Source organism: Pristis pectinata, chromosome 1 (assembly GCF_009764475.1).
Source record: "Pristis pectinata isolate sPriPec2 chromosome 1, sPriPec2.1.pri, whole genome shotgun sequence".
In the NCBI taxonomy this organism is placed as follows: Eukaryota; Metazoa; Chordata; class Chondrichthyes; order Rhinopristiformes; family Pristidae; genus Pristis; species Pristis pectinata.
In genome coordinates this window covers 135,915,495-136,203,852 of record NC_067405.1, presented here as the reverse complement: position 1 = coordinate 136,203,852, position 288,358 = coordinate 135,915,495, and the positions used below count along the sequence as shown (strand labels likewise).

The 288,358-nt window shown below is 40.1% G+C and overlaps 3 protein-coding genes across 8 annotated transcripts; 2 read left to right on the top strand and 1 right to left on the bottom strand.

Moving 5' to 3' along the window:
* Window positions 1-51,278: 51,278 nt before the first annotated feature.
* Window positions 51,279-123,120, bottom strand: arel1 (apoptosis resistant E3 ubiquitin protein ligase 1). 5 transcript variants are annotated; one of them, XM_052012738.1, is made up of 23 exons: window positions 122,973-123,120; window positions 121,240-121,319; window positions 112,381-112,446; window positions 107,832-107,995; window positions 100,887-101,098; window positions 100,704-100,775; window positions 98,936-99,162; window positions 94,512-94,749; window positions 92,391-92,560; window positions 90,875-91,055; window positions 90,054-90,307; window positions 75,460-75,537; window positions 74,615-74,756; window positions 73,501-73,622; window positions 73,122-73,197; window positions 70,723-70,832; window positions 69,503-69,682; window positions 68,609-68,734; window positions 66,451-66,580; window positions 64,618-64,676; window positions 60,030-60,119; window positions 57,952-58,127; window positions 51,279-57,265 (listed from the first exon to the last, which is right to left on the bottom strand). In XM_052012738.1, the coding sequence occupies exons 5-23, from the start codon at window positions 100,888-100,890 to the stop codon at window positions 57,163-57,165; spliced, it is 2,538 nt and encodes an 845-aa protein (XP_051868698.1). In that variant the 5' UTR covers window positions 100,891-101,098; window positions 107,832-107,995; window positions 112,381-112,446; window positions 121,240-121,319; window positions 122,973-123,120; the 3' UTR covers window positions 51,279-57,162. The 5 variants fall into 5 exon arrangements, with proteins under 5 accessions (XP_051868698.1, XP_051868710.1, XP_051868725.1 ...); XM_052012750.1 differs by having other exon boundaries at window positions 107,894-107,995; XM_052012765.1 differs by lacking the exon at window positions 100,704-100,775.
* Window positions 123,121-123,227: 107 nt separating this feature from the next.
* Window positions 123,228-141,752, top strand: fcf1 (FCF1 rRNA-processing protein). The gene is made up of 8 exons (XM_052012776.1): window positions 123,228-123,281; window positions 126,574-126,641; window positions 127,021-127,092; window positions 131,053-131,201; window positions 134,086-134,158; window positions 137,874-137,961; window positions 139,095-139,189; window positions 139,754-141,752. The coding sequence occupies exons 1-8, from the start codon at window positions 123,279-123,281 to the stop codon at window positions 139,800-139,802; spliced, it is 597 nt and encodes a 198-aa protein (XP_051868736.1). The 5' UTR covers window positions 123,228-123,278; the 3' UTR covers window positions 139,803-141,752.
* A 10,949-nt stretch (window positions 141,753-152,701) lies between these two features.
* Window positions 152,702-240,849, top strand: LOC127570152 (YLP motif-containing protein 1-like). 2 transcript variants are annotated; one of them, XM_052015405.1, is made up of 22 exons: window positions 152,702-153,300; window positions 170,584-170,664; window positions 177,123-177,392; window positions 179,539-179,724; window positions 193,917-194,983; window positions 198,529-202,746; window positions 205,673-205,787; window positions 208,276-208,501; window positions 209,608-209,697; window positions 209,879-210,053; window positions 210,829-210,977; window positions 212,306-212,451; window positions 213,545-213,607; window positions 214,819-214,938; window positions 219,794-219,970; window positions 220,367-220,450; window positions 220,903-220,986; window positions 221,777-221,887; window positions 224,272-224,323; window positions 235,713-235,846; window positions 238,257-238,435; window positions 240,486-240,849. In XM_052015405.1, the coding sequence occupies exons 1-21, from the start codon at window positions 152,878-152,880 to the stop codon at window positions 238,401-238,403; spliced, it is 8,118 nt and encodes a 2,705-aa protein (XP_051871365.1). In that variant the 5' UTR covers window positions 152,702-152,877; the 3' UTR covers window positions 238,404-238,435; window positions 240,486-240,849. The 2 variants fall into 2 exon arrangements, with proteins under 2 accessions (XP_051871365.1, XP_051871359.1); XM_052015399.1 differs by having other exon boundaries at window positions 177,120-177,392.
* The last annotated feature ends 47,509 nt before the right edge of the window (window positions 240,850-288,358 follow it).

The window sequence follows — 288,358 nt, the reverse complement described above, 5'->3', positions numbered from 1 at the left end:
CTGATTTATTAGCTTTTATTGGCTTTTATTTATTTACTTGGTCTGAAGCTGTTTAATGTTTGGATGCAGCTGATACTTACTGAAAGCAACAAATTAGTTCTCGCGGATTCACAAGAGACTGCAGATGCTGGAATCTGGAGCAACAGACAATCTGCTGGAGGAACTCAGCCGGTTCAGCAGCATCTGTGAGGGGATAATTCCTTTCCTTCCACAGATGCTGCTCAACCCGCTGAGTCCCTCCAACAGATTGTTTATTGCTAGCACTTGTGGATGTCATCCTTCTAGAGTGTCTGTTGTACTTTCCCTCACAGCCACTATAAGTGCAGACCAATGTTACAATGGGGCAGCCTGTCTCACTCATTGTTTATGCTTTATAAGAAAACCTAATACTTGTACTGAAAATATAATTCATTGTCTTGTATTTATACAGCCCCACTAAGGTGCAAGGAACCTTGCAGAACAACATAAACAAGAATTGAACACCAAGACTGAGAAATGAGGTTACAAGAGATGAGTGGAACTTGGGGGAAAGGATTGATTTTGGGAAGTTTGAAAAGGTTAGGGAGAATGGGAGAGTTATCAAGAATAAACATGGGGCTGAATAGCCTTCTGTGGTGTGTTAATTGTATGATTCTCAGGAGGGGGTCATAGGGAATATGACTATATCACAATGCCCTAATGGTGCAGTGCAGAAAAGATGCATGGATAGATGGACAGAGGAGGGACAAAGTCAGATGCACTAGTGTAGATGGGCGGCATGGTAGTGTAGCAGTTAGCGTAACGCTATTACAATGCCAGTGACCCGAGTTCAATTCCGCCGCTGTCTGTAAGGAGTTTGTAAATTGATTAAAGAACATAGGATTCCCAACAGACAATCACTGTGGAGTCAGGCCAATGGCCTTGGTTTGGAATTGGAATCGGAATTGGAATCGTTTTATTATTGTCACATGTACTGAGGTACAGTGAAAAACCTGTCTTGCATACCGTTCATACAGATCAATTCATTACACAGTACATTGAGGTATTACAAGGTAAAACGATACAGAATGAAGAATAAAGTGTAACAGCTGCAGAGAAAGTGCAGTGAAGGTAGACAATAAGGTGCAAGGTCATAACAAGGTAGCTCGTGCAATCAAGAGTCCATCTTATCGTACTAAAGAACTGTTCAATAGTGGGATAGAAGCTGTCCTTGAGCCTGGTGGTATGTGCTTTCAAGCTTTTGTATCTTCTGCCTGATGGGAGGAGGAGAAGAGAGAATTTCCGGGGTGGGTGCGTTCTTTGATTATGCTTTACCCTGATACAAGGGAAAATCATTGTGGGAGAAACAAACTGCTTTCAATTCCTGATTCTCATCAGCATTCCCAAAGCAGAACGTTAAAAATTGGCCCTGCGAGGGGTCCATTCCATTCCCCTAGTTTTTCCATCTTCATCATGTCAGTTCTGACCATTCCACACCAGTCCATCCGATAGGTCTTGCTTTTTCCTTAATTGGTGTTTCCCATCCACCAAAGTTGACAGTACTTCTGTTCCATTTTCAACACTTCTGTCCTCTCCTCCCACCCGGAACAAGGATAGGGTTCATCTTGTTCTCACCCTCCACCCTACCAGCCTCCACATTCAGCAGATCATCCTCCATGATTTTTAACCCTTTGAATGTTATACTACCACCAGACATATCTTCTCTTCCCCTCCTTTCAGCGTTCCAAGGGACAATTCCCTGGTTCACCCTTCACCAGCACCCACTCCAGCTCTTAATGCACCTTCTCATACAACCACAAGAGGTGCAAAACCTACCCTTTTGCCTCTTCCTTTCCCACCATCTAGGCACTCACATACTCCTTCCAGATGAGGCAGCAATTCAGTCTACTGCATTCAATACTTACACAATGTGGTCTCCTGTGCAGTGGGGAAGCCAAATGCATATTGCACGACACCCCTGTTCCACCTAAGTGCAAGCCTGAGCTTTCAGTCACCTCTCATTTTATTTCTCCATCCCACTCTCTGCCTTTGGCCTCCTACATTTTTCCAACAAAGCTCAATGTAGTCTCAAGGAACAGCACCTCAACTTCTGACTTGACAATGTATTGTAGATCAATTCAGACAAAGTGTAATCAATCTGAAATACTAATTCTGTTTTCTTGCACCACAGATTCTGCCTGATCTGCCTGACCCGCAGAGGGTAGTGGACACAGCCTGGTCCACCACAGCCACAGCCCTCCCCTCCATTGACAGCATCTACAGGATATTCTGCCTCAGGAAGGTGGCATCTATCATCAAGGATCCTCACCATCTGGGTCCTGCACTCTTTTGGCTGCTACCATTGGGCAGGAGGTGTAGAAGTCTGAAGTCCCACACCACCAGGTTCAGGAACAGCTACAACCATCAGATTCTTGAACTGACCTGCACAACCCTAATCCTACCTCAGCAACAGAACACTACAGACTACCTCGTGCACTACCATGGACTTGTCTGATTGTATTTTTTATTCGCACTGATGTCTTGTTTTGCAGTCTTTTTTTCTTCACTACTTTGTACAATTTGTGTATAACTTATGTTCTGTGTGTTGTCAAAATTTATGTGCCTGTGATGCTGCTGCAAGCAAGTTTTTCATTGTACCTGGACCTCACTGTACTTGTGCTCATGACAGTAAACTTGACTTGACCTGACTTAGCATTGTAGTAGATCAATGCAAGAAGCTAGAAATAGGATTATTTAAAAACAGCGTAAAAAAAAGTGTGTCTCTGTTGTGTGTCTTTGGCTGTTAATGGAAAGTTATTAATTCCACTCTAGAATCTAATAAGAGTGGGAACTGGCTGAATAAGCATCAGTGCTCCATTTGGCTCATTGTTGTGGAATAGAGCAACAATGTCCTGCATAATATGATCAGTAGAGTTCATTGGTGTTCAAGTGCCGGAGGCTGTCCCTCTTCCTCCTTATATACGGGAAGCCTGCAGTGTAGGTCTGGATTTTGTTTCCAGGGAGTGATTGGTTTAGCAGTGAAGGGCCATTGTAAACAGAGACTGATTGGAGCAGTAATTGAGGATGATGCCAAGACCTGTGGAGATTATTCGGAAATTGTGGTGTTGAATGAATGGCTAATATTTACATTGAAGAGGTGCTGAAGGCCCAAAAACAAGCACTATAGAAGTACCTGTCAATATTGGAGGGGGAAATTGCAAATGACGGTGGTGAGAGACTAGTTAAAAAGAGAATAATCATGAAAAACAGATGAGTTCTGGTTCAGAAAGTCACTAAACTTGGACTCTTTTTCTGTATCGTTGATATTCCACATGCCTTTTATAGAAGGCAACTTGGTGCGTTGTGCTATCATTTGCTTGAAGGGGATTCTCTATTAGTCATAATGGAGATTCATACCAGAATGATGATTGAGTCAATGACTCCAACACATGGCCATGTTTCAAACCTGTCATGCCAAGCTCTTTGGAAGAGCTGTGCATGATCCTTCCTCAATCATATATGTAGGGGGTAAATCTTTCAGTTTTAGCTGAAAATAAAGCAAAAATCTCCACTGAAGGCCTACCTAGACAGATGTTTTTTTTTGCACAATTAAATTGTGCTGACAATGAATGGCATCTTGCTTTGACAATCTTGCACATAGCTTTCAGGATGTTCACACAGATCACTGACCAATTCCACTGGTTTGTGGGATCCTGACAGTGGTGCTAAAACAGAAGAGGAAAGCCCAAGTGAAAACAGGGTGAAAAAACAGAGGTGTGCACAATTCCATGAAAGGAAATGAGGGCTTTGCCCAAGTTGTTCATTCTGAGGTATTTCACTCCAGAGGCTGTGTGACCAGGTGGAAATTTTGCAAACCATCTCTGATATCCAATAAAACAGCCAGCAGCCTCAGACATTATACTTATGGGATTACTTTCAGAGTCAAACTCATTTCCTGCCAGATTAGAAAGTAGGCTCACTTTAATTCCAATGCAAATTTGAGTGACAAAATCCACTCCTCCTTAACAGATGCAGGGTTAAAATCAGACTCTATCCCTGTGTCCAACAAGTGGCAGGGGTCATATCCCCGTATTCTCCTGAGGTCAGGGTAACTAGATTTTCAACCATGGAATACTTCACCAAGTAGTTTGTAGATTCAGAGCACAGACACATCACATGAGTTTGTTATCTTAACTTGGTTAGATTTATTGAGATCGAAAGTTGATGCATCTTATTGGCTGAAGATTTTTGAAGAATGAAAATTAAGCAAGTTTTCTGAACACTGACAAAAAAGTTAAATAAGGCACTTCTGAGTTGAAGCAAAAATAAAAACCAAGAAATTTAACAAGTCCTGCAAATACCCCATTTCCTTTTGAAAGTAAGTATTAGATCTGCTTCCTTCAGGCTTTGAGACCGTAACAATATACTGTATATAACAAAAATCTCCTCCTACCCATTGGCTTCTTCTGCCATTTAGTTTAAATCTCTTCTCTCTGCTGGTTACTGACATTTGTGCTATTTCTATACTTTCTACTTACCATCCTTAATTAACTCAATGTTTATTCCCTACTAAGCAATATTGCATAAAATAAAATGAAATGAACATCAAAAGCCCTGCAGTAACACCACAATCTCAAGGGTGGGATTAAATAACAGCAATGGACTTGGCACATACCACTTTGTCAAATCAAGGTTAGGCTGGAAGACTGACAGATTTGAAACTTGACCTTGAGCTGGAGTTATTCACTCAATCATCATTTTGGCACGCCACGCCAGACACTCATCCATTATGGTTAATAGAGAATCCCCTTCAGCCAAATGACAACAAATAAACAGGACACAATTAGAACCTTTTGGAGGATTGAAGGAATGCTTAATCAAGGACTATTTTGGTGCCAATTTCACATTTTCTGCTTCCACTGGGACCTCAGCTGAGACTGCCCATGGTTAGGGCCTTTACCAAACCATATTAGAGGGGAAAATCGTGCTGTCTGTGTTGGCATCAGAACTGAATTTTTGAGTTGAAAGGATAAAGTTTCAATCTTTGTTTTGTTTTACATTCTAAGTGACAGAGCTGTGTAACACATAATTTCTTCCTCTGGAATCTGCAGAAACCAAAGTGATGAATACACAATACAAAGATCATGGACATTCTTGTGGACGTCCTTTATGTTTTGCTGCAGTCTGCTTTATTTCTCTACACCACTCTTTAATTTCTTGGTGAATTTTGTTTCCTTTGCAGCTCCACCCTCGGTACTTATTGGATCAGGAGGTGGAAAAAACAGGATTCCAAGTAGCAGCAAGTAAATAACCCAAAATCACATCTCTGGTTGAGGAGGATACACTCCAATGACTTTGTGGGTGGATGCATTGCCTGGTATAATATGACTCTAAACCTACAGATGAGAAGGTAGCAGATTCTGCTCTATGAAGGAAGGACCACCGAGGGCGTATAGGCCTACTGAAGCTGTTCCTTAGTAAAATTCGACATCAATTGGAAAAGCAGAGGAAATTAGAGGGGGCAAAGTAATATATAAGTTGGGAGCACACTTGTGATTTTTATCTGGACCAGGAGTAGATATTGCAACATATCCTCTCAAATGGATTAAAAACAAATGGAGCCGCTATTTTATGTTTAACAATGAAGGCTCATTTACTGAACCCTGTAACACACATGTCTTTATTTAACTTGTTAGCATTTGCTGGCAAGTGCTTTGCGTTGTTAATAGCATCATAATGTAACAATATAAGAATTCGGACAAATGTCTCGTTTTAAAATTATAATTTTGAACTTCTGGGGAATTTTCTCTTTAAACTTGTACTAACTGTCTCGGAATGCTTCAGGGACAAATAAGTTAATTAGTCTATTAGGTTTGTTAGGGACTTGTTTCCAAGGTGGTGAACCCTATCTAACCCTTGTCCCACAGGAAATATTGCATTTAAAACATTGACCTGTGTCTCATGTGGATGTATATAATATAAGCAAGTGTGTTTTCAGATTGTAAATTATAAAGTTGTGTGGGCCTTGTAAGTGACACTGTGGGGTAAGCACAAATAGATCATTCAGCTCAAGTAAAGGACCCATTCAAACTATTTGGATTTCCCTTCTACCCTGTCTCCAAATGTGCGTCCTACTGGTAATGGAATAAACTGTTATTCTGGGCAGTCTGTTTGGTTATGTAATTGCTAAGTGTGAAGTCGTTGAAATTCCACTTGGCCTGAAGCTTGCAGTCATGTCTCCAATTCAAAATTTCTCCATGTTCCATTGTGATCTTAAAAACTTGGACTGCTTTTCTGCCTCTTTCTTTTCCCAGATGAGGCGGGTTGGTCTCATTTTATGAGACAGATCAGTCTCGCTTTTCTTCACAGCTGAATGATTTAAGACCCATTTCTCAGCCATTGTGAACCTTCCCAATGTCTCAGTATCTTTTATGGAATTAGAAGAATGTCAACACACAAGAAGACCATTTGCCACATTGTGCCTGAGTTAATGCGAGTTCCAACAACAGCATTATCAATTTGGATTCCAGGCACATGCTAGCAAACGGAACACAATTCTCCAAGTACAGTGACTTTCAATGAAAAAACTTGATTCCATGAAGAGAATGTCAAAAAAGCAAGAAGATTGATAAAGAATTGTATTGGTATTGGTTTATTATTGTCACTTGTACTGAGGTACAGTGAAAAACTTGTCTTGCATACGGAATGAAAGCTATGGAAAGCTATTCACTTGAACATCCAAAACCTGGGAGGGATACAGACCGACGTGTGGGAAATGGGATTATCCCAGAGTTTGTTTTAGCTAGCCTAGACATATGACCCTATTCTCAACTGCAAATTTCTTTGGTTCTATAAACATTTAAAATTTCCTTCATTGGAAGACTGCTATAAGAATATAATTTAGAATGAAATGTTGAGGATTTTCAAAAATATAAAAGCAGAATTGAAGGAAACAAAGAGCAGCTAATACAGGATGACTGGAAGTCTCAGTATAATGGATCTATGGACCACATTATAAGAAAGTCAGAGGATGAAAGCAATTAATTCCTTCAACAATAATTATATGAATTAGTTTGAAGGTTATGGAGATTACGAATGGAGAAAGATGACGCGATACATGAGGACATGAAAATATACCCTGGGACAATGGAAGTGACATCTGGGGAAACAAGATGCCCAGGTTTCAGTTTTGCTCTGAAGAATGGATGTGATCAAGCATTCAGATTAGTGCCTCACTGGGGAATGGTACACTTTCCATCTTTGTCACAACATTAGTATCAAAAATGTCTGGAAAAGGTTGAATTCAATCTATCGTCCCTAACAATTCAAGACCTATTCTCACCTCTATCCTCTCATTAAACCCCAAATACTGAACCAGGTCTTTCAGATGACTGTGGAGTCTGATCACAGAGACAAAAAATAGACTGCCTAATGCATTACATTAGCCTAGGTTGGCTGGATTTCTAGTCATTTATTCTGAGGATGCTCCAATAATACTCTTTGAGTTAGAGAAGGCAAGACTGTTAAGGGGGATGTGGGTTGAAATTAGTTTTGACATTCCAAATTAGTTTCATAATTATGAGATTCATTCTTATATGAAATGAGGTAATTACTTTCAATCCATACTCAGCTTCAAATTTTGGCATAGTTTAACAAAAACTGGGGAACAGTTTGAGTTTTAATTAAATTTTCAATGTCAACTAAATTTTTATTAGAGGAGAAAAGTCACAGGGTGGGAATAGTAATTTGCTTCATTATTAGCACTAACCTTACTTAAATGTCATTATATGTCAGGGCAGAAGAAAGAGCCATCAGTACAGGTTGGGAACAACTGATGTGGCCCTTATTAAGCTTATCCAAATCTATGGAACATGAGAATGTAGTTCCTCAGTCTCCACAAAAGATTATTATACCACAGGAATCCAGTAACTATGAGATCCTCAGTCATTCATAGGATACTACCAGCATAATGTCACTTCAAACCTCATTGACTACCGATGTTGGTGCCTCTTATCTATTCATTTACCCAAGTCCTTAAGCATATACCTGCAATCTGCCTGCACACCTCAGTCTCAATATCTGAGCCTCCTTTTACCCACAATTGTAACAACAGGGGGTTAAAATCAAAACAAAAAGACCTTCTAGCATGAATATACTATGATTTCCTGAACATTTACCTTGTAAGACTATGGTGATGCAGCAATTAAATTGGAGAACTAAATTCAAATCCCACAACGACAGCTGTGGAAATAAAGTTAATACACTTAATAATCAGGAATTTGGAAAAATGCTTACTAGCCTTGGTAACAATACCACAAAAACTACCACTAAGGACCCATCTGGTTCACCGTCTTTCAGGAGAAGAAATCTGCCATCCTCACATGATCTGATGCACACCAAGCCTCATCATGGTCTTAGTCCAAACACTGACCAAAGAGTGGGATTGCGGAGGTAAGGTGAGAGTGACTAACTTTGACCTAATTCAACATTTGACCAAGTGTGGCTTCAATGTGCATCCAAGGGGAAGTGCTTCCATAGTTGGAATAATGTCTCACAGAAAGGAAGATGGTTGTGGTTATTGGAGATCAATCATCCCACCTCAGGACATCACTGCAGGACTTCCTCAGGGCACTGTGCTGGGCCCGACCATGTTCAACTGCTTCATCAATGACATTCCTTCCATAAGAAGGGCAGAAGTAGGGTTGTTCACTGATGTTTACAGAGTGTCCAATTCCTTTCATATCTCCGTAGCAAATGAAGCTGTGCATGCTCGGAATGCAGCAGGGTCTGGGAAACATTCAGGTACAGGCTGATAAAAAACGGGTAACATTTGTGCCACAAATATGCCAGGCAATGACTATCTCCAACAGAACAGTTCAATAACATCTCCTTGACATTCAACAGCACACCCATTGCAAAGTACCTCACTAAGAATACTGGGGGCACCAATGACCAAAAACTCGACCTGACCGGCCACGATGAATACTGTGGGTACAAGAGAAGGCCATTCTGACAGCATCCCTCAAGCTCACAACCTCTACTACCAAGAAAGACAAGAGGAGCAGGTTCCACTCCAAGTCACGCGCCACCTTGATGAGGAAATCTGTCACTGGTTCTCCATTGCCACTGGGTCTAAATCCTGGAACTCTCTAGTCAACAGCTCCATGGGATTCTGTGGGAGTACCTGCCGTGGTTCAAGAAGATGTCCCCTTTGATCCTCACTAATGTTTGTTGATGCACCATAGAAAGCATCCTATCCAGATGCAGCACGGCTTGGTATGGCAACTGCTCTGCCCGAGAATGCAAGAAAATGCAGAAGGTTGTCGACACAGCTTAGCACATCACAAAAACAACCTCCCCTCCCTGGACTTTGTCTACACCTCTCTCTGCCTTTGTAAAGCAGCCAGTGTAATCAAAGACCCCTCCTACCCCGGACTCTCTCTTCTTCCCCCTCCCATCAGGCAGAAGATACAAAAGACTGAAAGCATGTACCACCATACTCAAGGACAGCTTCTACCCCACTGTTATAAGAATATTGAATGGTTCCCTTGTACGATAAGATAGACTCTTGTCCTCACAATCTTCCTCGTTATGACCTTGCACCTTATTGTCTACCTGCATTGCACTTTCTCTATAAATGTAATATTTATTCTGCATTCTGTTATTGTTTTACCTTGTACTTCCTCAATGCACTGTGTAATGAATTGATCTGTATAAACAGTATGCAAGACAAGTTTTTCATTTGCCACGGTACATGTGACAATAATAACCCAATATACAAATTTACCAATTTTACCACTACTATCTCAAGGGCAATTAGGGACAAGTAATAAATGCTGGCCTTTCCAGCAGTGTCCTGATCCCCAAAAATGAATAAAATTTCAAAAAAACATTAAAGGAAGAGGGAATTGGAATCAATTGAAGGACTAAAGGAACTATGTCTCTGAACAGTTAAAAGTAAAAACTTCATCAGTGTCAGTTACTGGATTAGAAACAGAATAATGTTTGCCATCTAAACCACAAAATTCTTATGCTGCTGGGCACAGTCGATAAGGATTTGCAATGTCTAGAATCAAGGGTCACAACTTCAAAATAAGTAGATGCTCATTCAGGACTGAGATGAGAAGACATTTCTTCACCCAAAGAGCGGTGGATCAGAGGCTCAGTCACTGAGTATATTCAAGACAGAAATTGATAGATTTTTACACATTAAAGGAATCAAGGTATGAGGGGTTAACATAGGGAAGTGGCAATGGGGTAAAAGATCCGCCATGATCTTATTGAACGATGGACCTGGCATAAGAGGCTGAAGAGCCGATTCCTGCTCCTATTTTATATGACTTTTTGATTTGTTAAAGAAGAGCAGTTCAGGCAAAGATCAAAATTGCTGATAGAATGGACTTCCAGACAGAAGTAGAATCCCTCATTATTTATGAAATAATTAGATGGGGAGGGGAGGGGAAGAATGTAGATTTGTACATTACTGATGTATTGAAGGTATTGGAGTCCATCTGATCCTGTTTTGGAAATAAATCTATCTTTTTATTTTTATAATTGACTACATTATTTTCAAATCCTGAGCTTGGCACTTACTTTGATTGAAAAGGAATCATATAGAGTTAGGAAAGGTGACCATTTTACATTTGAAAGTAAACAGAGTTGTGAATTGAATATTTTAACCCTGTCTACAGGTGCTGAGCAGTGCATTGCAGAGAGGAGGATACCAATGACATCAGTATTTTAGTAAGTGGCTTTCAGGTGACCAGGTTACTGTAATGTGCTCAATACTGCTAAGTCATGTGGCATTTCCATTAGGAAGTGCACCACATTAATGTTTTAGAATATCCCTTTCCAGTTCTTTGTTTTAAATAAAAGCCAATCTCAACTAATGAAAAAGCCATGATTCTGGTTCTATACCAAAAGCAAAATAGATTGCGGTGTTTCCTTGGGCTACCAAACATGAACTGTAAGACAACAAAAAGAAAGGTTTACTAGGATTTCCCAAATGACCATTTTATTTCTCAGTGCAGATGCACTACCTATCAGTTTGCTGCGGTGAAACAAAAAATTGTGAATGGTTAATAATGGAACGTTTTAACAATTCCCCCTTTGTCATCACTAAACCTGCAGCCTGCAAACAATCATCTGGATTTTCTAACAGGTCATAAGAATTTTATTATTAATGATGCACTGAGACAGTATTCAGACCCATGAAACCCATGGCTGTCAGGAGCCCCCGGTGTACTGGCAGATCACTACAATGGGATGAAATCTAAACACAGAAGACTATTTTATTCAGGTGATATTTTTCTTAAATCGCTAATGACTCCAAAGGAAAACTCTCAAATAAAGCCAAGACATTGGAAATAAGTTTATTTGAACATATGAATTAAGACCAGGAGTTGGTCACTTCGGCCTTCTCCTCCATTTGATAAGATTATGCCCGATCTGATTGTAACCTCAACCCTGAATTCCTGCCTACCCATGGTGACTTATCACCATCAGAGCATGGCACTTACTTTGATTGAAAAGGAACCATGGGAAAAGTGACCATTTGACACTTAAAGTAATTGTGAATTCAATATTTTAAACCATTTACAGGGGCGTTGCAGTGGTAACCCACCTGCCCACCCCACCTCCCTTATTTGGTCCCATGCTCCACCTTCCTCTCCTATCAGATTGCATCATCTGCAGCCCTTTGTCACCGCCAGCTATCACCTCCCATCCTCTGTCACTATTTCCATCTGCCTATCAACCCCCCCCCCCCCTCACTTGGATCCACCTATCACTCATCAGCTCTTGCTCTACCCCTTCCTCCTCATCTCTTTGTACTGGTTATCTCCTCTCTATCTTTTAGTCCTCATGACGGGTCTCAACCCAAAAGATCGACTCTCAATGTCCCTCCACAGATGCTGCCTGACCCACTGAGCTCCTCCAGCATTTTGTTTGTAACCTTTCACCCCTTTCATTATCAAGAATATATCTATCTCTGCCTTAAAAATGTTCAAAGACTGCTTCTATCACCCTTTCAGTAAAGGGTCCCAAATACTCACAACTCTAAGAGAAAATAAAATGTCTTAAATGGGCAGCACCTTATTCTTAAACAGCAACTTCTATGTTTACATTTTCCCACAGGAGGAAATATCATCTCCACATCAACCCCTCAGGATCTTGTATGTTTCAATCAAGTTGTCCAAAGTCCAGCAGATACAAGGCTAGACTGTGCAACCACTCCTCAGAACACAACCCACCCATTCCAGGCGCTGGTCTAATAAACCTTCTCTGAACTGCTTCCAATAAATTAAAATCTTTCCTAAAATAAGGAGACCAACAATGTACACAATACTCTTGATGTGGTTTCACCAATTCCTTGTAAAACTGCGGCATGACCTCACTACTTTTGCATTCAATTTCTATCACAATAAATGCTAGCTTTCCAAATTACTTGCATGCTAGCCTTTGGTTTATCATGCACTAGGATACCCTTATCCATCTACGTCCCAAAGCTCTGCAATCTCTCATTTAGATGATGAGCTTCTTTTTATTTTACTTGCCAAAATGGGTAATTTCACATTTAGCAACTATATCTTTGCTGCCTTCATCCAATTGATGAGACCACCAGCACCACTGTAGCCTATCATTCATTGCATGTTGCCATCCAGAAAAGGCCCATTTATGGCTGGTCACTCTTTCATGTTAAGCAGCCAATCTTCTAGCCAAAACTGAGGCTTTATAAGGTGGTGGTCAGACCGCATTTGGAATATTAGGAGCAATTTTGGGCCTCACATCTAAGGAAAGATCTGCTGGTCCTGGAGGGTTTCCAGAGGAGGTTCACAACAATGATCCTGGGAATGAATGGCTTAACGTATGAGGAGCATTTGATGGCTCTGTGCCTGTACTCAGTGGAGTTCAGAAGGGTGATGGGGGATCTCACTGAGACCTATCGCATACTGAAAGGTCTAGATAGAGTAGATGTGGTGAGGATGTTTCCATTAACAGCAGAGTCTAGGACCCAAGGGCACAGCCTCAAAATAAAGGGATGTCCCCTTAAAACTGCAATGAGGAGGAATTTCTTCTGCCAGAGGGTGATGAATCTGTGGAATTCATTGCCACAGAACGCTGTGGAGGCCAAGGCACTGGCTGTATTTAAAGCAGAGATTGATAGGTTCTTGATTGGTAAAGGGGTTAAGGGTTGCAAGGAGAAGGCAGGAAAATGGGGTTGAAAAAAAATCAGCCATGATTGAATGGTGGAGTAGACAATGGGCCAAATGGCCTAAATCTGCTGCTATATCTTATGGTATAAAACATTACTTCCTATTATTTTATTTTACGCAATAACCATTGATGTGGTACCATACTTTTTGTTATTTTCCACAATAACCTTCATCAAATGCCTTCTGGAAATCTAAATCTGGTATATCCACTGGTTCCCCTTTATGCACAACACATATTAAATACATTACAGAGAATTGAACGTAAAATTCTTGAACGTAACCAGAATAGTAAATAACTAGATAAAAGGAGAAGGTAAAACTTCCACACAGTTCTCCACTTAAAGGCTCAGTAAAACTCTGTACAACAGCAGCAAGAATTTTGTATTTGTATTCCAACTTCCTTGGAATAAAAGCCAACATACCAGCTGCCTTCCAAATTGCTTGATGTACCTGCATGTTTACTTTGTGCATCTGTGAATCAGCTCACCGAGATCCATCTGAATACCCACACTTTACCATTTTCTTTTATTCTAATAATTATTCTGTTTTTCTGTTCTTTAGAGCACTTTGATCTTATCATCAAACCTTAGAGGTTTATGATTTCTTTGTTCTTCTGCTCCCACTCACTACTTACAAAGTGAAGACTGGTATATTTTCTAACATTATCAATTGGTCTGCCTTCTTCAAAGCCTATTAAACGCAGAGGTTCATAGCTTTCACAATCTGGAATTTCTGCCCATGAAGTTATTCTGGTTAGCTTTACCCTTTGGCTCTCTATATTTTGGAAAACAACATTCAGAAACAGAGTTAAAGAACAATTGTTAAACCAGGATTTCTGCAGCATAAATTGGAATAGAGGAAATTATTGTTTTTTCCCTTAAGAGCACAATCTAACTTCTCCCATTGTGTCTATATGGCCATGAGGGTCAAATTCATGTTCTTGTTGCAGTTGTATCCCGCTGCATCTGGTTGTTATGTCATTAAAAAAAGACGTTATCCCACATAATAAAAACACGCAGAATTGGAAGAAACCATTTGGAGGCAGAGGGCCAATCTGGCAAACATCTCTTTAGTTTCCAATGGGAGGTAAGATGTCTTGTAACTGGTGTCAGAATTAGAATTGTGGCAGTCTTTAGACACAATGTCAGCACTTGGAAATAGATTAAAAGAGTATTACTGCTTCACAGGCTGAGTTGTTGGACATAATTGAAGGATGAGGGCGAAAAAAGAAATGAACAACACATGCTTATTTTCATGGTATAAAAGGTCAATATCTGTCTAGTTAGTGATTTATGCAGTGTGAAGTATAAATAGCTTTTTTTTCAGCCATGGTGAAACACATATAGAATCAATCAAAAATCTTGAATAATTACAATAGTTTTGGCTTATCAGTTGAGAAGATAGGGTGTGATTCTTATTTTTCACCGTCATCTACCAGCAGTCTTTCTTCCCTGAGGCAATCTTTGCTGATCTTGAATTGATCTCCATGATAAGAAGGATAAAGTTAGTATGCGATTATGAATAGATCCTGAAATATCAAATATTACTGACACTGGAATGCCAGTGTACATAGGACGGTCTTAGCTTTCAAAGCCAATTAGCACATGAAGTAAAAAGGAGTTGTATTCACATAAAACACTGGGAAAGCGCTAGATGAAGCACCAACTGTTCAACATGCATAGTGCAGGGAAGTACAATTTCAAAATTTGCAGGTGACACTAAATTGAGACGTATAGAGTTAACACAAAGAATGTAGCAAAAGCACAAGAAGAGAATATATAAATATCCTTGGAGCGTAAGAGACAAGAGAGGTGATCTTATAGAGGTGTATAAAATCATAAGGGGCATAGATAGGGTGAATGCACACAGTCTTTTTCCCAGGATTAGGGAATCGAGAACTAGAGGGCATAGGTTTAAGGTGAGAGGGGAAAGATTTAATAGGAACTTGAGGAGAAACATTTTTTTACACAGAGGGTGGTATGTGCAATGAGCTGCCAGAGGAAGTAGTTGAGACAGGTACAATAACAATTAAAAGACAGTTAGGCAGGAACTTGGTGGGAAAGATTCAGAAGGTTATGAGCCAAACACTGGCAAATAGGACTAGCTTGGATGGGCATCTTGGTCAGCATGGACCAGTTGGGTCAAAGGGCCTGTTTCCGTGCTGTGTGAGTCTATGACTCTAATATATAAAAATACAAAAGTACAATGGGGTGTGATTGGCAAATTAATTTCTATACCGGTAAGTGCAAGGTGGTGAATGAAGAGACCAAATATTGTTTTGAAAATAAGAGTCTAAGTGAGTTCAAGAGACATACGGGTCTCAATGACATGCATTCATGTCTTTAATAATAGTAATGTATTATAATAAAGCCATTAATTTTTTAAAAACTGATTTACTTCTGGAGGGAAAAGCAATGTAATTATGCTAAACTTGTGTTGAACCTTGATCAAATTTAGGAGTACAAAGCACAGAGTGATTAGCACCCTATCACACAGTGTCTGTTGTGTGTATAATCTATAACATTCACTGCAGAACACACCAAAGTTTCTTTGTCAAGGCTTCCCAATCCAGGACCCCTGCTACCTAGAAATCAATGGAACAGGCAAGTGGCACACCACCACCAGCACATTCACCTCCAAGTCACTTCCTTCATCATTGTTGGTCTATGTAATGGAGCTCCTTATCGGACAACATTGTATACCTTCATGACAAAGAGTACAACTCTTATCAGCAATGCCCACATCCTGTAAGATAAATTCTGGTCACCTCATTGTAAAAAGTGTAAAGAGGCATTGGAAAGGGTCCAATAAAGATTACCAAAGATGATACTAGAACTGAGAGGTTATACATACAAAGAACACATCCTTAGTCAAGAAAAGAGAACTTAGAGGAGTAACCTCTTTAATACTTGATGGGAAAGAAAATGCAATAGCACAAGTATTTTCATGCCTTTTATTAATATCCTGAGTGGAGGTGTTAGCCAATTCTAACTGGGATTTAAGACACAAGAGACCGCAGATGCTGGAATCTGGAGCAACAAACAATCTGCTGGAGGAACTCAGTGGGTCGAGCAGCATCTGTGGAGGGATAGGAATTGCTGACGTTTTGGGTCAAAACACTGCATCTAACTGGGGGTGTCAGAGTTAGTTGTGATTCGGCATTTCCTATAGATGATATATTTTTCCTTGTACTACTTAAGGTTTTCACAGACAAGACTTAAAGAAGACATTTCCTATTGCAGGGACTCCAAAACTACAGACCACAATTATAAAAGATTAATTAATAACATCACAGGGAATTCAGCAAAAATTGATTTAATAAGGGGGTTGTTAGTACATGGAATGTGCAGGCACAGGAGTAGTTTAAGCCAAAGGCATAAGGGTACAGTATGTAAGTGTGATGGCACCACACAATGTACTTGATCATTGCGGGCAGTTCTAATCTCAAATAAACCAAGTAGGCCTTCAGGAGAAGTCTCTCTGCTTCCTGCATATTCTTCTCACTCTGCATGTTACGTCACTATAAGCCATAGGGGCACATACATTACAAATGGGAAGCTGGACAGGCACCTGAGGGAAAAAGGAACAGCAGAGTATAATGATAGGATTGGATGAAAAGGATAGGAGGAGACCTCCATGCACCATAAGTGCCAGGCGAAACTAGTGGCTTATTTCTGTGCTGCAGACATGATATCACCTCACTTTTTGAATAGCTAGATTCTACCTCCTCGTAAGTGAGAAGGAATGAAGATTTCCCCTTTCTAATGTCATAAGACATTAGCTGTTCTTTTAGGTTGCCAATGTTCCTCACCATACAAAATCCTACAGTACTGTTTTGTTAGGTCACTAAATGCTTTTTGCAAAGGGAGCAGGAAAATTAGAATGGAAGAAAGCAAGGACTATTCTTGCATTTTCCCTAATAGCTGGGTTTGGAGTAGAGTTGAATATATATGAATAAACTCAATGGTGAAAGAAATACAATATATCGCAATAAGGACACAGTCTCTCCCTTTCAGCTCATTGGATTTACCGTAAAATGTCGACCCAGGAATGGAGTGAAAGTTTTCTCTCTCTGAGAGAGTGTAGCTTGATGTCTCCATCCATCTTGGGTAAAGTTACAAGTGAACAGTACAAGAAATTTCATGTTCATTTCTAACATCCTGTCAATTCTAACTGGATTTGTTTGCTTACCGGGGTCATGACCCGACATTTCCTTGCAGATTACATACTTTTCCTAATATTTCCTTAATGGTTTTCCTGTAGGTTATTCTGCTAATCCACAAAATTGAAAACTGAGTTTACACATGCTAAAAGGTGCTGATGTACTCTCATCTGTTGTTAAATAGAAAAATAGTACAATTATCACAGCCAATTAAGATTGATTGGAATTGGAATTGATATATTATTGTGACTTATACCAAGGTACGGTGAAAAACTTGTCTTGCAGACTGTTCATACAGATCAATTCATTACTCAGTGCATTGAGGTCGTACAAGGTAAAACAATGCAGAACGCAGAATAAAGTGTCACACTACAAAGAAAGAGCAGTGCAGGCAGACAATAAGGTGCAAGGTCATAATGAGGTAGAGTGTGAGGTCAAGAGTCAATCTTATAGTAATAGAGAACCGTTCAATAGTCTTATAGAAGCAGGATAGAAGCTGTCCTTGAGCCTGGTTTACGTGCTTTCAGTCTTTTGTATCTTCTGCCTGATGGGAGAGGGGAGAAGAGAGAATGTCTGGGGTGAGTGGGTCTTTGATTATGCTGGCTGCTTTACCAAGGCAACGGCAGGTATAGACAGAGTCCATGGAGGGGAGGCAGGTTTCCATGATGTGTTGAGATGTGCCCACAACTCTCTGCAGTTTCTTGCGGTCCCGGGCAGAGCAGTTGCCATACCAAGCCGTGATGCATCCAGATAGGATACTTTCTATGGTGCATCGATAAAAGTTGGAGAGTGTCAAAGGGGACATGCCAAATTTCTTTAGCCTCCTCAGAAAGTAGAGGCACTGGTGAGCTTACTTGGCCGTGGCATCTACATGGTTGGACCAGGACAGGCTATTGGTAAAGTTCACTCCTAGGAACCTGAAGCTCTCAACCCTTTCGACCTCAGCACCATTGGTATAGACAGGTGTATGTGCACTGCCCCCCTTTCTGAAGTCAATGACCAACTCTTTTGTTTTGCTGACATTGAGGAAAAGGTTGTTGTCATGACATCATGTCACTAAGTTCTCTATCTCCTTCCTGTACTCCGACTCAAAGTTATTTGAGATATGGCCCACTACGGTGGTATCATCTGCAAACTTGTAGATTGTATTAGAGCAGAATCTGGCCACACGGTCATGAGTGTATAGGGAGTAGAGTAGAGGGCTGAGGACACAGCCTTGTAGGGCACCAGTGTTGAGAATAATCGTGCTGGAGGGTTTGCTGCCTATCCTCACTGATTGAGGTCTGTTGGTCAGGAAGTCAAGGATCCAGTTGCAGAGGGAGGTGTTGATATAACTCAATAACCCTCTAATGCTGCTTACTTAGTAGGATGCTTACTAATCCGGTGATGTTCTCTAATGAAAGATGTTTGTACTCGGGAAAATGTTCAAAGCTATTATTAAAGATGTTATAGCAGGACATTTAGACAAAGTCAAGGTAATCAAACAAAGTCAACGTAGTTTTGTGGAGGGAAGTCATGTTTGACCAATTGGAGTTCTTTGAAGGAGTGACCTGCGTTATGGTTAAAGGCTGGTCCAAAGAATGTACTATGCTTAAATTTCCAGAAAGTATTTGCTAAGGTGCCTCATCAAAGGTTATTGCAGGAAATATCATGGTGTTAGAGGTAATATTTTGATGCGGAAAGCACATCTAAATTATGGTTCATGTCAAGGAAGCCCCATGAAAGAGATTTCAAAAATGCACCTTGTTATCAGCAAGAAACAACTGAGTTTGCAATGAAACAACATCATCTTGAACAAAGACCTCACCACTAATCCTATGGAAACAGTTCCTGGGACTGGACCTTCCAACCCTGAACCAGACAAGGAAGATGTGACTGACTTCCACACGAAAGGAAAATCCCATCAAGTCCCAGACACAATTCCAGCAACAATGGAATACATCGTGAAAAATTGCCCGCGCCAACCTTTTTCAAGGCACACAACCAATGTTCATGTGACCTTTCCAAGTGCTGGGTCCGAAAGCTGGACATCAATGTACAGGATGCTACCAATGCTATAGGATGAGAGGGGGCTGGACAGCATTGTTATATGTTTGAAGTAAATTTATCTTTTATTTTGAATCTTTTTAATATATTGTCATAATTATTATTACGTTAAACTTCTGCAGTGTCTCTGCAGTGAAACATTTAAAGCAGTAAAAGGAGCCTCTGATAGCCTTCCTTTCTCTTCCTCATCCTCCTCTTTCTCACCTTGTTCTTTCTCACCTTCTTCCTCCCCTCTCTCTTCTCCTCCCATTCCTCCTCTTCTCCTTCTGCCTCTCAGGATTGAGGATGACTTGCTTCCACTCTGGTCTTGAAGGTGCTGAGGTGGCGGATGAGGCGCGTGCAGGATCCGCGCACTCTTCCACAGCTGGGGCAGGAGCTGCCTGATGGAGACGCAAGAGGTTCTGCAAGCGCTGGAATCTGGAGCAACGCACACAAAATGCTGGAGGAACTCAGCAGGTCAGGCAGCATCTATGGAGGGAAATAAACAGTCGAGGCCCTTCATCAGGACCGGCGGTTGAAGATGTGGATTCAGTGGAGGAAGAAGTGTCGGAGAGGTCGGTGGCAGGTCGTGGAGAGCGAGGCCTAACGCCGTGGCACAGACAGAGACAAGGGCCGCAGGTATCTCCGCATGGCAGCGAGGGGAGCATGTAGAATTCGACTGGAGAGGCAGAGGGAGTAGCAGTCAATGGACACAGCTGCCTGATGGAGCCAGCTCTTTTGTGAGGTGGTGTGCTCCTTGTGCTGCTATGCAGTGCTGCTATCTGCTCCTGAGGTTTTCAATAGCATCCAAAACACTCCTTCTCCACTTTGAGTGGTCAGGGCAAGAGATTCCCAGGATTCACCGGGGATGCTGCATTTCTGAAAGGAGGCTTTGGGCACATCCTTGAATCTTTTCCTCTGCTCAGAATAGTCTGTTTTGGGAATTTGGTGTTGAACATGTGGACAACATGGTCTGATCAACATACCCAACTGAGTGTAACCAGTACAAAGACAAGAGACTGCAGATGCCAGAATCCGGAACAAAAAAACAGAACGCTGGAAAACTCAGCAAAAAGGTATATGTCAACTCAGGAGCAGAGTGCAACAAGGCCTTATTGCTGGGAGAAGACACCGATTTTGGTCTGGTTAGATTTATTATTATTGTCACATGTACCAAGATAAGAAAAGATAAAATAAGATATCTTTATTGGTCACATGTACATCGAAACACACAGGGAAATGCATCTTTTGCATAGTGTTCAGGATGGCAGCCCGCAAGTGTCACCACGCTTCCAGTGCCAACATAGCATTCCCACAACTTCCTAACCCGTACGTCTTTGGAATGTGAGAGGAAACTGGAGCACCCGGAGGAAATCCACGCAGACATGGGGAGAACGTACAAACTCCTTACAGACAGTGGCCAGAATTGAACCCGGGTCGCTGGCGCTGTAAAGCGTTACACTAACCACTACACTATGCGAATATACCAGCCAAGCAGATCATGCTTAAGTAGCTTGAGGTAGTAAAAAGAAAACAGAATGCAGAATATTGTGTAACAGGCACAGAGAAAGTGCAGTGCAGGTAAACAAAAAAAGTGCAAGGGCCATGACGAAGTAAAAAGGGAGATTAAGAATTCATCTTTAGCATACAAGAGGTCTGTTCAAGAGTCTGATCACAGCAAGATAGGTTTACTTATCCTTCCAGTAAATTTGGAGGATTCTGCAGAGAGGATATTGGTGCTATCTTTCCAATGCCTCATGGTGCCTCCTGAACCAATAGTGAATGGTCAGAAGTGGGGGAAGATTAGCACAGGGACAGAAGGTGAGGTCCTAAATGAATACCTTTCGTCGGTATGTACAGACTTTGTTGTTGGAGAATTCGTTGGAGGGGTAGGTGAAAGTCTGGTTCAGGTCTCCATAAATAAAAAGGAGGTACTTTTGCCTTAGTGGGCTTACACATGGATAAATCCCATGACTGGATGTGATTTGTCCCAGACTGCAATGGGAGACAAGGGGAGAGATTGCTGGGACTCTGGCTGAAATTTTTAAATCTCAGGGCACACAAGTAAGGTACCAGATAACTGGAGGAGAGCAAACAAGGTCCCACTTTTTCAAAAAAGGCAGCAGGGAAAAGCCTTGTAACTAGATGGAGTGTATTCTACCTGGAGGTCAGTGACTGGTGGTGTTCTGCCAGGATCTGTTCTGGGACCCCTGCTGTTTGTGATTTTTATAAATGACTTGGATGAGGAGGTGTAAGGGTGGGTTAGTAAGTGTACTGATGACACAAAGGTTGGTGGTGTTGTGGATAGTGTAGAAGATTGCTGTAGGTTACAACAGGACATTGATAGGATGCAGAGCTGGGCTGAGAAGTGGCAGGTGGAGTTCAACCCAGAAAAGTGTGAAGTGATACACTTTGGAAGATCAAATTTGCAGGCATACTACAAGGTTAATGGTAGTACTCTTGGCAGTGTGGAGGAACAGAGGGATCTTGGGGTCCACATTGATGGATCCCTCAAGGTTGCCACTCAGGTCGATAGGGTTGTTAAGAAGGCATATGGTGTGTTGGCCTTCATTAGTTGGGGGATTGATTTCAAGAGCCGCGAGGTAATGTTGCAGCTCTATAGAACTCTGATTAGACAACACTTGGAGTTCAGTTCGGGTCACCTCATTATAGGAAGGATGTAGAAGCTTTAGAGAAGGTGCAGAGGAGATTTACCAGGATGCTGCCTGGATTGGAGAGCATGTCTTATGAGGATAGGTTGAGTGAGCTAGGGCTTTTTTCTTTGGAGCGAAAGAGGAGGAGAGGTGACCTGATAGAGGTGTACAAGATGATAAGAGGCATAGATTGAGTGGACAGTCAAAGACTTTTTCCCAGGGTGAAAATGGCTAGAACGGGGGGCATAATTTTAAGGTGATTGGAGGAAGGTATGGGGGGATGTCGGAGGTAATTTTTTTTTACACAGAGAGTGGAACAGAATGCCAGCAGAGGTGGTGCAGGCAGATACTTTAGATACATTTAAGAGACTCTTAGATAGGAACATGAATGATAGAAAAATGTAGGGCTGTGGGGGAGGGAAGGGTTAGATAGATCTTAAAGCAGGATAAAATGTCGGCACAACATTGTGGGCCGAAGGGCCTGTACTGTGCTGTAATGTTCTATGTTCTATGTTCTAGGGAAGATACTGGAAAAAAATCTAAGGAAGAAGATTAATGATCACTTAGAAAGGTGGGGACTATTCAGGAAATAAACGTCGACTGTTTATTTCCCTCCGTAGACGCTGCCTGACCTGCTGAGTTCCTCCAGCATTTTCTGTGCAAATGGGACTAGATCAGTTAGGTAACTTGGTCAGCGTGGATGAGTTGGACTGAAGGGCCTGTTTCTGTGCTGCATGGCTCAATGACTTGATGACTATATGACACGTGGAAATGATTGGACAGGAGCTTGTGCCGATGCAAGGACAATCCAGCACAAAAAGATGACAATAACTCCACAAGACAGTTTCTCTGCTACTTTCTTCACTAAGAGCAACAGGTAACAGAATTATCCACATTACATTCTTTGCAGAATATCCCTCCTTCAATACCAATGCCAAAATACAATAAAGGTGACTACAGGGAACAAGTCCAATGTCAATTTCAAACTAATGAAATAAGGTGAGAGAAGGGCCACTCTAAAGTCTGACTCCTGCTGCTGCCTAAAAAATAATCTTTGTTTGATTTGTTTTTTTATGAAGAAACCATTGTGAGTTCCAATAAGACATGCCCACAAGACATGAAGTATTGGCAACCGATAAACTTCACCACAGATTATGGAAAATTTATACTGGATGGTAGGAATTCATATCGTCCGCTTATTTTGGAATTTTAAGGCTTCTGGGTTGGGACATTCAGAAATGTTACACTCTATTCTGATTATACATTGATATACACACTGGTATTGCTAGAAAATATATTCTCTCCATGTTGACAGTTCAGTTTCCTCTGACTTTTTTCTGGCATACGTACCACCATGATATCTTTAGTCACAGACTTTCAGCTGTCAAGAAAAGTCAATCATTTGAAGGCAGACAGGTTGAGTTAATCAATTGAAGACATACAGACTGAGTTAATCAATTGAAGACAAGTGGTTCCATCTGGTCCAGGGTCCAAATAAACAGATTTTTTGCAACTTAAGACATTCATTTAAGTTGGATATCACAGTGGGTTAGAACATTATCCTTCAACATCCTGAGTAGTGTTACAACACAGCCCAGACAAATAGTTGGAAAATCTCCTTTGTCTTTTGCAAGGGTCCACTGTGAAATTTCCGAATGGGCATGGATCCATAACACAAAACTAGTAACAGTCCAACACACTAATTTTGTTTGGTTACAAGAATGGTTGTATGGAAAAAACAAAATATCATACCGAGCTGCTACAGTTCCTAAAACTGCAATAAGGTACGTCAGTTAGGTAGTGGAGAAAACACTTTATTTTCCAACAAATCTCTCGGTTCAGATTGTGTTCTTTTATGCCACAGATTGGTGGATTTGATAGGAAATTAGCGGAAGCTCCTGATCCACAGGGGCTGCTTCCATGATGTATGACTGTATGACTCCAATTTCTGAACTAGTCATCTTTACTAGTGAAATTTAAGGACTCAGAAAGAACCAGCAGAAATATCAGAGAAGAAACTAAAGGTGATTTAAATCAAATTAGAAACTGAGGGAAGAATGATTTATAGGGAAAATATTAAAACATTTGAAATTTAATAAGTCTCTAGGCACAAATTAATCACTACAGGAGTGATATTGTTCCCTTTCTGAGCCTCCGATTTTGAAATGACAAGTCTGAATCCTAAATCATATCTTTGCCAGGATCCTTAAAACACATAACACTGGTGCAAATAGCTGCAATGAGATTCACTTATGTCAACATTGCAAATTGTTGGGTTTTGTTGAGTGAAGGTATCCTATCTGGATGTATCACGGCTTGGTATGGCAACTGCTCTGCCCATGACCGCAAGAAACAGTAGAGAGTTATAGACACAGCACAGCACATCACAGAAATCAGCCTCCCCGAAGCCAACATAATCAAAGACCCCACCCAGCCCAGATGTTCTCCCTTCTCCTCCCTCCCATTGGGCAGAAGATACAAAAGCCTGAAAGCACGTACCACCAGGCTCAAGGACAGTTTCTATCCTGCTGTTATAAGACTATTGAATGGTTCCCTAGTACGATAAGGTCGACTCTTGACTTCAGATCTCCAACAGGATCCTACCACCAGGCATATCCTCCCTCCCCCACCCCTCTCCACTTTCTGCAGTTATCGTACTCTCCATGACTTGTCCACTCGTCCCTCCCCACAGAAAATTAGGTGCTTTTCCTCCAGTTTGACTCTTTTTTTTCTCTCTCCTCTTACCTTTGACCCATCGCCCGGTGGATCTGCCCTCCCTTCCTCCCCCGCAGCTGCCTATCACTATCTCTTACCTGCATCTACCTATCACCACCCTGTGCCCACCCCACCTCCCCTCTTTTGTCCACCTATCACTGCTCTGCTTTTCCCTCCTATATATTAGGCTTCCTCTTTTCCTATCTTCAGTCCTGAAGAAAGGTCCTGACCCGAAACGTTGACCGCCTGCTTTTCTCCACAGATGCTGCCTGGCCTGCTGAGTTCCTCCAGCATCATCGTGTTTTTCATCTAGATTTTAGCATCTGCAGTTCTTTATTTCTCTACCTTCCCCCTCTACCTGGACTCACCTATCACCTGCCAGCTTGTGCTCCTCCCCCTCCCCCTCCCCCTACCTTTTTATTCTGGCTTCTGCCCTCTTCCTTTCCAGTCCTAATGAAGGGTCTTGACCCGAAACATTACCTGTTTATTTCCCTCCATAGATGCTGCCTGACCGCTGAGTTCCTCCAGCACTTTTTGTGTATTGCTCCAAATTCCAGCATCTGCAGAATTTCTTGTGCAACCTCACAATCTACTTCATTATGGCCTTGCACCTTATTGCCTGCCTGCACTGCACTTTCTCTGCAGCTGTAACACTTTATTCTGCATTCTGCTATTGTCTTCCCTTGTACTACCTCAATGCACTGTTGTAACGAAATAATCTGTATGGACGGTATGCAAGACAAGTTTTTCACTATGCTTTGGTACATGTGACAATAATAAACCAAGTTACCAATTTACCAATTAACTACCCAACAAATATGGCAAACTAAACTGCCTTGCTACCATTATTTTCCTATAAACATGCACTAATGCATTAGCCATGAATTCATCATTATTTTTCCACAGTTTCTAGACGATTACTAACAAGTACAACAAAGACAATTGATATGTGCATACTGAAATGCCCTCTTTGTGTTATGTTACCAAAGTGCTACAGCCTGATGTGGTGATATAAAGGTATAAAACATCATTGTGGAGACTGCAATAAACATTTTATTTTGATTTGTGGATAAGAAGAGAATGAAGTGCATATTAGGAACATAGAAACATAGAAAAACTACAGCACAATTCAGGCCTTTCAGCCCACAAAGCTGTGCCGAACATGTCCCTACCCTAGAAATTACTAGGCTTACCCATAGCCCTCTATTTTATTCAGCTCCATGTACCTATCTAACAGTCTCTTGAAAGACCCTATCGTATCCGCCTCCACCACCGTTTCCGGCAGCCCATTCCATGCACTCACCACTCTCTGAGTAAAAAACTTACCCCTGACATCTCCTCTGTACCTACTCCCCAGCACCTTAAACCTATGTCCTCTTGTGGCCACCATTTCGGCCCTGGGGAAAAGCCTCTGACTATCTACCTGATCAATACCTCTCAATATCTTATACACCTCTATCAGGTCCCCCCTCATCCTCCGTCTCTCCAAGGAGAAAAGGCCGAGTACCCTCAGCCTGCTTTCATGCTCCGCATTCCAGGCAGCATCCTTGTAAATCTCCTCTGCACCCTTTCTATGGCTTCCACATCTTTCCTGTAGTGAGGTGACCAGAACTGAGCACAATACTCCAAGTGGGGTCTGACCAGAGACCTATATAGCTGCAACAGTACCTCTCGACTCCTAAGTTCAATTCCCCGATTAATGAAGGACAATACACCATATGCCTTCTTAACCACAGAGTCAACCTGCGCAGCCGCTTTGAGTGTCCTATGGACTCAGACCCCAAGATCCCTCTGATCCTCCACACTGCCAAGAGTCCTACCATTAATAATATATTCCGCCAACATATTTGACCTACCAAAATGAACCATTTCACACTTATCTGGGTTGAACTGCATCTGCCACTTCTCAGCCCAACTTTGCATCCTATCTATATCCCTCTGTAACCTCTGACAGCCCTCCAAACTATCCGCAACACCCCCAACCTTCATGTCATCTGCAAACTTACGAACCCACCCCTCCACTTCCTCATCCAGATCGTTTATAAAGATCATAAAGAGTAAGGGTCCGAGTACAGACCCCTGAGGTACACCACTGGTCACCAACCTCAGAATACAACCCTTCAACAACCACTCATTGCCTTCTGTGGGCCAGCCAGTTCTGGATCCACACTGCAATGTCCCCTTGGATCCCATGTCTCCTCACCTTCTCCATAAGATTTGCATGGGGTACCTTATCAAACACCTTGCTGAAATCCATATACACTACATCTACTGATCTCCTTTTATCTATGTGTTTAGTCACATCCTCAAAAAATTCAGTTAGGCTCATAAGGCAGGACCTGCCCTCAACAAAGCCATGCTGACTATTCCTAATCATATTATAACTCTCCAAATGTTCATAAATCCTGCCTCTCAGGATCTTCTCCATCAGCTTACCAACCAATGAGTTAAGACTCACTGGTCTATAATTCCCTGCGCTATCCCTACTCTCCTTCTTGAATAAGGGAACAACACCCGCAACCCTCCAATCTTCCAGAATCTCTCCCGTCTCCATTGATGATGCGAAGATCATCGTCAGAGGCTCTGCAATCTCCTCCCTCACCTCCCACAGCAACCTGAGGTACATCCCATCCGGTCCCGGCGACTTATCTAACTTGATGCTTTCCAAAAGTTTCAGCACCACCTCTTTTCTAATGTCTACATGCTCAAGTTTTTCAGGCTGCTGCATGTCCCTACTACAATCCCCCAGATCTTTTTCCATAGTGAATACTGACGTAAAGTATTCATTAAGTACCTCCGCTATTTCTTCCGGGTCCATACACACTTTCCCACTGCTGCACTTGATAGGCCCTATCCTTTCGCATCTCATCCTCTTACTCTTCACATACTTGTAGAACGCCTTGGGGTTTTCCTTAATCCTGCCCACCAAGGCTTTCTCATGTCCCCTTCTGGCTCTCCTAATCTCTTTCTTAAGTTCCTTCCTTTTAGCCTTGTACTCCTCCAGATCTCTAACATTACCTAGCTCTCTGTACCTTTTGTTTTCTTTTCCTTTTGACTAGATTTATTATAGCCTTCATACACCACGGTTCCTGTATCCTCTAATGACTCCCCTGTTTCATCAGAACATGTTTATGCAGAACTCCACACAAATACCCCCTGAATATTTGCCACATATCTTCCGTACTTTTCCCAGAGAACATCTGTTCCCAATTTAATCTTCCAATTTCCTGCCTGAGAGCCTCATAATTCCCTTTACTCCAAGTAAATGCCTTTCTAGTCTGTCTGTTCCTATCTCTCTTCAGTGCTAATGTAAAGGAGATAGAATTATGATCACTATCACCAAAATGTTCATCCACTGAGAGATCTGACACCTGACCAGGTTCATTTCCCAATATCAAATCAAGCACAGCCTCTCCTCTTGTAGGTCTATCTACATACTGTGTCAAGAACCCTCCCTGAGCACACCTAACAAACTCCTCCCCATCTAAACCCCTCACTGTCTGGAGATGCCAATCGATGTTTGGGAAATTAAAATCCCCCATCACAACAACTCTGTTAGTCTCACACCTTTCTAGGATCTGCTTCCCTGTCTGCTCCTCAATAATCCTGTCACTATTGGGCGGCCTATAAAAAACACCCAGCACCATTATCGACCCCTTCCTGTTCCTAACCTCCATCCACAGACACTCCGTAGACAATCCCTCCACAACGTCCACCTTTTCCGCAGCGGTGACACTATCTCTGATCAACAGTGCCATTCCCCCACCTCTTTTGCCATCCTCCCTGTCCTTCCTGAAACATCTAAAACCCGGCACTTGAAGCAACCATTCCAGCCCTGGAGCCATCCAAGTCTCCGTAATGGCCACCACATCATAGGTCCAAGTATCGATCCAAGCTCCAAGCTCATCCGCCTTGTTCACAATACTCCTTGCGTTAAAATAGACACATCTCAAGCCTGTCTGAACACTTCCCTTCTCTATCACCTGCCTATGGTACTTACTCCTAGCTTCCTCTATTTGAGATCCAAACACCTCTTCCCCAGTCTCTCCAGTACGGATCCCACCCCCCAACAATTCTAGTTTAAACTCTCCCCAGTAGCCTTAGCAAACCTCCCCACCAGTATGTTGGTCCCCCTGGGATTCAAGTGCAACCCATCCTCTTTGAACAGGTCATACCTGCCCCAAAAGAGGCCCCAATGATCCAGAAAACTGAATCCCTGCTCGTTACTCCAATCCCTCAACCACACATTTAACCTCCTCCTCATTCTGTTCCTATACCCACTGTCGCTTAGCACAGGCAGTAATCTGGAAATTACTACCTTTGAGGTCTTGCTTCTCAACTTCCTTCCTAATTCTCTATAGTCTCTTTTCAGGACCTCATTCCTTTCCCAACCGATGTCGTTGGTACCAATATGTACCACAACCTCTGGCTGTTCTCCCTGCCCCTTCAGGATATCTTGGACGCGATCCAAAACATCCCGGACCCTGGCACCTGGGAGGCAAACTACCTTCCGAGTTTCTTTCCTGCGTCCACAGAATCGCTTGTCTGCCCACCTAACTGTAGAGTTCCCTATCACTAGTGCCCTCCTCTCTCCTTCCCTACCCATCTGAGCCACAGGGCCAGACTCTGTGCCAGAGACACTGCCACTGTTGCTTCCCCCAGGTAGGCTGTCTCCCCCAACAGCACTCAAACAGGACTACTTATTGTCAAGGGGTACAGCCACAGGGGTACTCTCTAGTACCTGACTCTTCCACTTCCCCTTCCCCTTCCCCTTCCCCCTCCTGACTGTGACCCAACTGCCTGATTCCGATGGTCCCGGTGTGACCACCTGCCTATAACTCCTGTCTATCACCTCCTCACTGTCCCTGACCAGACGAAGGTCATCGAGCAGCATCTCCCGTTCCCTAACACGGTCCCTCAGGAGCTGCAGCTCGACACACCGGGTGCAGACGTAGCCTTCCCGGAGGCAGGGAGACTCTGGGAACTCCCGCATCTGACACTGAGTACAGGAAACCACACTCATACTCCTTCAAGTCACCTACCTTTCCTCACCCCTTTACGCCGAAGCCCTCTGAGCCAAACCCCAAAACACTCTACTCCCTCTCACTCAGCTGCCCGCTCTGACGCTGTCCGCTGTATAGTCTGTTTGCTTTTTAAACTGCCCGCACCACGCCTGCGCAGTCCAGCCCCCACTCTACATCTTAAAACTTTTAAAACACTTATAAAGTACATAAAAAATCTAACCCTAGTAATTACAACCCTATTAAAAACAAACCCTTATAATTAATACCCTAATAAAAATGATAAGAAAGAAAAACTTATCTGCTCCGAAGTCCTCCGAAGCGAAACCCACGAAGCCTCCGAAGTTTTTTTTTACACCTTTCTATTGACTTCAGTTGGTTTGATGTTTAATGAGCAATTATTAGTGTCCTATGCCAATATCCTGCACCTCACCAAAAGTAATTTCCATGAATACAATTATCCCAATTTTAAAGTGATGTTTTGCCTTCTTTTATAAAATGCAGTGCTTTGATATAAAAGATAAAAGCAGCATTTTAGCCAATTGAAAAAACAGAGAAGGAGACACAAGAGATTGCAGATGCAGGAATCTGGAGCAACCAACAAAATGGTGGAGGAAGTCATCGGGTCAGGCAGCATCTATGGAGGGAAATGGACAGTCAACACTTTTGATCGAAACCCTTCATCTGGACTGAAAGATAGAGGGGAGATAGCCAGTATGTAGAGGTGAGAGGAAGGGGTGGAGCAAGAGCTGGCAAGCAATAGGTGGATCCAGGTAAGGAGGGGTGACAAGGCAGATAGAGGAGGGATGTATGGAAATAGTGACGGAGGCTGGGAGTTGATGGGTGGAGTCAGCAAAGGGCTGTAGATGATGGAATCTGAACAGGAGGTGGAGCATGGAATCAAGAGAGGGAGGTGGGGTGGGCAGTTGAAGGATGAACAAAAAAAGGAGAGCGGCTTGGGACCTAAGAGTGTCTCTGCACTGTAGATTGAAGAGTTAGGGGAATTAAATTTGTAAAACCTCAGTTCCATGACTGCTGGGAGAGCATAATTAAAGTTTGACAAGGTTACATGGACAGTTTCCATCATAAATATAGATGTAGGAAACTGTGATGGAGGTAAGGTGTTTAATATGGTGTAGAAGCTATATGCTGAGAAAATGGTGTCCACAAACAGAAGTGTGCACTATGTAATTAATGCTTTAAGACTTCTTTACTGAAATATTAATGACTGCCAGTTTTGGCAATGAACATATCCTTGATTTTAATTCCATTGGTACCAATACATTTGCTAGTCCAAGACTTAAGTTCTGGGATACTCAATCTGAATCTCTTTCCTACTTTACATTACTCAATCTGATGTAACTCTGGTATCTGATGACTTGACCAATAGATGTTCCATATGGCTGAAAAATCCCAAATCTCCAGCCATCCACATCTGAGATCAGAGGATTTAAATTTCAAAATGATTTGCTGGATCACAATTAATAAAAGGAGGATTTTCCCTCCAAATATAATTTTTCATCGCTTGCTTCCTACATCTGTTTTGCTCTGGTCCTGTTGCGGTTCTTGTAACATGCTTTACCCAGGCAATAATTCTCTCCTGCTTCTCTGTAGAATGTAACTCTGGTAGTTTATCATTCCAGGACTTGGCATTAGTCTGACCTAGATGGGTGCTTGCGCTTATGGTTACAACACTGATCATGGTCATGTACATGCATAAATATATACAAAGCCCCTGACAGCTCAGTCCATCAATCTAAGTCAGCCGGTCTATTATAGGCAATTATTACCATATGCTCTATCTGTGTGATTATTAAGACAGTTTAATTGGGACAGATGAGATGCTTTAGAAACATTAACATGAGCTTTCACTGCCCTGATTACTTTCTGCACCAAATAATGAAACTGAGCCATCAGAAAAATAACTTCAAGCACTTAACTCTTTTCCAACAAATGTAACTCAGATATCTAATTCTGAGAATAAATTTAAAATTATAGAAATATAGTTGGCCGTTTTACAATTTTACACATGATTTTCTGCATGGATTTGGGGATCAAGGGATAGGTTTCCCTCAAAATATGTTGACTTTTAAGCATCGGGGAAAGAGTTTCAATGTCATTGCAATTGAGAGAAGTAGAATTAATTCCTTTGGGAACAGGGATTCGGGAGAGCCAGAGGGAATTGAGGAGGTGGTGGTGAATATCATTGTTGGCTAAGATGGGAAAACTCAAACCTTTAGATGGGAAATGGCAATGTTTTGATATGGCTTTGGAGCACCTAGGCAACTGCAAAACATACATCAGGCTGCTGTCTATCGATTACAGCTTGGCGTTCAACACCATCATCCCCTCAGTACTAATCAACAAGCTTCAAAACCTGGGCCCCTGTACCTCCCTCTGCAACCAGATCCTTGACTTCCTTATCAGGAGACCACAGTCAGTGCTGATCAGTAGTAACATCTCCTCCTCGCTGACAATCAGCACCTGAAGGATGCATGCGTAGCCCACTGCTCTACTCTCCCTGCACTCATGACTGTGTGGCTAGGCACAGTTCAAACACCTTCTATAAATTCGCCTATGACACCACTGTTGTTGGCAGAATCTCAGATGGCGATGAGGAGGCATAAAGGAGTGAGATAGGTCAGCTGGTTGAGTGGTATCGCAACAATAACCTCTTGCTCAACGTCAGCAAGACCAAGGAATTGATGGTGGACTTCAAGAAGGGGAAAATTGGGAGAACACACACTAGTCTTCATTGGGGGATCAGCGGTGGAAAGGATGAACAGCTTCAAGTTCCTGAGCATCAACATCTCGGAGTATCTATCTTGGGTCCAACACCTTGATACAATCACAAAGAAGGCAAGCCAGCGGCTGTACTTCATTAGGAGTGTGAGGAGATTTGGTCTGTCACCAAAGACTCTTGCAAATTTCCACACTTGTATGGTGGAGAGCATCCTGACTGGTTCCATCACTGCCTGGTGATCCAATGTGCAGGATCAAGAAAGGCTGCAGAGGGTTGTAGACTCAGCCAGCTCCATCACGGGCACAACCCTCCCCACCATTGAGGACATCATCAGGAGGTAATTCCTCAAGAAGGCGGCGTCCATCATTAAGGACCCTCATCACCCGGGACATGCCCTCTTCAGGTTACTACCATCAGGGAGGAGGTACAGGAGCCTGAAGACCCACACTCAACGTTTCAGGAACAGCTTCTTCTCTTCTGCCATCAGATTTCTCAATAGTCTATGAACCCATGAACACTACTTCAGTATTCCTCTTTTGCACTACTTATTTTTGTAACATAGTAATTTTTATGTCTTTGTCTTGCGCTGCACTGCTACCACAAAACAACAAATTTCATGATAAATGTCAGTGATAATAAACCTGATTCTGATTCTGATTCTGACCTTATCTTCAATCAACCAGGTGATTTTGCAACTGTACGTTGTGGGAGCTCCTGTTCAAAGCTCAGAACATCTCACTATATATAAATATATACAGATATATATATACTTATTACTGCTTTATTATGGTAACCTAGTGTTTACTCGCCCAGTGCCAAAACCAAGATGATGCAAAACCAGGTCTAATGGCCCACACTTTGCTGAACTGCCTGCAGCTGTCAATGTAAGTGCAGTTATGATTCAGTGGGGGAGCTGGATCTTGCTGAGGTTCCACAGCACTTCTGCTGGAGGGCCTGCTCTTGGCTCTGGTATAGGATCCATAAGCCAATTGATTTCAAGGGGATTCGGGATTTGAGGGTGGGATTGGAGCACTGCATGGAATAAATATAAGGAGGAAGAAACAGAAAAAGAGAAGCAGGAGTAGGCCCAGTCAGGCATCCGAGCATCCTCCATCATTCAATGTGACCATGGCTGATCATCTATCTCATACCATATTCCCACTCTCTCCATACACCCACTGACGCCTTTTGTATCTCAAAATCTGTAAATATATTCAGACATTTGGCCTGCATGTTGAAGAGTTCCACAGGTTCAGAGAGAAGAGAGCCTCACAATGCAAAATGTCTGAGAATGTGACCCCTGGTTCTAGAACACCCCTCCCCCATTGAGGAGGAACACCCTGCGTATTGAACCCTGTCAGAATTTTATATGAATTAATGGAACTTCTAAATCCTAGTGTAAACAAGCCTAGCTGATGCAATCTTGCCTCAGTACCACCATCCTAGGAATCAGTCTGCTGAGCCTTTTGTAGTCTTGCTCAATTTACATCATAATTTGCTTTGCCATTTTCCCTTCAAAAATAGATAACCTCACATTTTCCCACTGTATACTCCAGCTGTCAACTTCTTGCCCAAAAGAAAATTCTCTGCCTTAATTATTAGTGGCTTGTTCAATGTTTTAAATTATTTACATGCTTTCTAGTTCATTTAATGTTTTAAATAAACTACCAAAATTATTTCATTTTTGTTTGATGTTTCTCAATGACCGGCCAGGGTCAAGGCTTTGCTGGCTTTCAAAGGCTGTCTGGTGAAGGACTTCACAGGGTCCTCCTACTGCTGCTGGACCCTGGATAGTTTCAGACCAGCGGGGTTGGTCCTGCACATCAGCATAGGCAGATTCAGGAGAGCATGAAGTGTGAGTGCTGGCTCCATGCCAGAAAAAACAAAATACCAAGAAAACCACTGAAAAGCCCAATTGGTTCAGCACAGTCCTTCAAGAAAGAGAACATACCAATTCATCTGGTTTCGTCTACATTTGACATCAATTGAAAGAAAAATAGAAAAGCAGAATCTATTATTAAGGAAGTCGTAATAGGGGAACTTAAAATAATAATAGGAGTGGGCAGGGTCAACATGGATTTATGAAAATGGAATTATGTTTGACATCTGTTATACTAGCAGGATAGATAAGTGAAGAACCAGTGGACAAGTTGTATTTGGACTTTCAGAAGTCCTTTGATAACGTGCTCCATAAGAGGTTATTAAACTTAGAGCACATGGGATTGGGACTAATATATTGGAGTGCACTGAGGATTGATTAATGAACAATATACTGAGAGCAAGTAAATTGGGTTGTAAATGGTGGGATGCCACAAAGATCGGTGCAAAGGCCCCAGCTATTCCCAATCTACATCAATGATTTGGATGAAGTGTCGTACATTCGTTAATGATATAAGACGTGGGTGTCAGTAGGGGTTGTGAGAGGGTTGTAAAGAGGCTTCCAGAGGATGGAGAAAGGTCAGGTGAATGGACATGACAGATGAAATTTAAAGTGGAAAAGTGACGTCACCCACTTTGGTGAAAACAATGGAAGATGATGAGAAGATGTGAAGTGTTCATGTTCAGAGGGAGCTGAGTGTTCTTATCTACAATTATTGAAAGTTAATATCCAGATACAACTATCAATTAGGAAAGCAAATAGTGTTCTGGCCTTTATTGCAAGAGGATTTGAATATAAGAGTAAAGATATTTTACTCCAGCTGTAAAGGACTGAGGTGAGACCACAGCTGAAACATTGTGCGCAAGTCTGGTCTCCCTACCCGAGATGGATAAGGGGAATGAAGTGCGGTGAATTCTAGTATGGGGGAGGTGGAGAGAAGTTCCCATAAAGAGAGATTAAGTGTATTGTGCCTTTGCATGCTTGAGGTTAGATGATCTTACCAAATTGAGAGTAGGGACAATGGGCTGCAATAGAATGGGCATGGTGTACTCCTACTTCCATTCCTTATGCCTTACCTATGTAATTCAACTGGTAATGGCACTATGGCTTGAAGGCAGTCCTCTTACCTCTGTGTCAGAAGGTTGTGTGTTCTAGCTTTACTTAGGAGAATAAAACATGAACCACACTGATACTCCAGTGCAGTGATTAGGAAATGCTGCATCAGAAATACTATCCTTCAGATGAGGCATGAAACCAAGACCACATCTACTCATTCAAATAGATATAAATGTCCCATTGCATAGAAGAATTCTCTCCGGTGTCCAGACCAATGCTGTTCCAAGAACAATCATCACATTAGACAATCAATATCATATTGCATCTTGTGGGACAATGCTGTGCTCAGTTTAGTTATCATACAAAAGTGTCTGCACTTCATAAGTACATCATTGCCTGTAAACCATTTTGGGACAACCTGAGGTCATCAATGGGATTATATAAATGAAACTATTTTTTTCCCGTTGTGGAGCTCCTTCTCAGTTACTTTTTCCCTTAGCCTGTCCCAGAAAATTAAACCTATTGTTTGAGAAGTCACACCATCCTGTTGTGGTGCACTGGATTAGGCCCCAACACATAACTTAATTTGGGATGAATTAACTTGTAAGAATGTCAGTAAAGCTTCTATAATTGAATGTTGTTGGTTTAAAAATCAAATATTGTGAAACAAAATTCCCTATTTAGTATGTGACTGCTTTCTTTCATCCATCCAGAGTTGACTCAGCTTTTTCCGTATGGAAAAGGAAGGGAATAGTATGTTTTCGTGATTTATTCATTGATAACTGTTTTTCATCTTTTGAACAATTGTCTAACAAATACAATTTGCCTAGATCACACTTTTTTCGATATTTGCAGATTAGAAACTTTTTAAAAACTACTATACGCTCTTTCCCAACACCTTATAAAACTGAAATTATGGAAAAAATTTTAGGTCTTAACCCTTATCAGAAGGGCTTGATAGCAATAATCTATGATTTAATTATGAAAATACGTCCAGAATCATTGGACAAAATTAAGAATGAATGGGAAAATGAACTCCAGACATCTTTACCTACAGCGACTTGGAAGAAAATTCTTCATTTAGTTAATACATCTTCAATGTGTGCCAGATGCTCTTTGATACAGTTTAAGGTGGTTCACAGGACCCATATGTCAAAAGATAAGCTAGCTCATTTTTATCACCATATAAATCCTATATGTGACAGATGTAAATCAAATGTGGCTTCTTTGTCGCATATGTTTTGGTCCTGTCCTCTTTTGGAAAAATATTGGAAAGAGACTTTTAACATTATTTCAAATGTATTGAAGATTGATTTACAACCTCACCCTATCACTGCAATTTTTGGTTTACCAAGGATAGAGTCTGGCCATTTATCTGCTTTCGCTAACTGTATTATTGCCTTTGTTACATTAATGGCCAAATGATCCATTTCGCTTAAATGGAAGGATCCAATACCCCCTACTGCTTTTCAATGGTTCTCTCAAACCATATCATGTTTAAACTTGGAAAAAATTGGGAGTGGCACTGTTGATCCTTCGCTTAAATTTGAAGATATTTGGAGTCCATTTATTCAATATTTTCACATGATATAGATCCCCTTTCAATAACTTTCCAACTTAGAGGAACGGAGTTGACGACATATATTGCTCTGTTTCTACTGAGAAAATTTAGTCCAGTCTTTTTTTTTTGTTTGTTTTTTTTTTGAAATTTTTCTGTTTAGCTTAGTTTGGTTTGATATATTGTTTATAATTTTTCTTATTGATTTGGATTTCTTTTCTCTTTCTTTTTTTTATTTATATAATAAATCTTTTTCTTCCCTTTCTTTTATATTATATTCATTTACTGAGATCGTTGGATCTACAGACTTTTTATATTTTGTTGTTCTTTATGATTATCTATGCCATGATTGTTCTCCTGATCTCTTTGTATTACATGTATAAACATTGATGTTATATACTAATCTGTATTAATTTGAAAACCAATAAAAAGATTGAAAAAGGAAGAAGGTATGTGACTACTGCTTTCCAACTGAAGTGCACCTCTCCAAAGTTCTTTGATCTTCTAATTTTCTTCCTGTTTTTTACTCAGCTAGTCCCTTTCTCCTCTAGAATTGATAAGAACAGAAAATGCTGGAAACGCTCAGCACTCAGGCAGCATCTGAAAATAGCAACAGAGTTAATACTTCAGGTTGAAGACCCTTCATCAGAATGGGAACTGGGAAAGAGAGGAAAGAAAAATGTTCAACTTTCTCATCAGTCTGTCACCTTCCTTCAGTTCAAGCTTAAATAAATGAAATAAATCTAAAATAAAACATTTTCTGTAATGGTGATCACAAAACTACTGGATATCTGTAAAAACCCTATTTGATCTTGTAATGTCCTTCATGGAAGGAAACCTGCTACCCTTTCCTTGTTTTGCCAATGTTAAACTCAAGGACCACAACAACATGGGCATTAAGAGACATACAGTATATGGTGATTGCTATACCTCGTAAATGAATAAAAAATTGGAATTGGTTTATTATTGTCACATGTACCGAGGTACAGTGAAAAACTTGTCTTGCATACTGTTCATACAGATCAATTCATTACACAGTGCATCAAGGCTGTACAAGGCTAAACAATAACAGAATGCAGAATAAAGTGTAACAGCTACAGAGAAAGTGCAGTGCAGGTAGACAATAAGGTGCAAGGTCATAACAAGGTAGATTGTGAGGTCAAGAGTCCATTTTATTGTACTGGGGAACCGTTCAATAGTCTTATAAAATGGACTCTTGACCTCACAATCTACCTTGTTATGACCTTGCACTTCATGCATACAGCTGATACTAAAACAAATAGAAAACCAGATATCCTAACTATACCCTAAAATCAACAGAAATATCAATGCAAGGACTGAGACAAAGCATTGGAGACCCAACATGCCATAAAAGTTTCTAATCTTGGCCATCTCACCATACTAGTAGTGAGATCAGAGGTGAAGAATTTTTGTACAGGGAGTCAAAGGCAGAAAATAACACAAACATATTCCAATGATACAGATTATTGGAAGAGATCTTTAATCGGACACAGATCTCATCTTTGCTGAAAGGTTGATATGTTGTATGTGGAGATCATTCAAAAATAGATTTTTAATTACATAAACATGCTGTAATGCTGACAAAGCAGTCACACTGGAAGCACTAAGAAGGACTTGCACTTATATGGAGGCTTTCATTAGCATTATGAAAGATGAACCAGAATTGGAAGAAGTAGCTTGTTTTGCTTCATCTTGATTGGGATCACATTATTTATAATTATCGCAGTAAAATCCCCAAGTTGAGTTGAATGTGAAAATATATTTTTCATCCTTTGCATGATTGCTACCCATTTTTCCTGCAAAAAGTTGCAGCAAAACTATGAAAGGGAAGGAAACATTTGTAGTTAAGATGAAACCTTCTGTCACCTGTGGCTACTGCCTCTCTAGTATGATTGATGCAGCTATTGTATCAGAATATGACTTAATTATATCAGCAAGATCCTACATCAAAAATACTGACAGAAAACTCCACCAGGACCATTAATCCCATTGTTTTTCAGGAATATGAAATATCCTGACAGTCTAATCAGGATTTCCTGCAATGCATAACCAACTGAGAGCAAACTTTGCTGACCTGGTTTGCAAATTTAAGACTTAAACAGATTAACACATTCACTACCAATAGTGATATACCCATATAATAAATACAAGCAAGTATAAATGTAGATAAGATGAATTATATCCAATGCAAGTTGCATGTTAAACTAATCATATGTTTACTATGATTTATCAAGGAGTTAAATGAATCCTCAAAATACATTTATTCTTGGGATGGTATTAAGAAAAGTCATATTTAACACCAATCTCTACTTGCCCTCAAAAGATGACAATAGCTTTTCTCCTCGAATCTCTTCCATCCTCATCCTGCTGGCTCTCTCCAGAACAATGTTAGGTGGAGAATTCCAAGGTATTTATCCAGCGAAGTGAAGAATTAAGTCAGGAGAGTGAGTAGGCTGGAAGGAAACTTCGAGTTGTTAGCTTTCTCTCTTTTGGTTGCAGAAATTATGAAGGAAGGAAATTCTGTCAGAAATACCAAGGGAGATTGCTCCATTGTAACTCAATAATGCAGCCACAGTGCATCAGTATCTTGTGGAGGTATACATTGGATATAATGGCAGGGACTCTGATCAAATATACTGTCCTGAATGATTTTGAGTTTCTTGAGTGTTTTTATGGCTTCTTTCTTTCAAGTGAATGTAGGTATTCCATAATACTTTTAGATTTACAAAGGCTTTGATCATTCAGGATCCTTCTGTCACAAAGCAACCAGACTTTATAGCCAATGTTAGTACAGCTGCTCCATGTCAGTTTCTGGTGAATGATCCCCCCCACAACAATAATGGTGAAAATGGGTGAGGCTGATTCTCTTGAAGGACAGGGGCTTTAGCTGGGTTAAAACAGTCAGTATCTGAAGTGACCCATCACTTGTCAGGCTGGGATCTTAATATATGAACTGGGGATGATATAGTGTGAGATGAAAACTTAAGAATGCTTGAAATTTTGTATAAGCAAATATAGCAACTTAGAAAGCCACTACACCCAACATCACAGCCATGGCCAGAGATTTTAATGTAGAAATTGCCACATTTTGTACAATACCATGCTCAAATAAAAATAAGTTTAAGAATACTTATTACAATCACATTAAAGCTGAGGTACATAGGAATTTCTTTTTGCAGAGACTGGTGAATCTCTGGAATTCTCTGCCCTGGTGGGCGGTGGACTGTTAGAAGTTTTTAAAGTGGAGATGGATAACTATTTGAAAGATCAAGGAATAGAGCAGTGTGGAGAAATGGCACAGAAGAGGAGTTGAGGCCAGCATAGATTAGCCGTGATCATATTAAATGGTGGGTCAGGCATGTAGGCCTGATGGCCTATTCCTGTTTCTATTTTCTTGTGTCCATGTGTACTTGACAGACTTATTTGTTACTTGATGATTCTTTCTATTTCTAAAGGTTCTTGCTGTGTTGGGTGCAATGGGAAATAAAATCTTCTGCAACAACAATGTACAATAAAGAGTCAAAGCAGTTCATATTAAATTTACTGGAACTGGATGTAAATAAAAAGTGTGATCCTTCTAATTTCCAATTAGAATTTGTGGATGGCTATTAGACATGCTGCTTCACAGCTCCAGCAACCCTTTTTCAATTGTGATCCCTCATGCTGGCTGTGTGGAGTTTGCATGTTCTCCTTGTGACTGTGTGGGTTTCCCCTGGGTGCTCCGGTTTCGTTCTACATCCCAAAGGCATGCAAGTTGGTAGGTAAATTGACCACTGTAAATTGCTCCTAGTGTAGGCTGAGTGGCAGAATCTAGGGGGAGTTATAGGGAATGCGGGAAGAATAAAATGAGATTAGTGTAGGATTAGTATAAATGGGTGCCTGATGATCAGTGTGGACTCAGTGTATTGAAGGCCAGATTCCATGTTGCATGCCTCTGTCACCTCTCTATGATTCTGGAATTCCTTTCAAGGAAAGCAGCCATTGAACATGGGAAGAAAGAAGTTAGCAAATGGACCCAACAATATTATACAATAATGACCCCAATTTTTTTCACAATGCAATAACCCATCACTGTATCCAAGTGTTGAAAGAATTTTGTCAAATAAATAACAAAGCAAAAAGTGGAAACATTCTCAGAAACAACCTGGAGAAGACAAAATTGAAATATATTGAGGAAAAAAGATAAAGTTACAATAAAACAAGGAAAAATACTACAAGCTATTTCAAAAACAGGGAAAGAAAGATGATTGAAAGTTAAAAGAATAAAAGCGGAAAAATAAATCAGAAAATTTGTTGTGGAATTCCCAGCGATTGATTTCGTATATGGGTAGAAATAATGAGGCCTCTTTAAAGATGGGAGGGACAATAAAAATGTGGCTCAATTTTACGATGTGTTTTTACTCATCCATCTTGATCTCAAATTGCTCAGAATTCTGTCCAAGGTCGAGATGAAAACAAGATCATAACTGTCAAGAAGTTAATGACCAATAAAATATTGGAAAACTTCAAGGCACAGAAATTCCATGAAGCCTCAAGGGAATTTCTTCATATTCGAAACATATGCAATGCATGATGTGGGGAGGGAATGCTAAAGTAGAATAGTCTTCTTTTCAACGCAATATATGATCTGAGGAAGGAATGCTGTAGTGGAATAATTTTCCTTCAGATGCAATGCATGGTATGAGGAATGTGCTAGAGAAAAAATTTTCTCCAGAAACAGGAATTATCAAGAATGGGCCATTGCCATGTTTTGCATATATATTGTTAAAGGAAAAGTTACAGGTCAAAAGTAGGTGCTGTAAAATGAATAATATGATTGACGATTAAATGAGACAGAATGTAATCACTAACAGAGGTCGCTCTGATGCAGACTAATGGTATCAAAAATTGCCTCCAATGTTTGACATTGATCAATAGATTCAATAAGAGAAAGGGAATATCTATAATTGTTGTTGACATCAAACCACAAGGGCTAAGATGCAGAAGCCAAAGATCAAAGTTGATCACAGAACTACAAGAGCTACTTCCATCCCTTTGAAGTGCTTTGTGCTCTCCCCACTTCTCCTTTTATTTCATAAACTATACAAGTTAATAGTACTTCAGACATAAATATCATAATCATAATTCAAAACATATTTTATTTTACATTGAAATTATGGTATATTTAACAAAGTTAATACCTTCAATCTACCCCTGCAGTGGGTTTCAATTATCATTCTCAGGGTCACTTAAGAAAACAAGAATATATGGAAATAGAAATAGAAATTTTACCTCAACACCCCTTCCCTGTCTTACCTTTATAATTCCTTGATTCCAATAAATGCCCACAAAATTACTCATCTCAGCAACAAGTATCTTTAGGATATAGATTTCCAAAGATTAACAACTCACTGAGTTAGGAAATTCCTCCTCATTCCAGTCCTAAATGATCGAACCCATGTCCCACCCCTGCACACGCTTTTTTAAAATTTTCTTAACATGATCGGGGAGAAGGAGACTGAGTGGTCCAATGCAATGATGCTCTTTTGCGTAGTTCTAATACACACATTCCAGAACAGACTAACTGCTCCATAATGATTACCACCACATCTCAAATTTATCCCATTCTTAGTGATGTTAAATACCACTTTTAAACTAATTTAATCCAGTCCTTTTAAACTAATTAGTATTTCCCTATCACTAAGTTTTCTTTGGATGACCTGTCTTTATAGAAACCATGTCAGCCATCAACTGTAATGAATTAATCTTCCAAATGCCTCTAATAACACCACAAATGACTCACTAAAAGGTCCATAGTCTACAAAAAATCTTGCAGTAGATGTACAAATGTTCAAAATACAAGATGCACCTGCAGAGAAGCTTCAATCATCTGAAGTCAAGGTGCCACCAAATGACATTATTAGAACTGCAATTGCTTAATCAGCCAAAATGAATGTGTGCAATTAATTCTGGAATGTCCACAGGAGATAGAATTCATGTATCACATAGGCAGAATGAAGTTGGTCCAACATTTAATCTGGTCCACCCATGGCACTTGAATGAATGTTTAAACCAGACCAATGCCAGTATGATGTCAGACAGGTTTTCTAATGAATTAGAAACTGGGCATATATCTGATTAGAAATCCAAGGGTTGAATGAAAATGTATTAAATCAGTTACAGAAGTTTGTCAGGGTAACAGAAATAATGCTCAAATAAATAAACCTTATCACCTTGTGTAGGTTAACTAATTAAAGTTCGGGAGATTGCAACCCTAAACCAGTAGTTTGGAACTTTTGCTTGATTGTTAGTCTTGGTCCTGCAAAAGAGTGAAGGCTTACCTTTATAAAATATCTCCCTACGTTTGGAAACTAACAAAAGGTGGGTGTCTAGCAGTACAAGTTGTAAACATTCTGCTTTCTAGGGAGGCAATATGGTTTTGGAAGAAACTTTTTCAAACATAAGATATTTATATATTAGTCACATGTACATCAAAACACACAGTGAAATGTGTCCTTTTGCGTTACTGAGAATGTGCTGGGGGCAGCCCGCAAGTGTCACCACTCTTCCGGCGCCAACATAGCATGCCCACAGCCCCTAACCCATACGTCTTTGGAATGTGGGAGGAAACCTGAGCACCCGGAGGAAACCCACGCAGACACGGGGAGAATGTACAAAGGATAGTAAGGTGAAGGACCTAAGACTAGAGAGGTGGAACATTTAGTTAAGAGGAAGAAGAAAGCATACTTAAGGTTTAGGAAGCAAAAATTAGAGGGTTCTTGAGAATTATAAGGTAGCCAGGAAGGAACTTAAGAAGGGACTTAGGAGAGCGAGAAGGGGACATGAGAAGGCCTTGGTGTGTAGGATTAAGGAAAACCCCAAGGCATTCTACACATACGTGAAGAACAGGAGGATGACTAGAGTGAGGGTAGAACAGCTCAAGGATAAAGGGGGATGAAGAGGTAGGGGAGGTTCTTATTGAATACTTTGCTTCAGTGTTCACCAAGGAGAGGGACTTAGATGGATCTGAGGTCAGCGGAGAACAGGCTCGTGTGCTGGAGCATGTCGAGGTTAAGAAAGAGGCAGTGTTGGAGCTTCTGAAAAACATTAAGATAGATAAGTCCCCGGGACCGGACGGGATATACTCCAGGTTACTATGGGAAGCGAGGGAAGAGATTGCTGGGGTGTTGACGATGACCTTTGCATCCTCCCTGGCCACAGGAGTGGTACCAGAGGATTGGAGGATGGCAAATGTTTTCTGTTGTTCAAGAAAGGTAATAGGGATAATCCTGGGAATTATAGACCAGTGAGTCTTATGTCAGTGGAGGGTAAACTAATGGAGAGGATTCTTAGGGACAGGATTTACAAGCATTTGGAGAAGCATAATCTTATTAGGGATAGTCAACATGGCTTTGTGAGGGGCAGGTCGTGCCTCATAAGCCTAATTGAATTTTTTGAGGAGATGACAAAACAAATCGATGAAGGTAGAACCGTGGATGCAGTGTATATGGATGTTAGTAAGACATTTGGCAAGGTTCCCCAGGATAGGCTCATTCAGAAGGTCGGGAGGCATGGGATCCATGGAAACTGGTTGTGTGGATTCGAAATTGGCTTGGCCACAGAAGGTAGAGGGTGGTAGTAGATGGAAAGTCTTCTGCCTGAAGGTCAGTGATTAGTGGTGTCCCACAAGGATCTGTTCTGGGACACTTGCTCTTTGTAATTTTTATAAATGACTTGTATGAAGAAGTGAAGGGGTGGGTTAGTAAGTTTGCAGATGACACAAAGGTTGGTGGTGTTGTGGATAGTGTAGAAAGTTGTTGTTGGCTATAACACGATATAGACAGGATGCAGAGTTGGGCAGAGAAGTGGCAGATGGAGTTCAATCCAGAAAAGTGTGAAGTGATACACTTTGGAAGATCGAACTTGAAGGCCGAGTACAAAGTCAGTGGTAGGATTCTTAGAAATGTGGAGGAACAGAGGGATCTTGGGGTCCCAAGTCCATAGATCAATTTGATAGGGTGGTTAAGAAGGCATATGGTGTGCTGGCCTTCATTAGTCAGGAGATTGAGTTTAAGAGCCACGAAGTAATGTTGCAGCTCTATAGAACTCTGGTTAGACCACACTTGGAGTATTGTGTTGAGTTCTGGTCGCCTCATTATAGGAAGGATGTGGAAGCCTTAGAGAATGTGCAGAGGAGATTTACCAGGATGCTGCCTGGATTAGAGAACATGTCTTATGAGGAAAGGTTGAGTGAGCTGGGGCTTTTCTCTCTGGAGCGATGCAGGATGAGAGGCAACTTGATAGAGGTGTATAACAGATAGAGTGGACAGCCAGTACCTTTTCCCCAGGGCAGCAATGCACAATACCAGAGGACATCCGTTTAAGGTCAGAGGAGGAAAGCTCAGGGGAGATGTTATGGATAGGTATTTTATACAGAGAGTGGTGGGTGCCTGGAGCGCACTGCCAGGGGTGGTGGTAGAGACTGATACAATAGGGACATTTAAAAGACTCTTAGATAGCCCCATGGATGTATACGGGGGAAGAGTTAGATTGATCATGGAGTAGGTTTATATAGGTTGGCACATCATCATGGGCTGAAGGACCTGTACTGTGCTGTACTGTTCTATGTTCTATGTTCATTACAGCTGGTTAACAACAATGCTGGTGAATTTGACAGCATGTAACTTAAATGCTCTCTGGAGTACTGAACTGACATGTACGATGGAAAAAAATAAAGGGAGAGTTAGAGGATGTACAGCAGTATCAGTTAGAATACATAAATGCTAACTAAATGATTGCCAAGGAAGATTCCATTTTGAATTTAATGAGACTGTTTGTCAGATTTCATTCTACTGGTTGAATATTCCTGGAGGTTTCATTACATGATCTCTCCTATGGCCTTCAACATCCCCTCCAAAAAAATCCTGTTTATTTTTAACCTCCAATATTCTCGTAATTAATAATGAAAAATATTTAAAGGGAAAAAAATAATCTTTTGGCTTGTTCACAGAATCCTGAAAATTAATCTGTAATTCCCAATAAGGCCATGTTTATTGACCATTCATAATTTCCCTAAGGGGATTAAAGGTCTTGTTAGTCATATGAGAGTATTTGCAAATAATGTTTTGATGTTTATGTTTTAGAGCAAGGAAACAATAACTAGTGTTGTGAATGTTAGCCATGAGCCCTTGACAAAAATCTGTGGGATCAGTCTTTGACTTTTATTGTTACGATTGCAACTCGGACTTGATTTCATTTTCCATCATTGTGAAAGATGCCCACATCTTCCTTATCCAGTTCAAAGCTGGTTCAGGATTGTCCATGTATTGTGTGAAAGGTCTAGTCCAGGAACTTGTTCAGATATCCTTGATCAAGACATTGTTGTTGTTCCATTGTGGGTCTCCACTGTACCGAGCTAGTAACCAAGGTAGATTGTTGGAGTCTCCTCCCAGGATGGCTTCCTTGACTTGAGCCATGATTTAGCATGTCTTCCCTCCTGCAGTGAACTGAAAAAGACAGGTTTACGATGATCCAATAACTGAAACAGACGACAGACGCTTCCCTATTAATATCAGGGGAGTGATGTTTGCTAGTGTTAGGAATCGGTCCACAGTCATTCAATATTCCGTAACAATGCACATAGCTGTGTTTAGTTGCAAATTCAGCATCTTATTTATCAGTACAGGAACACACTACTCCAGAGTATAGAAAACCAAGGCCAAAGCACCAAGGAAGTCTCTCAAGATAGACTCCTGCAGGCCATGCGGTTCCCATGTGTTTCAGCAGAAATTTTGTTTGGGTCATCACCTGATCTTTAATCAATATCATTTGAAGTTGGGGGAGTGATCCAGTCATACTCCTAGTTACTTAGTGGAATCCACACATCCCACCGTCTCCGTGCAGATCTCGATGTCCAGCTTCTGAATGCTAGATTTACAGTGCAGGTGGAATGCTAATGCTCAAGTTTGAATGCAATTTCCACTGATGCAAGTTTCATTCAATTCCTTGATGTATTAGCACTAGCTGATGTAATTGTGTGTGTCCATTCAACTAACCACACCTCAGCTGTATGTGCAAATTTAACTGATTGTGTGATGGGTCGCTAATATGGATGCTGAAAAGTGATATTACCAGGACCAATCATTGTGGGAGCCTATGTTAAGCACATGGATTAGATTTACCTGTTCTGCAGGGTGGATACAAAATTGGCAGGCAGAAATCATTGCTAAGATGTAGCACTCATTGACATCAGACGACCTATGGAATTTTAAATCATCAACTCCTGTTACAGATAGAACAAACATGGCTTGTTTCCATTCTTTTGGCGTTTTTCCACTTAAGTGGGTGGTTGTGAAAAGATCGACAAGCCAGGTGAATCTTCTTGCCCCCAAGATTCTTCAAGAACTTTGGGTGAATCTCATCTAATCTTCTGGCTTTTTTGTTTGTGATAGCAGCAAAGACAGCATCCACATAATCTACTGAGTGCAGGGAGGAGAGGTCTGATTCCAGAAGTCTTTCCGTTGATTTCAGTATTCTCCAGTTATTTCTGCTTCTATTCTTTCATCATTTTTAATACCAAGTGAAAATGGGAAACAACTGAATTTGCAATGACTCTGGAAGGATCCTTTCTCATTGGTTGAGTCTTACTAAGACACAGGACACAGACCTCCCAGGCCTTATAGCTGGAATGGAGAGTCTGTGCTAGTTACTGCCATATTCAGTGCTTAAGGCAGTCCTGTGGAATTCTCTTTGGGTTTTTTTTGGACTAGATAAGAGTTGCAACTGTTAAGGGGTATCGCCCTTATCACCATTGAATAAATGTTAAGTTTGATATCATGAATTCAAGTTGTGGAATTTGGTGTTTAATTGTTGTTGAGAGTTGACCAATCTGTGAGTTGATAGGTCCAGAGAGGAATTGTTGTGGGGAAAAATGATCAGTAAAACAATACCAAGAAATAAAATTGAAGGAAATAATGTTGTGATCCAGGTTCAGAACGCCATGTTTGGACGACCAAAGTCAGGAAAGACATGGAAGATTTCTCTGTCGCACTCAAATGACATGTCTCAAGAAGTGAGCGACCATTATTTACTTATTATGATAGAGAAGGAGGCTTCCTAGGGAGGCAAACACATCAGTCCCATTCCCCCCTCTTCATTTCCCCATACCCTGCAAGTTATTTTCTCTTGCACAAGCCTTTGAGATCTCCTCGGACTAATCCATCTTAGCTTATGAATATAAAGAGAACTATAGCAGCCAAGGGGGAATTTACAGCAGCCAATTAATCTACCAGGACATCTTTGGGATGTGAGGAGAAACTAGAGCACCCGGAGGAAATCAGTGCAGGCAAGGGGAGTATGTGCAAGCTCCACACATTCAGTAGGCTTGCTCAGGAACAAATGAACCCTTGGAGATGGAGCACTAAATGTCGTACTACTATGCCGACAATATTACTTAGCACTCCAAACCTCAAAAAGAGGAAAGATGAGAAAGCAAAATAAAGTAAAATCACTAACCATCCATATAATCAATCAATATGAGATTAGCTTCAACATTAATAGAAAAAGAGAATCATAGATGGCAGCAATTTTGAATAGTTGTACTCTCAAAGGAGCTACATGAGGAAAAGGATAAATATCGAGGACAGGATGCAAATCCAGCAGTTGAATAATCTTTACTTGATAATGGCAGTGGAATGGCAGTCTAGATTGCAGACACCCATTTAGCCTGTTTGAAGCACTGAGGATGCTTTGTGATACTGTTGGCTCTAATTAGAGTCTGACTGGGTGTGTTAGGAACATGTTGAGGTATAATTGATCACAAAGAATTAGGATAAAGATGACAAATTACTTTGTTAAAATTTATTCATCATTCTTGCTTTAGGATGAAGGCCAAAAGTTTGTGTAAACGAAAAATAATTGGGCCAAAACAGATTTTTTTCTTAAAAGATCAGTCCACTTAATATTGTTCAGCATACACTCTCTACTTACCAGCTTCCAAAAGGAGTCTATTTTAACTGTTTTTCATGATGGCAATTAGGTTGCTGTGACTGAAGTGCAAGTAGTTTTTCATCACTTTTGTTACCAGCTTTTTCAATGTTCAAGTTTATTGAATTAAAGATAAATTCTGCAGCTCACTTAAATTTGCATTGTGTTGCTTAGGGCTTCAACATCAGTGTAATGGGAAGAATTTGGAGAGCTAAAGGGAAAGATGCAACAGAGAAATGGATAGTTCTTCCAATGAGCTGGCACAGCCGATGGATTAAATAGTCTCCTTCCATGCTGCATCATTCATTGATTGGTGTCTGCCAGCATAGAATTCATCAGGAAAAGAACTCCAAAGAATATTATGAAGTTAAATTAACTTTCTACTTTTGAGGAACCAGGTGGCAGAAAGTATATTAATTCTATTATCTCCTCAGGCAATCTTTGGTATGATTTACTAGTAGTCTAAAACACTAATTTGACATGCTGAAAATAGAAATTCACTTCAAGTTTTTATTAAAGTTTTCATTCTTCAGTAGGAGCTTACATCAAATGATGTTGCATTATAATGTTATGGATCAACCAAAAGGCTTAATGTTATATTTCTCCATAAACTGCAATGCAGGTGTACAGAAATATTGTGGTTTAATACAGGCAGGCATGGTAGTGTAGCGTTTAACGTAATGCTATTACAGCGCCAGCGACCTGGGTTCAATTCCCGCTGCTGTCTGTAAGAAGTTTGTACGGTCTCCCCGTGACTGTGTGGGTTTCCTCCCACATTCCAAAAATTAGGAAGTTGTGGGCTTGCTTTGTTGGCACCGGAAGTGTGGCAAAACTTGCAGGCCACCCCCAGAACACTCTACGCAAATATGCATTTTACTGTGGGTGTCGACGTACATGTGACTAATAAAGATATCTTAAAATTACTGGGTCAGTATTCAGAGTCCTGGATGATTGTCCTGGAAGTAAGAGCTTGAATTACACATCAACAGGTGGCCAACTTAAATTTAATTAATTAAACAAATTTGGAACAAGAAGCTATTATCAATAATAATGACTGACAAACTGCCAAACCACAATAAAAACCCATTGGGTTCACCCAACTTAAATTTAATTAATTAAACAAATTTGGAACAAGAAGCTATTATCAATAATAATGACTGACAAACTGCCAAACCACAATAAAAACCCATTGGGTTCATTTATGTTCTTTAGTGAAGGAAATTTGCAACCTTACCCAATCTGGCCCATGATCCCTCTGGTTGAATCTTGATTGCTTTCTGAAATGGTCTGGAGAGACAATCATTTCAGAAACAATTGAGATTGGGGAATAATTGCTAGCTGACACTACCCAGATTCTGTGAACAAATAATTAAAACAAAATCTGACAGACAGAAAACAGTGGAAAGTATAAAGCACTCCAGACCCTGGTTGCAAATTTACTCATGTTCCTGACCCTTTGTGTTCTGGATGGCAACACCCAGCCCACCATCCAGATCCCAGTTCCAACTGCACTCCGCACTTGTGCTGTGGACCCTGGCTCATATTCTGGACAAATGAATGAGCCAGATGGTAAAAAATTAGGATTTCTGAACAAACAGATGTCAGATTATGGGAGTTTTACTGTAGTTATCCAAATCCCCAAGTATATCTTCCACAATACTCATTCAGACTTTGCACTTGACCATAGACTGTATGATCACTAATTAATAGCTCTCAGCCTTCAGGTGCCATTACAGACAACGAGATATCAATCAACTTGATTCAACTACCCTTGAAATACTTCTTTTTATTTGCTCCTTTTATAACCCTTGATAGTTTGCTGATACTCATTAGAAATTCATACCTCTCAGCCTTATTCAAAACAAAAGCAGCCATATCCATAACTCCTCCATTCCTTCAGCTGATGAAGTGAAATTTCACCCAAAAAGTAGCAGGTGTCTGGAACTTGTTGCCCGAAAGGGTGGTGGAGGTAGAAATCCTCATCACGTTAAAAACGGATCTAGATGCTCACTTGAGGAGCCGAAACCGACAAGGCTACTTACTGAGATCTGGGAAATGGGAGTAACCCAACTAGCTCCATTTTTAGCCAATGTGGACACAATGGGCCAAGTGGCTTTAGTTTGTGCATTAAAAGGCATAAAGCTTGTATATATTTGAATATTATGTCATGACTGCCTCTGAAGTCTCAAACTGTTTTATATAAATAGATAAAATGTTCAATATTTTCTTCTGTCACTCGGTTGAATTTCTAGAAATTCCAAAACTGAGATGAAATGATAACACCACATTCATTCACCCATTTTAATCATAAACAGTATAAATATTCAGAAAAAATTCAAGGGTATCCATACCATCAAGCATTCTTCTCAGAATATAAAAGTATCTGTATTCATCTTTTATAAATAATTAACATTCAGTTCACAACCAAACACTATGTAATGTTACGATATTAAAACCATCCTGGTATGTCAGTACTAGTGCTATGTGAAAACATTTACCAATATACTAAAGGGGGCAATACATGATCCAGTGCATTCTGTAAGCAAAGTTCAGGTTCTTCCAGTTATTTCACATATTCTCCAATATCAGCTCCTTACTAACCAATGAGCAGTAAGTACTGGAGCTTTGCAGGTGGTATCATGGTCGTTCTGGCAGCAGTCCCCCCATCATTAAATCTTTAGCTTACCGCTAATGATATCCACAATATCATATTGTATAACTTGATTGTATTAATGCTCTGGAATGAGCAAAGATGACTCATAAATCTCCAGTATTAGGAAAGGGAACTAGGAAGGGATTATACACATTTTCATAAACATCAATGCCTTCAGTTATTATATTGCTCCCAAGATACAGGGTGGGAAACCCCTGCAGGGCGTGACCACTTGCCACTGCTCAGTACTGCAACAATCAAGATTTATTAAAGCAAGTCCCATTTACAGCAGAACTCAGGCTGTGTTGCAAATTAAAACAAATTTATTTCAATCCATTTCTGAACAGACAAATAAGATATGGATCAGTACTGGCTAGCTGACACACCTTATGTCCCTGTCATCCAACTATGTCTGCAATGAATGTGATGGATTAAAACAGAAGACTCCCACACCCCTTGGAATAGTCCAACAATGGGCAAAGCCCATAAAATTTTAATTAAAAAACAGTGAATAAAGGAAGTACACAATTTGTCCATAGTCATAATAAAGGGTAAATTAACAATTTATACCCAGGTCCTTTATCAGAATTAGAAAATGGAACTGATTAAACTTTCAATTTGCAAAATACCCATTCTGTCATTTTATACTATTGTTCAACATGTTGACAGAACTGCAGTGCATTCCCAATACTTTCATTTTCTATTTTTACACCTGCATTTCTCTTCCTATCATATAACAAGGGGATCCACATAGAGGCAAGTATTTTCCACTTGAATGGTGGTGTTGAAACTAATAAACCCTGATTAATAAAAAAAAATCCCATGCAGTCTCATATCACAAATCAACCTGTTTCTGTGCACTTTCAAAATTAAATTTATAGCTGTCAGCACAGAAAGACACATCCTCTTTGACTTCAACACTAAAGGCTAAAAGAAAACAAAAATTACAATTTTTATTAAGTCTGCCAATTTAAAAGCCCTAGTCTGTGTAGTTTTCTAATGTGTATGAATTTCCTCTGGCAACAATGCATCAACTGAGTCTGCAAAGTATTCTATAACAGCAGTAAATGTATCTGCTCAGTAACTGGAAAATTGTGCTATGTAACTGATATTTTTGAATTGCCAGATAGAAAATGCGAAGAGTTAAGTTTACTCTTCAATGTGATTGCGCCTCCTCATTTTAGGGATAAACATCTATGGTTACTTCTTCCATCACTGTTGACAAATTCATCGTATATCAATGTTATGACAGTCCTGGAAAGGAAATTATCATCTTCTACAGCAATATTCATTGCTAATTCCTGCATTTCTCTCACCACTCCACACCATCCCTCTCAATAAAGTCACTCAGAGTATTGCATAGGTCTCCCCTACAATCTTATATAAACCTTTCCTTGACAAAAATACTTAGCTCCTTTTATTGAAAACTCACCTCCACAAAACTTGTCATGGTGCCAGAATATTAGTTTATCTCCCGCCTCATCTCTCCTCTATCCCACTTTCTCCGAGATTCTTGACCTTAATTCTCTCCCCAACAGTCTCCTTCATAATCACCTCATGGATATACAAGAAAATTAAGACTGCAACACATCTCAACTAGTAAAATAGCATCTATAAACCAGTGATCATACCCATAGACCCTTAGTCTAATAAAGTATGTCAAATTACTGTGCAAATCCACAACTGTTTATGCAACTTCTTATAAATTTTAAGAAAATGCAGTTTAATTTTACCAAAAGGTAAATCAGTGTAAATCATTTTCTTTAAAGAATATATTTATATCCTGGTTATTTTTAAATATTTGGTTGCTTTCCTGTTTGGATCTGTAATGCATCATTTCATTAAAGTTAAGTAAACAGAAAAATGCCTAATTCACATGAGAACATAATTAGATTTGAATTGCTTTTTCACATAATAACTTTGGAGTTTATGACTGTTATAAGTGGCTTATCTACTAAAATGGAGTTTTGTATTGAAAACAAGACACACAACATTTTCAAGAGAGAAAGATAGCAGACAAACTCCATTGACTGGAATGAACAGAAGAGATCCATAGGTGTGTAGTCCAGTCAGTGGTTGCACTGAATACATTGCTTCCCTTCTTGACATAACAGTTTCTACCTTAATTAAAGAATCCCCTAACCAGTGCATAATTGACATAAAAATGTGCTACTTTGCTTGACTATTTCTGGGCCTCAGTTCCAGGGAGATAAAGATTTCATAGCTTTGCATGGTCACTTGTGAGATTTGTGTTCAAAAATTATATCCGAGCATTACGTGCAATCTAATTTCAGGAGTCAATCTGATGCCAAAACAGTTCTCAGAATCAGAGCTCCTCACTTTCTCTTTGGAATCAGTTTTGGTGTCGATTTCTAATCCAAAATTTCTTCGTACTAATGCTGCACCTCTGGTGGGATATACTGTGATAAAGAACACCCCTCTCATTCCATTGACACCTTGGTGCAGATCAGAATAATTTTCAAACTCTCAAAACTAGTTTTTTTTTAAGGCACCAATTCTGGGTTTGGGATAATGTATTAGAGAACTGAATTTGAAATTCTGGCCAGTGATTATTATAATTTCACAATTACACATGTAGGCTAGAATCCTTCATCAGAATATATGTCATACGAAGTTATAAATTGCTGGTGTTTTCACCTGGGATGAAGGAGCCCTCATAAATGGAAGAGCCACTCCCAGCTCAGCAAAGGAGAACATCTCTGAACTTTAAGAGCTGTTGTTGTAAGGTCACTGGTCAGTCTATTGAAAACAATCTGAAATGTTTATTATAAGGCAAGCTGTACTGAGGGGGAAAGAACCTTGGAAGCAAAATTGTTTCCTCACATTGTAAAGTGCATTTTTTTTTAAAAAAGAACAATTTATATTTGTAAAGTCATTCACCAGTATGGGCAGGTAAATACCAGACAGATTCAGATTATGAACTGATAGGCAGCACTGTCCAAATGCAGGTGAGCAACATTCCAACAACAAATAATGAATTGTTGTAGCAGCAGCGATAAGCTTCAGAAATCGATTACCCACGTAATGTGTCATGGGGGAGACAGAAGGAGCAGGTGCGTGAGGCCAGAAGCAGTGGGGCAAGGGTGAGGTGAAGCACAACTGCACGTGAGGCCAGAGAGCGGGCATCTAACAGTGCAAGTGGCAGGGTGGTAAAGCTAGCACTAGGGTCAGGGGCAGGAGGAGCACAAGGAGGCAAAGGCTGAGGCTAAGAGTGAAACTGTTGGAGCACATGACATGGGGAGCACAAGAGAGGGAGCAAGACAGTATGAGAGTGTGCAGCAGAGGGAGCAAGAGAATGCGAGGGCGCGTTTCATTCATGAGAGTGGGTGTCAGGCAGGGATTGAGATTGCATGTGCGCAGGTAAGTGTTTAGGAACAAGAAAGACTGCAAGAGAGCAAGAAAAGAGTGTGGGAGTGAAGGAATAGGATTGAGAGGTGGATAGAGAGAAGGATCATGATATGGACAGAGAGAGAGAGAGAGAGAGAGAAGAAAGAGGCATAGAATAAAAACATAGCAGTGAAAAGAAAAAAGGAAAACATTGATTAAAAGAAAAGTTAAAAAGTGGGAGAGGGCAGAAATTAAAAGAGATAAAGAGCAGAAAGAGTGAGAGGTACAGTCTCAAGAATATGTCACTGAGAATGAGAGTACTTTGTGCCATATATTTTTGGATGAGTTTTGGAAAATGTAAATTTCCTCTTTGTTACAATGGACTATGTACTGCAAGTGAAATTATGATTTTCAAAACCTTAGAACTCCAAGATCATTAGTTAATGTCTAAGGCAATTGTGAAAGAGTTTAAAAAGAACTGTCTTTATTTGTAATAAATTAATTGTATTCAAACTCATTCTTGCATTTTTTCTTAATTGTGTATTTTGCAGTCATGTTACAGCCATAAATATACCTTGACTAATTATAGCCACATCCCTTCATGGCCAGGTCTCAGTGTAATTAGACAAGTGTGGTGGAGGAATGTCAAGGATAGCAAGTCCGGATTTCATTTTGTGCAAGTGTGAGAAAGAGAAAATTAATGAAACACAACTGCTGTGCTTCCTTTTTCCTGGCACATTGTATGACACCAGAGTAGAAGACAGAAAAAGGTTGAGATAGATAAGGGACAAGGAACACTATTTTGAACACACCTTTTGTTCTATCTGTTGCTGATTATGTACCCAGTAGCTGTTCTCTAACTGAAATATTAAAGTCAAAGATACTCTGCCCTCTTTTCACTTTGCAATATCCCTGTAATTAAAAAAAGCTGGATCAATGCAGCCTAGTTGGTCTTCAGCTATACAGAAAACCTGTCTTTAAACAACACACTTGCTTACACTTGACAATAATTTACTAACTTCCCATTCAAATTATCTGTAATATACCACAACCTGACACAACATGCATCTCAACCACATAATACAATTACTTCTTCCTAAAGAGGTCCTCATAACAATGTTCCTAATGCAATCTTTTAGGGAATATGATATACAATAGTGAAATGTGATGGTGCAGGGAAGGGAGGCTTGCTTATGTTGTCTTGAGATCTCTGGAACTTTCTGTGGGTAATGTGCAGTATTCTATTTACAAAAATCTGTTGGAGACATGTAGTACTTCCACATCTCAAACTCTTCATTATTAATCAATTCATTGTTCTTCCACTTCCTTACCAGAATTATTTAACAATATACTTCCCAAAATTCCATCTGGACACTTGAACAAAATCTTGCATCAGAACTGTTATTTCTCACTCATGACCCTGTGTTTGGCTGAAATGAACTGTGGTGGGTCAATAACAACAGAACAACTCAGGAAATGTGCAGCATTTTGAAGTTTTTGAGGTTGGCTGTAAAGCTCAGTCATAATGAGAAGAAGTCAACAGCTTGATTAAAGTCTAGTTAATGGAAGAATTTGGGAGATAGGGCACAGAATCCAGAATTACTTGTGGTTTCCTTTCCAATTGAGTGCTTCATCCCATAGGGTAACCCTCCAAGGCCATCAGAATTCTTAGTAGCTTGAGACTGGAAGTCCAGGTGCAAGCCCTTTTTCAGCTGTAGAGAGAAAACGATGGTGGACACAGAATGCTGTTTGCTACATACAGCGTTTAACAAAGAGCTTGGTGACTGAGTGCATTCAGAGTGCTCTTCTTATTTCCATCAAACTTCCAGTCAGATGATAAACTCTTCAAAGGCTCTCCCAGGTTAAGCCATTGGTAAATCAGATAAACACAGAAGGATCACTTTGACTGTGGATTCTGTGAAACCTCTGCTTCATTTTGGAACTGAGCATTTGTCTGCCCAGTTGCTTGCCAAGCTGTTTGGAAAACATTAACTGTAGCACATCGACTTCTCAACATCTTTCAAACCTGCTTGTCCGGTGACTGAAGGCTCAAGTTAGAATCATTGCTCAATCCATGTCCATTTGGCAGATGGGGAAAATCCATGGCGATCTCTGATCTCTAACTGGCCAGATCCTGGATCCTGTACTATCTGCAACTGGATTGGTCATTGCATCCTAAAAAGCCTCAGAATTACAGCATTCCAAACCCTTCACTGCCTTCATTAATAGCCAGTTTTAGCATTTTATGCAGCTCTTCGTAGGAGTCATAAGTTGGAAGGCACAACTGGTTAAAGCTAGAGATGCACACAAAAAAAGAATTGGTCAGTCCAAAAGTCATTTGCAGTGGATCAATTTCTTTTCATTGTCATTAAACATTCTACTTTTGCTTCTAAATATCAAAACAATTTATTTACTGGTGGTAATATAATACTTTGTCCCTACACAAATTTGCATGTCAGGATAGCAGAAGGGGGCAGGTATTTCAACCTGATATTTTTTTTTAATTTAAAAAAGATAATTAACTCTCTATTAGATGGTTTGTACAGAATTTATATTATTCTATTAACACCCCTTTTCCTATCTATTCTTATATCACCTCCTGCTTCTGCTCACTTCATTTTCCCTTTCATTGCCATCCACAACACTCATTCCTCCCCCCTCCACCCCTCTTTCCTCAAAGCCTCCTCCATTTCAATGCTTCAGTTCATGGAGAGGAACAAATTTACCTCTTCCTCTAATTCCAACATCCTTCTAATCCAGTGCATTGCCAATGGAACCTAACCCAATACCGCCACCCTCCACACTCCCTCCTGTTGCAGAAACAAGTGTTCCTTAACTACTTGGAGATGTTGTTATGGGTGAAAGTCCTGATGGGAGGGGAAAAAGAATGATGTTGCCGTTTTTAGCAGCTGACACTCCAGTCGGTGCCATTCACCCACATCTGCACCCATTGTCGTACACCCTTTGCTGAAACACTCACCAAGTATGAGCTGTGGGCAAGGAACTCTGCGTGGGTGCTGCAATGATCTGAAAAGATGGGCACATTGCCACAAATCCTCCCGGAGGCAGCTGGGAAGAGCCCGTTGTGAACTGCAACAACCGAGCAAGTTCCTCTTGAGTGAAACTGGACACCACTGTCCAGAACCACTTCATTACCTGTGATAGAGGTGGGGGAGGGAGAGGGAGAAGAGGCAGGTGGAGGGCAGAGAGAAACACAGATAAATGATTTAAGACTTGTCAGTCTTTTTCCACTATGATTTTTCAATGCCACAAATCTGGCAGCAATTCTGATGGGTGAAATATCAAACTATGACCATCTTTCCACCTCACTTCTAGTGATTCAACACCAAATCATTGACTCCTGTAACCTACCTCCTAGTCCCTCACTTACCTGGAATGGATCTGCTAACAGCAATCAGCTCCTTGAAGTAACTCTGACCTGATTGGTGGCATCTGACCTCAAGCAGAAAAATCACCCTCAAAAATGCTTTGGCGGACACCCCGAAGCTTCCAGCTAACACAATTAGAATCAGAATCATACAGCACAGAAATGGGTATTTTTGTCCCATCTCGTCCATGCTGACTATAACGTCCACCCATGTGAATCCCATTTGCCTGCATTAAGCCAGTAACCCTCATTGCCTTTCCTATCCAAGTACCTGTCCAAATACCTTTTAAATTAATTGTCAAAGAATTTGAATGCTTGTGAATTTCTCAAATATTCAGAGCAGCTTCCCTTCACTGTTAGACCCTCCATCTTCACAAAATCACCTCCCACTCTTCTGAATTCCAATCTTCTTCACTCTTTCCTCAAAGGACTGTCTCATCATCCTAAAAAAACAGTCTAGTCAACCCATTCTGCACTGATCCAAGAAATACGTATCCATTTTTTCCAATACAGAGGCAAAAATTACATATATAATACTCCAAATGAGATCTCACCAAAGGGCTGTACAATCTTCTCATGACTGCATTACTTTACCATAAAGGCCCCTGCAATACCATTTGCCTTCCTAATTGTTTGCCACACGTACATGTTTTGTTGCTCATGAAACACCACACTAAATCTTTCTGCACACTGTTTACTAGTTTTTCATCATTTAAAACATATTAGCCTAGAGCTTTCTGGGAGCCCAGCGCAGTCCAGGGTAGGCCTGAACCAGCATTGGGCAGATTTTTAAGAGACAACCAGGTTCCTGAAGGTGGCTCTGACCTGATCCTTGAGATTCTCAGCAGGGTCTCCCAGCTATAACTAGCATTATATGGCACAGCTTGAATAAGCCTCATCCATAGAAGTGCTTTGACAGCTGGTTAAACCATGCCTTTAGACTGAATTGGCTGTCAAAGAATTTCAACTTTTGTGAACATCCCCTGCCAAATGCCTGCAGTCTCCCAGCAATTATGCTGGTAGCTGGAGTCTTTAGAACTGGGGACAAACTCTCAGGACAAGACAGCAGTCATCAGGTTGGAGATGAGAAGTTTATTTACCAGAGGTTGGAAGTTTGTAACATTATCTACCTCAGAAGTTGTGGATGATCATTCACTGAGTATATTAAAGGTTGACATCAATAGATTTTAGTGCACTAAGGGAATCAGAAAATTATGGGGATCAGCTGGGGAATTAGACAAAGCACAAAATCATACAGGATCCTATTGACTAGCAGAACAGCTTGAGGACCCACTTACTCTACTCTGGCTTTTTATGAGCACAAGAATAGAACTTTAAATTATGATTGCTATTAGATAAATGTTCACGCACCATTAGATTGTTAACTAAAGTTAGCTTTATTTAATATTAAATCTAATATATTTTGTTCCTTGGAACATGTTGTTCCATGCATTCTACCCCTTCACAATGCAAGCAGGATGTTATATACAACTTTCAGTGGAATCTAAAATTTGTTTCTATCGCTTAAGTCTACTCTGCCTGCTTACCTCCTATTATAGCTTACATTATAATGTTGTTTAATAAAATCTTCATTTTCTTATAATGCCTGGAGGTCTGACCTGTACCAACATGCCCCGACAACTCCCCATTTTGATAATATTTAGGCTTACCTTCTCTCGGAAGTGCCAGGACCCTCCAACAATGACAGCATGAGTCTTGAAATCAGGTACATTGATGTTTCCAGTCCCACACATCAATAGCTGGAGGTCAGAAATCAATAACAGTAGCTTTATTAACTTAAGAAAGTGAACAGAATCACACTACAGTCAAAATGTTCATTTTATTAAGGAAAGAAACTAGAGGATCTGTTCACAAATCAGGTATTAAAGAGTGTAACAATGGGAGCATTATCAATTAAAATTAATAGCCAAAGGATACAGGAAAGGAAGGTGATTACAGAATGATAGATTCACATAGCCTGCTTACAATTTATAATTGAAAAGTTGGCACGAAAAGTGTGAAAATGTAAGGCTTTTTAAAATATTATTCAGCTGCAGGATGAATATTAAGATGGGAGTTTTAAAAGCCACCGGTTGCAAAAATGAACTGGTGAAGGAGCTGCTGGAGTTCAATAAAAAAGCAAAATTTTGAATAGTGTAAATGTAATAGCTGGAGATGTGCAAAGGGGGACAAAAGAATAGTGCTTCAAGTGCCACAGTGTCTGTCTCTTTCAGGGGACATGAGGCATGCATCCATATTTCCACCTCATCCATAATGTCACAGTGCGCAAGCTCAGGTTTTAAATTAGACAGGTGAGAAATGGAGATGCAGCAAGTTGCAAGGAAAGGGCAACTTATATGCAGACAAAATAAAATAAAAGTGAACGCAGGTCTAACCAGACTAAAGAAAAGCAGGCAGAAAAAAGTTGGGGAAAGAAAGATTTTAAAATACAAGGAAGAACGTTAGACCTCTAACAAAATTATATAAATACTTCACTTTTCAAATCATTCAAAAGGAGGAAGAGGAAGAAAAAAAAAATGTATTTCAGGTTACTCCTGTGAATGTTTGAAGATCTCTCACTGTCTCTAAGGTACTGTACACACAAATCTTTGTCTAACCAAACAGCAATTTATGGGACTTCATCTGCAATGACCCACATTATAGATCAATTCTCAGCTGATTCTATGCTTCCACAATAAAAGTCTGAAGTCTAGTCGAGCCTTGCATGTATAGTTGTTAAATCCTCAATAATCTGAGGCACAGGTATAAGCTTGACAGCAGGCCGCTGCACTTGCCCCTTGGGCCTCAGATTGGTAACTTATATGGTTGGCACATTATTGCCATCTAGTGGCATAAAATGATTAGTGCAGGAATAATTGACACTTGTTTCATGATCTTCTTAGCAGAAGCAGAATCAGATTTATCACTGACATTTGTCGTAAAATTTGTTGTTTTGCAGCAGCATTACACTGCAAGACAAAGACATTAAAATTACTATGTTACAAAAAATAAATAAATAGTGCAAACGAGGAATAACAAGGTAGTGTTCATGGACCGTTCAGAAGGGAAGAAGCTGTTCCTGAAACGTTGAATGTGGGTCTTCAGGCTCCTGTACCTCCTCCCAAATGATAGTAATGCGAAGAGGGCATATCCCGAGTGGTGAGGGTCCTTAATGATGGATGCCGCCTTCTTGAGGCGCTGCCTCTTGAAGATGCCCTCGATGGTGGGGAGGTTTGTGCCCGTGATGGAGCTGGCTGAGTCTACAATCCTCTGTAGCCTCTTTCAATCCTACGCATTGGAGCCTCCGTACCAGGTGGTGAAGCAGAATGCTCTCCACCATACATCTGTAAAAATTTGCAAGAGTCTTTGGGGACATACCAAATCTCCTCAAACTCTTAATGAAGTAGAGCTGCTAGCATGCCTTCTTCATGATTGCATCAACATGTTGGGCCCAAGATAGATCCTCTGAGCTGCTGACGCCCAGGAGCTCGACACTGCTCACCCTTTCCACCGCTGACCCCTCAATGACAACTGTTTGTTCTCCCGATTTCCCTTTCCTGAAGTCCACAATCAATTCCTTGGTCTTGCTGACATTGAGTGCGAGGTTGTTGTTGCGACACCACTCAACCAGCTGATCTCACTCACTCCTCTACGCCTCCTCATCGCCATCTGAGATTCTGCCAACAACAGTGGTATCATCAGCAAGAGCTATGCCCAGCCACACAGTCATGAGTGTAGAGAGAGTCGAATAGTGGCTAAGCATGCATCCTTGAGGTGCGCCTGTGTTGATTGTTAGCGAGGAGGAAACGTTACTACCAATCCGCACTGACTGTGGTCTCCCGATAAGTAAGTCAAGGATCCAGTTGCAGAGGGAGGTACAGATACCCAGATTTTGAAGCTTGTTGATTAGTATTGAGGGGATGATGGTGTTGAACGCCGAGCTGTAATCGATAAAAAGCAGCCTAAAAGCTAAGGTAATTCCATTCAAAATGCAACACTCCCCCGGTTGCCAAAGATACCTGCCCAAGCAGCAAGAAAAGTTTAAGTTCAATTGTGCTAATCCTGATGGCACCGAGAAAAAAAAAATAGGAGAAGATGAGCCAGTTGCATTGTGAGCTTCTGGCTTGATTATGATGTCCTTCAGCATAAAGCAACCAATGCCTTTACTGATTTTACATTTGGAGAATAGTTTACAGAGAATCACCAATATCCATGGAGCATCATGCAGGCTAAAGAACAGCCACTTGGCCAAGGTAACAAAAGATCACCAGCACCCAAGGAATTATACCCCAACAGCCAACTTCAGCTGAGGAAGCAGCAGGGAGGGAGAAAAGTGAAAATGGGAAATTGGGGGGGCAACTACAAGTTCATAAATAAATACATGGGATGGTGGCATGCTGGTTAATTTACAAGACTGGCCTGGATAACTGGTCTGGAGTTGGTAGTTAAAATCTCACCAAGGCAACTTGCAATGTTAAGTTCAAGTAATTAAATATATCTAAAGTATAAATAAAACTGGTATCAGTAATAGTAGGTATGAAACTATGGGATTGTCATTAAAAACCCATCTGCTACATGCTTTCTGAAATAACACGGTCATCACTCAGTTAATAGGTAATTAAGTTTGTGCAATAATTGTGGGCCTAAAATGTGACACCCCCATCCAAGAACTAAACGAAAGCACTTTTAATTACAGTTGTGCATGGAAACAGGGAATTAAGGGCCAAGAATATACAACCCATTACAAAAATGCAAATGTGCGTACTCCAAATAAGCTGAACCGACAGTTACTCCAAATACAGACTAAGACTAAAATCTTTGAAGGCAAAGTACATTAGGCCAATCTGAACATCAATGATTATTAAGCTTGTATTAATGACCATAATAACGCCCAGCAACCCTTACCTGAACCTTAGGCACAAACTACAATACATCATGAAAGGGAGAGCTAAAACCAACATCAGCAAGGGGCAGAAGCTGTCTCTCTTTCACAAACAAACAGCTATTTAAACCGAGGTAGGCTGTTTCTATAAACCTGCCCAGGATCGAGGGTAGGTCTTCATTGTATGTAAATGAGTAAAAATGCCATGCAGAATCATCAGCTCATTTCTTTATTTACACTGAATTCAGTGAGGGTTGTTCCTGAATTGTGATCACTCATTTCTCACAACAGCAATAACTTGAGGTGGTGCCTCAAGAAGGTGGTATCCATCACCCTCACCACCCGGGACATGCCCTCTTCTCGCTACCACCATCAGGGAGGAGGTACAGGAGCCTGAAGACCCACATTCAGTGATTCAGAAACAGCTTCTTCCCCTCCGCCATTAGATTTCCGAATGGTCCATGAACACTACCTCATTATTCCATTTGTTTGCATTATTTATTTATTTATTATTGTGATTTATGGTAATTTTATGTCTTTGCACTGTGCTGCTGCCGCAAAACAGCAAATTTCATGTGATACAAGTCAGTGATAATAAATCTAATTCTGAGGGGATGTGGTGACTTGATTTTTTTCTTTCTGTCCTGCAACAATCAGTGTCTATATTTGTATGTGAAGAATAACCAGACAGAAATAAATGCTGCCTGTCATTCTATATTCCAGCAAGAATCACTCCAGGAGGATGTCAAGAGCAAACACTCTCAGGTTGATTAAAGCATGCACATATCATAATCAAAATTCTCTGCTCAACCAAAGGAGACCCTTCCAACTGCACGAGCTTAATGCATCCATTTCCAGCAACATGATCATTGTAAGCCAAACAGTGACAAATTATGTGTATTTTGTGCATGGATTGTTGTTCTTTGAAAGCTGGATTAAGACCATACCAATACAAGTTCACCTGGGAATTTCAGATAATTCTGGACTTGGACCGCAGTGGGAGTGACCAACTGCACCCAATTCCCAAAATCTTAATGCTATAGTTACACAGAAACAAGTAGTCCCTCTTCCATTCTAATATGCCAACATAACTCTTCCTTTTCTACTGGAGGAAAGAAAAGAACCAAAAGATATCTTAGCTCTTGATCGGGAATAGTCATACAAAAATCACCACATTCATAACATGTACTAGAAAATGCTGTGTTACATTGAATTATGGTGTAGCTTTCTCACAGCAATCTTTTAACTTCTTGTAACTTGAGTGTTCAGAGCAAGTGCAAACACATCTCACAATATTGGGATAAACTCACTAAAATGTCAGTCCAAAGGCAAGGTCACATCAACAGTGAATGAGCTGTTTCTTGTGCATTACCTACCTCCAATTCATTTTCATCAAATATTGCCAAGAGATTTTCAGGAATTAACTCATTCAAACCTACAGAAAAAAATATGAAAATATAAATTTAGAGAAGGTTAGTTTAAGTTAATAAGGCAGAAGCACTTTGAGATGAACTGAGAATAAGAGGATATTACAAATGCAAGTTCTTTTATACTTTCATTCCACTTTGTGGCTTACTGCTTATAGCAGGTGGACTGGAGCATACATTCTGCTCCTAAATCACAGTCACTACCCTGGCTGCTAGGGGGCGCAGGTTAGACAGCCACGACTGCAAAAACCTTCTGCTTCTCAACTCCCTTTGTGGAAGTGGTTTGAATTTGCTTCCTTTCAACGTCCAAAGCAAGAGTTAATTTTCTTATGCACTTGAAGGGCTCCCCCTTCATTTCCTTAGCGCAGCTGTTTCAGTGTCAAACAGAGTATATAGTATTCATGTTATCCAGAACCCCACCCAGGGAAGTCCAAGGCCAGGATGGAGTTGGCTGCACTTCCTTTAATAGAAAGAGAGACCTTCCCCCACCTCAATGCAAGCAATGGACTGTTTCCAAATATTTATTAACTCTGTTATCAAGTCATCAGTTCCTTCTTAAATGTTTTCCTCCCCTGATGGAAGAAATCTCTCAATTTATACTTTTTCAAAAAATCCACTGAAGTTTACATTGGTAAAAACGTAAGAAATTGAAACCTCTTAAGCCTGCTACACTATTCAATAAGATCATGGCTGATTCTGTAACTCATCAACCGCACCCATTTTCCATATCCCTCGATTCCCTTGGTTGAAAACAATGATCGCAGCCTTGAGTATACTCAATGACCGAGCATCTATAGGCCACTTGGGGTGGAAAGAGCCAAAGTTTTGCAATCCACTGAAAAAAAATGTATTCCCACCTCAGCTCTAAATGGCTAATTTATTATCTTGAGATAACGCCTCCAAGTTCTTGATTCTTCAGCTTGGGTAATCAGCCTCTCAGCAACCACTCTATCAATCCCTCTCAGAACTTAAGCTATCTCAATGACATTGCTTTCTAAATTTCAGTGAGTATAAGCCAATCATTTTTTTCTCACAGAATACCCTCACAAAATGGGAATCAGTTTACTGAATCTATGCTGCATTGATTCTCAGACAAGTGTACCTTTCCCCAGGTACAGAAACCAAAAGTGCACTCAATAGTTACGTGTGGTCTAACCAAAGCCCTGCAGTATTACAAGACAGCCCTACTTTGCTATTGCAACTTCCTTGATACCAAATATTTGAATACAAACTCAGAAAAAGGTTTGAATTGGGCTACTCAACAGGCATGAGTCACCCCAGTAACCATCGAGCACATATATTATACATATGCATGCATACACGTTTAAAATACCCCTCCAAAAAGTGGTTCAACTTAAATTTCTCCTCACACCACTGGAACGTGAATAGATTTAACTGCTTTAGTCAGGAGGTGATAAATATGAGTAAACATGATGATGGAATCCAAGATCAACCTATTAATTGGTAAACATTAACCAGAATATTGTTCGTAAAACTAGGCCAGTGGATTGAACAAGGAGACAACTTCAACAAATAAGCGCTGTGACTAAATTCTAGATTTGTGGTTCTCCATTGGGAATGGTACTTGGATGCTCAGAAGAAATTAGACAAAAAAACTGCATATAGTTAACTGTATTACAAACTTGTTGGCCCTTCAACAAATATGTAAATGCTGTTCTTTACATTCAGCATAATTTGATCAACCAATTATGCTCGACTTCACCTACTAGGACAATGGCTCTGCTTCTTTTACATTCAAGTTCCATCAAAACAAAATCATACCTTTAAGGAAACACTCCACTTCCTGGCGCACCTGATTGGCTAGCCTGTATTGTGCAAGCATGTTCAAGTAGAATATCTTGTTGTCATTGGTTACTGGTACCTGGGCACCTCCAGCTATCAGCTCTATAACCTGAAAGAGAATAAGTCCACTCAAAGTGATCATCCAAAAGAAGAAGTGCAGAAGCTTTCTTATTCATGTTGACAATAGGATCAGTAATGTTAAACGGAGTATTGCATCCAAGGTGTCAGGATAAGGAGAAGCTGCAAGGCATTGGGAGAGAGGTTTTAAAAAAAAACACATATAGGGCGTAGAAAGGCACTGTGGTGCAGCAACTTGTGCAGCTCCCACAACTCCAGTGACCCAGGTTCAATCTTGACCTCTGGTGCTGTCTGTGTAGACTTTGCACATTCTCCCTGTGACTGAGCAAATCTCCCTCAGGTGCTTTAATATCTTCTCACATCCCAAAGATGTGCTGGTAGGTTAATGGGCTACTGTAAATTACCCCTAGTAATGTACAGAGGGTGGGTAGCAGGAGAATCAAGGCAAGCTGATGGACATGTGAGGAATCAAGGGTGGAATAGGACCGATGAACATCACTGAGCAGGAATGATGGGCTAAATGGCTTCCTTCTGTGTTGCAGAAATATGAAAAAAGAAACAGAAGTTCATAAGGACTCATGTTCAATAAAGAGTGCTTCAGGAATTAAGGGATTGATTAAAATACAGCACTCCTTAATATTTCTCAGTACCATTGTCCAACAATTACTATAATGGACATCTGAATGAGGCCACCTTGGGAAGGGAAAAAGGGAAAAAGGGAAAAACATTTGACCTGGTTCTGCGTAAAGCAGCAAAGCAAACAGATACCCATAAGCAGGAGGAGGAAAAACATTTGACCTGGTTCTGCGTAAAGCGGCAAAGTAAACAGATACCCATAAGCAGGAGGATATTAATTTACTTAGGCAAAGAGGTAGGAAAATAAAAGGAAAAAAAATAATTGCATTCAAAAATATCCATGACAGAAAGCAGACTTCATTCAGATTAAATGAAAGGAAAAAAATTAGTAAGCAGACGTATAGCTTTACAAGGCAGATATTGAAGCAGATGATGGAAAATATTAAAACAAATGGATTCCAGACAAGAATTAGAGTGTATTGAATAATGGGATGAATTAGATTATACATGAAAGGTTAAAGTCAAAATAAACAATTAATAAATATAGGAAAAATAGCAAAAGAGAAATTAAGAAAAAGAAGAAAGCTATAAAAAATTTTGGAGGTGTTAGTAAGAAAGGAATGGGATAAATGGATGTTTCTCAGACTGGAAAAATAGGACAAGCAGCATTTCATGCCTTTGTGTAAATATAAAATAAAAATAAAAGGACAAAAGAATTGAAGGAGTAATACGAAAATTTGTTGACAACACCATAGTATTGGGGTGAATAGAGAGGAGGAATGTGACAAAGCTGTGAAAGACTGACACAATTCAACGCTGAGAAATATAGAATAATACATTTATGAATAAGTCAGGGATAAAATTATATGTTTTAAAAGCTAATACTTTTAGCAGAGGAAAGTAGTACCCAAGCATCCAAATACACGTTATTGGATTTTGATTTTGTACCCAGAGACAGACTGATTGTTGTTTTACGCAACCTCAGTCTACATGTGGTGTATTATGTGCAGGTTTTGGCAGCAAGTTATAAGAATCAACAAACTATAAAGCAGTGTAGAGGCTATTCAACCCATTGATCTTGTGTTGGCTCTTTGGTAGAGCTATCCAGTCAGTCTCATTGCACAGCTTTTCTCCGTAACCCTGCAATCTTTTTTTCTGTTCCCTTTTGAAAGTCTTTATGGAATCTACTTTCACCAATATTTCAAGCAATTTGTCCTACAGCAGAACTTTTGGTATGTTTTATATATACACAACTCATCACTAATTTTTTATCCAATCACCTAAATTCATTGTCCTGAAGGTACAAGATAATATAAAACTTACACTAATTTATCAAGACATTGCCCAAGCCCTATGGGTTGGTTACGACGCAGGGTAGGAAGTTATGTCTCAGTTTAATGAAGGAAGTAATGTATAAGGGATTGACTTGAGATCTAAAGTGAAGTAAAGCGAATAATATAAAGTGAATTTATTGCAACTCTACCTTTTCTAAATGTCCCGACTTGTTATATTTTTCCTCAGCAAAAACAAGATCCATTTCACTCACATCGTTCTTCAATATATAACAAACTTTACTCTTGTAGAATTCTGGATCATCTGTTGCAAAATACTGCAAGGAGAAGTGAGAAGGTGGAGATGATTTCTAAAGTGCATTACAAAGGCCAACACTTTGGTGACTGGCAAAACATGAACTTTGGAAAATGATTTATTTTAGTAAAAGAGTCACTGACACGATCACAAATGCAGGACATGTTCATGATTCCCCTTTTCTTTGGTGTCACTAAAAGCAGCCGCCTAAATTTTCTAACCTGCGTCACGATTTAATCTCCAAATTAACAAGCAATTTAAATCAAATGAAGAGTGCAAACCAAGAAATTAAAGCACATTTCCAAAACATCGTCCATTGCATATTTAATTTGCATGGACTCTAAAGACAGAAATTCAAGGCTTCAGTCAAGAGCTGCTACCTCACAGCTCCAGTGACCCAGGTTCAATCCTGACCCCTGGGTGCTGTCTGTGTGGAGTTTGCACATTCTCCCCACTTGGGTTTTTTCCTGGTGCTCCTGTTTTCTCTCATGTCCCAAATAACATGGATTGGTAGGCTAATTGACCACTGTAAAAAGAAAAATTGCCCCCAGTGTGTGGATGATCTAGGGGGAAGTTGATGAGAATGTGAGAATAAAATTGCACTTAGTATCGGATTAGTGTAAAAATGTGTGCTTGACGACCAATGTGGACTTGATGGGCTGCAGGACCCATGTTGCTTCTCTCTCTATGACCTTTGTCAACAAAACAAAATTGTTTATTTCTAATATCTGTAATGAAAGACAATGCATACAGCAAGGCCACAAATAGCATTTTAATAATAAATACTTACTTTATAGTGCATCCGGAGTCCAATAATTTGTGCCAAGAAGGAACGGGTGAAGCGAGCACAAACCAGCTGTTTGTAAGCCCCACCTAGGGAAGATTCATATAAGCACTTTCCAACTACTTTCCCTGCAAACTCATATAACTTTGGTCGGAGTTGAGATGGCCGTTCTGGGTTTGGGTGCACCTGAATAGGCAAAGAAATGTTGGTTATTAAGTCACTAAATAAAGAAACACTGAAAATGCTGGAAATCCAAAAAAAAAAGCTGAAGATGTTGGAAAGACTCAGCATGTCAAACCTTGAGCTATTTTCTGCATTTTCTGTTATTAGCAGCATTTAGAAGCATTTTCTGTTATTGTCTCTAATCTCATAGAATGCAAGATGGTTTATAATTGGTAGTAGCCTCAATGTCCAGATTCATAGGCAAAAAAATAAGCTTTTTTTTTGATATAATGCTTTTCAAAACCTCTGGATGCCTCAAAGTGCTTCAGAATCCACAAAACATTTTAGCAAAGTAGGGAAATACTGCAGCCAATTTAAGCACAGCAAGGATTCACCAACAGATATGGGATGACTGACCAGGTAAGCCATTGCACTGATGATGGGAGGGATAAATATTTGCCAGGACGAGTGAAGAACTCCCCAGTTTTTCCTTTAATGGGATGTTTTATTTCTGTATGAGAGGACATACCAAGTCTGTGTTTAACATCCCTGCTGAAAAACAAGACCTCAATAATTTAGCACTCTCTCAGTACTCCATGGGATGTTAACGTTTATGTTCAAGTCCTGGTTTGGGTTTGAATTCACAATTTTCAGACAGAGGCTAGAATGTTCCTAGAGCGCCATGGCTGACATCTAGGTTTCTCCATGCAAGGCATCTTCCACAAGAATAACCAAGTAAGCAATTACCCCCAATTCTGAAGCAAGAAATGGAACTTAATATTGATTATTACTAAATTGTTGACCTCCTTTGTGAGAGGTTGCTTTAAATTCATTGTGAAGAGCTCTTAAGACAAGTTAAGAGGCTCTCATACCATTTCTAACACAGGTACCAGTGCTGAAGGGTCAGGCTTCACAATCCAACTGTTCTCTAATTGTCACAATTAAATATCAGTTTGTTCAAAGGCAAATATGACTTCTTGGAGTGGGTAAATAGCAATTTATTACCATCTGAAATTAAATATTGATGGGGAATTTTTTTTTAAACAGTTGAAATGTATACTTACTAGTCCCTGGTTATTGTCACTGAAGTGCATGAACAGGGCATTACTTGTGTCAAAGAGAGCTTTACAGGTCAACTCAAACCATTCCCTGCGTGGTCCACCCCAGTCCAGTGCTGAAATGTTACATAGATCCATCATTAGATTCTTTCAGTGTTACCTCAGGAAAGCATTAGTTCCTTTTGACATAACATTGTTATTTCTCTAAAATTAATATGGTATCGATATAAGGAAACCCTTATCAACAAGAGTAATCAAGACACGAGTAGTGGAAGTGAAAATTATGATGATATTATTTATAATTCTAAAATATGGGTAATTTAGGGTTGTTTTTATTAAATGAACTAAGGAGGGACAAATGGCTTTCACTTGCAATTCTGTGATCTTGTCTCAAAATAATTTTTAGAGTCGCTATGTGATGGATGTGGTGACAACAGTGTTACGGACTCAGTGAAAGTCCCTTTAAGATAGAGAGTGTGTGTGTATGTGTGTGTGGGGCATGCTTACGTCAATAGAAGATAAAGGACGTAATGACGTTGTTGAAGAAGTAAGAAGAAGAAGGAGAGAGAGAGAGAGAAGGGAGAGAGACACCAGCCTGCTTGTTTTCTCTATCGATGGATGAGAAACAATAACTGTGTTCGCCATAGAAATCCATGTATGGAAGTTGGAAGTAATCCGGTGGAGTTCACTTTGTTGCTGACCTGTAGAAGGAAACAGGTATTTGTGTGTGGACGACCACGATTCAGATGCTTTTCGGGGTGAGGAAGTCACTACCGAGTAAACACTGGAGTGTCGTTTGGGTTCCATCGTGGAACATTTGGATTTCGTATTTACTCTCTCTATGTTCTCTACATCTACGTCTTATCTTCTGACAACGGTGGTTGTTGAAGAAGCCCTTGCTCATGTTTCACCTTATGGCTTGCGGAACTGAACTTTAAGAACCATTCCGGAACTGGGAGTTTTGGACTTTGTCACACACACACACGACGAGTTTAGTTTTGGGGTTAACGTTCGAGGTTTAACATTTTTGAATTCTAACATACTAACATTTTTACTTTTATTTTATGTATTATCATAAGTAGTGATTAATAAAATAGTTTTTAACACTAAATCATGCTCAGTGTGTTTCTTTTGTTGCTGGTTCGTGACAACAGTACGTGGTTAATTTCAGGAAACATCAAAAGCAATGGTTAGAAGAACTTTGAATATCACAAAGACATCTGTGATTAAGGTGAAATTTAAATTGGTTTCTGTGTGGAAGACAGTTGCTGAGGGGAAAGATGTGGCTGTGAAAGCAAATTTTAGCAGATATACAAAAACTTGAGAAAGGAAATAGATAACAATGACAATGAGCACATAGATCAGATCTTGCACAATGGGTTCTCTTTAGCACTTCCTGCAGTAGCGTCTTAACTATTAAAAATAATTATAATACACAAGATGTGGTCAGTCCAGCTTCATCATATATTCTTTAGACATAGATTCTACTGGTTGTGCTGTACCTTAGTTATTTGCTATTCTGCATTAGCTGAACATGGTTTGGCTATGTGTCTACTCAATTAATTCATGGCTATTTCTTAGCTACTTCAACACAATTCATTGTGACACACCATGCTTCCTTAATCTGGTTAAACAGAGATGAAAACAAAAATTAGAAAAAAAGATGGCACAATGCTCTCACTGAATCAGACTAAATGGCACAGCAGACACAAGGGGCCAAATGGCCCAGCCCTCCATTTGCTTCTTACATTCTTACGCATTGGTGTAGACACTAGATCATATGAAGGCCAGATGCTGACACAAGGAGGGAATAATAATTAAAAAATCAGCTGGTCTATGTGCATTTCCTATCTGATAGTTATATAGCAGCTTTGATGAAGGTCCAATAGCATATTGTCCCAAGGCTCTCAGGGGAAGATCATGCATGGAGATTACAGAAGAGGGACAAGCACAGCTACTAGTACACATCAGCAACAATGGAATATAATTTGCATCTTGATCCATAATTAAAAATCTTGACCCATGAAACTAATGTGATTGACTCTTAACTGCCTCCACAATTCATGGATACTTAGGGCAGATAACAAATTCCAAACTGTAGTGTCACTGGCAATGGATAAAGCATAAAAATGCTGTTTCCTTTATTGAAATGAATGAAACTGTTAATTTATGCTGTTTGGTGATGAACAAGAATACAGTCACACATTTTGGGAATAAGTCCCGAGGGAAGTGACTGAAAAAAGGCAAAGATTCCAAGACAAATTCCTCACCACCGAAACAAAACTTATCAAGCTCACAGTCATATCAATTTTTCATTAAAGTCTACATTTATCAATGTTACCTAATTAGATTCTACATTTAACCACAAACCACTTTTGGAAGAGTTTTTACTCTTTAATACTGACCTTCCTCATCCTGGAAAATAATCTCGAAATTCTTGCTCCAATCAGAGGCTGAGAAATTTCGTGTGGCTTTCATGGACTAGTGAGACATAGAAATTTAAAAGTGAATTTACAGACAAAGTTACTCAGAATTGCTATCAAAATCTTTATTTATCGACATACTAAAATTTGATGTTGTATCTTAAAATAAATTCCAAAGTTACAATGCTTTACAGTCAAATGAATGATTTAAGTTAAACAGATGAATATAAAATATATCCCACTATTGGGAATTTCAGTGAAAAAGACCTTGAAGGACAGTTGGAGATACTACTCTAAGTAGTGATCTATTGACTATTAGAAAACATAGACTGTCAGTAAACCAAATGTGCACTAAACCCACCGACTCAAGGAGATTGTGGCGGCTGACTTTAAGTACAATCTTTGTATGTGGTCGTTTCACATGCATCTGACGGAGTTCCCGCTGAAAGAAATTCACTTTATCTTGGAATGTTTCAGAACCCCCTGGAAAAAGAAGAGAGAAAATGCTTCTTTCTAATATCTATGCGGGCTAAGACAGAGGAACTATGATACCTAGGAGATTGGATTTATATTAAAATTAGCTGAGTTGATTCATCACAAAACAATAAACTCAAAAGTAAAGTGCCTTCAGTACCCCATATGGATTACATATCATATGCCACAGCACTTTAAGTAGAGAGGTCAAGCCTCAATTTAACTTCTCATCCCAAACTCATCAGTTCTGACAATACAGCATTCCCTTTGTGTTGCCTCAATTGCCAGCTTAGATTATCTGTTCAATTTCCTCCAGTTAGAATAAATAGCTGGGTCTCTTTGCACAATTAAAATGTCAAATTACATGGCGGATAATAATTTCCAATGGCTGATTACAATATACGGCACAAACATGTCATGGATCACAGTTGCTGATTGTATAAAAAATATTAAATGTCAAAAGCAACTCTACAGGAGTTATTTGATACCTAGTATACTTATGTAGAAGGGTGGGATTGAATTGTAGTGACGGAAGACAGCTGAAACACAGAAAGGAAGTAAATGCAGAGTGATCTAAGAAAACCAGACTTTTCTTTATATTAAAGCACTATTTTTCTCCTTTCTTTAAAATAGGCCTGTTATGGAGTAATCCTCAGGCAATGAGACAGGTAGTAACTTGATTCAGTCACATGAAGATGTGATAGACTGATCCAAAAAAACTTGGCTGCCAATTTTTCTTCTCATTTGCACCCTAGTAAGTGGCCAGTGTCCACTTGGCAGCTCTTCTGAGCCCTCTCTTGCCTGAGCTGAAGACATGGGCGATTTGCCGCTCAAAAATCAGGGGACCAAATTCTCATCCAAGTCATACTTGGCAGAGTTTTGACACTCATGTTCCCTCTTTAGCTGTCAGATTCAATTTTCCCTAAAAGTTAACAGCAATGCTCCCTTTCTGTCCCTCGACACCTATTCACCGATAAAACACAGAAGTTTTCCATCCTTACCAATGTTGTTATGCAAGAAACGGATAAATGTTGCTGCCATGATGTTTCTCTCTTTGCAACTAAGTTCCACAGGAGGTTGTATGCCATCATCCACCACTAGTGTTAGGAACTTATGCACTGGGTCTAGACCATGGTAGTAAAACTGAGAAGACAAAGGCACTATTTTACATATTTTCCACCAATTTGCCCTCCACCTCTAATCTTTTGAAACTCATTCTGTGATTGTATTGCTAGATTGCCTGCTTTGCACCCAAGCATCTTCATTAAATGCCTGGATTGTGACAGACATTTTGGCTTGTAGTGGGGAATGAAAAAAAATAAGATTCACAGCTGAATCCAACCCTGTCTTCATGGATCAACACACACAAAATGCTGGAGGAACTCAGCAAATCAGGCAGCATCTATGGAAGGTAATGAAGAGTCGAAGTTTCCAGCCGAGATCCTTCATCAGGCTTCTGATCAAGGGTCTTGGCTCGAAATATCCACTGGTCATTTCTCGCCATAGATGCTGCCTGACCTACTGAGTTCCTCCAGTATTTTGTGTGTTGCTCCAGATTTCCAGCAACTGCAGTCTCTCTTGTGTCTGTCTTCATGGATGCCAAAAGTAGCTCACTAGACTGCAAGGAGGATTGATAACCCCAGCTAATTCTTCATGTGCATTGGTGACAGAGACCAACTGTAGAATATTCATGGTACCCCAACTGAAATAAGTTAACTCTTAGCAATTTTATATCAGATACATCTTGCCAAAATAAATATGAAACATGCTACATGGTGCACCTATCCATTCTGCCATTTCCTCCCACCACAATTCCCAGAAATTGATGCCCAGAATTCAGACCCACCTTTGTTCCTGGACATACTCTGAAAGTGAAAAGTCTCCATGGAATGATCTTCAGGTAAAATTCCTTCACCGAGAATTGCTGGAAAACAAATATTCTGTTCACTGTTCAGTTTATACCATTTGCCAAGTAAGTTGCTGTTAATTGCTTAAAATTTTATGTTTTAAATGTATTTTAGAGATGGAGGAGAAATGAGAGAAATACCATCAGGTTCTACATCAAGTGCTTTGAGTAGTATTGTAAACTTGGCTAAATCTATCAAATAGGGAGAAGAGATCATGAAATATATGCTCGCTGCCCTCTTAGTTAAAGGAAGTAGCAGAAAAAATAATCAAATGGCCAGGATTCCTGCAACACAGACACTTCTTACATATATGATCATGACAGGTTCAGGTCCAATTGCAATGAGATAGCTTCCTGATGAGATAAATGGCCAGAATGATAAGTTACCCAAGAGTAGCTAGCAACCTTGTAAGTATACTCTAATGAGAATGAATCCTGCACCGTTCAGCAATAGGGCTTAGCATTATTGATAAGTTCTACATTTTGTTTCAAACTAAATTTAAATTCCCCACATCTCCAGACCGTTAGCCCAGGTCTCTGGTTTACACTGATTTAATCGCTGGATCAGTCATACAAACATTGTGAAGGCAAAAGCAGGTCAGAAGCTGGGTATCCTACGGTGAGCAATTTATCTCCTGACTTCCCGATACGTTAGTTGCAACAACACTCAAGGAGCTCAACAATTCCAGCATAAAGCAGTCCACTTGACTAGCACACCATCCACCATAGTAAACATATACTCCTTCCATCACTGTCACACTGTGGTCTCTTTCCAAATCCATGATATCTATCATGTATAAGATCAAGGGCAGCAGGCCAATGGAAGAACACACACACAAATTAAACTACAGCAGTGATTTAAACAAGCAGCTCCCACCACCCTCTCAAGGATCAATATTAAACACTGGCGATGAGACCCACACCACAGATATAAATAAGAATGAACTGCAAAGATAAAAGTCTTGTCTTCCTAGCACCCAGAAGAACAGGAAGCGTCTTTGAAAACTGTTCATTAAATGTGCACGTAAATGTATTCATTGTATTGAATATGGACAGTCCCTTTTTATTCTGCTTAATTTATGACATATTATTCTAGTTTTATTATTCCAAAATAGTTAACCTCAAAATTATGCTCTGTAAACACAGTGTAGGGCATATCCTGCTATGCAGTAGACCCTCTGGGTTGAAGTTGACATGCTTTCACCCTTGTTCTGTAGGTACTGAGGTGGCTGTTGAGACCATTGAGGGATCTACAGGCTCTGCCACAGGTGGGCAGGAGGTGCTTGGTAGCAGAACATAGAACAGTACTGCACAGAACAGGCCCTTTGGCCCACAATGTTATGCTGTCATAGCTAATCCCTCCTACCTACAGAGTGCTCATATCCCTCCATTTTCCTCTCATTCATGTGCCCATCTAAGCCCCTCTTAAAAGCCCCTGAAGAATTTGCCTCCACCACCCTATCAGGCAACACATTCCAGGCATCCACCACCCTCTGAGTAAAAAACATACCCCTCATGTCTCTTCTGAACCTACCCCCTCTGACCTTAAATGCATGCACACAAAATGCTGGAGGAACTCAGCAGGTCAGGCAGCATCAATGGAGAGAAATAAACAGGCGACGTTTCTAGTCGAGACCCTTCACCAGGACTGGAAAGGAAGAGGGTAGATGCCGGAATAAGGTCGGGGAGGGGGCAGGTGATAGGGGAGTCCAAGTGAGAGGGGGCAAGTAGGAGGGGCGGGGGAAGGGGTAAATGTAAGAAGCTGAGTGGTGATAGGTAGCAGAGGCAAAGGACTGAAGAAGGAAGAATCTGGTAAGAGAGTACAGTGGACCACGGAATAAAGGGAAGGTGGGGAATAGATAGGCAGGTCATGAAGGCAGGGGAAAGGATGGGCTGGTCATGAGGGCAGGGGGAAGGGGAAAGACAAGGGGGGAGGGGACCATGGGAATGAGGGAAGACAAAGGAGAAAAAAAAAGGGGGACGAGAAGGGGGAGGGGTGGGAAGATAGAGAAATTGACGTTAAGGCCATCAGGTTGGAGATTACCAAGACAAAATATGAGGTGTTGTTCCTCCAACCCACGTGTGGGAGTGGGATGTGGAATTGAAGTAGATGGCCACCAGGAGATCCTTGCTTTGTGGTGGACGAACGAAGTTGCTCGATGAAGCGGTCACCCAACCTGTGTCGGGTGTCACTGATGTAAAGGAGGCTGCACCGGGAGCACCAGATGCAATAAATGACATCCTCTGATTCATAAGTGAAGCACTGCCTCACTTGGAAGGACTGTGTAGAGCCCTGAATGGTAGTGAGTGGGGCTCACTGGTTGCCAAGACAATTCAGATAGTCAAATGTAATATCTGCACTCCATGAGGGCTTGAATTGGCAAGGACAGAGCCTTAGCTCACTGGTCACTCCGCCTAAACTCACTGGTCACCTGCCTTTGAAGTCTATCTCCAGGGAATCTTCTGGCAGGAGGCCTGTTCCCAGCTGAGTGAAGAGGCCCAGTGACCGCTGCAAGTGCAAGTGTCAGGTTCAGCTACCCGGATTACCTTTACAGCTACTGAGACCCTCCCACCAGTGTTTAAACTAAATGTTCAAACAGCATGGAAGAAATTAAAAACACTACTTTAAAAGATGAAATTTAAAGCACTCAAAACATTTGCACACAATTAAAACAATTATTTTTAAATGTACTGAAACTAATTCAAGTACAAAAGGTAGTTAAATTCTCCTTAACAACCCACCCCCACAATTATTTCTTTTCATTGATTTTAATTAACTCATTATACTTGCAGATTAAACTGGCTCAGTAGGCAGAATAAGTGCTGGGAAACAGGAGGACGCCTGCCTTCCATCCTTGTCTCCACAAAGTTCACCCACAGAGCAGCTGTGCTGTGCATTGGGCTTTAAAGTCAACACCAAAACACAGATGCCCCAAGAATAGCTCTCAACTAGAATGGAAAACTGTACTTCAGCCAGTGTCTAGGAATCCTGAACTGCCAGTTAAGTACCACAGAAAGCATCCTATCCGATGCATCACGGCTTGGTATGGCAACCATTCTGCCTGTGACCACAAAAAATTGCAGAGTTGTGAACATGACCCACCCTATCACAAAAACCAGCCTCTTCTCCATTGACTCTGTCTACACTTCCCACTGCCTTGAGAAAGAAGCCAACATAATCAAAGACCTCTCCCACTCCAGTCATTCCCTCTTCTCTCCCCTTCCATCAGGTAGAAAAGCCTGAAAACATGTACCACACAGTCTCTATCTTGCTGATACAAGACTCTTGAATGGATCTCTTGTATGATAAATATAAACTCTTGATCTCTCAATCTACCTCATCATGGCCCTTGCACCTTATTTGTCAACCTGCATTGTACTTTCTCTATATCTGCAACACTATATTCTACATTCTGTTATTGCTTTTCCTTTTGTACTATCTCGATGTACTTACGTTTGGAATGATTTGTCTGGATGGCACGCAAACAAAAGCTTTGCACCATATCTCAGTACATGTGACAACAATAAACCAATTAAAAGTTGGATGATCCAAGCAGATCTGCATATTGTAAGCTGAAGATCAGGGCTATTATTCCTCATACTAAGCACACTAGAGTACTGTATTAAAATTACTACAGATTTAGATGGGGAAGTCCCATGCCTCCTAGGCACAGCTATAAAATTTAAATTCTCCACTAATGTCACGCAAAATCAGGTTTTGGAAAATGGTCAGGAATTCCACACCATCGGAACACTGCTCATTTTGCATCCCAATGTAGTTTAAAAGCCAGTAGTGGTGAAAATGCTCTCAGAAAGATGTGAACAATTTAAAGACTAATTCTTGATATGGAGCCATCATATTTTATATCCTACTTTGCTAGTAAACATATCAAAAGTTACAGAAAGGACATAGTAATGTTAGGGAGATAACCAGATCTAAATAATTTTCTTTCCTGCTGGCACTTCGCTTTTTGAACCTTTGTGCAATTATTATAAATTAATCACATAGGATCAGTGAGTTTTCCAATGGACATCCCCAGCTCAGGTGTTTGGGTGAAAAGGAGCAATGAATGGACAACAAACAGGTCATGGTATCTACTTGGTAATAACTGTGCAGTGCCATTAATGAATAGGTGAACGCATCTTGACTGGGCAGGTTGGGGGGTCTCATTATTAAAAAGTAACTGAATTGGCAAATGTAGCAAAACTGCTTAGAGGAATGCCTAACAAAGCAATTAGATGCTTTCTCAGGATATTAGGTTTCCAATAGCACTGCATTGCAGATAATACATAAAGGTGATCAACAGTTTGGCCACACACCCAGAAATAGGTCATCAAGCGTATATGCAGGCTTTCTGCACACTGAACTGCCCTGACTATGTGGATCATTTTCAGATGGTTTTGATCACCAGAGAACCAGAGGCAGAACTGTATTATTTGCTGCACCTGTAACTACCAGGAAGAATAGACCTGGAACATGCATTGATAGCAAATGATAGCCATGCTTTGACTATGGTATAGGAAACTTGGAAAGTTACATTTCAATCGCCACAAGAATCCTACAATCCTGAGAAACAGACACCAAAAGTGGGATCAAATCATCTGCTGAAAATGTCTTTAATTTGGAGGTTTTTTTGCCTACATTACCATTCATATCACTAGTTTCACAACCCTTCGGTCTGTTAATAATGACTTTTGACTTGATCAAGAATTGGAAATTTGTGTTGCTCACCACCCTGTCCATGTCAATCCATGTTAAATGCTTCCTTATCTTCAAATTTCACTAACGCGCAACTTTACAGCCTCAGAACTTATGCTTATCCAGGTCTGGACCTGACGAGTTAACCTTAGAGAATTGGATGCACACTTCCAGATGGGTCTGTAAAGCTACGAACAGCCATCCAAGTATAAACCACTTCAATATTTTTCAACTTTTTCGTACTTGGTCTGGAAAAGCTTTTCAGATTAGTTTAAATTAATGTTGCTGGGAAATTAAATTCAATTCATATGTGGTGAACTCCTAGAAATACCCAAGTTATTTAGGATGTTTATTGTGACCCTTAGCTGGAGTACCAGATGGAATATTAAATAAAATTGTGTTTCTCCCTCAATTTTTAAGCAAATGAAATTGCCTATAACCTATTCATATCTCTAAGTCTGTATAGATTCCAATTATTGAGCACAGCACATGTCCTAGGGTAAACATCAAACCAACTCCACAGCCCCCTGGCCGGCGAAGGGATTTTGGATTTGTAGCATGTTCACTTCTTAGATGGTCACACTAGAAGTCCCACTTTTTAAAGTTTATAACAGTCAGAAGATAAGTAGCTACTCAATTACAGAACAAACTGCCAGAGGAAGTGGTATGGAACGAGCTGTCAGGGGAAGTGGTAATGGAACAGGCTGTCAGAGGAAGTGGTAGAGGCAGATACAATTACAACACTGAAATGGCATATTTGCAGGTATTTGGATAGGAAAGGAGTAGAGAGAAACAAAGGACTGCAGATGCTGGAATCTAGATGAAATACACTATGATTCTGGAGGAACTCATAAAGCCAGGCAGCATCCGTGGAGAAAAGCAGGCGGTCAACGTTTCGAGTCAGGACCCTTCTTCAGGAGTCTTTTGTCCACCTATCACTGCTCTGTTATTCCCTCCTATATATTGGGCTTCCCCTTTTCCTATCTTCAGTCCTGAAGAAGGGTCCTGACCCGAAACGTTGACCGCCTGCTTTTCTCCATGGACGCTGCCTGGCCTGCTGAGTTCCTCCAGCATCATGGTGTTTTTCTTCAAGGAGTAGAGGGAAATGGGAGTAATTCAGGCAAATGAGATTAGCGCAGATGAGCATCACAGTCGACGTGGACGAGTTGGGCTCATTTCTGTGCTGTACAACTCTATGACTCTATAAAAGTCCATCTCACAAATAGCTTATGAAGTTACTTTTTATGTTACAAAGAACAGAAAACAGACAAAATTTGCTGCAAAAGTGGTTTTTGTGCATTCATATATTGCATGTGCAAGAACCCACTCATTGTTTTGCAAATTTAATTCCCACTGGAATCATTATCAGTTTTCCAGAAGACAGGAAAATGCACCTTGGCATGTGAATGTTCATGTTACTTACACATGCATTTCACGTGTTGGAGTGGGGCCTAAAATCGTGACCTACTGACTCAGAAGTGAGAATACTCAGTTGAGCCAAGGTAATACAACTGTTGAATAAACATCTTGAATTTCTCTCTCAATATCGACAGTAATTTAGTGCCCAGATGTTTAAAATATTTTAGGTCCAAGAATACTTGAATTTGCACACATGCAGTTCTTCCCATCACTCTGATGTGAGAAACAAAATGCTACTAAGAGGGGGTCCCAAAGTGGCCTAGCCTAATCAATTGTTAAATTGACAGGTTAGCACAGCCGAATGCTTTTCTACCTGGCCAAAAATTCACGAAGATTGTCTTCTATCCAAGACATAGGTCAGAGGGAACATATGGCAAGTAATTACTGCAAGACCCTAGATAAATGGAATGTTTCTTAATAGAACCCTGACATCAGTAGTTGGGAAACTGTTAATACCTATTATTAACTGTATGATGAGAGGAAGCATAGAAAATTACATTCTGATTAATTAATGTTAACATGATTTTATGAAATGTAAATTGTGTTTGACAACACAATTGTAGAGATTTGTATGGGTCTTACTGGCGTGGTAGATGAGGGGGAAATGAATAAATGTGACATATTAGAATTTTCCAGAGATATTACATAATGTGCCTTATAGTCAGTTATTAGACAATGGTCCGAGTTAAAATTTTTGCATGGCTGAGAATTTATAACCTGACAGCAAGTAGGGATTAGGAAGAAACAAATCATTTTTCAGGATGGTGGAGTGCTACTGCAAACACTAGTTGAGTCTGAGTTGCTTACAATCTATATTAATTACTTTGACAGGCAGACCAAGTACAACATAACCAAGTGTGGTAGCAACACAGCCATCAATGACGTAACCTGTAAAGAAAACGCAAGAAATATAAAGTTATAAGGCAACTGGGTGGCCCTTGGAGTACAATGTGGGGAAGTGTGGAATTAGCCATGTTGGGAGAAAGAATGGTCAGCAGAAAATCGTAACATGGGAGATTATTGGTATTCAAAGGTATAGTTAAGTGTACTGGCAAAATGAAGTTAGAAGTAATTCGTGAAGAGAATATATGATTCATGATTAGGCAAGCAGATAGCAGATGGAATGTAATATTTATACTAGAGGAGCATAATGAAGTATAAATGTTTTAGTATTTAACCTTGCTTTATAGATACAGGGCAGGCACAGTAGAGAGCAGGCACGGTAATGTAGCGGTTAGTGTAATGCTTTACAGCGCCAGCGACCCGGGTTTAATTCCCACCGCTGTCTGTAAGGAGTTTGTACGTTCTCCCCATGTCTGCGTGGGTTTCCTCCGGGTGCTCCGGTTTCCTCCCACATTCCAAAGACGTACGGGTTAGGAAGTTGTGGGCGTGCTATGTTGGCGCCAGAAGCGTGACAACACTTGCGGGCTGCCCCCGAACACTCTATGCAAAAAAAAATGCATTTCACTGTGTGTTGCGATGTACATGTGACTAATAAAAGATATTTTATCTAAACCAATATTAAATAGATCTTTGTGACAAGGTACAGAAAGCAACTTGGAATGCAAGTGGTATATTATCCTTTCTTGTAATTAGTTGCAGTATAAAAGTAAGGAAGTCTTGAACAGTAGGAAGGGAATCAAGCCATATGGCCCTTTGAACATGGCTGATCTTGCACCACAGCACCATTTTCCAGCACTATCTCTATATCACTTGACTCCCCTAATATTCAGAAATCTATCAATCTGTGTTTTGAACAAACACAATAACTAAGCCTCCACAGTCATCTGGTGTAAAGATTCAAAAGGTTCACCATCCTCTGAGTGAAACAAAAACCTCATCAGCTCAGTCCTAAACAGTCAACCCCTTATTCTCAAACTGTCCCCTCTGATCCTATATTCTTCAGTCAGGGGAAACATCCTCACTGTATCTAGCCTGTCAAGCCCTTTAAGAATTTAGTACATTTCAATGAGATCGCTCCTCCTTCTCGGCTCTAGAGAATGTATTCCTAGTCCATTCAGTCTCTTTTCATACAGTAATTCTACTGTTTGGATAAGTATATGAACAGAAAAGGTTTAGGGGAATACAGGCCAAACGCAGATAAAAGGGACTAGCTTAGCTGGGCACTTTCGTCAGCATGGACAAGCTGGGCTGAAGGGCCTGTTTCCATGCTGTATTACTCTATGACTGAAAACAGCCTGGCAAATCTTTGCTTCACTACCTCTACTGCAAGCTGCTCCCTGGGTTATGGATTGGTATTGGTATTGGTTTATTATTGTCACTTGTACCGAGGTACAATGAAAAGCTTGTCTTACAAACCGATCATACAGGTCAATTCATTACACAGTGCAGTTACATTGAATTAGTACAAAGTGCATGATGTAGTACAGGTAAAAACAGTAACAGTACAGAGTAAAGTGTCACAGCTACAGAGAAAGTGCAGTGCAATAAGGTGCAAGATCACAACAAGGTAGATCGTGAAGTCATAGTCCATCTCATTGTATAAAGGAACCGTTCAATAGTCTTATCACAGTGGGGTAGAAGCTGTCCTTAAGTCTGGTGGTACGTGCCCTCAGGCTCCTGTATCTTCTGCCCGATGGAAGAGGAGAGAAGAGAGAATGTCCCGGGTGGGTGAGGTCTTTGATTATGCTGGCTGCTACATCAAGACAACAAGAGGTAAAGACAGAGTCCAAGGAGGGGAGGCTGGTGTCCATGATGCGCTGGGCTGTGTCCCCAACTCTCTGCAGTTTCTTGCGGTCTTGGCAAGAGCAATTGCCGTACCAAGCCGCGATACATCCAGATAGGATGCTTTCTATGGTGCATCAGTAAAAGTTGGTGAGAGTCAAAGGGGACAAATCGAATTTCTTTAGCCTCCTGAGGAAGTAGAGGCGCTGGTGAGCTTTCTTGGCCATGGCATCTACGTGATTTGACCAGGACAGGCTGTTGGTGATGTTCACTCCCAGGAACTTGAAGCTCTCAACCCTCTCGACCTCAGCACCACTGATGTAGACAGGTGCATGTACACCACCCCCTTTCCTGAAGTCAATGAGCAGCTCTTTAGTTTTGTTGACATTGAGGGAAAGGTTGTTGTCATGACACCATTCCACTAAGCTCTCTATCTCCTTCCTGTACTCCGACTCATGACCTGACTAATGGAAATTGGACTTTAAAAATGCATGAGAGAATTTGCACATTTTTCAAGATAATAATAGTAAAAATAATAATAATAATGGGTTTCATGGTATTCATCAATGACTATACATTATATATTCCAGTAGTTTAATTATGGGTAGTGTTAGGGTGAATATTTGATGAAATGAAAGAAATATAGCAAGTGTATGTAGAGGAATACAATATGGGTAGTGATAGAAAATGGACGTTTCTGACGTGAAGAAATTGGCTTGCTGACATTTCTCAGGAGCAGAAGTCTTATGTAACCCTGCACAGCCTTTCATGACTAAAACCGTACACAATCCTCCAGCAATAACACACAAAAATGCTGGAGGAACTCAGCAGGTCAGGCAGCATCTATGGAGGGAAATGAACAGTCGCATTTCAGGCTGAGACCCTTCAGCAAGACTGGTTGCAAATCCCAGTCTTTCATCCCAGTCCAGAGGAAGGGTCTCAGCCTGAAATGTCAGCTGTTTATTTCCCCCTATAGATGCTGCCTGACCTGCTGAGTTCCTCCAGCATTTTTTGTGTGTTGCGCCAGACTTCCAGCATCTGCATTCTTTCTTGTGACACAGTACTCCAGATACAGTTCCACAAATGCCCGATACAATTGAAAAAAAAGACTCCTGTAATCAAACCATCTCATTATAAAGACAATTTGCCCTCCTAATCACTTACTGCAAACTACACAATGGCCTTCGGTGACTTTTGTAAGCACAACTAGCTCCCTCTAAACAGCAATGCTAACTAATCTCTCACCACTTAGCAAATACTTTGATTTTCTGTAATGTCATCCAATTTGATGCATATAATATTTTTTCCACATTGTATTCCTTCTGCCATGTTCTCACCTACTCACTGGCTTGTCCATATCCCTTTGAAGACTCTGTACTCACAATCCCACCTAGTTTATTATCTTGCTACAATAATAAGAAATTTTGGAAGACCATGCAAGGAATGCTGTGTAGTTTGGTCTCCTTACCCAAGGAAGGATATACGTGCCTTAAGAAGGGTTGCAAAGGATTACTAGATTAATCCTTGGAATGAAAAGGCTGTATGCTGATAGAATTAACAGACTGGCCTTGTGTTTTATAAAGTATGGTCTCAATGAAACATGTGAAAAGGTATAGAATGATTGACAGGACAAATGCTGACTTGTTGATTCTGGAACAGATGCAACTCATATAATATTAGGTGTATACACTTTTACGGATTGTAGCAAGTAATCAACAGCTCTGTGTATATTGCAAGAATGCTTAAGGAGAAGGTGTCAGAAAGCCTGTTGTTCTGTGATGCCACCTTATCTATCTGTAGGGGGCACGCAGCAGAGTGGGTGTCTACCTTCCAGTATTTTATAGAATATTGCTGATGTAGTATCACCTGTGGACAATCTAGGAGGGTCATAGTCTTGAACTACTTACTAAATGGCAGACTACTCCAGACTACTTACTGCACTCGGGAATAAAATTAGAAGCAATTTATTCAGAGAGTTGAGATTCGTTGGAATTCCAAAGGTCTATGGGTGTACATCAATGAAAAGATTCACGTGTAATCAATGATTTTTTTTGGTACTAAGTGAATTATACAATATGGAGTTAAGGCAAGAAAGTGGAGGTGATCTAACAATTCAGCTGTGACATTACGAAATGGCAAAGCAGGCTTGAGGGAATCTATAGTTTATTCCCACAATTATTTCTTATGTTACAGTGTACTTCGAGTCCCCAAGTCAAAAATATGCATCCTATATCTGACATGAAAATTTCAGACTGCTGAAGTTGACTATTATTGGTACTCTCTGCAAATTGATTGTGCAACAGGAAATGAATGTTATAGAATCCATTCACGTGTAGTTCCCACAATTATCTCCCAAAATACCTTTTCTGTCAATGGGTAGCAGTATTGGTACTGCTGGTTCACTCATTAAAGTACCATTAAAGATGTCCATGCAATACCATGTACTTCCTTCCCAAATAGAAGCTATGGGCCATTACTTCTTGCTGTAGTGCCATAGTCATAGACAGACACGGTATGGAAGCAGGCCCTTCAGCCCACTGTGTCTGCACCAACCATTAACCATCCATTTACACTAATCCTACATTAATCTTATCCTCTTTTTATTCTCCCTACATTCTCACCAACTCCCCCAATATTTACCACTATCAACACACTAGCGTCAATTTACACTAGCCAATTAACTTACCAACCTGAACATCTCTGGGACGTGGGAGGAAATCAGAGCACCTGGAGAAGATGAACAAGTCGGATATTCATTTGCACTCAGAACAGCAAGTGGATTTTGAAAATACCCAGATCCACCTAAACAGCTGTGACCATTCATGGAATGAATCTTCTGACTGGACCAGACACAATGTCATCCCAAACAAATGATCTTCTTTATTCATCAATCATTTCTGGTTTGTCAATCATTTCCACCCATAGATTTTTGGCTGCAAGGCACAATTATTTCCTATACAGCAAGAGTACCTAAAGAACATTGCTGTGTATACAATTCATGGAATGTTACTATTGAGTTAGTGTGTCTATTTCAGGATGACATATTGATAAAGTGCTTTTATCAGCCCAATTCATTGCAGCCATGACACATAACAATGTGGCAAAAGGAATCCTGTAAAACTATGCGCAGTGATACACGAGAACTATGAATTAAAACTTTAGTCTCAGCATTTTGGAGATTAGCTCTGACAATGTATCTGAGGAAAGTGCTTCTCTCTGAGCTGACAGGAATATTCCAAAGTATGTTTTTGTGCTGCAGGGCTTCACTCTATCCTGCTGGAGAAAAGCATAGTTCTCAGCACTTCTAAGAAAGTTATTTACCCCTTTGTTTAGCAAGCTGAATGCACTTATTGTGATTAAGAGGATGAGCATTTTTATATTATAAAAGATGTCTGAATTTTGTGCCATATGCAAATTTTTCAGACATCATGAGTAATGTGCCATCGGTGGGTAGTGAATGGAAATTCAGTTGAGTTTTGGTGCAAGCAATGCACTGTATAAATCAGTGCTTCAGCACAGATAAGATTGGATGCACAGGTGTATGCTCTGTACAGAGTATAAAATCTGTGCTTTTGCGACTTGCCTGCAAACTGAGGGCAAAGAACTGGTTAAACAACAGTGCATTTTTCTTTCTCACATGCTTGTGCTGGAAAGGACAGCCTTGCACAAGAATTTCTGGTCGTTTATCAACCATTATTAGAATGTGTTATCCTGTTAAACTTTAGGGAGCCCTGCAAAAATAAGCACAAAACTCCAGACCTGTTGAATTAACCAAAAGGATATTTGATACTCCAATGTCTGGCTAACCTAATCCTTCAGAGAGACTGAAGATCTTTTCTGAAACTTTTTGTGCCAAGAGATCTGATGAGGATCAAAGGATTTATTAGCTGGGAATATACAAATAGTGGCAATGATGAAGGTTCTCATATTGAGAAGGAACAGGAGACTAAGTGGGATATCACCTATCTGCTACATTACGATGTCATTTTCATTTCCATAGTCTGCATTCGGCTTCCCTAGAACCCTTCTCAGTTTTCCTCTCCAGGTTTTCTTGCCTGAATTGCTGCTTACTTCTCTTCTACTTATGTTTTCCCATGAAACAATGAAATGATACTAATACTGCTATGCTACAACAATAACTACATTTCAAAAGTACTTCTGGCTGAAAAATGCTTTGGGATGCATGGAGAAAATAAAAGGGCATTATATAACTGCAGATCTTTCATTTTATTTCTCTATTATAGCTTAAACTGAAAGCAGAGACAAGGAAAAAGCCACTAGCAGTTTAAATGCAAATATGAGATTGTGTGTAAAAACAAAGTGCTGGAAACACTCAGCAGATCAGGCAGCTTCCGTGGAATGAGAAGCAGAGTTAACATTTCAGGTCAAAGACCCTTTATGAGAACTTCATTTAAAAAGTGAATTAATTTGTATTTTTCATTTTAATAATAATGCTTTAATCAATTTACATAAAGTAATTATCTTTCATATGAATGAAGTTCTGATGAAGGGTGTTCAACCTGAAAGATTAATTCTCTTGCCTCTCTTTCCACAGATGCTGCCTGACCTACTGAATGTTTCCAATATGTTCTATTTTTTATTTCAGGTTTCCAGCATTGGCAGTTTGTTTGATTTTTATTTACTAAGAGATCTTATATCTAGCTTCAAATATCCAACTATTTGAATGCAATCTAAAGGTGTGCAAGACTACATTCTGCCCAACTGCTAGAGTGCAGAGACCAGAAGAGATATTGAAGAAACCTGCTTTAAAACACCATTCATGAAAATGGAAGGAAGTGAAAATGGAAGGAACTGGAATCAGCACCATGGTTTGCCTCCGAATTAAGTCAAAAAGTATCTTGCCAAGAGATTACAACTATTAACATCTATACTATGGTCACATAGCACCTTGTGAGAACCATCTTCTTGTGGAGAGTTACACCAGCTCATCATTTCTCTCCACTTGCTGATCTAGCCTCGTAGCTGCACTTATCTTCTGCTGCCACATGACTCCGAACAAGCACTCACCACTGTGGCCAGACTGCGAAGTGGAGCTGGTCAAGATTGTCCATGAGGCCCCAAGCAGTGCAGAGCGAGGCTCTGCCCTGGTGACCTTCTGACAGCTTGTTTGAGAATGACTTTTCTCAGAGGATCAGAAACATTTAGAAACAGTTGGAATTTTTTTATAACTAAAATTTGAAAAAAATCTCTTTAAAAATTCATTCAACAATAAACTGATATAAATTAATTAGAACATTAATATTAAATGAAAAGATCAGGAGTGAAAGTAAGCAATTTGGCAATGGAAATCCTGTTCAAATGAGAGAGATCACAGTAGGTGTGAAGCTAAAGCTAAGGCACTAGATACAAAATGTATCTGGTCCCTCTGCTCAGTTCATTATGAAATGCTCACAGACTCAATGGCAAGTCAAGCGATACAGGGAAAGGTCATATTCATCTGCATCTGATCTCCAGTATGCTCCCTAATTCAAACACAGACAGGGTAGTATGGAATGCATGCACTGTGAACCCACCACCTAGCTGTCAGTGGGATCCTCCTGCCTATTGTTTGATTACTTGAAATAATAAAGGGAATAACAAAATTGCTTTTAATGAGTATTCCTTTTTAGGTTAGGAGCTATAAAATTGACCATTATATTGAAGGTGATCTAAAGGCCACACTTAATTAAAATGGTTATAATTCAGGACACGTTTCACAGTCTTCTCCTACCTTTGATGATATGTAACAATAAACCTTTTTGGGTTTCTTCACTTTCTCAGTTGTTTGATTTTCCTGATCCCCATCTTTATCATCGTCTTCCTCATCCGTGGTGGTCGATTGGTGTCGACTCACAGTGGCATATGCAACTGGTGATGATTGCCACTGTGAATGAGCATAATTTGTTGTGCTGTACAAGTACGCCTCAAAATACACACTGCTGCCTGGAGTTGATACATTCTTTTCTACTATATTCTTCTCGTTTTCTGTTAATAAAGAAGTGTAAATAGTTAAGGAAAGTAATTTTCTTCATGCAGAAATATTTCTACTCAGATAAAACAGTATACATCACATTTCAGCATGGCAAAATAAAAGCAAAAATGTTGGAAAAACACATTAGGTTAGACAGCATTAGTAGAAAGAGAAACAGAGTTAAAATTTCAGGTTGAAAACCCTTCATCAGAACTAAGAAAGAGAGAAAACAATTTAGTTTTAAATTGCAGAGAGGGTTGGGGAACAATGGATAGTGGGAGGCATTGGAGGAAGATTGTGTGGTCAACCATGGCAAATTCTGCAAACAGATCAAGAATGATGAAGAGTGACAGCTTACTATGGTCATCTGTGACTTTGATAAGTGCCCAATTCAGCACTGTGGCAGGGATGAAAACTTGATTGGAGGGTTTCAAACACTTTGATGCAGGAATGGTAGATACAGGTTTGGGAGGCAGCAAAATCTTGTAGAAAGATCATTGGAAATGGGGCAACAGTTTGCAAAGAAATCTAAAATGGCAACCTACTTCATGGGTAATAAGAGGGCTTCATGCCCTACTTACCACTAAGAATGATGATGTCAAACTCCCCGTTACCAATCAATTGATCCCAGTACATAACGGATACCCGAAAGCAACCTCTTCTCCACAAGGTTAGGTTCAGAAGCACCAGGCACATGGTCTTATTTGAAGAAATGGTTTTGTTAAATAAAACATCTGATATTTCATTTTCATTGGCTCCAAGCTAAAATACAAATGAGAAATTAATCAGCTACAGATTGGCTGCGTGATGCACTATTTACTGGATGTTTTCATAATCTCAGTAAAAGCAAACTACACTACTGGCTTTGCAAAGTACACAGAATAAAGTATTCAATACCAGTTTACATCCACATTATTCCATTTGATAAGAAAACTGATTTTAATGGCTTTGCAATAGGGCTATATGGAATGGAGGCCAGAATTTCCCAAAGCAGTTGGAGGAAAATACAGAGCAAAGCTACTTCTGACTGAAGTTATTCATCTCCTAATGTTCATTGGTGAAACCTCGAGTCTACATCTATCTAATCGCCTCCCCTTTATCAAGAGGTAGTGTACAACTGGAAAATACCTGGGTGAGGAGAGAAAAGAGCTTAAATACATCCTTCAAAACCAGAAGCCTACTCATAAACATAAGTACTTGCATTTCAACATATTTCTGGTTAAAGGTACAACTGCCTCCTTTACAAACCACCCCGCTCCCCACATTTCTCCATAACCCTCGTGTTACCTGCATCAACATAAATTGCTCTCAGGAACATGATTGGGTTATCTTAAATCATCCATTAGAAAGGATGCAAGAGCAGGCAAACAATCAATCTTGTTTAACTTTTTCCAAGGAAGGGCTGGTCCCAAACACATCCAATGTTTAACAATTAGCTACATTCTAACAACCTGGTGCAATACATTGGTAGTCTAACTTGCTATCTGCCCCTAGTAGCATTGATAGCACAGTTGTTATGTTGGATCAACATTTCCTTTGCAGGTAAAACAATAATGAGGGGGCAAAGATTTAAGTTAATTGGTAGAAAGGTTAGAGGGGAGTTGAGAAAATAAGTTTTCACTCAATGAGTGTTGAGAATTTAAAGCTCACTAATTGAAAAGGTGGTGGAGGCAGAAACCCATATTTAAAAAGGTACTAAGATGACCACTGGAAGCACTAAAGATTGAGAAGTGGGATTAACCTGGTCCATTTTTGGCTTGCATGATTACGATGAACTGAATGAGCTGCTCTGTGCTTTGAATTCTTATGAATGCAACTATTTCTCATAGAGCATTTTCAAATCAGAAATAACTGCAAAACATCACTTGGTGTGCTACCTGTGTAGGTAACACTAATTAGTTCACTTTATCTAGAATTTTGACTCAGTTTCTGAAATTTACCAAGCCTTCTGCTCGTGACAGGAAGTGACTTTCCAACAATGTGCATTATTTAAATGGTTACTTTGAGGTGATTTGTGAATTGAGAATGCTGAATTTGATATATTTTCAATCTAAATAATGGTTTATTCCAGCTATTTCTTATGTTCTAATCACTCACCTCTTTTACTTGCACCTTGTAATTATCTTGGTCAGCAATGGCCAGTGCATTACTTGTTGGGTTATCGTACTCATCACGAGGGGCAATCTGCAATGTGTATTCCTGCCCACTTGTCAGTACCAGAGTGGAGAAGTGGTAAAGGATTTTTGTTTTTGCTGGAAACACTATTCCTATAAATGGAAGAGAAAGTATATTTCAGATGCAGAGGTAGGAGGCCATTTTGACTATCAAGGTAAGAGAATTAAAAGTTCCCAGCAACAAAATGACTTCCAGGTAAAATACAGAGCAGGTCAGATACAAAATGAAGAGCATGCCGCATTTTACAATCACATACCTTAACACTAATTTGAAAAAAATACATTCCTATGGTACAGGAGTGGTTATTTCACTTTCCCTGTATACAATTCCTAGATTTTCAGTCTACTGCTAATTCATAATAATTATGGATAAGGAAGAGTATTTCAGATTTCTTAATTAATCCATACAGATAGGCCCCAGAGTCTCTAATTTATGTATTCATTGTTTCTTTAATAATCCTGAGATCTTTACTCATCTTGTTGGAGGCCTATTTCATTTGGACTTGATAATTTTCTATTGCAATTAAGTCTGTGCCTTAGACTTGCATATTAGTTTAAATAATATTCCAGTTAACCTTTTCCATTCCCTTAGCAAGATTATTAACCTCCAGCAAGATGAATTCTGACACCTCCCTTCCAGGACAAAACAAAAACACAAGTTTTGTCAGTCTTCCTCTTCAACTTAGATCTGTCACTAGGAGTCAGCCAAATGGCTCTTCTCTGCTATGCTTGAACATCACCAGTTTTCCACTGAGCAGAATTGGGACACAGTATTCAAGGTAAAAAAAAAAGGACAAGAAAATTATGCAATTTGGTAGTTAGCTCCTCTGATATACAGTCATGTAATTTGTTTAAGTGAGTCATCATTTAATTGGTTTTGTTGATTCATGCTATGCATTGAGCTTCAAATCTACCAAAACTCCTAGACCTTACTCAGCTTTATTTGTAACTATTCTAACTTCAATCATCCAGTACGTGACTCACTTATTTTTTTCTTCCTTCCTTTTTATGTTCAGTTTTTGTCAAATCATGAATAACATTTGCAAATAAAAGACTTGATTACATTTGCATAAACTCGTTTCAATTTGAAACCACGTCATAGAAAAGAAACATCTTGTTTTAAGGATCATAGCTTTATTACAACTTTACGACAGTCTTTTTCTCCTGCCTTCCTGTTGATTGTCATAGCAGAAAACAGGCTCATTCTAACAACTTGTGAGCTTTAAATATTTCCAGATTTGTGTCCTCACCTGTTTATTAATTATTAACTTCTAAAAAGGAGATCTAACCATAGAGCTATTTCTGTAGTTAATTATATATTAAGTTAAAGAATGGGAGCGTTGTCACAGTGAAGACTGAAGCATTGCCAGCAAGGTAAAACTACACGATAAATATGAACTCCCAAATAAATGACTAAAAACATCAGGAGGAAACTGCGAGAGAAATAAAAAAAATTAATGGATTGGCAACAGTTGTCCTGCTTGAAAATGTGTTGTTTTCTACTGACCAGAACTATGCATAGCATTCTACTACTTTGTGAAGAAAGGTATGTAACTTGATCAACTGATTATGCAATTCAATTTGCTTCAGAGAGGGACAAAACAAAGGTCAAGCTCTCCTCATACCGCCCATCCCTTCTCCAATAAAAAGAGAAAATTAGAGGATAAATCATTCAGATCTACTTTCAGGTGCAATTATTGGATAACTTCTTATCTATATATGGTGCAAAAATAGAAAATGGTGGAAATACTCAAGCAATAATTGTGGAGAGAGAGATAGATTTATTGTTTGGGTGAATAACGTTCAATTAGAACTATAGGCATCAACCTGAAATATTAACACAATGTCTTCTTCCACAAATGCTGCCTGACATCCTGAATATTTCCACCATTTTCAGCAACTCTGGAATTTTTCTTTTTATTACAAATTTATGGAGTCCTGAGCAAGGTTCTTGGTTATCATTATTGCCTAGTACGATCAAACAAACAGACAGACAAAGGTAAAATCGGACCCCTACTGAAAACATACACACATTTACACCTACCAGGTTGAAATGTTTTGTAGTATGGGCTGTAGGCAACATTCAGTCCTCCAAGTTTGACAATGACTTCGTACCTTCCTGCCTTCCTCACTGTGAAGCTCACCTTCACCACATTATTATTCTGTGCCTGAAGAACTTCCTGTGTAATAGGAACATCTAAACCAAGTTCCATGTGTGAGATGTGAATCCGTAAACCCACTGGGCGATGCGCAGGGAATGGTTGTCCATTCTTATAGAACAACTATACAGGGAAATAAGAAAAAAAGTTTCTCTAGTAAATATTGTACTCCTCCTGATGGCAAAAAAAGGTGGAGCAAAGCAAGAAATAAGTAATATTAGCTATATTAAACTGAACTTAAAAGGGCACCAAAAAGATTAAAACCATTTCAATTATAGAAGTTTCTCAACAAAACCTCCATTTCACTCATGAAGATATAATTCATGTCTTTATCAAAGTCTAAAAGACTTTCCTGTACTGTTCAATTTGGTCTGGTTGTTGTCTTTTTCTTTAAATAAAAAAGAATAATTCCTCTTCAAAAGTTTACCTTGGTCTTGTACCAAACTCAGCTTGTGAGAAAGATCACAAATTTAGACACAAGTTTGCTCTGAGTAAGGCAACATACAGCATATGGTTCAATATCCTCATATTGAGGACAGTAGACAATCGGCTCCTCTCATTGTTGAGAACACCACTCTAAAACACATGGATGTTGGTAAGAACTTGAAGCTGTGTAAGAATAATTATTTGTATTTTAACCAAAATTCACAGCCTGGGTTTAATCAAACAACCATTTGCATAATTAAGTAGAACAGCTTTCCATATTTAAGAAAGGGAATGCTCCCTGCTTCTCAATCTCACGATGCATCTCATTTATGTTGGAAAGGGCACCAGCTCCCAGAACTCTGTCGCCCTGAAAACCCCAGAGTAATGAGATACCTGACAGCATCATCACTTTTATTTCTCCCACACTGAACAGTTCCAGCTTTTGGTCAATGCCTTCTCATAGTGTGCAATCATATGCAAAAAAATTGGAACTACATCCTATGGCATTCTGGTTAGATGAAAAGTCATCAAGCCAAATAGTTTGGCTAGAAATTCATCCCCTAAATATGCTGTTATATGGCATGTCACACTGCACTGTTCTCTGTATCTGAAATTCAGTTCCATGGATATTGCATTATCAAACTTTTGCTACTACATAACAACTGGGAATAAATTTCTAGATCGTTAAATATTTCTCTCTTCACAGGTACCATTCCATCTGCTCAGTATTTCCAGTTTTTTCTGTTTTTATTTTAGATTTCTGGCACCTGCAGTACTTTTGTTTTAAAAATGACCTTTTCCATGTGGATTAGTGTTTACCATAAGTGTGGCTCTCACTTTCAAATCCCTATGTAGATCATCCCCTCCAATGACTCTCTACACTGTCCACTGACTCAAGAAGGCTGTCAATAATCAAGGACCCCTCCCACCCAGGTCATTCTCTCTTCTGCCCCCTCCCAACAATTAGAAGATACAAAAGCTTGAGAACACATGTCACCAGGCACAGCTTCTATCCCGCTGTGATAAGACTCTTGAATAGACCCCTTATATTATATGAACTCTTGATCTCTCAATCTACCTTGTCATGGCCCTTGCACTTTATTTGTCCATCTGGACTGCACTTTTTCGGTAACACCATATCCTCCATTCTGTTTCCTTTTCCTTTTGTACTACCTCAATGTACTTATGTAAGGAATAATCTGTCTGGATGGCATGCAAACAAAGCTTTTCACTATAAATCGGTACATTTGACATTATTTAACCAAAGACTACCTAAGCCACCCAAACACTCCGCAACAACATAGATGATTGCTCAATCAGCCATTACAGTTTGGTCATCTATAGCACTGTGTCTGATTTCCTCTGCCCTATTTATATCCCTCCCCACTTTCAAAAGCCTACTTCAAACTTTTCTGTTTAATAACATATTGAGCTAAACCTTCCAGTTTTCCTTCCTGATCATAATTCCTTAAGGCAAATCATAGAAGAGAAAATTTGTGATGATCATTCCTGAAAATGAACTCTAAAATTGTCTGCTATAATATCATCAAGATGTGAATTTTTAGAAATTCCCTAGTAGCTGAGAACTTAAATAATCACCAATCATAGAAATTTTCTGGCACAGGAGGCGGCAAATTACTGAATTTTGTCCGTCCTTGCTGTAAAAGAGCTACCAGCTTTTTCCACCATCCATCACTTGGCCTCTACCACCATAGGTCACAGCTTCTTAATTTCACATTCAAGTACTTTTTAAAACATAATTAGGTTTCCTGTTTTGACCACCTTTTCAGGCAGTTGAGTTCTAGCAATCTTTCAGTGCAAAAAAAACCAATCCATCCTCTACCCACTATTCCTTTCATTACTTACTTTAAATCCATCCCCTTGTTTTTGACCCCTCTGCTTCTGGAATTAGGTCTTACTTACTTTATGTAAGCCTTTCATAATGTTATATAGCTCAAAGAAAACAACCCTAGTTTATGCAATCTTTCCTCATAGCTACAACTCTCCAGTACTAGTAACATCATCATAAATTTCCTCTGCACACTTTTTATTTACAATCATATTTTTCCTATTGTATGGTGACCAGACGTATATACAGTTTTAGCATGATCTCTCAGCTTTTATATCTTAGAACACAGAACATAGAACAGTAAAGTACAGGCCTTTCTTACATCCATGTGCCTATCTAAGAGTCTTTTAAATGTCCCCATTTATCAGCCTCTACCACCACCCCCGGCAGTGCGTTCCAGGCACCCACCACTCTCTGTGTAAAGAGAGTGGCTTTTTCAATGAAGGAACATGTCCTGTTTTTAAATGATCTTTCCTACCACCTTTAAGGGCCTGTGGAGATACACTCCAAGTTCCAACTGTTCTGCCATTTATTGTCTAATTGCACCTCCCCCAATGTCCTACCTTATACTTCTCTGGATTAAATTCACTTTGACAACTCTCTACACATATGCCAAAACAATCTTGTAACCCTTGCATTCAAACCTAATCATCAATAATACAACAAAAAGTGAAGGAGTCAAAGCGTCTACTTTCATAGTATTTAGTTGTCTGCATCTCAGCATCAAAGTTTATTCCCATAACATACATCTGTCCTCATTGAGGGGTCAGTGGTGGAAAGGGTGAGCACCTCTAAGTTCTTCAGTATCAACATCTCAGGGGATCTATCCTGGGCCCAACACATTGATGCAATCACAAAGAGGGCACGCCAGTGGCTCTACTTCGTTAGGAGTTTGAGGAGATTTGGTATGTCACCAAAGATTCTTGCAAATTTCTATAAATGTACAGTGGAGAGCATTCTGACTGGTTACATCACAGCCTGGTATGGAGGCTCCAATACACAGGATCGCAAGAGGCTGCAGAGGGTTGTAGACTCAGCCAGCTCCATCAAAGGCACAACTCTCTCCACCACCGAGGTCATCTTCAAGAGGCAGTGCCTCAAGGCAGTGACATCCATTACCAAGGACTCTCCCCACCCGGGACATGCCCTCTTCACGTTACTACCATCGGGAAAGGTACAGGAGCCTGAAGACCCACACTCAGCAATTTAGGAACAGCTTCTTCCCCTCTGCCATCAGATTTCTTAATGGTCCATGAACCCATGAACACTACCTCGTTATTCTTTTTTTTGCTCTATTTTGTAATTTATAGTAATTTTTAATGTCTTTGGACTGTACTGCCACCACAAAACAACAAATTTCACGTCATATACGTCAGTGACATTAAACCTGTTTCTGATCATTCCAGTTAAAGGGGAACACCAATGCCTCAAAGTTCCCTACCAAGACAGACACCATTTTAGCTTAGAAATATCTCACTACTCCTTCATTGCTATGTGTCAAAAATCTCATTCTCACTACCTCACAGGATAGTGGGAGTACCTTCACAATACAAACTTCAGTGATTCAAGAAAGCAACTCAAAAACAAGACCTAAGTACATGCTCAAATCAGACCCAGAAGTGATGTGGAGAAGCTATCACTTTCAAAGAATCATTCTTAGTGCAAATCATTAAATTTGAGAATGAAGTGACGATGTGTTGTATGGCTACAAGTCCAACTAGCTTTACACCTCTCACAGATACCCCAGATTGATGAAAAACAGTTTCAAATCTATCCAGATTCACCACTGATCCATATTTAGGCATCTTGCATCAAAATCTTACATTTGTGTGCATTCTTTTGTTTACAAGGCCTTAGGTTTTTTTGCGATTACTGCTTTCCATTCTAAATCCCAACATTCACATTTGTAATAAAATTGCCTACTTATCATTGCCAGCTGTAATTACAGCCTTCAGATATAAAACAATAAACTTCAAAACAGTGAGTTTTGCAGTCCCTTTGAAAGAAGAAGTAATTTAAAATACTCTTACGCACATGTACTCTAAAGGTCAAGATGCGCCCTACTTCTTGAGGATCCTTCCAATCCCAGGTGACTAGGCATGACCTTGGATCCAGGTAGTTTCCACGGACGTAGTCATAGATGGTACGGTTCCCCTGCCTTCCTCTGTTGTCATTCTGAAGAAAATTAATTACCCGTGCCACGAGCTCGTAAAGAAACTTCACAGTAAAGAAGAAAGCTATGATGGAAACTGCAATTCCACCTGTAAAAGGATAGAGAAATCATACACCGAGTCGGTGCCAGCTCTCAAACCATTCTCATCAGTTGCATTACTCCATTTATTTTCTCTATAACCTATTCCCTCCCACATGCAGGTCAACATTCCAAAGACGTATGGGTAGGTTAATTTGGGTTTAAAATGGGCGGCGCAGACTCGTTGGGCCGGAAGGGCCTGTTACCACGCTGTAAATAAAATTTTTTAAAAAAACTCAAGATTCTCCTGCCAACCACTTTCAATAAGTGAAATTTATGAGCACATGTTTAGCTTGTGGGACGAAACCAGGGTAGCTGAAGGAAACCCATGGGACCCCAGGGAGAACATCAAAACTCCCCTCAAGAGTGCAAAATTCATCTGCAGTGGAACTTCCAACTTCACCGAACTGAAATCATCGGTTCTTACTTGCAAAATAACAAGTTTTTATAAATCCCCTTTCCCAAGAATCTGTGCTATTAAAAGGGATAACATTTAACTTGCATTCTAGGGCCTCAAGTACAGCCTCTCTCATTTGCCTTAACTTCAATGAAGTTTGAAAATCATGGAGACACCCAGCAGATCAACCAGCATCTGTGGAGAGAGAAACAGAATTAATGCCTCTCCACAGATGCCACCTGATTGTTGAGTTTCTCCAGCATTTTCTGTTTTTAATTCAGATTTTCACCAGCCGCTGCTTTTTATTTGCTTTTACGTTGCCTTGAATGCCTTGCCTGCTGTGGTCAATCATTTTCAGTTCCCTAGCTCCAGGATGAATCTAGTCTGCTGCTGAACTCTTATCACATTTCAAAGTCTGCTGCCCACTGCTGCATTAGGGAAGACACCCATACTCAGAGAAAGACGACCTCATCTACTTTACCTTCAGCCCTCAGGAACAAGAAGAATGAGCACGGGGATACATTCCCTAAGTGATTCTAAAAATTCGGAGACTGCATGTATGCAGCATTACTCCTTAGAGAGATCACTTTATCTTGCAGCATACTCCCCAGTAGCTGCAAATGTTGTTTGTGTTGTAGTATGTTCCCTCAGATGCTAGATTCAGATTCCACATTTGTTGGGCTGATTGCCAACAGCTGCAAGAACTTGCAACACATCAACACTAGAGCAACGTCAGATTCAGCATAGCATTACACAGGGAAGCCTGACGATATCTTTCTGTCGAGCATGTAAATGAAGCTCTCAATTTTTATATGGCTTTTATGAACAACACTACAGCAATTCACAACTCTCTTTTAACATCATTAATAGGTATTTATAAAATCTCTAGCCCAGAGTATAAATTGACAGCTCTATGCCAGCCAGATTTGGAGTCAGGTGTTTGAGCTGAGAGCAAGCAAAGCCAATTTACTCAGAAAACGTCTCTCAAAAAAGCCTTCTTAAAATGCAGAGAATGGAGGATATTTACTTCAAAAAATGCACATAGTTTCATCACCATGCTTGATTGACAATCCTTTTAAAAAGGTGTATGTCCTATCAAAGAACTCAACTGCTCAGATTTAGAAACCTATGGAAGGAATTGAAAGTATACTCACCAATGACGACAATCATCAGGTCTCTTCTTACAGTGCAAAGTGTGACGCTAGAGGCAAAAAACACTGCTCCCACTGTGGGAAAAAGTTGAAATTAAGGACACACAAGCTTCCCTGAACTGAAGAAAAAAAAATGTAAAAGTAGAAATAGGTCTTTTTAAAATAAATGGCTAAATTTTCACATACCCATAGACCACTTTTCAATTCAGCGCCTCTGGGCTAAGTTGTGAACAAACTTAACTTTGTGCTCCCACTCCAGGTGTCCCCTTGAAAGCTGGAGGTCCTTCCCACCAAACTTCCAGTAATCGCCGTAGAAGTAGCCCCAGCCTGAGAGGTATCTGTGACTCACGGCCAAACTGTACCAGATCGGTTCAGTTTCGTACCCTAGTGATTTCAACCTGTATGGAGACAAGGAATTAGAAAGCTGATATTTGACTTCAACTATAAACTGCCTAACATCTAGAGTTATTTTGAAATGAAACTATTCAAGAGCATCTAATGAGAACGTAAAGGATAATTGCAATCCAACCATCTCAAAAACAAATGCATTTATTAGAATGCAAACTCTTTTGTATCTTTACACCTTCTTAAAGATAGGTGACCAGAATTAGGTACAACACTCCAATTATAGACCAACCATGCTGAGATTTTGGATTGCAGTTATTTTTGGTGTGCTGGAACATCACTCTACTGCTAATTCCCCTAAAAAAAATTGTTGTGAAATATTACTGAATTTAACACCCAGAAAGAATTGCCAAAATACAACTTGCCTAGTTGCTGATGGGACCACACTAAATTCAGCACAGATGCCAACACTTTGCTGTGTGAGCCTTCAAAAGCACACTCCCATTGGCAGACAAAAAATAACAACACCATGTCTGCAGAGGTAGCTCCCAGATTTTCAGAAATGACATTGAAGTGAATGAGATACATGTAAGGTGAGCCAGTTTTTTCTTGGGGGGGGGGGGGGGGGGGGGGGGGCGGATGGTAGTGGCATGAGACCAACCTGGGCTACCAAAAGAACATCCTCACGGGAGGCAGCATGAATTGCCCCTTCCAGGAGTGAGTATTCTCACACAAAGGAGCAATGCTGCAATAAATGTTATAACTTCACAAGATATGTTAAGGGTTGTAGACCACTACAAACAATTCTCTCTCATATGGCCACACTTATCCACAGGCTGGAAGACAGACAGACAAGAGACACAGACTCACCACCTCATCTTAGCAAGCCCTTCCCTTACCTAAAACACCCCTCCCCACACCATTAACATACTCCTCCTTCCAACCTCCATACAGGAAGTTAAATCTGCAAACGTTGGATAATATCATTCCCCTTCGCCATTGGGACTAAAGTAGCAAGGACTTGGAGATTTGCTCCTTGGCTGGGACCTGAAGGCAGCACCTCGCCAGGCGTCATGAGATGATCCCTCAGCTTATGGGTAGAGGAGCAACTGTGGCACAAACCATTTCTCAGATAGAGACCATACAAAATCCTCCAGATATTTCACTATAATGACTATATCCCCTTTTCAATAATGTGTTAGTATACATCTTCATTATCATCTGTGCTGTTAAACACCATGAAGATATTTCTGGGCTCAATTTATGTGCTGCTCTCTCCTCTTTTGTCTTTGCAGGATGTGAAGTGGGCTCTCCACCTCCACATTTCCCCCTCACTAGAACAGCAGAATACAGACCAGGAAGAACAGGAACAGATACAGCTGATAGCAGTGCAGGTGGGAAGAGCGCAGAGAGGATGTTGATGATCACTAAATAGAAGCACCACTTCAGAGATGGATGTACATGCAATGAAACAGATAGGTGAGAGGGACATGTGACATACACCAGGTGCTAGCTGTTGACACCATGATTGAAGGTTGTCCTGCAGAATTTTACTTATCTGGGATTACAGATTTTGAAAACCTGAGTCTTTGGAGATGTTGCTCATTAGACAAGTTCAAGCAGAGTCCGGTGTCTCTGAAAACTCTCTGGGAATAGAGCTCCAAGAATGAACATGTCTATGTATCCTGCCCAGGTCCTCAATCCTCTCTCAGTTGTTTACCACTTCAACTCTGAAACCTCCGGTAATGGAGTTCTGCATTAATGCACCTATTGAATGAGTAGCTCAACAGTGAAGTGCTGCATAAAGCACTCTCTGTGGATTTGGCAAGGCGATTGAACTACCTGCAGTCATTTTCAGAATTGCCAAGTCAGGTCTCCCAATGTCAGCAGAGTGCCCTTTAATTCATCATAAAGCAAGAACCTAGTGCCCTAGTGCACTATGCAAAAAAAAAGTTCTTTTGTGGAGCTCTGAGCTTTGATTTACGTCACATAGGCTGAAACTCACACTGCAGGGCAAATTACATCATTACGTGCACAGCCATTGCTTGAAAACATCAGACACATTAATATGGTTGCAAATTAAGTACCCTGGCCAATTTCATGATTGACACAATTTCACCTGGAAATGCTCACTAACAAGATTTATGCTTGGTAAAATGATTTTGGATTATGTAGCACTCAAAGAAAAAGCACACATTTAGTACAGGGTCAACATAACTTCCATGCATGTTGAAATGCCTCTTTTTCTGAATCCCAGGACCTTGTATTCATTGCTAACAACTTCCCCTGCTATATCCAAACATTTATGCACATACACCCAGGACCTTCTGTTGCACGCCTTTTATCCTACACTCTTAACAAATGCTGATAAATCTGTTCATTTAGAGCAGTTTCTAATTTTGTTTCAGATTTCTAATCCTTACAGATTTTTAATTCTTACAGATTTTGTTTAAACATCTATGAAAAGTACTCACATTATAAAACAGGACCCAAATGATGGGCTTTCTTTTCCCATTTATTTTTATTTAGAAATTAGTACCATCACAATAGCCTGCCCCGCACAAAGCCATGCTGACTATCCCTAATCAGTCTATGCCTTTCCAGATGAGAGTACGTACAATCCCCAAGAACTTTCTCCAATAATCCCCTGACATTGATAAGAGGCTCACCAGCCTATAACTTCCTAGTTTGTCTCTTTTGCCCTTCTTAAACAAAGGAACAACATTGGCTATGCTCCAGCCCTCTGTGACCTCACCTGTGACTAAAAAGGATGCAAAGGTTTCTGACAGGGCCCTAGCAATCTCCTCTCTTACCTCTCTTAATAACTAGGGATAGATCCCATCAGACCCTGGGGACTTATCCACCTTAATGTTCTTCAAGAGCCCCAACACCACCTCCTTCTTGATATCAACATGCCCCAGAATATCAGCATACCACTCCATGTCCTTCTCCTTCGTGCACACCGATGCAAAGTACTTGTTTAGTACCTCACCTATTTCCTCTGGCTCCATGCATAAATACCCTTCTTTGCCCTCAAGTGTACTACCCTCTCCCTAGTTACCCTCTTTTAAAGCATGTATAAAATATTTTGGGATTGTCTTCAATGATACTTACCAAAGACATTTAATGGCCCTTTTTAAGCCATCCTGATTGCCTGTTTAAGTTCTCTCCTGCTTCCTTTATATTCCTTGAAGGCCCTGTACAATTTCAGTTTTCTAAACCCTACATATGCTTCCTTTCACTTTGTGACTAAATTTGCAACATCACTCGTCATCCAGGATTCCTGAACCTTGCTATCCTTGTCTTTCTTTCTTCCTCACAGGAACATGTTGGTCCTGAATTCTCACCAGCTGGCCTTTAAATAACTCCCATGTGTCAGATGTGGACTTGTTAACAGCCATTCCCAATCTACTTTCCCCAGCTCCTGCCTAATACAGTTATAATTAGCTTTCCCCAATTTAGCACTCCCCACCCCCCGTCCCCCCACCTGTCCAAGGTCCAGTCTTATCCTCATCTATAACCTTGTAAATTTTCAGAGTTATTTTCACTGTTCCTAAAAATGCTCCCCCATTCTCAAATACTCCCACTCTCACATACTCTCTGATCACTTCCACAGGCTCATTTCCCAATACAAGGTCTAGTGTGGCCCCTTCCTTGGTTGGACTATCTACATACTGTGTCAAGAAACCCTCCTGGATGCAACTAACAAATTCTGCCTCATCTAAGCCTCTGGCACTAAGAGAGTCCCAGTGGGGAAATTAAAGTCACCCACTACAACTACACCTCAAACTATTTTTACACTGCTTACACTGAATGTAAAACAGCGTTATTACATTGATAGATAACTGGAAATCAAACGCCTTTTAAGGCTATCAGATTTAAGCAGGGGGCTACAACCAGTGGAAATTTTATGGATCAATCTCCAAATTTTTTGCTGTCCTAAATTATTACTAGTTCTTCTGTAAGAAAGATCCAAGTTTGAAGACATTGTACATTATGATGAAGCAGTATATTCCAAAGCAATGGATATTGATCAAAAATACTTATAGCTACAACTTTCCAAAAAGCCCACACAGCACCCATGAGATCAGAGTATCTCAGCCAAACAGACAATTAGTCTCAGGTTCAGAAGTTGGTAAATGATATCTGGTAATTAGAGAACAGGGCAACAGTCAAGCCTTGAGTTGAGGGAAAAATAATCAGAGTTCTCACTCGTGACTATACTGCAATTCATGCTGAAAATATGTGGGGGCATGATTAAGAAGATATAAAAAAAGTAAAGCACAAAAATGTTTATTAGCAATATACTGTAATGACAGACATAGCCAGAATAAAATCTTTAATATATCTGATAAAAGATCAATAGTCAGGAACAATAACTCTGTTTCTTTCTCCACAGATACCATCTAACCTACTGAGTATTACCAGTCTATTCTATCTTTATTTCAGAATTCCAGCATCTGCAATGTTTTGCTTTATGATGACAGTTTAAAATGCCTTCTCTGAAAAGATACCAGATACTGAATGCTATGTGTCACTACATACATTTCATCCTTTGTAACTAGAAACAGCCTGGGAACATTGTCCTGTTGGTTACGATGCTCTCTCCTGCTCTGATGGCTTAACTATGCTCCCAATTAACATTTACTATTCCTCTGCCAAATCTCATAGGCTTAGGATTTCCTGTTACCACAACACCTGCATTTGAAACTTTTCAGCCACTAAGAATATCAAGAGACATAGGGACACGGGTGGATGGTGGAGTTTAGGGAGGATCGTGTGCATAAATTCTAAAAATATCAAAATATTTGAATTCTGAGTCTGAATCTTGAACATTCTTAAATATTTTATACCCAGTCAACCTTCTCTTATCAAGACAGAAAGGATAAAGGGTAGTAAATCTTTTTCTATGACACAGCCAGCGATTTCCTATATTCTTATTTCTTCCCTTATTGACAGAGCTTGCAAAATTCCTTTTCACTTGGTAGGCATTCATCTGTTACCACTGCTCCCAATTTGGCAATACTTTCAAATCTGAACACTATGAATATAATTTGTTCCCATGTCACTTATTTTTAATTTTATTCACAGATACCCAGGAACTATTTATCGACACCACAGTCATTGTGAAAGTCACCACCAACTTGAAAAAAAATAAATCATTATCTTATGAAAACTTGTGTCTCAGTTAGACAGTGGTCAGAATCATACACTATGGAAACAAGCCCTTCAGACCATTGAGTCCACACCAACCATTAAGCAGCTTTTATGCAAATCCCATTTTACTCTCCATCAACTTCCCCCAGATGCTGCCACTCACCTACACAGTAGGGGCAATGTACAATGGCCAACTAACCTACCAACAGGTACATCTTTGAGATGTGGGAGGAAACCGGAACACCTGGAGGAAACCCATGCAGTCACAAGAGGAGTGTGCAGACTTCCTGCAGACAGCACCTGAAGTCAGGTTTGAACCTGGGTCTCTAGCTCTACTAGCCTGCGTCACTGTATTTGGACTGTCAATTATTGGCAGTGTCGGTGGTCTATGGGAGTGTTTCCTTTGTTTTATAAATAGCAAACAATCCACTTAAATTCAGTTCCTCAGCCTAGATCCACAAAGTGCAGTGCCAGATAAAGATTACTTTGTTATGATTCAACTATTTTAACTTTAAAAAGACTAAAAATTAGTTGCAAGGTAATTGCTCCAACAAGCACTCACATCAGACATCGCACAGGCTAAATGCATTCCTTCTGCACTGTACCTGTTGCACCTGAAACCCAGCATAAGAGTATTTTCCTAAAGCATCAATATACAAACATACAAATTAGGAGAAAGAGTAGGCCATCAGCTCCTCAAAGCTGCTCTGCCATTTACCCTGCCACAGCTGACCTGACTGTAACCACAACCTCCACATTCCTGCCTACCTGTGGTAACCTTTTACTCCCTTGTTTATCCAGAATCTATCTACCTTTGCCTTAAAAATTTTTAAATACTCTGGTTCCACTGCACTTTGAGGAACAGAGTTCCAAATACCCAGAGAGAAAACATTGCTTTTTAAACAGTGACTCCTAGTTCTAGAATCTTCTGAAAGAGAAAACATTCCCTCCATATCCACCCTATCAAGACCCCTCAGGATCTCATATTTCAAATAAATTCCCTCTCACTCTTCTAAGCTCCAGCGGATACGTGCCTCGCCTGTCTACCCCATCATAAGGAGACAACCTGCCCGTTTCAGGTAAACCTTCTCTGACAGTTATTTTCTACATCAATCTTTCTGTAGATGGATTCCAACAAACTAATGTTAATTTTAGCTAAAGGCAGCATTTTCTTGCGATCAAGACTAATGCATTTATTTTTCCAAACAGTAAAAGCAGAAATAGCCCAGCTGAAAACAATGACATTATATAAACCTGAAATTACAGTCATTTATATCCAAATAAGGTAAAATAGAAGTTGGAATACAAGTTGGGGTTTGAATTCAGATCGAGTTATCTATCCTAGATACTCACCCCAACATCTACCTACCTCGATTGTGAGCAGTTACTGGATCCTCTGCCAGATTGTTAATGGAAATGCCTCACAAACAAACACTTTGAGTCTGGCAGAGGGAGAAAATAACATAACCAGCACCAAACTTTGTTTATGTTACTTGTTGGTTGCCATTGGGATGCATATTTGAAGCAATTTATAGCACTCATTCCTAGATAGTCTGGCTTTTCCCAGCTATACCAGGATCATACATCCAAGAAAGGAAAGAAATTCAACAGTATTATTTTAAAACATACACGTGATAGTAATGTTCCAAACCCCGTGTGCACAGCCACTCCTGCAGTGCTATCTCCTTTACCAGCTGGTGTTGGACTGCTTTTATCTCTTGAATCACACTGTCATCCAAGGAATTTTCCTTCAGAATGGACCGAATATTAGCACTCCTCTAAACTCTGCACATCTGCAAATAAAACAGAAGGAATAGGCTAAGCCTTTTGTTCTTGGAATGATCAGATTACCAATAGCATATAAAACAGCTTCTTTGATGGGAAAAAGATTTATATTATACGAATGAAAAGTGAAGTAAAGGGCCATGAAGTATACGAAGTATAAAAATCCTGAAGAGGAAAAATATTCCAAATGCCAGAAACGTTGAGAATTTGAAATAAAAACAGAAAATGCAGGAAAGACTCAGGAGGTCAGGAAGCATCTGTGGAAAGAAACAGAGTTGATACCTTAGGTCCAAGACCTTTGTCAGAACCACAAAAGAGAGAAAACAAGTTAGTTTTCAGTTGCAGAGAAGATAGTGGATGGAAGAGTAGAACAAAGGGAATATTGGTGATATGGTGACACCAAATGGGTTATGTGATAGGTGAAGCACAATCTGTGTTTTTTTTATGTATATCATGTTTGCTAACAGCAGGGCTGTGGGATATGACTACGAGATCGGGCTATAAAAATGGAGATGAAAAACCAAGTCAAAAATCGCAGATATACAACAATCAGAAAAGACCATTTCTTATACAGACTGAAAGAAAGAGCGAGTTACCTAAAGTTGGAGAATTCAATATCACGACCTGAAGGCTGCAACGTACCCAGACAAAAAATGAGGAATTGCTCCTTAAGCTTGCATTAGGCCTTGCTATGTCAGTGCAGGAGGCCACAGATAGGTTAGAGTGGAACTGGGATGGAGAATTAGAGAAATAAAGGACTGCAGATGCTAGAATCTAGATGAAAAAACAACAAGATGCTAGAGGAACTCAGCAGGACAGGTAGCATCTGTGGAGAAAAACAGAAGGTCAACATTTCCAGTCAGGACTCTTCTTCAGGGTCCTTTGTGAGATGGAAAATTAATGTGGCTGGCAACCAGAAGCTCAGGGTCACTCCTGCAGACTGAACACAGGTGCACTGCAAAGCCATCATCCAATCTGCATTCAGTTCTTCCACTGAAGAGGAGACCACATTGTGAATACAGAACACAATACACTAGATTGGAAGAAGTGCCAGTGAATTGCTGCTTCACCTGGAAAGACCACTTGAGTCCTGGATGATGGGAAAATGTTAATGTTTCAATTTGATGACATTTCAAGAGGATTGTATGTATAGGGAAAAAAAATATTTTAAATGTACTAAATCATCTCATTTTAACAAATTAAAAGGGATATATTAAGATGATCAGGAATAGATCTGTTCAGCATTCAAAACTGGTGATAATTTGCATGCATCATTCCATTTATTCAATCATGTGATATAAATTGTTGCTCCTAGGTATGAGCCAAATGGCATTTGGTTCACAAATTCTACTTTAAAAAGCATTCTTAACTCATCTCAGATCTTGAGAGTCCTGCTTTTGCCATCTCAGCAGTCAGCGATGTCACCCTCATCCAGATCTCTCTCTTCCAGATTGGGGTGCTTATACTGATATGATCTTCGAGGTACATGGGCATTCTGAGGAGTGTTTTAAAGGTCTTTTGTCATTGCCAAGACCAGAAGGTCCTTGCTTAAGGAACCAAAAGCTCAATTATGGAAATTGGTTAGGGTTAATAAAAACCACTTCAAGAGAGAGATCCAGAGTGTTTGGGAAGAAGTACAGATCATCTGATATCTGTACACATTTTGTACATAAAATGTCCAGCTGATCTTATTTCTAAGATTCAGCACAGCAAGCATAATGTTCTTATTAAAAAAAAGTTATGGAGTGTGATCAAAATGAGGTCAACATTGACCTAATTTTAGAAATCCAGTTTGGATGTTTAAATTGAAATAATAACTGTAATTAACATTGCTAAACATTAGTTACTGACTGTGAAATCTAACCCTGAACTATAGAAGTCAACCAATATATACAAAGTTATTGCAATACATTTATTGAGTTTCAGAGATGTTAATAAAAAAAGATTAAAGTGAAAATGAGGTGAAAAATCAACCATGTCTTGCAGCTCCTGTAAACTGGGTTAGATTCTGTGTGGAGTTTGCACCTTCTCTTGTGTCCATGCAAGTTTCCTCTGGTTTTCTCTCACATCCTAAAGAGATGTTGGTTACAGGTTAACTGGCTACTGTAAACTGCCTTTAGTCAATTAGACAGTAGGAGAATCAGGCGTGTTAATTGTTATGTGTGAGAGAATAGGTTCTAGGAAAGTAAGTGGGGGAATGGAGTTGCTCATAGAACCAGCATAGGCTCAATGGGTCAAATGACCTCCTTTGACATTGTAAGGAAATAAGAGAAATATGATCTTATTGAATGGCTGAATGACTTATTCCTGCTTCTATTTCTTATGTTAGTAAGGGATATAGAAATAATAAGAGACCCATTCCATATTATTTCTAATTGAGACATTAACCGATATAAGCATCAGGATAAGTGACTGTGCTGAGAAATTCTATTGAAATGCAAATCCCACTGCACAACAAAATCCATAGACCATTGCATACAAAAACTGCAGGATCCCATGCGCACAAGTTAAATCCCCTACAAAATGCATTCTACATGGCAGCACTAATGATTTTTGAATATTTTCTCCACTCTTCAATTTAGTAACAATTCCTGGATTAGCCCAAACCTTTCCCCTTAAAGCTGCACTCAGAAACTGGTGTCTGAGATTACGGAATCCAAAGTACATTTTTGTCCCTGGCATATCTTCCTTCAGTCTCAGCGCTAAATGAGTACTTATTCTCAGTATTTTCTACTCCATTGTGGTCTTGATCTAAAACACAGTTAGCCCTAGTCACTTTCCAGTATGATTCAGCATACTGTCTCAAATTAATGAGCCAAGTTTAATTTTTTCCAACATCAATTCCTTCTACGTCCCCCTCGTTACTTAATTTCTGCTCTCAAACTGTAACTACTCCATCTTTGGCACAGCCATTCCCTCACCTCCACACCTATTCTGGTTATTTTTTTGCTTGTTCAGATAGGAGTTTTTTTATTGCTCATCCCATATCTTGTTCAGCCAAGAAGTAATAGTCATGCATTTAATATCTGCATTTTGTTAAGGGAAGACATTCAGTCAAATTGGATTATTTCTAGGAGATATCAAATGGATTGTGTGGGATTATCAAACAACTATGGAACAGATCCTTATTGCAGGTACAGCATCATGACTGCTTTACCGTACTTTTTTCAGCGCTTCTTTGTTTACATGTTATGTGAATTATTAAATGCTGCTAAAAACAAGGCTAAGGGCAGTTCTGAATGAAGGAGGACTCCAAACTCCCAAGAGGCAATTGTGACACAAATGAGAGGAGCATTTGAAAAGCTGCTCCTTTGCTTTCTCATGCAATTGCCTTGAGAACAAAAAAGGGACAGGATATAAAAGACACAGCAACAGTACACATGAATGATCACAGAATGACTTTAACAACAAAACACTTCCTACATTGCAGGGCACTAATATATTCAATAGGTTCTTTTTAACGTTATAGAGATGCATTACTAATAGCGCTGCTGGGCAAGGAACCTGGTGTGAAACCCTGCCCTCTGCAAGAGCTCTTGGTTATGAAACAATAATCTCATTACTGCACACCTTGTTGTGGAGTGAAACTGAGACAGCATGCAGAACTGTCTGTGGGGAATGGAACTGGTTAGATGGGAGCCAGTGGTAGGCTGCTCAATGTTGAGATGTGGCGCTTAGAACACTGGTAGGGTGAATACAGGCCTTTCCTGGGGACTGACAGTGACTGGTATTGACAGACTGCCCAGATCCCATAGTGATGAGAATCACCTCCTATTGGGTGCAATGGGAGTTGCTCGCTTCAGGTCTCTTTATTTGGTTGCACAGCTCTCCACACCCTAGAGATTTCTCCACGGTAACAAGCTCAACAGCCAGCAGTGAAGAGGATAGAGGTTGGTGCCAGGTTTCTGGTACAGCTGTGCACAGTGCTCAGCCCAAGTGTATGTCTTCAAAATGTTATGTGCCCATGAGTGTTTGGACTCCAGGAATAGGAGTACCATAATGAATCAGCACTCTGCAGATTACTATTCAGTGGGGTACACTTAAAAGTTTTTCATTGGCTATAAAGAATTTCCTGAAAGCAATATGAAAGGAACTATATTAATGCAAGCTCATTTTCTTTATTAAAGGACATTTCAAAAGAAGTAAAAAGCACCTCATTATCTCACTGCTATCATTGTGAGCAGAGCATAGCTGCAATTTTCCAACTGCCTGCAGCTTGGCCCTGTTTGACAGATCAACCATAGACAATTAGGACAGCATATTCTATTCTTTAACTCATCTACTGGGAGCTGGTGACACACAATCAAGCAAAAGATAAAAATGTATACAACAACAATATCATTTTTCCTTGAGAAAAACATGTATGTACCAAGAGCTAATCGTGATAAGCTACCTGTAAATTCTCTCTTGCAATCAAGTGACTTTTCAAACTTTAGGCAAGCAGAAGTCAGGTGCATCTCTGCAAGAGGAAAACAAAAAATATTGAGGTGTATCCACAAAATGTTACAATGGATTCCTGCCAGTCAGCTAAAATGGACACAGCTGGTTGCATGAGAAAACTTGGCTGCCTGCCTTGTTCTCTTAGTTGATTCATTGGTGACCTTAGAAAACTGCCACTGTGGCAATGCACATACCCCAAATAAAAAAAAGGTACACTGCCCATCCACTGACCAGAACCACTTCAAATTAAAAGTATAATTTTGACCTTAGTTTGCAAATGAGAAATTTAAAATTTAAACATTTTATAAACACCCCATGGTAGTGACAGTGACTCACTCCTAACCATATTCTTGTGACTTCCCACTGCTATACTGTATACATGCCTAAGATATCGGAGGTATAGTTGATTAGATTTGTCTGGGATGCAACTAGCTGCGGTAATAATATTCAAATGCCACAAAAAACACTGAACAGCACAAGGTATGGATAACAGAGCAGAAGAAATTTAAATTGAAATAGTAACTTTCATTTTATATTTTAACATAGTAATAAGTTCCCAAGGCACTGCACAAAAATATTTGGACAAAAAAAAATCAACTCCAATTTAAAAATGGTGATATTAGAGGTCCAGTAGAGTTGGTGCAAAAGACTACAATATGCTGGAGGAACTCAGCAGATCAGGCAGCATCCATGGAGAAAAGCAGACAGTCAACGTTTTGAGTCAGGACCCTTCTTCAGTACTGAAGAAGGGAAAAGGGAAAGCTCAATATATGGGGGGAAAAACAGAGCAGTGATAGGTGGACCAAAGAGAGGAGGCGGGGTGGGCACAAGTTGGTGATAGGTAGATGCAGGTAAGAGATAGTGATAGGCAGGTGCAGGGGAGGAGGGGAGAGCAGATCCACCAGGGAAGGGTTAAAGGTATGGAGGCAGGCGGCATGGGGGGAGGGGAGGAGAGGGAAAGGAGAGGAAAAAAAATGGAGAGAAGGAAAAAGAGAGACAGGCCAGGAGAGGGAAGAAAAGAAGAGGCAAGGTGGGGGGCGGTTGATTTACTTGAAGTGGGAAATTCGATCACCATACCATTAGGCTGTAAGGTTCCAAGACAGAAAATGAGGTGTTGTTCCTCCAGTTTGTGTTTGGACGCTGAAAGGGGTGGGAAGGGGAAGATATGCTTGGTGGTGGAGTCCCACTGGAGACAGTGGAAGTGGCAGAGAATGTGTTGGATATATCGGCAAGTGGGATGAAATGTGAGCACAGGGGGGACCCTATCCCTATTGGGTCTGGGAGGGTTAGGGGTGAGAGCAGAGGTGTGGGAAAAGATATCCCTCACCAGTCACATTTCACCTCTGTCATTAAACCTGACCGAAGTTTCTCCCTCCTCACTCCCAGCCAATTTTGACTTGATTATTTTGAGAATTCACATTCAATTCTGGAGCTTTAATCTTATTCTTTTTCTTGGTGTGCATATTTAGTGCGATATTCTGTCCTCTTTCTATGAGTTTATTTCCCCCCACTATAAGGGTTACATAAAATTTTGGTTAGATTACATCTGGAACAGAACATTCACTTCTGAATATTTCACCTCAGGAAGACAGTACTGACCCAGGGAGAGAAATGGAGAAGTAAAGGACTGCAGATGCTGGAATCTAGATGAAAAACACTATGATATTGGAGGAACTCAGCAGGCCAGGCAGCATCTGTGGAGACAAGCAGGCGGTCAATGTTTCGGGTCAGGACCCTTCTTCAGGACTGAAGATAGGAAAAGGGAAGCCCAATATATAGGAGGGAAAAGCAGAGCAGTGGTAGGTGGACGAAAGAGGGGAGGCGGGGTGGGCACAAGGTGGTGATAGCTAGATGCAGGTAAGAGACAGTGGTAGGCAGGTGCGGGAGAGGAGGGGAGGGCAGATCCACCAGGGGATGGGTCATAGGTAAGGAGGGGTAGGAAAAAGAGAGAGGCCAGGAAAGGGAACAAAAGAAGAGGCATGGTGGGTATGGATGGGGTGGGGGTTACTTAAAGTGGGAGAATTCAATGTTCATGCTGTTAGGCTGCAAGGTTCCAAGGTGGAAAATGAGGAGCTGTTCCTCTAGTTTGTGCTTAGAATTCTCCTGGCAGTGGAGGAGGCCAAGGATTGACTTCCCTTCCCTCCACTACATCCACCTCCTATCCTTCATTTCACTCCTCACCCCTGTACCACTCCCAACCTTTCTCACACCTTTCCTCTCACCAGCCCAGCCCCTCTACCCCTCCCCCCACCCTTCCTCCTCTAGCCCCAACTCTAATTCCTGCCATGTTTTTACCATCCCCCGGCTCCACCCCCCCCCCCCCCCCCCCCGAGGCTGAGCGGTCTGTTCTCAGCAAAGGCCTCACCTTCGTACCTCTACATCCCCACCTCAACGAATTCCGAGCCTGGCACGATGCAGAATTCTTTTTCTGCCGCTGCCGTACCTTCTTCTTCAGTAAGAAGTCCTCTCCCCCTTCTAATGACCCATTCTCCCGCCTCCAGCCCTCTTCTTGCACCTGGACTCCCCCACCAGGCCTGTTACCTTCCCTGGACTTATTCAGAGCCAACTGTCGGCACGACATCAGCCATCTTGACTTTTCTGCTCCCCTCACCCATTCCAACCTTACCCTTTCTGAATGCTCTGCTCTCCACTCCCTCCGCACCAACCCTGACATTGTCATCAAACCAGCCGACAAAGGTGGTGTCATGGTAGCCTGGCGTACTGACCTCTACCTTGCAGAAGCCAGATGCCAACTCTCAGATACTTCCTCCTACCTACCCCCTAACCATGACCACACCAAGGACCACTAGGAGATTACCTCCCACACCATCACTGACATTACCTCGGGAGATCTCCCCCCCCACCCCCTACCAACATAATAGTCCCGCAACCTTGGACTGGCCGCTTCTATCTTCTCCCCAAAATCCACAAGAAGGACAGTCCCAGCAAACCTATTGTCTCCACATGCTCTTGCCCCACAGAGCTCGTACCCGGACACTATGCTGTCCCCCTTTGTCCAATCCCTTCCCACCCACATCCGTGACACATCACACGCTCTACAACTCTTCCATAGTCTCTGACATGCACAACCTCATCTTCACCATGGAGGTCCAGTCCCTATATACCTCCATTCCCCATCATGACGACCTCACTGCCCTCCACTTCTTTCTTGACCAGAGACAGAACCAGTCCCCTTCCACTAACACTCTCCTCCGCCTGGCTGAACTTGTCCTCGCCCTAAACAACTTCACTTTCAATTCCTCTTACTTTCTACAGACCAAGGGCATAGCCATGGGCACTCGCATGGGCCCCAGCTATGCCTGCCTCTTCACTGGCTACATTGATCAGTCTCAGTTCCAAGCCTACTCCAGCTCCATTCCTCAACTCTTTCTCTGCTATATCAGTGCCTGCATTGGTGCTACCTCTTGCACCTGTGCAGAACTCAACAGTTTCATAAATTTTGCCACAAATTTTTACTCTGCTCTCCAATTCACTTGCACTATCTCTGACACCTCTCTCTCCTTCCTCAATCTTTCCACCTCCATCTCAGGAGATTCCTTATCCACCAACATCTTCTACAAATCCACTGATGCCCACAGCTACCTCGATTACAGCTCCCTCCACCCTGTCTCTTGCAAGGACTCTATCTCTTTTCCTCAATTTCTCCACCTCCGCCACATCTGCTCCCATGATGAGGCTTTCCACTCCAGGACATCTGAGATGTCCAACTTCTTTACGAACCGTGGTTTCCCCCCCACCATGGTTCAGAGAGCTCACACCCACCTCTCTGCCATTTCCCATACCTCTGCTCCCACCCCAGCCCTCCCAGACCCAACAGGGATAGGGTCACCCTTGTCCTCACATTTCATCCTACTAGACTACGTATCCAACACATCATTCTCTGCAACTTTCACCATCTCCAAAGGGACCCCACCACAAAGCATATCTTCCCCTCCCCACCCCTTTCTGCCTTTCGTAGGGACTGCTCTCTCTGCAACTCCCTAGTTCACTCCTCCCCCTTCATCCATCCCGCTCCTACCCCGGGAACTTTCCACTGCCCCCGTCATAGGTGCAACACCTGCCCCTACACAACCTCCATCCAGGGACCCAAACAGTCCTTTCAGGCGAGACAGAGATTCACCTGCACCTCCATTAATATCATCTACTGCATTCGGTGCTCCAGGTGTAGCCTCCTCTACATTGGCGAGACCAAACGCAGACTAGGTGACCATTTCACAGAACACCTGCACTCTGTCCGTAACCGTGATCTGCATCTCCCCGTTGCCAGTCACTTCAACTCCCTTTCCCACTCCATCACAGATATGTCAGTCCTCAGCCTCCTCCACTGCCAGGAGAATTCCAAGCCCAAACTGGAGGAACAGCACCTCACTTTCCACCTTGGAACCTTGCAGCTTAACGGCATGAACATTGAATTCTCCCACTTTAAGTAACCCCCACCCCGTCCATACCCACCATGCCTCTTCTTTTCTTCCCTTTCCTAGCCTCTCTCTTTTCCTACCCCTCCTTACCTATGACCCATCCCCTGGTGGATCTGCTCTCCCCTCCTCCCCCGCTCCTGCCTATCACTGTCTCTTACCTGCATCTACCCATCACCACCTTGTGCCCACCCCGCCTCCCCTCTTTTGTCCACCTATCACTGCTCTGCTTTTCCCTCTTATATATTGGGCTTCCCCTTTTCCCATCTTCAGTCCTGAAGAAGGGTCCTGAGCTGAAACACTGACCGCCTGCTTGTCTCCACAGATGCTGCCTGGCCTGCTGAGTTCCTCCAGCATCATAGTGTTTTTCATTATAAGGAGAGAACTGAATGCAAATTCATCATAATGATAATGGGATAGAGTGCAAAGACAGATTGCCTGATCACAATTTATATTCCTTAACTATCAAAAGGTTAGGATGCTATCTGAGACAACAAAAAAAAAAGAGTTGGGATTTTAAGGGCAATATTAGAAAACATTTCTTCATCCAAATGGCAGTGAAAATGTGGAACTCTCCCTCCAAGGCTGCTGAGGCTAGGTTAGTTAAAAATTCAAAATGGAGATTTGCACTGATCTGTTTGCTAAGGGCATTAAGGGGCATGAACAAAATGGATGTAAATACTTATAAGATATCTTTCTTATCTTCTGAATAAAATAGAGGTAAATGGAGCTTATGTACAGATCAGCCATGAATAGCAGAACAAGGATCAGCTGCTGTATGCCCTACTTCTGGTCCTGTATTCCTAGCACTGTCCCAGTTGCCCGACAATGCATTATCTCAAGAGTTAGGTCTAAAACTGCTATATCATGATGAAAGCACTAAAAGAGCTGTATTTTTATTTAAAAGTAATGGGCAATAGGAAACTCTACAATATCCTAGTTAGAATCAATGACAATATTTCTTTAAACAGCAGATATACCAGGAAAACAACATTTAGTAGCAATAAATCAATGTGCAAATTTTGGCCCAATGCTCACAAGGCCTGCTATTTTCAATGTGTAGTACAGTACGAGGTATTCAGGTCCCCCTTATCTGTGGGGCATGCTGTAATTTCATATAATTAGGCCAACTTGGAATCTGGTCATATACATACTCCCAGGTTAAAAAATAATGTGCCTTGTAAATACTACGAATAAAATGCAAGTCAACATCATTACGAGTTACAATGCCCTCTTTTCTGATTTAAAAAGAATGTTTTCAGCTGCCTGAAAAAAGGTCCCAAAATATCTTAACTGTGGTCATAAAGTCAGTTCAGGTTATACCAGGTGTACAAAGATGCTGATAAATGCAAGTTAATGATGTTGCAAGCATGCATCAAAAGCATATGCAAAGTAGGAGCAGGAGGCCACTCAGCCCCTCGAGCCTGTTGTGCCATTTAATAAGAGTATGGCTTGTTATGAACTGGAGCCTTCTGGGTGCACAGGTGGTGTAAACATAATCAATCAGGACTTAAAATCATTAAAGATTGGATGCATTCTTGAAAAGGAGTAATTTGCAGGAAAAGCAGAAAAACAAAAATACCACATTTTAATAACGAAAGTACAAATAAAATACATCTTGCTTCATTTCACAATATTTTCATGTACAATCATTTCTTTTACAACAGCAAAAGGCAACAAAGATGATAATCTCCCTCTAATAAGATCCCTCAAAGTCCTTTTTTTGTATTAAAAAAATCACACGTGAACATAAATACATTCATTGAGGCCAGTCATCCCTCGACTCCATGCTGGTTACTGGAAGAAAAATCCAGAATCCCTGTGCTCCCACTCTTTCTGCAAATTATTCTTTCTCAAGTGTCTATCCAATACACTTTTGAAAGTCCTGATTGATTCTGTTTACAGCAGCTCTGCAGGCAGAGGGCTCCAGATCATAATTAGCCTGCAAATAAAAAAGCTTTTCCTCACATCCCCTTTATCTTTTGATCAAATTTTCAAATGTGTGCCCTGTAGTCCTTAAACAATCTTCTCTGGGAAGCGTTTCCCTTTATTAACCCCATCTAAACTAGTCATGATCTTGTACATCTCTTTCAACACCCCTCTCAACCTTCCTTAATTCAACCCTAGCTTCTTTGACCGAATAGCTGAAATCTTTCTTTCCTTGAACCATTCAGGTAAACCTTTTCTATATGCTCAGGCCTTCAGATCCTTCTTAAACTTAAGGGACCAAAATGGGATACAATTCTCCAGGTGCAACCTCTGTTTTATACAGGCTTAATGCAACTCCTCTGCTTTTTTATGTTCTCTATACCTTTAGATAAGAATCCCAGGATCCCATAACCCATTCCCTGAAAATGCCCTGTCATTTTCAAGGATTTGTGCACATCCAAGTCCCTCTATTCCTGCACATCCTTTAGAACAGTGCCTTTTTGGGTTTTTTTGTTCTAATTGTGTTTTTTCTTTTATAATTTTGCATAATTTATGCCTTAACATCTTTTTGTGAATGTTCTATCTCTAATGCTGTGTGCCTGTGATGCTGCTGCAAGTAAGTTTTTTGTTGCACCTGTGCATACATGTACTTGTGCATATGACAATAAACTCAACTCATCTCATTATCTTGTTCTTTCTGCTAAACTGCATCACTTCACACTTTCCTATATAACATTTTACCTGCCATTCAGCCAGCCTATGTCTTCCTGCAGTCAACTGTAACTTCTGGCTTCTCACCTTCTCTCACAGCAGCACTATTTTTGTACATTCAGATCTGTTTATCGAGATAGTATCAATAACCAACAACAATGATATCAAGATATTGTATATAAGTGTTAAAAAGTCAATCTTAACAATGCACAAACTCCACAAAAAAGAAACTTTAACATTTGGATCCAGTTATACATAAAACATAGAACAGTACAGCACAGGAACAGGCACTTTGGCCCACGATGTCTGTGTTGATGATGATGCCAAACTAAATTAATCTAATCTGGCTGCACATGGTCCATATCCCTCCACTTCCTGCCCAGTCACATGCTTATCTAAATGCCTCTTAAAGGTTGCTATCATACCACTTACCCTACCAGCGCGTTCCAGACACCTACCGCTCTCTATGCAAAAAATTTATCTCGTACATCTCCTTTCAACATTTCCCTTCTCACCTTAAAGCTATGCCCTCTAGTATTTGATACATCCAAAAACAACTTGAATTGTCATTGTAGAGTTTAATAGTCACAGTAATAACTCGAGTTATAATACCACTAATGAAGATACTGAATTTGTAAAAGCTTGGGCATGGCAAACCAGCTTAATCTTATTCATAACCTCAAATACCAAAGCTCTTTTAATAGTTAGACACAAGGCTATGATCCTGATCTCATTTTTGTTAGGAACAGCAATTTGGCATTAAGCTGCAAGATGGTTATTCTCAACTGTGTCCCATCAAAGTGCAAGTCCATCCAGCTGTGACACACAAAATGGTACTTTTCTCCAGTCACTTCAGTTTCAAGAAAGCAAACTGCCAGTATCTCAGCACACCTTGACAAAACAGTGGTAGACATCAAATCCAACCCAAAAAGCCATAAGCATGGTGCAATACATTGTCAGAAAACATTTCACTATGCTGCCAAACAAATACTGGGATTCACACCAGATCTGGACACTGTACACAACAACCACATCTGAAAGTAAGAAGCTTTCAACGTCAGTCTTCATAAAGTTCCAATGATGTTTTGAATTTAGACTTAGTGCCAAAACTGAAGATGTTTTGCAGAATTCCAAACATATTGTAGAAATGTCACAGATAATCATTGATAACCATCATTGAATCTTATATTAATTTCATAGAGTTTCCTATACATTAAGATAAAAAGCAGCAGTTTTCTGCATGTTATGTCTACTCAATTTATGCACTATCACATTCTTAATCGGATAGGCTTTGTGGAAAAAAAGCACAAAGAACAAAAGCAGATGCAGGACATATGGCTCCAGAAGCATGCTCAGCTATTCAATAAAGTAACAACTGATCGCTTCATCCACTTCCTTGCCTTAAATCCTTTAAATCCATAAATCTCAACCTTGGAGATTTGTCAAAAACTGGGCATCCACAGCCCTCTGAAATATAGAATTTCAATGGCTTACAAAACTTTGGGAAAAGAAATCTCTCCTCACCTCAATCCTCTCAGAACAGTAAAAGTCTCAGAGTTAACATTTCACAACTGATGAAAGGTCATCAACCTGAACTGTTAACCAAGTTTGTCTTTCCGCAAATGCCACCTGATCTGCTGATTGTTTCCAGCATTCTCTCTTCTTAATTCAGATTTCTAGCATCTGCAGTTTTTTTTCTTATTGCTGTCTTACTGAGAATTGCCTTTAAGTCTTACCTTCAAATAAGACCTTGTATTCAAGAAGTTTGTTAGCATCGAGCCATCCTTTAATCAGTTTCTCTCCAAGGTTCTTCCACCTGAGTTCCCAGGCCAGCACCCAAAAAAAAGAGCAGGTAAGTCAAGAAACACCAGTCTACCTGGCCACCATAAATGAGCATGACATGTATAATGAATCAAGGGTTTCAGAATACAGTTAAAACAATGAGATTATCACAACTCTGCTGTGTTTGCAGTAAATTTGTTTTGGAAGCCTAAAAAAAAATCTGCATGCTCCATGAATTAGACTGAACAGAACAATCCACTCCCAAAGCCACATGCCAGCAAATAATGGCCTTAATTCCATTGCCAAAGTTGTTATTTCTAGGAGGAAATTCATACTTTGAGAAAATGAAAACTGAAAAAGGCATTTTTCTGCATTGCTAATAGTGAAAATCGGTGTTGTACATCATCATTAAAAAAGAATCTGCAAGATTGTTAATCTGGTCTACATTACAGTTGGGCCAAAACAAAAAGATTGGACCAATTTTTCTGTAACAACTTCCAACTACCAAGCCATTTTACTTAAGTAACGCAAAGAAAAATCTGCCCCAGTTATGTCTCCCCAAAACCTTATAGTGTTGAGAGCAGGATTTTAACAAAAAATATATATAACTTTTAGAGGAACAAAGGACTGCAGATGCTGGAATCTAGATGAAAAACAGTATGATGCTGGAGGAACTCAGCAGGCCAGGCAGCATCCATGGAGAAAAGCAGGTGGTCAACGTTTCAGGTCAGGACCCTTGAAGAAAAAAATCCACAGATGCTGCCTGGCCTGCTGAGTTTTTCCAGCATCATAATATAATTTTTAGCTCTCAGTGTTCCATATACAAAAAGCAGAAACAGGATTGAGTGGAAAATTATTTCTTCCAGTGTTGAATTTACCTTTTGGTCATGGATCCAAGCCCAGCATCAACTGACAGGAAAAGTGTTTCCTCTGTCTGATGGCTACAATATTTCTAAATTAAAATTGTTTCACACTCTTAATCAAGGTCATTGTGTACCTGTGATCAGAACTCAAAACTATCCCTTGTTTGCTGCAAATGAAGTCTGTCATGGAAAATAGCAACTTGGCATTAGGGTATTCTGTTCTTAAGCCAAGGATAGTAAATAGAAATTTGCCAACATTAAGCTCTCAAAACGTTAAAAAAAAGTTAATGCCTGTTAGTTGATTATTCAGAGGAAATAGCTATAAGTGTTCTGTTCACAGCTTGTATTCTTATGCGCCTTTCCCCTTTCAATCTGCCATCAATAAGCAAGCGGGATCCTAAAATGAAACGAATTGCCCATGTACTGAACGAGGAGATCATTAATAATTTATAAAACTGTCGGAAAATGTCTTACTCCTTGCCCCATGATCAACTGATCTTATCAGGTTTGCTTGTTGTTCTGAGCGCCTTGTATTTCATAATGTGTGGGAGAGAGCGAGCAAACCTATTTGGCACATCTCTGTATTTTTTTCTCTTTGCAACGACGTCCTTCTTCAGTGAACCCATTGCGCTCAAAAAAGGTTTTCACATCATACAGTCAATCCTATGTGCACCAAAGGTGACGGCGGGCATGCACTTGACCCACCGTCCCTGTGCTGGTTCTTTGCTGAAGCAGATCGCCCCAGATCCTTATGCTGTTTTTTTAAATGTTAAATTAAAACAAAACATGTGATTTTAAAAAAAGGAAAAAAAAATAAGCATTACCACAACTAGGGCTGGTTTTTAGTCTCGCAACACTTCCGACCTCCTTCCATCTCAGCGCTTTTTTTGTTGTTGTTGTTATTTTACTTCTTTTGACTGTGGCTCTTCCCCCTTCATGTTTAAAAGGCTGAGGAACACCAGCCGCTGCCCCGCTTCCACAATGACACCTCCTCTGCCATCTCGTTTCTAGGGACCGATAGCAACCGGAAGCTGAATGGGAGGGGGGGTGGTCGCTCCTCGGATGACGTCTGTCACCGGCGCCGATAGGTGACGTGAACTGGTGTGTCGGGGAGTCACGAGTGGGCAGTGATGGTAAGTTGGGGCTGCTCCGACCTTCGGCATGTGGCCGTGTCCTCAGGGAGAGTGGCCTTCAAGCGCCCCCTTCCCCCCCCGGCCGGTCCCCCGGGCCCTTCGTCCCCTCCCCACCCACCCCCCGCCAGTCCGGCCCCCCCCCCCCCGGCCGGTCCCCCGGGCCCTTCGTCCCCTCCCCACCCACCCCCCGCCAGTCCGGCCCCCCCCCCGGCCGGTCCCCCGGGCCCTTCGTCCCCTCCCCACCCACCCCCCGCCAGTCCGGCCCCCCCCCCGGCCGGTCCCCCGGGCCCTTCGTCCCCTCCCCACCCACCCCCCGCCAGTCCGGCCCCCCCCCGGCCGGTCCCCCGGGCCCTTCGTCCCCTCCCCACCCACCCCCCGCCAGTCTGGCCCCCCCCCGGCCGGTCCCCCGGGCCCTTCGTCCCCTCCCCACCCACCCCCCGCCAGTCCGGCCCCCCCCCCCCGGCCGGTCCCCCGGGCCCTTCGTCCCCTCCCCACCCACCCCCCGCCAGTCCGGCCCCCCCCCGGCCGGTCCCCCGGGCCCTTCGTCCCCTCCCCACCCACCCCCTGCCAGTCCGGCCCCCCCCCCGGCCGGTCCCCCGGGCCCTTCGCCTTCCCCCCCCACCCACCCACCCCCCGCCGGTCCTTCGGGCCCCCCCTGACCCTTTCGTTCCCCCGCCGGTCCTTCGGATCCTCCTGACCCTTTCGTTTCCCCCCCCCCCCGGCCGGTCCCCCTTCCCCCGGCCCTTTCGTTCCCCCCCCCCCGGCCGGTTCTCCTCCCCCCGGGCCCTTTCGTCTCTTTCCCCCCCCCCCCCCCCCGGCCGGTCCCCCCGGGCCACCAAGATGCCCCCATTTGCCTGCATTTCAGAATCAGGTTTATTATCACTGACTTGCATGACGTGAAATTTGTTGTTTTGCGGCGGCAGTACTGTGTGCCAAGATATAAAATTACTATAAATTACAGAATGTGCAAATGATAGGAATAATGAAGTAGTGTTCGCGGACTGTTCAGAAATCTGATGGCGGAGGGGAGGAGCTGTTCCTCAATCGTTGAGTGTGGGTCTTCAGGCTTCCTCCCCAATGGTAGTAATGAGAAGAGGGCATGTACTGGGTGGTGAGGGTCCTTAGTGATGGATGCTGCCTTCTTGAGGCACTAGCTCTTGAAGATAGCCTCTATGGTGGAGAGAGTTGTGCCCGTGATGGAGCTGGCTGAGTCTACAACCCTCTGCAGCCTCTTGCAATCCAGTGAATTGCAGCCATTGGATTCTATGTGCTTGGCCCATATCTGTCTAAACCTTTCCTATCCATGTGCCTGTCCAAGTATTTTCAATGTTGTTAATGTACCTGCCTCTACCCCTTCCTCTGGCAGCTCATTCCATATACTGACCACTCTCTGGGTGAAAAAGTTACCCCTCGGGTTCCTTTTGAATCTCTCCCCTCACCGTAAACCTATACCCTCTCGTTTTTGAGTCCCCAACCCTGGCAAAAAGACCATGTGCATTTCCTGCATATTCATGTATCTTTCTAACAGCCTCTTAAATGCCACTATGCTATCTGCTTCCAGTACCACCCCGGCAGCCTGTTCCAGCCACCCACCACTCTGTGTAAAACAAAAACTTGCTCCTCACAGAGCCTTCTAACTTTTCCCCCTCTCGCTTTAAATGCATGTCTTCTAGTACTTGACATTTCTACCCAGGGAAAAAGATTCTGACGTCTATTCTACCTATGCCTCTCATAATATTATAAACTCCTGTCAGGTCTCCTCTCAGCCTCAGATGTCCCAGAAAAACAACCCAAGTTTGTCCACCTTCTTGCAGCTCCTACCCTCTAATCCAGGCAGGATCTTGGTAAATCTCTACTGCACCCTTTCCAAAGCCTCCAAATCCTTCATGTAATGGGGTGACTAGAATTGCACACAATACTCCATATACGGCTTAACTGAAGTTTTATATAGCTGCAATGTGACTTCTTGAATCTTGAACTCAGTGCCCTGACCAATGAAGGCAAACGTACCACACGTCTTCTTTACCACCCTACCTACTGGCACGGCCACTTTCAGTGAGCTATGGACTTGAACCCGAAGATCCCTCTGTACATCTTTTCCCTGCTCTGCTTTCCTAAGTAATGCTCGTACTCTTGCAGCTGCCTCTCTCAAAGTGCACGCTGCCCTCTCGCCTACTCCCTCAGATTTTGAAATCAAATGCTGAGCTTAGTGTAAGCAGATTTTTTTTTCATATATATATATTAAAAATAATCAATGAAAGACCCTTCTGTGTTTGTACCTGCTGTGAATTGTAGAAGATTCATGATGACTTTGTGATGTTGCTGCTTTGTGCTTAGCAGACTCTCACAAACTGCCACTCTGATAAGCACTGAGTGATCTGTTTGAGTAGGGTAGATTTGAGGGTTTAATGTTGACTGGACCATTAGGGAGAGTTCCCTGTACTTTGGAATAATGCCCCAAGATATTTTATATTCATTAGCTTTCTATCTTAAAGATAGTCAGGTTAATAATTTATTTTTAAGAGATACAGCACAGAAATAGGCCCTTCAGCCCACAGGCCCACAGAATCTACACGGATTATTAACCATCCATTTACATTAATCCTACTTTAATCCCTTTTGTTTAAAGCTTTCCCCCCATAACCATTGGACCACTTCCCACCTCTCCCAGATTCTATCACTTGGCAACACACTAGGGGCAATTAATTTACAGTAGCCAATTAACCTACCAACCCACACTGCTACGAGGGCGAATGTGCAAACTCCACGAGAACAGCACCCGAGGTTGAGATTGAACCTGGGTCTCTGGCGCTGTGGCTCTACTAGCTATGCCACCATCCTCTCTTCCTTCAAAACTGGAACAAGGTAGAAATTAAAGAATTATTTAGTAATTGGAAAACTCCAGAAAGAGAGAGGGGTGGAGTATATGGGAGCAAAAATAAAAGTTAAGTCCTACATAACTGTCAGCCTGTCCCTGCCGTGTAGAAGATACAATGCTAATGCAGTTGAAGATGGTTAAGTGGAAGGACTGGAATGGTGAATAGCCTCTAATAGCCATAATTTCTGAAACCAAAACACTGTAGATGCTGGAAATCAGAAATAATAGAAAATACTAGAACCACTCTGCAGGTCACGCAGCAGCTGTGGAGAGAGCATCTGAGCTAATGTTTCAGGCTGATGACTTACTTTGGTGCTATATTTGGTTGAATTCTACTTTATTTTGAGGCTAGTTATTCTCACTTTTCCAGTATTCAACTTATTCTCGCCACCCCTGTTTGATTCTATTTACCAGGGAAAAGCAAAGAAGACAAGAAAATATGCAGTTATGAAGAAAATGATTAGTCTGCGTGATTCAAGAATGTGAGTTTTTGAATTAAGCTTGGGGTGGAATTAAAAGATTAGACAAAGCTAATGGCCTCCATTTCAACGTTATGCTTTATATTACCCTTCGGAGACTTTCTACTTGGAAAACCTTATCTTTACCAGATAACTGTACCAATGCTATTAATGTTTGTCGCTATTTGGAGCTATCAAAGTTTCTTGAGAAACTTCCCTATGTTCTAAAACATGGCAAACTGATGCTCTTGGTTATTTGTTAAGGCACTGATTTACAAGTTGTAGCTTTACTCTCAAAAAAAAATTCAGTGAGTCCTTAACATATTGAATTCCCACAAATCGTTAAATCCTTAAGGAGATGGTTGTTGCTGTTATTCACAATAATAAATTTATTTTATTTCAGAAAAGAAAGTGAGAGAGCAAAACCTAAGAAGATGAAAAAAGAGGATCCCAGTGCCTTGAAAGTAAAAGAAGTGTACGTTTCACCACAAGTTAAAGATTAGAAATTTTAAAGTAATAGCTTTAATAATATTCAAGGGGGGCTGCTCGTAGTGAAATATTTCTGTGCTATGTAAATGCTGTGATAGTACTGAGAGCACGCAGATACAGATGGAAGTTTATTGGTCTATCCCTTCATCATCTGCACTTTCAGCATTCAAGCTCTACACCAGCAACTCTGTATATTTGCATTTCCATTTGCAACTCCTCGGCAAATGATGCAGTCCACACCAGCATGCAACAAGACCTAGCTGACATTCACATGCCAAGTAACGTGTGCCAAAAAAGTGACAGACAATGACATCTCCAATAACAAAACAAACAAAAATAGAAAATGCTAGGAATACTCACTGGGCCGGATAGCAACTGCGGAGAAGGAACTAGAGTTAATGTTACAGGCTAAAGAACCTTTGCCAGAACTTTGAATGCACCGTCTTTTTCCCAATGTTAAGGAATCAAGAACTAGAGAGCATGGGTTTAAGGTGAGGGGAGAGATTTAGTAGGAATCTTTTTGAACTTTTTCACCCAGATGGTAGTCAGTATATGGAATGATCTGCCAGAGGAAGTGGTTGAGGCAGGTACATTAAAAGCATTTAAAAGATACTTGGACAGGTACATGGATAGGAAAGGTTCAGAGGGATGTGGGCCAAAAGTGGGTAAATGGGACTAGCTTAGATGGGAATCTTGGTTGGCATGGACCATTTGGGTCAAAGGACTGGTTTCCATGCTGTATGACTTTATAACTAGCATGGTGCATTATCTTTCATGTCTGGCAATTCAGCATTATGCCATTTTTCTCTTTTATCAGTTAATTAACACTGGGACTAAACTCTGATTATATATCATCTGCTATTTTTGGAACCTTAGCAGAATACAGTCCCATGCCATCAATGTTCTGGGGGGTGGGGGTCCCCATTGAGCAGAAACTCAACTGGATCAGCAACATCCTGACACCCAAAAGTCTTTCAACCATCTACATGGTACAAGTCAGTACTGTGTTGGAATACACTTGCATGCTTTTATAAGTGCAGTTCCAACAGCATTCCAGTACCTTGTCCTGAATGATGCTAAAACAGCCCAGTGGCTCCATGGTATAGTAGTTGATGCTGCTGCCTCACATCTCCAAGGACCTGAGTTTTATCGTGACCTTGGGTGCTGCTAGCGTGGAATTTGCATGTTTTCCCTGTGACAGTGTGGACTTCAGTTTGGTGTTCAGGTTTCCTCTTGTAACCCTAAGATCAGCTGGTAAGTTAATTGGCTACTGTAAAAGAACCAAAGGAAGTTGTTGAGCATGTGAGAGAATAAAACATAACAGGAAAGGGAAACGATATTACTTGATTAGGAACTGGCAAGGACCAGAGTTGCTCACCTGGGCTACTCCAATTGCTCCTCCCTGGTACAAAGTCTGTTGGTGAGGATGGGAGCACAGGAAACGGCCACCACTTGCATGTTCCCCTCCAAGTTGTGCACTTTTCTGACTTAGAAATGGATCACATTCCTTCAACTCCTGAAACTTCCTCCTATGAGGATTGTGAGAAAGGATTATGTCACCCAGATTCTGAAAAATGAAATTAAAAAAACTAAGTTCAAAAATGTATACAACAACGTGGCACTAGTGGAATAATGTAAATTACACTATTGTGTAAGAAACGGAGAATGGTTGGCCACAACGATTTGAGTCTTCAGAATGCCTTCCATCCTACCCCAAAAAGTGTACAGGAAAGCTCTGATAATCTGGCACCCTCTGGACTTACATAGAATCATAGAACAGTACAGCACAATACAGGCCCTTCTGCCCACAATGTTGTGCCGACCTTTAAACCTCGCATAAGACTATCTAACCCCTTCCTCCCACATATCCCTCTATTTTAAATTCCTCCATATGCTTATCTAGCAATCTCTTGAATTTGTCCAATGTACCTGCCTCCACCACCGCCCCGGGCAGCGCATTCCATGACCCAACCATGCTCTCTCGGTAATAAACCTCCCTCTGATATCTCCCTTGAACTTCCCACCCATTATTTTAAAGCCATGCACTCTTGTATTGAGCATTGGTGCCCTGGGAAAGAGGCGCTGGCTGTCCACGCTATCTATTCCTCTTCATATTTGGTCCTGGATTTTCTGGATATATAGATATTACTCCAATTACAACTCCAACACACCTTTAATTCACAGTTGTGTAATAGATTTTCCAATGTATAAGATTATTTTAAAGGGGGTGTGGCACTGGGGCTCCAGAGATTTTAAAGGGAGCCTGAGAAATAGAACCTTAGTTGAGGCAGTTTATTATTGGAGTTTTAATGTATTTGCAACTATTCTTGCTGGTAAAGTACAACTTTAGTACCAGGTTGTGTTGATTACATTTACATTTTATTTGTGTATCGTAAAGTTTTTTCAAACTGATTTGTGTTCCTTTTAATTGTTTTTAGTGCTGGAAACTGTTTCCAAGTGTTTTGCTTGGCACAGTGGTTGGGTCTTGTGTCCTTCCACAGTCATTTCTGTTCCTGCTGTATAAAGTCTGATAGGATAAAATGACAGTGTAATCAGATCTCTTAATGCCACTATTTTTAGAAAAATTATGCAATCAATAATTTAGAAATGCCATATACAGTTGATCCAGGTAGTGCTGTATGGAAGTCTGACAACTGTTCAGAATGTTATATTGGATGTGTTTGCAGCAATAGAATATCGGAAATCAAAAAAAAAATGGAAATCTGAAATAAAAACAGAAATTGCTAGAAGCACTGAACAGACAGCATCTGCTGATAAAGAAACAGTTGATAAAGGGACTTGGATCTGATACATTTACTGTTTTACCTACCACATATACTCCTGACCTGAGTGTTTCCAGCAGAATATTGGAGACTATTTCTGTGTGGAAGAAAGCTATTCATCCCTTGTGTTTGTGCCAGAGATACCTTTTGAAAATACCTAGCTTGTTTTAAGACTTTCACCTTTAACTGTTCTTAATTCCTCTCCAAGAATGGATATACATTGCTTTAAATGAGACACTGAACCATCAATATTTTCCATCATAGAGTTCATTGCAGAGAGTCCTTGGTGCACTGTGTGTATGATCTCAGAAACTCATCACTGTGGTTGGAATTCCAAACTAAGCTCTTGAAAAATCTTTAACATTTACTTTTTGTTTGACTGATTTGGAGTGCACATCCTCTCACCACAAGAATATACATCCTTATGGTTTAAATTTATGTCTATTGACAGTTATTGTTTGGGATAAGATTACCCAAAGTATTGTAGTTTATACACTAAAAGTATACAGTCTACTGGCACACAGCTTTGGCAAATATCCCACTCTGTTCTCCATAGAACATAGTTTTGTGAGCCAATTAGAAAGAATCCCAGTGGCTACTGGCAGGTCTACCTCTTTGATTTCCATTTAATGTGTGCTCTTTACTCATACCCCAACGAGAATTAAGTCCCACTCGCCTTTCACGTACCTCCCACCTATTGTTATGAGTCTCAAAATCCTCTTATCGGCCATGTAATGGATACTTGTCTTCAGCATTGATTTCTGCCTAGTAATTAGTCACAAGATTCAAGGCTAAGTACTTAATAAATATCATCTTCCCTTCTATTGACAGGTGGAATGCAGAAAATAACGTAAAATATGGTGGGTTATACACACCCGTCAATAAAAACTAAATGAACATACTGTATACGTGGGGTGGAATTTGTCCTGGGTGGCAAGGTATATGAGCAGTATCTGATGTAAAAACATAAAGTGCTGAGCATCATGACACTCATTAGGTGGGAATATTTACTCCAAGAAGCTCGAAACGTTTGCACTTAGTTTCCAAGCACATCTTAAAACATCTCTAAAAATGAAAGTAAGAAGTGTCTAATGAAATGATACTGAAGATATTTGATATTGAGATATTTATAGAAATTAAAGAATTTTTCTTATTTTCCCCAGGGTGAAGTATCCTTCCTGTCTGTTCTTCCAATATAACACACAGCTGGGTCCTCCCTACTACATCCTGGTTGATACCAATTTCATCAATTTCTCTATCAAGACCAAACTGGACATTGTGCAGTCAATGATGGATTGCTTGTATGCTAAATGTAAGTCCCTGTCAACTATCCAGTTTACTAACTTCTGTGAATGCACAGTTGGATGTTCTTTTGGTGTGGAAGTTATCAGTTCTTTAATATTCATCCCATTGAACTCCTATTCCTGGCCAGTTGTGTTGTTCTATTGGTTCAATTTTTCTCTCTCCATTAGCATGGGCTGACCTGCTGGATTTTTCCTACATATTTTGCAGCTTCTATTTTTCTTTGTTTGTCTCTCTAACTGCCTTCATTTCATGGCTTTTATGTTCCTTTGTTCATGTTTATTCTCATGTGCTCTCTCTCACTATAAAATTCTGGACTCACCCCATCAGATATCTTCTCATTGTCATATCTATCCTTTCCTGCACTCTCTGCAATTTAAAACTAATTTTTTTTCTGTCGTCCTTCTGTATTTAAAATTTTGGTTCCTTCCCTGACAGTATGAGATTGAAACCTGGCAGCATGGGGGCTTGGGATGTACTTTGAATTTCTATTCCTGACTGCAAGGCTAGGCAATTACAAGAACACACAAACAGGATCAGATCACTTAATTCTTTTTTTTTGCTATTTCCTCGACTTTTACCCAGTCTAATTATTCCCTTTGGTCACAGAGTTGAGGTATAGTTTTGTAACTCCTTTAATGTGCCTTTATGAGTACAGCTTACTTCTGGGCTCTGGTTAATAGCCTTAATTCCCCCAAAAATAACCTCTCCTTATGCACTTAAATTGCCTAATCTACAAACCTCCAACTTCTTGTAAACAATTATGTAAAGTAATTCACTTTTTTTGTCATCTAAGCTTGTGCATAATTTATGCTTAAAGAAAGCAACTTGATAATATTTCAATGTTTTCTTATTTTATTCAGCTTTGAAACTGAGGACAAGTTTCTCAGTGGCAAGTGTGAGTCTTCTGCCATTAAGTAACGTTTTGAAAATGTAGAGGGTGACGAGTGAACAAATGCACAGCAAACAGTGATTTGTGAATCTCTCATGGTTTCGGGGGAGGACTTCAAGCTGTAGGGATCATTAGTCGTGGCAGGAAAGAAAGAAAACTTTTTATAAGGTTCTTCCTATTTCTATGAATTCCATGCTGGTTAGTTGATTTATGCATAATTGCATTATATATCAGGCTGCAATTGACCAGGTCTAATGTCAATGGAATTGAGTGCAAAGTTCTCCTGGCTGGAATCGTACTTTATGCAAAAAAAAATGGTTTGCTTCCAGTAGATCAATTATCTCAGCCCTAGGTCATTGCTGTAGGAGTTCCGAAGACTAGTATCCTACACCAAATGATTTTCAACTGTTTCATCAGTCACCTTCACTGATTGTTGCAGTGTTAAGTTTCATTTGTAACTCCTCTAGATAATGCTGTTAATCTCTGCCTGCATGAAGCGTGACATGGACAATGTCTACGTGTAGGATGATTGAATGCCAATTGACATTCACACCATCAGAGTTTTTTCCTAAGTTATCTGTGGGATGTGGGGATTCCTGGCAAGACAGAATTTGTTGCTTTATAAGGTGGAGGTGATCTGCCACTTCAGTCTATGGCCACCTCCAACAAGAGAGCCTGATCATCTCCCCTTGACATTCAATGGGATTACCCTCATTGAGACTCTCGCCATCAATAACCTATTGGTCACCATTGAGCAGAAAATTAAAAGGTCAGTTATTAGCATCACTGTAGCTGCAAGGGGAACACATTTAATCATTCATAGTTGCCCTTGATCTGTGCAACTGCTGGGCTATTACAAAGAGCAGTTAGAAGCCAACCAAGTTGGTGAGTCTGGAATTACATGCGAGTTGGGTGAGGATGTAAAATCTAATGGATTTATGCTCACTGAACTAGCCATTCATTCCAAATTTACTCAAATGATTTTAGTTTTGAGCTTCCTTGGTCAAATTCAAACTCTCATATTTGGATCACATTTCAGGCCTCTGGATAATGTTTCATTAATTTAACCACTCTGCCACCATTCCCATCTATACAATGGAAATTACAGACAATTTATGCATTTAAATTAACATTTATCCCTTCATTCTCCTTGTGTTTCTGTCCCCATATCGTGGTTTGCACCTTTAATATTTGTTAGATCAAAGCCCTGCAATCTTGCTGCATCTAGTTGTGAATGGTGGTGGATAATTAAACATTTAACGGGGAAGCTTCAAGAACTCCCCCATTCTCACTGGTAGGTGAATGTTAAGGACAAGACTGGAGCATTCATGATTATTTTCAGCCAGAGGTGGTGGGTGGATGAGGATTTCAGTTTCTGAAATCCCCACTATCGTAGAAGCTGCTCATCAGTAATTCAATCCACTCACTCAATAAATGACTGAGAACACTGGATACAGTAGAAGCTCTGATACCAGGCAGTATTCCAGCTATAGTACTGAAGACCTGACCTCCAGAATTAGCTGTGTCTCTAGCCAAGCTGTTCCAGTATAGTTACAACTTTGACACTTGCCTGACAATGTTCTGAAGGCTAAAGAGATGACCAACATACTTAAGTGCTGAAAGAGATTCATTGGCACAGAGAAAAGGACAACCAGATAAACAAAGACTAAGAAAAGCAATCTGAAAAAGAGGGAAGCAAATAAAATCAAAATTGTACTAAAAGAGAAAGGCCTCGACTGTAAGAGTCTTAAGATCCAAAAGATACTTACACAATTGGATGCTACAAACACAAAACATCAGAGACAGAGGATCAGCATGCAAGGATGGAGAATAGATGTAGTCATTTATTGTGTACAATATTGTTTCATATCTGAGTTGGACGTGAAAAATTTGTGCACAGTTAGCAAGTAAGTTCTTTTATGGTGGTTGTTATGGGGAACACTCTTAAGATGAATGAGAATAAAGTGAAGGATGTAAGTTACAATTTCTGCATATCTTCCAGGTATTCCCTGTATCACTGACTGTGTGATGGCAGAAATCGAGAAACTGGGACAGAAGTATAGGGTTGCACTCAGGTAAAACAACTTCTGAAGCAATTTATCCTGCTAGGAAAGTGTCAGTTGTGTTCTCCCTTCTTCCCAACCACAACCTTTTTCTTACCCCCTTCCCCCCCCCCCCCCCCCCCCCCCCCAAACTCCTGAAATTGTCAAACTACATTGGTGAATGATTCAAAGCATATCAATAATATTTCACAATTTGGAGATGTTCTTGTGACAGGATTGCATATAATGAACTGAAGCATGCTTGCCTTGTATTGAAATTAAAATTGGAGACCACTATATAATCAGAATATCTTTACCTGCCAAGGCTTGCAGGTTCAAAACCCATTGAACTTTGAACCAGTTGTTCCAGTAGTCTGTAATCTGTGATCTTTGGTGGGTGGTCCATGCAAGCTGCTGACTTCTGAATAGTTTAGAGCTGGCTTAATCCCTCTTGCAAGTGCCCAAAGAGCAATGGTACCATGTGATATATGTAATGAAGTGGCAGAGGGACAGAACAATTACCAGTCATTTAAAAAGCTCAAAATACTTAATTTATTTCAATATATACACTTAAACCACTAATATTTTTTTTAAATCTATATTACCCTTCTTCTTGCCTTAGTTGACAGTTTACAGCTTAGATTACAGCTCTGCATTCAACACCATCATCCCTTCAGTACTAATCAACAAGTTTCAAAACCTGGGCCTCTGTATCTCCCTCCGACTTTCTTATCGGGAGACCACAGTCAGTGCAGATCATTGTAACATCTCCTCCTTGCTGACTGTCAACACAGGCGCACCTTAAGGATGCGTGCTTAGACCACTGCTTTACTCTCTCTACGCTCATGACTGTGTGGCTAGGCACAGCTCAAATGCCAGCTATAAATTGGCCATGACACCACTGTTGTTGGCAGAATCTCAGATGGCGGTAAGGAGGTGTACATGAGTGAGACAGATTGGCTGGTTGAGTGGTGTTGCAACAACAACCTCGCACTCAACGTCAGCAAGACCAAGGAATTGATTGTGGACTTCAGGAAGGGGAAGTCGGGAGAACACACACCAGTCTTCATTGAGGGGTTAGCGGTGGAAAGGATGAGCGGTTTCAAGTTCCTGGGCATCAACATCTTAGAGGATCTTTCTTGGGCCCAACGCATTGATGCAATCACGAAGAAGGTATGCCAGCGACTACTTCGTTAGGAGTTTGAGGAGATCTGGTATGTCGCCAAAGACTCTTGCAAATTTCTACAGATGTACAGTGGAGAGCATTCTGACTGGTTCCATCACCACCTGGTATGGAGGCTCCAATGCGCAGGATCAAGAGGCTGCAGAGGGTTGCAGACTCAGCCAGCTCCATCATGGACGCAACTCTCCCTGCCATTGAGGACATCTTTAAGAGGTGGTGCATCATTAAGGACCCTCACCACCCGGGACATGCCCTCTTCACATTACTACTATCAGGGAGGAGGTACAGGAGCCTGAGGACCCACACTCGATGTTTCAGAAACAGCTTTTTCCCCTCCGCCATCAGATTTCTGAATGGTCCATGAGCACTACCTCGCTATTCCTCTTTTGCGCTATTTATTTATTTTTGTAACTTCTTGTAATTTTATGTCTTTATGTCTTGCACTGTGCTGCTGCCACAAAACAACAAATTTCACGACATATGTCAGTGATAATAAACCTGATTCTGAGTTCCTCGTGTTCTATCCATTGAAATCAGTGATCCAGTGTGAAATAGGATGTTCTTGTGGATTCCCTGACATAAGTAGAAGGGAACTGCTTCGATGTTGTGCTTCCATAGGAGTTCTTAGAGTACATTCAGAAGAACAATACCAAACCACTGACTGCAACCTTGGAGACTTCTGTGTTCATACAGAAATCCTAATGTTGCTCGTGGTTACATGACGTTTCCCTGCAAATTCTATGTTATTATTTTTAACGAGAGCTTGGCATATTTTTCTTCAATAAGTTACTTTGTAAACAAGTTATTAATCATGGTTCGTCCTTTCATGAATCAATTTAATCGTGGTTCCTCCATTTCATCATCAATTGTGAGACTAGAACTAGAGGGCATAGGTTTAGGGTGAAAGGTGAAATATTTAAGGGGAATCTGAGAGGAAACTTTTTTACTCATGTTACGGACTCAGTGAAAGTCCCTTTAAGATAGAGAGTGTGTGTGTATGTGTGTATGGGGCGTGCTTACGTCAATAGAAGATAAAGGACGTAATGACGTTGTTGAAGAGGTTAGAAGAAGAAGAAGGAGAGAGAGAGAGAAGGGAGAGAGACACCAGCCTGCTTGTTTTCTCTATCGATGGATGAGAAACAATAACTGTGTTTGCCACTGAAACCCATGTATGGAAGTTGGAAGTAATCCGGTGGAGTTCACTTTGTTGCTGACCTGTAGAAGGAAACAGGTATTTGTATGTGGACGACCACGGTTCGGATGCTTTTCGGGGTGAGGAAGTCACTACCGAGTAAACACTGAAGTGTCGTTTGGGTTCCATCGTGGAACATTTGGATTTCGTATGTACTCTCTCTATGTTTTTCTACATCTACATCTTATCTTCAGACAACGGTGGTTGTTGAAGAAGCCCTTGCTCGTGTTTCACCTTATGGCTTGCGGAACTGAACTTTAAGAACCATTCCGGAACTGGGAGTTTTGGACTTTGTCACACACACACACGACGAGTTTAGTTTTGGGGTTAACGTTCGAGGTTTAACATTTTTGAATTCTAACATACTAACATTTTTACTTTTATTTTACGTATTATCATAAGTAGTGATTAATAAAATAGTTTTTAACACTGAATCATGCTCAGTGTGTTTCTTTTGTTGCTGGTTCGTGACACTCAGATGGTGGTGTGAGTGTGGAACGAACTGCCAGCAGAAGTGGTAGATGTGGGTTCAATTATAACATTTAAGAGAAGTTTAAATAGACACCTAGATGGGAGGGGTTTGAAGGGATATGGTCTGGGTGCAGATAGATGGGACTAGGCAGAAGATCAGGTTGGCATGAACTAGGTGGGCTGAAGGACTTGTTTCTGCGCTATCGTATTCTATGACTCTGATCGGGTGGAAGTTGTATATTCCATGATGCTTCTGGAGGAAGAGCAATGAATTAACCCGGCAATTTGGGCAATATTCCTTCCATAACTAACCCTAATGGCAAAGGATTAGATTTTCATTCATTCTGGATACCATACCTGTCTGCAAAATAGCTACCATATATTCCCACATAATAGTAGTGGCTGTACTCCAAAGCAATTTATTGCATATCAGATGCTTTGTGTCATTACAGAAGATGTAGCTGGCACTATTTAAGTGCAAGCTCCGGCTGAGTCCATGCTTCCTCTACTACTTAGATTGAAACTATTAACTCACAAACTAGGAAACGAAACGTGGGTAGGGGAAACTGGTTTCGCACCATTCCCTATCCCGCAAGTTCTGGAAATTCCAGCACTGCCAGATCACCCAATGTTTGGATAATATGTCCTAGTTTTAAATGCAGAGAGCCAAAGGCATCTAAAATACTATCTACCTAACAAATGTTCAATCTATTCATTTTAGGGCACTCTACAAATATATGTAGTTAGCTAAGAAAGTAAAAGCTCCATTTTGGGAACATAGGAATCCAAGGTTCTCCAACAGGAGTGATCTGAAACAACAGGCAAAAAAATCTAGAGTAAACAAATTAAATATTATTGGGATAGTCATAACATTGTTTGTGACTCTTTTTCTACTTTTCTAGAATAGCAAAGGATCCACGATTTGAACGATTACCCTGCACACACAAAGGAACGTATGCTGATGATTGTCTGGTGCAAAGAGTCACGCAGGTATGAAAGAAGTGCTTTATTTTGAACTATTTTCTTGTGCACAAATTGAGTTAAATATTCAATACAGTCATCGAAAAATACAAATTAAATGGGCTGCATTTGGCATAGCTCTTTAGAAGAGCAGTCCAGATAGTCTGGCTCTCTTCCCACCACACCACCCCTTCCACTGTCACTGAAGCTTATTCTCCTTAATGTATGTAATTCCTTTTGGAAAGCTAATTACCATTGCACCCTCTGATAATACATTCCACTCCTATAGCCACTCATTGTATTAGAAATGCTGTTCCTCTGATCCTTTGCTGTGACCTTAAATCTGTGACCCCCTAGTTAGCGATCATTCTACTTTGAGAAACAATTTCTTTTGCTCTTATCCCTTAATGATTTCTGAATATTGCTATCAAATTTCTTTTTGGCCTTTTCTGCTCTGAGAAAGACAGCTCCAGCACGTTGATCCATGTAATTGTAATTCCTCCTCACTGGTACAATTCTAGTAGATCTCCTTTGTACTATTTCCAAAGTTTTCACATCCATCTTGGGGGGGGGAAAAAAATGTCATAGAGCACCAAAATAGGCCCTTCGGTCCACACGGTCTGTGCCAATCCATTGACACTAAAGCTACACCAATCCCATTTTATTCATCCCACATTCCCTTCAACTTCCCCCAAACTCTACCACTCACCTGCACACACTGGGTGATTTTTAAAGCGATGGGTCCATCAAGCTGTAGGTCTTTGGGATGAGGGAGGGAACCCATGCAGTCACAGAGAGAGTGTGCAAGCCCCACACAGACTACATCGGAGGTCAGGATTGAATCTGGGTTGCTGGAGCTGTGAGGCAGCAGCTCCACCAGCTGAGTCACCGTGCCACCCAATCCAGAATGTTTAATGGTCACTATAATACTAGCTTTTTCTTTAAATGCAGTCTGATAAATTTGGTTCCTTGAATTTCAATGCTTCATCTGCCATGGTGTGATTTCAACTCGTGTGTCTGGGTCAATGTTCTAGGCAATTGGATACCAGTTTCACCATCCTAATCACTACAATACTATGCACAACTAATACCAACTAATAGTCATTGAATTGGACATTTTCATTTGAAATGGCAACTTAATTTTCCTTGCTTTTCATTTGCAGCATAAATGTTACATTGTAGCAACTGTGGACAGAGATCTTAAGAGGAGGATCCGGAAAATTCCAGGGGTTCCAATTATGTACATATCTAATCATAGGTAAGAACATAAAAAAAATAAAAGATAATCTTTGACTTTCTGGTTAGATGGAAAACAATCTTATAAAATTTGTTTTTAGCTAACCTGGGGATGAAATATATGGATGCAGAAGAGTTTGTTGAAAGCATAGGAAATAGGACATCAAAATCATAAGCCTGAATTATAAGAGTTGGAGTGGCGTGGTATAGATAGTGGCCATTGCCCATGCTCGGGGAGGGGGGTGGGGGAGGAAGAATTACTTTAATCCTACTTTAATGCTGATTTGTGGAATTTCTTGTCTCATCACCTCATCCACGGCATCATTATTTAAGACTTACCCCTACTCCTTGGGTCATTAACAGATCACTCATTTCACATTATTTGTGGAACTTTATTGTGTCCAGAAATTGGCTCCCTTGTTGCTCAGCATCACAGCAGTAATTATGCTTCTTGTTGTGAAACAATGATGAAATATACTGTAATAAATGGAAGTTAATTTTTCCTTTGCATGTGTACTGGCTGGATTATGTGCTAAATAGTTTAATAATAACACTCTGCTGTGTAACTTAATTATTTTTCTTTCAGGTATAACATTGAACGAATGCCAGATGACTATGGCGCTCCAAGATTCTGAAAAGGCAGAGATATTCTGGTTGCACCAAAAAACAGTTTGTTGTACATAAAGAATAACTTTTTTCATATTAAATCAATTTGTTATTTTAAAACACCTGCTCATAATCCATAACAGGGGCTAGTTGATGCTTTTCTTTTTCTTCCCTTCCAATGTCCTCCCCTCCTCTTGGATATTTACTGGGAATGATTCTATAAGTAACATTGCAATGTCTAACATGTGCAATGCTCCTGAGTCCTAACGATGCAATCGGCAGTCTGAAGACCAAAAATGATGGCTGAGCCCCATTTTGTCTTCCCTCTGATCCCAAGTGGGTGAACAACAGGAACTAATGAATCTTCTTAAATCTCAAGGAACCATAATGGTGATGAGTAACACAATACCGAAATAAGCAAGCCCTGGAAGTGAAGAGTTAAATTAATACTGTGTTAATTTTTAGGTGTGATAGATGACATCAGGGGAGTTTATTTTCTTGTGTGCAGTTTTATAGTATTGAAGAGCAAAACTGTTTATAAAGCAACCAATTACCAGTGTAATGAATTTTGTTCCTTAATTTTAAGCCCATGACGTATACACTTATACAGACAATTCAAGATCCACCAAAGATCATACCATGGTATGAACAGGGACGGGCTGAAAAACTCTTGGGTCCATTAGGCTATACCTCAATAATTTCATTAACTTTCTAACATTTAAAAACTAGGGATGGGCCATTTTCCTCCCTATGCCAGCTTTGCCATCAGCAAGATCATGTTTGATCTTCTACCTCCATTGCTACTTTCCTCAACTAATCCCATATCCTTAAATACCTAAAAAATCTATTTGTATGTTCTTTAACCCACCCTTAACCATGTGATATAGAAATGGTAATAAAATAGACAAAACCTTAACCAGTGGATGGGAAATTTCCACTCTGACCCCAATAAGGGTTGGGTTGAAACTAACTGAGATCGTTCTCGCCCTTGCAACTTGGTGACTTTATCAAATGTTAGGCATGTGTAATGACTTGGGTATATTGTGTTTGATACATGATGATAAAATTTCCACTACTGTCTCCTTCCCTAATACTTGGCAGTTTTGGTTGAAACCATCTGTTACAGCAAAGTTTATTCAAGCTGAGGACGTTTGTGAGTGGGGCTGCCAGTGGATAATGAATTACTGGGGGTTGAAGCCTTGTAATTATAGATGTTTTGATCTGTTTTCTTACCGTGCTTCAAGGAAGGCAATCCTGAAACAGAATATGTTAACAAACTAATTGATGTTAAACATGTGAAATGAAGTAACAAATGTTTTAGAGATAATTATATGTTTCATTTGTATTAAAGACTTGTTGAGTAACTTTAACTAACATAGGAATAAACACCAGTTTTATTTTAAATAAGATCACAAACTCTTCTCCTCTAGCCCCTCCTCTTCTTCATGTTCCTAGGAGCTAATTACTAAACAGAAGGGACAAATTTAATTTATGGATCCAGTATTGGCCATTATACATCCTACAGAATTTTTCTTTCTGTTGGATATAGTTAGATGATGTGTACAGAGGGTAGATTACCTGCCCATTTATAGCCCAGCCAGTGTCGACCTTTCTGCTTTGTGTCATTACCTTCAGCTGTCCAAGCACAGTTTGTTGCTACACTGTTCATAGCTATTGTAGGTCTACAATAGAAGCGTCACAAGAACTCCAGTGAAGGAAGTAGCATTTGTTGGGAACAAAACAGAATAACCATTAGTTTGCAGAAAACCCATACTTTACCTGATTTGCAATTGTTTGGTGTACTATTTAACCTAGTTATGATATACTAGCATTGACAACCATTCACTAAATATTTCACACGTTATGGATCCTTGAAGCTGACAACTTTTGAGTATATTTCATGTAAGTCCCTCTCCTGAAGATTGTGTATGTATGTGTTTTCAAAGTTGTATTTAATAAATTAAAAACAAATTTACTAATTTTGGTCACTTTTTTGCTTCTCATCTAAAGTGATTGTTATTGGAATGTCTGATTTCTGCTCATTTGTAGTACTTTTTGCTATCAATTTAATTGTTAGGAAAATGGCATCTTTTGATTTTGAGATTTTATTTCAAGAAATTAGTCAGTGATTTCCTAAAGGAATTTTTTCTTCCACCATTAATCCAGAAGGCCATTCCACTCCGTGGTACCTGGTAATAGCAGTGGATTGGTTACACAGTGATGTTTTGACATGCACAGTATAGGAAGAAAGAAAGATATCAGGGTTATTATTCTGTGATAGTAACTAGATATGATTACTTAAAAATGCATATATGGAGATTAGCTCTTAAGATTTTCTTCTGCTATGCTATCGGGCCAGTTTAAACAGTTCAGGTGCATACACAAAGCAAGAGCTAGCTGGTGCTCACCATTATTAAGTTTTAAAATCTCTCTCATTTTTGGAAGAAAAGGCAAAAATCCTTCCACATAACTGAATTCTTTAGATCTCTAACTAAACAGATCTACTGTTGTGAAGCATGGTTCAGTACCTTTAATCTCTTGCAACTTCAGCTTTATGTCACTCTTCTCTATAATATCAGATAATTAACACGAACAGAAATGTCTTGAGACTAAACTGATTAGATAGCAGCTACAGTTGATTGAGCCTTGTGAAATGTAATTCAGAAACTGGCTAATTATATAACATCATGAAAAATATGAATATAATTGAAAGAGTAGTTGGAATTTTGGTGAGGGATAGCATTCCACAGCAAGGATTACCATTGATTTAGGATGTCTTGCTAAAGCTTTACGGTAATGTAAATCAAGTGGATTAACAAATGTTGTATTGAGGCTTGGTTTAAATGGTTGACAAACATTGTGTGCCACTTTGGAGAGCTTTGACATCAATCAGGAGTGGGAATCCCCTGCCAAAAGAACTGGAAACACCCAGCGCATCAGACAGATCTGTGGAAAGGGAAACAGAAGAAATATTCAAAGTCAAAGACCCTTCATCAAAACTCACTTCAAATTTAAAGTATCTATTCAATTATATTCATAATTGTATCATGTCATGAAAAATAATTAGCCAGTTTTGAATTATATTTCACAAGGCCAAATCAACAGTAGCTGATGAGAATTTAGTCCCAAGACCTATTTTCTTTCAAGTGTTAATTACCAGATATAGGGAAGAATGACATACTGCTGAGTTTCATGAGGCTAAACCTACTGCGCCATGCTAGTTCTAATGAAGGATCTAAAACATTGACTGTTTCTCGCATGGATGCTGCCTGGCCTGCTGAGTGTTTCCAGCAATTTTTGTTTTTAATTCAGATTACTATGTGTAGTTTTTTAAATTTTCATTAACAAATGATGTGCTATTTTTCACATTTCTGGAATTAGAACATTTTTCGAATTGGGCTCTTTGGCAAAATGCCCAATTCACAATATAAGAGAGTTATTTGAATGGTATTTCCATCATAACAAATGCACTGTTTTGGGAGTTAATCTAGGAGTAGCTCCATGTTAGTTTTAACCTGCAGTGAATGATGAAGAGAATAAAAGAAATGTCTCTGATAGGATGGAGACCAAGAGAAAATGATGACAGATTGTGGTCATCTGAGAAAGGGCATGAAGGGTTGTTGGTAATAGCAAACCTGTTTAGAAGAGGTGTAAATAGAGGGATTACAGGGGAGGAAAACAAAAAATAACTGGAAGTTGAGATGCTCCATAAATCTTGCAATGTGCTTTGTTGGAACAATTCAAAAGATTAAAAATGGAAAGGTCAGAGTGAGAGAGAGACAGAATTAAAATGACAGGCAACTAGAAGATGAGGGTCACCCTTGCAGCTTGAATTAAGTTGTTCTGCAATGTAGACATCCAATTCCTTTTTGCTTTCCCCAATGTATAGGTAACCACAGTGCGAGCACTGGATGCAGTATGCCAAATTGGGTGAGAGAAGGAATATTTTGGTCCCTGGATGGTGGAAAGGAGGAAGGCAAAACTTTCGTCTCCTGCAGCTGCATTGGAAAAGTGCCATGAGAAGTGAAATGAGCGTTGGTAGAGACGGGAGAATGGTCCCTTTGGAATGCTGAAAGGGGAAGGTGTATCTGATAGTGACATCTCATGAAAGGTGGCAGAAATGGAGTTAAATGTGTGAGGCTGGAGGGGTGGAAAGTGAGGGGCAAGAGGAATCTTTGCACTGGATGAGAAGTACAAGAAATGGAACATGGTTGAGAGCCCTCTCAACCAAGGTGGAGAGGAAGCCTTGATTAAGGAAAGCTTGTGTGCATGCTGTGATATCAAAAGGGTTTGAGAATCTAGGAGAATGGAATTGAGTCCTTGTGGAAAGCATTCTGGAAGGAAGTGTCATCAAGGTAGTTGTGGAAGTCTGTTGGCTTGTAATGCAAGCTGGAATGTTGAATGTGTCACATTGGTGTGTATGCAGTAGGTAAAAAAAATCTTCCCAGTGCAGCCTTACCAACATTCTGAGGCATCTGTATCCCACTAGTGCCAGTGAAAGCCTGTGTGATACACCCAGGGATTGATTTCATGTTTCACTTTAACTGGTTGACAATGAAAATTATCCTTTAGATTATAGATTGATTTACACATCCGTTCATAACGTGCTAGTTAGAAAATGATCTCCTTGATGATCTTTGCTGTCCTTCTGTTGGTGAGAGGTGGCAGACCATGGCATTGTCCAAGCACATGTTTGTTTATCCTGCAATAACTAACTTGGGTATTCCTTATAGGGTGGGAGGAACACTTTCAGGACTGTGATGAGGTGACTTTGCCTCAGTTGGTTTAATCAAACAGGCTTTGCTTGGAAGGAGAGGATTATTTTGCCTTAGCTGGAATTCTGCTTGTGAGTCACAGAAGGATTAAGTGTTTCTGCATTCAATGAGCTCCACAAGAACCTTCAATTATTCTAGGGTCAGGATTTGGAATAGTTGCCTTGATGTAATGGTGGAATGTCAACTGCACAGCGTCCTGGGAATATCGAAGTGGTGGCCTACATTACCGTTGTTGAAATGTTAAGAATTTAGGCAGTAGCCGGACATGGGAGCTAGAAGATATGCTCTTTAATGTTGGAAACCTTTAAATGAAGAAAACCTATTCCTTTGCATTGTAGAGAAGATTAGAGTATTATTAATATCTATGGTGACTTTAATGAAGCTTGAATTATCCAAAAAAATCTATCAATGTTTATACAAGAGCAAAAGACTGCAGATATTTGAAATCTGAAATAGAAACAGAAAATGCTGGAAATATTCGATAGATGATAATGTAGTAAATTGGATCAGCAAGTTTGCTGATGACACTAAGATTGGAGGTGTTGTGGACAGCGAGGAAGGCTTTCAAAGCTTGCAGAGGGATCTGAACCAAATGGAAGAATGGGCCAGAAAATGGCAGATGGAATTTAATGCAGACAAGTGTGAGGTGTTGCATTTTGGAAGGACAAATCAAGGTAGGACATACACAGTAAATGGTAGGGCACTGAGGAGTGCGGAGGAACAAAGGGATCTAGGAGTTCAGATACATAATTCCCTGAAAGTGGCTTCGCAGGTAGACAGGGTTGTAAAGAAGGCTTTTGGCATCCTGGCATTCATAAATCAAAGTACTGAGTACAGGAGGTGGGATGTTATGGTGAGATTGTATAAGACATTGGTGAGGCCAAATGTGGAGTATTGCGTGCAGTTCTGGTCACCTACCTATAGGAAGGATATCAGTAAGATTGAAAGAGTGCAGAGGAGATTTACTAGAATGTTGCCGGGTCTTCAGGAGTTGCGTTACAGGGAAAGATTGAACAAGTTAGGACTTTATTCTTTGGAGCGCAGAAGAATGAGGGGAGATTTGATAGACGTTTACAAAATTATGAGGGGTATAGACAGAGTTAATGCGAATAGGCTCTTTTCACCTAGATTAGGAGCGATAAGTACGAGAGGACATGGCTTTAGGGTGAAAGGGGAAATGTTTAGGGGGAACATCAGGGGGAATTTCTTCACTCAAAGAGTGGTGGGAGTATGGAATGGGCTGCCATCTGATGTAGTAAATGCGGGCTCACTCTTGAGTTTTAAGAATAAATTGGATAGATACATGGACGGGAGAGGTCTGGAATGTTATGGACTGGGTGCAAGTAAATGGGACTAGCGGGATAACGTCTCGGCACAGACTAGAAGGGCCGAATGGCCTGTTTTTCTTTGCTGTAGTGTTCTATGGTTCTAGGTCATGCAGACTACTTGTGGGATCCTGATTAAGAGCATTTTGAGAAGTAGGATATTGTGCTTTAAAATACTGATTCCTTTTGACTTGTCTTCTCTTAGCCTTCCTTCTTTACATTATGGGCAGAAAATGCTGCACGTTGCCAGCTTACAAGTGAATGGAATGAAAGCATGCTGCAATGATTGATGAGACTCCATTGCTAGAATGTCGGCTTCCTATTCAAATCTCCAAGTACTAATGTCCTATTCTTAACTGTGCTACTTACTTCATGAGAAGTTAAAAGAAAATTGCAGAACAAGTCACGTCCTTGATTCCAAGTCTAGAAACATTTGAATAGGCATTCTGCAAGCTGGCTAACTGTTCCAGCAATGTTGCATGGTGCATGTAGGCAATAAGAAAATAAAAAGAGGAAAAATTAATAATGTGTGATCAGTGTAAAATTTCAAATGTGCAGGATGTTAACTTTCAAATTCTAGGACTTCACATTCGTGGAATTGCAGGAGTTAGTTAGTCTTCTGCAAGCTTCAGGCTTTAAAGTTCATATTGTGATCAACAACTAATTGTGGTATGGTTTTCAGAACTTAAGCAATGTAACCCACAAAATGCAAATTTCCCCAATGATGCCGAATCTGCCCAGAATTTACAGCATTCCTTCTGTTTCTGATTTCCAATATATACCATGTTCTGCAACTACATCTCACAGCAGCAACATGTTCTTTTTTTCCATCTTACTGCCCTTATTTATCTGTTATCCAGATGGTGCCAAAAGCTTTGTGCCTTCCGGCCAACCTTGGTCTCTACCACACAGGCATTCCTTTTGTTACCTCCACCCCTCCCCCTCGCTGTAACTTAAAACCCACTTGTTTTTCGCACCTTACCAGTTATAATGAAGGGTCATTGATCTTAAACACCAATTGTGTTCTTTCTCCACAGATGCAGCCTGACCTGGTGAGTGTTTCTAGCATTTTCTAATTTTGTTTTAGATCAATGTATCAGCAGCTTTTTGCTTTTCAGTCCTGGCCAATTCTGAGGTAACAGTATTTTTCTCTCTCTGCAGATGCTGCCTGATCTGCTGAGCTTTCCTAACATTCTCCTTTATTTCAGTTTTCCAGCAACTGCACTATTCTGTATCTCACAGTTCCATTATTATTTTCTGTTTCCCTCTCCTCTGCAATGCCCTCACTCCATTTGCACCTCCTCCAGATAGATTAGCTGCCATTAACAAGCCTCCTTCATCCTCCCTAGTGGCTATCCATCTGATCATGCATTTTCTTTTAGTGTCCACCCTATAACAGACATTCTCTTTATTCTCCCCATCCCTCACCCTTCTCCGCAACTTAAAGATCTCTAAACTTTCCTAGTTTTGAAGAAAGTCGAAAGTTACCATCAGCCTTAAATGGTAACTCTTTACTCTCTCCACAAAAGCTGCCTGACTGGCTGAGTATTTCCAACGTTTTCCATTCTTATTTCAGGTTTACAGGATATGCAGTTTTTTGCTTTTTATTTGGTTTGATTTTTGACCGTTATCACACAAGGGTATTTTGATGGGGAAAGAAGGGTGAATGGCTTTTCCTCGAGTATTTTTAAAGCCTGTGGAAATACCTTTAGACTCTGTGGGGGAAACCATGTTTGATACTTATCATGTTGATTTATAAATCTTGATAATAACCTGTCCATGGTAGTAGCTTGATGGATGTGAAACCAGTTGCATTTGAACGCACTTGTCACTGTGTGTCCAGATTACTCCAGCTACTTCCTTGGTTAGTGTATTTATAACATCAATCATGCCTGTGCCTCTGAATAACCGCTCCTGGATTTCATTTGGCTCATATAGCCTGTTTCAAAAGTTTACTTAAAAGTTCTGTTGGATCCTTGGACCAAACTGGGATATGAAACTTGGTCAGTTGTTACGAATTGAGGTTATAAACTGTTTTCACTGCACACAGCTACTTGATCCCTTTAATATAGGTTTACTTCAAGTTAAATGCATTCTTGCTGCAGGCTTGGCTTTAACATATCTTTCTATTCCTCCTCCTCCTCCTTCCTCCCCCCCCCCCCCCCCCCGCCACACACACAATATTTTACATAGCTATTCATTTCATCTACTCTCCATGAAATCTATTCCTTCATTCTCACCATCTTTGAATAACGACATTTCACTTCAATTTTTGAGACACGAGATTCTGCAGACGCTGGAATCTGGAGCAACACACACAAAATGCTGGAGGAACTCAGCAGGTCAGGCAGCATATATGGAGGGAAATATGGTGATTTTCCCCTGTAACAATAGGTGAAACACTTGTCCCTACACCTCCTCCCTCATCACCATCCAGAGACCTAAACACCCCTTTCAGGTCAGGCTAAGACTCACACTCACCCCCTCCAACCTCATCTACTACATTCGGTGCTCTTGAGGTGGCCTCCTACATTGGCAAGACCAAGGATAGACTAGGGGACCCTTTTGCATACCACCTGTGTTCTGTCCACATTGGCCAACCTGTGTTCCTGGTTGCATGCCATTCCAATTCCCTGTCCTATTCCCACACCGATCTGTCTGAACTCAGTCTTTAGCACTGCCAGTTTGAGGCCAAATGCAAACTAGAAGAACAACGCCTCATGTTCCACTTAGGTAGTCTATAACCCAATTGGTATGAACGTTGAATTTTCCAGTTTCAACTAAACTGCACCCAGTGTTCTTTTCTCTCTCCTTCTGATCCACCCAGGTCCTCTCTCTCCCTTTTTCCAAACCCTTTTCAGTTCCGTTACTGTTTTGTTCCCTTCCTCCACCTGGTCCCATCTGTCTATCACCCACACACCTAACCTACTTGGTCTCCTATCTTCTTCCCCAACTGGGTCCACCTGCCCATCATCCCTCCCATATCTAGTTCTACTTCCCACCTCCCTTACTTATCAGATTCCAGGATCTGCAGCCTCTTATGTCTCCACATCAATTTCTAGCATCTGTCTCTACCTTCACCCTCCCCCCATCTGCCCCTTTATTTCCTCTACTTATCTGTTTCTACCTATCACCCACCAGCCGTTGCCTCTCAACTCCACCCCTTCCTCTACCCCACCTGGTTCCATTTGTTCATCATCCCCCTCCTCACCTAGTTCCACCTATCGCCTGCCAGCCCTTGCCTCACCACCCCCCCCTCACTTCTTTATACTGGCTATCTCCCCTCTACACTCTCAGTCCTGATGCAGGGTCTCAGCCTGAAATGTCAACCATCCTTCTGCCTCCAAAGATGCTGCTCGACCCGCTGAATTCCTCCAGCCGTTTTTTTTTGCTCTGGATTAAAGCATCTTCTGTCTCTTGTGTCTCCAAAGATAAAATCCTATCCGATTCAAAAAGCTGGTTTCAGAATCATGGCCCAAATGCGAAGCTCTACTTAGACACTAACAGAATGAATTTTGGTTTTATTTGTAAACCAACATAAATTTACAAAATTAACACTGAATTCTGCAAGCAATACCATTTATTTAACTAAGTGATGCAAGGAAATATGAAATTGAACATCTTGGCAGGAAAAGTTAAAAAAAAGTATATTATCTAAATGGTGAGAGACTGCAGAGCTCTGAGATGCAGAGGGATCTTGGTGCCTTCGTGCACGATTCACAAAAACTAGTATGTACAATTGACAAAAACTAGTATGGAGCAGGCATGGTAGTGCGTGGTTAGCGTAACGCTATTACAGCACCAGCGACCCGGGTTCAATTCTGGCCACTGTCTGTAAGGAGTTTGTACGTTCTCCCCTTGTCTGCGTGGGTTTCCTCTGGGTGCTCCGGCTTCCTCTCACATTCCAAAGACGTATGGATTAGGAAGTTGTGGGCATGCTATGTTGGTGCCGAAAGCGTGGCGACACTTGCGGCCTACCCCTAGAACACTCTATGCAAAAGATGCATTTCACTGTGTGTTTTGATGTACGTGTGACTAATAAAGGTATCTTATAAAAGCTACAATTCCTTTCCCCTCATAGATGCTGCTTGACCCACTGAATTCCTCCAGCAGATTGTTTGTTGCTCCGTTGGATGAAATTGTTTGATTAAAAAGTTATACTCGATGTATCCACGTGTTTTAGGGTGCAAGGGGTATTGGGATGGCGATAATAAAGGGGATTACTGTGATGCAGAATCCTCCTGGTGCCATTCATGGGAGGGTGGGAAATCCTTTTAATGAAAGCTGATCTGTCGTGGAAACAAAGGGAGATGAACGGTTGGGGGGGGGGGGGGTGGGCGTGGCAGAGGAGATAGTAAAACAAATGCTGGAACTGTCGGATGCAAAACAATTGCCAGAATTTGGAAATAAAAGAATACTCCTCTGCGCTTGTTCATCTACAGATTTTGTTTTCATTTTCATTCACCTGAATAAAACCTTATCTGAACTGAAAAGTAAGTCTCCATGCAGATTTTTTAATTTCAAAAAATAAACTGTATTCATAATAAAATATATACAAAAGAATAAACACTAAGCTTAGAGGTTTAAGGAGATATGGCATGTCATCAAAGACTGACAAATTTCTACAGATGTACAGTGGAAAGCGTTCTGACTGGTTGCATCACCGCCTGATATGGAAACTCCAATGTGCAGGAATACAATAGGCTACAGAGAGCGGTGAACTCAGCCAGTTACATTCATGGGTACAGCTCTCCCCATCAAGGACATCTACAAGAGGTGATGTCTCAGGAAGGCAGCATCCATCATTAGCAACCCACACCATCCAGGTCATGCCCTCTTCTCATTGCTGCCATCAGGCAGGAGGTACAGGAGCCTGAAGACCCACACCTCAAGGTTCAACAACAGCTTCTTCCCCACTGTCATCGGGTTCTTGAATCCACCTGAGAAACCCTAACACTAACTTAAACTACATTCTTTTCTCTCTCGCAATCTTACACTGGTATCGTTTTGTTATTTATTTTGCACACATGCGAGTTATGTATAATTTATGTGATTATGTATTGGTTTATTATTGTCACTGTACCGAGGTACAGTGATAAACTTGTCTTGCATACCAAATGTACAGGTCAATTCATTACACAGTGCAGTTACATTGGGTTAGTACAGAGTGCATTTATGTAGTACAGGTAAAAACAATAACAGTACAGAGTAAAGTGTCACAGCTACAGAGAAAGTGCAGTGCAATAAGGTGAAGGTAGATCGTGAGGTCAGAGTCCATCTCATCGTATAAGGGAACCGTTCAATAGTCTTATCACAGTGGGGTATGTCACGAACCAGCAACAAAAGAAACACACTGAGCATGATTCAGTGTTAAAAACTATTTTATTAATTACTACTTATGATAATACGTAAAATAAAAGTAAAAATGTTAGTATGTTAGAATTCAAAAATGTTAAACCTCGAACATTAACCCCAAAACTAAACTCTTCGTGTGTTGTGTGTGTGTGTGTGGAAAGTCCAAAACTCCCAGTTCCGGAATGGTTCTTAAAGTTCAGTTCCGCAAGCCATAAGGTGAAACATGAGCAAGGGCTTCTTCAACAACCACCGTTGTCTGAAGATAAGACGTAGACGTAGAGAAACATAGAGAGAGTAAATACGAAATCCAAATGTTCCATGATGGAACCCCAGCGACACTTCAGTGTTTACTCGGTAGTGACTTCCTCACCCCGAAAAGCATCCGAATTGTGGTCGTCCACACACAAATACCTGTTTCCTTTTACAGGTCAGCAACAACGTGAACTCCACCGGATTACTTCCAACTTCCATACATGGATTTCAGTGGCAAACACAGTTATTGTTTCTCATCCATCGATAGAGAAAACTAGCAGGCTGGTGTCTCTCTCCCTTCTCTCTCTCTCTCTCCTTCTAACTTCTTCAACAACGTCATTACGTCCCTTATCTTCTATTGACGTAAGCACGCCCCACACACACATACACACACACTCTCTATCTTAAAGGGACTTTCACTGAGTCCGTAACAGGTAGAAACTGTCCTTAAGCCTGGTGGTACGTACCCTCAGGCTCCTGTATCTTCTACCTGATGGAAGAGGAGAGAAGAGAGAATGACCCGGGTGGGTGGGGTCTTTGATTATGCTGGCTGCTTCACCAAGGCAGCGAGAGGTAAAGACAGAGTCCAAGGAGGGGAGGCTGGTGTCTATGATGCGCTGGGCTGTGTCCACAACAACTTATGTTAACTTATATTTGTCCTCGCCTTGTAATGTACTGTGCTGCTGCTGCAAAAGGTTATTTTTCATGGCATTTATACCCTGCGCATGAATGCCTATGACAATAAACTTGAACTTGAGAAAACGCTGAAACTGTCGGATGCAAAACAGTTACCAGAAATTGGAAATAATAGAATGCTTCTCCGCTCTCATTCATCTACTGATTCTGTTTTCGCTTTCACTCACCAGAATAACATCTAATCTGGACTGAAAAATCTCCATGCATTTTGTTTTATATTTCAAGACTAAACCTTATCCATAATAAAATATACAAAAGAACTAACACAGTGCAAAGCACTTTACATTCTTAGACACAAGTTTACATTCTTATCATCCTTTGGTCGATGTATTCAGTAGTGTTACCGCTTTTTGTTTGCACAGCAGGGTCGCCACTCATTGGCTCCCTGGCTGATACACCAGGCTGGATCGCAACACGCACAGACCACACCCGCCCCTCGGCGACGTCAGGTGCGTGTTACGTAGGCTTGTGCGTGACGCGATGACGTTCCGGCGTCGGTTTTTTTCCCCCCCTCATTATGTTTGTAATGGCGCCCGTCAGGGAAGAGCGGAGGAGAGTCTGAGATATTGACTGCCTGTTGTGGATACATCGGCACCAGTTCGGCAGGGCAGCCTGTCAGAATTGTGACAATACCCGTCATATTTTACGCCCATCGAGTTATTTTCGTTGGTTGAAAGTGTGTGGCTCAAGATTTAGACTCGATGTATCCGTCATGGGGTCGGTACGGTGGGGGAGGGGCGCACCTTCCCTACTATGGCGGGGCTGCTCAGCCTCCGCTGCTTCCTGCGCCGCGTGTACCGGCCCCGGGGCTGGTCGTTGGCCCCACCACCGTCCCCCCGCCGGTCCCCAGCGCCGGTTTAGCGTCTAACTTCCAGACACTCAGGCAGCAGCATCTCCAGCAGATGCAGCAGCTGCAGCAGATGCACCAGCAGCAGTTGCAGTCGGTCCTGCAGCACCCTGCCCATCAGCATCAACCACCACCGTCAATACCACCACCACCTTTACCGCCTCATCTTCAACAACCTCCACCGAACATTTGGGACACCAACAATGCCCCGAGCCAACTCACCCAGACTAACCAATCCACTCAGCAACATCCAGACTTCTCCTCCGTGGCTTTACAGGTGAGGCGAAGAGAGAGAATAAACAGAACTCTTAGATCTATGTTGTTATTTTAAAGAGGTGACTATACGTGGACTGTCAAAAGAAAAACAGGTCATTTGGGAGCTAAAAATGTAAGAAGCAATTTACGAGGTCACATAATAATTACTCTGATTTTAAGAATTGCCTAGGGTGGCATGGACAGAACCTGCGGACTATGTTCTCCCATTAGAACCTTAAAAAAATTTGTCACAATATATGGTAGCACCAAGCAGTGGGCAGTCAGTGAAAGGGAATTGCATGTTGCCAAATTCTAGTCAGGCAATTTGCAGTTTTGCTTTAGATCATGAATACCAACTGATGATGTTGGGATGCAGGCTACTTTGCCCTGGGTAGTTGTGATAACAGGAAAGGTATAAAGCTAGGGTCCAAATTGCCTTCACTTGCTATTGTTTCAATTCCAGTGGATTTCCTGTTAGTGATATGTTGCCATTCTGTTTTAAGCGCATTTATTTGAAGAGATATGGGAGTGACATCTGATTACTTGGTAGAGAATCAGATCTGTTGCTGCACAGTGATGGCATGTTGAGATTGGAAACTCCCATGTAAACTGTAACTAGGCCTACTTTTTCATTTGATCTTTACAGATTTGTTAAGCTTTTTGTTAGCCAGAGGGTTTGGGAAGAGGTGAATTGCTACACTATTTCAAAGAAAAATGGTCGTACACTGGGAAGCAGGGTTTTCTTTCTGCATGCCAAGTATCATTCATTTGAAATAATTACTTTGACTAATTTGTGGATAGAACTTGCAGTTAATGTCAGTAATGTAATAAGCATGAGTATTGGATGTGACAATGAATCTGCATACATTTTGTTTCTGAGTGCTGATCAGGGATATCTTTGTATTTCCATCTTATAACAGGATTGAATAATATATATTCTGATTGGTGAACAGGTCCAGAAAGAATGTTAGATAAACACTAAGTGCAGATGAATACTGATTAAGCATGTGGTTGATGGTTGGAATATATTTGTTTATAAAGGGAGTATCAAGAATCTCAATTATTTTTCTTTTGTGTTGGATCCCTGTCATATTTCATAATTGGAGAAAGTTAAGACTTGCATAAATGGTTGGGATATGTATTTGTATTCCAACAAAAGAAACAATGAATCAGGTATAGTTAGCTTACATTATATCCAGGCAGTATTTCATGTATTGATATTCTTCAAAGAAACATTGAATTTACTGCTATAGTCATGCTACAAAGACAGAAACATACAAATTAAGAGCAAGTTGCTTAGCTCCTCCGGTCTGCTCTGTCATTTAATAGGATCATGACTGATCTGACTGTGGCCTTCATTTGACATTACTATGGGGAAGCTGAAAGGCCTGGAGGTGGATAAATCACTTGGACCAGATGGTCTACACCCCAGGGTTCTGAAAGAGGTAGTTGAAGAGATTGTGGAGGCATTAGTTGTGATCGTTCAGGAATCACTGGAGTCAGGGAGGGTCCTAGAGGACTGGAAAATTGCAAATGTGACGCCCCTGTTTTAGAAGGAATGGTGCAAAAGATGAGAAATTATAGTCTGGTTAGCCTGACCTTAATGGTTGGTAAGATTTTAGAGTCCATTATTAAAGATGAAATTTCAGAATACTTGGAAGTACATGATAAAATAGGGTGAAGTCAGCATTGTTTCGTTAAGGGGAGATCTTGCCTGACAGATGGATGGGAGGGGTTTGGAAGGATATGGTCTGGGTGCAGGTAGATGGGACTAGGCAGAAGATCAGGTTGGCATGGACTGGATGGTCCAAAGGGCCTGTTTCTATGCTGTAAATGACTCCATGAATCTGTTACAATTCTTTGAGGAGGTAATTGGGTCATTGGGTGTATTTAAGGCAGAGATTGATAGGTTCTTGATTGGTAAGGTGGTTAAGGTGGGAAAATAGGGTTAAAGAAAATACAGCCATAACTGAATGGTGGAACAGACTCGATGGGCCGAATGCTGCTCCTATATCCTTGTGGCATTCCAGTCTGTCCCCAGTAACCATTCATCCCTTTGCTTATCAAGAATCTTATCTGCTTCAATGAAAGTATGAGGAGAGAGTTGGCTATGGCTGATAGGGAAAATACAATGAAAAGTATGACAGTGGACAGGCAGTGACTTGTATTTTAAAAAAATAATGCATAATTTGCAAAAAAAAAAATTCTTTAAGACACAAAAACCCATCAGGATACTTGGTGCATCCTGGCTGACAGGAGAAATTTTAAATATAGTATTAAATCCAAGTAACTGGCTCAAGTTGTCTGAAATAATTGTAAGTTTGAGATTTGGGAGTATTTCAGAATTTAGCAAGTGATGACCAACAAATTGGTAAAGAAAGGCAAGATAGAAGATAACTGCAAAATGGTAAGAAACATCTTAAGTAATGGTAAGAAACATCAAAAAGAGGAAAAGATCAGTGATGAGAAAGGGAAAATGTGGGTCTCTTACAGACAGAGACAGGTAGTACAGCAAGTATATACAGCTCCAGCACCCAGATGCTCTCAGTGTGGAATTTGTATGTTCTCCCTTTGACTACATGGATTTCCTTTGACATCCCAAAGAAGAGTGGGTAGGAAGGTTAATTGGCCACATTGCTCCCAATTCTTTAGGTGAGCGGTGGAATCTTGGAGTAGTTCAGGGGAATGTGGGAAGAATAAAATAGGATTAGCATTTGATTAGTTGAAATAGGTTCTTGATAATGAGCACAGACTCAGGCCAAAGAGCCTGTTTCTGCGCTGTATGACTCTGACTCTATAAACTAGGAATTTGCAGATTAATTAATGGGAATTGAAGGAAATTAGTAGCCACTTAATTTTTTTTTAAATCTAGTAGGTAAATTGGTGATATTAAAATTGGACAATTTCTAAGAACCCAATGATCTATCTACCAACGATTTGAAAGAAGTGGCTGTAAGGATAGTGAATACACTGGTTATCATCTTCCAAAATGTAATAGAATCTGGAAATGAATCTATCATTTGGAGGGTAGCAAATATACCTCATTATTTCAGAAAAAAGAGAGAAAGAAAACAGGTTACCACTGACCCATTAGCCTAATGTCAATAACAGGTAAAATGTTTAAATTTGTAATAAAGGGTGTCATAACAAACACTTTGAAAGGTAGGGGGGAATGGAACTAATAGGATTGCTCACAAGAGCCAGCATGAGTCTTGTGGGCTGAATAACAACAAAGTATAAGATAAGAAAAGAGTAGTAGAGTTGAGCAGAGTTAGCATGGATTCATGCAAGGAAAATCAAGTTTGACCATGCTGAAGATGCTTGAGGATATAAGTAGTAGAATCGGTGCATGTGGTGTATTCGGATTTTTGGAAGACTTTCACAGTGGACCCACACTGGAGATTGATCAGAAATGTCAGAGCGCATGCATTTGGGAGTAATATATACTGACGTGGATTAAGAATTGGTTATCCAACAGAAAGTAAAGAGTGGGAGTAAACAAATCCTTCTCAGGTTGGCAGGCTGTGGAGTATTGGAGAGATCAGTGCTTGGGCCCAGCTATTCATGATCTTTATCATATTTTGGCAAAGGGAAGCATATGTCATATTTACAGGTTTGGTGTTGATACAAAACTCAGTGTGATTGTAAGTAGGTAGGAGGATGTAAAGAGGGATGTAGACGAGTTGAATGAGGGGCAAGAACATGGCAGATGCTAGGTAATGTGAAAAATATGAAGTTAGCCATTTTGGTGCACTTAACAGAAAAGCAGAATAGTTTTTTTAAAGGGTGAGGATTGGGTAATGTTGGTGTTCAAGGGGACTGATTTAGCACTTTCTCCTGAGGTCTAGTCATACCCACAACTGTCCAAAAACTTAAGGAGTTACGATCGCTGTTCCCAAAATGCAATCTCACTGAAACTGATCACCTGGCCAGGCACATTTCCCACTACAAAGTCAAGTATGGCCCCTTCCCTGGTTCGAATATCTACGTACTGTATCAAGAAACCCTCCTGGATATACCTAACAAAATTCTGCCCAATCTAAGTCTCTGGCACTAAGAGAGTCTGAATCAATATTGGGGAAATTAAAGTCTTCCACTACAACAACCCTGTTGTTTCTACATCTTTTCATAATCTGCCTACATATCTGTTCCTCTGTCTCCCACTGGGTATTGGGAAGCCTGTAGTATAACTCCATCATAGTGATTGCACCTTGCTTCTTCCTGAGCTCTACCCATATTGCATCACTGGATGATCCCTCCAGATGTCCTCTCTTAAGTGCAGCTATGACATCCTCCACGATCAGTAGTGCAACTCCTCCATCTCTTTTACATCCCCCTCTATCCTGTCTGAACTATCTGGACCCTGAGGGAACAACAAGCTGCCAGTCCTGCCCTTTTCTCAACCAAGTCTTTGTAATGGCTGCAATAGTTCCATGTACTAATCCAGGCTTTAAGTTCATCTGCCTTACCCTTAATACTCTTTGCATTGAAATAAATACATTTCAGCCCATCAGTCCCACCATGTTCATTAACCTGGCCCTGCCTGTCCTTTTCAGACTTAATTGACCTAACCTCTATCTTCCCTTCAATCCCTCCACTCACTGATCTACTGCTCAGGTTCCCACAACCCCTGCCATGCTGGTTTAAACCCCACTGAGTAGCACTAGCAAACCTCCTTGTGAAGATATTGGTGTCCCTCCAGTTCAGATGCAACACATCTTTCTTGTACAGGTCCCACCTGCCCTGGAAGAGAGTCCAATGTACTGAAACCTTTCCCCCTGCACCAGCTCCTTAGCCACACATTCGACTATACTATCTCCCTATTTCTTGCCTTGCTAGCACATGACATGGACCTAGAGGTCCTGTTTTTTAAACGTTCCACATAACTCCCCAAATTCTCTGCAGGATTTCATCTCTCTTCCTGCCTATGTTGATAGAATCAATATGGACCAAGACCTCTGGTTGCTCACACTCCCCTTTCAGAATATCTTGTGCCTGCTCAGAGACATCGATGACAACAGAGGAGGCAACACAGCATCCTGGAGTCTCTCTCCTGGCCACAGAAACACCTGTCGGTGCCCCTCACTAAAGAGTCCCTGATCACTTTTGCTTGCCTAGTCTTTGCCCTACCCTGCTGTACAACAGAGCCAGTCATGACACCATTGATCTGGCTGCTGCTGTCATTTTCTCCTGAGAGGCTATGCCCTTCAACACTATCCAAAACAGTATGTTTGCTTGAGAGGGGAACAGCCATGGGGAACTCTTGCACTACCTGCCTGCCCCTCCTGGCAGTCATCCATTTATCTGACTCAAACTTTGGTGTGACCACCTTCCTGAAACTCCGATCTATAAACACTCTCTGCCTCTTGTATACCTCTCAGTGAATTCAACTGCTGCTCCATGATCTATGCGGTCTTGAGAGGAACTGCAGATGGACACATTACCTGCAGTCATAGTCATCAGAGACACGTGAACATTCCCTGATCTCTCACATCTCATAACAGGAGCATACCAATCCACTGACTGCCATTACTGCTCCTTTAATAACTAGTGCTCTAAAGAGAAGAAAAAAATCTTACCAAAGCCTGCACTTTGACCTCAACAGTAGCACTTACACCTCAAGACAGCCCTTCTCAAAATGGCTGCTCTGGCAAAGCCTGCCTCCCTTTTATTCACTGCTAGGCCTCATGGTACAAAAACAAGCTCCTCACCTGAAATGCACATTTTAAATGGTCACTGCTCCTCTTTGCTGCTAGGCCTCACAGTATGAAAATAAACAGTTTCTCACCTGAAATACACTTTTAAACAGTCATTGCTCCTCCTCCCTTGCTGCCAGGCCACACAGTACGAAAGTAAAAGCCAAAGGAGATGAGGTCAAAATGGTTGTACGCGTCTGTGGGTATGTAATGGACATCGGTCACTTAAGTGAGAAAAAGAAGGGAGAGCAAAAAGCAGGTGCTACAGTCAGGTTAGCCTAAAATCAATAGTAGGAGAATGCTAGAGTCTATCATAAAGGATGTGATCACAGAACACTTTGAAAATATCAACAGGATTAGACAAAGTCAATATGGACGAGAAATGGAAAAGGTATTTGACAAATTTACCGGTGTTTTGGCGATGTAGCTATTAGAATAGATAAGGAAGAACTGGTGGATTTGATGCATTTGGATATCCAGAAGGCCTTTGATAAAATCCCACATAAGAGCTTGTTGTGCAGAATTAAAACACACGGGACTAGCAGTAATATACTGACATAGATGGAAAATCGGTGGACAGATAGGAAGCAGAGTAAGAATAAATATTTTGTTTTTGCCTGTTAATGATTATTGGTGTACCATAGAACTTGGCCTCCAGATATTCATAACTAATATCAATGATTTGGATGAGAGAACCTAATGTAGTATTTCTATCTGGGTGTGAATGTGGGCTGTGAAGAGGATGCAAAGAGTCTCAAGGTGATTCAGACAAGCTGAATGAGAGGCTAAATACTGCAGAATCCTCCAAATTTCCAGGAAGATTAAGTAAACTAACATTGACCCGTCCCAGGCCAGTATCCTCAGCACTGAGATTCTAATTACACTCATTAGGCTACATTAGGCAGGCTTCATAGTTCACATGGCTGACACCAGACTCTCAAAACTCTTCCAACCTCTGTCATGGGAAGAGATTACCAGGCAAACACTATGCAATTATGAAGGCAAATTTTATGTTGGCCTTCATTGCAAGAAGTTTTGAATACAGGAGCAAGAGTGTCTTACTACAATTCTGCTGGCTTGAAATATTGTGCAAAGTTTCACTTTCCATACCTGAGAAAGGATATACTTGCAATAAGAGTATACTAGACTGATTCCTGGCATGGCATTATTGCTTTATGAGGAGAGATTGAGTCAACTAGGCCCATATTTAGAAGAATGAGAGAATATCTCATTGAAACATACAAAATCCTGACTGGACCCCACAGGTTAGGTGCAGGGAGGATGTTTCACCTGGCTGGTGTTTCATGAACCAGGGGTCACAGTTTCAGGGTATGAAGTAAACCACATAGGATTGAGAAGAGAAATTACTTCACTCAGAGTTTGGTGATCCTGTGGAATTCTTTGCCATAGAAGACCAGAACCCACGTCATTGAAAATATTTAGTTGGAGGTGGACCATATGAAATTTTTGAATGGAAATTGACGTCAAAGATGATGAAACCTTTGAATTAACCTCCCTCTCAGTCAGCGGTGTGACTTTTGTGTCATTTGTTTTGGTTTTCACCCTATTGTAGATGTTCCCTTTGTCCTCTCCATCTTTTCCCCATCTCTGCAGCTTGTCTTATTTCTAACGTTTCCTCATTCTGACAAATGGTCAAGGATCTGAAAAGTTAACCCTCTCTCTCCACAACTTCTGTTTGACCCAAATAATTTGATTTGTGCTGACAGTACTGTAAGGTGAGACAACAATTCGTGTAAGGTTATGAAATCATTCACCAAAGAGACAAAATGCCAATTCTGGAGTCTGAGGAACTTCATTGATATAGTCTAAAGTGCCAGAGCCTGAAAATTCAGCAGTATTAGAATTGCTTGAGAGTCTTAAGGTTGTAGATTCCTGTGTCACAGAAGAATTGAGCAAACTTACCATAGAACTGTAGAACAATACAGCACAATACAGGCCCTTCAGCCCACCATGTTGTGCCGACCTTTAAAGCTTATATGAGTTCTTTTCAATTAATACCACATATTGCTGTCTACTGAATCTTTGCTGTTTTTCTGGGTGAATCTTTCTGTTTGTAGGGCTGTCATTGCAACAGTGATTACACTTTAAAAGTACTCCATGTCTTGAAGTCGTGAAAAGGGCAGTGTAGTTGTAGTTGTAGTTGTCTCTTTGCATATGGGAATTGAAGTGATAAACTCCGAATGACATAGAAAATAAGTGTTAAGAAAGCAGCCACCACATCTGAACTTGTTTTCCCAATGTAAAGGAAATTGCACCCTGAACCATGAATGTAGTATGTACTAAAGTAGAAGTACATGTAAATTGTTGTTAATTGGAAAACAAATACTGCAGGCGATGGAAATCTTAAAACAAAGGAAAATACCAGAGATACTTGATCAGGCAGCATCTTTGTAGAGAGAACAGAGTTAATGCTTCAAGTTGATGAACCTTTCATCAAAACTCCTATTAATTTGCATTTGAAGGCATGGATCAAAGGATCAGAGGTGAATGATCAGGTGTTACATTCTCCATGCTTGCATAAAAAAGTGTTAAGGTTGCTGGAGATGGTAGTGGAAAAGTAAACTGGAGGGGATCCAGACAAAATAGACAATTTTTGAGAGCAGAGTTAGAGGGAACTCTAAAATAGCCATCATTATCTTTTGGATATATTAATCATTTTGGAAGTTTGTCTTTGGACAGAAGAAAGCAATATAGTCATGATATAATTGCACACTATCTGTACTAAGTAACTTGTTCCCTGAACTATGATCTTTAACGTTGTATGTACCTATAATAATCAACCCTTTGCAAAAAAAATGCTGATAATTGTTTAACATTTTATAATCTAGTTCAAGAGTGTTGTTTACCTGTTTTTATATATGATTGCCAATTCTGTGCAACATAAGTTCTCGCCATCAAAAAAGAAGTCTGCTTTTGTTCTTTATATATTTCTGTAACAATTATCTGGCGGAATTGTTATGTTACAATATTATAGATCCCATTGAGATGGTTCATCATTTCTTGCTACTCCTTGGTCGCATATGGTGAGATTTGGAAATCCTGAGCTATATAGTCTGTTATGTGAAGTGGGAGCAATGTCATGATATCAAACTATTTCCTCAGTCAAACTGAAGGGCAGAATTTGGGAAATGCGGTTTGGGTGTTTGAAGGTGCATGGAGGTTTAATGGCTATGGTTGGGTATCAGCAGGTTCCATTTGCATCTTGGGAATATTGGAATTGGTTTATTATTGTCACATATACTGAGATACAGTGAAAAACTGAGTTTTACAAGCTATCCATACAGATCATTACATCGAGGTAGTACAAGGCAGAATATAATGTAATAGTTACAGCAAAAATACAGTGCAGGTTGACAGTAAGGCGCAAGGGCCATAACAAAATAAACTGTGAGGTCAAGAGTTCATCTTTAATGTACAAGAGGTCCTTTCAAGAATCTTGTAACAGTGGGGTAGAAACTGTCCTCGAGCCTGCTGGTGCGTGTTTTCAAGCTTTTGTATCTTCTGCCAGATGGAAGGGGGGAGAAGAGAGAATGTTTGGGGTGGGTGGGCTCTTTGATTATGCTGGCTGCTTTTCCGAGGCAGCGAGAAGTATAGACAGAGTCCATGGAGGGAGGTTGGTTTTCATGAAGGACTGAGCTGTGTCCACAACTCTCTGCAATTCCTTGCGGTCTTCAGCAGAGCAGTTGCCATACTAGGCTGTGATGCATCCGGATAGGATGTGTTCTTTGGTTCATCTAGAAAGGTTGGTGAGGGTCAATGGTTGTTGTCATGACACCATGCCACTAGGCTCCCTAACTCCTTCCTGTAGTCTGTCTTATCGTTATTTGAGATCTAGCCCTCTACAGTGGTGTCATCTGCGAACTTGTAGATGGAGTTAGAGCAGAATCTGGTCACACAATCGCAAGTGTATTGGGAGTACAGTAGGGGGCTGAGGATACAGCCTTGAGGGGCAGAAGTGTTGAAGATAATCGTGGCAGAGGTGTTGCTACCTGTCCTTAATGATTGTGGTCTGTTGGTCAGGAAATCAACGATCCAGTTACGAAGGGAGGTGCTGAGTCATTGGTCTAGGAGTTTGGAGATGAGTTTGTTTTGAAGACAGAGCTGAGGTCAATAAATAGAAGTCTAACTTGGGTGTCTTTGTTATCCAGATGCTCCAGAGAAGAGTTTAGGGCCAGGGAGATGGCATCCGCCATGGACCTGTTTTGGCAGTAGGTGAATTGCAGTTGGTGAAGGTTGTCTGGGAAGCTGGAATTGATGTGTGCCATGATACTTAAAGGTAGCAAGAAAGATGATTAAGGCATATGGATGTTTGCTTTTGTTTGCTGAGACATGAATGTAAGAGTAGGGAGCTATGCTAGAACTGTATGCAGCATTAATTGGATCACTGCTTGAGTACTGGTCACCACATTGCTGGAAAGAGATGATTGCATTGAAGAGGGTGTGGAGAAGATTCAGGTTTATGTTGCCAGAACTGAAGAATTGTAGCCATGAAGAAAGATTAAACATTTAGGGTTGTTTCCTTTGAAACAGAGGAGGCTGAGAGGAGGTTTAATTGAGGTACATAAAATTATTATGGACCGAGGTCGAGTAAATAAGAAGGACCTGTTTTCCTTGGCAGAGGGGTCAAAGACCAAGGGCCATAGTGATTGATGAAAGGGTTAGAGGGATGGGTTGTGTATTTGAAGGTACATAGAGGTATAATAGCTATGGCTGAGAATTTGCAAGTACCATTTGGATCTCAGGATAATATCGACTCTTAAAGGGAATAGGATGGTAGCGCTGACGAGTTGACTGCCTGAAATGGTAGTAGCGGCAGACACGCTAATCACATTTAAAAAGTACTTAGATATGTACTTGAAGAGATATAACCTGTAAAGCTATGGACCAAGTGCTGGAAGGTGGGATTAGGCTGGATGGTGGTTCTTGTTCAGCATGATAGCTGTATAGTCTCCTGTGCTACAAGTTTTCAGTGATTCTATGTGAAGAATTGGCTTGTTCTTAAAATCTGAACTGCAATAACAACACATGTACCTTTAGGAACTCCTGCTGCTGATTCTTCATATCACCAATAAATTTAAAATATTGTTTGGAAAATGGCTTGTAGAGTAGGGTAAAATTATTAATCTTGCAATAAACCTACACACGTCTGTCTATTCTATGGGAGATATCAGTGTGGTATGTGAAGACTTCAGTCTGGGTCAATTGGAGTCTTCCTTTTCTGGTTCAGGTAATCAAAGGATTGTTATTTTGTTACACATAGCAAATACAATTAATATTTTAGAACAGATTCAGATTGGTTTATTGTCATATACGCCAGGGTGTAATGAAATTCCTTGCTCGCATGAAGCTCACAGAGTAAACCGTATATATAGCAATAATAAATACAATTAGCAACACAACAGATTGAAGTGCAAAAAGAAATGCTAAAGTGGCAATAACAGAATAACTAAGAGGTGGAATTAAGAGTACAAGAAAGTGGTAGCATAAACTAAATGCATTAACTAAATTGAGTGACCTGGCTAATGTTAACCTGGATATTTAAATTTGTTTAAACATTCAGGAATCTGCCTTCTCAAATTCCACAATTAAAAAAAAGGGCAATACAATAGAGTTAATTTGGCCTGTACTATTTCTTTGGAAGAACTAAGTGGCATGTGACAAACATAAACCTTTTTTTTGATGGTGCAACTGACAGGGTATTTGAAGAACCTGAAATCATCAGGGTATCTGAAGGTGATGTAGAGTATCCAGAAATTTTAGTAGGCATTTCATAAGATGATTCACAGAAAGATATTTGCACAAAATCAGGGCTCACTTGGCTAATACTTCTTTTTGCATTTGGCTCTGCATAATGGTTTCAAAGGCGGCCATGTGGATGGATTTTATGACACCACTAAATGTTCACTTAAGGCTAGAATTGGTATTGGTTTATTATTGTCACTCGTACCGAGGTACAATGAAAAACTTGTCTTACAAACCAATCGTACAGGTCAATTCATTACACAGTGCAGTTACATTGAGTTAGTACAGAGTGCATTGATGTAGTACAGGTAAAAACAATAACAGTACAGAGTAAAGTGTCACAGCTACAGAGAAAGTGCAGTGCAATAAGGTATAAGGTCACGACAAGGTAGATCGTGAGGTCATAGTCCATCTCATTATATAAGGGAACCGTTCAATAGTCTTATCACAGTGGGATAGAAGCTGTCCTTAAGTCTAGTGGTACGTGCCCTCCTGTATCTTTTACCTGATGGAAGAGGAGAGAAGAGAGAATGTCCCAGGTGGGTGGGGTCTTTGATTATGCTGGCTGCTACACCTAGACAATGAGAGGTAAAGACAGAGTCCAAGGATGGGAGGCTGGTGTCTGTGATGCGCTGGGTTGTGTCCACAACTCTCTGCAGCTTCTTGCAGTCTTGGGCAGAGCAGTTGCTGTACCAAGCTGTGATACATCCAGATAGGATGCTTTCTATGGTGCATCGGTAAAAGTTGGTGAGAGTCAAAGGGGTTCGTGATACATTCTGATGAATTCGTGATACATTCTGATGAATTCGTGATACATCTGAGCCTGATGGTGTTGCTACAATTGCTATTGGTGCTTTTTCTTATTTTCTGAGTACAGGAAGTTGTGGGTCTTCTCTGGCTTGTTGTTTAGGATTTCAAGGTGTTAAGTTTTCCAGGAAGGCTTAAAACTCAGACTTCCTTACTAGGATTCTGTACAATGATATATTTATGACTTCAGCAGATAATCAAAAGTTGTGCTGTTGAGTGGAGGGGCAGTCTAGCATCTGAAGAGTAGTGATTGTATTGTGATACTGAGCTGAATGTGTTCACGTCAAATCATTTGTAATTGAGTGTGCTCAAAATACTGCCAGCTGACCCCATGCTCTAGGTAAGCTTTGTTCTTGGTGACTGTCAAGGAATTCAGTATGTGAAAACATGGGAGACTGCACATTGTGGATTTATCTTGGCCTTCCCAGCGTTTTTAAAGCTGCATGTAGCTAAACATTGCGCACATTCATGTGGCAATTGTCCAGCCAGGTTGGACAGCAAGACTGTCGTTATGTCAAATTAAATGAAGTTGTGTGTCGGGTGTTCTTCTGGCGATCCCACATTATGCATGCCAGTTTTTAAACAAAATTGACTCTCAACTCGTCTTTTACTCCCGTGTTCTGCAGGTGCTGTTGATGGGTCAGTATTTGATCGTGTGAGACTTGGTATTTCAATAACAGTCGTTAGTATGGGGTTATCCACAACATTGAACATTGCTCATGTGGAAAGCTGAGACTGTAGACCCTGCAATATGTGAAGGCTCCATTTTTAGTAATAAATTTCAAGGTACATGGTGTTGGTTCAGTATGTCTATTATCCTGGCTGCTAAAGCTGGGTTGTCTGCCTGTGCGAAGAGATGTGATTTGGTGGCTAGGCGGGTTACATAGATATGTGGTAGATAGAGCTGGTGTACAATTGACTCTTGTAGAAGCGTAATATTTTTGTGCGGGCAATATTTTTTCCAAACGCAGGACTGTCAAGTGCAAATCATTTGAGTTGATGAGTCACAATGTATTCTCACAAAAGATTTAACTGTTTCAGCATGATCCCTGAACACCAGATGATCATCTGTGTAAAGACCACTCTTATTTTGACGGTTACCTGAAATGCAACCTCTATGTCAATGGGTGATATAACTTGCTCAGATGCAGCCTTTAGGAAAACATGCCTTCACTGAGTTATAAGCATTTTTATTAGTTTATGAGATCTGGAGTTTATTGGCACGGGCATGCCTAATTACCCTTGAAAACCTGTTGGAGTAGCTGGCCTGAGTTACTGTAGTTATTTTGATGAGAGTACTTCCACAGTGTTGCTATATGGGAGTTCCAGAATTTAGACCTCGTACTGATGAAATCCTTCCATGTCAGGATGGTTTGTGACTTGGAAAGAAAGCTGCAACTATCAGTGATGTTACATGCCTGCTGCCCTTGTCCTTCAGGGTGTTGGATGTTGTGTGTTTGGTAATTTAGTGTAAACTTGAATATGATGTACTGAAGCAAACTCAGTGAGCAATTGCAATGCATTTCGTAGATGGTACACATTGCAGCAGGGGTGCACTGGTGGTAGAGGGAGTAAATGGGTGGTGGATGGGGTACTGGTATCTTGGGACCGGGTTTATTTTAGATGTGTCAAACTTTCTGTGGAGAGTGATCCATTATACTTCTGACTTGCCTTGCAGTCGATGTGATTTGGCACAGGATATGTCTTCTGACCTCTTGCACCCATTGGCAGTTCAATTAATTTTTTGTTCATTGGTTGGGATACTTAGCAAAGATAATATTGCTAAATGTTTTTGGGGGAAGTAGTTAGACCCTCTCTTGTTTCCCAAGACTTGTGTAGCACAAATAGTACTTGTCACTTATTGGACCTTAGCTGAATGACATCCAAGTCTTGCTGAATGCAAGCTCATTTACTAAGGAGCTGCCAGTTGGTTTAACATTGTGCTATCGTCAGAGAACATCTTAACCTCTGACCCACAGGTACAAGTGTTACAGACTAGGTGAATGTCCCTTTAAGATAGAGCATAGTGGTGTGTGTGTGTGGCGTGCTTACGGTGACGGAGGATAAAGGACGTAATGACGTTGTTGAAGAAGTCAGTCGAAGTTAGTCAGAGAGGAGAGAGATAGAAAAGAGAGAGAGACACCAGCCTGCTAGTTTTCTCTATTGATGGATGAGAAACAATAACTGTGTCTGTTACTACAGTCCACGTATGGAAATTGGGAGTGATCCGGTGGAGTTCACTTTGTTGCTGACCTGTAGAGGGAAACAGGTATTTGTGTGGACGGCCACGATACGGATGCTTTTCAGGGTGAGGAAGTCACTACCGAGTAAAAACTGAGGTGTTGTTTGGGTTCCATCGTGGAACATTTGGATTTCGTAATTACTCTCTATGTTCTCTCTACATCTACGTTTTATCTTCAGACAACAGTGGTTGTTGAAGAAGCCTTTGCTCATGTTTCACCTTATGGCTTGCTGAACTGAAATTTAATAACCATTCCTGGACTTGGAGTTTGGGACTTTGCCAGACACACACACACACACACACACACACACACACACACACACACACACACACACACACACACACACACACACACACACACACACACACACACACACACACACACACACACACACACACACACACACACACACACACTGAGTTTAGTTTTGGGGTTAATTTTCAAGGTTTAACATTTTTACTTCTAACATTCTAACATTTTTACTTTTATTTTTCTTATTATCATAAGTAGTTATTAATGAAGTAGTTTTTAACACGGAATCATGACTCAGTGTGTTTCTTTTGTTGCTGGTTCGTAACACAAGGCAAATTGTTAATGAAGCAACTGGTTGAGCCTAGGACGTGATTCCTAGCTATATCCTTCAATTGCATTGACTAACTTCCATAAATAACCCTTGACCTTACCTTTGACACATGTATGCTGGACTGTCCATCTTTGAGCATGGAGGCATTCTTAGACTGTCTCCCTTCCATTAATTATTTACTTGTTCATCATCATTTGTGACTTGTCGCAAGATTTCAGAACTTTAATCTGATGTGTTTTTTGTTTGATTGCTTGTCCTTGTCTAATACATGCTATTTTTGCTGCTTAGCAAATTTGTAGACCTTCATCAGGTTGTCACCTCAGTTTTAGGTGCATCTAATGCTGCTCCATACATGTTCTCTGGGTTCTTCATTGAACTGGGGCTGATCCCTTGGTTTGATTATAATGGTTTGGTAAGAGATATGTGAGAGTGTGAAGTTAAAGATTGTGGTAGAATACACTTCTGTTGCTGCTGATGGCCACAGATCTTGTGAACACCTATGCTTGAACACGGTTTATATGGTTACTCTGAAAAATTCTTCCGTGGACAGATGCATCTGTAATCTGCCAGTTTTATTCTTTAGGCCATCTCAGATAGTGATTAGACTACTGAGAAACTTTTGATGATGGACATTGAAGTCCCCCACCCAGAGTATTCAGACCCTTGATGCTTATGCTACTACTTTCAGAAGTCCTTTAACACAAGGGAGACAGAGTGGTCATCAGCAGCATTGTCTCTACCTTTAACCTGAAGCCATGAGATGTTGTGGAGTTTGAAGTGAATGGTTGAGCTAATCTTTCCTGATGTATAGTACTGCATCCTTCTCTGGTCAGCCTGTCATGGCTGTGGGACAAGGTGCACTGGGATCTGTCTGCAGCCTGGATTACAAGTCCTACTGCAGAAACCTGAGCAGAAATATCCTCACCAACACCAAAATAGTGCCACATTGTCGGAAGTGGTATATTTTGGATGAGAACCCACTTCAGTCAAATGGACTAAGAGATCCCAAAGCTTTACTTGAAGAAAAGCAGCAGGGTTATCCCTGGTGGCTTGGTCATTACTTAACCTCAGTCAACGTCACTAAAATAAGGTTATCTGGTTTTGCATTGCTGTATGCAAGAGTCACTGCTTGCAAGTTGGCTCAGAGTTTTTCCTACATTACAGTAATGATTAGATTTTAGAAGTATTTAATTAGCTATGAAGCTCTTTAGGATGCCTTGAAAGGTTTGGAACTAGGCTCTTTTGAAGACAGACTTATTTTGTCTTCAAAAAATTTCACAGGAAGAAATGTGTAATAAAAATTATGATTTTTGTCAAGAGTATTTGCTTTCCACAGAGCAAAATGCAGCTTAACGGACCTTGGTATGATCAGAAATGCTTTGTTGCTAGGATTCCTCTTGGCCAAAGATTAGAACATCTATCAGAGTTTCAGTGGATTGTGAATTTTTACTTGTGTTTTCTAATTCAGGGGATTCCTCATTTTGTTGCCATTTAGAATAACAATGAGACTTGAAGAAAAGTCACCTTTCTCAAGAGTATTGTGTGTTTTTGGAAACCCAAAAAAAAGAATAAAGAGAAAACACATCATGAAAGATAATCGCATGTTAAATGTTTTCTGATGGTTTATAATGGTTTTGTTGGGCAGACATGAAACATTATACAGGTTTTGAAAAGTTTTCACAATGTTCCAGTTAGTTTGTGAGAAAGCAAATCTTTCTTCATGGATTGTAGCTGGTCAGCCAGTATTTATTAAATAATGTTAAAAGTAAACCAGTTAATAGAGAATTTAGATCATAAATTCTTATGTTTTGGTTAGGCCAGGCAGAGAATATCCACTAGATTGCAGTAGCAAAACCGTTGGGTTATTTTATACACGGTAATTAGAACCCATTAGATTAAAGGGGTTTCTGAATCAAATATTCTTCTTGGCATCAAGGCAAATGTTGCGCAATAAAACATTGATGAAAGTAGCAATTCTATGATAATTCTCATATAGCAGGTGCATTAATTATAGTTGTCACAAATGGAGAATATGTATTAAATGCTCTGTATATTCTGTTTAAAATGTTCCTTGACTTCCTAAAATAATAATGTATTTAAAGTATTTAAAATTTATAACAAAATTTCATGTTCGAATGTGCACCAAGACAAAATCCGTGTTTCTAATATTTAAGTCTCGTGTATTAACATTTGTGGCTTTACATCTATTACAGTCAACGTCAGCGAGCACTGTGACAGCGTCTGGTGACAAAAAGGCTAACGATTTCTCCAAAGCAATAAATGGCTCTTATCAAGTGAGTTTAAGGCATTCTGTTGGAAATGTGTGTTCATTTTGGATGAAGAGATAACCTGTAACCACATGGAATTAGACACCTGACCAATTCTTACATTTGGACCTTTTCAGTACACTAGAGAGTCGCAGAGTCATACAGCACAGAAACAGACCATTTGCCCTACTGTGACAGTGCCAACCATCAAATAACCCATATTTCCTCTTGCATCTCCATCAATGGTTCGCCAGTCTCCTGCCATCCACTCAACACTAGAGGGGCAATTTAAGATTAGGGTCAATTACCTACCAACCAGCAAGGCTTGGCATGTGAGAAGAAACTAGAACACCTGGAGGAAAATCATGCAATCACAGGAAGAATATGTAAAATCCATGCGGACACCACCAGAGATCATGATTGAATCTTAATCTGTGGTGTTGTGAGGCAGCAGTGCTAAGATACTAATGAATACTGTTCCATAGTTCAATCCAAAAGACATACGAGGTGACAATATAGGCTTTTTGTGAGAAAAGGTTTTTAATCAAAGAGAACCCAGTAACTACATTTAAAGTAACAGACTTTGTCAATATAATTCATTAGAATGCATTTTCACCTTTGAGTTAGAAAGTTTTGGGTTCAAGTCCAGATTCAAGTACTTGTCTGAAACGTCATGAGAGCATTTACCTGCACCACCTTTTCAGGCAGTGCAACTCAGAATCCAACCACCCTTCTGTGTGGAAAAAAAATTCCCTTCAGATCCCATGTCATCTTAAACCTATGTCCTCTTCTTAGATAACCCCACCATGGAACAAAGTTGTACCCTATCCCCCTTATAATTTTATGTACATCTCTCAGGTCACCTCTCAGCCGTCTCCGATAAACTTGGCCTATTCGGTCTCTTATAATTGAAATGCTCCACTCCAGGCAATATCCTGGTGAATCTTCCCTGCACCTTCTTCAGAACAATCACACCCTTCCTATATTGGAATGGTCAGAACTGTACACAAGACTCCAGGAGTGGCCTAACCAATGTTTTATAAAGTTGTAACGTGACGTCTCAGCTCTTATATTTTGTGACATGGTGATGAAGGCAAGCATCATGTCCCTGCACCATCTTATCCACATGTTGTCATTTTCAGGGATCTATGGACTTGTACACCAAGGTCCCTCTGTTCATGAATACTCCTTCAGGCCCTAGCATTTACTGTGTATGTCCTATTCTTGTTGGCCCTTCCAAAGTAAGATAAGATAAGATTTCTTTATTCGTCACATGTACATTGAAACACACAGTGAAATGCATCTTTTGTGTAGAATGTTCTGGGGGCAGCCCGCAAGTGTCGCCACACTTCCGGCGCCAACATACCATGCCCACAACTTCCAAACCCGTACGTCTTTGGAATGTAGGAGGAAACCGGAGCACCCTGAGGAAACCCACGCAGACATGGGGAGAACGCACAAACTCCTTACAGACAGTGGCTGGAATTGAACCTGGGTTGCTGGCGCTGTAATAGCATTACGCTAACTGCTACACTACCCAATACATCACCTCACAGTTATTTCCAGTGTCTTGACAAAACTTATTCTCTCTCTGAACATTCTAAAATGTACTGAACATTCTCAAGTCACCATTTTAAAAAAACTTTCTGTGATGCTGATATAAAAGTAGAGAAGTTGAGGGATCCTGGAGTGCATGTCCACCGATTCTTAAATAATGCTGTCCTTTATTAGTTGAGACAAAGTCATGATACGTTGATGTTTATGAGAGCTTGGTGCATGAAATCTGGCTGCATTCTCTTTATTACAACAGTGACTACACAGCAAAAGTATCTTGTTGTTAAGAGTTTTGTGACGTTCTGAAGGGACATAAAAGTGTTGTATATCAGTCATTAGCGTCTTCCAATAAAAGAATTAACCACACAATGTTGCAATAAGACGAGGAAGTGGATCTGGGAGTTCCAGTATTTTTTTACAGATGAGGTCGATAATAACAGAGCAGAAATAAGAAAGTGGAATGGGAGTAGTCCACAAAGGCCTTTAGCCTTTTTTGCCATTCAATAAGATCAGGGTGGAACTGATCTTCACCTCTTCATTTCCTGGTTGCTCTCCATTACCCTCAACAGTCCAAAAATCTGCTTCTCTTGGCCTATTACATTCAGTAACTTTGCTTTCAATGCTCTCCAGAAGTAGAGAATTCAAAAAATTAATGACTTTCAAGGGAAAGGAATTGTCTTCATCTCCATCTTAATTAGGGGAGTTCTTACTATGGAACTATACTGCTCAGTTCTTGATTGCTCCACAAGTGAAAACAATGTCTACCCTGTCAAGCTCCAACAGAATCTTATTTGTGCCCAGAGAGGCAGGAAGTAGATGTCCACGGACCTCAGAAGGAAGCAAGATGTTGAGAAGTCATATAGGATATTTCCTTTTATTGGTCAAGGTATAAAATGTAATTGCAGAAGATTCTTGCTAAAAATGTATAAAATATTAATTAGGCTAAGGCTCAATTTTGCTGTGTACTTATGGTTACCGCATTGCAGGAAGAATATCAAAGCATTATAGTTTAATATAAAGGAGATCAAGAAGTTATGAGGAAAAATTGGTAAGGCTATGACTGTTTCCTCTAGAATAGTGGAAGCTCTGGAGAAATTTATGAATGCCTAGGTATGAGAAACAGGCAGGATCTGTTTCCTTTTGCAGAGAGGTCCATAACGAGGGGACATAGACATTAATTAACAAGTGGAAGCTTGTATTTCAGCCAAAGAATGGAGATGGAAGGGCAGTGAGCTTGATTTAGAGCTCATTTTCTGGCATGGTGAAACAGTACGTTGATGTGCATCTTGAAGCAAGTGACTCACCACCTGACACTCCATGCCTTTCTGTTGGCATGAATCCAGAGTGTGATCTCTACTTGCTTGGATGATTGCAGCTTCCATCAATCCTCAAAGCAGCTCGCTTGATTAGCACTCCACCTCCCCAGACATTAATTTCCAGTATTATTGTGAGTGTGTACCATCTATAAAATGCGCTGCATTTATTTGCTGAGCTACTTAGACAGCACCTCCAGATCTGCAAGAGGAAAAGGTTAGCAGGAGTATGGGAACAGCATGATCTTCGAGTTCCTTTCCAAGTTTCTTATAATCCTGACTTGGAAAGATATCCTTGGTCCTGCTTTGTCATTGGATCCTTCAACTCACTAGCTAACAGCATTGTTAGAACACCTTCACCAGAAGGATTGCAGTGAGTTCAAGAAAATGACTCAATACCATCTGAAAGTTATAATTGCTATTGAAAAGCAGAATAAAATCTGTAGATGCTGAAAATCTTAAATAAAAAGAGAAAATGTGGGAAGTACTTGGAAGGACAAGCAATATCTGTGGAGAGAAAAGCAGAGTTAACATTCCAGTTAGATGATTTTTATTTCAAGCTAAGAAAAGTTAGACAATAACCATGTTTAAAGTTGCAGAAATATAATTGCAGTAGGTGGTGAACTAAACAATATTAGTCAAAAACCTTGCTTAGAAACCTAGAAAAATAGGAGCAGGTGTAGGTCATTTGGCCCTTCGAGTCCATTCCGCCATTCAATGCAATCATGACTGATTCTTTCTCTTAATAATTCTCTTAGTCCTGCTGACTCCCCATACCCTTTGATGCCTTTAGTGTCTTGAAATCTCTCCTTAAAATGTATTCAACGACTAGAGTGCTGTGGTCTTGCTACATCCAGTTGTAGAAGGATTGGAGGTTCCTAATTCTGAATGATGCCCAACAATACAAATGATTATCCTGAATCAGGGACACAGTCTTCAATGAGAAGAGCAAAGTGGGTGATCTTTCTTAGCTTTCTTCTGAGGACACCAAGGTGACTGTACAGATGACCATCTTTCGTCAATGTGATCTACTTTTGTCAGGAAATGTTGAAAAGTCATATCCTGTCTAAAATGTCTGAACTGTATTGCTGAAGACCTGTGCTTCCAATCTTGCCAAGCTCTTTCAGTGTAGTTATTAATATCAACATAGAACGTAAAACAGTAGAGCACAGGAACAGGCCCTTCGGCCCATGATGTCAGAGAATCCTGTGATTGGCTGGTGACCTAGTTTGATTGGGAAATGCAAGTTCATTCTTTTTCTGTTTGAAATATCATCAAAGAAAATCGATCCTAATCTCGGGTGGTATTATACGAAGACTAGTTAAATGAACTTATCAAAAAAAAAGATAAGGTTAGCAACTTTATTGAAATATACAGCAACATCAGAAAATTGTTTCCATAAATAAGTGGGGGTGTTGAACTTTTTCAAGGAGGTTTTGAGAACCTTGAATTGTTTCTTCTGTTCATCTTCTGTGTCTGTTTCACAAGTTGGGTGTCGTGTGATGTAGCCTAACCATCATAGTTGACTGAGTATAATTATGGGCTCTATGCTGGTGACATGGTGTGGGAATGCGTACTGACATTGGTTTTCTTATCCTGCCAGTGGGTTTAAAGGATTTTTTGGGAACATCATTCATGACATCTCTCCAATGCTTTGAGGTGCCGCTGTAGGGAGTCCGAATCACTGAAATGTACAGGAAAGCAGGGAACACTACTGTCCAGTAGTCCATGAATTTTGTTCTGGAATTGAAGTCTTGATGATCTTGCATTCTTCCTCAGACAGCTGAGGCTTTGTTGGCATACTGAAAGCAAAGGTGAATTTTATCATTGATGCTTCACTTTGAGGGGTGGTTCCTGAGATAAGGGGACGATGTGGACTTCTATTGATGGTAACATCAGTGTTGTACAGTAGGACCAGGTTGGTTGAAGACCTTTGATTAGTGGATTTGAAGTTCAGGCCCATACTCTTGAATGCTTCAGTGAGCAAGTCTCTAATGTCTTGGGGCTGTCTCAGAACGTCACATATGGAAACATTGTCTGCATGCAACTGCTAAATGACTGAAGTTGAGGTGATCTGGGTTCTGGAGTGGAGATGGGTTGAAGGATGCTCATTTGTCTGTGAAAATCAAAAAAAATTGCAGATGCTAGAAATCTAACATAAAAACATAAAATGCTGGAAATACTCAGCAGGTCAGGCTGTGGGAAGAGGAACAGAGCTAATGTTTCAGGTAGAAGACCCTTCGTCAGATTCTGTGGCTCAGTGTAATGCAGAACCAGCACACTATGGTCATCGGCATGTATACTTCAATTCTGGCAACTCCAGATGAGGACGAGGAGGATTTTTACTCCATCTTTGAAAAGCCCTGTGGCCCATTTGCTTGGGGGAAGCAAACTGATTTTCTTGGGTCAATTCAATGCCAGGGTCAAAAAAGCCAAACATTTTGAAAGGTGTGATTGGCAAGGACAGAGTAGCAACAGCTAACTCCAGTGGATTCCTCTTCCTCACAAGTGGGTTGTGAAATAAGTAAGGTTTGATATTGTGTATTCTGCAGAAGATGGTCAGCCGGTCTTGCATTCATTTAGATGGTGGATAGATTTGGAGAGGGTTTGAGGTCTAGTGGTCTGAGGTCAAGTCAAGTCGAGCCAAGTTGAGTTTATTGTCATGTGCACAAGTACATATATGCCCAGATGCAAATGAAAAACTTACTTGCAGCAGCGTCACAGGTACATAGCATTAGAGACATAGCATTCATAGGAAAATCATAAATTAAACATAAATTATAAAAAAGTATACAAGAAAGAACAAAATTAGAACAAAACTAAAGTCCATTGTAGTGCAGTGATCATAGTGTTGCTTTCCTGAGGTAGTGATTAGGATTGTGCAGGTTGGTTCAAGAACTGAATGGTTGAAGGGAAGTAGCCGTTTTTGAACATGGTGGTGTGGGACTTCAGGCTTCTGTATTATGGTAGCGATGGCGGGGACCTCTGATGATAGATGCTGTCTTCTTGAGGCAGCACCTCATTGTAGATATTCTCGATGATAGGGAGCAATAGTGTAGATAAAATCTTGTTCTGAAGCAAGAGGAAAGGGAGCTGGATAAGGGCTCGAAAATAGCCCATTTAGCAGACGATGCTATTTTCTTTGAAATACAAGATGTGAAAGATCATTATGGAGGGTCATGCCATTGAAGCTCCACAAGGATAAAAGGTAATAAAACTTTTATTATTAAGGGAGAAGGATAGGAGTAGGAGTGTAATAATGCTGAAAGTAAGAAGTCATGTTTTTGGGGGTAATATACCAGCAAGGGTTGAGAAGTGGCCAATTAACGGAAAGTAGACTGGATAAATTTAGGTTGGCAAGTGGGAATCAGTGCTATGGCCTCAATTGTTTACAAATATATATTGATTTAAATGATAGGACTAATTGTATTGTAGCCACTTTGGACGATGATACAAATAGAGGTAGGATGTCAAGTTATGACAGCAACACTGAATCTGCAAAAGGATATAAATAGAGTGAGTGGGTGGACATAAATTTGGCAGATGGAGTATAATGTGGGAAATGAGAGCTTATCTACTTCTAAAAATTAATGCGAATTCTCTGCATTCTGTTAGCAGCAGCAGCAACAATATTGGTATCAACAGCATCTGCAGAACTTACAGAAGCATGGAGGCAAACAGTATGGAGGTCAGCAGGAACAGAGCCAGAGTGCAGAACTGAATCAGGTCAGTGATTCTGCACAGCAGAAACCTGGAGAGGTCAAGAGCTGTTATACTACACAGCCACCATTGCCACCAGCTCCACCGTATGAGGCATCCAAAACACAGCCACCACCACCACCTCCCAAAGAAGAAATGCCTCCACCTCCACCACCTGAAGAAGCAAAGGTAGATGAGTCCTCTTTGTGTCTTTTATGTAAATATATGGCCTTTCCTCTTTGTCATATAGAAAAGGAATTTTGACAGCTATACATTTGCTGTGACATAAAAGCTTTCAGGACTTCTTAGAAGCCGTGAATGCAAATGAGTAGATTTCCTGTTGCAGCTGTTAAACTTAAATCAGTAGCATATTTGTGGGTAGCTTTGTCACAAACTATATATTTGTATGGCTTTGCAATGGATATACAATACAGTATTTTAATGGCAAGGATTGTTTTGAAGTCTTCATACAAGTGCAGAGATATAATCAATCAAAGAGTTTAGACCATCGCTTGCAACATGAATAGTAAAAACAGAGTGATGCATTATAAAATAAATGATTCAGTTTTGACATGGATTGCAACTCATGAAGGAAAATTGAATGACAAAAATTAACTATCTGTAATGAAGGCTGTTGGTTTCTCATTCCATTCCTATAAATGAGTGCAACATTGGGGAGTCTTTGTTATGTAGTTGTGATCCTTTGTGTCTGATTTTTCTCCAGCTCATACCCATGCAAACCTTTAATCCCAGCTACGAATAGAAAAATGTCAATCTTTATATTTCATAGGACTATAACAATTGAAAATAATGCTAAAAAGCAATTATTGCTTTTCTTTTAAACCTACTGTTTTCTTATTAATTTATGGGATTAGAATGTTACTGCCAAGGTCAACATTTATTCCCCTTCCTTAAGAAGGTGGTGGTGCACCTTGTGTTGAACTGCTACCATCTTGGTAATGTGACTGCCACAGTGCTGTTTGGGGAATTCAAGGATTTCAGCCCTGATGAAGTCACTAATCGACATAATTTCTGTCAATGTGTCTCACTGGTACAACCCTCGTCTCTCCGACAGAGATAGTGAATTGAATCCCTATGTCAGGATATTTTCCACTACCTCCCATGCAGATGCATAATCAATAGTGTGGCTACAGTCAGATGGCACTTCTCCTGACCCGTTTATCTTATGCTGCATCCTTAGCCGGCTTTTCTATTTGTGGGTCATCAGGCCTGTCCCAGTGTTGTGTTCTCATCATTGAGAGTACCAGGTTTTTATATTTTCCAAAAACAGCCTAAGATCAATTCCACTGCTCTGTTGTCTTTTCATTTCCCTCTGTTTCAAATATGTATCCATTTTTTAAAAAATATTTGTTATTTGTCCATGCTTTGACATAAAGAGAAAATATTTTAATCCTATTCACTGCACAGAGATGTTCATGACTTTGAAAAGCTAATAAATCTCCATGGTGTTTCTTGAATTAGTTGAAATAGACACTGCCTTAAATTGTTCCCCAATATGATTTTAGGTGTTTGAAAGATGATTGCCTATGTACTTGGCAGATAGATGAGAAATAGGAGGGGATTAAGGATGGGACCTTCGGGATAACAGTGCTGGCATGGGCAGGGAAACCTTTGCAGGTAATTGTCCAGTTAAGATTTAGATGGTGAAAAATAGATCTTAGCAACTGGAAGCCCTTTGCCTCCCTCCCATGTTGGTGTGGTCATCTATGTCTTCTTCACATCTGTCTGCCAAAGTTGTAGATCCATCCCCCAGCAGGCACAGCTTTTGTTCATAAATGATAGTAGAATCAGCGTCAGAAGGACTCTCATAGTAACAAGATGGACACTCCTGCTGTGGCCAACTATGTCAATGGCTGCATCTGGTTGAGGAGAATGAAAAGGGATAGTTGTCTTTATCACAGTCACATTAGATGTCATTTATGATTTAGATGAGGATGTTGGTTAGCACAGAAGTTAGCAAAGTTTGTGAGTATTGATAACATTTAAACCATTGCCTTTTTAAGAGAATATGCTAAGATTTTAAGGAGGAAATAGTTTTTCTGTTTTAAAGTGAGAATATTTGTAACACATTGGAGTTCCTTTTCTTCATATTGTCTAAGTTCTCTTACATTATAATATTTGAGTCATATTGTTTGGGGACATATCAAAATTTTTATTTAACAATTTCATTGATTCATAAATATGTAAGAACCTAGAAGACATCACAATGAACAAATCTAAAGTTCTACAGTGTCAGAATTTGCCATATCAAAGAAATGTACAATTTCAAAAGACTTATTTCCTAACTTTGCAATGATATTTGAATTTCTCCTAGCCTACTATCCAACCTCCAGAAAATCCAGAGGAAGCGGAGAGGTTGAAAATGCTGCAGGCAGCAGCCGCTCAGTGGCAGCAACAGCGCATCGAGTATCAGCAGCAAAACATGATGCAACAACATAATCAGCTGCAACAACTGCTGCAACAGTACCAGCAGCTAATGCAGCAAATCCAGCACATACAGGTTAGTGCCACCCTGTTGTTTGGGAATATCTTGGAGAGTTTTCTGTGTCAGCCTAACTTTTGTCCAAGCTATTACTCTGATGTTTTGGTGCCTCAGTGTGATGTAATGGAAATTGATTGGTTCTGAAAATATAGTAATGTTTTGTGTATAGCAGAAAAAAACATTTAAATCTTTATCATTACAAGTTGATATTCATGGCTCCAAATGCAAGAAATATGATTGGAAAGGTACAATTGAAGTCTTCTTGGTTAGTCGGTTAGAACAACCCAAACTCTTTTGTTTTGATTTTTATAGCATTTAACATTGCATTTCTGTTAGATTCTTTAATCTGTGATTTTCCTGTTAGTTCCTTCATCTATGCCTTTCACCTTCAGTTAGTTGAAGGGACATTTTGGAGCTCTTTGCCCAAACATCTGGCAATGCATTTGTCTGCTGGACAAGGAGATATGATCCTTTATTTCCTATTGTAGCATATCCAGCTCTTCAGTGCACTTCATATGTGCATCACAAATAAATAAAATTATGCATTCAGCAGTTAAGCTGAGGGAAGTGCAATTTGGTTTACACTATAAAATATGATCCCTTTTCTAAACAGTTTTCTTTTTGCCATTATATTTGAATTATGAGCTAGTTTAAGCTTTCAATACATTAGCTTCAGTGTAATCGCTGTGGAAATGTTTATTTAGAATAGGTTTTTTAAGGTAGCAGATCCCAACTTATGCAGAGAAATATGAACTGCTGCATTAATAATAATGATTGAGGCAATATCAACTAAATGATATAATTGTAAGCGTAAACACCTGAATGCAAATCTTTGAAGATGGCGGAATAAATTTGAGAAGGCTTTTTAAAATATCACACAGCATTAATTATTAAAGCAAGGAAGTTATCCTAAACTTCTGTAAATCATTATTTAGACCTCATCTAGAGTATTGTTTGCACCATACTTTACAGGATGCCCAAGGCCTTAAAGAGTGTCAGGTGAAATTTACAGGAATCATACCAGTGATTTAGGCTTTCAAGAGAAGCTGAGATTGTTCCTTGAACCAAGAAGACTAAGTTGCGAGTTAATAGAACTATCAAAATCATGAGGATGCTTCAGAGTAAATGGATGGAAACCGTTTCTGGTGGCAGAAGTATTAGCAACCAGAAAGGGCTGACTTGAGATTTTTGGCTTAAATGTGAGAGATGAATTGGGAATTTATTCTGTACAATGAGTTGTGATCTAAAATGCACTCCCTGAAAATATGTGGAAGCAGGCCTGAGGACATTCAAAAGGTAATTAGATATACAATTGAAGGGGAGAAATCTGCAGGACAATGGGAAAAGAGGGGAATCTGACTAAATGAATAGTTCATTCAGGGTGCTGTCACAGACATGATAGACTTGAATGGCTTAGATTTATGCTATATTGTTCTATAATTTTGCATAATGGTTTAGTCCACACAATTGGACTGAAACTGTTCAAGGCTAATTAAAAACCTTGCAGTACTTCAGAACTATTCAGTTCTGATACTGGTGCATAGCATATGTTGAGGTTACACCATCTTTATATACCTCAGTTACAGCTTTAAGCATATATACCTAGCTTGTTTAAAGATTAATTATTCAAGACATTAAAATACATAAGGGCTATGTAGCTGAAAACTTTAATAATGTGATTGTGGAATGTATTTATTTTTAGTTTTGTTTAAACCCTTACTTTGGATATTAGAAATCTCGGTCTCTGTGGAAATTCCCCGTCAGTTTGTGGGGAGAAGATAATATTGTGGAACCTGGCAGCCAGATTGTATAATTATAAGGTTACATTGCTATTTGTTTTATAGTTTAATATCTCCTGTGGATTTGCTGTTTGATTACAAAATAAAATTACAAATCAGTGAATGTGGTTTAGACACTTGTTCATCCCACTGATAAAAAGATTCTAGCCCAGGATCTGCATCCACACTCTGTTTCTGTATTTTAAATTTGAACCTAATTTCATAGTAACTGCATATTTGCAAGAACAGCATTGAACTGTTATTTGCCATAGAGGTTGAATGTAGTGGACTTGTTGCCATTAGGCTGACTCAGCCGAGTAGAGATCAAAATCATACCACTTTTAGAGGACTGGGGCTATTCTAGTATATCTGCTATTCCCTAGTGTTAAGGGAAGCACACTTTACTTACTTTTGCCCCATTACTTCATTGAGAGAAGTTTCACAAAATGTCCGGTCTGATTTGTATTGGGAAGAAAAGAGATTTTGCGATGCTGGGTAGCCTTTGTTATGTTCCACCCAAAGCTCTAGTACTTGTTTTTCAAAGGAAGTGCTTCCAATTAGATAATTACAATGGAAGAGGGAAAGGGATTAAAAAGACCTGTCATGATTAAGAAGAAATGAAAGATTAATTCTACACTACCACATATTTGTCCACGAGTTCTCAGCATCATGCTGCTATTGTAAATGCTTATCAGAATGAGTTGTGTTATGGACTCAGTGAAAGTCCCTTTAAGATAGAGAGTGTGTGTGTATGTGTGTGTGGGGCGTGCTTACGTCAATAGAAGATAAAGGACGTAATGACGTTGTTGAAGAAGTCAGAAGAAGAAGAAGAAGGAGAGAGAGAGAAGGGAGAGAGACACCAGCCTGCTTGTTTTCTCTATCGATGGATGAGAAACAATAACTGTGTTTGCCACTGAAATCCATGTATGGAAGTTGGAAGTAATCTGGTGGAGTTCACTTTGTTGCTGACCTGTAGAAGGAAACAGGTATTTGTATGTGGACGACCACGGTTCGGATGCTTTTCGGGGTGAGGAAGTCACTACCGAGTAAACACTGGAGTGTCGTTTGGGTTCCATCGTGGAACATTTGGATTTCGTATGTACTCTCTCTATGTTTTTCTACATCTACATCTTATCTTCAGACAACGGTGGTTGTTGAAGAAGCCCTTGCTCGTGTTTCATCTTATGGCTTGCGGAACTGAACTTTAAGAACCATTCCGGAACTGGGAGTTTTGGACTTTGTCACACACACACACGAAGAGTTTAGTTTTGGGGTTAACGTTCGAGGTTTAACATTCTTGAATTCTAACATACTAACATTTTTTTTTAACTTTTATTTTACGTATTATCATAAGTAGTGATTAATAAAATAGTTTTTAACACTGAATCATGCTCAGTGTGTTTCTTTTGTTGCTGGTTTGTGACAGTTGTCCCAAATAAGGCAAGAGGCCTTTTATTTCTATCATAGCAGTGGGAAGGTTTAAAAAAAGTTAAATTGCTTTCAGCAGTTCATCAATATTATGTACGTGATTACAAAACAAAACTGATACAAACCTGCTAAGCAACAATCTCCTAGCTGCTGTGGTTCACGAATAGCTTTTAATTTTTTTGTGGTGGAATGGGGCAAGATGTGAAGAAAAACAATTCATTTTTCCATGATTCCACCCACCCTTTCCTGAGAAAATTGATTCATTGCTGAAACATTGTTCCACATATATCAGATGGTTCACAGTACCCCACCCGGTGAAGTTATTCAGGTGTGAGCTTTCGTGAAGAATTTTGCTTGGCTGGTTGGTTACAGAGGTGTACAATCATGTTCACAAGTACAGGGACTCTGTGATTATCCTTAACTCAGGATTCTGAATGTGTAGGATATCAGCTGCTGTAATTACAGAACTGACGTGACTTAACAGTTGTGCAAAACCTGGCTTTGCACATCATTGATTCCTTTTCTGGAAAGGAAAACTTCACAAAGAACAGAAGTGGACTATAAAACTTTGATAATAGTTATTGCAATAACAATTATGCTTATTGCAATTAAAATGGAGTTTAACAATCACAAGGAGAGTGGAAAAATAAATCTATTTACCCAATGTAATTAGGGTCTGTGACTTTTAGTTAAATATTTATGTCTTGCATTTTTTAAAACTTGAAATTGATTATTTCCTTGATGACTTAACAAAGCTGCACAATCCTGATAGTTTTGTGTTTTTGCATGACATCTTATTATCATAGGCATGTTGTGTTTCAGGGGCATGGGTTGCTTTGAAATTCAGCTCCCTATGTAATATACTCACTGCATATGCTTTGCATTCTTTGGTAAAATAGAACTCACTGGAGTTTTCCTTTGCTCATTTTAGCATGAAAACGGACTCCGATTTGTTATATGACATACTGTTAGATATATAAATACATACAAACTTCAAACTTTATTACAAGTGGTCATGCATGATAAAGCTGTCAAAGTCATTGGTAGCGTATATGCCAGCTTGCAGCTATGTGACAAAATCAATCCACCTGAAATCTCAAAATTAACATGAGGTTTTGCTAACTTTTTTTTGGTCTTGTCACATTTTATAAATGTGGGTACCCCAGTTGGTTGATATTGGAATTGTGTAGTCATAAGGTAAGTGAGTGAATGTGAGGACCTAATAGAATATTTATTGCAGCATGCAGCTTTAGGCTACTATCAATCCCAGTCTGTCCGATCTCTCCTTACAGCTGATGCACTCCAATCCAGGAAATTTGCTGGTTAATCTCTTCTACACCCATTCCAAAGCCTCCACATCGTTCCTATTGTGTAGCAACCAGAACTGCATACAATACTCCACTGTAGCCAAACCAAAGTTTTATATGGCTGCAACATGAAATGACTGGGAACAATTCCAAGTTGACTCAGAAGTTAGTTAAGCAATCTTTTGCTATTGAGGAGAGAGTGACCGAATTTATCGATTTAAAGTCACCGTCAAATTTATGTAGAGAGCAGGATGATGTTATGTTACTCATATTTTTGGAGTGGGCCAGTATCAGGGAGGGGAGCTGAGGCTTTAGCTTGAGAGGCTTAGGCGTGAAGAGGTGGAGGCTAAGGTGAGGGTCTGTTAAGCTCCCTCTCTTTCTTTCTTTATTATTGCGCAGGTAGAGCAGTGGGAATGACACCCAGTTCAGTGGTGTGCTCCTGTTGCATGATGTGAGGAGTCAGGGAGACCTCCAGTGTCCCTGATGACTACATCTGCGAGAAATGCATCCAGCTGCAGCTCCTTACAGACCAGGTTAGGGAACTGGAGCTGGATGACCTTCAGATCATTTGGGAGACTGAGGGGTTGATAGATAGGAGTTACAGGGAAGCAGTCACACCTAAGTTGCAGGAGGCAGGTGAGAAAAGGAATAGGCAGTCAGTGCAGGGTACCCCTGTGCTGTTCCTCTCAATAACAAGTCTATCCTTTTAGATACTGTTGGGGGGGGGGGGGGGCGGGGATGGAGGAACCCACCAGGGGAAAGCCACAGTGGTCATGTCTCGGGCACTTGAGTCTAGCTCTTTGGCTCAGAAGGGAAGGTAAGGTAAGCAGTAGCAATAGGGGATTCATTGGTTAGGGGAACAGTCAGGAGGTTCTGTGGACGAGAACGAGACCCTCGGATGGTATGTTGCCTCCCAGGTACCAGGGTCAGAGATGTCTTGGATCGAGTCCATAGCATTCTTAAGGGGGAGGATGAGCAGCCAGAGGTCATGTACATGTCGGTACCAATGACATAGGCAGGAAAAGTGACAAGGTCCTGCAAAGGGAATTCAGGGAGTTAGGTGCTAAGTTAAAAGACAGAACCTCCAGGGTGGGGATCTCAGGATTGCTACCGGTGCCACATGCTAGTGAGGCAAGAAATAGGAAGATAGTGCAGTTTAACATGTGGCTGAGCAGATGGGGCAGGAGGGAGGGCTTCAGATTTTTAGATCATTGGGCTCCCTTCCAGGGCAGTACAAACAGGGCGGTTTGCACCTGAACTGGAGGGGGACCAATATCCTTGCAGGAAGGTTTGCTAGTGCTGCTTGGGAGGGTTTAAACTAGAGTTACAGTGGGCTGGGAACCAGAGTGGCAGGACAGCAAGTGGAGAGGCCGTGGGGAAAGTAGATGTTAACACTACAAACAAAGGTGGAAACCGAAAGGTTGAGCGTGGTGGGACTAATGTTCTGAGTTGCATCTATTTAAATGCAAGGAGTATTACAGGTAAGGCAGATGAACTTAGAGCGTGGATCTGTATGTGGAATTATGTTGTTGTAGCCATTAGTGAGACTTGGTTGCAGGAGGGGCAGGACTGGCAGCTCAATGTTCTGGGGTTCCATTGGTTTAGACATGATAGAGGTGGAGGTATTAAAGGGGGAAGGTTGGCATTACTCATCAGGGAAAATCTCACAGCAGTGCTCAGAGAGGATATACTGGAGGGCTCGACTACTGAGCTAATTTGGGTGGAACTGAGGAATGAAAAAAAAGATGACCACATTAATGTAACTATATTATAGACCTCCCAATAGCAGGATTTAGAGGAGCAAATTTGTAAAGAGATAGCAGACAGTTGCAGGAAATATTAAGTTGTAATTGTAGGTGATTTTAACTTTCCATATATTGACTGGGACTCCCATACTGTAAAAGGACTGGATGGGATCGAGTTTGTCAACTGTGTTCAGGAAAGTTTCCTTAATCAATATGTAGAGGTCCCAACTAGAGAGAATGCAATACTGGATCTCCTCTTGGGGAATGAGACAGGACAGGTGACAGAAGTGAGTGTAGGGGAACACTTTGGATCTAGTGATCATAATTCCAATAGTTTCAAGATAATTATGGAAAAGGATAGCACTGGTCCTAGGGTTATGATTCTAAACTGGAGGAAGGCCAATTTTGATGGCATCAGAAGGGATCTGGCAGGCGTGGACTGGGACAGTTTGTTTCCGGCAAAGAGATGCTTGGTAAGTGGGAGGCCTTCAAGAGCAAAATACTTAGAGTACAGAATCTGTATGTTCCTGTTAGGAGAAAAGGCAAGGCTAACAGGTTTAGGGAACCTTGGTTATTGAGAGATATTGGTAAAGAAAAAGAAGGAAGTGCATATCAGGTATAGGCAGTTCGGATCAAATGAGGCACTTGAGTTTAAGAAATACAAGAGTACATTTAACAGAGAAATCAGGAGGGCTAAAAGGTTGCTCTGGCAGACAAGGTGAAAGAGAATCCAAAGGGTTTCTATAGCTATACTAAGAGCAAAAGGATACCCAGGGACAAAATTGGTCCACTTGAAGGTCAGCGTGGTCATCTATGCATGGAGCCGAAAGAGATGGGGAAGATTTTAAATGAATTTTTTGCATCTGGTTTACTCGGGAGACAGACACAGAGTCTATAGAACTGAGGAAAAAGAGTAGTGAGGTCATGGACTGTATCCAGATTACGGAAGAGAAGGTGCTTGCTGTCTTGAGGCGAATTCGGGTGGATAAACCCCCAGGGCCTGATGAGGTGTCCCCTCAGACCTTGTGGGAGGCTAGTGCAGAAATTGCACGGGCCCTGGCAGAGATACTTAAAACGTCGTTAGCCATGGGTGAGGTGCTGGAGGATAGCTAATGTTGTTCCGTTGTTTAAGAAAGGCTTTAAGAATAAACCGGGAAAGTATAGGCTGGTGAGCCTGACGTCAGTCATGGGTAAATTATTGGAAGGTATTCTGAGGGACAGGATATATAAGTATTTGGATAGACAGGGCCTGATTAGGGATAATCAACATGGCTTTGTGCGTGGCAGGTCATGTCTAACCAATCTAATAGAGTTTTTCGAGGAGGTTACCAGGAAGGTTGATGAAGGGAAGTCGGTGGACGTTGTCTACATGGACTTTAGCAAGGCCTTTGACAAAGTCCAGCATGGGATGCTGATCCTGAAGGTTAAGTCTCTTGGCGTTCAGGATGAAGTAGCCCATTGGATTCAACGTTGGCTCAGTGGAAGAAGCCAGAGAGTGGTAGTAGATGGTTCTCTCTCTGGTTGGAGGCCTGTGACTAGTGGTGTGCCGCAGGGATCGGTGCTGGGTCCGTTGTTGTTTATCATCAATATTAATGATTTAGATGATAATGTGGTAAACTGGATCAGCAAATTTGCAGATGACACCAAGATTGGGGGTGTAGTGGTCAGCGAGGAAGGCTATCAAAGCTTTGTAAAGTGATCTGGACCAGCTGGGAAAATAGGCTGAAAAATGGCAGATGGAATTTAATGCAGACAAGTGTGAGGTGATGCACTTTGGGAGGACAAACCAGGGTAAAACTTACACAGTGAATGGTGGAGCACTGAGGTGTGTGGTAGAACAAAGGGACTTGGGAATACAGATCCATAATTCCTTGAAAGTGGCATTGCAGATAGATAGGGTCGTAAAGAGAGCTTTTGGTACATTGGCCTTCATACATCAGGACATTGAGTACTGGAGTTGGGATGTTATGTTGAATTTGTAGAAAACGTTGGTGAGGCCAAATTTAGAGTATTGTGTGCAGTTCTGGTCACCAACCTACAGGAAAGATATCAATAAGCTTGAAAGAGTGCAGAAAAAATTTACACAGATGTTGCTGGGACTTGAGGACCTGAGTTACAGGAATAGGTTAGGACTTTATTCCCTGGAGTGATGGAGAACGAGGGGAGGTCTTATAGAAGTATACAAAATTATGAAGTGTATAGATAGGGTGAATGCATGCAGGCTTTTACCCCCCAGGTTGGGTGAGACTAGAAGTGGAGATCATTGTTTTAGGGTGAAAGGTAAAATATTTGAGGGGAATCCGAGGGGGAGCTACTTCACTCAGAGGGTGGTGCGAATGTGGAATGAGCTGCCAGCGGAAGTAGTGGATGTGGGTTTGATTGTAACATTTAAGAGAAGTTTGGATAGGTACATGAATGAGAGAGGTATGGAGGCCGATGGTCCGGGTGCAGGTATATGGGACTGGGCATAAAACCAGGCCAGCATGGACTACATGGGCCAAAGGGCTAATTGCCAGCTTAGGCCCTATTAGTCATTTAAGAACATAGAACAGTACAGCACAGGAACAGACCTTTCAGCCTACATCTGTGCCAACCATGACGCCAATTTAAACTAATCCCAACTGCCTGTACGTGGTCTATATCCCTCCATTTTCTGCGTGTTCATGTGCCTGTCAGACTGCCTCTTAAATGTTGCTATCATATCCACTTCCACCACTTGCCCTGGCAGTGTGTTCCAATCACTTACCACTCTGTGTAAGATAAAACTTGCCTCTTAAATCTCATTTAAACATTTCCCTTCTCACCTTTAAACCTATTCCCTCTAGTATATGACATTTCTACCCTGGGGAAGAAACTCTATCTACTCTTTCTATGCCTCTCATAATTTTATATATTTCTATCAGGTCACCCCTCAGCCTCTGTTGCTCCAGAGAAAATAATCCAAGTTTGTCCAGTCTAAGTGGCTAAAACACCCATATCCTAGTCAGACCTGATTAATGGAGACCTGTTTTCTCAGCAGTTCAAGACTAAGTTGTTTCACTATTAGGTCATAAATTAGGTTTATTCCATATAAAATTTTCATCTTTTGTAGTATTCTAGGCCATTATACTGTCATGGATGTGGCTACTGTATGAAAAGGTTTCTGAAAAACAATGCAGTTAGCTGGAAGAGTCATTAAGCCTCTAAAAATGAGGTTACGGGGGTTGTTGTTAATGTGAATGACCTTGCTGTATGTAGTTATTTCACAATGGATGTCTGGGGAACAGTATAGGTTAACAGGTGTAGATTTCAACTTTCTGATCAACTTACGATATCCAGCTAGAATATGTGCTTACAGCTTTCCCAAGCTAAATAGGCCAATGCTATTGGTGAGCCATGAATTTGAATTAGAATTAGAACAGTACAGTGCAGGAACAGGCCCTTCGGCCCACGATGTTGTGCTGAACTAATTAAATTAGTAATTAAAAGGTTACAAAACTAGTCCCTTTTGCCTACACAAGTCCATATCTCTCTGTTTTCTGTACATTCATGTGCCTATCTAAGAGCCTTTTAAACACCTCTATTGTATGTGTCTCCACTACCACCCCTGGCATTGCATTCCAGGCACGCACTACTCTTTTTGTAAAGACAAAACTTACCCTGCACATCTTGTTTGAATTTAGCCCTTCTCACCTTAAGTGCATGCAGTCTAGTATTAGACATTTTGACCTTGGTGAAAAAGATACCAGCTGCCCACTCTATCTATGCCCCTCATAACCTTCTGTCAGGTCTCCCCACAGCCTCCACCTCTCCAGAGAAAACAACCCAAGTTTGTCCATCCTCTCCTCATAACACATGCCCTCTAATCCAGGCAGCATGCTAGTAAACCTCTCCTGCACCCTCTCCAAAGCCTCCACATCCTTCCTATAATGGGGCGACCAGAACTGATTTCAATAGTCTAGATGAGGGCTAACCAGAATTTTATAAAGCTGCAACATAACTTCCTGACTCTTAAACTCGACTACGAAAGGCAAGCATGCTATACACCTTCTTTACAACCATATCAACTTGTGCAGCCACTTTTGGGAAGCTATGGACTTGGATCCCAATATCCCTCTGTACAAGATTGTTAAGGGTTCTGCCATTAACTGTGCACTGTCCCTTTACATTTGATCTCCCAAAGTGCAACACCTCATACTGGGCCGGATTAAACTCCATCTGCCATTTCTCTGTTCACATTTGCAACTGATCTATATCCCGCTGTATCCTTTGCCAATCTTCTACACTATTCACAATGCCACCAGTCTTTATATCGTTTGCAAACTTACTAAGCCACCCATCCATGTTTTCATCCAAGTCATTAATATATATCACAAACAGCAGAGGTCCCAGTATGGATTCTTGTGGAACACCACTAGTCTCAGACCTCCAGCCAGAGTAAGTCCCATTGCCCACTACCCTCAGTCTTCTATGGGCAAGCCAATTCCACATCCAAACTGCCAAATCACCATGAATCCCACGCATTTCACTTCGTCACCTCATAAAATCAATCCTTAGTAAGACGTGACTTGGCCCATGCAAAGCCAATGAAGTACCATTGTGTTGGCTTTTTAGCAAGTTTTCACTTCTCAGTATTTGCAGCTGTTTTTTTGAGAGGTCACAAAGTTGCAGTTGAAATTCACATTTAAGTTTTTGTACTTCTTTTGGAGTAAAAGATCAGGTTGAGATGGTCATGTGCTTTGTGGTTGGATTAATATGTAGCCATGAAGTGAATTAGCCAACAGAGGGAAAACTAAGTCCAAATGGGAAAATGATGTTTGTGAAATGTCCCAATGTGCCATAATAATGAAAATTCCAACTCCAGTTTGGCCCTGTTAGCACAATTTTATATAAAACTAAAAACTATCAGTCCTTTCCTCTTGTCTTGTTTTTGTTATTTTCTTCAACTAGAAATATAAGCACGTCATCTGAACTGCACTTCCATTTTGGTTTTATATTTAAATGCTGTCATGTGCTTCAACTGGTTGGTTTGCTTTGGCAGCAGAGGCATTATTTGCTATTAACAGGGTATGGACATTGAGATTCAATTTTCTTTCCTTTTGCAATATTTTTTATTAATTCCACAGAAAAAATATAGAATACATGCATCAAAGAGAGGATAAAAATACTACTGAATACATTGTGTTAAATCATATTTGAGATTACAATACTCTAAATTAATAATCACGTGATAGTTAGTTAATAAAGAAAAAAATTGGAATAATTTTATTATTAAAAAAATCTACATCCACTACCAGAAACCAAAGCTGTTTGGTAAAAGAAAAGACAAGGAAAGACCCTTGAGACATAACGATATCAGCCAATATCTGTACTTTAGTCACCAAATCATAAGGTTTGAAAATAATTCAAAAAAGATCCCCACAGGGTTTGAAAGTGTAACATAACATAACATCCCATAACCATTGAGCAGGAGTAGGCAGTGTAACTTCCATCCATTTAAGCAACACAACCCTCCTGGCTATAAGAGCAATAAAAGCCAGAATATGTAGATCAGAAGCCTCCAGAGTTATATCTTTTTCTCTGACAATCCCAAATAATGCAGTCAAAGGATTAAGTTTAATATTTATTTTAAAAAGACAAAAAAAGTTTGAAACACCTCTGTCCAATATTCTTTAAGACTCTGACACCGTCCAAAACATGAATTAAAGAAGCCTCTTCGTTATTGCATTTATCACAATAAGGAGATATATCCGAATAAAAACAGGATGGTTTGTGAGCTCTATGGACCACTATAAATTGAAGGAGAGAGTGATGGGCGCATAATGACGAAGTATTAACCAATTTAAAAATTTCATTCCAAGTTTCTTCAGAAATTGACATCCGCAAGTCTTGATCCCAGGCATTTTTAATTTTATCTAATGGAACCTTACTCATTCCTAATAATTTGTCATAGATATTAGATATTGAGCCATCATGAGAAGGCTTCAAATTAAAAATTACATCTAGTAAATTTTTATCAGGACTCATAGGAAAAGAATGTAATTGAGATCGAAGAAAATATCGGAAAAAATTAGTTTTTGGTAAATTATATTTGGTTGACAGAAGATTCCCTCCAGCAAACAAATCCTGTAAACAAGTGATACCCGATTTGTCCCACTTTTTAAAAACTACATCAGTCATAGAAGGTTTAAAAAGATAATTAGAAAAAATGGGACCAGACAAAGAAAATCTCAATAAGCGAAAATATTTTCTAAATTGTAACCAAATCCTCAAAGCGTGTTTAACTACTAAATTATCAGTTAATTTATTTAATGATAAAGGAAGTGAAGAACCAAGCAGAGAAATAATAGAAAAATTTTTAACAGAGTTAGCTTCCAAAGAAACCCATACTGGACAAGCCTCTTGATTAATGTAATGTAACCAAAACGTAAGATTTCGTATATTACTGTATACCATATATTACTATATTACTGACTGCCCAGTAATATAACCTAAAATTAGGTAAGGCTAAGCCTCCATTCTTTTTAACCTTCTGAAGATGAGTTTTATTTGGTCTAGGATGTTTGTTTTTCCATATGTAAGAAGATATAATTGAATCAAGAGAGTCAAAAAAGGACTTAGGAATAAAAACAGGTAAAGCCTGAAATAGATATATGAATTTAGGTAGAATATTCATTTTAATAGAATTTATTCGGCCAATCAATGATATAGAGAGGGGTGACCAACTTGATAACACCCTTTTCACGTAATACAGTAAGGTGAGAAGATTTTCTTTAAATAAACGTTTATAGTTTTTAGTAATTGATATGCCCAGATAGCTAAAATAATTTCTTACAATTTTAAAAGGAAGGTTAATATCGAGGGGTACCAGGTTATTCAAGGGAAAAAGTTCACTCTTGTGTTAAATTCCATTTGTATCCTGAAAACTGACTAAAACAGGAAAGTAGAGAAAGCATAGGAGGTAACGAGGTTTCAACATCTGATATAAAGAGTGATAAATCATCAGCGTATAATGAAACTTTATGGTTAATACCTCTTCTAGAGATACCAGCAATATCTCTAGATTCTCGGAAAGAAATAGCCAAAGGTTCTAAAGCCAAATCAAAGAGCAAAGGGCATCCATGTCTGGTTCCACGTTGAAGTTTAAAACGTTTAGAATTTTGAAAATTAGTAAGAACTCGGGTAGAAGGGGATAAATAAAGTAAGAGATTCAATTTTCTGAAGTAGAGAGATAAGTTACCTCTCAGATTGAAACTCCTGCAAGGGAAGAAGTGGCTATTTTTTCTGTTTATTGAAAGACATGTTCATTTGCAAAAATATGCTTTACCTTTTGGGAAACCAGAGGAGAATTACTTATCATTTATGCTGCATGCTTTCAGGCATTCACATGTTGTATTAGGCTATAATACAAATGGAGTAAAGCCAAATATGTGTAGAAAATTATTTCTGAATATCATGAACATTTTGTGCAACTTTTATCATACAAATGTTCTTGCTTTTCTTGCAAAGTATCTTAGTTTTGTGGATTTCTTGCTAAGTTTGTTTTTATATTCATCAGTGGTCATAATCTACACTACTGTTCAAATGATGAGATGATGAGATATCTTTATTAGTCACATGTACATCGAAACACAAAGTGAAATGCATCTTTTGCGTAGAGTGTTCTGGGGGCAGCCCACAAGTGTCGCCACGCTTCCGGCGCCGACATAGCATGCCCAAAAGTTCCTAACCCTTACGTCTTTGGAATGTGGGAGGAAACCCATGCAGACATGGGGAGAACGTACAAACTCCTTACAGACAGTGGCCGAAATTGAACCTGGATCGCTGGCGCTGTAAAGCATTATGCTAACCGCATTGTTTTTAAGTGGAGAAGCAAAATCACCTGCCTTCTTAAGTGAACATGAAGGTAATTCAGAGAATCATTAAACTGTTTACGAAACAGGATATGCTGTAATGGTTTTCTTTTTCTTTAGTCTCTGCCTCTGGAAATGCAGCTGAGACATTTAGAGATGCAGCAGCAGCAGTTCATCCCTCTGTATCAAGAATGGCAGCGACAGTTCCAGATTTGGAAGGCTCAGCTACAGGCCTATCCTAACAAGGATCAACTCCAACAGTATGAAACACAGTGGAACCAGTGGCAAGAGCAAATGGTATCAACGAACCATCACTTTCAAGAAAGAATGGATGCTCTCAGAAATGTTCAACAGCAGTACATGAACAATCAATCCCAGAATTACTTGGGAAATACATCAAGAGGATTGCCATCTCAAACTCTACCGATGCCTCCAGTGCCACCCATGGGAATGCCCCCTACACCACCATTAACTGGTTCTTCTACACAAGGAGCAACAAGTTCACCTGTAGTCTCTGTTTCCTCAGAAGAGAAAAGTCCACCAATTTCCCAAGGTTCTTCATCTGTGTCTCAGGCCCCTCCACTGGTGTCTCAGGCCCCTTCGTTGGTGTCTCAAGCCCCTCCTCCCATGTCTCAGGCTCCTCCTCCCATTTCTCAAGCCCCTCCACTAGTGACTCAGGTCCCTCCACCAGCAACTCGGATGCCTCTGCCAATGGCTGGAATCCCTCCACTAATGTCAGGAGCACCACCCCCAATGACTCTGCCGCCTCCATTAATGGCACTGCCGCCTCCACCAATGACTCTGCCACCTCCACCGGTGTCTCTGGCCCCTCCACCAATGACTCTAGCACCACCGCCGATTTCTCAAGCCCCACCACCAGTATCTCAGGTCCCTCTGCCAATGACTCAGACTCTTCCGCTGGTGTCCCAGGCTCCTCCACCGATGACTCGGGCCCCTCCATCAGTGACTCAGACCACTTCACCAGTTTCACAGGGTCCTACCCTATTATCTCAAAGTTCACCTGCTGTCACAGAACAGAAGAGACCCTTGATTCCAATACCACATGATGAAGTAAAGGTGTCTCCTTCAGTTTCAACTCCACACTATAGTCGATTTGGGCAATATGGGATAAAGCCACCGGAACAGTCACAAAGTGGACTGCGGTTTGAAGACCTTGGAGCTCCAAGGTAATTAAAAATAGTAACCTTATATAAAAGAGTGTGTCTTAAAACCTGAAAAATAATTGTACATTTTAATTTGTGTTAGTTATGCATGTGTATATACATTTTTCCTCTTTCTTCCCTCTTTTATTTCCTGTACTTATACACACTCTATACTGGCTGTTTATCTGAAAATCCTACTACGGTCAATAATTGGTTGAGTTTGCTTCTGTTTCATTGACGCAGTGGGGATAAGTGCCAGTTGTGGAACAACTTTGTGTTCCACCAAATTTGAGAGCAGTTTATGTATGGCAGGTTGCACCACTTCATGTTTTTAGTTTCGTCTACAATTAACTTTTTATTTTCAGAATGTAACGTAGGCTTTTTTTTGCCTTTACTTTTGCGACTGAATACTGTCATGTTTGATACAAGTGTGTGAAACAAAGCAATCAAAGCTGCATACTTGGGTGTTGACATAGGCACGTGCAGTTTTAGAGAGAGAAATACATCCTTCCATAGAACTACTTTGAGAAAAACTAGTTGGCTACCCTAAGATTAATTTCATAAGTTAGCTTCTGTTCATTTTGTAATCACCAAATGCTGAGCAGTGTTTGGAGAGTAACCTGTATAAAACACTTTTTACATCATAAACTTTCTTTTGGTTCAGCAGATTTGAGTAACCTGAAGAGAATACTTCAGGATTATGTTTTTTTTTATTTTGGGGTTTGGTTTGGGGAAACAAAAAGGGCACTGGTGGTCATTTATAGAGCATTTTTTTTGTGTTTATGTAACAGCATACTAGCACTATAGACTGGAAATTTATCACTAAAGCAATCCAAGTAGATTTCTACACTGAATCAATTCATACAGAGTAAAACAGTCTTGTTCTCAGTAGTGTATAAGAATAGGAAAATCATGATAAACCTTAGGACTATTATCTCCAGTTCTTTAGGAAAGATGTGAAGCCTTTAGAGAGGGTGTAGAAGAGATTTACTAAAATGATTCAGGAGAAACTTCAGTTATAAGGATAGGCAAGAAATACTTAAAAAGAGACATTGATAGCGTGGGTACACAGTTGGATAAGAAGCAGGCAACAGAGGACTATAGTAGATGGTTGTTTTTCAGAATGGAGAAAGATGAATAGTGGCATTCCGCAGGGATTAGTGTTAGGCCATTGCTTATTTGATCTATTTTAATGACTTACACTTGAGTGTGCAAGTCACAATCTCTAAAAGTAAAACTTCAATGATCTAGCATTTGACTGTTCAAAAATACTGATAATCTAACAATAGGCTCGTTCATTAACACAGGATGTTAGCTGGGGTCCAAAGTACAAGTGGGGTGTTTGGCCAGTGCCAGGAGTCTGGAGTGCATCCAGGACCAGTATTCAGACTGTGGGCAGGATGTGCAGATGGAACTGGGGTTGGGGTCTGGAATACCAGAGGTCAGGAGCATGGTTAGATTTGTGGCCTAGCTGGGATCTGGAGAGCATGTATATTTCATACACCCTTTAAACTCACTGGTTCACTGAGAAGTTTATTATACTACTACTGTATAACATAAAGAAAGTGAAATAAAAGCACGTTTGTGTATTAATATGAGTAACATCCAATAGTCTGAAAAAATCTGCTAGTCTGGTACCAGAAAAATCCCAAAGGTGCCAGATTATCAGAGTTTTACTTAATGTGAGCTGTGAAGGCAGGTTATGAACAAGTTGATGCAATGAGTAGGTGCGTGACAGATGAACTTTAATGCAGAGAAATGGTTAATTTTGGCAGGAAGAATAAGAAAATGCAATATAGAATAAACTATACTGTTCTGAAAAAAGTGCAGGAGCAGAAGGACGTAGGGGTAGGTGTGTGCATATCATTGAAAGTGGATGAGAATGGTTCCTGGGATGAAGATCTGTCATTACAATAATAGATTAGAGAGGCTGGACTTATTTGGAGAAGAGAAGTAAGAGGAAATTTGTTTGAAGCATAATGTGGGCAAGTGCGAGGTCTTTTACCTTAGACGGATTTAAAGGCAGGCTATATTCTAAGTGGAGAAAGACATCAAAGGTACAGAGTACAGAGGGATTTAGTTATTCTTGTGCATGAATCGCAAGATATTAGCAGGCTGGTTTGGAAGGCAAGTGGTATGTTGGCTTTTACTGCAAGATGACTGGAGTAGAAATAAGGAATTATTGTTACAAGGTATTGGTGAAGCCACACTTGGAGTACAATGCACTGTTTTGGTCCTTTTATTTAAGAAAGGATCTGACGAGGCCCAATTCACCAGGCTACTTCCTGGGATCAGAGACTTATCATATCACGAGCTACTGTAGGTCTGTATTCTTTGGAGTTTTGAAGAATGAGGGGTGATCTTATTGAAACATATAAGATCCTAATGGGCATGGCTGGATTGAGATGTTTCCCTTAGTGGGAGAATTTCAAATGAGGGGAAATGGCTACTAGATAAGAGGCGGTCACTTAAAATTGAGATGCATAAGAACTTCTCGCAGAGGATGGTGAATCTCTGGAATTCTTTATCCTGGAGGGTTGTGGAGGAGGATAGATCACTCGAGGTATTTAAAGAGAAAGTAGGTAATTTTTTTGAAAGATCTCCCCTCATTCTTCGATGTGGCCTCACCAATACCCTGTAACAGTAATTCCTTATTTCTACCCTACAGTCATCTTGCAGTAAAAGCCAATTGAATGCTATGGGGAACTGGCACGGAGGAGGAATTGAGGCCTATTAAATAGCAAGGGGTGACTTGAGAGGCAGAGTGGCCTACTCCTGTTCCTACTTTCTGACGTTCTTATATGAAATGATGAGGTATCTGGATCAGAGGCACAAAATAAAGAGAATGAGCAGTGACATGGGAAAAACTTATGCGGTACATGATTGCATTCTGGAATGCGCTGCCTGCAGATATGGTGAAGGCAGGTTCCATTGTGATTTTTGATAGGTAATATATGGAGAAAAATTTGCAAGGATGCGGGTAAATGGTTGGTGGGTGAACTAGAATGTTGCTCCAGTAGAAGATTGATGTGGATGTGAAGGGCCTCCTAACTATTCTCTAGTAAGCTAATTTTGTTTTCCTGGAAACAGAGGACATTATGGGTGGATCTAATGGAAGTATTTATAACTGTAAATGGTATAGACAAAGAGAGGAACTAGCTTTGGCAGAAGGGTAAAGAGCCAAGGAACGTAGAATGAAGGCGATTAACAAAAGAACCAAAAATGACATGAGGAAAATCTTTCACACACAGTGAATGGTTAGGGTCTGCATTGTACTGGTGTGGTTAGTAATGAAGGCCAATTAAACTGTAGTATTCAAAGGAGATTTGGAAAAAAAAATCTGCAAATGGCTTAAAATTGAAACGTTTTTATTGATTTAGTAATATTAAAACAAGGTTTTTGATGAATTAGGATTAATTTAATATAAAATTTGAAACATTCTTGGGAGAGGAATTTAATGTACTTTTTTCACCAAAAGAGAAGCTGATTTCATAGAATGTGTGAGGTTATTATTAAATACAAAAGGGATCTTGTGGCCTTGTGATTAAATATTTCATTTTGTTCGGTAGGTTTGATGGATCCCGTGGAAGAGGAAAACACAAATTTGATGAACCAGGAGTAAGAGAAATTTCTCGGTCACGCTTTGATTCAAGAGGTCCTAGATTTCAAGGTCATTGCTTTGAGGGACCCCAAGCAAAATTTGAAGAGCAGACTGTGGGCCAGCATGTTGACGGTGAGGGTGCTGGGCAGCACATTGAGAAAGAGGCTTCAGCTCATCATGTTGAGGGCGAAATTAGAGGTCACAATGTTGAAGATTCAGTTCGGCGGCCGCAGGATGAGGAAAAAGCTCCAGGTCATCAACGTGAAGATAAGTCATTGAGTCAGCTTCCAGAAAATGAATTTAAAATGCAGAATCCAAGCAGTTGCCTTGAAAAACAAGCTTTGCTTAACCGTCCTGAGGAGCAGGGTTCTGGAAATCAACTTGAGAAGGCAGATAACACCAAGGAGCAGGTTCCTGACAAAAAGCAGGATAATCTCCTTCAGAAGAAGGGAAATTCCCTTGAGGCACAGTGCCAAGAAAAGCAGAGTCCTGGTAATCAACTTGAGAAGAAGGGTAATAGCTTTGAGAGTCAAGGTCCCGATCGTTGCTTTGAAATGCAGGGTGCAGGTAATCGCATTGAAAGCCAAGGTCCTGGTATCCACTTTGAGACCCAGGGGCCTGGCAAGAGCATTGAAGGCCAGAATTCGAGCAACCAATTTGAAGGGCAAGTTCCTGGCAATAGCATTAAGAGCGAGAGTCCCAGCAGTCATCTTGAGGGTCCAGGTCCTGGCAATCGTCCTGAGAGTTCAGTTCCCAGCATTAGCTCTGAGGGCCATGGTCCCGGCCATCGCTTTAAGGGGCAAGGGCCCGGGGGTCGCTTTAAAGGCCATGGACCTGGCAATCGTGTCGATGGCCAGGGGCCTTATGGTCACTATGAGGGCCAGGGGAGCCGCTTTGAGGGCCCGAGTTCAAGCAGCCATTTTGATAGCCAGGGTCCGGGTGGTCATTTTAAGGGCCCAGGTCCGAGCAGCAGCTTTGAGGGCCAGGGTCCAGGTGGCCGCTTTGAAGGTCCAGGTCAGGGCGGATGTTTTGAGGGCCAGGGTCCGAGAGGCCATTTTGAGGGCCAGGGTCCGAGAGGCCATTTTGAGGGCCAGGGTCAGAGAGGCCATTTTGAGGGCCAGGGTCAAAGGGGCAATTTTGAGGGCCAGGGTCCAGGCAGCCGTTTTGAAGGTCCAGGTGGCCATTTTGAGGGCCAGGGTCCAAGGGGTCATTTTGAGGGCCAGGATCCGGGAGGCCGCTTTGACGGTCCAGGAGGCCGTTTTGACGGTCCGGGAGGTCGCTTTGAAGGCCCAACAGGTCACTTCGAGGGCCCAGGTCCGGGAGGTCGCTTCGAGAGCCCGGGTCCGGGAGGTCGCTTCGAGGGCTCGGGTCCGGGAGGTCGCTTCGAGGGCCCGGGTCCGGGAGGTCGCTTCGAGGGCCCGGGTCCGGGAGGTCGCTTCGAGGGCCCGGGTCCGGGAGGTCGCTTCGAGGGCCCGGGTCCGGGAGGTCGCTTCGAGGGCCCGGGTCCGGGAGGTCGCTTCGAGGGCCCGGGTCCGGGAGGTCGCTTCGAGGGCCCGGGTCCGGGAGGTCGCTTCGAGGGCCCGGGTCCGGGAGGTCGCTTCGAGGGCCCGGGTCCGGGAGGTCGCTTCGAGGGCCCGGGTCCGGGAGGTCGCTTCGAGGGCCCGGGTCCGGGAGATCACTTCGAGGGCCCGGGTCCCAGTGGGCACTATGAAGGCCATGGTCCAGGAGGTCACTATGAAAGCCATGGTCCTGGAGGCCACTTTGACGGACCAGGTGATGGCAGCCACTTTGAAGGCCAGGGTCAGGAAGGTCGCTTTGAGAGTCAAGGGCGTGGCAGCCGTTTTGAGAGCCAAGGACGCAGTGGCCGCTTTGAGGGCCGGGGCCAGGGAGGCCGCTTTGAGGGCCGGGGCCAGGGAGGCCGCTTTGAGGGCCAAGGACGAGGAGGCCGCTTTGAGGGCCAAGGGCGAGGAGGCCGCTTTGACGGCCAGGGACGTGGTGGACGCTTTGAGGGCCAAGGGCGAGGCGGCCGCTTTGATGGCCAAGGTCGAGGAGGCCGCTTTGAAGGCCAAGGGCGAGGTGGCCGCTTTGAGAACCAGGGACGTGGTGGGCGCTTTGAGGGCCAGGGACGTGGTGGTCGTTTCAAGAATCAGGGGCGCGGCGGTCGTTTTGATGGCCAGGGTCCAGTCAGTAGATTTGAGGACCAGGGATCTGTCAGTCGATTCGAGGACCAGGGTCCCAGTGGTCGCTTTGGAGGCCAAGGTCCAGGTAAATATATTGAGGATCAGGGCCCTGATAACTGCTTTGAGAATCGAGTTTACTTGGAAGGACAAGGCCCAGGTAATCGCTTTGAGAACCAGGGTTCAGGAATTAATCGGTTTGATGGTCCAGAGGATAGTCGCTTTGATGGCCCAAGAGGTGGATGCTTTGATGGCCCAGGGGGCAATTTCTTTGAGGGCCCTGGAGTTGGGCATTTTGAGGGCCCAGGGGGCAGTCGCTTTGAGGGGCAGAGTAAAGGCAGTCGCTTTGAGAAACAAGGCCCAGGGCATCGTTTTGAGGGTCAGGGTTCGGGGCCACACTTTGAGGGACTAGGTGCAGGTCAGCGATTTGATAGACAGGTTCCAGGACAGCGATTTGAGGGTCCTGGACAGCGGGTTGAGGGTTCAGCTGGAAGATTTCAAGGTTCTGGACCACGGTTTGATGGACCAAAGGGACCAAGATTTAGTGGTCCTCATGTGTCTTCTCCCAGTGGACCCTCTGCACCTAACTCAAGATCTAAAGGTCCTCAAGTTGCAGCTGGGCAAATTGGACAAGGTTTAAAAGGACTCCAATCTTCTCAGCCATCTTTAGAGCAAGTTCAGGAACAGGTAAAACCTGTTGGAGATAAGAAGTTGGAGACTACAGAAGAAGAGAAGGATGTAAAACAAAACATAGATACTGTACCACATGCTTCAGTGGAGCCAGTAGATGAAAAAAGTCCAGCCCACACAACCTTTGCTGCCACAGACTCTAAAGGTTCAGATTCTTCAGCTGGTAAAGATTTGTTGAAAAAAAATGCTGATTTATCTAAATCACACGAAATTCAGAAGAAAATGGATAGTTCTGAAGCAGCGACTCCTTCAGTAACTGTTGCTCAGGTCCAAAAAGATCCAGCTAAAATGCTGCCTTCAAATTCATCAGCTACCACAAAGGCAACATCTGAAAAACATGAGCCAAAAACTGTAGAAACAGGTAAAAGATTTGACTCTACACCAATGCGTCGGAATAATGACAGAGAAAAAGGCCCAGAACACAGGGCACAGATTGGCAAGGATTACATCTCCATGCGCAAGGGGGATGGTCCCAGTAACGTTGATGGTCCAGAGATGAGACCATATCAAAGGACAGAAGTGCAAACATCTTGGCATCATGAAGAAGGGAGACAGATGGATGATCGTTTCTCTGGACCTAGAGGAGGTCCAGGTTATGATAGAGAGAGAGCTCTGTCCTGGGAAAGGAATAATTGGACAGACACAGGCCCAGACTTCTGGGATGAACGAGATCCATTTAGGAGAGATGAACGGTCACTTCGTCGGCCCCCTGTGCCTCAGGAAGCTTTAAATAGAAGGGAAAATCGTGGTCCTCCAAATGAAGCTTTTGACAGAGGGTTTGACCAAGAGTTTGACAGGAGTGGAAGGTCACATGACCATGGCTTTAACAGAGACAATGAACGCAACAGAGAATACTTCCACAGACCAGAAGAATGGGAACATCATGGTCGTGGACGAGAATTCTCTCCTTTACATCTGCGACCAGACAGGTGGAGAGAAGAGCAGTGGAGGAATGAACCTGAAAGAGGTTATCAACAAGAGCAAGAACGGGAGTTGTGGGGGCGGGACTATCCAGAAAGGCAAGACTGGAGGAGAGATGAACGAAATTATCCTCCAGACAGGCTTGGCTGGCAGAGGGATCGGATTGATGACCGAAGGTATCCAGAAGCAGACAACAGGAGGTTACCCTTTGACAATTTGCGTGAAATGCCACCTCAGACAGGTCCTGGGCATGTGTCCACTTTACCTGAAGAACCACCGCTGCCTTTCTCTGACAAACCTATGGTGGACCAACCACCAGGTGGACAAAATATTGTAGCATTGTCTGAACGAGAACATGAAATCATATTGAAGGCTGCACAGGAGCTGAAGTTATTGCGGTAAGTGGCTTTATACTGTGGTTATGTTATAAAAGTATAGTTATGTAATGTGCAAAAATACAGTCATGATAGAAGTCAATGAGAAAAGCCATTAAACCTTCAGGTTTGCTTTCATCACCAGATATTCCACCAAATTCGTTTGCTCCCAGATCCTGTGTAGTTTAATATTTAGTGGTGTATGATAACATCAAAAGTTTTGTTTCCCAATCATTGTCATCATTTTCAACGTCTCTCACAGTATTACCACCCTTTATGAGAACAGGTGCAGACAGTTTTTCCCCTCAAGCTTAAAGCACCATTTTTGACGACTGGCCTACTCTTCATTTCATTGTTTTTGACATTTTTGTACTAATTCCTTGGGGTGAAATTCCATTCCTTCATTTTCCAGTTTGAAGTCCCATTTATCCTTTCCACCAAGAACTCCCCATTCTCTCTCAGTTCAGGTACAAGTTCCAGTGATGTTTCTTTGTGTGTCTGTGCTGGTGCCTTTGCTGCATGAAATAGAACCTTCCTTTTCCATACCACTCCCTAATTTTCTTATCTCTATGTCAGTTTTCTTATGGTCCAGTAACCACTTCAGGTTAAAACTCTTGTGGAGGTGTTTAATAATACACATCATTGCATTTGCTGCTATCCATATAGGGCTTCTAGCCTGCACTTCTCTATGTTATTATCCCCCCCCCTTCTCCAATCCTCTTTAAGACTTGGAGACATGTGACTGCAGATGCTGGAATGCTCCTGATGCAGGGTTTTGATCCAAAACGTCGACGATGGTATATGATAACATCAAAGGTTTTGTTTCCCAATCATTGTCATCATTTTCAATGTCTCTCACAGTATTGCCACCCTTTGAGACTGATGAGATTGCGATGTCCCTTACCCTGGCATCAGATGGGGGTGCATATCATATTGAAACTCTGCTAACAAAACATGATGCTGACAAAGAATGACACTTGCCTCTATGACTATGAAAATTTCTATGTACCACATTCTTTTTCCTCCTCCTTTCCTCTCTGAACAGCCTCCTGCCCATGGTGCCATTTCCAGTTTTCTGCTTTTCCTTCCACAGTCTTTATTCATGTCTTTGCAGATTTCAAGTGCAGTGAACCTGTTGAATAGAATTAGTTTCTCAGCCTTACTTGAGTTACTGTGAACTTAATTCTGATCCTGCATTTCCTTATGAAGTGTGACTGAGTCTCAAAGCAAATTCTCCAGCCATTTCATCTTCTGTAAGAATGTTCTGAACTCTGATTTTTTGCTCAGTGACCCTGAACCAGAATGTTTCAAGATAGCAATATCTACTGCAGTTGTGATCAATTGGGAAACGTTGCTATCCATAATATTTTTTTCAGTCTAGACACACAACTGCTGTAACTTAATCTACATTGTTTATATTTGATGTTTTAGTCCTTCAAAAGTTTATAACCCTACTTATATCAGGCATTAAAGCTCTGAACAAATGTTAAAATCTCAAGCTTGAATGAACCACTAGAAGTATTGGAGACAGTCCTCTCTGCTCCGAATTCCACTCTGACTAAATTCTTAGTTTTACGCACTGTTTAAGTATCACTCTGTTTAAAAGCATACTGTGTGACCAATAATCTGCAGAAGTTTACAATACCAGCATTTAGACGCTACAAATGAAACTGTAATTTCTCTTAATGCTTCCGGTGAAGGAATACTCTGCCTGTGGTGGCTCTCCTGATAAATGGGTAGTGGTTCCAGTTGGAAAATGTTCAGGTGTGAAGATCTGCCAGAGGTAGAATCGACATTGGCTTTGATGTCAGTTGTCATTAAATAGCTGACTGAGCTGTACTTCCAAGAGTTTTATCTATTGATTATACTAATTATTTTCCTTATCTATTAATGATGTTATCTCCTTTAATTTTCTTTTGACTTTGAAGCTTCAGATTGGTTCCCAGTTCAATCTGCAGCAGTTTTTTTTCAATGTGGGTCAAAATTCTCTGGTTTCTTAATGGGACCAACAATGAGATCTTTGTTTCTTGTGGTCAAAACTCTCTGTTGGACCCTTTTTTTATGCCTATTGGGTTTAAAGGTCTTTAACTTGAGGAACTTCCTGAACACGAGAACAAGTCCAGTGGAAGTCTTTTTGTTTGCATTGACCTGGTTGAGGAAGTGTGATTTCTGAGATGATCTGAAATGTGGAAGCTTAATGTGCAGAAACCTGTCAACAGAGCATGATTATGGTTTATATTGATGAGTTGTGGGTGAATAAGATTGGTGTGATCATGGTAAAATCATTATTGACCTGTGATATTCAGCAACGGAATTTAGCAAGGATATAGCTGTAAATTGGATATTCTATGGACAAGAGTTCTTTGATGTTCTGATCAGCTTCCTTATCTTTTCAAGGGTGATTTGATTTATTTTTAGGAACAAATGGGACAATAACCAGGGGAAAGTATCACTTTTGTTTATCATTTAATTACTTCCTAATGAACAATCAGTTGAAAGAAACTTCTAGAAGCCTTTCATCAGTGACAAAATCATGAACTTTAAAAGCAAGCTATTTTACTGTACAATGTGAAGCATCAGAATATAACAACTTGACATTTACCCAAAAATTAATTCATTAGAATTATTAACACATTTGATACATTTCTGTAAGAGAATTGGATCATACACATTATTGCTCCACCCTCAGCCATACCGAGTTCCCTGGGATATTTTTCAACTACCACGTGTGAAAGTGGTCAAAACCCCAAGAACGGTGTCAAGTCCTTGTCACTTTTCTTGTGCTTGAAGCAAGACAGGTATTTTACCCATGAAATAAAACTTCAGCATTCTTGGTCACTAGGATCAAGCATTGTGTCTGTTACGCTGGAGGACGTGTAGCTTTCTGATTCTGTTATCAGTATAACTTCATCTCCTTCACCAGATTAAGCCCAGTTTTTTTGTACTTCAGTGAGTTACAGGAGATTGAAAGAGTACCTCTACTTCCTGGCAAAACAGATTCAGCTGGAATTCCTCCAGTAATTCAAGATTATCAAAGCTCTAAAACTGGTAAAGACTTTTACAAGGTAAGGGAATAGCCTGTATTAAGCGAGCATAAAGCAAACAGCTAGCATTAAGCGAAATGAACAGTAGTGGGTTTGAGTTATCTACAGCAATTACATGAAAATGTTCTGCAGAATATATCATGAAAGAGAGTTGTCATTTTCTTTAATCTTTAAAAGGGACTGAGAATAGGTCCCCTTAAAGGGTCAATGTGGTTGTCTATGTGTGGAGCCACAGGAGATGGGTGGGGTCTTAAATGAATATTTCTCATCTGTATACTGTGGAGAAAGTCACAGAAGCTAGGGAAGATCACAGTGATGTCTTGAAACAAATCCACATTACAAAAGAGGAGATGCTGGCAGTCTTAAAACATATAAAGGTGGGTAAATACCCAGGGCCTGACCAAGTGAACATCGTGGAAATTGTGGGAAGCCAGGGAGGAAATTGCTATGGTCCTGGCAGAGGTACTTGTGTCACCGTTAGCCACAGGTGGGGGACTGGAAGGTGGCTAATGTTGTGCTTTTATTTAAGAAGGGCTATAAGGGCAAGCCAGAGACCTATAGGCCAGTGAGCCTCACATGAGTGATGGGAAATTTACTGGAGGGGATTCTGAGAGACCGGATCTACCTGCATTTGGAAAGGCATGGACTGATTAGGCAGAGTCAACATGGCTTTGTGCATGAGAAATTGTGTCTCACAAATTTGTTTGAGTTTTTTTTTAAAGAGGATTGACAAGGGAAGGTCAGTAGATGTTGTCCAGGGTCCTGCACGGTAGACTGATCTGGAAGGTTAGATCACATGGAATCTAGGGTGAGGTAGCCAATTAGTACAAAATTGGCTTTGTGGTGGGAGTCACTTGGTGGTAGTGGAGGGTTGTTTTTCAGATTGGAGGCCTTTGACCAGTGGTGCCACAGGGATTGGTGCTGGCTCCACTGTTCTTTGTCATCTATATAAATGATTTGGATGAGAATGTAGACACAAGAGACTGCAGATGCCCAAACCTGGAGCAACAAACAATCTGCTGGAGGAAATCTGCTGCTCAACTGCTGAGTTCCTCCAGCAGATTGTTTGTTGGATGAGAATTTATTTGACATGGCAGTAAGTTTGCAGATGACACCAAAATTGCTGGTGTAATGGACAATGAAGAAGGTTATCTAAGATTACAACAGGATCTAGATCAACTGGGAAAGTGGGCTAAGGAATGACAGATGGAATTTAACTCTGACAAATGCAAAGTGTTGCATTTTAACCCAGATACAACTTGCACTGTAAATGGCAGGGCCCTGGCGAGTGTTGCAGAACAGATCAACCGAGGAGTACAAGTACATAATTGCCTGATAGTGGCAACACAGGTAGACAGGGTGGGAAAGAACGCATTTAGCATGCTTTCCTTCATCAGTCAGGGCACTAAGTACCAGAGTTGGGATGTCACGTTACAGCTGTACAAGATGTTGGTGAGACTGCACTTGGAGTTTTGTGTACAGTTCTGATCGCTATACTATAGGAAGTATGTCATTAACCTGGAAAGAGTGCAGAAAAGATTCATGATGATGTTACCCGGACTAGAAGGCTTGATTATAAAGAGAGATCGATAGGCTAGGACTTCTTTTTTCCCTGGAGCATAGGAGGCTGAAGGGTTACCTTACAGAGGTATATAGAAAGCTGAGGGTCACAGATAAGGTGAATGGTCACAGTCTTTTCCCCAGTGCAGAGGGGTCTAAAATTAGAGGGCATAGGTTTAAGGTGAGAGGGAAAAGATTTATAGGGGACCTGAGGGGCAATATATGATATATGCAACGAGCTGCCAGAGGCGGTGGTAGAGGAGGGTGCAATAACAATGGTTAAAAGACATTTAGACAAATATATGGATGGGAAAGGTTTAAGAGGGATAATGGCCAAACGCAGGCAAATAGGGCTAGCTCAGGTAGGCAACTTGGTGAGCATGGACAAGTTGAGCGGAAGGGCATGGTTCTGTGCTCAATGATTCTGCAACATAAAATTAAGCAAGAAAGCAGTCAGATCAGACCATCTGTGAAGTACAAACAATATTCTGCAACTTATTATTATCTCTGTTTTTCTTTCTATGTTCTTTGACTTAAAAGTTTAATTAAAAAATGACTATCTTCCAGTGTGAATTAAACTCATGAGACCAGATTTGGTAGGGATGGCAGATTTTCATTCTTGAAGGATTTTAATGAGGCATTTGAATTTTTATGACTTATCTCACAGCTTTTAAGGCCATAATTTTCTTGTACAGGACAGCAAATGACCAAAGTTTAGGTTTGCTGTGGATTTTGAGTTCATGCTTACTAAATTTGTAATTCTTTGTCAACTTGAATAAAAAATGCTGCATTTTTTTTCCAGTTTTATTGTTCTAAGACAGTTTATTTGGTTCCTCTTAGGTAAGGTATCTTTTATGCATAGCATTTTTAATATTTTGTGAACTGTCGTGACAGTGTTCTATGCAAGCATCTTATTCGTGTCATCACTTTTTTCTAAATGTGATTGTAGGATATGGCAAGCACTGAAAACTCATTACTTGGCCCCGGACCACCTGATGCCCCCATCCAGTCAGAGCGTTGGGACACAGACACATTCCATGGTTTGTGGGATTCTGTGTCTGAACCCAAAAATTCTGATTCTAATTATGGTTACAGTGAGCCTTCGCCAATCTCAACCGCTTCTCTGAATAAGGCACCACCAATTCAGAAAACTGTTGATTATGGACATGGACGTGGTAAGTGTGAAATCGACATTGCTTGCATTTATCTAATATGTTCAAAGCAGTCAAATATCCTCAGACACTTCACTAAAACGTAGTAACCAAAATGACATTGAGTGAGGTAGGGAAAACTTATGGTGTCCAGTCTAAAGCTTGGGCAAAGACGTACAGGTTCACCCCAGGTTACGGCAGGGTTTCGTTCCTGTGAACTGTTTGTAATCCGGACTGCAGCCGGAAATGCAGCCAGGCTCCGAGTTCCCAGGTGGTAGAAGATGCCTGCGGCCCCGAGGAAGCCGGTAAATCTATCTAGCCAGTCTCCCAAATGCTCCTCCATATACATGGGCTGTACATAAGTCGGGCGCTTGTAACCAGGAGAGAACCTGTAGATTCTTAGGAGCATCTTAGACGAATGGAGGGAGGCAGAGAGAGTGGAGCCCCTGGGATGTTGAGAGTCCAGCTAATGATGAGGAACAATTATTTTAAGTGAATCACAAGAGGTCAGAGTTGTAAGATTGTAGGAGATAACGTGAGGGTTGGGAAATCAAGATGAAGAATCAGACAGTGCAGCAACGTAGGCCAATGAGCATAATTGTGATTGGTGAACAGGATTGGTGAGATATAAAAACTGGCGATAGAATAGTTTAAGTATATGTCAACTGGACAAAGGCAGGATAATATAGACCTATTGAAGTCTACAGGTAACAAGTACTAAGAATCTTTTGTTGAATTTTTGAATGCACAAGCAAGTAGATTCATGTGCCTGTTAACTACATTAAATTTTTGTCCTTGGTTTCTTTAGGACAGAAAAGTGTGCATATTTCTTTTCTCCACTTAAAGGTTTGTGTCATGCACCACTCCTGGCTAGGTTGACAGTTTGGACACTTCTGAAGTGCTTCAAGTTCAAAGTTTTTTTTTTAACAGTTATCTTTTTTTCTGTATTGATGCTACATCACCCAATAGCACCTTTTTTCAAAAGCAAAATTCAATATTCAAGCTACTCTGCTGAGATTGTGTAGAGAGTTAATAAAACTGGAATCTGCAAAATTCCCTGATAAAATGTAGACATTGAATGCAGTACTTTTAAGTGGATTCTTCTTAAAAAGTTACTTTTTCACGTTCAGATTCAGGACCAGGAAGGATTGAGCAGATCCCCTATGGAGAACGAGTTTCGCTTGGTCCTGAGCCAATACGGGAAAGGATGTATGATAAAGGTAGGTTGACATTTGTGTAGTTCCTTTCCTGACCATGGAAAGCTCCAAAGTTTTTCATAGCATATGAAGCCTAAGGTTAATTATTGCATTCCCATTCAGTTTTGCTAGCACGTTACTACATATAGCCAAATGCGTTAAACAGCCTGTAGACCTTGTATTTAAGTGTTTCTCTTTCACTTAGATGTAATGGGCCCTCGAGATCGTTACGGAGACAGAGATCCGTTTTTAGAACGAAGGGGAGATCCATATTTGGATCGCAGAGATTTTGATAGAGAGCATGATCCATACAGAGATAGATCGATGGGCGATTTTGAGAGGGAAGGATTTGAGCGTGAAAGATTTGGGCGTGAAGAAAGGTAAGCGTGATACCATTTTGATATGTCATTAATCAAGGTGAAGATACAGCATACTGAGTAGAAATTTCTGCTTCACATCACAAGTGATTATTTATGAAGGTAGCCAGGTCACAACATTCATCTTCTCTTTTTTTGTGACTGTGAACCATAAAGTAATGACACAATATTCTGATAGATGCAGAGGTGACATCTCCCTTGGCCATGATGTGGTAGATTCAGGGATGATGTTTCCCGTAGCTGGGGTGTCTAGGACTGACAAAAATTCTCAGTCTCAAAATAAGGAAATGGCCATTCTGGGTGGAGATGAGAAGATACTTCTTCACTTGCAGCACAGTAAGTCTTTGGAATTCTCTACCCAAGAGAGGTGTGGAGGCTCAGTCACTGAGTATAGTTGGATATTAAGGGAATCAAGGGACTTGGCATTAGTACAGGAAAGTGGCACTGAGTTAAAATATCTATTAGGATCCTATTGAATGGCTGAGCAGGTGTGGCTAATTCTTGCTTCTATTTGTTATGTTCCTATGGCTCATTCTGGTGAAACATAATGTTTTTAGTACATGTTCATCTTGACCAAATGCACATAATAAAATCCACATTATAGGTGAATTTTAAGACTTTAAGTGTTGCATCCATTTACAAAACATTCTCTGAAACCAAATTTAGTGATGAAGCTCTGCGCTGACAAGAACTTGTCAGATGGCTGATGCTTTTCATTTGCCATGTAGGTGAACAAAATTCTTTTCCCAGTAATTATTTTTGTATGCTTCACTTGCAGAATGTCTCATGGTCCACCTGGTAGGTCAAGTGGATATCACAACTATCAGGATAATAAAGACCCTTTCAACAGAGGGGGATTTGACAGGCCACAGTTTGATCGCTTATCCGATCGACCACCATTTGATCATACACCTACTGGTTTTGGAGGTGAATATAGAGGGTATCATTATTTATATGCTAGTTATATTACATATTCATGAATTGCCAGTTTGATCTTTGCAATATTGAGGTGACAGCTAACCTAAATACAGCCAGGTGGTTGTGCTATACAAAAAGCTACATCAAACAATTGCATTATGTATCCATTGTTGGCCATCCATGTGACTTTCAGATACAATGGTGGTTCAAGTTCCTTGTGCTGCTAAATTGAGCTCAATAGCATGATTAGAAATTCATTTATTGTTAATAGATTCAGTTATGTTGGGGCCATCTCTAAGTAGGAATAAAATCTCAGAATGAATTCTTTATATTACCATGCAGTCATTCACCTGCTTTTTGGAGACGTACGTCAACATAGGACATCAGCTTTTGTAAAAAAAAACTAGGGTTACATTTCTGATTTTTAATCTTGCTTAAGTTTTACCAATTTTGTTCTTTTTTCATTGTTTTATTCAGTTTACATTCAGGAGCTGTACATACAGTAGGCATATCAGCCATGACCCTTTAAAGTAGATTACTGGCAACCCCCACATTACGGTAATTCACCCTTACAGAATTCACAAATCACTACCAAATATTTGAGCTATGGAATAAAAGTCTCTCTTATGGAATTATTTGTGGAGGGGAAGTTAAATAAATGAATACAAAATGCAAATGAAACAACAAATTTTGTCTATTTTTATTTTTTTCAACTTGCATTTCTCGCAGATAATGTTTTTTTAACACAATAAGTTCATTTTGTTGTCGAGCAGTTTTTTTTTCAAGAGTTTTCCCATATTATTTGCTCTCAAGATGTCTGAAACAGAGCCAACAAACTTAAGTGCAAGTTGTAAACCTAAATGACCACTGTGTGGTCCTCCCAGTGTAAACCAGCAACTACTGAAAGAAAAACATCCTGCAGGAGCGCATCTCCACTTATAACATGGGATTCAATGGGAAATGGGTTTTCACATTACAGAAAAACATGATAAGGACAGTTTCCGAGGAGCATAACCCCTCGCCTGTATTCTTTACTATCATTAACTTTATTTCCATGAGTACAACTCTATTTTGTTTTAGCTACCATTACAACTTAACTTTCTGTTTGCAAAGGTAGTAACTAGGATTGTATATATTCCAGATATGGCTGTACTATTTTATAAAAGAATGAAGTTTTGAGCCTTTTGAATTCATAGATCTGTCACTTAACATTATTGCTTTCTTCATATCATGTTCTGACTGCTGAAGTGAGGATCATTTTGTTTTCTTATCTTTACTCTTAATTTGATTGGTCAATATGGGATTAGTCAAATCTCTTTATTTTCCAAATATTTCAGGTGAAAGGAGAGGATATTCTGATGAGAGGATACCTGCTTCTGCCCCTCATCCAGCACATCCTCCTCCACGTGTTGAAAAGAAACCAGAAAGTAAAAATGTTGACGATATTTTAAAAATGCCAGGCAGACAAAGCCGGCCTGATAGGGTGAGTTAAGTTGATGTGTTTCATGTGTTTTGTGGCCATATGCATCTTGTCTGGAAGTTTATTTTAATCAATTGTATGTAATGTTTGAGTGAAATTTGAACCTGAGTTACAACTGTGAAATAGATTGCAGTCAAACCCTTCCCGCTGAGTCATGAAGTCAGGTTTCAAAGACCTGCAGGACTTTAAATCCCTAATCAAGGCACCAATGGAAGAACAGTGGAGATTTTCTGGTGTCCTGGCATGTACTAATTTCTCAACCACCGTTACAAAAGCAGGTTGCTTGCATTACAAATCTGAAGGTCATGACACCAAATTAGTTTGAATTCCTGTATTCAGGCTACCCTACTCCTATTGATATCCCAACAAACTTGTAATTCACATTTTGTTTAGATCTTATACAATATTATATTAAATTTTCCAGTGAACCTGGTAGATTTAAAGAAAGCATGGGAAATGGAGTCCGGGTGAGTTTAAAATAGTGCAGTAAATAGGGCCCTGGTGAATTTAAAAGAAGGGCTGGAAAACAGAACCTATTGAGTTTAAAAGGAGAGCAAGAGATGGGGCTCAAGTGAGTTTAAAGGGAGCTTGGGAAATGAGGCATGGTGAGCCAGATGGCAAACCATCAGGATTTCTGAACAAATATGTAGCTGGTTATTGGAGCTTTTTGTATCCAAAAATTGATCACATTCAGTTAATGACTGAGTCTTCACAGCTCTCTGAGGTAGAGACCTCATTAGAGTTTTGTATATTTTATTTTTAATCCCTTATCCATCTGAACTCAAGAGATTAGTGGCGTAGTCTACTTAATCTCTCCTCATATTACAACCTGCCATTCCAGGAGCCTATCTGATGAGCCTTTGCTGCTCTTTCTCTGTAGTAAGTGCACCCTTTTTTAGCTAAAGAGACCAAAATTATATACAGTACTCTTGGTGTGGTCTCATCAATGCCCTATATAATTATAGTAAAACTTAACTCTTACACTTGAATCACCTAGCAATTAAATACCATATGTTTTCTGAACAGCCTGCTGCGCCTGCATGTATGTGCAGTAACCTATAGCATTGCTTTCATTGTTTTTCCTGATTTATTGCAGATTGTAGTTATTATGCGAGGACTCCCTGGCAGTGGGAAGACACATGTTGCAAAACTCATTCGTGTGAGTATAATCTTTTGACGGGTCATTGGGAAATTGATGTAAAAATTAGAATTTTATTCTCTGTGAAAGCATTGTATTGGAGCTCCCTTAATACTTGTGAGACTGAATAATATATATTATACAGAACAAAAACAGTCATATTGGAATGCACAATTTACCTTCACACTTCTAACTGGGGAAGGAAATATTGGGCGGTAAATCTACCATTTGCTATCTGGCAGTTTACTTGTGTCTCAACATGCGTATGTAACTCGTTGACCAAACCTAAAGTTGATGTACTGTAAATTGTTGTTCAGGATGCATGAGGTATGAGCTTCCTGGCTTAAGTTTTCTGGAGAGCAATAAACTCCAACAAAGAATCATTGCCTGAGCAGTAGGGATATTAAACTGGCAGGGTGTTTGCCTTGAAGATCAAAACAATTGCTGATGCTGGATATCTGAAATGTTTGCCTTGATACATTGGTTTTTCAAGACATGATGTCTGCTGAAATATGAGGATCATGGCAGAGGTTACACACACCCATTATTTAATCAGGCATTTATTGAAAGTCTTTGTGTGCATAATTGGATTTTAAAATAATATGTTGGAGTATGCAGTGTTTGCCAGCAGAGGTTTAATGTACTAATTTGTGTGTCAGTTTGAACTGACTAGTGACTAAATAATTTCACGTTGTTAAATAAGCTTGTTTTGTTGACTAGTGTTAGCATTTTGTTATACAAAGGCAAAGCATTAATTTGTTCTTGAGCATAATCATATTAAGCTGAGAAATTAAATCCTCTTTCTTTTTCAATCTTTTTATTAATTTCACATTAGTAGAAAATAATATACATACATTAGTAATAATACATATGGTGCAAAGAGATCAGGGTAAAAATCATAACAGTTAATATATATAATCACAAGGAGTAAAAAAGTAATCTAGACCTCCCGCTCTCTTGTTAAGTGAATGTAATATAAAAGGAAAGATTGAAAAGAGATTTAATTATATGAGAAAAGAACCTCCAAATCAAAAAAAATAATAAACCAAAAGAAACCAAAAACTTCGGGGGAAAAAACTGGACTGATATTCCTTCAATTAAAAAAAAATTTATTATGTCTTCAACTCCGCTCCTCTGTATTCAAGGGTTATTAAGAGGGTAAATCCTCTTTGCACAGACTTTGCCTTAGCTTATCATCTTACGTATTTAGTTTGCTATGCTTATATTTTTAGGATAAAGAGGTGGATAATGGAGGAGCTGCACCACGGGTTCTCAGCTTGGATGATTACTTCATGACTGAAGTAGAGAAAGTGGTGAAGGACCCAGACAGTGGCAAACGAGTTAAAAAGAAGGTATGTGCTTCAAAATAAAAGCAAATGATCTCACATTGTACATAGGATTTCATGGCTGCATGTAGTAACATTCTCTGATCATTTAAGCTTGGAGATTGTACAGCTGTAGTTGTTTGACATTTATTTCAAAGTCAAGTTTATCGTCATACACACAAATACATGTGTGCACAGGTGCAATGAAAAACTTGCTTGCAGCAGCATCATAGGCACATAAGATCATATAAGCAGCATTCACAAGAAAAACATAAACATAGATTAAACATAAATATTTAATGCCTATATGTAACTATCCTCCACTTACACCACTTTTCCGGAGAAATTATCCTGCTGTTATTGGGAGAAACCACAGTAGTTTGTTTCCACTGCTCTTTAAAAATTGGTTTACCCATTGACCATCCTTATTCCAACTCAATGTCACAACATAGGGAATGAATACTGCATTATGTCGCTTGTGTGTGCCCAGTTTGGGTTACACTAGGATCATTCAGCTTCAGACTTCATTACAGTCGTAATCCAGACATGGACCAAAGAGCTGAATTTCTAGCAGTGAGATAAGAGTGACTGTCCTCGATCACAATGCAGCTGGATAGCAACCATCTCCAACAAGAGAGAGTCTAAGACCTACACTTGACATGAATTGACATCAGTATCCTGTGGGTCAACCAGACCAACCACATACATTCACCTCCTGGCACCCTTGGCTTTTCCACTATTTACAAAGCACAAGTCAGGAGTGTGATGAAATACTCTCCACTCGCCTAGATGAGCGTGGCACCAGCAACTGTCAAGCAACTTGACACCATCCATGACAAAGTATCCCGCTTGATTGACCTGCATCAGCCCACTTAAACATTCATTCCTTCTATCAGAGAGATGGGTGACTGCCAGGAGGGCAATTAGGCAGGTAGTTCAGGATCCCCTGAGGCTATTCCCCTCTCTAATAAGTATACAGTATACAGTTTTCTATACTTTTAGTGGGACGATGGATTAGCCTCTCAGAGGAAAGCAGTGGAAGCTCCAAGATTGCTACTCAGATCAGTAGGACCAAGATTGCTCTGTTGTGCAGCAGGAAAGCTAAAAGACTAGATGAGCAGTCTTGATAGGGAGTTGATAGTCAGGGGATCAGACAGACGTCTCTGTGGCTGCGAGGATGGTGTGTTGTCTCCCTGAAATCAGGATCAAGGATGTCACCGAGCAGGTGCAGAACATTGATTAGGCTCCACTTGGAATATTATATGTAGAAAGGATGTGTGAGCACTAGAAAGAATGCAGAATAGATTTACCAGGATGTTGCCTGGAACGTCGGGTTTTAGTTATAACAAGAGGTTGGGTAGGCTGGGATTGTTCTCACTGGAGCGCAGAAGGCTGAGATGTGACCTTACAGAGGTTTATAAAATTATAAGGGGTATGGATAGGGTAGTTAGTCAGCGTCTTTTTCCAAGGGTAGGGAAATCTAAAACTAGAGGGTATAGGTTTGTGAGAGGGGAAATATTTAAAAGTGATCCAAGGGGCAAGTTTTTCACACAGGATGGTGGGTATATGGAACAAGCTGCCAGAGGAGGTGGTAGAAGCCGATGCAATTACACTGTTTAAAGCGCATTTGGACAAAGATGTGGATGGGAAAGGTTTAGCGGGATATGGGCTAAATGCAGAAAAATGGGATTAGCATAATTTGGCATCTCTGTTGGCATGGACAAGTGGGGCCGAAAGGCCTGTTTCCTTGCTGTACAACTCTATGGCCAGTGTGTACCAACTGCAAATGCACTGCAGTTACTTACCCAGGCTATGGCTCCCAAACTTTTGACTGCTACCACTGAGAAGGACAAGGGCAGCAGGTGCATGGGAACACTACCGTGTGCAGGTTCTCCTCCAAGTCAGACACCATCCTGATTTGGAAATATATTGCTGGTTTTTCATCATCACTGGAACTGCCTCCCCATCAGCACAAGGGGAATACCTTCATCACATGGTGTATGATTTGACCAGCACCTTCTCAAGGCAATTAGGGGATAACAGATCATGAAAATGAATAAAGAAAAAAAAAATGGAATTTCAGAACACAAGTCTTTATTCAATTATAATTTCCATCTTTTTTTTTAAGTGTCTGCTATGGTCAATTGATAGAACTCTTACCTCTGAGTCGGTAGGTTGTGGAATTTTGAGTCTCAGTTTGGAGATTTGGCCACAGAAAGCCAGACTTAGAGAGTGCTGTAATGTTAGATGTGCCATCTGTTAGCCATTACACCCAGAGGTCATTTAAACCCCGCATGGCATAATATGAAAAGCAGGAAAGTTGGCACTAGTGTCCTGGCTGAAGTTTATCCCTCAGCCAGTCACTGAAAACCATAATTGTCTGGTCAATATCACACTACTGTTTGAGGGAGATTGCTATTCGTAAATTACTTGTTGCATTTTCCACATTGTCACACCACCTATACTTTTAAAGTGCTTAATTGTCTATAAAGTGAGATAACTGAGCTTGATTTGAAAGTGCTATAAAAATGCAAATCTTTTTTACCTGCTCTGACACCAGTGCCTGTGAATATCAGGCAAGGCATAAACCCAAATGTTTGCTGTGTTTTGCCTTATTATAAACTGTATCATTATTCACATCACAACTGAAAAATGAAATTGAATAAATGACTTTTGCATTCCATTATAGCACTCCAGTTTTTTCTTTGGCTTTGTGTGCCAGTCTGCAGTCTCCCCTTGCTAATAACATTTGGAATCAAATTTTCATAGTTCTGCCTGCCACTGAAACAATTGCACTTCTGCAAGATTATCATCAGCATTTATGTGACCACTAGTTAAATCTAAAGATAGCGGACAGAATTATAGCTAAATGTTTAATAATCGCTCGCAGTTAAAAATGACTTGGTCTGAAGCTAGATACCATTCTCAACACACCTAATTCTACTGAAAATAAATCATCCTATTGGGAGCAGCAATTTTCATAAATGCTTTGACTTTAGATAAAAGCTGATGTAAGACTTTACCTTACTACCCCGTATAAATATCAGATATTTGAGAGTGAATGGCTGCTTTGCCTCTGAATCCATAGTATCTGTTCTACATTTTAATTGCAAATCAGGAATTTATCAATGACGATATTAGTCAACTGAATTGCTAACTTTACGGAGTGCCCTTCCCTATTGTGATATTTCAGGATCGCTCTGTAATTCAAGTAGAAGTTCTTATTGAAGTAGTTTTTTCCACAGCTCAGATACTGGAACATTTTATTTTGTGTAACAGATGGAAGAGTTGTTAACAGATGGAAGAGTTGTATTGTAATCATGGCCTACCAACATTGCAGTGCATAGATTACAGCTTGTTTGCATTGAAATATTACATCTCAGAATTGCTCACCATAAGTATTAATAAACACTGGCCAACGTTTTGTTTAGCAGTGATCCCTGGAGTGTTGCTTCTCAACATAGGAGAGTAAAGTACATTGACTAGCCACAAAGCTGGTAAAAGCTGCCAGCCAAGAGGTTGGGAAAAAATCGTTTAAGCACAAGGCAGTAAGTACATTGGCCCTGCAATTCAATGCCTGGTCTTGTAGAAAGGGCACAGATTGTCCCAGTATGAGTTTCATTTGGAGGGGTGGGCTGGTTGAAAATCCTGGCCCTGGTGAGGTTGTCTTGATTTTTGAAGAAACCAGCCATTTTTCACTGAATTGGGTCAATTTCTTAACTTGCTCTCCCAAGTTTTGTTTAATTCTTGGGCTGCTGTTAGGTGTCCACTCAGGAGGCTGATAAAATTGGATGTAATTCTGTTCAATTCCTGGTAAAAGTTTCAAATCTTTTGGAGCAAAATGTAATTGATCATAGAGGGATCTGGTTGATTCCGATAGGTGAACTTAGAAATGAATCACTTTGTCGAACGGGAGTGATCCTGAGCTTCAGTTGCCTGCCAGTTTAATTCTTCATTCCACTCTTACTCTGACCTATCTGTCTGTGGCCTCCTACACTTTACAATGAGACCCAAAGCAAGCTTGAGGAATAACACTTCATTTTTCATCTGGACACCATGCAGTCTTCAGGACTTGATATCAAATTCTCCAACTTTAGGTAACTCTCTTTCTTTCAGTCTGTGTTTGAAGTGGCCATTTCTGCCTGTCATCTACTTGTGATTTTGGCTGGCATTTTCTCTACTAGTACAGACTGCCCAGCTTTTCGCAGAGTTTAACCCAGACAAGCATAATCTGACTCTTAACTGCCACATTTACTCATATGGTCTCATCCTATCAGAGATATTTCTTTTATTCTATCTCATCTCTCCCCCACTTTCTCTTCAACTGAAACCAATTTGTTTTCTCTCTTTCCCATTTCTCACAAAATGTTTTGGATTGAAACATTAGCTTTGGTTCTATTTCCACAGTTGCTGTCTGACCTGCTCAGTACTTCCACCTTTTACTGTTTTTATTCCATATTTGCAGGGATTTTTGAAATTTATATTTGAACCTCTTTGGTTCTGAATTTTGTTAATTGTGTTTCTTTTGAATAGATTTCAGAAGCACCTTTGTTGGTGGAATTGTTTACTGTTTATCTAACAAATGCATGTTAGGGTAAACAGTTGCCAGTGCCCTAGGCATATATGCAATTTTTGTAATTTGAGACAAGATTCAAAACTTGTACATGGAATGTAGGGGCATGGTGAGGGATAGAAGTTTGGTTTTACTGGATGTGACAAGGGGTTAGGACCCAGGAAGTTCATATTTGTAGAACAGTTTTCCAAGTGTAATGAGTTATCAAAGTGACCATTATTTGGAAGAAAGCAGCTGACTGATTTCCTTTGTATAATGAATTGTCCATTTCCTTTTCTTTCCATTTCTCTTTTGCTTTCTGTCCATTAGGTCTTGGAGTATGAATATGAGCCAGAAATGGAGGATACATACAGAAGCAGCATGTTCAAAACATTCCGTAAAACGCTGGATGATGGCTTTTTCCCCTTCATCATTGTGGATGCCATTAACAACAGAGTCAAACATTTTGAACAGTTATGGAGTGCAGCCAAGACTAAAGGCTTTGAGGTGAGACAACTTTGTACATTAAGGTACTTCACAGAGTTGCTTTGGGGAACCAAATGAAGGTTGATAATTCCCTGGTCTGTCATCTTTTGTAAGCAGCATCTTAAAGGAAGAGAGACTGGTACAAAGTTTTAAGAAGGAAGTTACAGATATTGAACCTTGATAGCTGAATGCACAGCTACCAAGTAGTAGTTGTTCTCACAAGGTGCATTAACTGCTTTATCTAATTAATAGGTCTTCAAACTTATTGATTTAGATTATGGTCCATAAAAGTTTTTTATAAGAGTAAAAAATTAAATTGTCAATTCCAGGAAATAATTTGCATTTTTCCATCCTTGTTTTTAAGTTGCTGTAATTGGAAATTGAATGTATTAATATGATTTCTGTCTCTTGCTCTAGGTTTATATTGCAGAAATGAGTGCAGATAATCAGACCTGTGCCAAGAGAAACATTCATGGACGCAAATTGAAGGAAATTAATAAGGTGAATAATCTGGATTTCTGTATTTTTTTTAAGGCCCTGAAGGTGATCTTTGTTCATGGTTTTAACAGTGTGCAAACAAGTATGAGAGATTACGAATGAGGCAAATGAGATTTGATCAGAGTTAATCCTTTTCGATTACTCATCTCTGCATTAACCTTGAAATATCGGGTTTTTTAGCAGCTTACCTTATTTAAGGTTGCAAACTTCATTTCCCTATTCTTTTCATTTCAGTGAGGTTCTGATATGCTAAAAGAAAAGCAACTCTGCTCCATCATTCACTTTAAAGAACTAGTTGGATGTGAATCAAATTTACTCTTGACATTATTCCTAAAAGTTAATTCCCACTGGTGAAAAAGATGTTTTATTGGCAACTGTTTTCGTCGACCTGGAAACTAAATAAGTGGTCGCTTGCTGCGGCTATTGATTACCATGTATTTTGTGTTGTTTTATAGATGGCTGATCATTGGGATTCAACTCCACGCCATATGTTACGTTTAGACATTAGATCGCTGCTCCAAGATGCTGCAATTGAAGAAGTAAGAATCCCAAAATACAATCAGGCTTATTATTTAATTATTGTACTACTATTATGTAGCTTTTATTTTTGTTCATTTGGATTACTTACAAGATTACTATGGTTTTTGTCTGATCCATACATTAGTTGTAATTGGAGATAAAGACAAGGGTGAAAAGGAAAGAACGAGAGATTTTTCAAAAGAATTCAGAGGTTATCCTTTTAAATTTATGGTGGTTACTAAAGTTATGATTTCATTCTATCCTATGAGTTGTCTTTTTTTTCTTTATAGTTGCAATTTCTGTACCTATATGAATGCAGGTGGTTTCGTTTGTAATCATTTGAATGTTGTTTCTTCTTCTTCAATTATTACACATCCTCTATAGACTCATGGTTTGAGGGCCTTTAAAATTAAATCAGTAGTATCAGTTAGTTTCAAAAATGGATTTCCTTTGCTTTTTTTTGTTGAAAACTAAGTGCTAATACAACCCCCATTGAGAAATATTGAATATTTGCCTAGGTGGTACAAGTACATGGATTTCTGACACATTCATGATCTTGAGATACGAATTCTGGTATTGAAATCAAGTGCTTTGTGAAAATAAAGGGAAGATGGTTGATGAACCACCGAAAAGTCATGTTTACACTTACTGGTTTTCTAAGATTGTTAATTGTTTGGGAGCTATTGTTTGCATGGACCCACCACCGTCTCCAGAAACAATTCTTACTGCAATGAACCATGGAAGGAAGAGCAGTAACATAAGTTTACAGTACCTTTTTAAACTTCATTGGTCTCATCATCTACTCTTTAGGTTGAAATGGAGGATTTTGATCCCAGTGCTGAGCAACAACTACAGCAGTCAGAAGAACAGCAACAAGATGAATCTAAGAAGGAAGCTGCTGATGAAGAGGAATATGAAACGGTAGGAGATGTCGTCACAGAACAGAATCTTTTACCTTTTCAGGGAAACTTCTTGCACATGTATTTTATACAGGTATGCTTGTCAGTAAGAAATTCAATGTGTTCCCCTGTCTAAAACAGGAGACAATTGATGGAGTGGAAATTGTTGGGGGTGTTCTTTAATTATCGTTTGTGGGATGTTAGTTGTGAAACTTTTGACCTGTTGGTTATGCCCTGGAGTTCATGTTGTAGGTTTGGTTACCAGAGGTAATGTAATAGTTTTATTTTAAATTGTGTGATGTTCAATTTGGAGTAAAGTTATTCTTGAATAATAAAATCTCTTAGAATTAACGATATCACAGAAAAAACAAATAGATTAATTGGGGCCAAGATCAAAACTGTATTTCAGCATTTGATTTTTTTTTTAGGGATTGGGGTTGGTATTGTTCAGATTGTTGCTTCTTTAAGTGATTTCTCCGTTAGTGATGCCTTCCTGAGGTTATGCAGATTGAAAATGTCAACAATAAATCGAAAGGCATCCACTTGGCTGTAAAACAGCTGTCAGCAGGGTGTGACTCCAATAAGTATCTTTTCTAATATCAACCAGCACTAGTGGTATGTAGTTTACAGGAACAGTGTTGTTGACAATTGCTTTGAAAATGTGAAGAATACAGTTCATTGTCACAGAAAAGGCTTGTTTTTATTTAATTCCTCTCAGGATATCCTGAACTGCCCTATACATAATAAAGTACTTTGAAGTGGTTGATGCAGTAATATAGGAAAAGCTGCAGGTGGTTTACATATGGCAAGGTCTCACAAAGAATAAAAAAAAAGATCCTTATTGTGTCAGTTTTGCTTTTCAGTTGCAGGAGAAACTTTAGCCAATTCACCATTAGTTCTCCCCTGCACCTTTCCAAATAATTACAAATGGAATCTGAGTTTAACGTGCTCTGAATGGAAAAAGTGCACCTCTGGGAAGTGCAGCACTCCGATAATTTCAGTCTAGATTATGTGCTCATGTCTCTGTTGTAGGAGTTTTCTAAGGTAAGGCATGAGTGTTAATACTGAGGCAAATTTTTCAGAAAAGTAATTTGTAATCTTTTTGCTTGTAGACTATGAAACTTGTGTGCTTAGTAGTTGACACAGAACCTCTGCCTACATTCAAGATTAGACTACATAAGCAAATGAGGGAAAAATTGTTGAAGAGGTTTAGTAATGCAGGAGGTAAATACGATTAGGACTACTTGATTGCATGGAGGACAAGTAGCAATGTGATGGAGGTGGCCCAGATGGTCTGCTTTAACATTGTGGTACTTGTATTTCTTAGTATATTCAAAATTTAGTCAGAATTTACTCATGTCAGATTATTTTTCATCTATAGGTAGTTGTTATTTAATGGGCAATGTGGCATGTCTCTGTGTTTCTTACTGACATGAATACCTAACTAGAACTTGCTCTGAATGATATCAAGTAATATGAATATGTTTTTACTTCTATAAAATTGAATTTAAGTTATGAACTATCTTGAAAGGTTTACAGTGGATAATCCTATTTAAAATGTTGAAGTATTTGGATATGAAGAAAATAATTAAGATTTAAACATTGTTTTGAAATTCAATGAGCAGAGATGTAGCTGTTTTTTGATGCATGTTTCATTTAGTTCTGAATAACTACATGTAGTAGAGATTTTGAATTAACTAAAATCTGAAGTCTTGAAACTGTGTCGATCAAAGAGCAGCCCTTCAATTCAGCACAAGAAGTGTGACAATGCAGATTCAAGATGGGTTTGTTTCACGTGCTTATAGAATATGACAGCATGGCTAATGTTTGATTCTATAGCCATCAGTTTCATTTTCCATTTAACATCTGTTCTTTGACATGAGGAAATGGTTACTTTTTAGTTCTAGTATAATTCCAAAATTATTTAGCCACTTAAGAATCTTTTTCATTAAATCTTTATCGCTGTTTAAAGATTTTAAGCAGCTCTGAAAGTCTGGAATCTTGCTGTACATTAGTAAATTACTTCTCAAGGTATTTGTTATATTTTAGTTTTCTGCTGTTGCATATTTATTTTCTATTTACTGAACCATACAAATAGAATTTTAGATATTTAAAACTAGAAGAATATCTGAAGAGAAAGTAATATGCAGCTTTATCAGTAAGCACCTGGTTATGATCTTGCACATGGAATTTGTAAATATATACTTTTTTGAGAAAAGGACATTCTTTATTAGTGAAATGCCATTACTTTCTTTGCGCCATGGTATCTTGATTCAGTTTTTCTCCAAGCATGTGTTTGATTTGTTTTCCTGCTGAAACAAGAGTCATTATCTTCGAATCTATATATCATTAAAGATTTCACTCTAACCAGATAAGCTTCTCTGTATGTGTGTGTGTATGATTTAGGGTTTCGTGACAAAAAGCAAATGGGAAATGGACACATCAGAAGAGAATTTAGGTAGGTACGATTTTTTTTGTTTATAGACTGGAAGGTCATGGTTTAAGAAATACACAAATGTTCATGTATCAGTAGATTCTGATTTGTGCAATGCTATAACCTACTGATGTTTGGTGTGATTCATTGGATGTGGCTAAATGCCTATTGATGTTTTACTGTATAATATGTAATCACTTTGCTGTGATCCTGTGCTGCAGGAATACTTCAATCACTGAAAAATATATGCTATGCATAGCTAAACTTGCAAACTGAAAACTCATCAAATTGCACTGAAATATGTAAACATCATTAGTAGTGGATACTTCAAGTTAAATGTAAATACTTACACATCAATGTGCTGAATGCAAAAATAATTCATTGCGTAATTATGCTTTTTCTGATTTAAGAATTTAAAAAGGTGTCAACTAAACAGTTAGTTTATAGATTTTAGGCAATCAGCACTCAGAAGAAGATACTCTTGCACAATAGGACCTCAACCAAAACATCTAATTACACATATACTCTTTAATGTAGTGTTAACCATAACTCTAGCAATGACCTGTCACAGCACCTGTTACTCTTGTCTGTACTACTTTTGTGATAGTGATCAAGATGTCTTTATTACTCAATGGATTTGAAATTCTAGCGGTAATTGAACTAACTCTACCATCATCCAATGGTATTTAAATACATCCGACTTTTCTGAAATGGGCATTGTCCTATTTAGCTGATGATCAGAATTAGGTATTTGTATTACTTCAGTATCTTGGAAATACATTTGTAACATAGTCTTCTCACTTTGAATGTTTGTATAGTTCATTTAGCAACTTACTATTGAACATTATTTTGCTAGCCAGTAAAATTGATGAATTGCATTTTAATTGAGATTATAATGTATGACTAAATTGGATCTATGAAAAATAGACCAAATCATCCACTTGATGTCTTTTGTGCTGCAAAGTTTTATGTTGAGAACTTTTAAATAGCATAATAATTAGGAGCATTTTTGATAAGGAATTGTTGTAGAACTTGGTTAATATTTGTCCAATGAATTAGCAAGTTGAATTGTCAACAAAGACTACAGCGCATTTTTGCATTCTCATATAAAATGGTTCTTCTTAATTTGTATAATTATATGTCAAAAGGAAAATTATCATAGAAGCTATTGCAAATGAAGGCATTCCTATTTACAGGGTGTCCACCAGATATAATTAACTTTAGCATTCAATTTTTTGAAAGTAAGCTGCTGATCACCTTTAGTGCTTTTGTTGCATTATGACAAACAATTTATTATGACAATTTGTATCAGCATTCTGCATAATACATTATTCTCTTGTGGTATCTGTTCTTCCCACCTGTGCACTCCAGGGTTTGCTTGTCAGTCATCAGGGTATCCTGATGTCCTTTCTGTATACCAGGTATCAAATTCAAGGATGTTCAACCTTAGAGCCAAATGTCATTCAGTCTGTGGCAATCCACTTGTTTAAGCTAGGTGTCTATGTCCTGTTTAGGTTTATGTTTGTTACTGGATTTGTAAAGTTATGTCAGTGATCCAAAATCATCCTAAATCAAAATAACAGATCTAATGTCTGTTGTCATTAGTTGGAATGTTGATTAAAACTTCATTGGTGGTTCTTGAAGTTCCACTGTAAATATCCAGTGCACAAAGGCAAATGCTTAACCATACCCTGACCAAACAAACAATAGGAGATTGTCAGTGGTAACTGAGGGCTGCGGTGGCGGTGACTGTGGCTGCTGCTGGTGTAGTCAGGGTTGGGTGTTGGTGGCAGAAGCAAAGTCTGCACCGCAAAACTGTAGCTTGGTAAAAATATACATGAAAAATCCATCACTCTTCATAGAATAACAAGGTTTTTTTTAATGTTAGTCTGTTGTCTCAAGGTAATAATCATTGCTAATGTTTATGGATTAAACAGTTTTCCTATTTATTTTTGAAAATATTTTTCTGTGTATTTTTCTGTTGTTTAGTTTGGTCATGTTACACTTCTACGGGTGCTGCTTAATGCAAGATGTGATGTGCAGAATTTGATTCTGTGACAGATATGCATAATGATGGTGCTTGTTATTGTTCCTAAGTTTACTGTGTCACATAAATGTTTTGCCTTAATTGCAATGCTACAATTTATCCCATTGGGTCATCCCTCCTTCCCTCTCTCCAAAACCACCATTCTAGAACCACCTAGCTTTCAGTTTAACATCAGGCAGTGAAATGTAATACAAAAATAAGGTCTGCATCAATGAAAGAAAATTCCATTAGACATAGAAAAGTGTATAAACCAATTATCTTATAATCACCTGAACAATGTGAGTCACTTAATGTATGCATTTCTGAAATGGAATATGAATCACCAAAATTATTTCAATATAACATGATCGCCAACTGTTGCATTCATTGTAAATAGAGCAAAATAATCACACATAATGTTCCTTCATCAATTATTGATTATCTAGGCTATGGTGAATAAGAACACAGGAGATTGGCTGTTTACCTGTTTTTAAAACTAAAATTCCGATGGAAAAGAACAGCAATTTTATAGGTCTGATAATACAGAAACGTACTGAGAAATGTTTCTTTATGATATCCTGTCATTGTGGTATCTAAAGGATTCTGAATTTTCCAGGAAAAAAAAACAATAATTTTCCTTCTGGTACTACTGTGGGAGATGCGGCATATTTGCTTCTATCCAATACTTGTTCATTTTTGGAACAAGGACATAAAATTGGTGTGTTGGAAAGGCTGTTGTGACCTTTTTTCTTTATCAGACTTGAGGCAATATTCAGTTTTGAATAAGCATGCTTCACTATTTGGTTGTCTTGGATGTTGTTTCTTGACACTTTACAGTGTCAATTCATACATACACTAGTTGTTTATTTTTTTTAAAATTACTTTATTCATGAGGCCAAATCAAAACAGTGACTAGAATGCTTATTGTTCAAGATTTCATGCTGAAGTCTTTCATTAGATTTCCAAGGAGCCTGTGATCAAAAGGAAGTTTCATGATAACAATAGGTATTTATAAATATAAAGCTAACATTGGAATATGAGCAATTTGTTTTGACTTTTAACAATTTTTATTTGCATTAAATCTGGTGCTTGCCAGTACTTTTTCTTCGAGGTTTAAAAATAGAATGGACCAAAACAACATTTCATCAATGAAAATCAACTCTTCATCTTGATTAGTTTATGTTTTCATTCACACATTTTAGGAAGTTCCAGAATCTACCATCTGGCTCTGAAATTTTGATTTTGGAAGCTAGTCACCCCTTTTTCATGATGTTGTGTGTGACATTTCTTCATGATGTTGCGGCAGTCCTCCAGGGCGTCGTGGCAGTCCTCCGGAGTGTTGCGGCTGTTCCTTGAGGCTTTACGGCGGTCCTTCAGGGCAATGTACTGCAGTCGATAATCTTTTAACTGCTGAAAGCTAACTTCATCCTTGGGTCAAAAATAGTGTTGACTCACATTCTCCATATGACGAAGTTTATGCCCTTGTCAAGGTTCAGCTTCTGGCTGATATGTGACAAGTAGCACTTCCATTGCATGCATGCCAGCCGGTGATCATATTGAACAATATACAGTCCACTTACCTCTCCCTGACATTATCGTCACTGAATGCCCCCACCAGCAACATTCTGGGCAGCACTCTTTACTGGAAACTTAATTTAACCAACCACATAAATATGATAACTGCAAGAGCAGGTTGGACATCAGATACTCTGTAATGCCCGATGCCTGATTCCTCAAACTCTTTCCACCAACTAAAGAACTCAAGTCAAGAATGCAATGGAATACTCTCCATTTGGATAGGTGGCTACCTCTCAAGAGAAATGACTATCTCCAGGCTGCACTGTGGAAACTCATTGTGGACTCTTCAAGAGCACTTCTGAAATTTGTGACCTTTACTACTTAGAAGCAGCAGCAGCAACACAAGAGAACTGCCTGCATCTTTCCCTCTGAGAGACAGACCATCGTAACTTAGATGTACATTAAACTTTTGGACATTTAAGTACAGACATTTGAATTTGACAAATGAAATACTTTTGGTAGCTTCCTATCCAAAACTGATGAATTTAGATTCTTTAGGAGTAGGCAAGCACAGAAAACTCCAGATGATAAACTAAGTACAATAAAACAGTCAAATCTTTATTTCACATTTGAAGGAAACTCTTCTCTCTGACATAATTGCATATTATTGCTAAACATCAGAATAATTTACTCCCAAGAGTGAGCTTTAAGTGTTGGAAATTTTGTGATAGCTATTGCCCTTCCAGGTTTTACTGTGAAGCAAGCTTATCGGTGCAGATGTACTGTGTCCTGATTCTGAGCTCTTACCCTTATAAAACCTCATATAGAACGATGCCATTAGCCAAAATGGTACTCCGTAATCTTGTGCAAATAGCTTGTTCCAGGATTCTATGCTTTCCATTGCTTACAGAAGAATCATATTTTAACTTGGAGCAACACCATACAAAGTAAACTAACTTATTTGATTTGAATTACTGATTGTGTAATCTTTGGTTAGCAGCATAATCAGTATACTTAATAGAAAATTATTGCATGCAAATACTTTGGATTTTTCCTGGTAATGTGAATTTGCAGTATTCTTTTCCCACTATTTTCCAATTTACTTAGTATATAATGTGTATGAAATAAGGATATCAACTTACAAAAATGCTGACTCTCACCTTCGAACACTTTCATTAATTTAAGAGCAAGCCAAAGTACTTTGTTTACTTGCATTTCTACACAAGGCAGCTATAATGAAATATACAGTCTTGATCACACTGGAGAATTTTCAGGTCCTTTATAAGTGTCAACTGAATGGAATGTGAGATTTTTAATTTTTTTTTAAATTGTCACTTTTCCATAATAGAATCTTTATGAAGACATAGAGCATTTTTCCATTCCTTCTCAATATTAACCAGACCTCCTGCATGGGATCAGAGTAGAATTGCAGAGTGATACAGATTCAACCGGTTACGTTTTCATGATGGTAGACTTGATGTCTCCATTGCCAATATTTAAATACTAAGAAAAAAGTTGAATTTTCAGTTGGTTGTCAACCTGAAATGATAACACTATATCTCTCTCCTCAGATGCTACTGACTTGCTGAACAATTCCAGCGTATTTTTTTTATTGGATTTCCATACTACTTTGGAGTTCTGTCAATGTCTAGATTTCATGTCAATTGTTAAATCTGATTTTTAAGATGATAGTGGTTCTAATTATGGCAGACAGATTTAAAAAATATTGTCTAGCATAGGAATTGCTGTTAATGGATCATAAGACGTAGGAGCAGAATTAGGCCATTCAGTCCATCAAGTCTGCCCCATCATTCGATCATGGCTGATTTTTTTTTCCTCTCAACCCCATTCTCCTGCCTTCTCCCCATAACTTTTGACGTCCTTACTAATAAAGAACCTATCAATCTCCACTTTAAATATACCCAATGACTTGGCCTGCACAGCCGTCTGTGGCAAAGTATTCCACAGGTTCACCACCCTCTGGTCCTAGACTTTCCCACTACTGGAAAAATCCTCTCCACGTCCACTTTATCCAGGCCTTTCAATATTTGGTAGGTTTCAATGAGATCCCCCTCATCCTACTAAACTCCAGCGAATACAGGCCCAGGGCCATGAAACGCTTCTCATATATTAAGCTTTTTATTCCGGGGATCATTCTCGTAAAACTCCTCTGGACCCTCTCCAATGCCAGCACATCCTCCCTTAGATATGGGGCCCAAAACTGCTTTCAATACTCCAAATATGGTCTGACCAACGCTTTATAAAGCCTCAGCATTACATCCTTGCTTTTAGATTCTATTCTTTTATATTCTAGTCCTCTTGAAATGAATGCTAACATTGCATTTGCCTTCCTCACTACAGATTCAACCTGCAAGTTAACCTTTAGGGAATCCTGCACTAGGACTCCCAAGTCCCTTTGCACCTCCGATTTCTGAATTCTCTCCCCATTTAGAAAATAGTCTTAAATGGAACAGCACCATCTTTCTCACTCAGAATAACTGAACACTGTTGTGGCATGCGCACCATTTATTTCACTTCTGCATTTCTGTTTGAATGTAAACATTCAGTGCAAAGGGCCATAGACTCTAATGATGATTCCGAGGGAAGAGGAATTGTCAAGATAATGAACAACCTGAAGACATTGTCCAACCTCATGGGCACAGACAGGTTTCACTTTAGGATACCCAAAATACTTATTTGGTGACATTGGGCATCTTCTTTGCATCTTGAAATTCTTGGAAATGTAGATTGCTGGAGTAATGAAAAAAAAATCAATATATAGAAAGAGTACTATACAGCCAATGTGATAACTACCATAAGAAGATTCATGCCCTGAATTAAGAACAAATGATGAAATAACCACCTAAAGAAATATGTAATCTTACAAAGGTGCTGACACATCTTATTCAGAGGGAGAACATGTTAATTTGAACTGCTGAGTTGCCTTAAAAGATACTAAATCTTGTTGACAGTGAGGGTCTTAGGGATGAGAATCAAGAGCACTAGAGATGCTAGAAATCTGAAATAAAAACAGAGAATGCTGGAAAAACACAGCAGGTCAGGCAGCATATGTGGAAAGGGAAACTGTTAATGTTTCACGTTGAAGACCCTTCATCAGAACTAGGAGAGAAAACAAGTGAGTCTTAAGTGGCGGAGAAGGTGAAGGAGGGCAGTGGGTGGAATAAAGGGGACGTGTCATAGATTGAAATGATGTAAAGATTGAATCACGAAGGAGCATAACTGCATGTTATGGCTATATCATTTCAACCTATTGTAGATTCAGGCAACCACTACTTTTGGGGGGGGGGGGCGGTGCAAGTTGAATTGCATTCCTAAAAAAACAGGCCACCTCGTCTTTTCCTGTAATACAAATCCCATAATCTGCCAGCATCAAGAAACGTGAGTTGATAGCTACAACTAAACATCTGAATTGAAGGATAGCAGAAGCTGTGAAGGTTCATACTGGAGAAAAGGCAAGAGAATTTTCAACATTCCAAAATCTACAGATAAGATAATCAATATGTTGAAGGCACAGAATTTAAAGTTGACTGAGCCTCAAATTTAGATGAAAAACGGTGAGAAGACAACTAAAATGTAATTATGCAGAGGATAGTGTCTGGTTTGGACTTAAAAGTGAGGAAGTATGCTGGTGTATTCAAGAGGCAGCTGCATTGCATAGGTAATTTCAAGAGAGATTGATTTGTAAGAGTAAATCAAGAGGTATGATTTTATCTTCATTAGTCTGGTGCACGGGACTACAATTACATATATACAGATTGTGTTCTTTCAATTGATGACTGGCTTTCTTGTAAACCGAACTAAAACTGATTTTGTAGTCAGCAATGAAATCTGGATGTTACGTTTACTTTTCTGGACTATTGGATTTCTGTGACTTCGGGGGATCTGAAATATCACATTGGCAACAAATCTCTGGTCGTGGCAGCAAAGGAGATACAATGCACATTTAAATGATTTAAAATGGATGGTTACGTGGTTGGAGTTGGATTAAACTTCACATCAGATCGATAGGTTTGTGGATAATTCTTGCTGCCAGGGCATTGAGAATCTTCAACCAAAAGTGGGAACATTTTGTAGTTTATCACTTTTATTGGTATTGTTAAAATAATAACTTCATGCTTTTTTTGTGTTTAAATGACTTTGTTGATTTCAGTCAAAAAAACAGAAGCCCTGATATATTGGTTTAATCTTATAATAACCTTGGGAATGTTATTCACTGAAGCAGTCATTGTTTTATTAGATATAAGCATGATAAGTGAACCCAAATGTTTTTGCTGCTTATATATGCTTAGAATAATTGGACGTAAGTGGGATATTTAACTTGGAGTGTTGAATATGCATACGATGAACTTTTGGTAATGAATGGGATTAAAAGAGAGCAGAGGTGGAGTCAGCAAGTGTTTTATAGAATATGAGTTATTAGACCTACACAGATGTCAGAAATGAATGGGAAATCTTGGGTAGATATTCTGATTTTGCTTATTGACCCTGTGGAAGAGGTCTGCAGACTTTTTAGTCTTAAAGAGGTTCAGTTGGTTTGGTAAAATGTGGAAGAATAGAGTTTCTTGGACAAGTTGTTCCTTTTTTCTTTTGTTCTTTATTTGTCTTTTAAATTGTTGACAGCTTTGAAGATTTAGTCTTCCTGTTACCTATTCTAAAATATAGTAAAATTGTTCCCATCTTTGCTAAAAATATTCCCTAAAGCACTTGACTGCATTGTGCAAATAAATAAAGCATAATAATAATAACTTTTGGTATATTCACTAATTTTTGCAGAAAATATAGTACCCTGTTTCAGATAGAATGCAAGCCAATAGATGAGTGTCTTGTGGCATATATTGTTTCTCAGTTCCAGTAACCTGAGTTTGCTTCTGACCTTGGGCACTGCATGGGTTTCCTTTGGATGCTCTGGTTTCCTCCCAAATCCTAAAGATGTGCTGCTAGGTTTATTGGCTACTGTAAATTTCCCATTACTGTAAGTAAGTGGCAAAAGAATTTTAAATAAAAGTGAGAAGTAGGTGGACATGTGAGAAGGAAATGGACTAATGGGATACTTCTGCTTGGAACCAACATGATGGGCCATTCAGCTTCCTTTTGTGTTGTAGTGAGTGTGTGATTTGCTACAAATATAAACAGCTTCCCTGTTATCATTCCAATAAAAAACATATACTATGGTTGATACCCAAAGCAACCCATGTGGTTGTTAGGGGAGATAACACATGAATGTTTCTTGAATTGCTTTGAAACTTGTAATTGCAAGGAAAAATGTGAAAGGTCGTTGTTGCCCAGTTTCCGTTCCCTCATTACTTTATACAATGACAAGATTTGTATCTATCAAGTAAATCATAACTTTGAGCCTTATTTAAAGCAAACGCTCTGAAATAAATATGAAAAACATTGCCTTTTATTTTACTTCCCTAGATTGACTGGGTAATTCTACATTTTCTTATTATAAGGTGTGATTAACTGAGTGCAATGTACAGTAGAGACTTTTGCCTGATATAGTGATAGATATGTTCCAAGCCTGTTCTGGTCTTAAAGCCATGTCACATTGCAGTTTCCTAGGAAGTGGCAGATTAACAAAATGGTCATCAACATCTTAATTGCCATCTCGAGAACACCACACACAAACAATGTAGTGGAAATCCTTGGTGTCTTTAATTCGAGAACAGTTTGAAGACCAGAATCAGACAAAATGAAAGATGGAAATGGGAAATATTTTTACGATCAGTTAAAGCAGTTGTGGGGCACAATAATGGTTATTTTAGTAGACGAACAATCCAGATGCCTGGAAAATAATCCAGAGGTTTGAGTTCAAATCCCAACATGGCAGCTGGGCAACTGTATTCAATAAATTCTGGAATAAAACAGTAACCTGTATGATACTACATGACTATCATGAAAAACTCAGGGCTCACTTTTGTCCGTTAGGAAAGGAAACCTGCCATCCTTAACTCATCTAGCTTTAAAGTGAACCTTGTGTATCCCATCTCATGACAAAGTGACAGACTCTTAACTTCATTTGAAATGGCCCAGCCCAGCAGGGACCTCAGTTCAGGGGTATAAGTAATGGACTTGTCAGGGGTGCTGTATCCTCCAAATGAATAAAAATTTTTGTGGAGTTTCTTCAGTCACACAAAATGCAAACACTTTAAGTGGTGCTAATGAAGTTCTTTTAAGGTTTGCTTGTAAAACAAACGAATTATAGGATAATTCTAAAGAAAATTGCTCAAATTTGATAATATTTACATACCACCTAACTTGTTTCATGATTTATATTTCACTCCTTCATATATTTAAAAGGGAATTGTTTCAGTAAACTTTAAATCACAAGTATTAATTAGCCAGTGATGAGACTGATTAATTGTCTAGTAGCAACCTTGTGTTCGAGAACTTCGATAAGTGCAATGTGCATTTATATCTATGCTATTCAGTGCTCGATATATTCTGATAACAATAGGTTGCCTACTGTAAGCTCCACTAATATTTTCAGCATTTTAAGATTGTGTTAATTAAATGTGATGCAGGCAATCTTTAATGTTTGTATTTTCCATTTGTTTCATAGTTCCAGTACATTTAATTTTAAAAGAAATGAAACAGTTATGATCATCTTTATTGTGTAGATAATTGAACACACTGAAAAGTTTATTTTGGTAATTGGACTGAAATGGAACTTCCAAATTCCTTGAGGTTAAAATGCATTATTATATCTGTCCTTTCAGATCTATACCCTTTGATCATACTTTTGTCCTTTTTTCCCCCAAGTATTTCAGAATTTTTTTAAAACCAGTTTATACTTTGAGTTCACAGATATTCTTAAGATTGTCACCTGTTTCCCTCAATATAAAAAGGACATTTATTTCACAATATTTCCTGTGCAATAGCAATTTGTTTCATAAAAATTTGACTTTATTTGAGCCCAGGAAACGATATGCAAGTATTCTTTGTGTAAAGCAACAAATCACCTACATTGTGAATATATTGTAACCACATTATTTGGTTTAAACAGTGTTTGAATTGGCAAGCATATTGCCTGTTGGTAATGATTTTCAAAAAGTGGTTGTCATGTGGGTTCTGATTCATGATTTACTTTGGTAGTAGTGAAGCAATATGAAACACTCTCTGCTGTTTGGTGATCATGATTTATTCACAAACTACCTGCTGATGATGGTCACATAGAAAAAAAAGAGAATGTTGGAAAATTGTTTGCCACAGAAACAAATAATGGATAATTGCAGTTTAAACATCACTCAGTTTCCTCCCAGGAATGGCCACTGAATTTTTTGAAATAGCCATTCAGGAACCTCTCAGACTTCATTGTGTACTATCTGAATCCTGCAGATGGGCTTTAAAAATGAATATCCTACACAAATCATGTTTAATTTACATTTCTGAGGTACATATGTCTTTAATTCACATGCCTATCAACTCAAATTAAGACCAATTCTTATAACTTAAACTTCAGTGGAAGAATAAAAGATTTAATAGTTCAAAGACAGTGGGTTGGTTTTCTGTCCTCTCAGTGCATCTATTTGTGAAAGCTTTGTCATTAGTTGAGAAACAATATACAGGGAATTTATAATCAGTGAGAATTGTGTTGATACACAAAATAGAAACACTGATGGGTTTAGGGAAGAATCTGACTTATAAGTTAACGGACTACATCAATGATCCATTCCTTGCCATTTTCATGGCCAACCAGCCATTAAATACAGCAAGGGTGTTCAACTGTGAGCTCAACTGTAACACCATATACATGTATGTATATCTGTATGCATATATACATATATTTTTTTCATCTCGTACATTCACTCCAAGCCTGACTACAGAGCCTATGTTTTTGTTGTTCAGACAAGCTGGATGGGTTGAGGAGCAGCAACAAACGGAAGCGAGGTTGGCATGACAGTATTGCACACCAATTGGAAGATTACCTTCAGCTTCCTGATGACTATAACTCTCGCTCTTCAGAACCTGGAAAGAAACGGGTAAAGAACCTAATTGCTCCTTTTGTGTATACTTGATAGACTGATTGATTCAACATCTGAAGTATAAAGGACTTATGTTTTCCTTGAGCATTATGATTGAGCAAAAGAGAGATGAAAGCATCATGGAACAAATTTATTAATATTTTGCATATGTTTCTTATCAGGCATTCTTAGTTTAAAAAAAATGTATGTGAGAGAATACTTTTGGAGTATGAACTGCTTGTTTCTCCTCTTACCTTCAGTCTTTTCCCTGTCCAGATCTTATTTGACTCCACTGTTTCTTGGCAGCACAGTGAACTGTATTTAAAAGCAAGCTACCCACAATGGTCTCTTCCCTTCATCTCTCTGTCAGAGAACGTAGCTGGCCATATTGTGGCAAAGCCGAAATAAGAAAAAAAACATCAATTTGAGAGATCAAGCTTGGTATCTCTTCTTCAATTAGATTGTGTATCCGTGGCCTCACCTACTGAAAAGTTATGTTTGTGCTGGATTACCCTGTTTTTAGATTTCAGTGTATGGTTTTTATTTTCACTAAAGATTTTCTCAAGGCATGGTGAAGTCGCAGTGGAATGGCAGGGAATGTGAATGGAATGGAAAGGTCCTATCAGTCTTTATAACAGATTTATTTTTGAGAATTGTAAACATTTGCATTTTCAATGAAAGAACCGATTACTCATTGCCAAAGCTGGGCGGTGGCTCAGCTAGTAGAGCTGTTGCCTCACAGCTCCGGCAGAATGGGTTCAGTCCAGACCTCCTGTGCTGCCTGTGTGGAGTTTGCATGTTCTCCTCTTGACTGCATGTATTTCTTCCCACATCCCAAAAGTATTCAGCTTGGTAAGTTAGTTAGCTATTATAGATTGCCTCCAATGTCTAAAGGTAGAGTCTAGGAGGCAGTTGAAGGGAATGTGGAGGGAATAAAATGGGTTAGGGTAGGATTAGGTTTTCAAAACAAAAATGGGTGCTTGATTGTTGACACGCACTTGGTGGGCTGAGAGGTCCATTTCTGTACTGTATGACTTTGTGACATAAACTAGAGTTACCATAATATATCTAAAGAATTTGCAGAATAGGAAATCATCCATGGATGTTACATACAGTTTGCTAACAATTGAAATATTAATTCAGCAAGAACTCTTAACTGCAGAATTCAGTGGGTGAATGGAGTAATACCTTTATTATTGTAGGCCGTTATTGTAAAAATAACTATTAAATTCAAAATGCTATCCAATTAGTTTGTCTGAAAAATTATCTCTTGAGCTACTGCATCAACTTACTCGTTTATTTTTCGGGATCTAAGCATCCCTAGAAAGGCCAGCATTTATTTAGCTATTCCTAATTACCCTCGAAGATGATGGTGAACTGCCATCCTGAACAGCTGCATTCTAACAGGAGCCTGTACACTCGCTTACAATATCCGCATTCATTGTATCAAAATCTAACACCTGGTTGACGATAGTATCTGGAATAATAATTTAATATTTTCATCTTTATTTTTATCGTCCTCAGTAACAATCTCATCCAACAAGACAGGTTTCTCTTCCAGCACCACACACCTAATTAAGCTGGCTGTGCGACGTCTGTTGGAGATCAGTTTGTTCATCTTGGTTAAGGCATTTAGACCCAGCAATGATGACAGAATGCCAATATGTTTCCAAGTCAGAATAATGTGCAGCTAGGTGGGGAACATTCAGGTGATGGTGTTTCCATGAACCTTAGCCCTTGCCATCCTTGGTAGTAGAAGTCACAGGTTTGGAACAGGCTGTTGGAGTAGCCTAGGCATGTAACTGCTATGCATTTTATAAATTGTGCATATTGTGACTGTTGTGTGCTGGCGGTTGAGGATGTGAATATTTGAGGTGGTTGGTGGGACCTGGATACTATAAAACCTCTTCAGTGTTGGGGCTGGACTCATTCAGACAACTTACTTTCTAAATGTACTGTTCATGATCGAGTTTGAAACATAACAAATGACATTGTTGAGCTTCCTGAATGTTGTTGTAGCTGTACTCATCCAGACGTACTTTTCTAAGTGTACTGTTTATGGTCAAATATGAAACATGACAAATGCAAGTGTGACTGTATTCAGTCATAATAGGGTAACTTTTCTAAGTGTACTGTTTATGGTCAAATATGAAACATGACAAATGCAAGTGATGTGTTTTTTTTAATTTTGTTTTAAACATTGAAAGTTATTTCTCTATTTTTATTGTGTAGCTTTTCTCTTTTGGACATGGTAAAATTCTGCTGGAGCAGAAATCTACCAAAGAAAAACATTCCATTAAGCAAATTAACTTGCAGCACAGAATGTGATACGTGAATGTTTCTGCATAGTATTTTAGGTTACTAAAGTGCTTCAGGTGGGGAGGGAGAAAAGTAACATTTATCTGAACTGCCCCCCCATATGCTTTAGGTGAGATGGGCAGATTTGGAAGAAGAGAAGGATGCTGAGCGCAAACGAGCCATAGGATTTGTGGTTGGACAGACAGACTGGGAGAAAATTACAGATGAAAAAGGCGAATTAGCACAGCGAGCATTGAACCGCACTAAATATTTCTAAGGAAACGTTTGAATTGTTTTTTTTACAATGAGGTAAGCAGTAATCAAAATCAAATTATATTTTTAAATTGTGGCTAAAGGTGTAGGGAACTATATATTGTCAAGTAGGGGTTGACTGTATGCTTCATATTAGAAAACCAGTTGTAAGCATCCAGGCAAAGTTAGTAATCTTTGGTACAAATGCTTGGATTGAGAAGACCACCTTTCTTTAAAATAAAACGCATGCTTTTATCCCACTCTAAGTTTGTACTTGCTATAGGATTAGATAATAAAATACCGATTTTAATATTCTGGATTCTATGTGGAGAGAATATGAGGATGAATTTTCAATGGATTGAGGCCTGCCCATTTTTAAAAAGTATTTTTTAAGAAGTATGGACTAAAAAAATACTATCAAGTATTATATGGGGTGATTTTCTAAAGTGAACCGTAGTCTATTGGAGGATTAAAAATACAAGCAAGTTATCGAACGAATGTAGTTGCCTGGACAAGGAAGGAAGGATGTGGCAGAAATTGCCCAAAAAGTAAAATACTGAAAGGATCACTTTCCAATAGCAAAGGGACCGGAAGTAGAGATGGAGTAGAGAAACATAGATCTTTCAACAAGAAGGAAGGAAACACTTGGACTGACATGAGCCCACAGCCTGCAAAATCGTGACTTTTAATGTTACTTAACGATTCCCTCACAAGCCTTGTCCTTTAAGTATAGCTCCATTTCTTAATGTCACAACTCTTATCTTCTCGTTCCCGGTGCAAATGTACAGAATCTGTACATCACCTTTTTTCATAAATCAAGCCAATTTTGTCATAGAATGCATGACAATTCAGCACTGGCCTAGCCAATGCCCTCTGCAGGATCAATGCCACCATAAGATTCATAATCCTATTTATCCTGCTTTTAAATTTGCTTTCTGTAAACTCCAAATTTTTTGCCCATTGCTTCATTGAAAATTTTACTTTCCAATTCAATTTCCTCTCAATTGTGACATTTCACATAGAATTGATTGTGGCACACAACTTTAACTCATGGCCAAGTACATTCTTGCACTCTAACCCGATTTGTTGTTAGCTTGAAATTTTAATACTTGTTTTGTACCTATACTTAATGTACCTAACTTCTTCCCTTCCATTGGGTGTGCAGGGAAATAAATCAAAGCTGCAGACCACCACCATTGGAACTACTTTTCTGAATTGCGAAAACTAAAATCATTTTGTAAACAGTACACATCTGATGCTTAAGTTGAAAGTTCCCAGAAAATAAGCAATTTTCCTGTATTTTTTGTACATGGGCAAGTGAAATGTGAGCAGCAATCTGCTGCTAGCAGGACTTCTTGAGACAAAGTCTTCTACAACAATCTTTCCTGCCAAGTAATTTTACAATATGTTTCCTGAATTGTAATTTCTGTGATGAAATTTCTCCCTTCCCTGAAGGCTTTTGTAGGAGAGGTGGCATAGCACGTAGAGCTGCTGCATCTAAGCTTCAATGAACCTGGGTTCAATTCTGAACTCCAGTGCTATCTGTGTGGAGTTTGCAAAATCTCCCTACGACCATGTGGTTTCGTCCAGGTCCTTTTCTCTTGTATCCCAAAGCTGGTAGGTCAATTGGCTACTGTAAGTAACCCTTAGTGAGGGTGAGTGGTAAAAGAATAAAGGGAGTTAAATGTGCGAGAGAATAGGTTACAGGGAATTAAATGAAGGAATGCTCTGTGAGCAGATGTAGACTTGATGGGTCAAATGGCTGCCTTCATCCTAAGAAAATATGAATTGATTAACATCTCAAAAGGCCCTGTTTTCACTTTGTGTGTTTGTGCTTGTGTAGCAACAGTGCCATCACCCCATGGACATAGATGCACATTTATTAACCTGCTAACAATTTTTCATACTTTCTGAGTTAATACAGTCTCAGCTTAATGAAGGGAGACAAATATATGGTTCATCTAAGAACAAATCCCATTCATGCTATGGCTGCAGCCATTGGTAATATCAGATATTTAATAACAAATAATGTAAAACTATTCAATTTGTTTAACTGTTTTAAGTGTTAATTGGATTAAGTGTAACAATTTTTCCATTTCCTCTGTAGGCTCCGCAGTAACAGTGGAGAATAAGGGCAAGAGATCTTTCGTAATGGTTGGGCAGACAAGAAATTTCACAACTTTTGAGTTTTTTGTTTTACTGTTACACTGAATGTACGAGCACTAGACTATTGGTGGTTGACTTATCTTATTAGCAGCCTGTGAGAATTTTTTAAGAAGTTAATCGATAGTGTCATTAAAATCTAAGTTGAAACCACACTAATTGTAATCCAGTGTGTCCTGAGCCTGCTATCATGGCTTTGCTTCATCAGCTCGTTTTTTTTTTATATATTGTATTAATGTATTGTTCCTTGCTCTGTCCATACTAATTGTAATTTTAAGGAGCAATAAAGTTAACTTGAAACCATGGAACAGTTCATGTGTCTACACAGCATGGGTGTTCCAACATATGTGTGTTTATTAAGTGTTCAGCATTTCTGTTTTCACTTTGAGATATCGTACCAGCATTTTGATTTTGGCCATGGAATTCTCTTGCCAAGGGAGCACTCCAGTTTTGTTTAACACTTGGAAGAAGTTGTAGCTAGTGAGCCCATCATTTCTGATGGTGCATGGGAAAGTGCACTTCAAAGTTCTGGAGGTGTATACTTTTCCAACGTTGCCACATGTCTGGATTGTGCACAGTTCCAGTACCAGTTAAATCAATTGTTATCTTTGTGGGAAATGAACTGAGACAACTGTGAGTACCAAAAATGAGAATATTGTCTTAATAGAAATGTTAATTATTGCATTTTCTTTTCTGATGTGCTGTTGACGTCCCCCATTTACTCACAGAATGCAGCTGTGAAGAGGGGTATTACTGAGAATGAAAAGTTACAATTCAAATACATATTTGAAATTCTGCAATATTTATTCAGAGTTAAACTTTAAAATTGTCTGAATTGAAGAGAGAACTGGTTCTAAAGCATTTTGAAGCCTTATTTTGGAAAATAGCGATTCCAAAATTATATTTTTCAACAGGGAAAGGTGTGTAAATTTCCAAGTAATGAAATTCTATATGCTTTTCTGTTACTGATGAAATATTTGTGAAAATTTCAAACATACAGAAGTCAACTTCTTAACGTTAATTGGATTCAAATCACATCATAATTAATTATTGATGTAAATGTGATGTAAAACAATTAGATTTTTGTACCTGTTACAGTGAATGATATAGCAGTGATTAATTTCACTATCCAAACTTCAACTATAAACAACCAATATAATTATATAAATGTTTAAATGGTGTTACACCGTTGGACAAAAGAGATGACACTTCTGTTATGCTATTCTGCAATAACTAGAAAATACTTTGGCTATTGATTCAAGGTAATTAACAATCTTTCTTTAACACACGGGGAGTTTTTGAAAATGAATGTGTATGGAACTGTTAAATATCACCGTCACATTTTGTTAAGAATCAATTGTGGACAAGAGCTTTGTTTAAAAAAAACCTTTTAGGGTTCCCTATTGGAATTTAAATGGTTTCTTTTAAAAATGGACAGGCTATCTAGATATTGTGCTTGACATCCTTATGGAATAATTTATTGCTTAAGTAGGCATGCTTTTGACCTTCTGTGGTTTGCTTTGTCTGACCTAGAGCCAGGATAGATTTCTGACAGAACTTCTATTAATGTCCTACTAAGTCAGACACAGATAAGTCCAAGTTGACCAAAACATCATTCACCGTCTCTTTCGTCTATACTGTTGTGAATATTGTCTTTTCATTTGCAGTGATTGATTTCCACATATCCTCGGCTTGCTTCATAAATAAATATCTGAAAAACCATCCTTACATTGATGGGAAGTATTCTTCATTGGCAATTTAGGTTTGTTATATATGATATAGCTGATGTGTTCATTTCTGCATACCAGCCAACTGACTTTATATATACTGTGAAATCTGGCATAGACTGAATATTGAAAATAATGATAATAGTTGAAAGTTTTTGCCTTAAAATGTATTTTATTATGATTTAAAGTAGAAATGCGTCATTAAGATTATGCAGAACATATCCTGAAGGAATGTGAAACAATGTTGAAAAACCTGCATCTAGCAATGAAATAATCTGGTACATCTCTGGCAAATTCTCTCAAGTGTTTATTAAGCAGTTATAACAGCATGAACTCTTGAGTTGCAATTCATTATTATAAAACAAGCTAAACTGCGCAAGAGTGTTTTATTCTCTTAGGCTTTGATGGCAAGGCTGCTATAAAATATCCATTCCCTAATTGCTTCAGTGAAGGTAATAGGGAGACATCTTCTTAAACTACTGCAGTCTATGTTCTTATGATACTCCTGTGCTGCTGGGTTTTGAGTTCCGGAACTTGTGAAGATGCAGGGACGATGATGTATTTACTGCTTGAGGTGGTTTATGACATAGAGAAGAACTTGCAGTCAATGAACTTTCAATGTGCCTACTGCTATTTTATTTACTTTGTGTCTCAGTGGCATTGCCTTGTCTTCCCTGAATGCCATATCATCCTATTTAAGAAAAGAATCAAAATGTATTGTAACAAGTCAGTTTTGTGAGCCACAACTGGAAGAGAAGCAAAAGAACCTCTCAATGGAATGGATTTGACTGTCATTTTTTATTGCAAACTGAATATAGTGTTTTACCCGAGAATGCAAATATAAAAGATTGGTGCAACGCATTATCGCTATTTTAAAATAATTTGTCCTTTCTATTATATGGTGTGATATGGAAAGCATAAACTGTTTAAATATTTTTGTCTGAGTGAAATAACAAGGGTTTAACTGATGCTCCACACCGAATTACATGGAATTATTTTAATTCCTTTATAACAGTTCGGACACATAGCAGTGGAGCTGCTACAGCTTGCTATTTTTACTCCTAAATAAACTATTTGGATTAAGTTGCTTGTAAACTTTGCATGGTCTTTTCATGGATCATATTTGCACTTATACCATTCGTAAATAACTGAGGCAACAAATTAATCATTAATAAGATTTTGTAAACCAAGAAACATTTTTTTAAATCTTTCCAGATTTCTATATTTCATCATAGCAGAATAAAGTTGCTTAAACACTTTAGTAGAGGTAAAGAAATAGGTAAAAGTACTAAGTCTGTTGCATCTTCTGTTCATATTTGCTTTCTTTTTTCACTTTTGCTTTATTGTTGCTGAGTTTTTTCACTTAGTGTTCCACTGACATGAGTAAAAGATTGATCATAAAACAAAAAGCAAACCTCCTTTTTGGCCTTTAATTTTTAAAATCAATTTAGGTTTGCAGTGAGTTGATCAGAATCTGAGTATAACAAGTTCTACACTGATCAATAACCATGCAAAATTTACAAGCTTTAAATGATTGCATTAGTGGCTTTAAAAATTGGTGGTTGTTACATATAGAAAAGAGATTTAAACAAAAAATACCCTCAGGAGCAGCTGAGCACATCCTGGAGTCCTGTTCTTAATGAAAAATGATGATGCAGTCTAATAATAGATTTGGTATTCTTGCTGCCACCATCTTCAGAGTATGTCTGATTGCTAAATGTGTGCATCTTCAAAATACTTAATATATTATAAGATCAAATGCTTTTCAATGAATTGAAAATATATTTAGTTACTACACTGCTTAATGGTCATGCAGTATGAATCTTCATGAGTTCATCATTTAACTATGTTGCTTTCTGCCATACTGAACCTGATGACCTCTGGTTTTATTGCTGGTATAAAATTTTACAGGAAAGCCAGTAGTATGATTTCAGTATCTCAAACTGCTGTAAAGTATTACGACAGAGTTCCCACTCCTTTGCACTGTATTCTTCAAGAATGAGAACTAAAGGGCAGAAATGAACTCAGAAATAATGATCTTTACAAGGAATGGTCAAAATGAGGCTTGCAAGCCAGATGTGGCTCTTTTGTGGTTCAAGTGAGGCTTTAAGAAGTTGATGACAAGTGCACTCTTTGGTACTCTTAATTTCATAACTTCATACACATAATGGCAATTCAGTGATATCCTGTGCATATCGGTCTCTAACCTTGGCAGATGTGCCTTGGGGAGGCGGGATGCTGGGGATTATGACGACCAATACACATTGGCTTCTAACCTCAGCAGACTGGCCATAATATATGAATTATGTGTAACATTACAGGACTGAGATTGCAGAAGGCCATGGTCAGATTGTATTCAGCCATTGTGGTGAAAGTTCCCGGTGACCTTTTGATGTCAGCAGAATATTTCTGTAAAATACAGGGCCAATGTATCACAGCCTCACCACTCATAAGAGTTGTGCTATGTTGATTCCATGGATGACAATGACATCATCGGATTACAAGAAAACTGAGCATAAAGAAGGAAACAGAAGTTTTAAGCCAAAACAGGAGGGTGATTTTGTATTCATCGTTAAAGTGGCTTAACTGCTGTGCTTTATCTGTAAAATGTGACTCACTCACTAAGCAGGGTGCAACTTGAAATGCACAAAGTGAATCACAAGTTTTCATCTTTATATCCTTCTGGATCAAAATTAAGGAAAAGCAAGGTAACCAAATAAAAATTTTGCTTAAACAGCCAACAGACACTAACTTCTGCTTTCAGTCAGGAAGCTGACAGACCACCTGAAGGTATTTTTGTTTTTTCAGTGAGTATCATTCATCCTAAATGTCCAAAGTCAATTGGAGAATGCAAAAGGGTGTCACAGAACACAAAACTTAATTTGCAAATAAAACAAATTCCACTTTCCAAAAGACTTATGACTGGGGCAGAGACTCAAGTCCTCCAGCTTAATTTTGTAATTAGCCATTGTGCAGCACCATGGCTGTTTCATGATTTTTCTATATATTTTTACAAGGTGGAATGTCTGCAATTAAAAAGGGAGGAATAAAAATTCTGTGTGACTTGCAGCTTTTGAACATGAATATTACCACACCCAACTCCAATGGCTGGGCAATAGGTTTGGCCACACCTCTTTACCGCTAAAGTTTCACTATCTAAATTCGCACTTGAGTAGTCGTAGTACCAAAGAACTACAAATATTTGAGGACTTTTTGACCTTGCCAAAAACTTGCAGCACAATGTGAGAGAGTGTGGACCCACGGTTTCCTGATGTTGGTCTGGAGGCCTTGATGGAGAAGGTGGGTGGAAGAGAAGCCATCCGTCTATACACTCAGAAGGCAATAGGAAGAGATAGCAGTGGAGGACAATCCCAGGAGTGAAGGCTCCAGGAAGTTGAAAGCTATACCACAAGGAATTCAGTGGTCATGTGTGATCAAGGTAAGTGAATGCATCTTCAAGTACATTATTGGATTAACAAATTACTTGATGCTTCACAGCCCCATCATTCACTTACCAATTATTTCTATCTAACATTCCTTTCTTCCCATTCACCCCACGAATTTAGCACCCCTGTAAGTCTCATGACCTCTTCTCAGCTTGAATGCACTACCTGTTCTTCAGTGATGAAAGCCATATCATTGAAATACACATGCAGTGATAACACAGTGGGGCCACATCTGAAGTGTTCTGCATGGATCTGGTCCCCCTACCTAAGGAAGGATCTACTCTCCTGGGGTATCAGTTGGTAGCATTGTCATCTCATGAAATTTAGAGATTAACCTTTAGGTAGCATCCGCACCAGTGATTCGCAGGTGGTGAGTCACACAATACAAGTGATCCCTGAGCAAGGATAAGAAGCAAGTGCTCTCTACCCAGAGGGAAGGTTGCCCACAGGTTCTATAAGAGGAGTCAAATGAAGATTTTGATGGAAAGACAGCTGATGGGTACACTTAATGAAGATCTCGGAGAATCAACAGATCAGCCAAAAAGCTTGCCTACAATTATCTTGGAGTCAGAGGAATCCAACGTCAATTTTGAAGAGTTTGGAGCCCATATTTTCCAGTGTGGAAGTCATGAATAACTGAATTAGCACCAAAGATTCTAACCATCAGGAATTTTTCGATAGGAAGAGTGCCTTAACATGAAGGAGGAAGATGCTCAGTGTGTGCTGTTTCCATTGTACAAGCTCAGTTTATCAAAACTATGGGTACCATTGTACAACAAAGCTTATTAGATGTCACAGCAGTCTAGCATGTTACCAAAATTGCTGGAACATCATCCCTGGAAAGCAGTGATGGAGAATTTTGCAGGATGACAGTGATCCCATCACTGTTGTTATACCAGTTCCATAACTGTTGCCTGTCAACAGCCAGCCAAATTAGTGGCTGTTGCCCATGCTGAGAGAGTGCAGTTCGAGGCCTAGCATTCCAGGCCCAGAGCTACTTTGATGTCCAATAAGGGCACTCTGGTCATTGTGCTTCCACCAGCTCTACTAAAACCAATGGGTAAAAGCACTACATAGACAATAATGCACGGAGAAATGCAAGAGTAGTTAGACGATGCTTGGGTGATATGTGGCATACTTTGATAAGTATGGTTTGGAATGTTCTGCTTTTTACACATTGATAAAACAGACGCTTTGATCAATAACAGAAGGAAGGTAAGGTGGAGACTTCAATGGATGGGGAATTGGGGTTCTACTTATTGGATGAACTGACCACAGGCAAAAAAGGGCAGTCCTTGTTACCACCTCCCTCTTCCTCCTCTGCAACTGCTTGCTGCATACCTTTTGACAAGGGTTGAGCCAGATTCTGTAACATATAATGGAACACTTTGTTATTTCATATGTGCTGTACAGGGATGTTCCAGAAATATCCAGACAACAGACTTGTTTTTTTGAGTATAGAAATGAGCTGCTCTACTATAATGTGCATTGCAACACAGCATTTTTATCAGAGCATGTAAACTCACCTCCAATCTCCTAGACCTGGGACTCAACACCTCGCTTTGCAGCTGGATCATCGACTTTCTGGCCAACAGACCACAATCAGTAAGAACAGGCAGCAGCACCTCTGTCACAATTATTCTCAACACTGGTGCCCCACAAGGCTGTGTCTTCAGTCCCCTGTACACTCGTGACTGCGTGGCCAGATTCTACTCCGACTCCATCTACAAGTTTGCAGATGACACCACAGTAGTGGGCCAAATCTCAAATAACGATGAGTGGAGTACAGGAAACGACATAGAGAGTCGAATGACATGGTGTCATGACAACGTCCTTTCCCTCAATGTCAGCAAAACAAAAGAGCTGGTCATTGATTTCAGGAAGTGGGGCAGTGCATGTGCTCCTGTGTACATCAACGGTGCCGGGGTCAAAAGGGTTGAAAGCTTCAAGTTTCGAGAAGTAAATATCACCAATGGCCTGTCCTAGTCCAACCATGTAGACGTCACAGCCAAGAAAGCTCACCAGCGCCTTTACTTCCTCAGGAGGCTAAAGAAATTTAGCATATTCCCTTTGACCCTCACCAGTTTTTATGAGTGCACCATAAAAAGCATCCTTTCCGGAAGTATCACAGCTTGGTATGGCAACTGCTCGCCAGAGATTGCAAGAAACTGCAGAGTTATGGACACACTTCAGCACATCACAGAAACCAGCCTCCCCTCCATGGAGACTGTCTACACTTCTTGCTGCCTCGGTAAAGCAGCCAACATAAAGACCCCACCCACTCTGGATATTCTCTTCTCCCTCCTCCCATTGGGCAGAAAATACAAAAGCCTGAAAGCACATTACCACCAGGCTCAAGCTTGGCTTCAATTGAAAGGTCCCCTGGTATGATAAAATGGACTGTTGACCTCACAATCTACCTCATATGGCCTTGCACCTTATTGTCTGCCTGCACTGCACGTTCTCTGTAACTGTAACACTTTATTCTACATTCTGTTACCTTCCCTTGTACTATCTCAATGCATTGTTGTAATGAAATGATCTGTATGGATGGCATGCAAAACAAGTTTTTCACTGTACCTCAGCACGTGACAATAATAAACCAATTCAATTCACTTGCTTTGGTAGTGTACCTGAATCAAAAGCCACATTGTCAGTAGGTAGTCCATATTGACCACTTGCAGCCCTTTAGCTTGTTCTTGTAGCATAGATGCCACAGTGAACTATGACAGAATGGAAACATCATTACAGCTGCCAGGATACAGGTCCTCCCTAAGTTATGGACAGCCCATACATATGAACAAGCTATAGGGAGAATGGATTTGTCAGCTACTGCAGGACTGCAGGCATCTTTTTCCATGTGGAACTCTGCTGCAATATTATTCCATCTTGCAGAGAAATTTGTACGGTTTAACTACATGTTGCCCTGGGTTGGCCTATGTTTTTATTTAAAATATATTGCTGGGCGACTGACATTTCCAACTTGTGAATTTGTTCAGGTTACAGAACTTTGTCATAACCTGGAGAGGATCTGTGTAAGGCATTAATAATCTGCATAACATGCAGTGTATGTTCAGTAAACACTCCCTTGCCTGGAGTGGAATCACTTCTATACCTGGTATATCTGAGTTGAGCAATACTACATCAATCATTCATACCCTGCACCGCACAGAAGCCTTACAATCCCCGTGAAATTACTCGCTTGAAAAGAGAGAATGGAATGTAATCCATCACTGGACTGTGTTACCTATCGCTCTTGTGCAATGTTAACTAATGTTACTAATAGCTTCTGTTCTAGACTGGAAGGTATTTGATGTGTTGGAGGAAAAGAATCATTTCCTTGGTGACTTTCGCCGTCAAAGGCAAAGAGGTTCTCATCTCACTCTGAGACTGAATTTGAGACTGAAGTAGGTGGCACGTGTCAGTGAGGTCATCCTCACTGAAGTACAGATGCCTCATATACTGTTTCTTACTGAGGTTCAGGTTGGAGAGTTACTACCCCCCAAATACCTGGGTGGATATGATACGTTGAGCCATTTTTCCTCCTCCATGGGATGGAGGCATTACTACAAAGCCTAGCATTTAATGCTTACAATTAATATTCATATCTGTATAACTGGAAACAATGTCCTGCTCCAATGTACAAGCTGATTGCAACCACAACTGAAATATTACGTACAGGTATGATTTTCTCACCCAAGGAAAGATACTTGCAAAGGTTCACCAGATTGATTCCTGGAATGGCAGGTTTGTTATATGGGGAGACATTACACAGACTGAGCCTATACTCTCCTGAGATTAGAAGAATGAGAGGCAATCTGGATCAATGAGTATAGTTTGAAAGAAGTCAATCCACTTTTAGGTGGTAAGGGAATCAAGGGATACGAAGTTAGTGCAGGAAAGTGGTATTAAGATAAAAGTTCAACCATGAGTGAAGCAGCAGGCACATGACCAAATCCTAGAATGGGTACTCCACAAAAGAAGCCATTTAGTCCATCGTATCTATGCTGGTTCTCTACCAGAGCAACTTTCTAGTTCTATCCACTGTGCATTTCTCCATTGCCTTGCAAATTTTTCTCCAACATATATTTATTCAATTCTCTCTTGGCCACAATGGAACTTGCCTCCACTACATCTTCATGCAAAACATGCCAGATTACAAACACATGTTCCATGAAGACTTTTCTCATCATGTCATTTTTATTTCACTTTCTCTTTATACTTGTGATCTCTAGCCCTCAACTACTCACCAAAGGAAACAGTCCTCCAGTTTCCATCTATCCAGCCCTGTCATTTTATATCTTCTATCAAATCTCCCTTCAGTCTCTCTTTAAAGAAAACAGTTCCAGCCTCTCTTAACTATCCTTATAGTTGTAGTCCCTCATCCCAGGAACCGTTCTCATAAATCTCTTCTATATCTTCTGTAATAGCTTCACATCTTCCTATATCATTCCTAAATCAGAATTGAACTCAAATACTCTAATTGAGGCCAGACCATAGTTTTACAAAGGTTCAGCATAACTTCCCTGCTTTATATTCTGTGCCTCCATTGATAAAGTCCAGAATTGTGTCTACCTAATTAACTGCTTTTTCAACCTGCCCTGCTGCTTTCAATAATCTGTGCATATACCCCCTCTCTGCTCTGCCTCCCTTTTAGAACAAAATCCATTATTCTATATTGCCTCTCCTTTGTTTTCCTACCAGAATGCATTGCTTCTTATTTCTTGATAATATTCTACTTTTAAGAAGGGATGCTGCAGTAGAAGACAACTGTGAATCCAGATTGTGCTGATAGAATGTACATTTCTGCTTCTGTAGAATCCCATATAAAGTTGAGGCGTCTTCCACCATGTTGATAAAGACAGGGATACAAAATGAAAGAAAGAGTTTCCAAGTTTAATTTATATTGGTCTGATTCAGAATACAGCTCTTGTGCTGATAGTATAATTAGCTGGAAAGGAACTGTGGTGTTTATGTATCTATAGCTCTAAGAGTTCATGATGTAATGTGATGATATCACTGGTTGTATATGTTTTGTGTCCATCATGTGTATACCTAGGACTCCGTGATGAGTAATTATGTGATTGCACATTGTTGTAAGTAGCTGGTTCTATGCAATAAAGTGCTTTTATTCAGTCCCATACTGCATGATCTAGTATGTCAAGACAAGTATGCCAACTGCAGCACAGATTATGATGTGTACATCAGTGGGAATATGTGTAATTTTCTTGCAGTAGCTGCTAACGGGAGATTAAAATGATGTCTATACATGATCTTGTGCTTAATGGAAGTTCCATTCCCAGCACTGAAGCCTTTTCCCATAATGGTTGCAAATATACATTGAAAAGATTATTGTAAATGTTTATAAGCTGGTTTATGCAAGTAACTTCTGCAGATTGCCAAATGGTTTTAATTCCTGGGTGCGGTGTTACTTGGTATTGTAACTAGATAGAATTGAATGTGTGCATGTGAGTTTATCATTTATAAATGGGAATAGATAGGCTAAAGTAATACATAACTAAAAAAAGGTGGCACAGAGCCATAATTGCACCCAAGAAGAGGATGTTAATGTAAAAAGTTCATTCTGTTCAGCAAATTTTTTTTGTACAAAAATCTGTGAATCATGATATCTGCCTACATCAGAGGAAAATAAAGTCCCATATTTGCTCATCACTCCTGAGACTAGTCAAAGTACACTATCACAAATCTTCTGAATGCAACTCATGTGCATTTGTTTTAGTAACGTGCTCATTTAATTGGGCATCTGGTAACTACTTGTGGGGTAGTACCAGAAAACTGACCACAAAATCTGCTATTTAGTTCTAAACCAAAAGATTCGCACTGGTCCTTCAGCAAAGGGAATGGAATCTGCCACCACCACCTGATTTGACTTAGAACATAAAGGAATAGGAGCAGGAGTAGGCCATCTGTCCTGTCGAGCCTGCTCCACCATTCAATAATCTGGCCATGGACTCAGCTCCACATACCTGCCTTTTCCCCCATAACCCTGAATTCCCCGACTATGCAAAAATCTGTCTAACTGTGTCTTAAATATATTTAATAAGGTAGCCTCTACTGCTTCCCTGGACAGAGAATTCCACAGATTCACTACTCTCTGGGAAAAGCAGTTCTTCCTCATCTTCGTCCTAAATCTACTCCCCTGAATCTTGAGGCTATGTCCCCTAATTCTAGTCTCACCTACCAGTGGAAACAACCTTGCTGCCTCTATCTTACCTATCCCTTTCATAATTTTATGTTTCTATAAGATCCCCTCTCATTCTTCTGAATTCCAGCAAGTATAGTCCCAGGTGACTCAATCTCTCCTCATAGGTTAACCCCCTCATCTCCGGAATCAACCTGGTGAACCTCCTCTGCACCGCCTCCAAAGCCAGTGTATCTTTTCTCAAGTAAGAAGACCAGAACTGCACACAGTACTCCAGGTGAGTAATGAAGGCCAACGTTCCATTTGCCTTAGATGTCGTTTCAGCCTTGCACATACATTTGACTCCAGCAATTAATATAGTTATTTCAAGAAGCTTCACCACTGCCCCGATGAGGGCGATCAGAATTTGCTAGTGAATGTGGCGTTTTGTCTGTGTCACTTGCATTCACATAAGTAATGTCTTTCATCATTGAAAGTGCTTTATCTGGAAAGGAAGTCTTCAGTCAACTCACAAAGAGCTACAAGTACAAATAAGAGTAGTTATTTGCCAGATCTAGCTCAGCCTTCAATAATAACAAAAATCTCTCAGTTTCTAGCAGCTACTTTAATGATTCTGGAGATTCCCTAGGAGCAATTAAGAGCAGAAACCATGTTTGTATCCATCCCACAAAATGACTAAGGTGTACAACTTTCCTTGTCTCAGTTTGTCTCTGGGTAAAGTAACCAAGCCATCAGAAGAGGATGTGTGTTTGTTTTGAAACCAATCAGAAGGTACTTATCACAATATAAGGTTTAAAAATCAACAATGTTTAATAAAGAATATGTGGGTCCTCTGGTATACAAGGCGGACTGTTGCTAACTTCACATTGTCACTTATAGCTATAATATTCTCTAAATATACTATAATAATGACGGCTCAAATAATGCCTGAAAGGCTGTTGTCCTGATTGCAGAGCATGTCAACTGATCCTCTATTCATTGAAGATAAAACACTTACAAATGGTGAATTACATATTTTGAAATTCGTGAATGCTGTGATTGGTAAATGAATACTTTGCAAATCATTGTAAACATCAAGTTGTATTTGATTTGGATACACTGATTCTTTTTAGAGCTGGAAAAAAAAGATAATTAAAATAGGAAACAGACTACGAGTTTTGATGACTATAGTTATACCTAAGAAACATTGTGCTTCACCTAAGAGATGTAACAGATTTTAAAGTTTCCTATTATTTCCAGACTTCTAGTTGCTTGTCAATGTGTACACTCCAGCCATTAATTTTGTTTACTCTATTTTTAAAAATAAAAAGTCTTTACCATCACTTTCAAATACTCTTTTTTTAGGATGTTGGCCCAGGAATTGCCTTGCGGGGTACTGCTCAATTTTTGGTACTACAAATTACGATAGGTCAGAATTAGGTTTGTAAATTGTTACCAAAACTTGAAAGCATGCCTCCCACCATGTACTAATTGAGTCATGCAATCCATACACCAGAAACATGCTGAATATGCAGTTACCAATGTCAGTTGCTTTATAGTGCTGAGCCCTGCTCTATACGTACCTAGCTCACTGAGAATCACACAGTGAAAATCAGGTTTGAACAGCAAGAAGAACGACTTTCTGATTCTTTCAACCATGCTATATGAATACACTTGTGGAATTTGATCCATTTATTGACCACTAATATTGCTTGTCTGCAAGGATAATTTTCCAGCAATTAACCACAAATTTGTTTGGACTAAACACATGGATAAGGGGCCTCAATGGATTTAGGCCTTTCAAACTGCAACCTTTTGATTTGATGTGGCTTGTTCCTATTTCACCAAGAATAGCATCATACCTGTCATGGCGCAGAAACTGTACTATTGGACCGATAGTTATAAAACACTTGAGTGTATCATCTGATGCTGATTTAGTAACAAATAAATGAAACAACTACTTGTAAACCCCTTTCTCACAACAGCATTCAAGCTTGCATGGTGATAGCCATAGGCAGGATTCATTACTACCAATTATAGACACCACCAATGCCAATCTAAGAAAACATTTCCTCAGAAAAGTTCTAATTCTAAAGTAGTTGTTACAACTAGAATCAATTGCTCTCCATAGTAAATACTGGCAAAAGCCTTTGGTGAGTCTGTGCTGATTTGAGCTGAGTTGTACCTTTCAAACATCTCTTCAAGGCTATCTGGCCAGAATGTCCTGAGAAATGGAAGACTCAATAACTATTAAGCCAAACAAGAGTATGCCCAGCTTGGATACCTTCGTTGGAATGACTGAAAGATGTATATTCTCCTTGTACTAACCTTTTTGTACGTGACAGAACTGTTGGTCACTTGACTTTCTCTTATTCTCAGCAGTTGATTTGACTAGTTGTTGAAGACTCAATGCTATTGCACAGGTGGATCAGAAGAATACACAACTTATTATGGTCTATAACAAGTAAAGTAACCACAGCTACTGGTAACTTCATTACATCAAGGCTCCTGTGTATGTGCTCAAGCAAACCCAGAGTCTCTGTGTCAAGAGAGTCATAGTTACTCCTTGAAATAAAACTTAATTACAGCAGATTTGTAGGAGATTCAATTGGAGGAGACCCAGTTGTGAGTTAGTTTAGACTGAAGAGTTGTGCTATAAGTATCATTTGGATTTGTGGTAAAGGCTGAGGTGTAAGTTGCCTTTTTTTAACCTCATAGTCCAAATAGACATCCAGCATGAGTGGCAAAAGAGAGAAAGGATGTGGAGACATGGTCTTTTCCCCAAAGGAGGCTGAATCTTATTGGAAAGAAAGGCTTCTCTGCAGGTGGAGCAAACACTCAAGAATCTTCCAGAAGCAATACTACTATTGATAAAGTTTTAGGTCCAGAGGCTAAAATTTTTCAAAGGGTGTGCCCACTTGGATTTGCTGGAGCCGAAGCTTCAGAGCCATCATGTGGCCTCTTATTGTTGTGGAGTTGAAAGTGGAAATGTTTCTGAACGTCTCAGCCATTTCACTCCATGGTACCTGATTAATGCCATATGTCCTAATTTGCAGCTCACTTCAAGGAGGCTTTCACCTGAAGGAGAACATAATTTATTTCCTCCTGCTTGAGTACAGCAGGCAATATTATGGTTCAAGGAGTGTTGGGCTACACATGTCAATAGGAGCACGACAGAGAAACCCTGACTTGTTCACAAGCGGAAAGGACTATCATTTCCTGAGCGTGCAGATTATGTGTTACCACTGGAAGAAAATCATGATGCTCAGTGCCATGTACCCAGGAGGCTTGTGTATTTTTTTCCATTCTGACGCAGTCTGCTATGTTCACATTTAAGCTGCAATGCCAGACCACTAACTGGCCCATGAGGGATAAGGATTGTTCCCTGAATTTCAGGCCCTCATTCCAATACAATTTTCTGCAAGTGTCATCAACAAGAAGTGTAATGACACAAGAATGTAGAGGAGAAAAATACTGGGTTCAATTGTTTAGACTGGTCTTTCAGCACCTTCAGTATATATTGAAAAGGGTTCTCAACTTTGTCATCTAACGCATGCTCAATAATTTGACAGGCAGGAACTGACAATGGAAGGCCCTTCCCTTCAGTAGGGCAATTTAATGCCACTGATTTGCCTGAGGACACTGCACTGATTAAGGACTCATAGAGAGGCAGTTTATGTCCATGCGCAGCTAGATTGTGACAAAGTGGCAAATTATAGATGTGTACAAATGACTGTCTTCAAGTAGTCCAACCATTTCCCCTTGATGTTCAATATCATTGATGTCCCACCATCAGCATGTTGGGGTTCACCATTCACCAAAATTGAACCAAGAACAGGTACTTAAGAGATAGGAGCAGGAGTTAGGCCATCTGGCCCATAATTACTCTGGCTGTTAGATCATTTTTAAAGATGGTATGTTCTGGAGGAATGGGCTCTAACCCTGTATTTACAAAGTCTACCATCTACAAAGTACAATTCAAAGTTAGGGAAAGATTTTCTCTCTCCTTGTCTGGCTGAGTGCAGCTCCAATCATATTGCAGAAGCTGGACTGTTCAGGACAAAGTAGTCTCCTTGGTTGCCACTCCGATCAGCAACCCAGAACGTTCGTAGTTGTTACAACCAATGCACTGTAGTTGCATTGTGCAGCTTACAAAACAGGTGCCATCATCTCACCAAGACTTCCTGAACAATACATGGAGAAGGCTCACCCACCACTACCTTGAAGCAATCATGAAGAAGACAGGCCAGTGGCTCTACTTCATTAGGTGTTTGAGAAGATTCGATATGTCACTAAAGGCTCTTACAAACTTCTATAGATGTACAGTGGAGAGCATTCTGACTGGTTGCATCATAGCCTGCTATGGAGGCTCCAATGCACAGATCTCAAGGGGCTGCAGAAGGTTGTAGACAGCCAGTTCCGTCATGGGCACAACCCTCCCTGACCATCGAGGACATCTTCAAGAGGTGATGCCTCACCATTCAGGATGTGCAGTCTTCTCGTTACCAAGCAAATTTCACATCATATAAGTCAATATTACTAATTCTGATTCTGAAGATGGCAAGGTCAGCAATCACTTGGCTACAATAACCATATAGAACTAACTCAACATGGCAAGCATGTTTAACATTCAATCAACAAAACCATACAATGCATGACTAATTAACCTTGTCAAAGCACTTTATGCCTGTCTTCCATTAGTCTTTGCCTGTCCACCAACTTCCGTGCATTGGTTATAGCCATACTGCTGGAAGGTTGCTCCCTGGTAGTGGAAGAGGCTGAAGATGACTGTGAAGAATGAATCTGAATGTCTACGGGCCTAGTTGGTTTTAGTCTATATCACCTTGCCCTTAAATGGGATTAGCTCAGGAAGGCACCTCGGTCAGCAGGGATGAATTGGGATGAAGGGCCTATTTTCCATGCTGTATGACACTACAACATCAGTCTGGGCTTAATGCTAACAGGTAATAATGAGGGCACCATTGGGGTAGCAGCAGTGGAACGATCGATGATGTCACTCTGAAAGAGATGCTCAGACTCTGTGTGCCTCCTCCAATGTTAATGATTCTGGTAATCACTGGAGGACAGTTTGCTGGAATATGTGATAACCTCAGGCTCCTTTCAACTACTGAAATCCAAAGACATGACAGCAGTCTGAGTTTGCATACCAGAAATTAAACTTTTACTCAGCACTCATATGTTGGATATCTTCTGCCTATGCGGCAATGGGAGCAAAGGCCTCGGATACTGTACCATGGTTGGGTGAGGGAGAGGCCACCCATTATAATTCCCAACATGTCTGTATGTTTGGATCTGGAGACCCAAGCTCCTTGACATTTCAGGGTCCTGGAAGACTCTTACCATGCCCTAAGCAAGTGTAACCATTAGTCTTGGTCTGCGTCTGCCTTGTTAAGATCCGAATCTTCTGGCAAAGAACTTGTATGTGACCTTTCCCTTCAAGAACCTGGCGCCCAAACTACCCTGGCTGCAGATCATTCATGCCTGGTGATTAATTCCAACTGGTATGAGCATCTCTGGTTAAGTAAATGGGCTTGGGGCACAGTGATCAGAGGACTTAACTAACAACGCCATTATTTCAATGAAAATTTGAATTCATTTTACAAATATACTTATTAAAGGGCTGATGTATGAGATCAGCTATGAGCTGCCCACACTTGCTACTAATCTCTGAGCTAAGTTCACACCTATTTATTTTCCACGTTTGAACTTGCTAGATGAAGGTGGCCCAACCCCTGGCGCTAGATGCTGTCACATGGGGAGACTGAAGCAAGTCCCATCCACAAAATAGTTGAAAGCACTTTGATACTGATTAAAGCATATTCCAAAAAAACTCCAAAGGTATTAAAAATTAATCAGTTGAAAAAAAATTGAACAGCTGTTACAAATTTTTAAGAAAAAATAAAATACTTAAATTTAAAAAATGTTCAAGTAAGTTCAGAAACAATAGGTAAAAATAAAACCACTAATTCCTCTCAGTTATTATCCTTCATTGAAGTCAATAGAAGGGACGGGTGTTCGAGCAGACTCCCTGCCGTAAATGGTGATGAATTGTTACTTCAAATTCTTGCTGAATTTCAAGAAGAGTCCAACTTCAGAGTGCAGGTTGGAAATTGCAGGCAAAAGCCACCACCAAGTTTGAGATCTACATTTGTGCATAGTATGCAGAAATCACAAACTTTCTGGCACTTCCAATTGGAAAAGAATTTCTGAGCAAAGTGTAGCCCAGGAATTGGACAGTAAAGAGTGACCATGAAGTTGATGGATTGTTAAAAACCTGTCAGTTCACAATGGCACACAGGTAAAGAAACCTACAGTCCTTAGCTAGTCTGGCCTGTTGGCAATTCCTGTGATTGACTGCCTTCTGAAGTGCACTGGTAAGGTGACACAATGGCAAAACAGTTAGTGCTGCTTCTTCACAGCTCCAGCAATCTGCATTCGATCCTGACCTCTGGTACTGTCTGTGTGGAGTTTGCATGTTCTCCCTGTGACCACAAGGGTTTCCTCTGTGTGCTCCAGCTATTTCCTACATCCCAAAAATATGCTGGTAAATTAATTGGCCCTTAATCCAAATGGGAACCAGGAGTGTCAGAGAACTTGATGGGTTGTGACGGAGAATAGGTGATGTGGAATTAAATGAGGGAATGGGAATGCTTTGGGAGATGGCATAGACTAGATGGGATGAACAGCCTCCTTCTGCGCTTTAAGAAGATGTGAAATATGCACTTGATTGTAGCTGTAGTGGCTCAGATACATCGGATCCAGTGCTTTAAAAAGTTAGCTACCTCCTTCATTGTAAATTTCACTGTCCTGGTCCCATCCTGATAATTAAGTTTTATGGCTATAGCACATTCAAGGTCAATTCTGCCAGGAGAGGAATTTGTTTGATTTGGGTAGTTAGTGCCAACTAAAGGCTGCAAAGGTTTTAAAGAGTCATAAACAGTGTTCCTGTTTGTCTGAATGCCATAGATTCCCATGGTAATTGGCACATCTTGTATCAAACCTTTTTTTGATCCTGTGCCATGAACAGCTTGAAGTTGAAGTGCTGGGAAGTCAAACAGTGCTAGCATTTTCTTTTTTGATACAGTTTTTGATATTGTCAACAATTATTCTACAGTTATTTTAATACTTTTTCTGTATTATTATCTTTAATAACTGATATTTTAGAATTATCCTTGTCGAGACGGCCTGCCATTTGGGATTTGCAGGGTAATCCTATTTTGTATTCAGTTGGAGAGGACGCAGTAAGATTCTCCTGTCTAAATCCTTTTCCTTGCATGGACTTATAGTTCTCCATTTATTCTACAGTACAAATGAGATTTTCAACCATTGGATCTGTAGTACGAACATAATGTATAGTGTAGGTAGTTCACCCAAATACCTATTAACTGTGCTTGGCTCCAGGTAGAGTGAAAATAGTTAAGGCACACAGGGCAAAACAACCCATAACTCTTCTTAAGAGTTCCTTGGAAGTAAGTGACATTACTATCACTGCAATATAAAAAAACTGTAATAATGTAATTTAAGATATTATAACAATCTGCAATTTATATGGTATGGAATAATATATATGCACTGCTACTGCATCTGTACTTTTACACAACATTTAACTCTTAGCAGTATCTGTAACTCCCTTGTAATTTGCTCTAACTCCAATTCTGGATGCAGCCCACCTGGGTAATCAAACAAAGAATTTGGCCTTCTGTGCAAGTGGATCTGAGCTGCCCAGTCTTCCTTTGCAAGTTGCCCAGGATTATTCTCCAGTAATAACATAGAAGAATCATGAGAGCTTCTTCCTTTGTAAGTGTCTCTTCTGTGCTCAATTTATTCCTTACAAGTCCATGTGCCTTAATCTTAGTCCAGTGTCATCACTTTTCACCAAAAGGTGGTTATGATGAGGAAGAGCTCTGAGTTTATCGACACCTGGAGAAGTTGTTAGTACAGTACAGAAGTTCTGCAGACAGTCAAACTGAAATTACTCTATGGAGAAAACAGGTAATGTAACTTGTGTCCTTCAGTTTACAATGTTTGTAAAAGAAAATGACTCTTGTTGCAGAATTCTTTAGCATACAGCCTTAAAAAGGTCCTTTGGTCTCTAAGAACATGCTGGGTAGAAGATTTGGTCAATTAGGAGTGAAGGTACCTGTGCTCAGCTTTAAGCAGGTAACTTCCATCTTGCGAAGGTACCTGCTTAAAACTGTATCAGGTTTTCACCATTCTAGCATTATTATATAATCTTCTGTATGCCTATTTGTTCGATGAAAATAATTATAAACTATGTAGCAAAGGAGTCCATTTGAACTACTGTGCCTGCTTAGACTATTTGAAAGAGATGAGACATTATCTCGTACTTCATAAGCCCCTTGTGTTCAAGCAACAGTGCAATTTTTTAAAAAATTCTTTATTGAATCAGCTTCTATTACCTTTGAGTTCCAAGTCTCAACAACTCGCATTGGAAAAAGTCATCTTCCCCTTAGTCCTTTTGCCAATAGTTTCAAATCTATGACCTCAGGGTATTGACCCCTCCCAGGAGGGAATAATTTTTTTCTTTCATAACTTATGTTCATCATTGTCATAAAAATCTCCTCATCTTCTTTACCTCCAAGGAAACAGTTCTAATTCTTCTAACCTGTCCTTATAACCTGCATCCCCAGAACCATGAAGTGATGCTCCTGCATATCCTTCTTAAAATGTTTACATCTTTCCTGGAATTCATTCTCCAGAATTGTCCAGATTACTGAGGCCAACCAGAAACACAGAGTTCTGGCATGATACCTTTAATATTCTATTTCTCTGTTTATAACACGTTAACCAATGTAACATTTTCTTTCAGCTCCTCCCACTTTCTCCAAACCAGAGGTGTAGCCATGGGCACTTGCATGGCCCCAGCTATGCCTGCCTCTTTGTCGGCTATGTGGAACAGTCCATGTTCCAAGCCTACACCGGTAACGTCCCCCAACTCTTTCTCCGCTACATTGATGACTGCACTGGGGCTGCTTCCTGCACCCGTACTGAACTTGTCAATTTCATCAACTTTGCCTCCAACTTCCACCCTGCTCTCAGATTCACTTGGTCCATCTCTGACACCTCTCTCCCTTTTCTGGATGTCTCTGTCTCCATCTCCAGAGACAGATTAACCACAGACATCTTCTACAAACCCACTGACTCCCACAGTTACCTTAACTACACCTCTTCCCACCCAGTCACTTGCAAGGACGCCATCCCCTTCTCCCAGTTCCTCCAGCTCCGCCACATCTGTTCCCATGATGAGGCTTTTCATTCAGTAACCGGGGTTTCTCTTCCATCACCATCAATGCTGCCCTTACCCATATCTCCTCCACTTCCCGCATGTCTGCCCTGCCCCGCCCCCCCCCACCACCGATATAACAGGGACAGGGTTCCCCTTGTCCTCACCTACCACCCCATGAGCCTCCATATCCAACACATCATTCTCCGCAACTTCTGCCACCTCCAACGGGATCCTACCACCAGGCACGTCTTTCCCTCACCCCTTCTCTGCGCTTTCTGAGGGACCGCTCTCTCCGCGACTCCCTTGTCCACTCGTCCCTCCCCACTGATAATCCCCCTGGCACTTATGCCTGCAACCACACCAAGTACTACATCTGTCCCTCCTCCTCCTTCAGGTCCCAGACAATCCTTCCAGGTGAGGCACCACTTCACCTGTGAGTCCAAGGGTGTCATTTATTGCATCTGGTGCTCCCGGTGTGGCCTCCTCTACATCGGTGAGACCCAACACAGATTGGGTGATCGCTTCATTGAGCACCCTCGCTCTGTCCGCCGCAACAACCAGGACCTCCCAGTGGCCACCCACTTCAATTTCACATCCCACTCCCATACTGACATGTCTGTCCAGGGCCTCCTCCACTGCCACATTGAGGCCAGACACAAGTTGGAGGAACAACATCTCATATTCCACCTTGGGAGTCTCCAATCTGATGGCCTTAACATCGATTTGTCTAACTTCCAGTAACTCCACCCCTTCTTTTTCTTTCCTTCCCCCCCCCTTTGTCTTTCCTTATTCCTATGGCTCCCTTCCCCCACCTTGATGAGCTGCTCTCCTCCCCTCCCCCATCCTTTATTTCAATGTCCACTGCCCTCTCCTACCGGATTCCTCCTCTTTCAGCCCTTTGTCTCTTCAACCTATCACTTCTCAACTTATTACATCTTCTGCCCCTTCCCCCTCTCACCTGAACTCGCCTATCACCTGCCTGTGGGGGCCCCACCCCCCCCCCCCCCCCCCCCCCCCACTTTCTTATTCTGGCTTTTGCGCTTTTCCTTTCCAGTCCTGATGAAGGGTCTCGGCCTGGAACTTTGACTGTTTATTTCCCTCCATGGATGCTGCCTGACCTGCTGAGTTCCTCCAGCATTTTTTGTGTATTGCACCAGATTCCAGCATCTGCAGAATTTTCTGTGTTAACCAATGTATTATTTTACCTGCCTGTTCTTTCCCACCCATCAGCTCAATTTGCATATGCAAGATTTATTCCAAGTTTCCCTCACAGTTTTGGAGTGATTAGTGTTCTAAGTGATATTTTTGCCTTCATTGCTTCTGGAACATTTCACCTGTAAATGTTTTGCCAAATCCAATTATCAGTTACATCACTATGAGGTTCATAATATGCATTAAGAACAACCATTCTTTTAATGGTTATGATGATCCTTACTGGGGAGTCACTGGAGAGTTAAACATTGGTCATTGCTGATAAGGAAAATACTGTAGGTGCTGGAAATCTGTTGTTTAGACCATGCTGATGAATTGTGTAACTAGCTGTTTGAATTCAGCAATACTTTTGTCTATCAGGAGCTATAATCCTTCATGCTTCACTGATCTGTTCTTCAACTGATTGGATGTGTGTGAGTAGGATATCTACCCTGGTGTATGTAAATAAAATCTGCCTTTTGTTGATTAAAGGCTTTTAAACCAGATTCCCATTAGACCAATTCCTTTCCTGTTTTTAATCCCTCACTATGATTAATTCATTTGACTGTGGAGTCTCCTCCATTCCCACCTCCAAAAAAGTAAAACATTTTGTTTTTATTATCTATAGTTCAGTTTCCCAAGTTATTCTTATTGCATACTTCCCTTCCAGATTTACCATTGCCCACTTCTCCCTAACAACACATGTTTTATATGTGAAAATCAAAACCTGCAGATGTTGTTAATCTAAAATAATCAAAACTGAAGGATCTTCGATCTGAATTGTTAACTCTGCTCCTCCTTCCACAGATGCTGCCTGACCCGCCGTGTGTTTCCAGCATTTTCTGTTTTTAATGTTTTGTTTCTAGCCACTTAAATGTTGGTTATTTGTATTAATGATAGAGTAAACTGTGTGATTTATTTCAAATCAGCTGCATTACTAAATAATTACATTATTTTTTCTTTGTAATGTGGCTTTGAATTTCACATTTGTAATTTAAAAAAATTTTTGTTACAATATGTGTTCTGTACTAATAAGAAGAGCTAGGTGAAGTGGTAAATTTGGAGCCTGTTCTCTGTTATAGCCTTAGTTCTTTAGTTTCTAGCATATACCAGTTTTACTTCGCTTTTGAAGTTGCTGTTCTTAATTATTTCAATTAAGATAAATACCCATGGCCTCACATTATAATTTAAAAAAAGTCTGCCAATCCTCCTGTAATTCCCACCAGGGATCCCTTGTGTACCTCTCAGGAGCATGTGTACCTAAGTTTGGGAACCCTTGCTGCAGTTAATTTTAAAGTTTTTCCCTAGATTGTGCCTTTTAATTTAAGTTTTGTTGGATGTAAATAAGAGGGTACACGTGGTGCACCATCTTTTTGCAATGAATCAGGATGGGTGTTGTAATGTGAAAAAAGATTTTTAAAAGAGTAGCCTGAACCATATGCCAAATTGGTGCTATTAGCACCCAAATGGTCAGTTGCATTTCCTATTTTATTTTGGTTTTATTTCACATTTTCAGCATCAGTAATATTTGGCATTCTATTTGAAGAATTGTTGTAGCTGCTGTGTGGAAATCCCTGTGTAACAAAGTGTATTGAGGTGGATGAGATCAAGTAAGTTTTCTATTCACGTTGGTCTCTTGCCACTTGTCATGGACCCAATCTGCTAGCTATGTCCTTCAGGAATTACCCAGTTTGGCCAGCAATAGCAGTGCTTTCCTTTGCCAATCTTGGAGGTATTAGTGGTATCCTGAGGAAAAGTATTTAATAGATAATTTTGTTAAAACCACTAAAATATCTCTCCATCCTTACACTTGATCAGTTCCTATTCATAGCATTAAGTTGCTTCGATTTAACCAGAGGCCTATTTCATGCAGTTGCTTTGAAACTCAGACTTCATTTGAAGGTTATTAACTGGACAGGTATATCCTTTAATCTCGCTCTCCCGATCCAAGTTAATTTGTCACTTGCATTGTTTTATCCATTTGTTTCAATATTTTAAGACAACCTATTTGAGAGATGTTATGGAAAGAAAGAATAGGCAGAAAGAGTGTTCAAATTCATCTGATTAATCATAATAATTAAAAGTTATACCAATACAACAGAACTAATCCAAGTGCATTTTTATCTAAATGCAATTACTTGACAGAAAATAAGCTTTGAGCTTAACTATTATTAATCAATAGTTCAGGATTTGAATGTAATGTATGTTTAAAATCACAAAAAGTCGTAATATTAATGTAGTAATCACCGATATATCTCTCTTTGGTTAAATATGATGGTTTATTCCATTGTGCACTCTCTTGTGCACCGACAGGACTTGCTAGCATTTCTGCCTTTGTATTTAGTGACAATTTAATATGCTGACAATTAGTACTCTCGTTCCATATGATTTTTGGAATGCTGGTAAAAGTTAAAGCAAATTTTTGAGGGTTTAAAATAATTTCAGGATGAATATGAAAGTCAAGTGCAATTTTTGCTTCAGTATCTGGTAAGCAGGTACACTTCAACTTTCTTGCTTTAGGAGTCCCATAATCAGGTTTGTTTTCTTTTTAATTCTGCAAAATGCAGTTCTGTGTTGTACTAACAGTATCTTGTCTAATGAATGGAACAGATTTTAACACAGAACTGTTGTGCAAGTTTGTTACTGTAATTCATAATTATACACAGTCCTGTGTACTTCAATGAAATGACAAAGCTATAACTATGGAAGAATGATTATGGAACTGATGTAACAACCTTTTTATAAAGCTCTTCCTATCTCCAATGTTCCCCATGCCACAACCTGCTCTATCATTCATCCCTTCATTATGAGGTATCTGATGATGGAAATGGGGTGGGGTGGGCAGAACCATGAATCAGTAACTCCCATAAGGTTGCAAATGTCCTACTTTTCCCTCTTTCCCTAAGATTCAAATATACACGGACCGGGTAGTTTCAGCAGAAAAAATAATAAGCTTAGTTTTTTCATGGTTTAGCAGAAAAGCTGAGAAATGATGTACATCCTGGTTTCCAATAATGCTGCTATATTTTGCTCAATAAAAGTTATCAGGAAAGTTACCATTCCTACCAGTGGGATGGCAAAGCTTTCTTTATTAGCTTGATTGAAATTGGAATTCTCAGGAATGAAAATCTTGGCACTTAGCACTGCAAAATATCAGTGCTTCATTTTTCAGGCAAATCATCTCTGATTCATCATTTGATTATATCAGCTGTCGTCTCCTTGCAATATTTGCATTTTCTTAATATGCATTTCACACATGCCAGTTCATAATAGCATCTGCATTTTCTTAGCTTGTGCCTTTTATTTTTGCCTGGCATTTACTAACATTAACCTAATGAAAACCTGTAAAAAAAAATGTATGCCCATGGTCAACTTCTTTAGAATGCTGGATTCTTTTATTTTCATTTCCATTTCAGCTATTCTAATAACTACACTATTTACGGTTTTTGCATGCTTCAAAATGTATCTTGAATTTCTTTATACTCTCAGGGTCAGGGGATGACTTGTGATACCTGGAATGACTGGGTTGCCTTATGCAGAAAGGCTAGACAGGCGAAACTTGCGTCAGTTGGAGTTTAGAAGAGTGAGAAGGGATTTGATTGAAATATCAGGTCCTGGGGTAGGGTGGACGTGGAGAGAATGTTTCCTCATGCGGGGAATTTAGAACTAGGGGTGACTGTTTGAAAATAAGGTCTTGCTTATTTCGGACAGATGATGTACTTTATTTTCTTTAAGAGGATCGTGAGTCTTCGGACTCTTTACTTCAAAGGCCAGTGGAAGCAGATTCATTGAATATTTTTAAGGCAGAATTAGATAGATTCTTGATAAGCAAGGGGGTGAAAAATTACTGGGGGTAGGCAGAAATGTGAATTTGAGACTTCAATCAGATTAGCCACAATGGTGGAGTGGACTCGAGGAGCCAAGTGGCCTGCTCCTGCTTTTACTTCATATGTTTGTATGCATATTTGTAGGTTATGTTAGTCTTAATTTATCCATTAGTTGTTATCTACTGAAGAACTTTGCAGACCACTTTTTGTCCTTCTTCATGTGGGTGTGTTTACACCTCCTCCTCATCCTTGTTCTTTTGAAGTATACTGTTTATCTAATCAGCTGAATTGTATTCATTGCCACCTGCTGCCTTCACTGAATCCCCATTGGTGTCCAAGAGGTTAAGTGTCATTACAGTTAAGGTTGTGGTTACAGTTAAGACTGTAACCACACTTAACCTCTGCAACAGTAACGGAACCTATGTAATGAAAGTCTCTACTCCACTTCAGCTTGCTGTTGTCAAAGACTTCTTTCACTCTATCACATTCAGACAAACTTAAACTGTTAAATGGATCCAAGTATATTTTTAATAAATTATTTAATAAGCAAGTAATTTTTTAAAGTTATAAATTCAATCGCTGACTGTAAGATATGGAGTCACACCACAGAAATGGGCCTTTTGGCCACAACAACTATGCTGACCTCTTGCCCATCTATACTAAAACAGAAAGTGAAATCAAAAAATAAGCAAAAAACAACCTGAATATACTTATTTAATGAGGATCAGCAAACTGATTCAAATGAATCATGCATATGGCTGAGGGACTAGATGCAAAGTGCCTCTGACATCTGGCCCCTTAGCTCAGTTCAATTCAGAATGACTACGGGACTCGGTGGTAAGTCCAGCATTAGAGTGCACTTGCATCTGACCTCCAGCACATTTCTGATTTCTACGTTTCTGTGCACAGACGTAGAAGTTAAAGATGCCCTGGATATTGGATGGGTTGCATTCACTATAAATTGTGGTCCAAAGTATCTCAATTCTGAGAGTCAGCACCTGTAAGTTACATCTTTTCTCTGCACAGACACTGACTGTCCTGCTGGGTGTGTCCTAAATGTTGTTATTTTTATAGCATTTTTAGTTGTTTTTTGCTATTTTTAGTCATGCTTCTGGGTAATTTCTAAATGCTCCATGCAAGCTGTATTATTGAGCCTTCTTTACTGCAATATTGAATGTGGATGGAAAAAGTCATGCAACTAAAATGTTTAATATTTTAATCAGAAAATTGCATAAAAACTCACTATTTTATAGACATTTACAAGTTGTCTAAATTGCAGGTTTCTCAATGCTTCCACTACACTTGGAATGTATAAATATAGCTCAATACATCAAAAGTTCTCTTATGAAGCTCACGCATTAAAAGGAATAGTGGCAAATCTTAAGACTGTAGATAATGGTGGTGCTGTGGAAGTCATTTAAATAGCCACACAACCATTAAAATAGAAATTAATCATTGTAGATCTCACAATTTGACCAGTTCTATATGGAAAAAGTAGAGATTTTTTATTTTGTGAAAATGAAAATGTTAGTCCTGAACCAATAATTTTAAAGGTAAAAAATGTATGCTTGCTTGGAAAAATGAGTTAATTTAAAGGAAAGTTGTATCTGACAGTTGTTAATTTAAAGGAATGTTGGGGTGCATTTAAGTAAGAAATGTTGAGGATGTTGTGTTTTATATCTTCCAAATGTGTTTGATAAAATGCAACATGGTTTTTGATAATTAAGTGCAGAAGATGTTGCAGCATGGACAGGAAGTAGCTAAAGAACACAAAAATATTAATTATTAGATGTTTTTCCTCACTTAAATTGCCCCTATTGTAGCTGTGTGGTATCAACAAACATCAGCTTTTAAATTTCTTCTCAATTTATCACTGACCTAGATTCACATGAAGCATTATCGAATTTTGCAGCTGTTATAACATTAGGGAACAAGATTTACTGTGGACATTTGTTGAAATGGAAAGATAAATGTTACTTAAAATACTTAGAAATATGAAGTGTTGCATTTGCGAAACATAAGAGTGAATAAAAGATGGATTGAACGGTGAAGCTTCAAAGGTAGCAAGAAACAGTCATTCAGCTATTCAAATCTTTATTTACAGGACTATAAAACTGTGACAGAGGACAAATCCAAAATACAATTCAAACCCTACACAAAGCGTTTTTTGTTACTGTTAGATTGTGTTCAGTTTTGGGCACCCATCTTCAGAAACTGTGTCTAGGCCATCGAAGGGTACAAAAAAGGAAGACAATAATATTCATGCCAATTTAGAAGACGCGAGAGAAAGTGGTACTGTTATTATCATGAGGTTAAAGGTTCTTAACAATTATTAAGTGTATAACTGGTAAATTTGAAAAACTTAATTATACTGAATATTTAAGATCACTGCCAAAGAGTGAAGGGAAATATTAGGAGAAATTTTCAGATGTGTAAGGATTTAGAACAAGAAACAACAATGGAGTCTGAATCTCTGATAGCTTTTGAAAAGAAGTAGATAAATATATAAAGGAAAATGTTAAAACAGCAAGGAATATCCTTCTGTGTTGTAAAATTATTTGCTTTTCTCATGTGTTTCTGTTTCTTTAACCTCAATTTTACAAGAAGGTACCCAGTAGAGGCCTTATGACATCCTGTGGAGAGAGAAGCAGAATTCTCCCATTTCATTATATGAAAAATGACATGAAAAGACCCATTGATCAATCCAATCTATTATATATTGTGATATCTTGCGAATCACAATAAACATTCCGCACCCTTTCCCACTGAGAATAGATGTGAAATCCTTTTGGAAAGAACAGTTGTAAACCCAAGCCAACTTGGGGGTGGGAATAAAAATATTCCTCTCTGACCCACTTAAGCAATCAAAACTAGTTCGGAAGACAGATTTAGGTTGCACGGTGTGTATCTCCTGTTGTAAGTGATCCCTAGAAATAGGTCCAGCTCTGTTAATTAATCCTACTGATTGGCATTGAGAGAGTTATTTAAGATATTATTGGGTTATATTGCATGAACCAGGAAATGCAGCTTAAGAATATTTATTTTTAAATCACTTACAATTTTGACCTCCATAATAAGCAAATAGTTTCAAGAAAATTTATGTGAGATGTCACAGCATTTAACAATTTGTCTTTTTTAGATGATGTGGAGTTGACGGATGGACATCATACAATCAAGAAGGGTTGGAATATGAAACTGAGGTAGGTGTCCCCCAACAAGGAAACTACAACTCAAGATGCTGGAAGTAAAGAAAAACTAAAACAGGGCTTACTCTTCAAATTTTAAGTAACATTTAACAATAATGGTGGTATTCACTGTTGCCATGAAAAGTTCTCCCATATGAAAGCAGGGAACTGGTTAGGTGCAGATTATTTGATGGAAATACTCCAATGCACACTATAAACAAAGATGGCACATACTTCATTAAAGGTGTTAATGAGTTAATACCAAAATAAATTAATCATTTTCCACAATTCTGATTTTAGGAAGCGAATTGTATATGTAGCCATTTTACTTTTGCTGCCCAAAGGTATTCACAGTATTAGACTACAATTGGCAGAGAGATATTGGGTCAAGTACACTCCTAGTCCTGAATTCCCCATGTAATAGTACAGATAAATACAAGGAAGGCAGATAACAAGTTCCCACCAACCTCCTGTGCCTGCCTCTCTACCTAGATGTCTAATAACATCAGTGGTTTGGGAGCAGTCTGTTTTGTTCTGTCCTCCAAATTGCAGAGGTGCAACGTGAACTGGGTGGCTGCAAGAAATCAGAATAAGGTAAGAAGCATGCATGCCTTTTGTTGCAGGACACACATGCAAAATAATTGTGCTCAGTGTGACGGTGAAATGTGTTAAAACATCACGTATCCAGGGGAAGAAAATGAAGTAATATGAGATGATATCTTTGGCCCCTCCTCCTTTCTCATCCACATTCCTGAGTTTCTGATCTTGGGTACAATAATGTAGTCGTTGTTCATGATCATGAAGGCTTTTGATTGAATAAATAAGTAAATTCTGCATATGGTGACAGAGGTGTTGGTAACCTGAAGACAAATGTAAGGTAGAAGAACCAAAGGAGGGGAAACTTTTTTAGTAAAGCTTGTTATTACTGATGAAATCTGGAATGCTTTGCTTAAATTGGTGGCAGCAGCGGAATCATTAATAACTTGCAAAGGAGAATTGGATGAATACTTGAAGGGAAGAGGATAGCAGGGGTAAGAGGAAAGAGCAGGATTAATTGGATATCTCTATGAAAGAACTGGCATGGGTAGGATGAGGCAAATGTGCTGCGTAATTCAGTGATGCTGTGAAAGTGCCAAGTGGAAACCAGAAACTTCTCCACAGCACAAATCACAATAATAATTGAGAATGAGGTAAGGTTTGGTCACATGGGGTTGCAGAGGTTTTCTTTGCTTAAATCATTATAATTTTGTGGAAGGTAGAGTCTCATCATTTTGTGTTGTCAAGGGAATGGTATGTAATGTCACAGAAATGCAATGTAATATTGATTTTAATGACACCATACAAGTGGAGATTGCTGTTGGTCCCCAATAAGTGTTCTTCTTAATCAAGATCCAATCTGCAACATTCATGAATTTTAGCAGTCCTCTCTTGTCCTTGTAAGAGATACTGCATTCGGGAGAATAGAAAAATGCATACATACATATTGGGTATGTTCCTCTATGGCTAACTAAATACAAGTACTTTCTCTATAAATATTCAATCATTTGTGAATTACCCTACTCAAATGTATTCATGAGCCAATGATAGAAGTTCCCTATCTTCAAAAATAATTACACAAAACACCAGAACAAATGTTCAAAATTGCAATTGATAACATATTCTTGATAAGTATAGATAATTAAGATTTATTTAATCAGGTAGGGTAGATGGAGGTAAGATGCAGGTCAGATTTGATGAAATCAAACAGTGAAAGTGTGATTAGAGAAACTGAATAAACTCTCCTTATCCCTGCCTTTCACTTCTAGGGGTCCATTGTTTCCTGTAACATTCCATACTGTGGGTGTAATTCCTTCTTACTATATTCTCCTTTTCTTTCTGAGATCACTCAAGGTGTACGTGTTCTAAATTTACTTCCAATTTTCACATATGCTTAAATCAATATTTAAGAGAAAACACTTTGAAAATTCAGTGTAATTGGAATCAAATTCTGTATTATGCAAAGTGAAATAAAAATTTCTGGAAAATGCATAATCCGTTGACTCTTTACCTTCAACTGCTATGTTTTGTGGTATCAAATCAAGTGGAGTTTATTGTCATATGCACAAGTACAGTGAAGTACAGGTACAATGAAAAACTTACTTGCATCAGCATCACAGGCACGTAGAGTCAAACACACAGAACATAAATTATAAATGACAGTGAAGAAAAAGACTGCAAAACCAGACATTAGTGCAGAAACACAATTAGAAACAAGTCCCAGGTGGTCCGTAGTGTTCCATTGCTGAGGTAGGATTAGAGTTGTGCAGGTCAGTTCAAGAACCTGATGGTTGTAGGAAAGTAGCTGTTCCTGAATAATCTTGAATAATCTCAATAATCTTGAAGAGTGCCATTCAAAGTGACTGCCAGCAGCCCCGGACTTTATTAGCCATGTAGGTAATCTGCAGAATTAAGTATGTTTCAGAGTTCCACGTGGTTTATCCACAGTGAAGAAATAAAACTGGGGTATTCCTTTCAATATTGTCAGTTGATGTTCTGTGAAATTCTTATAGCAGTGCACTGCCATCTGGAGGACACAGCAAGAAGCAGTCAACTATTTCTGCTTCACAGCTGGAGAGTTTTTTTAAATTGGAAAGTGATTCTATTTTTATTACTCTGTAACATTTTCTTACATTGTGGCTGTTGAATTTGATCTAGTAGTTTTGATGGAGTATGTAAAGTAGTAGGAAAATAGCACTGATGTGATTTTAAATTGTGTACACACACACACAAACATATATTTCGACTGTGGTTTCCATCAGTCCAAAAACGACCTCGGGAATGCCTTCCACCAAGATGCATCACCACCACCACCACCACCAGCTGTTCCACCCTCCACCCCCCACCTTTAAGCAGTACTGGCTAGCTTTAAACAGCATCAGTTAACGTGAGCCAGTGCTGGCCATAAAATTAGAACATAGAACAAAGAACACTAAGGCACAGTACAGGGCCTTCGGCCCACAATGTTGTGCCGACATCTTATCCTGCTCTAAGATATATCTAACTCTTCCCTCCCACATAGCCCCTATTTTTCTATCATTCATGTGTCTATCTAAGAGTCTCTTAAATGTCCCTAATGTATCTGCCCCCACAACCTCTGCAGGCAGTGCATTCCACACACCCACCACTCTCTGTGTAAAAAAAAAACTTACCCCTGACATCCCCCTGTACCTTCCTCCAATCACCTTTTACGTCCCCTCGTGTTAGCCATTGTCGCCCTGGGAAAAAGTCTCTGACTGTCCACTTGATCTTTGCCTCTTATCATCTTGTACACCTCTATCAAGTCCCCTCTCATCCTCCTTCTCTCCAAAGAGAAAAGCCCTAGCTCGCTCAACCTACCCTCATGAGACATGCTCTCCAATCCAGGCAACATCCTGGTAAATCTACTCTGCACCCTCTCTAAAGCTTCCACATCCTTCCTATAATGAGGCGACCATTGGCTCCTGTGGCGATGTGCTGTGTTATTAGCAACCCAGTTGGTGCTGGCTGGATGCTGAAATGAAAATGAGCAGGAAGCACAAATTTTGTTTTGGTTTGTACTGGAACAAATAGATGCATGGAACAAATAATCATGTTTAGCAGTCCCATACCTCCTTTACCAGCATTATTAGATTTAGCCCTGTTTATCTTTTGTTTTTGAAACCTGCTTAGCATTACATGTTGTTTAAAATATATTTGGATTTAGATCTAACACATGTTAAAATTGTAATGTGAGATATATTTATTGTTTGGTTTATTGTTATATTCATTGATAAGGTTTATTGTGTCGCTGGGTACACTAATTATGTTACTGGACTTTTAATCCAGAGACTTGGACTAATAAATCAGAAAAAAAATAAGATAAATGTGGTCTGAGCATTTGACTCTCTTTGTTAAGACCCAGTACTAGGAAGCTAAAAGTGTTCATGATTGTCTTAAAAACCCAAGTCTATCACTAATATAAGGAAACCTGTCATTGCTCCGTCTGGCTGACATGTGACTCCGGTCTACCTACGTAATTTACTTTTAACTTCCACACTGAAGTTCCCCAATAAGCCACTTAATTATGTCAGAAGTGTATCAGGACAACCAGGATGGTCAATATATCCTGACCTTGCCAGTGACATCCTCATCTCTAGAATTATGTGAATTGAGGGTATCAGTCTAGGGTCAATATGTGACATAATTCACAGGTCTGTAAAGCATTTGGCTTTATATATGCAATAAAATGGACTTTAAGAAAATCTTGAAGAATGGATAGAAAAGGTTTGGTGTACTCATTTGCAGTACATCTAGGTATAATATAATTTTCTGTTGTATATAGATTTAGAATCTTTGAAATAACTTGGAAGTAAATTTCACAGGAACATCCAGTAAACTCTTTGTAATCTTCATGAATATGATAAATTTTCCATCACCTATATATAATCCTGACTTTATTTTCCACCTGGTTTAGAAGGCTGTGGTGCTTTCCCCTGTTTGAATTAATTGGCCATTCTGCTTAAAATGATTGACTGCACAAGGGTCTATGACTCTGTGATTTGTCTGCATTGCACCTGTTTCTTAAGTGCCACTGGTGTCAACGCGCTATGCATTGAGATAGCACAATTCATGCAGTTCACCCTTTGTCTTGGTGAACTCGTGTTCTATTGCCACAGTTGAAAGAAAAGACAATGCCAAGGTAAGTCTCAATGATGCCATCTATTCAACTCACACAGCGAGGCTTCTGCAAAAGACTGTGGTGAAGCATTTGATGTTGGGCTCAAGTTGGATTGCTAAAGAGTGTTGGGAACCTGATCATTTGAGCAACCTTTGAGTCCAGTGGTAGCAGCTAGTAAGATATGGCATTTGAAGAGGGATTCATTGCCCTTGACAATGGTCTTGGCGGAAGCACAAATTGAGTTTGAGGCCAGGACATGGAGTACAGCCCTGAGAACGTTGATGCAGTGCTGAAGGAAGCTCTGCTCATGTGCAGTCTCAAGGCCAGCAAATGCATCTTCAAATGCTACCTCTCACTAGCTGCATCATTGTGCTCAAATATTGCACTTCCCCTCTACCTCGTTTGCCAAGACCTCTGGAAATATATCCAAAGATTGGAAAGCCTGCTCTTGCCATTTCTGCTGTGGTTTCCATCAGTCTGAAAACAACCTCTGGAATGCCTTCCACCACAATGCATCACCATCACCAGCTGTTCCACACTCCACCCCTACTTTTAAGTGGTATTGGCTAGCTTTAAACATGTAGCGGTTAGCGTAACGCTTTACAGTGCCAGCGACCCGGGTTCAATTCCGGTCCCTGTCTGTAAGGAGTTTGTACATTCTCCCCGTGTCTGCATGGGTTTCCTCCAGGTGCTCCGGTTTCCTCCCATATTCCAAAGACATACGGGTTAGGAGGTTGTGGGTATGCTATGGTGGCGACACTTGCGGGCTGCCCCCAGAACACTCTACGCAAAAGATGTATTTTACTGTGTGTTTCAATGTACATGTGACTAATAAAGATATCTGTTAACATGATATCTGCTATGAAATTGACTCGTGGTGATGTGCTATGGCATTCGCAACCCAGCTGGTGCTGGCTGGATGCAGAAATGAAAATGAGAGGACAGCACAAATTTTGCTTTTGGTTTGTACAGGAACAAGTAGATGAAGTTAATCATATTTAGTGGTCCCATCCTTCTTTCCCTACCATTATCAGATTTAGGCCTGTTTATATTTTGTTTTTGAGGCATACTTAACATAATATATTGTTAAAACTATATTTAGATTTAGATCTAATCGTGATAAAATTGAAATGTGAAATACAGGAAGTCCCCAGGTTACGAACGCCCATACTTATGAACGGCGGGAAGAAGGCGCGGAATTGGGCACAGAACGGTTTGCCTGTCAGTGTTGACTTTTTCCAGGTGATGAAGGTGGCGAACGGCTGGATCGTGGATTTCATGTGTTACAGTCTGTACCGCTATTTCAGGGCAGGGATGTTCGAGGAGTTCCGAATGATGAGGGACGCCATGAATGGTCACCAGCCCCCTCTCCCGCTGCCCCCACCCACCATATCTATCTATCTATCTCTCTATCTATCTCTATCTCCCTCTATCTATCCAGCACTCACTCTCCCCCGACAGGTCGTCCCCGGGTAATGACCAAGGTCCATTTCTACAGATGTCCTTAAGTTGATTTTGTCCATCAGTCGGAAAATACCCAAAATTCACTCGATGTGGTAACTACCTCCACAGTACTGTACTGTAGTGAATGACACCAAACGCACATAAGACCGATGACAGTCTTCACATGTCCCACCAATAACAAGTTATGCTGTATTTTAGATTGCTTCACATTATGTGTGGAATTATAATGAAACTGGAATCAAAATTCCATTTGGATCTTAATATATAGCAATAAATAACTGAAGCTTGTAGTGATTTAGGACTAATTGATGCTAGATATGAACTGTACGTAACTGTTCCGACTTGCATACAAACTCACCTTACGAACAGACTCAAAAACGGAACTCGTTCGTAATCCGGGGACTTCCTGTATATGGTTTATTATGTCACTGACCATCATACAAAATAGATTGAGATTCATAGCATGGTACAGTCGCACAGCTAGTACAGCTGCTGCCTCACAGCTCCAGTGGCTCTGGTCTAATCTTGACCTCCAATAATATCTGTGTGGAGTTTGCTCGTTCTCCCTGTGACTGTATGGGTTTCTTCAACGCATGCTGGGTGGTAGGTTAAATGGCCACTGTAAGTTGCCCCAAGTGTGCAGGTCAGTTGTAGAATCCGGACAGAGATTGGGAATGTAGGCAGAATAAAATGGGATTATTGTAGGAATAGTGTAAATGGGTGCGGATGCTGTGGGCCAAAGGGCCTGTTTCCATGCACTATGAAACTGAAATCTGAACAAAGTTATAACTGCCACCAGGTGGCAGAGTGAACCAGTAAATTGACCACTGGTGCAACAAACGATCTGCTGGAAGGAACTCAGCAGGTCAAGCAGAAAGGAATTGTCGATGTTTTGGGTCAGAACCCTGCATCACGACTGGTTATAATGCTGGCCGTATTTATTTTAAATGCCTGTTAAGTTTTTCATTCTAATCATGACCAGAACTAGTGGAGCTTTACTTCACCTTTCCCAGTAATGCAAAATACAACTTTGCCCAGCTCTACACTTGACTTAGATGCAAGATAATAAGACTTTCTATAGATATTTAAAAGAAAAGTTAGCAAAGAGAGCACTGGTCCTATAGAAAGTGAGCCTGGGGAACCAATAAATAAAGAAATGGCAGATGAATTAAAGTGGTATTTTTCATCAATCTTCACAAGCAAGGATACAAGTAGCATCTGAGAAATAGCTAAAAGGAGAAAGAAACTGGGGGGAGTTACAATCGTATGGAAATTGTTGGAGCTGAAGGCTGACAAGCTTCTGAGTTCTAGGGTTTAAAAGGAGTGGCTAGTGAGATAGTTGATGGATTAGTTTTAACTTTCCAGAAGTCCGTGGATCCAGGAAAGTTTCCATTGAATTAGAAAATAGCAAATGTAACTTCTTATTCAAAAGGGAGAGAGGCAGAAAGCCAGAAACTGCAGACCAGTTAGCTTAATTGGGAAAATGTTAAAATCTGTTATTAGGACATTTTAAAAAAAATTCAAGGGAATCGGGCAAAGTCACCATGGTTTTGTGAAAAGAAAATCATGTTTCACCAATTTAGCAGTGTTCTTTGACTAATGTACTGCGGATAAAGGGGAACTGGAAGTAATCACCATGCTTTGATTTCCAGAAGGCAATTGTTGAGGTGCCACATCAAAGGTTATTGTGGAAAAGTTCACAGTGCAGAAGGTGACTCATTGGTGTAGATAGAAGATTGATTAACAGCTGAAAGTCTTATTCCTATTTCAGATGGTTATATACTGAAACTGAATGCAAAAATTAAAATAATTTTGCATTCTCTTGAAATGGCATTCCTCAATTTGGCCAAACCAAATATGAATTACATGAAGTTTTTTTAGTGGGTTTCATTTCTCCATTGAATGGAACGTGAAACTACAGCAGTGGTCCCATCTGTCAGTAGTTCCAAAACCCACAGGCAATAACTTGCATTTCTGCCATGACAATCACCAAGCAAGTTACAGCATAAAAGTAGGCTATTGAGTCCATGCTGGCTGTATGCAAGAGAAATCGAGCCAGTCCCTCTCTCAAGAGAGACCAACAAGTATTTTCCTTTTAAGGACCTATCCAATTCCCTTTTGAGTGCCTCAAGGGATCTGCCTCCATTTATCTCCCTACAATTTGATCCAGAGTATAACCACTGCATAAAATAAAGATTTGGTTCTTAAGTCAATCACCATTATTCTTTGCCCCCGATTCTTGATCTTTCCACCAGTCCTCCTATCCTCTAGTCACTCCTGCAAAAATGATAGTAAGAGCCTCCTCTTAATTTACTTGACACTGCAACTTACTCATCCAGTTTTCTCCTATTTATTAGTTTAGTTTGATTGTGGTATATGCACTTGTCAAATGTTGAAAGAAATTTCCAGCTGCTTATCATAATAGTTGCTCTTCTGTGTGTTAATTTCTTATTCTATGCACCTCCGTTTTATGAAATTAGAGGTCAAATAGACCAGAGTACTTGCTGACTAAGACCTGTAGCTGGTGTTCCAGACTCAACATCACTGTCTCATTCACCAGCACTTTCATTGCATTTCAGATCCAGTGAACAGAGCACAACCCTTGCCCATTTCAAGTGCAGCCGCTCGTGGCCTGCAGATGTGTTTATCAGGTGAAACTCAACACCTTGTTTTTGTGTGGTGAACACAAAGACAAGAAATGCAAAAGCAACTCCATCACTCTGTAAAATGACAAAGCAGCTTGAGAATGTAAACCTTTGGAATACACTGGGAAGTGAAACTGACTGACAGTGACAAATGACTGGAAGAAAATTATCTCCCCTGACCAGCTGCAAGTTAACTCTAATTTTTCACCTGCTTTATCACTTTCTCCTGATACTGCAGATGAAGGTGTGTAGTGGTACAAAATATTATAGGTCATATTTTTTTACCATATACACAATGCTGTCCAACATCAAATATTTTGTAATCATAGCTTGTTACATTATATTTTAACAAAGACATGCATTACCTTTTGAAAACTTCAGCAAAGTCTTGACTTCATAAAATTCCAGATTACACCTTGGACTAAAATCTAACTTACATGGAGACACAAGAAATTCTGCAGATGCTGGAATCTGGAGCAATACACAAAAAGTGCTGAACTCAGCAGGTCAGGCAGCATCCATGGAGGGAAATAAACAGTTGACGTTTTGGGCGCATTGTAAGATAATATACTCTCGTAGTTGTAGTTGACACGTATATTTGTGTTTGTCAAGTTTCTTTTTATATTAATTTAAGCATTAAATAATCCCAGCATTGTGGTTGAACACAGTTTATGTGTAGTGCTTCTCAATGAGAAGAGTTTAGATATAACATTCTCCAATCTGATAGAGTCATGGTATGTGTAACTTTCCCCATTCTAATCGACCACAATTTTTATAGCATGGTCTTACATTCTCCAATATGTGCTTTGCCTTGAAGCTTAAACAAGATTATTCATTGAAGTCAAAAGGTATTTCCTCCTTTGTAACCTCTTTCTGATCTTGCTGACTCTTTAAGAGCACTTCAAAAACTAACTATAAATCTATTATTTATATTATCATTTCAAAAAGTATTTGATAAGGTGTTACCTAAAAAGACTTAGAGCAAAATCATAATGCCAGGATGAACACTTGGAACTGCCCATAACTGCCACCACCCATGGTCATCTCGCACCTGGTCTGAAGTGTGTAGGAGTCGAGTAGCGTGACCAGAGCAGTGTCAGACCCTGCAGTGTTGCAGTGGAGAAGTTCTTCCCCAACAAGTCCTGATTGTCAAAACTGTGAGGGCCCTTAAATGTCTCTGAAATATCTGGCAAAGGTACTATGAAAAGTAAGCAATCTTATAAACTTAAAATTGTCTATTGTTTAAAACACTAAAAATTATAAAAATCTACTTACATTCCCTTTGCTTTCTAATCTGCAGACTTGCAATCCTCATTGGAATCAGAGGAGCAAGGGTGCTCTTGTCAACCAAATCCCACGTCATACATCCTGGGGAATCTCTGCAAGATGGAGCTTTACATTAGATACTGCATTCGCAGAACTCCTGGACTTGCAGTTATTAACCAGCAAGAGCATGTTTGTCAGTTTACAAGCAATGCTGTGTCGGATGTGGCTCAGTCTATTGCACTTGAGCCTTTGAATCAGAAGATGGTGAGTGCAAGTATCAGACTAGGGCACAAAAATCTAGAGTGATATACCAGTAAAATATTGAGTGAGTGCTCCAAAGTATGAAGTACTAAATTTTCAAAGAGATATTAAACTGAGGACACAAGTGATCTGTCACGTGGATTTCAAAGATCCCATGGCACTATTTCCAAGAAGAGCAGAAATTATCCCCAGTGTCTTGGCCAATATTTAGCCATTGATAATACAAACTACCTGGTCATTATCACAATTTGTGATTGCATTTCAAAAATTAATTAATTGTGTGGCACAGGAGCATAGTTGCTGCTTCAATGTCAGCAACCTAGGTTCAATCCTAACCTCCAGTGCTGTGTGTCTGGATTTTGCACATTCTCCCTGTCAAGTGAAAATCAAAAACAAAATGCAGATGCTGGAAACCTAAAACGAAAACACAAAATGCTGGAAATACTCAGCAGGTCAGGCAAGCGCAACAGAGTCATTGTTTCAGGTCAGAGACCCTTCGTCAGAACAGAAGGTTCTGACTATTTGGGTAGTCAGAACCCAAACAAGTCAGAACTTGGGTAGTACTGACTACTTCAGATTCCCTGCGCAGTATGACTCTATACTCGGCTGCTAAGAGCTTTGGGACAGGTTGAGTTTACAAAAGGCTTTGTAGAAATGCAAGTCTTGCTTTACGTGTGGCAGACATTCAAGCAGGTGTCGGAAGACAGAACCACTGAATGCACAATACTGGATGAAGGAGGACAATCTATTGACTTAACCTTGCAACATTTGGTGTTGCTGATCACAAACTTCCTGCATTTTCAGAGAAAAGTGCATGTTGTTTAGATCATATGATAGTTGGATAGATGTGGCATGAATTACTAAAATGTGGATAGATAATGGCTAATATCATACAAATAATATCTATCATAATACAAAGAACACTAAAGTCGGAGCTCATTGTCTTTCTGCAGCTGGGGGCCATTTTGAAATGCGTAGACATTGGCTAGGAGAGCCTTAGAGGGATACAGGCCAAACACAGGCAAGTGGGACTAGCTTAGGTGGGAATCTTGGTCAGCATGGACCGGTTGGACCAAAGGGCCTGTTTCCATGCTCTATGACTCTAACTGCCTCCCACTTTTGCAAATAGGTGTAAGAATGCAGGAATACATTCTCGGCTATGTGTGAGTTCACTGAAGCAATTTGGAAATAGCTGGTGATAATTTTTCTCAAAGTGCTTGAAGGGAAAACTAAAAGCTAGTAGGTCCCAAGCACCCGATGATCTAAATCTCAGAGTTGTGGAAGAGATAGCTATTGAGATTATGAATCCTTTGGTCATCATCTTCCAAAATTATGTAGATTCTGAAATTGTTCTTAGTGATTGGAATGTAGGGAATGTGACCCCACTATTTGAGACAGGAGGGAAAGAGAAAACAGGGAATTACTGAGCTCTTAGCATGATGTCAGTAATAGGAAAATTGCTGGAATCTATAAAGCAGGATGTGGTAACCAAGCACCTTGAAAAGAATAATAGAATTGAGCAGATCAAGTATGGATTTATGAAAGGAAAGACATGTTTGACTAATCTACTGGAGTTCTTCAAGGATGTGACCTGTAGAATAATTAAGGGGGATGTGTGAATTTGGATTTTCAGAAGGCTGTCAATTGGATCCCACAGAGGAAATTAGTATGTAAGGTTAGAGCACACAGATTTGGAATTGGTTAACGAAGAGAAAGCAAATGGATTTTCTTGGGTTGCAAAGATGTAACTGGTGGGGTACCATAGGGATCACCCTATATTTTCACAATCTATTATCAATGATTTGGCTGAGTGGAACAAGTGTCATATTTCCGGGTTTGCTTATGATATAAAACTGGATGGGATTGTGGGTGAGGAGGAGGATATAAAGAGGCTTCAGTGGGATTGAATCAAGTTGAGTGAGTGGGCAAGAACATGGAGGATACAATATTTGGAAAGATGTGAAGTTAACTACTTTGGTGCACTAAACTAAAAAATAGAGCATCTTTTAAATAGTGAGAGATTGGGTAATGTTTATGTTCAAAGGGGCCGAAGTGCTGTTGTACACAAGTCACTGAGAGCCAACATGGCAGTGAAGAAGCATTGAGAACAGCAAATAGTACATTGGCCTCTGTTAAGAGATTTGAGTACAGGAGTAAAGTTGTCCTACTGTAATTATATAAGGCCTTGGTGAGACTGCATCCAGAGTATTTTATACAATCTTGGTGTTCTTAATAAAGAATATTCTTGCCAAAAAGGAAATACAGTGAAGATTCACTGGTTTCAGGGATGGTGGGTTTGCCATATGAGGAGACATTGAGCAAACTAGGCCTGTCTGGAGCTTAGTAGGATAAGAGGAGATCTCTCTGAAACTTAGGGTTTGATAGGTTGGATGCAGAGAGGATGTTTCCCCAGCTGAGGACCAAATATCACAAAAATGGGTAGGTTTGCTTATGGTTGAAATGAAGGGAAATTTCTTCACACAAAGGTGATGAATCTTTGGAATTCTCTACCCAGACGGCTGTGGAGGTCAATCAAAAAGTTCATTCAAAACAGATTGGTAGATTTCTGGATATTAAGTGAGTCAGGGTAAAGGGGGAAAATGCAGTAAAATGACATTGAGGTAGACGATCAGCCTTGATCTTGATGAATAATGAAGCAGGCTTGAAGGGCCAAGAGGTGTACTCATACTCCTTGTAAAGAAACAAAAACCGTTGTCATCAAATTGTAGGGTTAACTTCCTATTGTGCAACCTTCTCATGCACAGCTCTACTAGAATGATTAGTAGGTGCTGTGGACTTGAATATTCTGGCTCTTGTGTGGGGTAGAAGTTTGGTGGTGTTGGTGAAGCGTCGTCCAGTTCCATTCCACCTGTTCCTTTTCTGTGTAGACAGAGTGATTCCCAGAAGGAATGCTGCCTTTTATTTCGTCTTCAATGATTTCCAAAAAGAGGTTGATGAATCTGGGACTTTCCATCTCCCCATTTGGCCAAAAAGAAAAATTCAAGGCTAGTTATTTACATAGGTAACAAGGCCAGCATTTATTAAATTGACCTTGAAATGATGCCTTCTTGAACCATTGCAGTCTGTATGGTTGTGATTTGGTACAACATAAAGGGCATGCAAGGTAATCGAGGACATCTTCAAGAACCGGTGCCTCAAGTAAGCAGCATCATCATTAAGGACACTCACCTTCCGGGACATACCCTCTTCTCATTACTACCATCAGGGAGGAGGTACAGAAGCCTGAAGACCCACACTCAAATGATTCAGGAACAGCTTCTTCCCCTCCGCCATCAGATTTCTGAACGGTCCATGAACCCATGAACACTAACTACTTCATCACTTTTTTTTGCACTATTTATTTATTTTGAAATGTATGGTAATCTTATGTCTCTGCCACAAAACAACAAATTTCACAACATACAAGACAGTGATAATAAAGCTGATTCTGACTCTGATTTCAGAGGGTAGTATTGTGTTACTAGAGTCAAAGATAGACGAGACTAAGAACAACAGATTTCTTTCTCTAAGTGATATTAGTGAACCAGTTCAGTTTTATAACACCCAGATGTATGATCACCATTCTAATATTACCTTTTTGTTGTCTGTGTCTCTAGCCTATAGCCATTAATATGACCATCATGCCATTTTACCTCTTAGTGAAGCAATAAAAAGTAAATATTTGAATCCAATGCTTTTAATCATAGCATAGAAAGAGGCCATTCAGCCTATCATGTCTACGCCGGCTCCCAGTAGAAGTTCCTGTTGGTCCTATTCCCAGCCCCCCACCTCCTCACTGGTCTTTCCACGTAGCCCTGGAAATTATTGTCCCTCAATTGTCTTTCTAATTCCCTAATTGAAGGTACTGATTAATTCTATTTCCAGCACTCCTGCATGGAGTGAATTCCAGGTAATAAATGCTGAGTACAACAAGTTTTTCCTCATATTCCCCTTGTATCTTTTGCCCCAAATTTTAAATCTTGTATCCAGGTTCTTGAAACATCTGCTCATGGGAAGAGCTTCCTTCTATTTAAGCCATTCATGACCTTGTACATCTGTATTACATGTCCATGCAATCTTTATCCCAATTGATAATGAGAGAAAACTGGGAAGTCATATCAAGACAAGAGCTTCTATGTACCCATACAAAGGAAGAAAGTGGCTAGGTAAGAATGGGATCCCTAGAGAGCACCACTGGTGAATTAATAATGGGGAACAAAGAAATGGCAGATGTTAAATCAATACTTTGCATCAGTCTTCACGCTGAAGGACACTGATGGGCTAGTTTCAAACAATATGGAAGAACTTGTAACAATCATTAACACAAGGGACAAGATTTTGGAAAAACTAATGAGACCAATGGCAGAAAATTGCCAGGCTCCAATAGCCTCCATGCAAGGTTTTAAAGGATGTGGCTGCAAAGACAGTGGAGCCATTGGTTGGAGGCTTTTCCAATCTCATCAAGTTCCAGGAAGGCACCAGTGGATTGGAAAACTGCAAATAAGACTTCATTTTGCAAGAAGGAAAGAAGGCAAAAAGTGGGTAAATATAAGACTGTGAGCTTAACATTTATTATTGGCAAGACATTGGAGTCCATAATTGAAGAACTAACTAGACATTTAGAGAAAATTAATCAGACTGTTAACACGGATTTATGAAATGCAAATCGCCTTTGACAAATTTTCTGGATGTAATAAGCAGAGTAAAGCAAGAAGAACCTATTGATGTAGTGTATTTGCATTTTCAGAAGGTGCCACATAAAAGGGCAGAGCTCATGGTATTGGGGGAGGTGTGTTAGCACACATTGAATATTGGTTATGACATGGAAGGCAGAAATTTGGAGTAAAGGGATCATTTTCAGGCTGGAAGGATGCACCTAGTGGAGTGCCCTGAGGGTCAGTTTTTGGCCTTCAGTTGTTTGCTTTTTATATTAATGGCCTGCAGGAGGGGACAGTATAAGGCATCCATGTTTGCTGACGACATGAAAGTAGGTGGGAAGTAATGCTGTGATAAAGATATTTGGACTCTGCAATGGGATATCAATAGGTCAAGAGAGGCAAAAATTTGGCAAATTGAGGTCATGTACTTCGGTAAGAGGAATCTGAAAGGCAGGCTATTATTTAAATGAAGAAAGATCGTAGGTGAGCAAAGTACAGAGGGTGCACAAATCAAAAAGGAGGGTGTAGCAAATGATTAGGAAGGCAAATTATACATTGACCTTTATAGTACGAGGGTTGGAGTTTAGTAATAAAGAAGTATTGTTACAGTTGTACAGGGTATTGGTGAGGCCACACCTGGACTGCCGTGCACGGTTTTGGTCCTCTTATTTAAGAAAGGATATACTGGCATAGAAGGCAGTCTGAAAGAGATTCACTTGGCTAATTCCTAGGATGAGAAGGTTGTCCTATGACGGGCAGCTAAAGAAATTAGATCTGTATTCCTTAAAGTTTAGAAGAATCTTATTGAATGATCCTGAGGGGGAATGATAGGGTAGATGTCAAGATGTTTGCACTTGTGTGAGAATCTCAAATGAGAGGACATGCTTACAAGATTAGGGGGCTGTCATTTAAAAATGAGCAAAACCTAGCAAATTTTCACAGAGGATGGCATATCTTTGGAATTCTCCAACACCTGCCAAGGATTGGGAAGACTAGATTGTTGGGTTTATTTAAGAAAATTTTTGAAAGAGGGGGAAAGGAGGGTTATGGGAAACTGTTACAGATGAAATAGATCTGTCAAGAATATAGAATGGCGGGGCAGGCTTGAGGAGCCTACAGTTATGTTGTTATGAGAATAACCCTGGCTTCTCCAGTTGAATTTTACAGTCAAAATTCCTCACCCCTGGAACCATTCCAATAAGTTACACCTTCACCTTCCTTAAAAGGCACTTCTGCCTTTGTCATTGAACCAAGTAGAACCAGTAAAATGGAGGATGACATGAGGCATTTCAGAATGGCTACATCAGCTGCCATGTCCCACACACAGGAGTGGTTCTTGTCCTTTCCAACTCTTACACTGAAAGTTGTATCCAGTTTTGTTGATCTTTCACCATGTCTGGATAATAGTGCGGCCCTGCTATTGTGATTCATGAGCTTTGGGGTTGAACATTTTCACAAAAGGCCCGACCAAACATTAAATATGTAACTGCCTCACACATCTGCACTCAGTTCTGTATAAAGAAAGGGTTCAGGCAATTATGAGAAGATTGGAAGGAAAGAAAACAATGTTGACCCCAAAGAAAACTCTTGGGCTGGGAGTCACTGAGTATTTGCTTAGCTTATGTAATTTTAAATGACTTATGCAAACTCAGTAAAATCAAGAGCAGCTCCTAGTTTCTTCCTTGCAATGCTAAAGTTGATGTGCGGTTTGAATAAACAAATTGGTTTACATCAACTGGGTCTAAATTCAGGGCTGTGAGGCATATATGTTTTAGGTAACGTGTGACAAACTAAGACTCAAAAGTGATGTCCAAAGTGTACACACATTCTTCAAGTAGAGAATGAACAGGAAACTCTTGGTTAAAGGGTTTGCACACAGTTGCCCAATGAACATGCATCCTGTGGAGCAGCAAGTTCATGGGGGCTTGTAAGAGGAGCTTGGATGGGCACATGAATGAGAGGAAAATGGAGGGATAGGGGCATTCTGTGGGTAGGAGGGATTAGCTGTGTCGGCATAACATTGTGGGCTGAAGGGCCTGTTCTGTGCTGTACTGTTCTATGTTCTAATTCAATGCACAGGGTTAATTTGAGCAGCTACTGACATTTTACATATCTCTATTCCTGCCAATGCCTTGCATGACTGACCACCAGAACATAGGGAAGCTTTCCCATCACTGGGAATATTTAGAGAAATCAAGTTACTTGCATGCATGTTTTTGAGGTTCCTTTCATATTTTTCACTGTAATGTTAAACCATTCCTCAGTGCACTACATACAGATTCAGTGACCTAGGTCTTCTTCCACTTCTTGCAACTACAATGTACCTTCCCTACTGCTGCAAGCTGCCTTTGAAAAAGTGCTATATACAACAAGTATCTGATTTCCAGCTGATGATGCAGCCAGTGAATAGTGAGAGCCGTGCGGTTTAACACATTGAACTGGCATAGATTAACCATGTACCACCATCCTCATGCAAGTTTTCCAGTCCCCTCACGGTTGCACTCTCAATTCCCCATATTGTTTATTCTAGTTAATTTGGTGTCATGGCATAGACTGAAAAAAACAATCATCTAATCATCTATAAATTGCACAGGATTCCAAAATATATTTCCCATTGCATAATACTGATAGGAAATACATTAAGCTCTTAAAGAAATGTAATAGCATGGTTATGTAATTGCAGTGCCAAAACAAGCCTATACCAATGATCCAGAGACAAGAATTTAAAAACCACAGCAGCTCTGGAGTTTAAATTCAATTAATTATGTAAATCTGTAATAAGTTAATGATAGGAATAATGGCTGTATATCTGTCAATTGTTGTAAAAGAACTATCTGATGCTTAAGGGAAGAAAAACTCAAGACCAACAACAGTGTCATGAAGTCTTATTGCTGTCTGAAGGAAGCACTTGGTTTAAGGTAATCCAGGGAAGAGGCAATAGTAATGCTGACCTTGCCTATGATATCCACATCCCTTGAATTAAAAAATAGAAAATCACGAGGCACAGTTCCTTTGTCACCCAATTAGCCTACTAGTTTCTGAGGAAATAATGGTACTATAACATCCTACCAGAGAAGCAATGATTCCTATCCTCAGGAGACCTGCTTTGTTACACACTGAGTAATAATATCCTGTTACCAAATTAGGCAATTCAAACTACATTGAATTAATTATAGTTTCAACTTTAAGTAAGCGAAACAGAATTTGCATTTTTATAACCCATTTAACAAGGATATTTATAAATGGGTTTCACAGCCTATTAACTACTTTGAAGTGGAGTCAGTGTTATAATGTATGCAAAAGCAACAGCCAATATGTTCAGAGCAAACTAGCATGACCAAATCTCAAGGATTCTGCAAAGGTAGCCCTTCTTACACAGACAACCTGTCAACTCCCAGCTTTCAGAAGCTGCAAAGTGTCCACAATTTACGGGCTGCTCTGAAGCCCACCAGAACTAGCACCTGTGAGGAGATTCCTGGTTTCTTTGCTGGACTGGCTTGTGAGAGAATGAGAAGGAGATCAAGGAGCTGTCAACCACAGACATAAGGCATTCCTGATTGAAAGCACCACCATCCCTCAAGGAAAAAGAAACAACTCCCCAAGCACCAGAAGGCAGCAGCCCTGCAGAAAACCCATGACTTACAGACCAGGCAGTGAATGGAGAGAGCACAAGAGCTCAGCAATTTGCTGAGAGCCGTAACCCTTGCAGGTTCTTCTGCATTGTCAAGGCCATCTACAGCCCAGACCTACACAGCCTCACCTCACTGGGAGCCAAGAATGGGAATGAACTCATCAAGGACATAGTGTCAATCAACACCCACTGAAAGGAATACTGCAAAGATCTGGTGCAGGGAAAGTTATCGCTCGGATCCTTCTCAATCACTTCCTCCTAAAGTCGGAAGAGCTGTTCCCTGAATTGCTATATGGATTCCACTCATCTGGAGGCATAGTGGGCAGAATCATCACTGCATGACAACCCCAAGAAAAATGCAGGAAACAGCACCAGAGAACATCTTCCTCAAATTTGACAGCCACAGAAATTTGTCTTCATTTCACATCTAC

Excerpts from the sequence above, each read along its gene's own strand:
- LOC127570152 (XM_052015399.1), top strand. The coding sequence starts at position 152,878 with ATGTATCCGTCATGGGGTCGGTACGGTGGGGGAGGGGCGCACCTTCCC. Across the intron at positions 153,301-170,583 it reads TCTCCTCCGTGGCTTTACAG|TCAACGTCAGCGAGCACTGT; the intron begins GTGAGGCGAAGA and ends CATCTATTACAG. Across the intron at positions 179,725-193,916 it reads AGCAAATCCAGCACATACAG|TCTCTGCCTCTGGAAATGCA; the intron begins GTTAGTGCCACC and ends CTTTTTCTTTAG.
- arel1 (XM_052012738.1), bottom strand. Across the intron at positions 91,056-92,390 it reads ACAAGGTGCAAGTAAAAGAG|CTTGGAGCCAATGAAAATGA; the intron begins GTGAGTGATTAG and ends TTTGTATTTTAG. Across the intron at positions 57,266-57,951 it reads TTGCCCACAGCTCATACTTG|CTTTAACCAGTTGTGCCTTC; the intron begins GTGAGTGTTTCA and ends GTGCATCTCTAG.
- fcf1 (XM_052012776.1), top strand. Across the intron at positions 126,642-127,020 it reads AGTCTGCGTGATTCAAGAAT|AAAAGAAAGTGAGAGAGCAA; the intron begins GTGAGTTTTTGA and ends ATTTTATTTCAG. Across the intron at positions 131,202-134,085 it reads GGATTGCTTGTATGCTAAAT|GTATTCCCTGTATCACTGAC; the intron begins GTAAGTCCCTGT and ends CATATCTTCCAG.